Source organism: Mastigoproctus giganteus, chromosome 1 (genome assembly GCF_048544385.1).
Source record: "Mastigoproctus giganteus isolate SK-2022 chromosome 1, ASM4854438v1, whole genome shotgun sequence".
In the NCBI taxonomy this organism is placed as follows: domain Eukaryota; kingdom Metazoa; phylum Arthropoda; class Arachnida; order Uropygi; family Thelyphonidae; genus Mastigoproctus; species Mastigoproctus giganteus.
In genome coordinates, this window is record NC_143575.1 from 209,100,730 (window position 1) to 209,389,087 (window position 288,358).

The 288,358-nt window shown below is 37.9% G+C and overlaps 1 protein-coding gene and 1 pseudogene across 3 annotated transcripts; one reads left to right on the forward strand and one right to left on the reverse strand.

Annotated features, from left to right (window-relative positions):
• Window positions 1-8,916: 8,916 nt before the first annotated feature.
• On the reverse strand, window positions 8,917-220,812 carry Cpr (Cytochrome P450 reductase). Of its 3 annotated transcripts, none has more exons than XM_090384146.1 (14): window positions 220,763-220,812; window positions 181,354-181,536; window positions 171,286-171,340; window positions 162,805-162,933; window positions 148,477-148,626; window positions 134,248-134,372; window positions 126,527-126,715; window positions 113,433-113,546; window positions 91,847-91,965; window positions 62,373-62,554; window positions 60,177-60,326; window positions 37,935-38,199; window positions 25,353-25,584; window positions 8,917-9,168 (listed from the first exon to the last, which is right to left on the reverse strand). In XM_090384146.1, exons 1-14 carry the CDS (start codon window positions 220,768-220,770, stop codon window positions 9,024-9,026), a joined length of 2,046 nt encoding a protein of 681 aa, XP_090240272.1. In that variant the 5' UTR covers window positions 220,771-220,812; the 3' UTR covers window positions 8,917-9,023. The 3 variants fall into 3 exon arrangements, with proteins under 3 accessions (XP_090240272.1, XP_090240282.1, XP_090240289.1); XM_090384156.1 differs by lacking the exon at window positions 220,763-220,812 and adding an exon at window positions 220,381-220,543; XM_090384163.1 differs by lacking the exon at window positions 220,763-220,812 and adding an exon at window positions 220,272-220,301.
• A 9,712-nt stretch (window positions 220,813-230,524) lies between these two features.
• On the forward strand, window positions 230,525-230,944 carry LOC150091485 (ERI1 exoribonuclease 3 pseudogene; annotated as a pseudogene).
• The last annotated feature ends 57,414 nt before the right edge of the window (window positions 230,945-288,358 follow it).

A 288,358-nucleotide genomic window follows, 5' to 3' on the forward strand; every position in this document is an offset into this window, starting at 1 on the left:
TGCAGTCAATTACATAATTTACACATTCTGTTCATACCATATTTGGAGCAAGTTTATAGCAAGAGCTAATTAAGATGGTAGGTAGCATGTATTATCACCAATTATAAGATGCTAATAAATCAAGTTACTACAGTCACACTGTTTTAAACATATAATATAGGTATTTATTATAAACAATGTGAGTGTAGTAACTTGATTTGTGAATCTCCCCAACTTCGTGACATAAATAATAATTCATTACGCTAAAGATGACAAAGAAAAACATCATTAAACAATTCAGCTTTTAGGGTACTCACTGATGACAATCTTCAAAAAGGGTTAAAATATTTATTTTAAACAAATAAGGATTGATTTGACCCATTCACACTTGTATCAGTGGTTCTTAGCCAGTATGTATGATCCCCCAGTAGGATCTCAAAGGATGCCCTGGGAGATCATGACGTACCAAGTAAAAAAAAAAAAAAAAAAAAAGTCTCAAATAAAGAAATGAACTAAGCTTATTGTGCCTAGTAAGGGAGTATTGGTTTACTTTATATATATAAAAAGTCAACCCCTTTTTGAGTGAACCAAAATCGTGTAGATTTTGGTTCACTCAAAAAGGAGTTGACAGAAGTTGACCAAATTGTGAAATTTCAGGCACACATTTTTTGATGTCAGAATATACAATATTCTTCAATCATCAGGTGGAACTTAATTTTTGTTAAGTACAGCCACTCCCCGACTTGTGTAAGGGTTGCGTTCCGCGAAACTCTACATAAGTCGGAATTTCCCTAAATGCTTATGCAGCACTCACAACTATGTGTGCTGCATAAGCATTTAGGGAAACAAAAGAGAAATGTTCGACAAACGTGTAAATAGAATTATTTATTTCATGCACAGGAAAAATTACAAAAATTTCAAAATTATAAAATTACAAAAAAAAAAAAAAAAAAAGGGAGGATACAGGCATAACGTCAGCAAGTTTTACCTTTCAAGCATTGTCGACAGAATTAACTCTCCAGCTGATAAGTACATCATTGTGGAAGTTGAGGGCTATGGAGATTTAGAAGGGATTTTTTCCAACACATCACAAAATTTCTCTGCAGCTGCAGAATCGACACTGGTGACTTCACCGTGTACTTTAATGTTTTGGAAACCAGCGTGATGCTTGAACCTATTAAACCACCCATCGCTTGCCACAAACTTGGCTGTGGGTTTGCCATACTTATCCTTAATGTCTTCATAAATACTCCTTGCTTTTGTTTGAATGAACTCAGGGGCAATCGCTTCTGAATCTGATTTTCCATCCATATTATTACCAGCTTTTCCATCTTTGATATAGCATCTGGTTTGGTTTGGTTTTGTTTTTTTTTTTTTTAGAAGCATTAGCAACTAAGGCCATATTGCTCCGGGGATATGCGGTGGTCATTCCCTGACCTTTCCGCATCCTCCGTATTTGGTGGTGACGGGCTCGAACCCCGGTCTAATCAAGAAGCGTGTGCTACGCACTGCTGCTCCTTCCCACCTGGCTACGGAGGCGCCGATATAGCATCTGAACACTGTTTTGTGATCACTGTTGATCTTAAATACGTTGATCCTTTAACATGTTCTTTTATACAAGCACTGTCCTTTAAAATAGTATTCACTGTTGAAGCAGCGAGACATAATTCCCATGCAATAGATGACAAATTTTCATTTCTAAATCAATTTTGTTTCATTTCCTATCCCTGCCACCACTTGCACTTTCCATTGGTCGCTTTCCCTTCACCATTGTAATAAGTAAATGGGAATGAAGAGAAGATTCTGAAAATTTATTTTTCTGAACGTAAAAACCCACAGAATTCCAGTTATCGGTATTATTGCAAATGCAATAAGATCAAGTTTACTACCCATTTATTATAGATTGTGCTGACAGAAAAGCCCAATAAACCCAAAAGTGTGAATTGTTTTTATTGTTTTATGGTAGTGACCTCCAGTAATGTGTTTTAGAAAAATATCATAAAGGCGTTCAAAATTGATTCTTATAATGATAAAAGTGTAATGCAATTTGCATTACAAAAATGACCTTTTAGAGAGATAAATAGCTTAGTTATATAACGAAAATTTCAACTTACGAGATCTTGGAATGAATTACAAAAAAAAAAAAAAAAAAAAAAGTGTTATTGGGTTCAACATTATGATATTTTCACAATACCTCCATTTATTCCTATGGGATGCAAAATACATTTCAACAATTTTTTTACATTTGCACTGGCCGGCAAAAACTTAGATAAAGTCAAATTTCCGTAAGTCGAGTATTGCATAAGCCGGGGAGTGCCTGTACTGTTATTCTGATTTCACCAAGTTCTAGCACTTACTTGGTCTTGGTGAAATCAGAATAATATAAAAATAAACACTCAATTTTCTGAAGAACCAGTTCAGTGAACAGTGAAATCATTAACAATCATCAAATGAGTTACTGAAAAATAATCAAAATGAAATATTTTGGCAACAATTTACACAATATAACTATAATGATATTATGTGTAGACATGAATGTTTCTGCTTAAAAATAAACTTGCAGGCTATTTTTTATTCAGAATTGAAATGCAACTTGGCAGAAACTTAACAGACAAAAATGAGGACCTACACTGGCAACCCTGCTTAACATAAAATAATACATAATACATGCAAATTTGTCAAACACACTTGGCATTTCAGAATAATGCAAAGTCATTTTAATGGTTATTCAGTCCTTATATATTTTTTTATTTTGATCTTCCTACATGAAAATTTAAATAAGTAGATATTCAGAGGTGAGTTACTTAAATTAAAGAGGATTTTACTATACATATATGTCTTTGATAATTATTGTTGTACAGTAACTGGCAGCCTACAACATTACAATCTTAGCTGATAACAGAAAATATCAATTTTGAATTATCTTTTAATTTGCTTTTTTAACTTTAATTAGTTCATTATCAATTTCTAAGCTGGTTCCAATCATAGGGAAGCTGGGTATCACCATTAAAGTTTTCAAGAAACCAGTGCTTTTTCTGTGCTTATTTGCAGTTTGTTTCATTTAGTCCAAACGTGTTTGTATAATGCTTTATTGCTGTATAAGACAATCGTGATTATTTATAATTTTAAATAATACAATATAATATCATCTATATAACATTTTCACTTCAGTAATGTCACTAATGAAAATTCTAAACATCATCATCAAAACATCACACTTTTGGGAAAAGACACAGCCAACCTACAAATGATGTTTCCTGGGTTTCAACACAGCAACTTTTTTTTTTTTTTTTGGAAATCAAGATTGCTGTTACTAAAGATATTTGCTCTTATCAAAAACAGTGTCAGAATAAAGAACAGAATTATAAAGTGCACCATTTTAAAATTTCTCTTGCCCTTTATTATCAAAAAACATTGAGCTTGCAGTGCAATAGCACACTCACTCATGACTTTTTTGATATATCCTACTCCTTTTTTGATATATCATACTCCAGGATTAATATAAAATTGCTATTTTGATCAATTGCTGCTTAACTATTTAATTACTGATAAAATCAATAATCAGTTTTCAATGAGGTGATCTTTCAAAAGATTTCCTCTGTCAAGGAATTTCAATGAAATTTTCTACACACTGTTTTTAGATATTTACATCACTGTTCATTCAATTTGTTAGCTCTTTGCTTGTTGACAGTGAACTGCAAACATTATTTTCTTTCTTCATGTGATCTTACCTGATTAGATAAAACTCTGCAATTTCGGTACATTTCAGCAAAAAAGTGCCTTGAAAAGTTCCGAAAATACACTCCATGTTCTGGAAACACAAATTGACTTATTTTAACTGCCAACTTGATCAAAAATAAAACAATTCAGGTTTTGATAATGAAACTGACACTGATGCCTATATACAGATAAGCTATATTATATACATACATCACAGTTAGCTTTATAATAAATACTTGAAAGCTGTGTAATGCTTAGGAATCAGTGTGTGTGTGTGTGTGTGTGCACGCACACTATGCTGCTGCTGAGCAAAATACTTTTGCCTGCATTAACTTAAACTAGTTCATTATATTGTGCACTCAACTGCACCCATATAAATTAAATTTATAACCAAATAGACTTACATTAAGCTTATTATCAAACTGACATTGACATTACATGTTTGCATTACAACAATCTTTATTTAGTTAAAACTTAACAGCCATCTGAAATAAAAGGCTTCTTCACTGTCAGATACTAAGTGTAATATTACTAATTACTATAACTTCATATTTGTATGAAGATATAGATACACAACACTCCTGAATGAAGTATTTTAGCCTTCATGATTACCAACCAACTGATGAGGTTGTTATTATCAGCTTTATAGCACACCAGCATCTAAGGCCATATTGCACCAGTGTATTATCTGTACAAGTGTGAGGGCCAATTTGTTGATTGTGTAAGCCATTATCTGATCTCCACCTGAGATCAGATAACTACAGCTTCAGTTAAAAAGGCCTTTAAGAATTCAAATCCAGACCTCTCCAAATGAGTTGCAAGTGACAAAACAACTATGTAGTCATGAAGAACATCTGTTGGGTGTTATTTGAGTCAGAAGGTTAAAATTTTATTGTGGAATAAGAAACAAAGGCTTAACATCAATATTTTGGCAGGTCATCATCACAAGCCATGTGTTGTCTATCTCTAGTATAGAACATGGAATGTAAGAAAATATATAAAATTATAAACAGCTAGTTGCAAGCCCAATTGAAGAGGCCTTTAGCAATTCCATCAGTTTCCAACAAGATTTAAACCCAGAGACTGCTACAAAAAAAAGTGAAAAACGGTGAAACCACTGTACTGTCATGGACAATATTATCAATTGTCACATGAGCCACACAAGGTTATAAAATTTTATTTTGTAACAAGAAATAAAAGAATTTTATTTGGAATAAAAAATAAGGATTAACATCATTTTTTTTTTTAGTGGGTCACCAAAGAACACATGAAAAGAGTCCACAGAAAATGTGTTATTCCATACCTGGTATAGAACGTGGAATGCAAGAAAATATATAAAATTATAAACAGCTAGTTGCAAGCCCAATTGAAGAGGCCTTTAGCAATTCCATCAGTTTCCAACAAGATTTAAACCCAGAGACTGCTACAAAAAAAAGTGAAAAACGGTGAAACCACTGTACTGTCATGGACAATATTATCAATTGTCACATGAGCCACACAAGGTTATAAAATTTTATTTTGTAACAAGAAATAAAGAATTTTATTTGGAATAAAAAATAAGGATTAACATCATTTTTTTTTTTAGTGGGTCACCAAAGGACACATGAAAAGAGTCCACAGAAAATGTGTTATTCCATACCTGGTATAGAACGTGGAATGCAAGAAAATCTAGAGTGTTCTCCATCACATCAAATGTTCCCAATTCATTCTTTCCATTCCTGTGGTTGATGAAAGCCAAAAGAAAAAAAAAACTGCAGTTTTCCACAACCATATTTCTTTACACTCTGCACATCATACATTGGGAAATACTGCATTATATATAAATTTGTGAAGGGCCATGAAAATGTCTCTGTTCTCCAGACAATTTTCACATGTTTCTTTGTTAAGCCATGTAAAGTACACAGATGAAATGTGATTTTTCTTCTCAGGTAGATATTGACAAGAAATATCAAATCAGACAGAGAGGTAAAAAGGAACCAATATTAAAAATTGCCTGGAATGTTACCATTGTAACATAATGTAATGACCAATTTACTGTGGGATCAAACATCAGTTGTCTTTTGAGTTTTGAACTCATATATTATTATTTTTAATTTCTAATTATGATTTTTCTCTGTTTAAAGCCATCAAATTAGAATGCAGAGTAGGTGTTCTTTTGTTAATAATAATAATGACTGTTTGAAATAAAACACATTTGCAGTTTCTTGCACTTATAGTTCAAGATGTAAGAAAGCATTTGCTAATAATTGGGACTTGTTTAAGTTTGAAGGAAACTTATGTTTTGATGATTTTTACTGCAGTTTTAAGGACTGACATGTAGGTACTACCAGAGCAGTAACATTTTTCATCCAAGTACAGAATACGTATTTAGTCACACATAATGGTCTTGGCTCATGGATTTTATCTAGATCATTGGCAGAAATGCACTACACAAAATAAAGTGACCCACCACGAAAGAGTGATGATATTTATTTTATGTAAAATACAAATGGCTCAGCAGTGGATATCCTTCACAGAGGTGTGATAAAGTTTGTTGAAAGAGAAAGATAAATACTAAGATTATATAAACTACAAATTTAAGCAGGGTGAAAACAGCTAAATTAATGTTTATTTACAACACTAAAAAGTAGTTGTAACTTGGTAAAGTAGGAAAAAATGATGGCTGTTGCAAATGTATTGTTTTTGTGTGTGTTCATAGGCTAGAATGTAACTTTGTTTAATTTTATTTATTTAAGAGCATTTAAATCATCTCCATTTAAACTTGAATTTGACTCATAAATTAACATTAGGGAAAGTAACACATGCTACGTTTTCTAATTGGTACTACCTGTTAGTATACTGTTATAGAAGCTGGGATATTTGGCTAGATGTGTTGCGATAAGAAAACTGAGGAACTATGCTATTTAGCTTATTCTCTCTCTCTCTCTCTCTCTCTCTCTCTCTCTCTCTCTCTCTCTCTCTCTCTCTCCTATTAAACAGGTTTGTTTGAAATAGCTTCCAAAGATGGATAAAACCAAGCCACAATTTTATAAAAGTGTATTTAAAATGATTTTCACAAAAAAACTAATTCTAAATCATTCAATTTTCACAGCTTCATTTTTAAATCTTAAAAGAATTTCTTTCCCCTCCAGAAGAGTATTATTCTTTTTTTGCAAATGGACTGAAAAATATCTTTAAAAAATACTATTCATAGTGGACTGTTAATATACAACTTAATGGTTAAAAGATAAGAACCCCCAAAAAAAGTTTTAAAGATAATTAACAAATTCTGTAAAGGCAGCATACAAATCAAAGACTGCTTTGCACAGCAAGTTTGGGTGATATGTTACATCACATAAATAGAGAAAAGGGCGTAGAAAGAAATAACCCTAGAACCATACTTTTAAGTAGTTTGCAACAATGACTAAACTGAATTTTTATTTCATGTCTCTTGTTTACCTTTACCAGTAAACAAGAGATATTTTAAAATTTATGTACAAAAAAATTGTTATCATTAAAGCAAAAAGCTTAAAATAGTTCACTTAGAATTACTATAGAATTCCCTCATTTAATGTTATTAAATTGACAGTACATTAAAGTGCTGCTTGTTATGGTGGAGCTCTCATTATAAGCCATATTCATAGTAGTGAACTTGTCATATCTACATAAAGGTAATATCAAAAACAATTTACTTTCAAAGGAATGGATATTTACGACAATACAAAGTCTAGACCAGAGGCATCAAACACGTGGGCCACACGGCCCACAACGCTCCCGAGTACAGCCCAAATCAGATTAAAATTTAATTGGGAAATATTCAACAAAATAATAAAAATACAATGAAACAGATATTTCATTTTAAAACTAAAAATCATAAAATTCTCTTTTGACCTTGATTTATGCATGCCCTTTAAGTAGGCAAGGCAGCACTTCCCCCTCTCTGACTTCTGTTACCCTCAACAGCATGTTACCTTTAATTCTTGCTCGCCAAGAAATTTTGTTGAAATGTGCATGTTTGCTGTGAGAATCTTAGCTATGTTTGGTAGTACATACCTTTGCAAGTGGTTATTTTCACTGCTGAAGACAATTAAAACTTCACATAGGACGAGATTAACAAGTGAGCACTTATCATCCATACTGAAAACTGCATTATCACAAAAGATGCCAATTTTCTAGCAAATAATCTAAAATTAATTTTGAATCTTTTTGTTGTGATATCTTTTGTAGTGATTTTGAATTTATTTGATATTAAGACACAAATTTATATGTTTCTTTTTATCTATAGTTCTTATCTGATTTGTAAACATGTATGCATTAATAAATAAATATAAATATTGAAAACTAATGTGTTTTCAAGTCAATGCGGCCTGCACTGATCCTCATAAAAGGTTTAGTCGACCCGTTCCTATTTGAGTTTGACACCTATGGCCTAGAGTGACCAAAGATTTTATACAAAAATGTGACTGCAGCATATACTGAGAGAGTTCTTAGTAGAAAAGGTAATGTGGTGATTTGCAATGTTGCTATTAGCATCTGAACGGTTTCTAATAAAACAACTAGAAAATATGCTTAATTTAATCAAAATTGTTGCCAAAAATATTTCTTTTTTTAAAAAAAGCACTTTTACATTTAAATACAGACATCTCTCCTTGCAAAATTAAATATTATTTCTTGCCATATAAATGATTAACATTATTCTGTAGCAATTATTCCTTTTTATTTTTACTGTATTATTTATTTTTTCCAGTTGTGATGTTTCTCATCACAGTTTAAAACAGACCCCCCCCCCCCCCGAGTCGTGATTATATCATTAGTCTCAAATGAAAGTAATTTGTTATGTACACGAAGCTTCATATGTGGAAGCAAGCTGAAAGTTTCATACTAATAAATCTAACACAATAAAAACTTCAAAACCAACCTTTAAAGTAGTTTGAATTTAACTGCCATTTACTTAAATTTTCCTGTTTTGATTTTCACACTTTAATTAGTTCTCGTAGGCTACCAATGCTCAAATATGCAATAAACATTTTACTATTTTAGTTTCACATTCATTCCTCATACTCTGCAAGGACAGTTATCATGATGGTTTGGAATGCAGTTTTAATAGAAATATATTTTACAGAAACTAAAGTCAATTTAAAATATTTCACATGATTTAACTGAAAGATTTCCTAAAGTACAAAATGTTTTGTGTTACAAAACAAATGAAAGGTGATAGATAACAGATGAATGCAGCTAGTTGTAGGTCTCTCCAAACTTCATATTATAATGATTGATGATGAATGTAATGGCTCACCATTACTCAATACCATGATGCATTTTTATATATCTAAAATAACAGAACTTTAACTCCAAACATCTGCTGCATAGCGACGTTGGGATTCCATCTTTTTTAAATATGCTTCTGCTTCTTCTTTACTCTGACCTCCTTTTTTCTGAATCACTTCCAGAATAAATTCTCGTACATCACGGGCCATGTTACGTGCATCTCTGTAATAAAATGAACATGTCGAACTGATTTATTAATATTACATGCAATAACAGAATTAAAATTAGCAATTAAAAAGGATAAAAATAAAGATCTTGTTTTATAAGTTTCATTTATGTATCACTAAATGAAATTCAAGATAAGATAGCTTTTAGTTAATTCCTCAGATTCAAGACAGACTCAATTTGGTAATACCAATTTAGAGTAGTAGTCTTGAATTTGCATGCAAAGTTTGGGGATGGGGATGAAAAAGTATCTTGCAATCCTGATCACATACAGGGTGATTCTAAATTAGGTCTTGATTTTAAAAAAAATTATAAATATGAAATGAACAAAGGTACAGAAAAGAAACAAGGCATAAAATTTTCATATTAACTAATTCAGTTTACAGCACTTTTTGTTGATGGCCAAAAAAAGTAAAGATGGCAAATTTTACTGGCAGTGAGCAAGTACCATGTGGCATGTTGTTGTTGCCAGATTTAATCCCACTGAATTTCTTTCTGTGTAGGAACATCAAGTGTACCAACCTCCTCTAACATACAGTCACTCAGAGCCAGAACTGTTGCCGATTCTCATTGATGTGTGGGTCAAGCTGCGAAACAGATGGGACTACATTCATCATTACTACCTTTATCCCATAATTTCAAGGGATAGGATATTGGGCAGTCTTCATTATGCAGAAATAGCAATCAATGTTGATGCATGGTTCTCAGCACACCATAAGAACAGCAAAAGGCATACTTTTAATTTTATCAGTTAGCCAGATCCTCGGATTGTGGTGTATGTAATAAGGCACATATGTGGAGCCCAAGTTTTATCCTAATTACTGATCATGCAACCAAATTACAAAGAATATGCATGTCTAGTAATACTGTAGATTTTCTTCCGCTGAGGTTTTGTTATAAACTGTCTACAAATGTGGCTGCAATTGTAAGGTGAATCTGACATTTCTTTTTGCTTCTGCTTAATCATATTATGAGGGCTGTTCAATAAAGAATGATCATAATTTTTTTTTCACAACATACCTTTAATTAATCATCCATACTTCGATGGTCCTTTTCAAAGTAGTCTCCACTTGATGAAACACACCAACATTTCTACCATTCTTTGACATGTATTTCAGAATCACTTCTGACGTCTTTACAACTTCTGATGACTGGAAACATTTTTCTCACAGCTCCTTCATTAACTTTGAAATAAAATAATTGCAGGGTGTAAGGTCAGGGCTGTAGGGTGGATCAGGGACACATTTGACATTAATGCTGACTAAGTACTAAACGACGGTATGAGCAACATGAGGTATTGCATTGTTGTGATGCAGCATCCCACAGCTGCATGCATTCCAGTTCCATAGTAAGGTCCTGCAGCAGTCATATGACGTGGCATGACATGATGGTAAACCATTCCTTGAATGTAAAAAAAAAAAAAAAAAAAAAGTGACCATTACCTCCTGCAGAATCCACAACTTTTGCTTTTTTCTGTACTGGCGATGACATACATTTCTAAACAGAACTTTGTTGCTTACTCTCTGGGTCGAAATCATGAAGCCATGTCTCATCCACTGTTATTCACCTTGTGCAGAATCTCACCATCTGCAGTAACCATCCATTTCAGCTCCTGAAAAACTTCCATGCGAACTTGCTGTTGCTCAGGTGAGTATTTTTCCGTAAATCACAATTACAGAAGCAGTGTTTATGGTTTCTGTGGTGACAGCAGTGGTTGGAGCCTCCAGGACTGCTGATTTTTGTGCTTGAATCACATCCAAATTTAAACATTCTACATCAGCTGCAAGCCGTGCTGTACTGCAAGCATAGGTTCACCATAAGCCTCTTAACATTTTATACACTTCAGCTGATGTTTTCTAGAGACAGAAACAAAATTTAAAAGCAGCATACTATTCCTTGCATGTCACATCCATTGTTACATAAGTGAAACTGAATAGGCATAAAACAGACTGGCCACCAAAGTCACACACCATTTGCTTGAGTCAACTGTGCAGTTGCTATGTGATGCAGCTTGTTTTGGTATTAAATTCTACAGCTCAGCAAGCAGTACAGTTGTTTATGAAAAATTATGACCATTCTTTATTGAACAGCCCTCATATCAATACAGTGCTAAGCAAAATAGCAGGAGACCGGCAGAATTGCTTAACAAGTACAGGTCACTGTTGAAAAAAAGCCGTGAAATAGGGTTGAATTTGAAAGTGTCTGCAATTCTGCCCAGACACGATAGGAGGGAGTATATGATGAGAGCCTTGTCAATCAATCTGGCCCTGGAAAGATTGTGCAAGGCTCAAGGGATAGAATTTTTTTCAGCCTGGACTGTACTTGTTAACAGGAGAGATTGCTTCTATAGGGATGGGATACACTTAAATAGAAAGGGTGCAAGAATATTTGCTGATGCTATCGAGGCAGTGTTAGGTGGGTCGGAAAACAGCTAGCTTGGGGGGAGACAAAGACGAATAGATTAACAGTAGCCACTGGCAGAGGTGAAAGAGATTCTTGCACTGCTTCTATTGGAATGAGCAGAAGCCTGAAAAACAAGGTGCAGGATATTTCAGAGACTGCCGGGAGTCATTGCGGTACAAGTAAACACATGGGTTGTGTTAGAGTAGTTAAGAATAGAAATAGGTGCATGTATAGTTGCGTGTACACCAATGCTAGGAGTTTAGTAAATAAATTTGATGAATTTGAGGTATTGCTCAAAACATCAAAGGCAGATATTGTTGGGATATCAGAGACATGGTGTCACACAGATATAAGGAATGCAGAACTGGAATTTGGGGAGTACAACGTCTACAGAAAGGACAGACTGGATAGGAAGGGAGGAGGGGTTATGCTATTAGTTAAGAAATACATAAAATCCAAGGAAGTGAACCAGTGGACATCGCTGGACAGTGCAGTGTCGAGTCAGTTTGGTGTGACATAAGCATTGGGAGATCAAAATTGAGAGTAGGAGTGTGCTATAGGCCTAATGACTCTGATAAGTATAATAAGAAACTGTACAGGGAAATACAGTGGGCCAGTAAATCAGAGAGTCTTATAATGGGAGATTTTAATTTCCCAGATATTGACTGGAATTTGGGGGCTGGTCACTCACACACTAGCAAGGCTTTTGTGGATTTATTGGATGATTGTTTTCATGTTCGGGAGGCAACAAGAGGGAGGAATACTCTTGATTTTATTATCAGCAGTGATTCTTCATGCATTGGGAATCTGCAGATAAATGAACCACTAGGTGGCAGTGATCACAGTGTGCTGAAGTGGGATTTACTCAAAGAGGTAACTACCATTAGGGGTAAAGGGAAGGGTTATTGCTTTCGTAAAGGCAACTACGATGGACTGAGACAGTATTTAAATTCTATACAGTGGGACAAACTGATGATGTTACCTACAGCAAATGCAAAATGGGAAGCATTCAAAGAACTTACCTTGGAAGCTACTAGGCTTTACATACCAACTAAGAAATATTGTTCAAGGTTTAGGCCTAAATGGATGTCAGATGAACTCATGAGGCATATGGCAGAGAAGAAACATGCATGGGATACATACAAATTAACACATGACACAGAAGCCTATGATAGATACAAGTTGATCTGTAACCAAGTTACAAAGGAGGTTAGGCAGGCGAAGGCAGATTACGAGAAATCTTTGGCAAGGGATGCAAAGAAAAACAGAAAAGAGTTCTTTACTTATGTAAACTCTAGAAGGAAGGGGATGAATCAGATTGGTCCGCTTGATATCGATGGGTCAACTGTTGATGATCCTGCTCAGATAGCTAACAAACTAAATGAATATTTTGCATCGACACATGAGGAGTTATTTAGCGAGGGGAAAGCCAGAGGTGTATTCAACTCTAGCAGTAAGCTAGAAAATCTTGTAATAACTGAGAGTAAAGTGGAGGAGAAGTTGTTGAAGATAAACACAAGAAAGGCACCTGGGGTGGATGGGATCTATCCAGTTATATTAAAGGAGGCAGCAAAGGAAGTAAGCAAACCATTAGCCATTATTATGAGAGCTTCCCTGGACTCAGGGGAGGTACCCACAGACTGGAGATGTGCAAATGTGACCCCAATTCACAAAGGAGGATCAAAGGCTGACACAAGTAATTATAGACCTGTGTGTTTAACTTCTGTTCCAGGAAAATTAATGGAGGCACTAGTTAAAGAAGCACTGCAGGATCATTTAGACAAGACTTCAGTTATAGCTCAGACACAGCATGGTTTTGTTAAGGGGAAGTCTTGCCTGACCAATTTGATTGGATACTATGATGCAGTCACAAAGGAACTGGATGCAGGGAATAACTTTGATATTATATACTTGGATCTTAGAAAGGCTTTTGATACTGTTGCACATGGAAGACTGCTGCACAAATTGGAGCAGTGTGACATTGGAGGCAAATTGCTGTTGTGGATAAAGGTCTGGCTGTGGGGGAGAAGACAGAGAGCGGTAATCAATGGACACTGCTCGTCGTGGACTAATGTTATTAGTGGAGTCCCTCAAGGCTCAGTGTTGGGTCCATTATTGTTTTCTGTATTCATAAATGATATTGATGATGGTATATCAAGCTTAATGTCGAAGTTTGCAGACGATACAAAGGTAGGCAGGGTTGTCAAGGACACTACTGAGACTATGCTGCTGCAACAGGATCTGGAAAGGTTGAGCAGATGGGTTGAGAGGTGGCAAATGAAGTTTAACATTGACAAATGTAAAGTACTACACATGGGAAACAGCAACCCCACAGAAACGTATCAACTCTGTGGTACTCAACCGACAGTGGTAGAGAATGAAAGGGACCTGGGGGTGGTTGTGCAGGCAGATATGAAGTTCTCTGAGCAGTGCAGATGGGCTGCAAGAGTAGCTCATGGTGTATTGTCAATGATATATAGAAATTTTTCTAGCAGGGATAAGGAGGTGATTATTCCCTTGTATAAGGCAATGGTCAGGCCACACCTAGAGTACTGTATACAGGTCTGGAGGCCTCATTTCAAGAAGGATATAGAGCTGCTGGAATGAGTACAGAGAAGGGCAACAAGATTAGTGAATGGAACAAAGGGGTGCTCTTACGAAGAAAGGCTTAAGTTTTGCAAATTACAGTGTCTGGAGACTAGGCACCAGCGAGGTGATCTGATAGAGGTGTATAAAGCCTTGAATGGTTTGAGCATGCTCAATGCTGATGGGATTCTTCCTCTCGCTCAGAATAATCACCTGAGAGGGCATAAATTCAAATTGAGGAAAGACAGATGTAGGATAGACGTGCGGAAATTTGCCTTTAGCCAGTGGGTGGTTGGTTGGTGGAACAGACTTCCATCCCTTGTCGTGGAAGTTGATAGCCTAAATAAGTTTAAGGCTCAGCTGGACAGGTATTTTGAACGAACATAGGTGTGAAGTGGAAGTGGGTTTTTTTTTTTTTTTTTTGGCTGATGCTGCATAAGCTTGCTTTCTTGCATCAAATGCCTCTACTAATGCTAATGCTAAAATACAGAAGAAATAAAAAGAGTGTGTAATAGATATGCAGATAAACTATACACATACTACCACTAAAACTTTCTGTTACTGAAAGAGAGAGGTGGGAGGCAGACAGAAAAGGTTGAACATGTTAATCTGCTCCAACATTACTGCCATCTATGAGCACAGGAAAACATTATTTGCAGTTAATACAACAGATCAGTGTCATTAGTATTAGCCACATGGTACAAGGAAGTCTATGGGCTATGCTGTACCAGCCAAAAAAAAAAAAAATAATAAAATAAAATAATAATAATAAGAAAATTTTAAAAAATAATAATAAGAAGAAGAAAATTTTAAAAAATAATAAAATAATAATAATAACAATAAGAGAAACGGCAATAGACAACCTATGTGTTTCCTTCCTCCAGTAGGTAATTATCCAGCTGACTTTTGAATTTCCCTAAACTGTCAGCCTCTACCACCCATGTAGGTAACTTATTCCAGTAATTTATAACTCGCTGGCTAAAATAAAACTTTCTGCAATCCAGTCAAAACATCTCCGGCTGTAACTTGAAATAATGGCCCCTAGTTCTAGAATCATTTATAACCGTGAAAATTTCGTCTTTATTTATTTTACTTATGCCTCTCAGAACCTCAAGCACTTCAATGAAGTCTCCTCTAAGGCACCTAGTGTCCAAGCTCTGCAACCCACATATTCAAAGTCTTTACTTATATGGACACCCTTTTGCCAATCTCACCAGGCCAGTTACCAGTCTTTGGACCCTTTCAAGAAGCACAATGTCTTTCTTTAGGTGCAGTCTCCATACTTGAATGGAGTATTCAAAGTGTGATCTAACAATAGCCTTATATAATGGGATTATGACATCCTTATGTGCAATTGTTCAATAAATCATCAATAGGACACCATGGGCCTTCCTTGCAACCAGTCTACAATGCTCAGAAAACTTCTTGTCTGACTGTATCGTAATACCCAAGTTCCTTTCCTCCACTACCGGCTTTATTTCAACTCCACCAAGTGTATAAGTTATTTTGAGGTTACTGTTCGCCACATGCAATACGTCTATCTAGGTCAATCTGAAGAAGCTCTGCTTGGCAGTGATCATTAACTACTCTACCAATCTTTACATCATCTGCAAATTTAGACATCACGTTCTCTATCCCTTCATCCTTGTCACTTATCAAAAACAGTGGTCGTAATACTGATCCTTGGAGAACCCTACTTCTTACATCAACCCAATTTGAGGAATAACCATTTATCGCAACCCTCTGCCTCCTGCCCTGAAGCCATCCATCTAAGGATTTTACCTGTGATTCCAACCTGTTCCAACTTATAAAGTAGCCACTCATGTGGGACTGGGTCAAATGCTTTGCTAAAATACAAATAAACAATGTTGAAATTATTCCATAAATCCAGCTGTTGAGTGACCCTGTCAAAATAGCTAACCAGATTAGTTAAACCTGATTTTCCCTTTATAAAACCATGCTGAGTATCCTTCAGAATTCCATTTCTATCTAAATGATCCTGAATTCCACCCTTCATCATTGTCTCCATTTTGAATCCTACTACTGAAGTTGGACTAACTGGCTGGTAATTTCCCACTTCACTCTTAGAACTGCCCTTACATATTGGAGATACACTGTCACTTTTTGAATCCAACAGAATCACTCCGGAGTCCAGTGATGCTGTCAAAATTAGCATCAATGCATTCACTTGTCGCCTCCCTTAAGATTACAGAGTATATGCCATCAAGCCCAGGAGCCTTATTGCCCTGTAGGCTCAAACATTTTTTCATTAAATAAACATGTGAAATTTCAACATCATTTACTAGGGTTTATACAAAAACCGACTTTTGAAAACACTGGTTTTCAAATTCCGGTATTTCCAAAAAACCGGTTTTCGAATTTTACAAAAAAAAAAAAAAAAAAAAATAATAATAATTAAAACAGTAAAAAAATATTTATACTTATTTTAAAAATTTTCAGTTTATTTAATATTTATGGATCTACAAAAATATAACAAAATGGAATATACTCTAAACAAAACCAAATAAAAAAAAAAAAAAAAAAAACTAAAATAACTAAAATCCGTACAAAATATAAATTATTCTTTCATTTAGTATTTTTCTTCAAGAAATATGATTTCAAAAAACAAATGTCCACTGAATGATTACTTAATCTTGTTCTTATTCTAGATACAAAAATGCCTGAAATACTCTCTCACTGCCTACTGAACTTTGTTTTATCGTTTTCAGGACATCAAATAATAAATCTAAATTCTTAGTTCTTATTATTGGTTGCCTCAAATACTGAAAATTTGGCCTTCAGTGTCTTCAGATTTGATATTATTTCTTCAGGTTCCTCAAGAAACTTATGAATTGATTTTTCCATGGCTTCCTTTTAGAGCATTGCCCTGATTAATTGTTTTTCCGTCTCCAATATATTCATCATTGGAATCTGTTTCCATACAAGAATTTGGATATATTCTAGACAATATTTTTCCAGAAAACTTAATAATATCGGGTTTTGAAACTAGTTTAAATACACTAGATTTCTTTGTTGAAATGTTTTGTGGATTTTGCAAATATAGCAAAAGGGTTACCAATCCAAACTGTCTTCTTTCTTGAATTCTTACTTCTAAAGCATTTAATAATTTGGAACTAATTTCAGTCTTCAAATTTTTTAGTTCATTTAACAGAAATTCAAATATGCCTTCACTTGTGAATAAATTGGCATCTCGCCGCCCTAAGTTCTCAGTTGCTGGTCGTACTGGTCCCAACACTTTAAGAAGCTCCATGATTTTAGGATATTGAGTTTCATTCCACATATGAGAAGCACCAGTATCATTCAAAGCTAAAACAACACATTCTTTTATTGTTATAAATAGGGTTTGGATTTTTATGTATTATCATATTCATTTTTCATTTACATAAAGGCATGAAACTTAGTGTGTCCATGTTACATGGTCTGAGAATCCTAATGAAGCGTGTTTATAATTTCATATTTCATCATATTTTACACATTAGGTCATAATTTGAAAAAAAATATATGAAATATCATATTTAATAGCATATTTTATACTTGTTCACATAAAATTTCATATTTCATTATACGATAATCGCTAAATTATTTATCAAATTGATTTAAAATATATTTCTAAAAACCGTGGGAATTTACATTTAATCATTTTACATTCCAGTGTGGGCGGGCACGAGCAGCTAAATCCCAAAGTTATTTTGATTGGATCTTTACTCACTCACAATGACAGCTAGTGTAATTTTAGCTATAATTTAAAATTTTACAGTAGTTTCGCCTTATACTCAGTTCAACAAATTATTCGTTCAACTCATCTTATACAGTAGAAACTTCAGCTGTTGGCGAAATGAAGCCAAAATCGAGCTTTTTAGAAAATGGATTTCTTCTGTGGTTAATGAAGAGTCTAAAGACACATACCAAATGGATGGATAAATGATATATTGCAACGCGTGCAATAAAGATGTACGTAAATTAATTAATATATATAATATCGGTGTAGATACACCATAGATAACTCTTAAAGAACAACTACGATAGTAGTGTGAAAGGCATCATTTCGTCTGTATCTCATATTGGATCTTCCTTCAAAACGAGTTGCCCATGTATTGCACTACCTTGAATAAGTAACGCTTCACTAATAGAGAAAACTATTGTTACTTATTCTCAGTGAGTACCATCACCTAGATGGCACCGTTTTAAGGCTAGTTGGCTTTTCATCGGTAGGTAGTGGTAAGACAAGTAACAACAGTCTTCTCTACTAGTGAAGCGTTACTTATTCGAGGTAGTGCAATACATGGGCAACTCGTTTAGAAGGAAGAGCACAATATGAGATACAGACAAAATGATCCTTTCACATCGTGGTTGTTCTTAAAGAGCCATCTATGGTGTATCTACATCAATATTATATAGAATCTTAAACTCTTAAATATTATGTCTTGTTGCATTTAGTTTATTTAAATAAATTAATTAATTACCAGGTAAAAGATCTATCATAATTTTTATTTTTGGATGCTTCCATACATGGACATTCCAAATTTAATGCTCATGCATATTTAGTATTTTCATATAAATTGGAAAATAATTATAATTATTATAAATAATCTTAAATAAATATATAAATACATTTTTAAGGTTCCGTGCTCGAAAGCATCCCAATTGCCTGACGTAGCCCAGTGGTCAGGAGCAAGAGTGCAAAGCACACGTTCCTTGAGTAGACCGGGGGTTCAAACCCGTGACTACTAAATATGATAAATATTTGTATTGACGATTTGTTGTAAACTCTACTGACTTGGTTGTCATGATGGAGTATAAACAGAAAAAAAAAAATTTATTTATAATGTTACTGCTTTGCAGGAAGCAAATGTAAGGAGAATTTAAGGGGAATTTCAGGTAATACACAGCAGCTGCTTACTGCAGGAAAGCATAAAAAACCAGATCCATTCTTTGCTGAGGCGCCTCCGTAGCCAGGTGGGCAGGAGCGGCAGTGCGTAGCACACGCTTCTTGATTAGACCGGGGTTCGAGCCCGCGACCACCAAATACGGAGGATGTGGAAAGGTCAGGGAATGACCACCGCATATCCTCGGAGCAATATGGGCTTAGTTGCTAATGCTCCTAAAAACCAAATAACATCAACTACCATTCTTTGCTGATTTATGCCATGCAGTGGTTGCTGCAAACATTCCTTGGAACAAAGTGAACAATCCAGTCTTCAAAAGCTTCTTGGAAAAATACTGCTCCCGAAAAATTCCTGATGAATCAACGTTACGGAAAAATTACCTTGAGTACTGCTATAAATCGGTATGCTCTCATTGATTTTATTAAATAATTTATTATTTAATAAAATCCAAGACTGAATGCTGTGTAGGCTATATTTTAATTAGTTTATTTACTTAATTGCAGTGTCTAAACAATATTCGCAAAGATATTGGAAGCAGCTCTGTGTGTGGGGTTCAGTTGATGAAACTGCAGATTGTGAAGGCAGATGTATAGCTAATTTTATTATCGGAAAGCTTGATTCAGATGAACCATCTAAATCGTATCTCCTTGCATCCAAGGTTCTGGATAAAACTAATCATGCAACTGTTGCTAGATTTCTTAATGATTCTCTTGGTAAGTACTGTATCTATGGGATCGACTGAACGCTGCTACATTGGAATGGGAGTCTATGCGGTTAAAATTAAACTTATTATTTAATTAAATAATTAATTACTTATTATTTAATTATTTAAAATTGTAAATGTATAATATATAAAATGATAAATTCAATTAATATACAATTACTTATATGTTTCAGGTATTTTGTGGTTGAACAGTCTAAAAACTGATCGTTTTCTTCTTTTATTAATGGATTCAGCAGCCTGCATGCTCAAAGCCGGGAAAGCATTGGAGGTATTTTTTCCGAGCATGATACATCATAATTGTTTAGCCCACGATCTTTACCATGTAGCAAAACAAGTACGTATGGAATTTAAAGATGTTGACAAGCTGATATCACTGACTAAAAAGGTCTTCCTTAATTAAGGAAGAGTATACTACAGCTCTCAAGAGTATACTACAGCTCTTAAAAGAAATGCACCCTGATCTGCCACTTCCACCCGAGCCAGTAATCACAAGATGGGAGACCTCAATGCTGTGTCGTATTAAGGCCGACATTTTACAGCAATCAAGGAGGTTAGTTAACGTTTTAAATAAAACTTAAACACATGGTATTTAAAGCCACGAATAATTTTATTTTTATTTACAGGTAATTGACAACTTTGTACCAGAGGAAGCTAAATCCATATCTGAAGCACAGGAAATTTTTGTTAAAGAGAAGGTATCCCACGATGTCGCTTATACTGACAGTAATTTCACTGTACAGTGGGATCAACTGACGATGTTACCCAAAATAAATTCTAAGTGGGAAGCATTCAAGCAATTAATCGTGGATGCTACTAAAAGTTTGATACCTGTTAAGAAATATTGTTCAAGGTTTAGGCCTAAATGGTTATCAAATGAACTAATGAGACTCGTGACAGAGAAGAAAAATACATGGGATGCATATAAATTATCAAGCGACTCAGAAGCCTATGGCAGATATAAGCTAGTCTGTAATCAGGTCACAAAGGAGGTTAGGCAGGCGAAGGCAAATTATGAGAAATTTTTGGCAAAAGATGCTAGGAAAAATAGCAAGGATTTCTTTACTTATATATACTCTAAAAGGAAGGGGACGAATCTGATTGGGCCACTTGATATCGATGTTTCGACTGTTGATGATCCTGCTCAGATAGGAAACAAACTGAATGAGTATTTTGCATCTACATTCACACATGAGGAGTTATTAAGGCTTGAAAATGGCAGAAGGTTATCAAATTGTAGCAAGGTGCTTAATGATTCTGTAATAACTGAGAGCAAAGTGGAGGAGAAATTGTTGAAGTTAAACATAAGAAAGGCACCTGGGGTGGATGGGATCTATCCAGTTATATTAAAGGAGGTGGCAAAGCAACTAAGCAAAACCTTAGCCATAATTATGAGAGCATCCTTGGACTCGGGGGAGGTCTCCACAGACTGGAGATGCGCAAATGTATCTCCAATTCACAAAGGGCGATCGAAGTGTGACACAAGTAATTACAGACCAGTTAGTTTAACTTCTGTTCCAGGTAAAATAGAGATTATCCTACGATTGTCAGAGACAATCGTAGAATAATTTCTGGAGGTTACAACCATAAAACAATAAAAAAGCAGTCATCTGTTTATTGGGCTTTTCTGTTAGTGCAATCTATCATAAACGGATAATAAACTCGATCTTATTGAATTTGCGATAATACCGACAGCTCAAATTCTGTGGGTTATTATGGTGAAATGTGTTTACACTTTCCATGGAATCTTCAATCATATAAAAAAATTAATTCTCAGAATCTACTCTTCATTCCTATTTTTAAAGCTTCGTAACTTGTTACTCTGTTCTTACTTGCAATTTTGTGTGTGCCGTGTTCTTTGTTATTGATTGCTTATCTTTTTACTGTTTTAAATTTTAATCCTCCCCCACAAATATCAGTGAACACAAACGTCAACTAGTCAGCATATTACAATACATATTAATTAAGCTATGCACATATGCGTAAATTTATTTTTAATTTGCTAACTAATTTGCTAAATTTGCTGTAAAGCTATGCACATATGCGTAAATTTATTTTTAATTTGCTAACTAATTTGCTAAATTTGCTGTATGTCAGATGAACTAATGCGACATGGCAGAGAAGAAAAATGTATGGAATACATATAAATTAATGGGTGACACGGAAGCCTATGATAGATATAAGCTGGTCTGTAACCAAGTCACAAAGGAGATTAGGCAGGCAAAGGCAGATTATGAGAAATCCTTGGCAAAGGATGCAAAGAAAAACAGAAAAGAGTTCTTTACCTATGTAAACTCTAGAAGGAAAGGGATAAATCAGATTGGTCCACTGGATATTGATGGTTCAACTGTTGATGATCCTGCTCAGGTGGCTAACAAACTAAATGAGTATGTTGCATCTACATTCACACATGAGGAGTTATTCATGAAGGGTGAATGCCAGAGGCAAAGTAAACTGTGGCAGTGGGCTAGATGATTTTGTAATAACTGAGAGGAAAGTGGAGGAGAAATTGTTGAGGATAAACATAAAAAAGTCACCTGGGGTGGATGGGATCTATCCAGTTATATTAAAGGAGGCAGCAAAGGAAGTAAGCAAACCCTTAGCCATAATTATGAGAGCTTCTTTGGACTCAGGGGAGATACCCACAGACTGGAGATGTGCAAATGTGACCCCAATTCACAAAGGAGGATCAAAGGGTGACAAGTAATTATAGACCTGTGAGTTTAACTTCTGTTCCAGGAAAATTAATGGAGGCACTGGTTAAAGAAGCATTGCAGGATCATCTAGACATGACTTCAGTTATAGCTCGGACACAGCATGGTTTTGTTAAGGGAAAGTCTTGCCTGACCAATTTGACTGGATACTATGATGCAGTCACAAAAGAACTGGATGCAGAGAATAACTTTGATATTATATATTTGGATCTTAGAAAGGCTTTTGATACTGTTGCACATGGAAGACTGCTGCACAAATTGGAGCAGTGTGGCATTGGAGGCAAATTGCTGCTATGGATAAAGGGATGGTTGAGGGGGAGAAGGCAGAGAGTGGTAATCAATGGACACTGCTCATCGTGGCCTAATGTTATTAGTGGAGTCCCTCAGGGTTCACTGTTGGGTCCATTGTTGTTTTCAGTATTTATAAATGATATTGATGATGGTATATCAAGCTTAATGTCTAAGTTTGCAGACAACACAAAGGTTGGCAGCGTTATTAATGACAGTATGCTGCTGCAACAGGATCTGGAAAGATTGAGCAGATGGGCTGAGAGGTGGCAAATGAAGTTTAACATTGACAAATGTAAAGTACTACTACATATGGGAAACAGTAACCACAGAGTAACGTATCAACTCTGTGGTACCACACTGACAGTGGTAGAGAATGAAAGAGACCTGGGAGTGGTTGTGCAGGCAGATATGAAGTTCTCTGAGCAATGCAGACGGGCTGCAAGAGTAGCTCATGGTGTTTTGTCAATGATATATAGAAATTTTTCTAGCAGGGATAAGGAGGTGATTATTCCCTTGTATAAGGCAACGGTCAGGCCACACCTTGAGTACTGTATACAGGTCTGGAGGCCCTCATTTCAAGAAGGATGTATAGCTGCTGGAATGAGTACAGAGAAGCGCAACAAGATTAGTGAATGGAACAAAGGGTTGCTCTTACGAAGAAAGGCTTAAGTTTTGCAAATTACGGTGTCTGGAGACTAGGCACTGGTGAGGTGATCTGATTGATTTGTATAAAGCCTTGAATGGTTTGAGCATGCTCAATGCTGATGGGCTTCTTCCACTTGCTCAGAATAATCACCTGAGAGGACATAAATTCAAATCGAGGAAAGACAGAAGTAGGATAGATGTGCGGAAATTTGCCTTTAGCCAGCGGGTCGTTTGTTGGTGGAACGGACTTCCATCCCTTGTTGTGGAAGTTGATAGCCTAAATAAATTTAAGGCTCAGCTGGACAGGTATTTCGAACCAATGGTGGGGTGAAATGGGAATGGTTTTTTTTTTTTTTTTTTTTTGGCTGATGCTGCATAAAGCTTGCTTTCTTGCATCATATGCCTCTACTAATGCTAACCTGTGAAAAATATTCTTCTGATTTTCACGTATCATTTAATTTTTTTAATTGGTAAGGTAATAAAGGTTAAATTTGTGCTTAATATATCTTTACTTTTATAGCCTATGGATAATATTCCTCCTATTTTCGCTAATTAGAATCACTGTAGAATGAAAAAGAATTAAAATTCAATTCACAAACATGACCACAATGACTGGTGCTTACTACACATCGTATAAGTGAATGGTACTTTACTATGGTGAGTCCATCGTAATGTGATTTGATTGTACAGTGAACTAATTGTAAAGCGGGGATCCATTGTATTTTTAACTATTCACGTGAAACTTTGGATAATTGAGGCAGCCACTTAACCGGGTCAAAATGCACTAGTCCCGATGTGTCCCAAATAACCGGAATCGACTGTATGTATGTATATACATACAGTCGACTATATATATATATAGTCGAAATAAATATATATATATATATTTATTTATTATTATTATTTTTTATTATTACTTTTTTTTTTCCTCACTCTATAAACTACTGTAGACTTTTCTATTTCATGGGAGGTCTATCTCTTCCCATTATCTTCTATCCAACCTCCCCATCCCTTCCAATCCCCATATTTGTTAATTCTTATCCCCACTTCCTTTCCCTAAACACCTTGGGCTCCCAGGCTTGCCTGATAGCCCCAGTAAGTCTCAGCTAGAAAGTGGACCCTGGTGCACTTCCTCATGGCCAAGGTTGGGAGCCAGGGGGCAGGGAACCAGGTGTCCTCTGGCTGCGAAGTTGCCAGGTGTCGGCACTCCACACTCAGCATAAGTGTGGAGTGCCGATAAACATCTACATACATACACTTGCTGGCTTTTTCATATGTTACAGCAGCATATAAGGGAAACCCTGGAGACCACAACTAAAACAAACAAACCTTGACTGACAACTGAAAGTACTGCATATGGTAACAGTAATTTCAGAATAACATATCAACTATGAGTGGTACAGCACTCATGATAGTGAGGAAAAAAAAAAACCCTAGGGGTACAACTGTGGTCAATCATGAAATTTTCTGAGCAGTGCAAAAAGGCTGCTAGAGCCTACACACACAACACAAAGTGTAGATCTACATACTCCTGAAAGAATATTATTATTAATTACTAATAAGAAATTCAATTAAAGCAATAATAAAAAAAAATATTTATATTGTAGGGTGCCCCTCCAAGGGAAGGGAATCAAAATAACTTTATATCTGTGGCATCCATACATGATTATCAACTGACAACAGGTAGAGTATTTTTATGTTATTGTGCAATAACAACTATTTACAGGCAGTAATTTTGAATATAAACTTCACCACACAACTGGTACTAAATAATAACATCATTTAGCAAACTGGTAAATTTGTCATAGAAAATACTTGGAGTATTGACATTTAAGCATTATATACCACCAAAAAAGAAAATTATGCACTTAGTCATTACAGTATTAATCATATCGTGTGTAATGTAATACTAACCCACACACATATATATGGCCATTTTTCTTTCCAATAAGATCCCAAACTTCTTCTGTATTTTCATGCAACAGATGTGTTACATACACTTTCTTTGGCTGGTCTCGAGAAAATGCAACATGTAACGCAGTCAGTGTGCCATCTTCAACAAATTTTGTGAGTTCATCTTCATATAGAAAATCTTCTGAGCTTTTTCTACACCCAAAGTACAGTATAGTCTCTCCAACAGGCTTCCCTATCAAAGTATTTTGGTAACTTTCAATATGATAAAACAAGAAATAAATATTAAAACCAAATGTGTCAAACAATCTAACATTGGTAAATTTGTAAGAACAGCAGGTAATTATCAGTACACACAGGTTTCATTTATATACTTATGGATTGTTTCCTAAGTCTACTTACCTCTAGATATAACACAAAAATAAAGCTGGGGAGAAGGGAGAAATTAAATACATCCATCCTTTAAAAAAAATTCAATAAAATTAACACAATCAAGATCTATGGCTGTTATTGTTTTCTGTACAAAGAATAATGTGGCAACAAGATCAGTGATTAATAACAAATTAATGACTCTGTGTGGCTGGCCCTACAAACAGTGTGTCCCAGTTGTTGCATAGAAAGTTACTGGTTGCAAAAACCACATCCAGGAACTGCTAATGTGGAAAGAAATCATAGGATACCTACCTAGTAATGGGTAGGCACACCTCTCACCTGGATAGGGGTAATCATACAGCGAGGCATTGAGTCCACTAGTTCATGAAAGCACACCACAGGTATTTCCATCAATGCTTGCTGCACTGCTGTCCATAATTCCATCGCGTTCCTGGACGGAGGATTCAAAGGTCAAATGGACCTTTCCACAGTATTCCACCAAAGATGCTCCACAGGGTTCATTTCCAGTGAATGGGGAGGCCATTCCATGGTGGTAAAACCTACAGAATGCTCTTTGCACCATGTTCTAGTCACGATGGCTCTGTGGGGAGGCACATTATCCTGTTGGAAGAGTCCATTGCTCTGTGGGTGCACGATGACCATGAAGGGATACAGATGAACATCTAACCTGGTTCAGAGATGTGTCTTGATGCACCAGAAGTCCCACCATGTGCCAGTTGAACATGCTCCAGGCCATTACCGACCGTCCATCTGCCCGAACAGTTCCTTGTTGACATGACGGGTGTGGTTTACAGCAGATATGCACCCTCCTTTCCGCTCGAAATAACTGAAAATGGGAGTCATCAGACCAAGCGACCCATCTCCAATTATCCAAGGTCCAGTGCAGAGGTTCTTTTGCCCAGCTGAGGCGTAAAGTCCTGTGTCGTGCTGTTAGCAATGAGACTCTGGTGGGTCGGCAGCTCCCATAACCTGTTGCAGAGCTAATGATTGTCTGATGGTCTTCGTGGAGACATTTCTGTTCTGACACCTCCCTCGTTGAAATCGGCAGTGATTTGTGCCTCTGTCGCTCAAAGGTTGGCTGAAACAATGTGAGACAAATGTCGACGGCCACATTCGCCCACCACCCTTTTCCCAAAGTGCTGTTTACAATGAGATGTTATTCCAGAAACAGTGTATTTCCAATACACTCTTGATATTGTTGAACGGGAATAGTGCAATTTCTGTACCACGTCCACCCACGAGAGAGTGACCCATGCGTTGGGCATCCACTATTATCCCCTCTTTCACAAAGTCTCTTAACTCATGACGTTTATCCGTATTGACATCGAATTACAATCTAAGTCAATGCGGTGTACCTATATACATGCCAAGCGGTGGGTTTGTCCATTAGAGAGTGGGATGACAGCGACAAGTTGCCCAGGAACCAGGCATCCAATGAATTCTGTCCTTTCAGTGTATAATGAGAATTAGAAAAAGCAAAGCATTTCATAGTTCATAATCTCAATGCCAGTACAGTGGTTTTACTGCTTGTTACTTGTTTGAAAAGTTGGGTTCAAATCCCTGTGGCAACCAAAAGAATTTTTAACGCTTTTTCATTCAGGATTTTGTGAAAGGACTGTGCAAATGAAACTATCAGTTCATATTTGAACTGATTCAAAATCAAAATTGATTTAAACTGATTTTCTGGGCTAGATGGTAAAAAAATATTCCTGGATAATCAATTTCCCAGATAAAAAAAAAAAAAAAGGGGGGGGGGGGGTCCAAATAGGCAGACAAAACCAATTTTTTGGTTTTCCAGTTAAAAGCAAAAAGGTAAGAACTTTCAATACTGAGACATGAGCTCCATCATTTCGCCAATTTGACACACTGCATATAATTCCACTGGCTGCTGCTGTTGTTAACTACTGTGTTATGGTTTCTTTGGCTTCATCTAAATGAAAGTATCACCAATTGAGGGACTTTTTCAGGGAAATGAAAATGTGGTAGTCACAGGGCAACAAGTCAGAACTGTAGGCTGGACCTCGCAGCACTTCTTTCCACTTGTACAGCTACAGCAGAGCAGATATTCCTTCCTAAACCACTTCGCTATTCTGCAGCACACTTATGGTGAAAACATTTGTCCATAATATGGTATGGTATGGATGATATGGACCCAAATATTGAGCTGGCATGCTATCTGCGATATGTAACATGTTAATTGGACCACATTAACTCATCCATCTGACCAATGGTGTCTCATTAATGGCCTTAAATGCTTAACCCAAATGTGGCAAGTATTGTTTTTTGTAGGTAGACCACAGTATGTTTCTGCAAACAGTCTGCCCAATAAACAGCTAAAATCAGTGATAAGTGTTCACTGGCTATTCACGAACACAATTACATCACAGTGCAGTAGGCACATTTGACCATATCAATGCTGTTCACAGCACAAAAACTACAGCTTGTGTGCTGTGAACTACCTTGCACTGAGTAATCACATTATTATATACAGTAGACTCTTGATTTTCTGGGCTAGATGGTAAAAAAATATTCCCGGATAATCGATTTCCCGGTTAATACAAAAATACAGCAAGTCCCTGATATACGTAAGAGATATGTTCCAGGACTTCTTAAGTAAGTCAAGTTTCATGTAACTCAGGAAGGAGTAATAAAATATTGCTACTATATCCCCGATCTGCCAAAATTACAAAAACCACATAATATCCTCAGAAGAATGAAGAAAAATAGTTATATATTTTTAATTAGCTCAATTAAAAACTTTATCTAAATTAAAAACTATAGTGGTTCTTTAGGGATTTAATGGATGCACCGTTTTCAAACTTTTGAATAATTTCAAGTTTTTGTTTAATTGAAAGCACAACTCTTGCATTTGTCCATCATTTTCGCAATTTCTAAACAAAAAAAAAAGTTACTATAAAAAAAATTCTGACATCCCTGACATAACGAAACAAAATTTGTCCTTTTGTGGTGCGAAAGAATACAACAATCGATGCAATGCAGTAAAACAAACTAAACATTTGGTCTCTTTCTCTCTCTCTCTTTTTTTTTTTTTTTTTTTGAGTGGCGGGTATGAAGACAGCAGGGGTTGCAAGATGATATGTACATAATCTCCCAATGACGACTTATAACAGCGCTTCTTGTCACTTATTTACTTGCGACTTGCAAGCATCTATTTATACCTATTCTATTTATTACTTGAATTTTATGATTTCTGGGGTTTTTTTTTTTTTTTATTTTTTTTTTTATTTGGAATCTTGAAGTGTCCCGGTGAATCAAGAGTCTGCTGTATACCCAAATTTTTTTTTGGATAGGGATAATCTATTCTGCAGGTGCAGTCATTCAATCTGTGCACATTGCATCTGTTTATTCCAAGTGTCTGTTTCATTTTAATGACCATTTCATTTCATTTTAATGAATTTAATTTTCACTTTAATAGCTAGCTTGTGTTTTCTCTCCCAAGTTATTCTTGACCTTTTATCTCAGAGTACGTACAAACTGGCCTATGAACAAACTGACCGATATCATCACTGTTTGGTTGTGTGATTAATAGACTAATTTCAACTCAAAACTTCCCAGAAAGCAAAGTTACATACAGAACATCTCATACATTAAATTAGGCTAAGGATAGCACATGTTCCATTCTAATCCACTGCATTCCAAAGGTGACCCAAGATTATCATACAACAATAACAAAAATGGACATGTGTGGTTTTGTTTTAATTTCTCATAACTTTAAAGTAAAACCTCTTAGCAAAAAGGCCTAAGTAACCTTTAACAAGGGACTAAGTCAAATGCTTTGCTAAAATCCAAATAAACTATATTGAAGTTGTTCTCTATATCCAGCTCACGAGTAACTACTGGTATGTCAAAATAGCTTATAAGGTTAGTTAAACATGGTTTTCCCTTCACAAAACTATGCTGCATGTCCTTCAGAATGCCATTTCTATCTAAATATACCTGGATTACAACTCATTAGCAGAGCTTATACAGCATCAGCGAAAAAAAAAAAAAAAAACACCATTCCATTTCACCCATCGATTCGTTGCAAATGTTTGTCTAGTTCTGCCTTGAATTTATTTAAGCTGTCAACTTCTACAACAGATGGAAGTTTGTTCTAGCAATCAACCACACGCTGGCTAAAGGCAAACTTCTGCACATCTATTCGAAAACTGTCTTTCCTCAATTTCAATTCATGTCCCCTCAGGCAATTAATTTGGGCAAGAGGCAGAATCCTATCAGCATTGAGCTTGCTCAAACAATTCAAGACCTTATACACCTCAATCAGATCACCTCACAGGTGCCTAGTCACCAGACAACTGTAATTTGCAAATCTTAAGCCTTTCTTCATAAGAGCAACCCTTTGTTCCATTCACTAATCTTGTTGCCCTTCTCTGTACTCATTCCAGCAGTTCTACATTCTTCCTAAAATGAGACCTCCAGACCTGTATACTGTTAGATTATACACTAGCTGATCTGGATGTCTACTTGAGAGTTACCAACAGATTTGGTCTGGTGACTATCTAGCAGCTGGCCTAAGAAACAGTTTTAAAGCTGAATTCTGGAAATGTAAGGAACATTGTATTGCCATGATGAGCATCGTGGCACAATCCAATGGGTTTCACTACTTCAAGCCTCCAACAAGCAAAGTGGTGGTGATGCACCAGATGATGAGAATCATCTACCTAGAACTGCATTTAACACTCATCAGTTTAGAAGAAAATAAAAACTATTTAAAATCTGGTATATTTATTAATGTTGTTCTTCAATATGGCAAAAGCAGTAAATAAATAAATTAATAAACCTGCAAGCTTCACTTTCAATACAAGCACTGTCACAAATCAAAGCCAAAACCAAAGGTGTAAGCAACAATCAATGAATCAACAGGTACATGTTCCTTTTAGGGAATATATGCAAAGGAAAGTTGTCCCTGAGAACAGAAGTAGAAAGTTATAAATGAGGAAAAGTTAGTTCTGTCAATTTGAAGTTGAACAATGAATGGATGTTGAACAATTTGGAAAGACAATGGTGAAATTACAGATGATAATTTGAAAGAACAGTGCTTATGGAACTATCTACAGAAAACGTATGCAGCAGAAATATCTGTGTGAAGACAGAGAATGTATGTGTGGCAGATCCAACAGACATCTCTGCCTTTGAATCATCTGTGAAGACTGGCAAGTAGTCAGAATGCTCACATCGGTGTGCTGAGAAGAGCAGCAGGTAGACGGCAGATGGAGTTTGTACTATCCTTCCCCCAGTTGGTAAGAGAGAAGTTGAAGGTGGGAATATGAGCATGCCAGGGTGGAAGGGATTGCCTGGGTGATGGGGCAATATTGTCTACCATCATGTCCAAATTTCTGAATAGACCTTGGATATGAATATCGAATGGATTATTTGCCGTTCTGTCAATGTGGGAACCTGGCATGGATTTAAGCTTGACAGCATAATAGCAGAGACAACTGTTTTTGGCGAAGGGACAAAAATGGTTCATTGGCTTCGACATAAAGACTTTGGACAGGAGATGTTCTAAAAGTTCCAGTAGCAATATGGATAGCCCGATGGTGAACAGGGTCAAGCCACTGAAGGACACTTTTTCTGGCAGATGCACACACTTCAGACCCATAATCTAATTTTGATCGAACGAGTGCACGATACAGATGGAGTAAAGTGCACTGGTCTGCACCCCAAGAAGTAGAACAGAGAGCACAAAGAATGTTCAGCCCTCTTGTACACTTGGTGCATAGTTGATGAATGTAGTGGAGGAATGTCAACTTTTAATCGAATGAGTTCCAGGAATTTTGTCTCCGCTACTACTGGAATGGTGCTTTGTCCAAGTCTTAATTCAGGTTCGGAGAGAAGGTTATGCTTGCAACAAAAATAGACACAAACTGTCTTCTCCAGAGAGAACCTAAAGCCATTCACCACCAAAGCCCAGGAGTTTAGGCAATCAATGGCTTTTTGAAACTGTCTCTCATTAACCCCCATGTTGCACGACTGGCAAAATATACTGAAGTCATCAACATAGAGGGTACTGTTTATGGGTGGAAGAAATTGTTCAGTAATGGAGTTTACTTTGATGGCAAAAAGCGTAACATTTAAAACAGATCTTTGCGTACGTCCTCCTCTCAGCAAAAGAACCGAGAGAAGGTGGATACTACTCTAACTTGAAACGGCGACAGGTTAAATGGTTTTTTTTTATAAAAATGGGAAGGTGACACCTTAGACTGAGTTTGTAAAAATCTCTTTAAAATACCAAATTTCAAAGTTGTACCACATGCTTTCTCCATGTCAAAAAATATGGACACCAGGTGTTCTCTGTTTAGGAAAGTATCTCGAATAGATGTTTCCAGTCTAATTAAGTGGTCCAAAGTGGACCTGTTCCTTTGGAAGCCACACTGAATGTGGGAGTGAAGGTCATCTGATTCCAAGTGGAATAAAAGACAAGTGTTAACCATTCTCTCCAAAATTTTGCACAGACAGCTAGTCAGAGCAAGAATAGTTGCCTTGCACCAGTTGTCCGGAAACTTCAAGGAAGATTCTACCGTATAGGAAGAACAGCTGGTCCATGGATTGTTTAATCATTGCATAATGGATGTCATCTGGTCCAACAGCACTAGTCTTCGCAAGGGCAAGAGCTGTTTTCGGCTCTACGGTGGTGATGGCCCATCATATGGGTAAACAATCTCGGATGTAAAACTGAAGGCTTCTTTTTCAGCTTTACGTTTAAGGACCAGGAACTATGAGGAATAAGATGATACTGCTGAGATGTCAGAAAAAGACTCCCCAAGAGCACTCACTGGCTATTGCAGTTGGGTCTACAATAGTGTATCCATTATATTCCAGGACTGAAGAGTGGCATGCTCTACATTTTCCCTTCATTTTCCGGATTTTGTCCCAGACTACCTTTGAGCTTAATAGAAGATGTAAAATGGATCCAGGACTCCCTTTGACTCTGACATCAGGTAAGATGTGCATTAGCCCGTGCACACTTAAAAGCTATAAGATTAGCTGTGGTGGGATATCTCAGTAATACCCACCACGCTTTGTTTTGCACCTTTTTTTGCTGCATTGCATTCTGAATTCCACCATGTTTTGGGAAATAGTGGAAACCAGGTAATGTTTTTGGAATGGCAATTGCAGCAGCATGGACGATACTTTCAGTGATGTACATAACTGCATCATTAATAGGCTCCCGACTGACTGTGCTGATGTCAAAATTTGCCAGATGTTGAAAAGCATTCCAGTCAGCCTGATCTATCTTCCATCGTGGTAACCTAAAAGGATGACAAAGTCTCCCACTATGTAAGCAGGTTATCATGGAGAAGGGATCATTTCCACATGGGTTTTCTTCTACTTCCCTGGTAAGTGAAGGGAGGAGGAGAGAAGGGGAGCAGATAGAAAGGTCAATGGCAGAAAACGTACGGGTAGGCATGTGGACGAAGTTGTTACTTCCCGCATTCAGAAGAGAGATCATTGTCCGTGAGCATATGCTCTATGACTCATCCTCTTCCATTGATGTTAGCATTACCCCACAGGGTGTAATATCCATTGAAATCCCCAAGAATTAGGACAGGGGAAGGCAGCTGCATAATCAGTTCATCAAGGTCTCTCTGGGAGATAACAGCCCCATGTGGCAAATAAATCAAACAGACTGTTAATAAAAACTGAACCGTAAGGCAAATTGCTACTGCTTCTAAGTTAGTGGAGAGTGTCACAGGTTGGAATGGGGTCTGGTTGCCCACAAGGATTGCAACTCCCCCATGGGCAGGTCCATACCCAATTTTGTCCTTAAGTATGATCGTAATATTATTAAATGATGAGTTTTCATTTGCTTTCAGATGTTTCCTGCAAGCAAAAGCAAATTGGCTCATGCTTTTGCAGGAGGGTCTTGATGTCATCAGTATTTTGCTGGAATCCAGGGCAATTCCACTGTAGGAATCTAGCATTATTTTGACTTGGTGGATCCATCAGGTGGCTTCCAAGGTGCTGAGGGCTTACTTTCGTCAGACTTGGAGGTTTATCTTTTTTGAGGAAATATGGATGCTGTCCTGTGTCCATTTATTCCTCTGCAAAGAGTTCCAAGACTGGATTATCTTGTACCTCCTTCTCTTTGACATCCATATTTTCTTGCGATTCAGGAGATACTTCAGGCTTTTTATTCTTTTCTCCAGCACTTGCTTTTGTTATTGATAGAACATTTGGAGGTACCGATATGGGAGTGGAAGTTGATTGATCAATGGAGGTTTTTGTGAGTTTAAGAGGTAACGTGTGATGGGAGTGAATGACTCTTTTGGAGGGATGGTCATTTCTGTTTAGGTTCTGATAGAACATCTCCCTGCTACCGTCTGTGCATATGTAGTTTTGTTTATATTTATAGGTTTCACTGCTTTTATCACCTCCTGATATGATATATGTTCAGCTCTGCTTTAAGCCATTGCATTTCTTTTTCTTCTTTCCACCTCTGGCATGCTCGTGAGTAGGCTAAGTGTTCACCTTGGCAGTTAATACAGGTAGGTTTTGTAGCTGAACATGATGCTGTTTCGTGGTCCTTTGCAGCACATCGAGTGCATTCAAGGGCTCCACAGCAGGCTAATTGCAAGTGTCCATATTTTTGGCACTTGAAGCACCATAAGGGATTTGGTACATATGAAAGCATGGGACAGCTGATATGGCCTGCTTTGACCTCATTAGGAGACATCAGGGAATTAAATGCCACGATGTTTCTAGTGGGAACAAGTTTCCCATTTCTATGTGCAGATATTCTTTTATCTGCAATCACTCCCTGTGATTTTAATTCAGAGCAGATTTCCTCCTCAGTAACTTCAAAAAAGGTCCCACTCTGAAATGACACCTCTAGATGAATTGAGTATTCTATGAGGTGTCACAGTAATTGGCATTCCTCCAATGGATGTAGCTCGGAGTGCCTGTCATTTTTAATTTCAATTAAGGTCTCCAGAACAAAGCTTCTTAACTGATTTAGGGGAGACTGCTAACCCCTCTAAACCTTCTGAATAAAAAAAAGGGCAACATTTTCCAATAGGTTTCTCTGTTTTGGAATGAATAATTAGAAATCATAGGATAGGCCCTGATGGTACTTCAGTTCGAAGTCTCTTGGCTGCGTTAGCATTTTCTGTTTCATCATCTGTTTTTTCATACAGGGACCACGTTGTGGCCCCTAAAACGAGTTTATTCATAATAGCTTTTAATATGGTTCAGTGCCCAAGCTCCCCACCCACCACGGAACCCAAAAGGACGCCCACTACCCAGCAAGCAATAAATGCGCTCGGGAGTGGAACACCAGGGCTACTCAGACACCATACCTGCACAGCCGCCAGCCTGAATCCTGTCCCTCGGACCATGTGAGTACGGGCATGGCATTGACATGGTTGACCCTTGTAGGCAAACCCACTAGCCAACTGATCCCAGCCAGGCCATCCAGGACCACCTGTCTTGTTGAAGCAGGGGCCAAAGTGGTATGTTGAAGCTAGGCCCCTCAACCACCAGGATCCCCCTTTCCAAGTTTCCACAGGTTGCAGCACACAGCAAACAAGCCGAATTCCTATAATGATAGCCTGGAATCTAGGATGTGGGCATTGGATCCCAGTGATGCTAATCTGGAGGACCAGCAGCATCACTACTGGGAGGTCCCCTCACAATGTACAGGTGCCCATATCGCGGGGCAATCAGGTGGATATTTTAATTTTTAAGAGGTTTTTTTTTTTTTTTTTTTTTTTGTGCATAGGGTCAAGCGAGCACAAAAATGTTAGAGAGGGTTAAAAATGACTGGTAAAAGAACTTTGTACCCCATTGATGGGTACTACAAACAAATGTAACAAAAAAAAAAAAAAGACTACATTAGAAAGGAAGAGAAAAATTATAACAGTTAGGGTGGATTGAAGTAATTATAACATTTATAATAGTTAAATGAACACTATTATGGTGTAGTTCAAATGTAACACCCTATTAATATCACTTTTTTAAAGAGAAAATTGGTTTTGACTTATGGCACCATTTCTACAAGCATAAGCTGCCATAAGTTAGAACTGGCAGTACTGAAATTTTTGTCAGAAAAAAAAAATAAATAAAAATAAATAAATAAAATAATGATAAACATAAAGTAAATCTTTTAATGTGATTTACAATTAAATGAAATTTTTGTGCATAATTAATGCAAGTTAACGTCAATAAATAATTACAGATGTTTGTTATCAATATCCATTTTTATATTAAACTTTTTGTTGTACTAAAATTTTTTTAAAGTTTATTTAATATGAATTAATATGTTTATTAAACATATTAATTAAAGTTTAATTAAATTATGAATTAAAGTTTATTTAATATGAATATGTTATAACTGACAAGTTAGTCAAAATATGAAGTTCGTTGCATTACATTTCAAGTGCATTAGTATTTTTGCTGTCAACTTTTCCAGGAAATTTTTCAATCCAGGATTGAATACCACAGGATTTAGTCAATATGGACTGAAAAGGGCAAAGATATTTTTGTCTTTCTTCTCACTATGACTGAAATAATCAGCCTCCAGTGAAGGTTGCTTGAAAGAAATATCTGGTTTTTCTTCTGTCAAATTGCAAGAAAAAGTTCTAAAAGTAGAGCAGTTTCCCCTTCAAGCTGATTAAAAATCCGTAGCTGCATATTTGCACAAGGAAGCAGCTAACATGTTAGCAAATAAAATGCACACTGTTTATTGTGATCACTTCAAAACTCATCTAAAGTGATAATAATAACTGATGGAACAAGAAAGCAGTTGTTCATCATTGTTTACTGATGAATAGCAGAAATATGTATGGAAATTAACAGAAATAAAAAGTGAAAGTGAACAGAAAGAAAACACGAAAAGCAATATAAAATACTTTGATCGTTCACTATTTCTTCAAGAGAGCCATCAACAGATATGAAACTATCATAATGTTTCTGTAAATCCACACAAACCATTAAAAATAAATAAAAAATATTAAAATCAAGAATTAGAAGAGGATTAAGGTTGTACTGTAAAACAGTCTGACTGACAGGAGTGTAGATACAGTACTTTTTTTCACAGAGTACTGGTGATACCATATGAGCTATACAAAGCAAAATCAGTAAATACTCATGTGTTGTAGTTCGATAACAAACTAGGACATTATGAAATAACTTCCACTGCACGTGTGTAAACTGCAATAAAGCAATAACATAAACCAAAGTTTGTTTGTTTGGTTTTTTTTTTAGGAGCATTAGCAACTAAGGCCATATTGCTCCAGGATATGCGGTGGTCATTCCCTGACCTTTCCGCATCCTCCGTATTTGGTAGTGACGGGCTCAAACTCAGGTCTAATCAAGAAGCGTGTGCTACGCACTGCTACTCCTTCCCACCTGGCTACAGAGGCGCTTAATAAACCAAAATGATGATTACAATAAATGGCATTTTTTTCTATGTATTTGTATATGTCTGATCAGGACTTCATAAAAGTGATAACATTATTCAAATGATAATGTTATCCATGCTTGCAATAAACAGCATGCACTGTAGTAATAATTGACGATTTAAACAAAAAGCAACAACTTTAATCTATGAACCGAGAACACAGTTTCTGCACATCCACCTATTGCCCATTCATTCCTCCAATTAGCACATGACAGCAAACATAATATCCAGTTCTTCACCCACAATATACTGCATGTTCATAGCCTATGTGACATATGATAAAAAGAAATAATAATTGCCTGATTTCTATTGATTCAATTTTAATGAAATTTGGAAAGGCTTGATAAATCATTCTAAAAGGTCCAAATATGCAATTTCATGACAATCCATCTACTGAGATGGAAATTATTATAGGCAGACAGATGGACAAAGAAATAATAATTGCCAGATTTTTATTGATCCAATTTTAATGAAATTTGGGATGGTTCCACAAACATTTCTGAAAGAGCCAAATATAAAATTTTTACAAAAACCCAACTACTAGGGGTCATGTTATTATATGCAGATGGACATGGTGAAAACAAGAGGCACTTTAACTTTATGCACATATACTAATACACCTTAAAGGGGTTTAGAGGAATCCCCCCTCCTTTTAAATTAAGAGTACTCATCTGATGTTTCAGTAAATCCTACATAAATGCAATTTAAGGATATCTGAAGTAAGAAGTTCTACTTAATTATTATATACCAAATAATTAGCAAATGAGTACCTTCTTGTTTTAGATAATGTCTTTCCTGAATAAAGCTCCTGAATGGTGCTATTCCAGTACCTGGCCCTACCATAACAACAGGAGTTTGAGGTTTGCTAGGAAGCCTAAACTGAGATCTGCGTACATAGATTGGTACTGTAGGCTTGTTTCCATTATCCACAGTCTTGAAAGAGAGATAATCTGTAGCAACTCCTCGATTAATACGTCCTGTTAATGTTTGGTAGTCCACTAATACAGCTGTAATATGGATAGATGTAGGGTGAAGCTAGAGAAAAAAAATAAATAGGAATAAGTTAAAAGTTCATGATTTTTATAAAAGAGCAAAATAAAATAGTGGTTATAATGATTCACATTAGCATTAGCATTAGTAGAGGCATTTGATGCAAGAAAGCAAGCTTATGCAGCATCAGCCAAAAAAAAAAAAAAAAACCCACTTCCACTTCACCCATCTGTTCGTTCAAAATACCTGTCCAGCTGAGCCTTAAACTTATTTAGGCTATCAACCTCCACCACAAGGGATGGAAGTCTGTTCCACCAACCAACCACCCGCTGGCTAAAGGCAAATTTCCGCACGTCTATCCTACATCTGTCTTTCCTCAATTTGAATTTATGCCCTCTCAGGTGATTTTTCTGAGCTAGAGGAAGAATCCCATCAGCATTGAGCATGCTTAAACCATTCAAGGCTTTATACACCTCTATCAGATCACCTCGCTGGTGCTTAGTCTCCAGACACTGTAATTTGCAAAACTTAAGCCTTTCTTCGTAAGAGCACCCCTTTGTTCCATTCACTAATCTTGTTGCCCTTCTCTGTACTCGTTCCAGCAGCTCTACATCCTTCTTGAAATGAGGCCTCCAGACCTGTATACAGTACTCTAGGTGTGGCCTGACCATCGCCTTATACAATGGAATAATCACCTCCTTATCCCTGCTGGAAAAATTCCTGTATATCATTGACAATACTCCATGAGCTACTCTTGCAGCCCTTCTGCACTGCTCAGAGAACTTCATATCTGCCTGCACAACCACCCCCAAGTCCCTTTCATTCTCTACCACTGTCAGTGTAGTACCACAGAGTTGATACGTTGCTCTGGGGTTGCTGTTTCCCATGTGTAGTACTTTACATTTATCAATGTTAAACTTCATTTGCCACCTCTCAGCCCATCTGCTCAACCTTTCCAGATCCTGTTGCAGCAGCATAGTGTCAGTAGTGTCCTTGACAACCCTGCCAACCTTTGTATCGTCTGCAAACTTGGACATTAAGCCTGATATACCATCATCAATATCATTTATAAATACAGAAAACAATAATGGACCCAACACTGAGCCCTGAGGGACTCCACTAATAACATCAGTCCACGATGAGCAGTGTCCATTGATTACCACTCTCTGTCTTCTCCCCCTCAACCACCCCTTTATCCATAGCAGCAATTTGCCTCCAATGTCACACTGCTCCAATTTGTGTAGCAGTCTTCCATGTGCAACAGTATCAAAAGCCTTTCTAAGATCCAAGTATATAATATCAAAGTTATTCCCTGCATCCAGTTCTTTTGTGACTGCATCATAGTATTCAATCAAGTTGGTCAGGCAAGACTTCCCCTTAACAAAACCATGCTGTGTCTGAGCTATAACTGAAGTCTTGTCTAAATGATCCTGCAGTGCTTCTTTAACCAGTGCCTCCATTAATTTTCCTGGAACAGAAGTTAAGCTCACAGGTCTATAATTACTTGTGTCAGCCTTTGATCCTCCTTTGTGAATTGGGGTCACATTTGCACATTTCCAGTCTATGGGTACCTCCCCTGAGTCCAAGGAAGCTCTCATAATTATGGCTAAGGGTTTGCTTACTTCCTTTGCTGCCTCCTTTAATATAACTGGATAGATCCCATCCACCCCGGGTGCCTTTCTTGTGTTTATCTTCAACAGTTTCTCCTCCACTTTACTCCCAGTTATTTCAAGATTCTGTAGCTTACTGCTAGAGTTGAATACACCTCTGGCATTCCCCTCGCTGAATAACTCCTCATGTGTGAATGTCGATGCAAAATATTCATTTAGTTTGTTAGCTACCTGAGCAGGATCATCAACACTTGACCCATCAATATCAAGTGGACCAATCTGATTCACCCCCTTCCTTCTAGAGTTTACATAAGTAAAGAACTCTTTGCTGTTTTTCTTTGCATCCCTTGCCAAGGATTTCTCGTAATCTGCCTTCGCCTGCCTAACCTCCTTTGTAACTTGGTTGCATATCAACTTGTATCTATCATAGGCTTCTGTGTCATGTGTTAATTTGTATGTATCCCATGCATTTTTCTTCTCTGCCATATGCCTCATTAGTTCATCCGACATCCATTTTGGCCTAAACCTTGAACAATATTTCTTAGTTGGTATGTAAAGCCTAGTAGCTTCCAAGATAAGTTCTTTGAATGCTTCCCATTTTGAATTTGCTGTTGGTAACATCATCAGTTGGTCCCACTGTATAGAATTTAAATACTGTCTCAGTCCATCGTAGTCGCCTTTACGGAAGCAATAACCCTTCCCTTTACCCCTAATGGTAGTTACCTCTTTGAGTAAATCCCACTTCAGCACACTGTGATCACTGCCACCTAGTGGTTCATTTATCTGCAGATTCTTAATGCATGAAGAATCACTGCTGATAATCAAATCAAGAGTATTACTCCCTCTAGTTGCCTCCCGAACATGCTGATGTAGAAAACAATCATCCAATAAATCCACAAAAGTCCTGCTAGTGTGTGAGTAACCAGCCCCCAAATTCCAGTCAATATCTGGGAAATTAAAATCCCCCATTATAAGACTCTGATTTACTGGCCCACTCTATTTCTCCGAACAGTTTCTTATTATACTCATCAGAGTCATTAGGCCTATAGCACACTCCTACTCTCAATTTTGATCTCCCAATGTTTATGTCACACCAAACTGACTCCACACTGCACTGTCCAGCGATGTCGACTGGCTTCACTTCCTTTACCAATCTATGTACGCTGACAACAGCCCAGTGTGAATCAACGTAAGCATGGATTGGGATATGTCATCTACACCAAACAGAGAAACAGCCATCTGTGACAAAACTGGGCAAATATTAGTGTGTTAGATGATATAGTACTACTACTTAACTGCTACTTTAAAGGGTTTTTTTTTTTTTTTTTTTGCTTCATTTATTATTTTTATTTATTTATTTATTTATTTATTTATTTATGTTATTTTCAATCCAATAGTGTTGGATAATGCAAAACCATGAGGTTTCACAACCTGGTTGAAGTTGATAATACAAAATTACTTGAATTAACCACAATAATGCAGCCACATCACTCAAATTAAAACATTCATAAACAAATTTTCTTAACAAAACTAAACACTTATATATTTAAACTAACTTAACCTTATTGTAACAATAAATACAAATACAATACAATACACAACAACAACAGTTGTTGCTGGCTAAATTCCAATTTAGTCATTAATGTAAAATACCTATAAATGTATGTAATTATACAATGCATACACTTCCCAGCTTACACAACACTCGACTTACAGAAATTTGACTTTACGTAAGTTTTTGCTAGCAGTTGCAAACTTAAAAAAATCATGGAAATGTATTTTGTATCCCATAGGAATCGTGATGGAGGTATTGTAAATGGAGGTATCTTGAAAATATCTCCATTTACAATACCATTGTTTTTTTGGTAATTCATTCCAAGACTTCGGAAGTTGAAATTTTCGCTATATAACTAAGCTATTTATCTCTATAAAAGAAAATTTTTATAATGGAAATTGCACTACACTTTCATCATTATCATATATTCCATTACAATAATCAATTTTGAATGCCTTTGTGATATTTTTCTAAAGCACATTTCTGGAGGTCACTACCATAAAACAATAAAAACAATTTGTACTTTCTGGTTTATTGGGCTTTTCTGTTAGCGCAATCTATTATAAACTAGTAGTAAACTCGATCTTATTGCATTTGCAATAATACCGATAAATGGAATTCTGTGGTTTTTTTATATTATGGTATTATGTTGAAATGTTCCCCTTCACTGAAATCTTCAATCATATAAAAAACAAATTTTCAAAATCTTCTCTTCATTCCTATTTACTCAATACAGTGGTGAAGGGAAAGGGACCAATGGAAAGTGCAAGTGCTGGCAGTGCTAGGAAACAAAACAAAATTGATTTAGAAATGAAGATGTTAAAGGACCAATGCATTTAAGATCAACAGAACAGCATTCAGATGCTATATCGAAGATGGAAAAGCTACATGGAAGGAAAATCAGATTCAGAAGTAAGTGCCACTGAGTCCAATGGCTATTCAAGCAAAAGCAAGAAGTATTTATGAAGATATTAAGGATAAGTACAGCGAAACCCAAGCCAAGTTCATGGCAAGCAATGGGTGGTTTAATAGGTTCAAGAATCACGCTGGTTTCCAAAATATTAAAGTATGTGGTGAAGTCGCTAGTGCCGATTCTGCAGCTGCAGAGAAATTTTGTGATGTGTTGGGAAAAACCTCTAAAATCTCCACAGCCCTAAACTTCCACAGTGGCATGCTTATCAGCTGGAGAGTTAATTCTAGCAACAATGCTCGAAAGGTAAAACTTGCTGAAGTTATGCCTGCCTCCTCTCTCTTTTTGTAATTTTGTAATTTTTCCTGCGCATAAGATAAAAAAATTGAATAAATAATTCTATTTACATGTTCATCGAACATTTCTTTTTTGCTTCAATCAAATTTGCAAGTGCTGCATAAGCAAATAGGGAAATTCCAACTTACATAAAATTCAGACTTACATAGGGTTCCACAGAATGCAACCCTTACTAAAGTCAAGGACTTGCTGTACATGAAATGTAGATGTATTTTTTTCGCATTTTTGTAAACATGTACCTGTCTGACCAACTTATCTATGTCCCCAGTACATTAGTATTAGTATTAGTAATGGCCGTACGGTGCAAGAAAGCCTATGGCTTATGCTGCACCAGCCAAAAAAAAAAAAAAAAAACTAATAAAACAGTGATAAAAATAATAAAATAAAATAATAATTAATAAAAGAAAAAGGAAATTAAACATATCATCCTATGCGCTTCCCTCACCCAAAGGTACTATCCAGATGACCTTTGAATTTCCCCAAACTGTCAGCCTCTACCACCCATGTAGGCAACTTATTCCAGTAATTTATAACTAGCTGGCTAAAATAAAACTTCCTGCAGTCCAATCTAAACATTTCCCCACATACCTTGAAATTATGTCCCCTAGTTCTAGCATCATTTATAATCTTGAAAATTTCATCCTCAATCATTTTACTGATGCCTCTCAGAGCCTTAAACACCTCAATCAAATCTCCTCTAAGGTGCCTAGTTTCCAAACTCTGCAACACACATATTCGAAGTCTTTCTTCATAAGGACGCCCTTTTGCTGAACTCACCAGGCGAGTTACCCGGCATTGCACCTTTTCAAGAAGCTTGATGTCTTTCTTTAGGTGCGGTCTACATACTTGAACACAGTATTCCAAGTGTGGTCTAACAAAAGCCTTATATAATGGGATTATCAAGTTCCTATCTCTACTTGCAAAAGTTCGATAGATCATCGATAGGACACCATGGGCCTTCCTTGCAACTGTTTACAATGCTCAGAGAATTTCATGTCTGACCGTATCGTAACGCCCAAGTCCCTTTCCTCCAGTACTGGGTTTAGTTGAACTCAACCAAGTGAATAAGTCACTTTGGGATTACAGTTTCTCAGGTGTAATACCTTACACTTTGTTGGATTAAAGCATAGCTGCCATTTTTCTGACCATTCCTGAAGTCTATCTAGGTCTCTCTGAAGAAGCTTAGCTTGACAGTGATCATTAACTACTCTACCAATTTTAACATCATCTGCAAATTTAGACATCACGCCCTCTATCCCTTCATCGATGTCGTTTATGAAAATTAAAAACAACAGTGGTCCTAATACTGATCCTTGGGGAACCCCACTTCTTTCGTCAAACCAATCTGAGGAACAGCTGTTTATCACAATCCTCTGCCTCCTGCCCTGAATCCATCCTGCTATCCACCTAAGGATTTTCCCAGTGATATGGCTTATACATATACATATTTTCCCAGTGATATGGCTTATACATATCAGTATAAGCCATATGGCCCAAAGAAATCCAAAGCTTCTGCTGCACCAGCCAAAAATATAAATAATAAATAATAAAAATATAATAATAATAAATGACTTCCCCTCCTTGCACAGCTGTCAGTCTCAACTAGCCAGGGAAACAACTTATCCCAGTAACCAACAATCTGCAGGCTAAAAGAAAACTTTGTGCAATCCAATCTAAACATCTTCCTCTGTAATTTTAATTATGGTCCCTAGTTCTAAAATCATTTATAAGAGTGAAAATTTTGTTCTCACTCATTTTGCTTTCTCCTCTAAAATGTGCCTAGTTACCTAACCCTGAACCCCACATATTCAAAGGCTTTCTTCATGTTGACACCCCTTTGCCAATCTCACCAAGTGTACTGCGTGTCTTTGGACCCTTTCAAGAAGCTTGATGCCATTCTTTAGGTGCAGCCTCCATACTTAAACACAGCACTGCAACACCCCATCTCTAATAAGCAAATGTATGATATCACATAAACGGGACACCATGGACGTTCCTTGCCACCCTGTCTATAATGCTCAGGGAACTTCATGTCTGAAGGTATCATAACTCCTAAATCCCTTTCTTCCTCCATTGTTTTTAATTCAATTCCTTCAGTATATAAGTTTTTTTAGGGTTGCTGTTGCCCAAGTGCAAGACCTTGCATTTTGCTATATTAAAACTTAGCTGCCACTTTTCTAACCATCCCTGAAGTCTAAGTTGTTGTGAAGAAGCAACTGCTTGGCACTAATCATTAACTATTCTACCAATTGTAACATCATAAGCAGACCTACAGATTCAAGGTTTGTAAATGTGTCTCCTATTCACAAAGGGGAAAGGGTAATATTAAAAATTTAGACCTGTAAGCCCAATTTCTGTTCCATAGAAAATAATGGAGTCAGTAGTTAAAGAAGTATTGCAGGATCACTTTAACAGGAATTAAATTATGCAGAAATCACAGCATGGATATGTTAAGGGGGATCCTGTCTGAACAATATGGTTTGGTATTATGATGCAGTAACAAATTAACTGGATGCAAATAATAATTTTGACATACAAGGGACGATCATTTAATTCACGGACTGGTACATGATTTTACATTTGCCGCGTGAATTTTCCATAACTGCTGCAGGGCACTCTCCCTGATCGCTACTGAGCAGACTGTGTGTGCATACCAGTACTTGTTGAGCTAGTTTTGTGTGAAGATTTTTTTTTATCCTCATTTCAGTTTTGAAGTTTTTTTGATCATAGTTTTAAAGCAAGTATCATGTCAGACATACAGACTGAACAGTGATATGTGATTTTTCATTGTGTCAGATGGGGCTTAAATGCATTGGAAACAGTTAAAGAGATGAATGAAGCGTATGGTTATGAATGTCTTGGTAGGACAGCCATATTCCAGTGTGAAGTAGTTTCTCCGTCAAGACAATGCCAGGCTCCATATGGCTAATATTGTGCAGGAAGTGGTCACTACCATAGGTGCCGAGGTTCTGACACTCCCCTTATTTTTCAGACTTAGGCCTATGTGATTTCTTCGTTTCCATATTGAAAGAAAGCTCCAAAAGGCAAGCATTTTTCACCCAACACAATGTGTCACAGAGCCACAACAGAAGCACTTTGCAGTCTTTCGAAAAATGGTTTGCAAGAAGCATTTAATGCATGGGTATGACAGTGGAAAAAGTGTGTAAAGTTCAAGGGAGAGTATGTCCAGAAGGAGAAATCCACAGAAGATTCAGATAATGACAATTAAGTTAAGATCTTTCACCAGTTCATGGATTAAATGATCATTCCACAAATATTCAGATTTCAGTAAAGCTTTTGACATTGTTCCACACAAAAGACTGCTGTACAAATTGGGGCAGTGTAGCATTAGGGTCAAATTACTATGAAAAAGGGATGGTTCATTGCCAGAGGATGGTTATAAAGGGGCAATGCTCTTCTTAGACTAATGCTTATTAGAGGAGTTCTCAGAATTCAGTGATAGGCACCTTACTGTTCACAGTATTTATTAATGATCTGATGAAGGCATATCAAGCTTATTGCCTAAGTTTGAAAATAATACAAAGGTAGGCAAGATAACTGTCAGATTTTTATTTGCTCAATTTTCATTGAATTATTTGAAATGGCTCGACAAATATTTTTAAAAGGTTCAAATATATAAAATTTCACAAAAATCCATCAACTGGGAGTTGAGTTGTTATGTGCAAGTGGATAGACTGAAGGTCGATGAAGACAATCGGTTGTGTGTGAATTAAACATAATTATTAGAGGGATGAAGAATTGAGGTCACATGGTTTTTTTTCTGGCTGATGCTATATAAGATTGCTTCCTTGCATTATTTCCCACCACTACTACCATTGCTAATAATAAGATAAAGCTGACCTGCCAGTATCCTACTTTTCTTCTACCCTTGTACTGATGATCTTGGTCATATACCTCCTATTCTCAATACACTCCACTTATTGCCTCCTGTGGTCTTCTCTCAAAAGGATTCCAGAAGAATTTTGAACAATCTTGATGCCACGAAAGATCCAGGTCATGATGGTATTTCTCAACTTGCACTCTAAACCTGTGCATCTGAGGTTACTCCTGTTCTGTTTGTTGTTGTTTTGTTTGGTAGTTGTTGGCGCATCGGCTTCTGTGGCCATAGTGCACCTCCCAAGGTTTTTGCAGTACTTTGATCCAAGCCCGAGGCGGGAATCGAACCCGCGACCTTTGGGTTGCCAGGCAGGCACTTTACCCACCTGGCTAGCCCGGTCGGCTCTCCTGTTCTGTTTTGCCTTTTTACACTCTCATATTCCACTGACGTTTTTCCTTCTGTTTGGAAATATGCTCCTATCCAGCTAGTTCCTAAAATGGGTAACAAATCCATCCCATTCAATTATCATCCTGTTGCTCTTACTTTTACTCTTTCTAAAGTAATGGATTTTGATTTGATTTGATTTTTGTGGCACAAAAACAGCAAGGTTACAGTGTGCCATGAAAACTAAAGTAATGAAGAAATCCATTAATTGCCAACTCTTAAGCTATCTTGAAGCTTTCCTTCTGACCAATGATTGATAATACTGATTCTGTTGGTGTCAGTCCACTGATAATGGCTCACGTTACCCATCTATGAACAAATTCAGTGAAAAAGTTTGGTGAAACTCAAGCAGTAGCTCTTGACATTTCAAAGGCTGGATCTTTCGTGGCATCAAGATTGTTCAAAATTCTTCTGGAATCCTTTTGAGAGAAGACCACAGGAGGCAATAAGTGGAGTGTACTGAGAATAAGAGGTATATGGCCAAGATTGTGTTTGGCATAAAGGTCTCCTAAACAAGCTTCCACCACATGGATTTCAGACTGCTTTTTGCAATTGGGTATCTAGTTTTCTCTCTAACCACTCACTGTAAGCAATAGCTCTGTCTGGTAGATAGCTCTCTGTCTTATAACTTTTCTACTAATGCGGTGTTCACAAAGGTTCAGTTCTTTCTCCCACTCTTTTCCCTCCTGTATATTAATGACTTTCTTCCACTAACTAGAAATCCTATCCATAGTTTTGCAGTTGACAGCCCATTACGTTCTACTATCCAGTTTGAGAAAACCTGCCCTGCATACAAACAGATTCATCTTCACAAATGTCCACCACCAGTTCTCCAAGTAATTCCTCAGTGAGGCAATGATAACTTAGTTAATTTCATTTCTAAAACTCAGTCCAGTCGTATATCTTCCAAAAGGAGTCTACTGCTCCTATTCTTATCTTTGATGACATTCAGATCACTAGACAAGATCATATATCCCCATTAGGAATTACTCTAATTTCCAATCTCACTTGGCACAAGCAAATCATGCATATTGCTTCTCAGCATCTGAAAAAACTACTGGGTTTTCTCTTTTGCTCTACTTCTCTTCTAAACAATTTCTTACTCTGTACAAATCTCAAATCCACCATGGAATACTGTTCCTACATCTGGGATGGTGCTCCCACGATCTCCCCCTCCCTCTCTTTCAGGCTTCTAGACTATTCAAAAGAGGGCAGTCAGGCTAGTTCATGATCTATCTCTTACAAAGTCTCTCCACTCTATCTCATAGAAATTCTGTTTGTCCTGCATGCCTTTTCCATAGATACTTCCATGGGCACTGTTCCCTCTCTCTCTCTTCTTCCAAACTAGTCTGAACACGTCACAACCAGTCAGAATCCATTTACTGTCCAACTTGAAACTCATAGAACCAACTTGTCTTCTTCCTCATTTATCACTTCAACTTCAGTTTTCTGGAACAACCTTAGTTCATATGCATCATGTATTTCCTGAAAATTAAAATATACAGAAATTCAAGTCTAATGCCAACAAGTATTGCCTATCTTTTCAACCTTCAACACACACATGGTACTAAGTACTATAGGTTCTAATACCTTTCATGTTTGGGGTTTTCATTAAACAAACAAAAAAAAAAAAAAACACTTGCAGCTACCCACCACCAATGACAAGTCTGCATCTGAATGGCATTATTGGACCATTATTTACTGGTAGCAAGAAGAGGTCATACCCACTATTAGTAAGTGGTCATAATTTTTTGACTTGGAAACACCATGAAAAAAGTTGCCCTTTCTGATGAATCACATTTCCTACTATGGATATAATAGGAAATGTGATTCATCAGAAAGGGCAACTTTTTTGTTTGTATCCTCCATAGTAGGATACAGTTTGTTGCTGTATCCTTCTACTATGGAGGATACAGCAACAAACTGAAGAAGGAAATCACTCCAATGTCCTGGTCCAACAGAAGCAGGCAGGTAGTAGCAGTGTTAGTATGGAGATGTTATTTCCTAAGAATCAATTAAAGCCCTCATATCCCTAGATTGCACTCTGAATACTAAAAACTACCTATATGGTTGACCAACTGTGTTTGATCAGATACGCCCCTTCGTGGTGATTGTCTTCCTAGATAGCACAGGTGTATTTCAGCAGGATAATATGCCTTACCACGTTGCCAGTACTATTAGAGGGTGATTTGCCAAACATGAAAGTGACTTCTAGGTGCTACCTTGGCCATTAAATTCACCAATATGAATCCCAAAAGCCCATCTCTGGGATTACATAGACAGATCCGATGTTTGGATACACAGACTACTGCAGATCTATGGAGAGAATCCTGGAGATATGGCATAACATACCTCCTGCAATGTTCAGAGGCCTTACAGAGTGGCAGTGGTATTGGCAGCAAGAAGAGGTCAATACCTATTATGTGGTAGATAGTCATAATATTTTGACTTGATTGATTTCATGCAAGTATATACTAAAATAAAGCATAATAATAAAAAAAAAAAAAAAAACATACTGATTTGCAGGACATTAGAATTTTACAATCATTTTCTATTTCTTCACACCTAGCCATTTTATGCAAGTCAAATGGTCACTGGTGAATGCCAGTGCTCTACGACTAGTTTACAGAGCTGTAATTTGCAAGAGCAGCTCACACTAAGTTATGAAGTTTACTGAGTAAGTGACAATGCTAAAAGAGAGAAACGATACCTATTTTTGCATGGATCAACACTCCTTGGCAAGCACGTACAATTATGCACAATAAAGAATATAGCTCATATACAGAGCTGCATGACTATTATGGAGACAAAAACAAAACCTGGCCATCTTATGTATGAGAAATTCATGAATATTTCACATTCCTCATTGTAATTCCTTAAAAAGAACAGATGACTTTTTTTAAATTGATTTGCAGGACATTAGAATTTTACAATCATCTTCTATTTCTTCAGGTGCCTCCGTAGCCAGGTGGGCAGGAGCAGCAGTGCTTAGCACACGCTTCTTGATTAGACTGGGGTTCGAGCCCGTCACCACCAAATACGGAGGATGTGGAAAGGTCAGGGAATGACCACCGCATATCCCCGGAGCAATATGGCCTTAGTTGCTAATGCTTCTAAAAACCAAATAACAACAACTATTTCTTCACACCTAGTCATTTTATGCAAGTCAAACTGGTCACTGGTGAATGAAAGTGCTCTACGACTAGTTTACAGAGCTGTAATTTGAAAGAGCAGCTCATACTGAGTTATGAAGTTTACTGAGTAAGTGACAGTGCTAAAAGAGAGAAACAACACCTATTTTTGCACAGTCAACACTCCTTGGCAAGCATGTAAAATTATGCATAATAAAGAATATAGCTCATATACAGAGCTGCATGACTATTATGGAGACAAAAACAAAACTTGGCCATTTTATGTATGAGAAATTCATGAATATTTCACATTCCTCATTGTAATTCCTTAAAAAGAACAGATGACTTTTTTTATAATCTCCCAATACAAAAGCATTCTTTTCTCTGATGCACACTCATTCTCACTTTCTCAAATTGAACATATACATGCAGTTACTCGAAGATGTGCAGTACCTGCAATGGAAATCATTCATTTTGTAGTATTGATAAATTCTTCACAACACTATTCAATTCTTGAGGAAGAACAGAAATGTAAAATTTAAAAGTGGCATATACTGTAAAATAATGCTATACATACTACAAATTTTTTGTTATAGCTCTATTCAATCTAGTTATAATGATGTTTGTCAGTAGTTGGTTTTAGCAGTCGTTTTGAATTAGACAAACTATTCAGAAGTCACAGGACACAGTTAAGACTTCAATTTCAAATAATCCATACAAAAATACATTTAAAATTCCATGTCACTGGATGAGGAATGGTAGCAACTTTGAAAAACATCATATTTAGAATAATCTGATATTGAATTAACAAAAATAATGTAACCTTAACAGCATTGAAGGATGCAAGGCCACTCCAACACCATTATATACATTGGGGTCTATTTAAGTATATTGTATTAAGTGTAACATATCTTTACAATTCAACCACATGTTGACAAATCTCTTACAATTTTCTTGTGAAGAATACTGTACCCCTGGTATAATACTTTTATGTAAAGAATTTAAGTCAAGGGCCTCAGTCTATACAGAGATTTGAGCAAAATTAATTGCTATCGAGTGCACCAATCTCATATTGCAGAGGGCCTTCATTATGAGATTCCTCAGTACTGCATTACACACTTTAAATATAAAGCACTGTTCCAATAGAGAAGAAGATTGCAATTTATTTAAAATGGATGTCATTCTCCACACTCACTTTTTCGGGTCTCATAGCTTTAATAAGATAAGGCCTTTGCCCTAAATTCTCTGAGCTTTTAAAACTTCCTATGTTAGCAAGCATCTCACATAGTGTGAATTTTAAATCACTGGTTTGCCACATTATTCACTTTTCAGCAGTGCTGACTGTCTACTGATAAGGCCCTCAAAAAGTGTCAAAATAAGTGTATGGGGAATGAACCTATGTTTTACTTCTTCCCTGAGCAACTCATGGTGAAGGATCTCCACAATGAAATTAATGCTATGTATCATATCATTACATGTACAGTTATGTTGTTATTGTGGGGATTTGATGGAGCATAAGCTGCTTTGGCTATAATGTGCCTATTCATTTATATTTATTGTAATAATATATGAGAAATCGTTCTAACGTGAGAAAAGGCTAAAATCAGAAATGACTAAAAACTCCAGCTTGCTTCAGAAAGTTGAAAAATTCAGGAATACTTGCACTATCGCCAATGACATTCTCTAGAGTTATTGGCTTCCTAAGGTTAACCAATGACAGTAGTGTTTTATTTCTGTCTTGTTTATAGTATGGGCATTCAATGAGAATGTGTTTGACAGTTAGATTTATAGAACAATGTGGACACTGTGGTGGATCACCACCTGTGAGTAAATGAAGGCGAGTCAAATGAGTATGACCTATTCTTGCTCTTGAAAGGACTATTTCTTCTCGTCTTGATGTACAGATACTGGAATGCCAAATTTTAGGATCCTGTTTAAATTGAAAAAGCTTATTATTTGTTTGAGAGTGCCATATTGCTGTCCATTCTGTTAGGCATGCACTATGAATGATTTGTGAATAGTCTGATGCTGGAACAGGGATATAGGTTAAATCTAAGGTAGTTGGATTTTTTGCAGCTTTATCAACCAGTTCATTACCAGAAATTCCGAAATGTGCCGGAATCCAGCAGAAGGTGATCAGTTGGTGGTGCTCTTCAATCTGCAGTAATAATCTTCTAATTTCATTTAGAAAAGGGTGAACTTTATCTGAGGAGTTACATAATGCCGTAATTGAGCTGAGGGAATCAGTGTAAATAACAAATTTTAATGAGCAGTCAGAACAGAGATTTTCTAAGGCTAGTTTAATTGCATATAATTCTGCTGAGAAGATACTGAATTCAGGTGGAAGGGATGCTGAAATAATTGTATTTAGGAACACTGCTGCTGCTCCAACATTTGAGTTCAATTTAGAGCCATCTGTATAAGTTGGAGTAAAATCAATATATCTGTGAGTGTTATTTTCCCCACTGGCAAAAGTAAGTGTCATAGGTCAGTAGAGGAGGACAAGTCCATGGTGGTTGAGCGCACATTACTACCTGTTGTACAGAATGAATGGAAACATTCCAAACCTGCATCAGTTCAAGAAGGCAAAGGCCAGCTGGTTTTATTATACTAGGCTTATTTCTGTAGAGGTTTTCTAATGGTGGATTGAATAGGTATGACTGAATTGGATGCGAGGAACAACCTTGTATTTTGACAGCATACTTCAGTAGCAGTGTTTTCCTACGTAGAGTTAGCGGGGGGGGGCCTCATGAGCATCCACGTAGAGGCTATGTGCTGGTGATGTTCTGAAAGCTCCAAGTGCAAAGCACTTGCTCTGGTAGAATCATAGACAGGAGCACCATAATCAAGACGTGATCTGATTAATGCCCTGTATAACCGAAGCAGGGAGGTGCAATCTGCACCCCATGTTAGGGGGGGGATAAAGTTCTGAGTATATTTATTAACTTTTTTAAACAGGAAGTATGTACATTTTTAATATTGTCTAAGGAATTTAATTTGTTGTCAAGGATTAATCCCAAAACTCTGATGTTAGTAGTGACTGGGAGGAAACATTGGAAACTTGCAGTTCAGGATCCAGATGAAGTTTGTATTGCCTACAAAAATGGATAGCAACTGTTTTCTGTTAGGAGAGTCGATTGCCGTTAAGGCTGGCCCATTTTTGTATTTTATTAAGTGATATCTGAAGCTGCCTTTCAATAGATCTCATGTTTTGGGAATGGCAGGAGATGGAAAGGTCATCCGGGTAAAGGTACGTCTCAACTGTGTTTGGAAGCTGTTTCGTGATGGAATTGATTCTAAGAGCAGAAAGAGTGGCACTCAGTACTGATCCCTCAGGAACACCTTCTTCCTGAATGAAAGTTGTAGAGAGGGAATTTTGGTATCTTACTTGAAACGATCTATTGTATAGAAAGTTCTGAACAAATATGGGAAGGTTGCCCCGTAGACCGAAAGAATAAAGATCACTAAGTAGGCCATGCCGCCATGTGGTGTCAAAAGCCTTTTCTATATCTATAGAAACCATTACTAGATGTTCATGTTTAACAAACACATTGTGAATGGCAAATTCAGCCTTGATCATGAGATCCAAGCATGACTTGTTTTGTTGAAAGCCATGTTGACTATGGCCCATTAGATGTTGTGACTCAATGATCCAGATGAGTCTACTGTGGACAGTTTATTCAAGGATTTTGCTGAGGCAGCATGACAGAGATATTGGTCTATAGCTATGGGGGTTGGATGGATCTTTTCCGGGCTTCAGGAATGCCAAAACAATAGCGTGGTGCCAAGAAGCTGGATAAACATTTTCTAAAAAAATACGGTTGTAAAAGACCAGGAGGAGGCACAAAGCTTTATCATCAAGATGTTGCAGCACGACATAACAGATCCCATCTGGCCCGGCGGCACCATTATGAGCTGTTTTAATGACATGCAAAAGTTCGGAATATTGTAGAGGTTTGTTATATGGTAGAATGTGGGTAGTTTGGAAGTTAATAGAATGTTGTTCTCTACTGTTTTTAATTCACTGGAAAGATGTGGTATAAACTGATGTTGCTGTGATTTCAGCAAAAGTATTACCCAAAGCATTAGCTATATCTGAGGGACTATATATACAGGGTGATTCACTACCAGTGCGACACAATTGCAGGAGGTGTAGGGGGCACAAAGACGAATCGGAATAACATAGCATTGCAGGGTCCGAAATGCCTTCGTCATGCAGTAGAGGACGTTGAACGGGAGGTCGCGTGAACAGTGATCCCACTGGAAGTCAGCATTTGCGAACCGTTTCTGTTGAAGAAACCAAGTAGCAAAAGTCCTCCGGAGTGGATAATCCGCAGGCTCCAATGATTGGACGTGTTGCAGATAGTATGAACTCATTTGGTTTGTTGACAGTATCCTCTGTACAGTGGATTGGAAATACTCAATCGTTGGCCTATCGCTCGAGTACTCTTACTCGGATTGCCTTCTGCAAGGCATAGGACATTCTCCTCATTGTCTAGCGTCCTCGTCGTTCGCTCTTGATTCATGGTACCGCTCATGAAACAACCAGTCTCACGTAACCTTCTGTGCACACGTGCGAAAATCGTATGATGAGGAGCACGCCTGTGCGTGAAACGTTCCTGATACAAGTGCAGAGCGGCGCGCCCGTTACAGTCCGCAGCTCCATACGAGAAGTGCATGTCGACCAGTTCAGCATTTGAATACTCATCCATCCTACTGCCTCGGGAACCGGTTCGCAAATGCCGACTTCCAGCAGGATCACTGTTCACGCGACCTCCCGTTCAACGTCCTCTACCGCATGACGAATGCATTTCGAACCCTGCAATGCTATGTGATTCCGATTCGTCTTTGTGCTCCCTACACCTCCTGCAAGTTTGTCACACTGGTAGTGAATCACCCTGTATGTTGCCCATTCCAAGAGAGGACTGGAGAAGGTATGGTTGGAAACTTACCAGAAAGCTGTCTGATTTTTTTTCCAAATTATTTTGCCGTCAGTGTTTCTGTTAATTGTTGATGCAAAACGGGTCCAGGATTCTTTTTTGGCTTGCCTTTGTATGAAATGTGCTTTTGCCCTTAATGTCTTATAATTTATCAGATTGGCTGTGATTGGATATTGCCAAAACAAATTCCAGGCTTTATTTTTTGCTTTTGTGCATTCCTCATTCCACCAATAATTATAATGCTTTCTGCCCGGGGGATTTGATAATGGTACTGTATCTTTGGCCACATTTAGGAGATGTGACGTGATGTAATCTGTCACATCATCAATAGGCTGGAGACAGATTTTTTTTCTCATCGAAAGAGATTGATGACTGAAATTTTGCCCAGTTTGCTCGGGTAAATTTCCATTTCCTGCAGGGTTTAGTTAAAGGAGCCTGTGTTATCAATACTTTGCATATGATTGGGAAGTGATCGCTGCCCATAGGGGTCATTTATAACATACCACTCTACGGTCGGGACCAGTACTGGAGAACAAATGGAGAGATCTATTGCTGAAGTATATCCAGTTGGGAGCTGAATGTGAGTGTGTGCACCAGTATTCAGTATGGAGAGGTTTAGTGCCTCTAAAAAGCTTTCAATGAGTCAACCCCGTCTATCTAATTTAGTAGCACCCCATAAAGGATGGTGCCCATTAAAGTTCCCTAATATACAGAGAAGTGGAGGTATCTGTATGAAGAGGCCTTCAAGTTCTTTTAAACAGTAAGTATGGTTTGGCTGTAAGTAGACTGAGACTAGTGATATTGCAATATGGAGAGTTATACGAACAGCAACAGCTTCTATTTCAGTTTGAAGTGGGATATGCTTAGGTGGAATCTTTGAATTTATTAAGATTGCTACACCACCATGGGCAGTATTTGCTGTATTGTGATCTCTTCAATAAAGGCAATAGTTCTTTATCAAAGGAGAAATTTGTGAGGTTAAGTAAGTTTATTGAAGACAAAGAGCAACTGGAGAATACCGGTTTAATTAAATCATGGATATCATCTGTGTTGCAACAAAAGCCTCTGCAGTTCCATTGTAGAATGAAGGCCATTATTTGTGTTTACTTGTTGTAGCTGTATCTGACTGCTTTTTTAAGGTGACTGGCTTATGTCATTCCAATTTTTGTTTGTCTTTTTTTAGGGAAACTGGCCAACCAGCGTCCATTTCTTCTTCTTTGGTATGAATTTCTAAAATTGAACCTTCCTATAGATGTGCCATCTGTGTCCATGGTTGTGTCCTGAATATTTTTCATTATATTTGAATTTGTAATATGTAGTGGCAGCACTCATTGGAGGAGGAGATGCCGCTGGTATTGTCAGAGAGTTTGGGTTGTTGTTTCATACATTTGGTTGTTCCTCAGAGAGGACAGTTCTAGCCCAATCAGATTTATTAGTAGGAACTGTGACATCAGTTTGAGTAGACTGTTTGGTATTTTTTTACTGCATTAGCATAGGAAATATTTTTGTTCATAGTAGGTGCAACTAGTCTTCTGACTTTGTTCTCAACTTTGTACTCTACTATTTTTTTTCTCAGTTTTCCATTTTTCACAAGTTCTGGAATAGGCAGGATGAATAGGCACCTTTGCAATTTGGACAGGTCATTTTTCGAGTTGTACGGTTGTAACGTGTGTGCGATCCGAGGAACCGCAGTTGGAGCAGACAGTAACTCCTCTGCATACAGTTTGTGAGTGGCCATACATTTGACATTTACAACATCTTAAAGGATTGGGAATGTACGGGTGGATACGGCAAAGTAAATAACCTGCTTTTACAGAGGAGGATAAGTTGGGCGTATCGAACGTGAAAATATTATTTCCGGTAGGCATAAGTTGATTATCTTTTTTAGTCATTATACGTTTTGCTTGAATTACATTTTGTTCCTGCAGTTCTTGGGTTATTTCTTCCTCTGTGACATTTAAAGGTCCCAACTGGATATGACACCCTTAGATGAATTTAGGGTGGCGTGAGGAGATATTTTTACTGGAATGCCTGCAAAGTTTGTTAGCTGTAAAAGTTTCTCCGAATGTCTGTGGTTCGTAGTTTCCTGATTGCAATCTCTTGACAGTCTTAGGAGATCCTGTAATACCTTCCAGATGTTTTTGTATTACAAAGGGAAATACAGGTAGTTCTAGACTTTACGAGTTAATTCATTCCTAGCGCGTGCTCATAAAACGAAAACTCGTAAAGCAGGAATTTATTTTCCATAGATATAAGGTTAAAAACAGGGGTTACATTCTCAACAATAAAATTAGTTAGCTAATTAGTTTATGTTTAAACAATGATTGATTTATCAAAAGAAATGAAAACTTAGCATGTAAAAGCAAGCAAATTATAATAATAGAGAAATTATTTACGACTTAAAAATGTTTATTCTTCATCATCATCAACTACATGCACACTCGTTGATTACTCATTATTGGCTCAGCACTCTGTTTGTTGCACAAGGAGTCATCTTCTTCAGAAATGTTTCAAGAGGCATGTTTCCAAGGTAAATCTCTTTTAATTATAAATTTCATGATTGCACGCATAAGCATTTTTTAACGGCACACACAAATTGCAACTAACAGGATTCATGTGGAGTAACAAGTTTATGAAACTTAAAAAAAAAAAAAAAAAAAAAAAGGAATGAAGAGAAGATTCTGAAATTTTATTTATGTTTTTTATATGATTGAAGATTTCAGTGAAGGGGAAACACATTTCACCATAATAACATAAAAACCTACACAATTCTGGCTATCGATACTTTTGAAAATGCAAGAAGATCGAGTTTACTACCCGTTTATAATTGCTTGCAGTAACAGAAAAGCCCAATAAACCGGAAAGTGCAAATTGTTTTTATTGTTTTATGCTAATGGAAAGAAATGTGTTTTAGAAAAATATCGCAAAGGCATTCAAAATTGATTCTTATAAAGGAATATATGATAACGATGAAAGTGTAGTGCATTTTAGTGATTTGAATTGGTAACTAATACAATTTACAAACCATGCTCACGACCTTAAAAATGACATTTTAGAGAGATAAATAGCTTAGTTACACAGCGAAAATTTCAACTTCCGAGATCCTGAAACGAATTACCAAAAAAGAATTTATTTGGTTCATATTATGATATTTTAACGATATGATGATGTCTCTGGAACAGATTAATATCGTAAAGCAGGATACACTGTATTTTATAGCTATTCATGTGGTTTCGAATGCAGTATTTATGAATATTTAACATTCATTTTTTGCAATTAATGTCCATATTTTTGATTTTGTTGATAATTGATACCTGGGGGGAAAAAACTCATAAACCGGGAACTCAAAAAGCGAAAACTGCCCGTAGTTTGTTCATTGGCTGACTAGTGAGGGAGTGGAAAATTAAAAATGATGGGCAGGGTTGCTCCATCTGATTAGTCTTCTGTCTCTTTGGATGATCATTTCCTAAGTCGTGATTGGAGTCATGATTAATGTAGGTGTCTGTTCTGGAGTTCGAAGGCTCTAACAGTGGATAATTATTTTCATCCATAATGGCTTCTTTTGGCCCTGGGGGTTTCTCCTTACCACCCAGGTTACCGGCCATGCCACAGGAAGACAAGAGTAGTGCCGCTTTGTGGCCAAGCGTAGAGTTAAGTAAGTCTATCTAAATTAAAGAAAAAGGTGCTTTCCTTCTTCTGGGCTCTCTTCTTATTTCTTTTAAGAAATTAGAGCTACTTAACAGAAAATTTTAATAAGTGCAAGAGAAAACAAAGGAAAACTCAGTCACTGGGAAGAAAAACACACGATATACGCACAATAATCACTTGGCTATGGAAACGCTAGGCATCCGGGGCCACATGTACAGTTATACAAGAATAAATTTATGTACAGAAACTGTTCAAGTTATGATGTTTGTACATATTACAACTGAATTAAACTACCAGGTGAATTGAGTTGTACAAATATATTAAAAAAATAATTATGTATGAGAAGAAGTCAAATGAAAATTAGAATTATTATTATTTTTTTAACCGATAACTACTTCTTTTAGTTAAGGTAAGTGGCTAGACTGTGGGTGATATTTTTCAAAAATATCAACCACAGTCTAGATACTTATCTCACCAGTACATTTCATTTCATTTTTTTTTTTTTTTTTTTTTTTTTTAAATAACAATAAGTCTTTTGGTTGGTGCTGGCAACCAAATTTGATGGTTTCCTTCATTTCAACATCTGTGAAGTGAAGTAAGTGAAAATGACATTAAAACTGCGAAACAAGAAGACTGGATTGTAAAGAGTATGATGCTCCACCACTTTCCAGCATAGTTTCAGGATGGTTCCTATAGTTTGTTTATCTCTGTGGGATTGTGCATTGCCATATAACAAAACAACACCATCAGTCAAAACATCTAATAAGTGTTGTGTTTTTTAAATAACATGTGTCATGTTACTTAAATAATTTAGTGAACTGATTGTTTTACCTCTACAAATGAAATGGAATGGCAGCAGTCCCTAAACAGAGCAATGGCATGAACATAATCCCACTTTGAAAGTTCTGAATCACTTCAACTGTTATGATGAGTGAGATGTTTCTTCCTACATAGTAACAATTTGTCCATTCACATATCGCAGGCATGGTATACAATTAATGGCATACATGATCAACATCTATTTTCTAGAACCTTCACTGCAATTATGCTCTCAAATGTCCAAGTACAAATTAGAGTAATATACAGACAGCTATTTTCACCTCTACTTATCAATATGCTAGATCTATGCACTCTAAACCTACAGTAAGAATAAAAGTGGATTTTCAAAGATTAAAAATATAGTAATATCTGTATTTACTCCACTATTTCCTCTACTTTTCAACTGAATGGCTTAAACTTTCATTTATTGGCAAATAGATTTAATTAATTATTTTCCAATAGGAAGGAGTCATTAATTCAATCAACTCTAGTCAGTGAATACTGATAACTGAATGAATATTACTAAAAATTTTTATAAATGTGAACCAAGAAGTACATTAGTTTTTTATCATAAACTTTCATCACTATATCATATCATTCTACAGAATTAAATATATAAAAATAAGAGACTTTACCTCAATGAATTCTACAATTGTTCACTTATATATATATATATATATATATACATATATATATATATAAGAGATTTATCTCAATGCCCCTTTGTAGAATGCTTACAGAATTAAATAATAAATTTGTAAACTGTGTACCTTGGGAGAAGAAGAGATTGAATAATAACGTGCTTGAAGTCGTGGCAAAAGCTCCAATAGGTGATCTAATGGAGGTTTCACAGAAGGCAAATCTTCAAGAACATGTATTATGCTACGGCAACTCTTTATTATCCATTCTGAGAACAGACTCTGCAAATAAAAAAACAAAATCACTTAATAATCATTAAAAAACTGTGTTATATGAAGGATGTAGTCATGCAAAAAATGTAATAGAATGGTAAAGAATTTACCTGGTTTATTGAAGAATAACAATACAACTATCGGGAGCTAACTAATTTAAAAAAAACATACTATGGTAGATATGAAGTACAGATAGCCTGCTTCAATAGCCACTGTCATAATCATTACTATATAAAAAGCAAGACAAATCCCAATGACAATTCTTGAGAATGGCAAAACAGATCACATAGTGAAATTATAATGTAAAAATCTTCCATAACACAAAATGCACTTGTCTGTAATTTGTAATAAAGTTATTCAGAGGATCAGGAATGCTAAAACAGATTAAGAAAAGTCCTTAGCTAATACTGCATAACAATGATTTCTTCACTCCTGTTAGCAGTAAAAGGAAAGGAATCGAATGTATTGGTCCACTTGATATGTGGTAAAAGTACCAATGATTTTGAATTGGCTGATGATAAACTGAATAAGCATTTTGCATCCACATGTGAATAAGTTTACTTATTCCTATGTCTATATAATACTAACCCCCAGTTAGTATTATATAGACAGTGGTCTATATAATACTAACTGGGGGTAGAATGATTTTACGATAATGGAAGCAAATTTATTTAAATTAAAAGTGAACAAGGAACCAGGGAGTTGACACATTCCCAAAATGAACAACTATTATATATATTAGAACAACAGCATTAAGGGTAGCACTGCCCTTCTTTGGGCCATTTCAAGAAATTCAACCTCTCTTTTTAGACGAGGTCTCCATATTTAACCCAGGGGCTCACATCTGGTTAGTATGGGCTTGGCACACCCAGGGTCCTAAGCTGGATATCATCATTTTTCTCTTTCTTGGTGATTCCCTTCTACTTCTTTCTCTCTCTCCACCCCCCAAGGTAACTTGGAAATATTCTTTTAGCTGGTGCAGTATAAGCCTGAGGCTTATACTGCAAAATCCCTTGAAGTTATTTTTTGGGTCTGTTTTGAATGATTTTTTTTAAATCTGAAAGAAGACATTTAGTAGTACACCACTCACTGCTGACAGTCTTTTGATCTAGTTTTACAATTTCTAAAAATCCACTTTTGCTGAAGTAAAAATCAACCATTTGTTTTTCAATACTTCTGGCTCAGCAAACTTGCTTGGGTGGATGGGATTGTTTGAGAGCCCAAAATGGTTGATTGTTGTTTTGTTTCTGGATCAAAACTGTATATCCAAGTTTCATCACCTGTAACAATATTATAAACAGCCTTGAATTTGCCTTCATCAAACTTTTTAAGCATGAAACAGCATCATTCGACATGAGCAACTTTCTGATCATTCAAGCTGTTAGGCTTGAATGATGAGAATCATTGAAATCAGAATGAATGATTGAGCTTTAAATGATCATTAATGATGGTATTAATTGCTGTTGATCCAATGCCCACTCTTTTTCTAAATATGTAAAGATGTGGGCATTGGATCAACCAATGCGTAATTCTTCAATCTTCTCTCAGTAAAAATCTTACCAGCTCAATTTTTTCAGGCATGATGGCCTCCCTCATTGAGGTTAATCTTCAAAATTGGTTTTTCCACATTTAAATTCATTGGATTCTTTAGCGGTTAGATTCAATTTAAAATCATAGAAAATCATGTGCATAAACTCTGACTTATGCAATCTAAAAAAAAAAAAGCAAAGAAAAAGCAACTTGTTAACAAAATTGTACCAGTCAGTGGTAACTATCTAAAGGATTTTGATGAAACTTGGCATTTGGGGTATATAAAGAATGCAGATTTTATTGGTACTATTTATTTTTATTATTTACAATTGATTGCAAAAAGTTTTGGAGTCATACTTGTATTTGCCCATTACATAAAATAAAACAGATAATTTTAGGAAACTTTTTTTTTTTTTTTTGTTAACAAGGCATCTATATTTTAACAGACCTATAGAAAATTTGAAATATTTATTGTTAAGTAATTTTGAAAACAATGGCATTATCAGAATTATATAAAGTACTTACTTTGCCTTCATCAGATGAAGAACTCAAAAGCTTTAACATATTTTTATGCTCTTCATTCTCAGCATACTCTGATATTTCCTTAAGAACATGTGTACGTGGATGACTTGTGATATCCACATAATGCAAAAGAACAGTCCGATAAGAACATGGGCAAGGAAAAGGATGCTTCTTGGTACTATCCTCTAAATCACAAACAGCATTATAAGTATTTATTTTCCTGCTCTATGGTTTAAAGAAAAAAATATATAAAAAAATATAAAAGTGTGCGCACATGCACACACAATTTACACATAAGTAAATATTTGTATGAATGTTTAATTATCTCCAGTTTTAATAGGCTTTTTAAGCTTTTATTTTATTCCATTTTTAAAACATCATTTTCCTATTTTATATGTTATTATTAGGTTTTTATTCAATGCAAACCCTTGCAGCTTGTCTGTAGGAGTATTTCCTTACTGTTTTTGGTTGGAAAGGCAACTATTTTTGATTGTATAACAACAGTTAAGGGTGAGAGAGTAAAAAGTTATTCCTATGATTAATGGTTCTACAAAAAAAGCAAAATGCCCATATGCACAACCCTCCTGGCATATAGCCATCCCATGATGGTCCTATGTCAACCCCTAACTACCACCCAGCGATGGATGCAAAAGCCAAAGCTAAAACAGGTCCACCTCCATAGTTTGACAAAGATGAGGAGTAGATATATTGAACACAGTGCATCGAGTGTGGCACGGAATAAAGTCACTCACGTTCAGATCTTAGGCTGAGGGGTTGGTTTGAAGTGTTAGGGGCAGCTCCCACGGACAACAGTGGAGCAAGTGGGCAAGACCACCCAGCCCAACCAACTGGAAGTGCTTCATGCACAACTGTGCTAGTAACCACCCAGGAAGGAAGAAGACCCCAATGCATGAAGTGGAGCATACTATGAAGTAATGAAGCTAGAGACAGACATGAAAATAAATGTACAGGACAAAACTACACACCAAATGGTTGGAACAGAAAATCAAGCAGGATGTGAGTGACCAACTACAAATAACAAATACAGACACAATGGAATCAGAACTGGAGGAGGAACAGAAAGTACAAGTACTACAACTTGGAGCAGCCGAAGTGGAAACAGACAAGATTGCGATATCCAGAATAGAAGAGTGGAAGAAAGCTCTAGCAAAATTCAAGGGAATGGACCCCACAAAGACCCACACCATACCAAAGCAGAGACTTAACAGAATCCTGTGGCCAGTCACAGATCATCACAATACACTATAATACTGGATTATCTCAACATCAACAAAGTAACACTAGACACCATCCACACAGCCATTTACTGTGCCATGATAGCAGCCATCATAATGAATGGAAGCCAGAGAACAATATAACACAAAATGCAAAGGCAAGGAACCACCAACCTGGGAAAGAACGCTATAGCAGAAGACAGAAGAGCTAAAAGCGAAGATAGGCCAACTGACTCAATACCAATGAGGTAAGAGAAGTAAGAAGCTGATCAGAAAAGTGAATGCCATTCTCAAGAAAGACAACATCCACGAGGCCTATAACCAGAAGATTGAAGAATACCTGGACACACTCACACAGAATTTCCTAACACTCGGTTGTTGTTGTTGTTGTTGTTATTTGGTTTTTAGGAGCATTAGCAACTAAGGCCATATTGCTCCGGGGGGATATGCGGTGGTCATTCCCTGACCTGTCCGCAAACTCCGTATTTGGTAGGCGCCTCCGTAGCCAGGTGGGAAGGAGCAGCAGTGCATAGCACACGCTTCTTGATTAGACCGGGGTTCGAGCCCGTCACCACCAAATACGGAGGATGCGGAAAGGTCAGGGAATGACCACCGCATATCCCGGAGCAATATGGCCTTAGTTGCTAATGCTCCTAAAAAAAAAACCAAATAATAATAACCGTATTTGGTGGTGACAGGCTCGAACCCCGGTCTAATCAAGAAGCGTGTGCTACGCACTGCTGCTCCTTCCCACCTGGCTACGGAGGCGCCCTAACACTCGGTAAGAGGCTTCACCAATACAGGGAGAGTGCCCAGAGGAAGAGACAACCGGATATTTGATGAAATCAGAGAGCCTTCTACACGAAAAGTGGACAGGAGGAAGAGGGCAACAGATCTCCTGACCAGAATGCACCCAAGAAGTTCTGGGATAACCTGTGGAGCAGCGAAGTTAGCCATGATGGCCACGCTCCCTGGATATACCTAGAACAGAAGAAAACAAAGGACATACAAGAGATGATAGATTCAGGAAGAAGAAATACAACAGTCAATCAGGAAGTCCCACAACTGGCAAACCCAAGGAATAGATAACATCCACAACTATTGGTACAAGAAGTTCAGCTGCACATACACAAGCACATAGTGGAGCAGTACACTCGGATAATAAGGGCACCATGACACAATACCAGAGTCTCTGATTCAAGTAATCACCTACCCGAAGGCTAAGGACAAAACCAACACAAACCCGGCACAGTACAGACCAATTACCTGTCTCCCAACAATGTACAAGATCCTGATTAGTTGCATAACTAAAAAGATATCAGACCACTTGGAGAACCAGAACATCATGGCTGAGCACCAGAAGGGATGTAAGCATTATTCATTTTCATTCATTTATTTATTTATTACACACAATTTCCAATTTCTAGATTATATACATCAATTTATATAGTATGAATCAGAGCTGTAATGCTCAATACGTTCTACGTTGATATTAATATTTGCAAAATAATAAGGAGTTTACCTCAATATAGTACTTAGAACACTTCCGTATGATACTCTCCAGAAATTAAACCAAAAAACTTACATTAGAGTAACAAATAATTAAACACCAATTTAACACAATTAAAAATCAATTTAACGCAATTAAAAATATTAAAAAGTATCTAACGAATATAGATTCCTTTTCGAAAATTTTAATTTTTAATTGCATTAAATTTATTTTTAATTGTGTTAAATTGGTTTTTAATTATTTGTTACTCTAATGTAAGTTTTTCAATGTTTTAAGTTTAATTTCTGGAGAGTATCATACAGAAGCGTTCTACGTACTATATTGGGGTAAACTCCTCTTATTATTTTGCAAATACATCAATTTATATACATTTAATTTACATATATTAATATGCTCTCTGTACAATCTTAGTTCATGTATATGTAAGTGTGTATTTTCTTGTATCATGGTGGCACCCAGGCATAAGCCTATCTTCACCTTGGTAACCTGTATTATTGTTGTTGTAGAAACTATGTATGTCCCACAGGAGCTAGTTATTGTTGGTGACTCAATTGTCAGGGACCAGGGTATGCCTGCCAGGTGCAAAAGTTGATGATGTTGTAGAGCAGATATCTTTTATGGGCACAAAAGGTGATATTGAGTACACGTTGGCAGTAACGGCATTAAGTGAAGGAGATCTGCAGATTTACTAAACAAGTACAGGTCAATGCTGAAAAAAGTCGCAAGTTATGGTTCAATTCGAAAGTGTCTGCAATCCTGCCCAGACACGATAGGAGGGAGTATATGATGAGAGCCTTGTCAATCAGTTTGGCTCTGGAGCGATTATGCAAGGTCTCGTGGGGTAGAATTTTTCTCAGTGTGGTCTGTGCTTGTTAACGAGTGATTGCTTCTACACGGATGGGATACACTTAAATAGAAAGGGTGCAAGAATGTTTGATGATGCTACCAAGGTAGGTCGAAAAACTGCTAGCTTGAGTGGGGGGAATTCACAGACTAATAGGTTAACAGTAGCCGCAGGCAGGGGTGGAAATGATTCTTGCACTGCTTCTATTGGAATGAGCAACAGCAACCCGGAAAGCCAGTTGCTGGGGATTTCAGGAACTGTTGGGGGTCATGAAACAAGTAAATACATGGGCTGTGTTAGAGTAACTAAGAGTAAGGTGCATGTAGACTCGTATGTACACTAATGCTAGGAGTATAGTAAACAATTTTTAGTATAGCAAACAAAACTGATGAATTTGCAGTGCTGGTAAAGACATCCAGGGCGGATATTGTTGGGATATCAGAGACGTGGTGCGACTCAGATATAAGGGATGCAGAATTGGAATTTGGGGAGTACAGAAAGGACAGAAAGGGAGGAAGGGTTATGCTGTTAGTTAAGAAATACATAAAATCTAAGGAAGTGTATCCAGTTGACTTTGGTGGACAGTGCAATGTTGAGTCAGTTTGGTGTGACATAAGCACTGGGAAAGCAAAAATGAGGGGAGGAATTTGTTATAGGTCTAATGACTCTGATGAATACAATGAACAATTATACAGAGAAATAGAATCGGCCAGTAAATCAGAGTGTCTTATAATGGGGGATTTTAACTTCTCAGATATAGACTGGAACTTGTGGGTTGGTCACTAGCATTGCTTTTGTGGATTTATTGGATGATTGTTTTCTACAGCAGCATGTTAGAGTGGCAAAAAGAGAGAGTAACACTTTGATCTGATTATCAGCAGTGATTATTCATGCATTAAGAATTTATAGATAAAGGAACCACTAAGTAGCAGTGATTACAGTGTACCAATGTGGGATTTACATAAAGATGTAACTACCATCAGGGGTAAAGGGAAGGGTTTTTGCTTTCATAAATCGTGACTACAGTGGTCTCAGAGATTTTTTAGGTTCTATACAGTGGGACCAACTGATGATGTTACCATCAGCAAATTCTAAATTGGAAACATTCAAGGAAGTCATTTTGGAAGCTACTAGGCTTTTTGTTTCTACTAAGAAATGCTGCACGAGGTCCAGGCCGAATGGATATCAGATGAACTAATGAGACTCGTGGCAGAGAAGAAAAATGCATGGGATTCATATAAATTGTCAGGCGACACAGAAGACTATGGTAGATACAAACTAGTCTGTAATCAAGTCACAAAGGAGGTTATGCAAGCGAAGGCAGATCATGAAAAATCTTTGGCAAAGGATGCAAAGAAAAACAGCAAAGACTTCTTTACTTATATAAACTCTAAAAGGATGGGGATGAATCAGATTAGTCCACTTGATATCAGTGGTTTGACTGTAGATCATCATTCTCAGATAGCTGCCGAACTAAATGAGAGTATTTTGCATCTACATTCACACATGAGGAGTTATTCAAGGAGGAGAGGGCCAGATGTTTATCAGACTCAAACAGAGGGCTAAATGATTTTGTAATAACTGAGAGCGAAGTGGAGGAGATGTTGAAGTTAAACATAAGAAAAGCACCTGGAGTGCATGGGATCTATCCAGTTATATTAAAGGAAGCAGAAAAAGAAGTAAGCAAACCCTTAGCCATAATTATGAGAGCATCATTGAACTCGGGGGAAAGTCCCCATGGACTGGAGATGTGCAAATGCATCTCCAATTCACAAAGGGGGATCAAAGGGTGACAAGTAATTACAGACTTGTTAGTTTGACTTCTGTTTCAGGGAAAACAATGGAGTCACTGGTTAAAGAAGCATTGCAGGATCATTTAGACAAGACAGCAGTAATAATTCAGGCACAACATCAAGGGGAAGTCTTGTCTGACAAATCTGACTGGATACTATGATATGGGGCATGATGGTCAGTCTATTATTTTGATATTTTAGTTTTTTGGTAGTTTCTTTAACCCTTTTTTGGTGATATTTCACGTCTTTTGGAACTGGTACCTTCAAGGGCGGTACCGCTAAATTATTTATAATTGGCATTATTTAAATTTATATCGTTTTTTATTAATTGGGTTTAATACTTAATTGACTAAATTATACAGGGGATTATCGACTACCTTTTTGTCCTATTATCTCTACTTTCCCTTCCCTGTTTGTTTATTTTATATTATTTTGCGTTTCATTTCGCTCTGCATTATTGCCGTACTACTAGCTGATGATTTTATTTAAATATCATATTTATTTTAATTATCAGATATATATATACATATATATATATATACACACACACACACACACACACACACACACACACACACACGTTTAATTGTAGATTGTTATCGATTAATGGTATTTTACATATAAGTATTATTGTTCATACAATTTTGTAATCAAGTTAGCCTAGATTAGGTTATCTTCATTTCATGTGGCATGTACATTTTAAGTTAAGAGAAAAGTATAACACTAAACGATAATGATTTTTCATAGCATTTTGCTATTGAAAACATTTTTATCTGTAGCAAGATAAATCCTAAATTCTGTATAAATTTATATAATAATACTACATCTTAAAGACTGTACAAATTTATAAAATAATATGACGTATTGCGATTACATCACGTGGCTGTCAATCCCCTACTTCATCGGGGGCTTTGAGTGGATTGACAGCCCTTTTCGATGTAATGCTTCATACTTACTCATTTCTGTCTGTACCTATACCAGTTTTGCTATTTTAGTTTATATATTCAGGTTCATTTTCTTAAAATTATTTTATATTAGTTTCTTTCTTTTTTTTTTTTTTTTTTAATTAATACTTGATTTTTATTTATTTAAATATTACTGGTTTATTTTTTATCGATCTCTTCAGCAAACTGTGATAGGGTACACAAAGCCCAACGAGTAAGTATTCTATATTGTAATGCTACTACTTACTTACTGTTGTACTTCGGTGGAGGCTGTTGAGTAAAAAGGGGGTTTCCCGCCTTCTGTTTTGCTTTTATGGGTGGCTATTTTTACAGCGCAGTCGCACTACTTAATTAATTACTCTGTGTGCTGATGGCGCATTGGTCTAGATCCCCGATTTTCTTGCCAATGCATTCTATGGAGTTTTGTTGTTGGATGGATTATATAGGTTGTGTTGATTTCTAGACTAAATCTTATTTAAATGTGTATATACATTATTTTTACATGTGTTTTTATACCCTACCATGGAACTGTGCCGGTAGCACTTTTCTAAGGCGTAACAGCACGTATATGTCCAGTGGTAAGGCTATATGTACATATATACAGCCTCTTACTATGGTTTTTTTTTTGGGGAGGGGGGTTAAATTTGGTAATAGGTTGTAGTGCAGTCAGGCGACGAGCCTCGCCTCAGCGCAATAAACCTTGTCAACATAGGGATACTTTTTCTGAGTAAATACTGTTTGGGGTGGTGTTTTCTAATATTTGCGTATATAGCAGTCTTTATGTGATACCTGCTGTATCGCTTGGGAATTTTGTTTATATCCAGGGTTTTGATGAGCTTTAGTATTGCCATATTTACGCTATCTATGTTGTTGCATATTTTTAAAAGTCTGTTTGTTTGGTTTCTTATAGTATTACCGTGTGTATTCTTTGCTATGTTACTCTCCCAGTGTGTGAGTTTTATTGCTTTGAAATTAAAATGGTCTCTTATCATGGTGATGTGTAAATATTTGGTCTGGTTTGATGGCAATTTCGCTGTCTAAGTAGACAGCTTGTTGGTTGTTATCCGTATTTGTACATTCAATTTCTAAGTCTGTTGGGTAGGTTTTCTTTGCTATATTTGTAAAGTTGTTATGGTTGATCACGAGTACGTCATCTATATATCTGTAGAATTTAATATTTTCTGTGATGTTGCCTTCACAGTGGTGTAGGTAGAGGTTAGCTATGGCACTTGAACTGCTGGATCCCATAGCTATCCCCCTGCATTGTATATATGTTTGCCTCCCATTAGTATGTAGTTGCCTTTGACACTCTGATTTTTGTGAAGTCATTCCAGTACTGTTTTTTGCATTGCAAGATATTGTGATATTTTTGGTAATATATTTGTAGTACTTCTATTAGATTGTCGTGTGCTATGCTTGTAAAGAGGTTTTTGAAATCGTATGTGTTTATACTTTTTATACTATTGTTATGTTTTTTAATGTTGTCTAGATATTCTATGTTGTTGTTGATAATTCTGGTATTCTTGATTTCCTTGGTGATATCTTTTAATTTATCTTCCATGATCTTACTGGTATACTTGATGTAACTATTTTTTGCCTGAAATAATGAACCTTTTTCCTGTAGGCACCTTGTGATATTTTGGAATCCAGTATATGTAGGGGTATTGCATCCTGTCTATTTTAATTTTAAGTTTTTTATGCATGGCCAAAATTTTTTTGCTGATGCTGTTTGGATTGGTGTCTATGTACTTGTATGTTTCATTATTATGCAGTTCCTCCTTGATAGCTTCAATGTAGAATCTTTTACAAATAATGCTGAAGTTATTGTTTGCCGTGTCGGTTCTGGTGATAACAAATTTGTTTTGTATTTCTTTAATTTTGTTGTTGATAGTTCTTAAATTTAGATGCTTGTTACTTCTATAATGTTTTTGCTTTTTTTTTTTTTTTTTTTTATTTGGTAGTTGTTGGCGCATCGGCTTCTGTGGCCATATTGCACCTCCCAAGGTTTTTGCAGTACTTTGATCCAAGCCCGAGGCGGGAATCGAACCCGCGACCTTTGGGTTGGCGGGCAGGTACTTTACCCACTCGGCTAATGTTTTTGCAGTGTCATGTTTTTCCTGAAATGGTCTAATATGTTTTCAGTATTGGCGTTTATCCAGCTTTGAAATGATTCTATAGGTTCGTTGTTTTTGTATGGTGCTTTGAATGCAAATTGTAGCAGATCTGTGTATATTGATTTTTTTATATATTCCAGCCTAATTGGGGTGTTGGGTCTGAATTTTGTACCCTTTTTCATTGTTTCTCTTAGTGTTTTGTCTTTGATGATATTGAGGTCTCCTGTTACTATATGCTTGTAATGCGTGTTGATGAATTTTTTATATCTACTTTCCTGGCAGTGACATGGGTGTTCTTCTTCATTCATTTTATCAATGGTGTTTTTGTAATTGCAGATAGTTAGTCCTATTGGCTTGGTGTATCTGTATCTAATTTTTATTTGTGTGTTTTTGATGGGTAAGTAACTACTGTTATTATTAATGATGTTACCGATATTAACTTTGTCGTATATACGATTTTGGTATTTTATTATGGAGTACTCTTTTTTGGCGTGTTCGTTGAATTTTATGCCTATTCTAAATTTGAATATGTCTTCAAGTATATTGTTGAGGTGTATGTTCTGGGTTTTTTGCCTTTGGTATATTTTGCTGAGTGCTCTAAGTTTACTTTTTTTAATAGAGAATAGTGTATTGTGTATATTTTTGATGTTTATGGGGTCTGTGTCCCATTCTGTTAGGAGTTTTTCGAAATCATTGATATTTAATGGTATTTTGCAGTTGTTTTTATTGTATTCTTGTATTTTTCCATTTTTAATTCCGTTATGTTGCCATTTTTTACTGATCTAGAATATGCTATAAGTACATGTTTCTGGGCTGGTGAATGCGAGGTTCCTTCCGTTAAATCGATTGTTCAATCCATACGGATATAGGGATTTATATAGTAGAATGAATATATTCTCCATGATTCCTCTTTGTGTGTTGTTATTGATAATGGTCAGAATGGCAATGGATGCGTTGGTGAAGTCATGCATTTGGAAACGTCTGTATTCGATTTCATTGATGTATTTGTCTGTCCTGTTTTGCTTGCCGTCTTTTGCGGCGTTTTCATCGTATTTGTTTATTTGCGATCTGTGAAGGTTCATCCGAAGGTGGAGCTCTGTACTTGTTTGTCCAATGTATTGTATCCCACATTTCCTGCATGTAATTAGGTAAATTACGTTTTTGGTATGACAGAATGTTGGCGCGTCTTTAGAATTATTATTGTGTATGCTGTGCATGTTGGGACAGGTTTTACATAGTTTGCTATTGCATTTTTTGAATTTGAGTTGTTCTATTTGTTGCGTGTGTATCCCGATATCTTCATTTTTTAGTTGTTTAAGGTTATTTGTTTCTTTGCCTATGTTTTTATTCCCTAGTGGTGTGGCGGCATTGTATGCTAAGTGACCACTGGACATATATGTGCTGTTACGCCTTAGAAAAGTTGTACCGGCACAGTTCCGTGGTAGGGTATAAAAACACATGTAAAAATAATGTATATACACATTTAAATAAGATTTAGTCTAGTAGTCAACACAACCTATATAATCCATCCAACAACAAAACTCCATAGAATGCATTGGCAGGAAAATCGGGGATCTAGACCAATGCACCATCAGCACACAGAGTAATTAATTAAGTAGTGCGACTGCGCTGTAAAAATAGCCACCCATAAAAGCAAAACAGAAGGCGGGAAACCCCCTTTTTACTCAACGGCCTCCACCAAAGTACAACAGTAAGTAAGTAGTAGTAGCATTACAATATAGAATACTTACTCGTTGGGCTTTGTGTACCCTATCACAGTTTGCTGAAGAGATCGATAAAAAATAAACCAGTAATATTTAAATAAATAAAAATCAAGTATTAATTAAAAAAAAAAACTAATATAAAATAATTTTAAGAAAATGAACCTGAATATATAAACTAAAATAGCAAAACTGGTACAGGTACAGACAGAAACGAGTAAGTATGAAGCATTACATCGAAAAGGGCTGTCAATCCACTCAAAGCCCCCGATGAAGTAGGGATTGACGGCCACGTGATGTAATCGCAATACGTCATATTATTTTATAAATTTGTACACTCTTTAAGATGTAGTATTATTATATAAATTTATACAGAATTTAGGATTTATCTTGCTACAGATAAAAATGTTTTCATTAGCAAAATGCTATGAAAAATCATTATTGTTTAGCGTTATACTTTTCTCTTAACTTAAAATGTATAGGCCACATGAAATGAAGATAACCTAATCTAGGCTAACTAGATTACAAAATTGTATGAACAATAATACTTATATGTAAAATACCATTAATCGATAACAATCTACAATTAAATGAATATATACTGGCGCGTATAATGTACAATTGGCCTAAGGCAAAATAACAATGGCATTAACGCTGCACAGAAGAAACATAACAATGGCATTAACGCTGCACGCAAATCTTAAAGAATACATACATCCAAACATAATAAGCACATTATATATATATATTATGTTGAAATTAAATTGACTTCTTTTATCAAATAATTCCAAATTATAGTGAAGTGAGGGGCTGTTTAAAGTAATATTTAAATCAAGGAAGTTTGCATGTTGATTACCATTATTTTCTTTATTCAAGATGAGATTTCTAGGATATATAGTTTTTGCAATAATTTCAAAATGACATTCAGAACCAGGATGTCGTCAACGCATCAAAATGCATAGAAATTATGGTTTGGATTATCACGAGTATAAAGATCTCTGTAATAATATAGAAATAAATTAGAGACTATGCTAGAAATTTGCGAGCCCATGGGTACTCCTACAGTTTGTCTATAAGTACATTTACCATTATAAATGTAATTGTTGAGAATACATAGGTTAATATAGTTATTCCAAACAACTTCACCTACAACAAATTGAGAGTAGGAGTGTGCTATAGGCCTATTGACTCTGATGTGTATAATAAGAAACTGTACACGGAAATAGAGTGGGCCAGTAAATCAGAGAGTCTTATAATGGGGGATTTTAATTTCCCAGATATTGACTGGAATTTGTGGATTGGTCACTCACACACTAGCAAGGCTTTTGTGGATTTATTGGATGATTGTTTTCTACATCAGCATGTTTGCGAGGCAACTAGAGGGAGTAATACTCTTGATCTGATTATCAGTAGTGATTCTTTATGCATTAAGAATCTACATATAAAGGAACCACTAGGTGGCCGTGATCGCAGTGTACTGAAATGGGATTTACTCAAAGAGGTAACTACTATCATGGGTAAAGGGAAGGATTTTTGCTTTCGTAAAGGCGACTACAATGGTCTGAGACAGTATTTAAATTTTATACAGTGGGACCAACTGATGATGTTACCAACAGCAAATTCAAAATGGGAAGCATTCAAAGAACTTATCTTGGAAGCTACTAGGCTTTACATACCAACTAAGAAATATTGTTCAAGGTTTAGGCCTAAGTGGATGTCAGATACTCTAATGAGACATATGGCAGAGAAGAAAAATGCATGGGATACATATAAATTAATGGGTGACACAGAAGCCTATGATAGATAGAAGCTGGTCTGTAACCAAGTCACAAAGGAGATTAGGCAGGCTGTTGTTGTTGTTGTTGTTGTTAAATTTGTTGGTGCATCGGCAACTTAGGCTATAATACACTATTAGGCAGGCAAGGGCAGATTATGAGAAATCCTTGGCAAAGGATGCAAAGAAAAACAGAAAAGAGTTCTTTTCTCTAGAGAGAACTCTAGAAGGAAAAGGATGAATCAGATTGGTCCACTGGATATTGATGGTTCAACAGTTGAGGATCCTGCTCAGGTGGCTAACAAACTAAATGAGTATTTTGCATCTACATTCACACATGAGGAGTTATTCAGGAAGGGGAATGCCAGAGGTGAAGTAAACTCTGGCAGTGAGCTAGATGATTTTGTAATAACTGAGAGAAAAGTGGAGGAGAAATTGTTGAAGATAAACATAAAAAAGGCACCTGGAGTGGATGGGATCTATCCAGTTACATTAAAGGAGGCAGCAAAGGAAGTAAGCAAACCCTTAGCCATAATTATGAGAGCTTCTCTGGACTCAGGGGAGGTACCCATAGACTGGAGATGTGCAAATGTGACCCCAATTCACAAAGAAGGATCAAAGGCTGACACAAGTAATTATAGACCTGTGAGTTTAACTTCTGTTCCAGGAAAATTAATGGAGGCACTGGTTAAAGAAGCACTGCAGGATCATCTAGACAAGATTACAGTTACAGCTCGGACACAGGATGGTTTTGTTAAGGGAAAGTCTTGCCTGACCAATTTGATTGGATACTATGATGCAGTCACAAAAGAACTGGATGCAGGAAATAACTTTGATATTATATATTTGGATCTTAGAAAGGCTTATGATACTGTTGCACATGGAAGACTGCTACACAAATTGGAGCAGTGTGGCATTGGAGGCAAATTGCTGCTATGGATAAAGGGATGGTTGAGGGGGAGAAGACAGAGTGGTAATCAATGGACACTGTTCATCGTGGACTAATGTTATTAGTGAAGTCCCTCAGGGTTCAGTGTTCGGTCCATTATTGTTTTCTGTATTTATAAATGATATTGATGATGGTATATCAAGCTTAATGTCCAAGTTTGCAAATGATATAAAGGTTGGGAGGGTTGTTAAGGACACTACTGACGCTATTCTGCTGCAACAGGATCTGGAAAGGCTGAGCAGATGGGCTGAGAGGTGGCAAATGAAGTTTAACATTGACAAATGTAAAGTGCTACATATGGGAAACAGCAACCCCAGAGCAACGTATCAACTCTGTGGTACTACACTGACAGTGGTAGAGAATGAAAAGGACCTGGATTTAATTGTGCAGGCAGATATGAAGTTCTCTGAGCAGTGCAGATGGGCTGCAAGAGTAGCTCATGGTGTCTTGTCAATGATATACAGGAATTTTTCTAGCAGAGATAAGGAGGTGATTAATCCCTTGTATAAGGCAATGGTCAGGCCACACCTTAAGTACTGTATACAGGTCTGGAGGCCTCATTTCAAGAAGGATGTAGAGCTGCTGGAACGAGTACAGAGAAGGGCAACAAGATTATTGAATGGAACAAAGGGTTGCTCTTACGAAGAAAGGCTTAAGTTTTGTTAATTACAGTGTCTGGAGACTAGGCACCGGCGAGGTGATCTGATAGAGGTATATAAAGCCTTGAATGGTTTGAGCATGCTCAATGCTGATGGGATTCTTCCTCTTGCTCAGAATAATCACCTGAGAGGGCATAAATTCAGATTGAGGAAAGATAGATGTAGGATAGATGTGTGGAAATTTGCCTTTAGCTAGCAGGTAGTTGGTTGGTGGAACAGACTTCCATCCCTTGTTGTGGAAGTTGATAGCCTAAATAAATTTAAAGCTCAGCTGGACAGGTATTTCTAATGAACGGAGGGATGAAATGGAAATGTGGTGGTTGTTTTTTTTTGGCTGATTCTGCATAAGCTTGCTTTCTTGCATCATATGCCTCTACTAATGCTAACAACTCTTCCTTTTCTTTTCATCTTTTTACTTTCTATTCTTCTTTCTTCCATCCGCTGAACTATTATTGCAATATGAGGGCGATTCGGGCATTCCTACTTTTCTTATTCTTGCCTCCTTTATTTTTATTATCTTTTTCCTTCCCTTACCCTGTATTATTTCCCATTTCTATACCACTGTCTGTCACTTTTATTATAATACATAAAATCACCTTTTTGTCTTTTTCAAATAATTTTTTCAAAACTTTGTCCTTTAAGCGATTCAGAATTTATATTACATTTTATACTTTTAAGCCATGTACATGAAAATAAGGCTTTTACACTTTAATTTAATTACATACACTGCATTGGGCTACCTTACTTATGTTTTTGGAGGTTTTATCCTTCACCCCCCCCCTCCTTTTGTTGTTATTTTTTAATCTTTCCTCCATCAACATAAGTTTGCATCAAAAGGTGTTTTTGTATTTTTTTTTTTTTTTTTTTTTTTCCTATTTACCTTTCCTACCACCCTCATTTTGATGCTCTCTATTATTTAACATTGATTAATTTCTTCTTTCCCTTTCAGCTCATGTATATATGATTGGCTTATTAATTCAGTCTTTAATTATATATAATTTTTTTTTTTTTTTTTTTTAGGTTCTTAACATTCTTTTTCTTTTAATTTCTCATTCTCTTCTCTTTCCCCCTATTAGGCTCAGCACCTTGTGTTAATTACTTCTCTATCTTTTTGTATTTTTTATTAATTACTTCTAATTTTATCATTATATATATGGGCTCAACAACAAATTCAATGGACAGTGTTTCACCCACAATAAACAAGACTAGTGTGTTTACAAAATTTTCAAATTGGAAAAAGACCAACATTAAGATGCCCACGTATCAGAAATACTGATAAAAAAAAAACACATACAGCCAGTAAAACAGGAAATTTTTAGAACTGTTAAAATCATTGGGCAGTCCAGTAATAAATATCAAACATATCCATGACATTGTTTTTAAAACAAACAATGTCATGGATATTGTTTTTCTTTTAAAAAATAGTATACTAAGAACCTTATTAAAAATAAGTATCACATATAGCTATAATAATCAGCACTTAAATCATTTATTGAAAGATATATTCAAATTGAAATTGGGTAATATATCATCAGTGACCAAAGACTATCTCAACTATAAATTTCTAAACTTAGTTATGGACAATATTTATACTGAACAAATTATGAAACAATTTAATTTTGCTCTGCCTATTTCTAGCCCATACATCAGTATACGTTTTAGTTACACTAAACCAATAAGACTAACTGTCTGTAATTACAAACAAGTGGCTAATAATCTTATTAATAGTGATTATGAAGCAGAATGCTTATGTAATCTCCCCAAATATCAAGTGTTTTGGGTGAGCACCCTAAGCATATGCATAACCATAACCAATTATAACTGGAGATTAAGGAATAGTTCCCCACACTGAATTAAGAAAAATATTATCCTATGGATTCAAATTAAACCATGTACAAAAAATAGCATAAATCTAATTAAAAAACAAATGAGAACAGATGATACAATTTAATTTAAAACTGACATACAAGTATAATACACCTTTGAAGGCTTTCCAAATGTGGATTGCACTTACCTATAAAGCTTTAGAAAAGCAAATAGGCTATATGTTTAAAAATATAAAACCAGCCAAGATATTTGATTTATTCTTAAACAACAGCTATTAGATTAACAATCTAAGTTTATAATTACTACCAATAATAAAGCAGCCAATAATTATAGTATGATATGCAAAAAATTCTATACCTCCACTTTATTAAATGAACTGAATAATAGTACCACCTATAAAATTGAGACATCTGACAGTAGCACTATCATTTAAGAAACTACTGGCTATGAGCAAAAAGTTAAAATTAAGCAACCCTAATACTACATTTCCTTACATACACTGGATACCTAAATTCCACAAAGCACCCATAGGTTTTAGATTCATTACATCATGCAAAAATAGCTATGCTAAGTTACCGCACAAAAAAACTAGAATCTCTGCTCAATATCATCATATAGGATAGAAATATAGGAAGATCAAAAATTATTATGAACAGCACCCCTGTAATACATTATTTAAATGATAACACCAAAGACAAACCATATAAGCACATTTAACTTTGAAAACTCATTTACCAGTATATCTCATAGTAATTTGAAACATGTCTTTAACTGCTATTATAACAAGTATCATAGTATATTACCCTGTTAGCAGTATTATTGGGATTAGCATTAGCATTAGTAGAGGCATATGATGCAAGAAAGCAAGCTTATTCAGCATCAGCCAAAAAAAAAAAAAAAAAAAAAAAAACAACCACTACTCCCATTTCACCCCTCCATTCGTTCGAAATACCTGTCCAGCTGAGCCTTAAATTTGTTTAGGCTATCAACTTCAACAACAATCGATGGGAGTCTATTCCACAAACCAACTGCCCGCTGGCTAAAGGCAAATTTCCGCACATCTATCCGACATCAGTCCTTCCTCAATTTGAATTTATGCCCTCTCAGGTGATTATTCTGAGCAAGAGGAAGAATCCCATCGGCATTGAGCATGCTCAAGCCATTCAAAGCCTTATACACCTCTATCAGATCACCTCGCCGATGCCTAGTCTCCAGGCTCTGTAATTTGCAAAACTTAAGCCTTTCTTCGTAAGAGCAACCCTTTGTTCCATTCACTAATCTTGTTACCCTTCTATGTACTCGTTCCAGCAGCTCTACATCCTTCTTGAAATGAGGCCTCCAAACCTGTATACAGTACTCAAGGTGTGGCCTGACCAATGCCTTATACAAGGGAATAATCACATCCCTGTCCCTGCTAGAAAAATTCCTGTATATCATTGACAAGACACCATGAGCTACTCTTGCAGCTCATCTGCACTGCTCAGAGAACTACATATCTGCCTGCACAATTACCCCCAGGTCCTTTTCATTCTCTACCACTGTCAGCGTAGTACCACAGAGTTGATACATTGATCTGGGGTTACTGTTTCCCATATGTAGTACTTTACATTTGTCAATGTTAAACTTCATTTGCCACCTCTCAGCCCATCTGCTCAACCTTTCCAGATCCTGTTGCAGCAGCATAGTATCAGTAGTGTCCTTAACAACCCTGCCAACCTTGGTATCGTCTGCAAACTTGGACATTAAGCCTGATACACCATCATCAATATCATTTATAAATACAGAAAACAACAATGGACCCAACACTGAACCCTGAGGAACTCCACTAATAACATTAGTCCACGTTGAGCAGTGTCCATTGATTACCACTCTCTGTCTTCTGCCACTCAACCATCCCTTTATCCATAGCAGCAATTTGCCTCCAATGCCACACTTATCCAATTTGTGCAGCAGTCTTCCATGCGCAACAGTATCAAAAGCCTTTCTAAGATCCAAATATATAATATCAAAGTTATTCCCTGCATCCAGTTCTTTTGTGACTACATCATAGTATCCAATCAAATTGGTCAGACAAGACCTGCCCTTAACAAAACCATGCTGTGTCTGAGCTATAACTGAATTCTTGTCCAGATGATCCTGCAGTGCTTCTTTAACCAGTGCCTCCATTAATTTTCCTGGAACCGAAGTTAAACTAACAGGTCTATAATTACTTGTGTCAGCCTTTGATCCTCCTTTGTGAATTGGGGTTACATTTGCACATCTCCAGTCCATGGGTACCTCCCCTGAGTCCAAAGAAGCTCTCATAATTATGGCTAGGGGTTTGCTTACTTCCTTTGCTGCCTCCTTTAATATAACTGGATAGATCCCATCCACCCCGGGTGCCTTTTTTATGTTTATCCTCAACAATTTCTCCTCCACTTTCCTCTCAGTTATTAGAAAATAATCTAGCTCACTGCCAATGTTTACTTCACCTACGACATTCCCCTTCCTGAATAACTCCTCATGTGTGAATGTAGATGCAAAATACGCGTTTAGATTGTTAGCCACCTGAGCTGGATCCTCAACTGTTGAACCATCAACATCCAGTGGACCAATCTGATTCATCCCTTTCCTTCTTGAGTTTAAATAGGTAAAGAACTCTTTTCTGTTTTTCTTTGCATCCTTTGCCAAGGATTTCTCATAATCTACCTTTGCCTGCCTAATCTCCTTTGTGACTTGGTTACAGACCAACTTATATCTATCATAGGCTTCCATGTCACCCATTAATTTGTATGTATCCCATGCATTTGTCTTCTCTGCCATATGTCTCATTAGTTCATCTGACAACCATTTAGACCTGAACCTTGAACAATATTTCTTAGTTGGTATGTAAAGCCTGGTAGCTTCCAAGATTAGTTCCTTGAATGCTTCCCATTTTGAATTTGCTGTTGGTAACATCATCAGTTGGTCCCACTGTATAGAATTTAAATACTGTCTCAGACCATCATAGTCGCCTTTACGAAAGCAAAAACCCTTCCCTTTACCTCTGATGGTAGTTACCTCCTTGAGTAAATCCCACTTCAGCACACTGTGATCACTGCCACCTAGTGGTTCCTTTATCTGCAGATTCCTGATGCATGAAGAATCACTACTGATAATCCGATCAAGAGTATTACTCCCTCTATTTGCCTCCCGAACATGCTGGTGTAGAAAACAATCATCCAATAAATCCACAAAAGCCTTGCTAGTATGTGAGTGACCAACCCACAAATTCCAGTCAATATCTGGGAAATTAAAATCCCCCATTATAAGACTCTCTGATTTACTGGCCCATTCTATTTCCCTGTACAGTATCTTATTATACTCATCAGAGTCATTAGGGCTATAGCACACTCCTACTCTCAATTTTGATTTACCTATGCTTATGTCACACCAAACTGACTCGACACTGCCCTGTCCATCAATGTAGACTGGCTTCACTTCCTTGGATTTTATGTGTTTTTTAACTAATAGCATAACCCCTCCTCCCCTCCTGTCCTGTCTATCCTTTCTATACACATTGTGCTCCCCAAATTCCAGTTCTGCATTCCTTATATCTGTGTGACACCACGTCTCTGATATCCCAACAATATCTGCCTTTGATGTTTTGAGCAATACCTCAAATTCATCAAATTTATTTACTAAACTCCTAGCATTGGTGTACACGCAAGTATACATTCACCTGTTTCTATTCTTAGCTACCCTAACACAACCCATGTGTTTACTTGTACCGCAATGACTTCCAGCAGTCTCTGAAATATCCTGCATCTTGTTTTTCAGGCTTCTGCTCATTCCAATAGAAGCAGTGCAAGAATCTCTTTCACCTCTGCCAGTGGCTACTGTTAATCCATTAGTCTTTGTCTCCCCCCAAGCTAGCAGTTTTCCGACCCACTTAACACTGCCTCGATAGCATCAGCAAATATTCTTGCACCTTTTCTATTTAAGTGTATCCCATCCCTGTAGAAGCAATCTCTCCTGTTAACAAGTAATTTCCAGGCTGAAAAAAAATTCTACCCCTTGAGCCTTGCACAATCTTTCCAGGGCCGAATTGATCGACAGGGCTCTCATCATATACTCCCTCCTATCGTGTCTGGGCAGAATTGCAGACACTTTCAAATTCAACCCTACTTCACGGCTTTTTTTCAACAGTGACCTGTACTTGTTAAGTAATTCCACTGGTCTCCTACTCTTAATATCATTAGTGCCAACGTGTACAACTATATCACCTTTTGTGCCCTTAAAAGATGATATCTGCTCTACAACGTCATCAACCTTTGCCCCTGGCAGACATACCCTGGTCCTGTTCCACCTATCCTTTTTACAAAGCATGTTCCCCGTTTCCCTGACAATAGAGTCACCAACAACTACTAGTTCCTGTGGGACCAGCGCATTCTGCCTTGGGGGCTGCCTCTGTGTTGCAAGATGACCAAGTGCAAGCTCTGGCGTTGATGTGGGCAGCTGAGAGCTTGATGGGCCCCTCAATTTATTTCCTTCGAGGGCATCCACCCTGTCCTTCAAGGTCTCATATAGGCCCATAACAATGCCGAGTTGTCGCCTAATTTCCTTGCACTCCTTGCATCGTGCCCACACAAAGACATCCCCCATGGCAGTATCATGTCCCGTACCCGATTGCTCCGCAAACATCAAGCAAACAGTGCATCTTAAAAGGCTGTGATTCAGAGGGCAACTGCCCCCCTCAGTTCTCCCCTGAGTCACAGCACTCCCATTAGCTTGAGCCTTTTGCTTTGCTGCTCTGGTCAGAGTCATGATTTCGATTTAAATGTCAATAAAATTACAATTTCAGAACAAAATTAAAACCTTAAACTTGTATCTTAACACAGTTATAACGCAACGCTATATTTATTTTTCAACGAGTTCCCTTTATATAACTTCCGTATCAAGTATGTATTAATTATTTGTTACGTTTGCTCTAAGTCGTTATATATATATAGTTAAAAGTACAATTTAATTGACAATGAAGTTTAACAAGATTAATAGATCTACTGATTAATTGACAATATTATATTATGCACTATACTATACAAAGCCAATGCTATCGAATTCCGGATATGCTGTATCGCGTTTCAGTAACGAGTGTTATCTACGAAATCCCTTTATATAACTTCAGTATCAAGTTATGTATTAATTATTTATTTTTACTAATTATTTATGTTCCTTATCCTAAGTGGTTATATGTATAGTTAAAAGTACAATTTAATTGCCAATGAAGTTCGACAAGATTAATAGATTTTACTGATTAATTTTCACGTGACAATGGCGGCTGTTTATGAACGGTAAACACGTGGATTTGATACCCTTTCTGATACTAAGTAATACCTACAAATCTCTATCTAAGTTACTTTAACTTTAAGTACCGTAAATAGGAATATAAAGCTACTCTAGAAATAAGTTAATATGTCAATTTAAACTAATAGCATCATAAACTTATGTTTATTCAACTGCTACATCTTTAATGGTAATAATGTATATAAACAGCATATAGGAATAGTTATGGGGACATGTAGTCCTTGCATAGTAGCAAATCTTTACCTACACTATTATGAAAGAAATATAAATAAAAACTTAATACTATATCACTATATTGATGATCTTATTGTAATAAATGAACCCTATTTTCAGAAAGATATTGCACCGCATTATCCTCCTGAGTTACAACTGGAATGTACCAATAAAGATAGTACTACAGCCGCATCATATCTAGATATATATAAAATAGATAATAAATAGTATACCAAAGTATAACAAATGTAAAGACTAACTTTGAAGCTATTAGCTTAACACACTGGCATTCCAATATATTATAATTATTTCACAGTTTTAGATTAATAAAAATAAGTAATAACATCAAAAGTATTATAGAATCACTAAAAGAATTAAAAGCCAGTGTGATTAGGAATGAATTCCCAGAAAAGTTCATAGCAAAATATCTAGGGATATAGATATAAACAGGGATATAATTATTGCAATTAATAAATGGCACGGGAGTATTAACCCTAGAATAGTTATAGCTGAAGTACATAAAAAATAAAATACGACAGTCATATTTATTCTCTATGTTCTCACTAAGGTCATTCTGAGAGCTTGTACATATGTATATAATAAGCACTTCCCTTGGAGCATATTACATATAGCTTACTCTGTAGAAAGGTTGTACCCATATTTGTTCTAGGGGCAGTAATTAATTATTGAATTGTGAAGTTAATATTTAACATTATTCACTCATATTAGGGTACCAACTAATTTCTTGCAAAGTGAGTTAAAATAAGAGCCATTTTCAGTTGTTTTCTGTAATTTTTAACACTTCAGGTTTCTGCAATTTTGCAAAATTTCACACTATTTTCAACAATTATATGCAATTGTCTGTTATTTTCTGCTATTTGTTCAGTGCTGTTTATCCACCAATTCTCAGTAATCTAAAAAATACAGTTATGACTATTTTCAGTTTTACACAATTTATAGAAATTCCAGCAATTTTCTCTAACCTTGTCAGTTATTTAATCAATTATGGCTGTTTTCTGTCATTGTCATTTATTAAATTAATTATTTATTTAACTGGTCTTAAAGTAACCTAAAAATAGGAGGGTGCTGCTATCTTTCTTTGTCTTATATTTTCACAATCTATAATATTTTATGCTAAAGTCTGTTATTTATTTATTTTGGTTATATGCTGCCCCTTTTTTTTTCAATTTATCTTTTTCTAACATTGTAGGTTAATTAATTATTTAATTTTTCCACATTTTTCTAATATTGTCAGTTTTTTAATTATTAATCATAAAATAACCAAAAATGTGAGAGGGTGCTGCTTATCTTTCTTTATCACACATCAGGAGGCAAACTGAGTTATAAATCCTTCTAGCTACATTTTTTACAGTATGAAGGTATTGTTCATTTTCTATTTTATCTACTATTTCAGTAAGGCTGATTTATTCTTATTATTTCTAAAAACTAATGTTCACTAATTTATTTTATCTTTTTCTTAGTAAATTAATAAGAGGAGTTTACCTCAATATAGTACGTGGAACACTTCCGTATGATACCATCCAGAAATTAAAACGGAAAAAACGAAAAAATCGACAACTTACCGGTACATTAAAGTAAAATATAAATAATTAAATAATTAAAGTAAAATATAAATAATTAAATAATCAATTTAACACAATTCAAAATCAATTCAAAACAATTAAAATTCAAATTAACGCAATTAAAAGAATCTAACGAAAATATTCAAAACGATTTTCCTTCCTGAAGCTGACAATGCTTTTCGACCGACTGTCGTGATCACAGGAATGAAAATTACCGAATCAGGCTAAACCTGCAACTTAAATAGTGATTATATGTCTTCGCGCATGCAGGTCCACGCATCGGAGATCAAATATGGCCGCCGAACATTAACAGAATTCTCGTGTAATTTAATTTCAACGGTTTCTGCAATTAATAGTCGCGTATAATTACATTGAACGTTAAGTATTTTGGCCTCGTTAAATAAAAAAGTATGTTTTTCGTTAATGGCATGAAAGGCTAATTCTGACGCTGCTGAACGAGAAGCACGAACTGAGGCTTCGTGTTGATTTACACGAATATTAAGAGAAAACCGCGTCGAACCCTGGTAAGACGAGTCGCAATCACCGCAAGAAATGTTGTATACTAGATCATTAATTTGTGTTGCGAACGCGGAAAGAACTGAGCGATTGTTCAGTATAGTGTGTAACTTCCGTATAGGCCTAGCTATAATTTTAAATTCGGTATCTTTAAAGAATCTGTTAAGCTGTTTGTGCCACTGTTCAACATATGGGACAGAAATAAAGTATTTTTTGATATTACTATTGTTGATTGGTGTAGTATTTTTTATCCTATCCTTAGCTTGTACCCTAATTCGATTTATTGTGTTAATGGGATAACCCCTGTTCAAGAATCTGCTAGTTAATATTTGTATTTCTGAGTCCAAAGCAGAATCCGTCGTTGAATATTTATAGGCATTTAGAAATTGATTAAAGATAATCGATCTTTTGTACAAGGGTTATCCCATTAACACAATAAATCGAATTAGGGTACAAGCTAAGGATAGGATAAAAAATACTACACCAATCAACAATAGTAATATCAAAAAATACTTTATTTCTGTCCCATATGTTGAACAGTGGCACAAACAGCTTAACAGATTCTTTAAAGATACCGAATTTAAAATTATAGCTAGGCCTATACGGAAGTTACACACTATACTGAACAATCGCTCTGTTCATTCCACGTTCGCAACACAAATTAATGATCTAGTATACAACATTTCTTGCGGTGATTGCGACTCGTCTTACCAGGGTTCGACGCGGTTTTCTCTTAATATTCGTGTAAATCAACACGAAGCCTCAGTTCGTGCTTCTCGTTCAGCAGCGTCAGAATTAGCCTTTCATGCCATTAACGAAAAACATACTTTTTTATTTAACGAGGCCAAAATACTTAACGTTCAACGTAATTATACGCGACTATTAATTGCAGAAACCGTTGAAATTAAATTACACGAGAATTCTGTTAATCTTCGGCAGCCATATTTGATCTCCGATGCGTGGACCTTTACGCGCATGCGCGAAGACATATAATCACTATTTAAGTTGCAGGTTTAGCCTGATTCGGTAATTTCCATTCCTGTGATCACGACAGTCGGTCAAAAAGCATTGTCAGCTTCAGGAAGGAAAATCGTTTTGAATATTTTCGTTAGATTCTTTTAATTGCGTTAATTTGAATTTTAATTGTTTTGAATTGATTTTGAATTGTGTTAAATTGATTATTTAATTATTTATATTTTACTTTAATTATTTATATTTTACTTTAATGTACCGGTAAGTTGTCGATTTTTTCGTTTTAATTTCTGGAGGGTATCATACGGAAGTGTTCCACGTACTATATTGAGGTAAACTCCTCTTATTAATTTACTAATATTATTATCAACGTAGAACATATTGAGTATTACAGCTCTGATTCATACTATTTATCTTTTTCTAAAAACTTCTATTACATCAAGTATTTCTCTATTCTTTATTGAATTTCTGTAATATAGAACATCTGGTATTCTATAATTTCTTCTAAATTACTTCAAATATCTCTACCTACTATAATACCAGGAATCCCTACTATAGGGATGGGCAATTACACTCCTGGTAAATTCGAACGAAGTATCTATACAATATGCTTTTGCTTTCTGACTAAATTTTTATACTTCGAAATCTATTAGAGAAATCCAATGGAAATTGAGGCCTATTGCTATCCTTATTCTTCCTGCTATTCGATTTAATTTGGCAATAACCATTCCTTTTCACTACATAAATAATTTTCAATAATAAAAGTTATTAGTTGGCACTCACTCTCATTATTTTTGATTCACTGCTATCTGTCGGGCTAGCAGTTATTCTGCCACTTTTCTGCTAAATTTAACATAGATTGCATCTATAACAGAGTACTGGAATTTATAATTTCAGAATATTTGAACCTAGACAAACTGACAAATGGCAAACAGAAATAGATAGCCTTAGCCAATTATTGATAGGATGTATTGAGCGGAGCTAGCCCTCATTAACGTTCCATTCAATGTATCCTTTTATCAGCAATTTGATTCATCATTTTATATTATTTTATTGTATTGTATTGTATTTTATTATAGGGTATAACAATGAAGTCCAACTTAGGTTACCTAAATACTTGGTCTTATGGCTCTATAGGTATATTTTTACTCTGAATACCTATATTCCATTAGTCATGATTCTCTTGGTATTCAGGTTCAATAAATACTGTAATATATACATATATATATATATAACTATTCATGGTAACAACAAATTCCATCATTTCAGTCTAGAAGTTTTGTAGTCCCCCTTCTAGTGCAGCTTAACGTCTACTTTGACTTCTGTTTGAAATAGAAGACTACTCTTGAAATAATTTTTTACTTTTTATCCTGTCTCCAACTCGCCCCATTGCCGTACGAGCAATCAAAAACAGCTTCCTTTGAATACATTTAATGTTGGTGAAAATAACCAACTAATCAAAAATAAAATCACAGGAAATGATCAATAATGGACCATGCATTTTGCTTGGTCCGTTGTTAAAATAAATTCAGAGTTTCTTTAATGTAAACCTTGGCCTTGAAATTAACTTTCCCGATTACATTATTCAACTGTTATATAAATTTTAATATTAGTATTAGCCATATGGTTCAAGGAAGCTTAAGGCTTATGCTGCATCAGCAAAAATAAAAAAATAACTGAAAATTTCATCCTTGTTTATTTTACTTTTGTCTCTCAGAGCCTTAAACACCTCAATCAAATCTCCTCTAAGGTGCCTAGTTTTCAAGTCTTGCAATATTCGAAGTCTTTCCTAATATAGGATGCCATTTTTCCGATCTCACCAGGAGAGTTACCTGTCTTTGGACCCTTTCAAGAAACTCGATGTCTTTTTTAGGTGCAGTCTTCACACTTGAACACAGTATTCCAACTGTGGTCTAACAATGGGCTTATATAACGCGATTATGACTTCCTTATTTCTACTAGGAAATGTCTGATAAATTATCGATAGGACACTATGGGCCTTCCTTGCAAACTGCCTACAACATTCAGAAAACTTCATGTCTGACCGTATTGTAATTCCCAAATCCCTTTCTTCTGACTTTAATTCAACTCCACTAAATGTATAAGTTATTTTGAGGGTTCTGTTCCCCAGGTGTAAGACCTTGCATTTTGCTGAATTAAAACATAGTTGCCACTTTTCTGACCATCCTCAGAGCCTATCTAGATCACTCTGAAGAAGCACTGCTTGGTGGTGATCATTAACTACTCTACTGATATTTACATCATCTGCAAATTTAGACATCACGCTCTCTATCCCTTCATCGATGTTATTTAAGAAAATCAAAATCAACAGTGGTCCCAATACTGATCCTTGGGAACTCCACTTCTTACATTAACCCAATCTGAAAAATAACCATTCATCACAACCCCTCTGCCTCCTGCTCTGAAGCCATCTTACTATCCATCTAAGGATTTTCCCTGATATTCCAACTTGTTCCAGCTTATAAAGTAACAGCCATGTGGAACTGAGTCAAATGCTTTGCTGAAATCCAAATAAACAATGTCAATATTCAGCTCATGAGTGACCCTGTCAAAATAGCTAACCAGATTTATTAAACATGATTTTCCCTTTACAAAACCATGCTGTGTATCCTTCAGAATTGCATTTCTATCTAAATGATTCCAGTGATGCTCTTATAATTAGCCTTAATGGTTCAATGCACTCACTTTCTGTCTCCCTTAAAATTATAGGCTATATGCCATCAACCCCAGTAGCCTTGCTCGCCTGCAGGCCTGAAAGTTTTTCATTAAATATTCATGTTAAATTTCAATATCATTAATTTCATATTTTTCAACTTCATTCCCATAATTTTCCACTGACATAAAGGGTTTTTCTTCTGTATGTGTGGATGCAAAGTAACTGTTGATTTCATTTGCAACATCAGCTGGGGTATCTAATATTATCCCACGTCCATTATATATAAGGTCCAATCTGATTTGTCGTTCTCTTCTTTGCTAGCAATTTCTCATAATCTGCCTTTGCAAACCTAACCTTTTCTGTGGCACTATTACTGATCAATTTGTAGCTGTTATAGGCTTCAGTACTTTTTATTGCTGTGTATCTTTTGGTCATTAGCTAACTATAAATTTAATTCTAACAGTCGGTGGAACTTAATTTTTACACTTTGGTGCATTAATATGGAAGTCATATATAACATGACAAGGACATGTAAGTGCTTGTGATCCTTTTTTAATATTTTTGCTATTTGCCACTAATTGAGGAATCAAGAAGTAAATCCAATCAAACACAATAGACTGTCTAAACAGCATATTTCACAAAATACTTCCAAAATTATTTTGATCAGTGGGTGCAGAAAATTAACAATGCAACATTTATCATTAAATAAAATTAACTTTTTGTAACAATCACCAATCTTTTTTTGATGAAATCTTACATGTCCATTCAATGCAGCACAACATTTTACCCACCACACAAACAGTTTGGCTATCTCTCTCATTGCTAAATACAAGGCAACTTTTGACAAACTGCCCAGGAGGAAACCTCACATTTATGAATAAAAGTTAATAATAATAAATAAAACCATTTAATTTTTTCTCTCAAGCCATTCAGGAACATTTGAATTGTTCTGGTTAGCATTAGCATTAGTAGAGGCATACGATGCAAGAAAGCAAGCTTATGCAGCATCAGCCAAAAAAAAAAAAAAACCACTTCCATTTCACCCCTCCATTCATTCGAAATACCTGTCCAGCTGAGCCTTAAATTTATTTAGGCTATCAACTTCCACAACAAGGGATGGAAGTCTGTTCCACCAACCAACTACCTGCTGGCTAAAGGCAAATTTCCACACATCTATCCTACATCTGTCTTTCCTCAATCTGAATTTATGCCCTCTCAGGTGATTATTCTGAGCAAGAGGAAGAATCCCATCGGTACTGAGCATGCTCAAACCATTCAAGGCTTTATACACCTCTATCAGATCACCTCGCCGGTGCCTAGTCTCCAGACACTGTAATTAACAAAACTTAAGACTTTCTTTGTAAGAGCAACCCTTTGTTCCATTCAATAATCTTGTTGCCCTTCTCTGTACTTGTTCCAGCAGCTCTACATCCTTCTTGGAATGAGGCCTCCAGACCTGTATACAGTACTCAAGGTGTGGCCTGACCATTGCCTTATACAAGGGATTAATCACCTCCTTATCCCTGCTAGAAAAATTCCTGTATATCATTGACAAGACACCATGAGCTACTCTTGCAGCCCATCTGCACTGCTCAGAGAATTTCATATCTGCTTGCACAATTACCCCCAGGTCCTTTTCATTCTCTACCACTGTCAGCGTAGTACCACAGAGTCGATACGTTGCTCTGGGGTTGCTGTTTCCCATATGTAGTACTTTACATTTGTTCAATGTTAAACTTCATTTTCCACCTCTCAGCCCATCTGCTCAACCTTTCCAGATCCTGTTGCAGCAGCATAGCATCAGTAGTGTCCTTAACAACCCTGCCAACCTTTGTATCATCTGCAAACTTGGACATTAAGCTTGATATACCATCATCAATATCATTTATAAATACAGAAAACAATAATGGACCCAACACTGAACCCTGAGGGACTCCACTAATAACATTGGTCCACGATGAATAGTGTCCATTGATTACAACTCTGTCTTCTCCCCCTCAACCATCCCTTTATCCATAGCAGCAATTTGCCTCCAATGCCACACTGCTCCAATTTGTGCAGCAGTCTTCCATGTGCAACAGTATCAAAAGCCTTTCTAAGATCCAAATATATAATATCAAAGTTATTCCCTGCATCCAGTTGTTTTGTGACTGCATCATAGTATCCAATCAAATTGGTCAAGCAAGACTTTCCCTTAACAAAACCATGCTGTGTCCGAGCTATAACTGAAGTTTTGTCTAGATGATCCTGCAGTGCTTCTTTAACCAGTGCCTCCATTAATTTTCCTGGAACAGAAGTTAAACTCACAGGTCTATAATTACTTGTGTCAGCCTTTGATCCCCCTTTGTGAATTGGGGTCACATTTGCACATCTCCAGTCTATGGGTACCTCCCCTGAGTCCAAAGAAGCTCTCATAATTACGGCTAAGGGACTGCTTACTTCCTTTGCTGCATCCTTTAATATAACTGGATAGATCCCATCCACCCCAGGTACCTTTTTTATGTTTATTCTCAACAATTTCTCCTCCACTTTCCTCTCAGTTATTACAAAATCATCTAGCTCACTGCCAGAGTTTAATTCACCTCTGGTGTTCCCCTTCCTGAATAACTCTTCATGTATGAATGTAGATGCAAAATACTCGTTTAGTTTAATAAATGCACTGATTTGGGGTGGCATAAAGAAATGAAAAACAACTGTATTATGTGTGAAGAACACTATGAAATCATGTTTTTCACAGCTTATGCAAGCATTTCACAAATGCAAGCATTCTTAAGAATACAGAACTTATGAAGGCAATTTGAAATATAGGAAAAACACTTACCATCTAAATTCTTTAATGTAATTATGGTGTCTAAGTCAACATTCAATAAATTGCCTAGTTTTTCTACCAGTGCAGGGTTATTAGTTGGGTATACTGCAACATGATCTCCAGTCTCATACCTACACAAAACAAAAAAAATGTGCTAAATCAAACTTTTTATTTTTAGTAGGAAATACCTTAGTTGCATGAAACTAATATATTTACTAATTAAAATTATTAACTAGAAGATGAAATTTGATCTGATTACTCATATGAAAAGAAAGAACAAAGTGGCAGTGGGATAAATATGTATAATATATAGAATTTTAGCCCAAATTATAGATGTACTGAGAGAGGTCTTCAGTTGTTGTAATGCAAATATATAAATACAGTTTTGGACAATTTTGTAGAGATAATACAAACTTTCAAAATTTCTTATAGACAATATCTGTCACAAATGTGCATATATATGTACATTTGTGACAGATAAAAGTAACTAATTAAGATCAGGAGATCAATCTTTAAAAATAAAACTTTTTATTTTCATTTACACTGCATGGAAAAATTTCATGTCTGACTGAATTGTAGCACTCCCCCCCCCCAAGTCCTTTTCATCCTGAACCAATTTTAATGTCCCCCACCCCAGCTTGTAACTAGTGGACTTCTGTTCCTCAGGTACAAAATCTTACATTTAGAAGCATTAAACTGCAGTTGCCATTTATTTGTGCAACCGATCTTAGTCATTCTGAAGCAAAATGGCCTGATTCTGGTCATCAATCATCCTTCCTACTTTTAAATCATCGGTGAATTTGACAACTTACTCTGCGCTCATTAGTCATTATGGAAGATAAGAAATATAAGTGGTCCCAATACTGATCCCTGTGGAACTTCACTTGGTACACTAAGAGGAAGTATATGCCATTTTGAGGTTTCAAAGAGTACTAGATTTAAATTTAAAAAAAAAAAAAAAACCTTTTCAAAGAAGCAGACTCAAGAGTGAGTACATTCAGTTCAACAATATGTTTGAAAGGTAGGTCAAGTGAAAATCATTGATAGTCTGAAGTGCTGTACTAAACAGAGATTGTAGATATCATTGGGCAAACTAACTATAGAGCAGCATCTGCTCAAAAGGAATGGGATTCCTACATCTTCCTTGATGGGTGGGTTATGGATGGAGTCAAAGAGAACCCAAAGAAAGGGCTAAAAATTAAATTTCCAACTAAGCAACAACCATCAGTCTGGAGACTATAACTGCTAAAATTTTGATCTAAATTGTAAAAATGTCAAGGTAGGAATCTATGCGTGTGCGTGCTCTAAGATACTATCCAATCCTAAGCTGTCGCCTGAAAGTTAACTATCCTGGGTCCAGGAATGAGGGTTGTAGTTGCATGTATCACATTTGCTACGTTAAGGATTGGCATGTGAGAATGCAGAGACTGACAGTGTACTGGCTGCTGCTTCTCGATCTTGCTAAGGTAAAATGAGGGAATTGTTTCTAAGCTGAAACCTGGTCTTGAGTGGAGGCTATGAGGGAGCCTGGATTTCAGCTACAACAAATCAGAATTAGTTATTGTGTCTATAAGCATTAATCTCCACTTGATTAACTTTGATGTGCTGACTAACTGATTAATGACTAAATCAGGCAGAAGTAGATAATGATTCCTTGAAATCTCTTCTCTATTGCTGGTTAACTGTGCAAGTACAGTCAGTCCTCTTATAACACATGTTTACACTACACGATTTATAAATAGGGGAACAACATCGCATATAACAGGAACCGAATTCGCTTACGCACAATTCGCCTTTGTGTTTACAAGAAATGGCAGTCGAACGCGGAATCACCCCAACTGAACGCAACACGATAGCAATGAAGAGAAGATTCTAAAAATGTATTTTATGTTTTTTATATCAGTGTAGGGGAAACACATTTCACCATAATAACGTAAAAACCCCACGATTCCAGCTATCGGTATTATCGCAAATGCAATTAGATAGAGTTTACCACCCGTTTATAACAGATTCCACTAGCAGAAACACAACTAGAAATTGTTTTTATTGTTTTATGGTAGTAACCCCCAGAAATGTGCTTTAGTAAAATGTGAGCTAGTAAGGTGTTAATGGTGTGTCTCTGCCTTTATGGTGTTGTTTATTCAGTTGCTACATGTGCACAGCTTTGTTTATGTGTATCAAGCATGCCTCCTCATTTTATAATTGTGCTTTATTCCCTAAAAATGAGTAAAATACTTAAAAGGTGTGACAAGGAAGCATCCTGGTGAAGATACTACAGGTTCAGAGAGAAAAAGAAAAGCAAAATTGATAGACAGAGGCGGACTGGGTCAGAAATTCTTGCCCGGGAAAATTTGTAGCGGCCTCATACTAATGTTTATGGCCAAAATCACACTTCTGGCCTCCGGGCCTACCGGGGTTTCCCCAGTAAGGCTTATGGCCAGTCCACCTCTATTAGAGAAAAAATATGAAATTGTGAAACACTTTGAGCGAAATGAAAGAACACGTGATATTGCACGTGCTACAGGCCTAAATGAGGCAACGCCGAGAATTAGAAGAATGTAGAGAAAATAAAAACAACTTTCATAGCAGGAACAACTCAAAGTGTAATAAAATCAATTAGATCAAGACACAAAGAATTGGAAGAGATGGAATGGCTGTCATCTGTTTGGCTAGAAAATCAAACAAAGAACAAGTTTGCTTACGATAGAAGCAAAAGCATTAGCGCAATATTTTATTACTTAATAGTCGTAATAAAATACTTATATATTTTATTACGATTATTTATTGTGTTTGGTAATGATTTGGTTACAAATGTGTGTTCTATCTTGGGTGGTCGGCACCTAACCCTATTTTTCCCATAGGGCCTGTTATTTATATTGCACGATTTTGCAATGCACGAGGGTTTCTAGGAACACAACTATCATGCTATATGAGGACTGACTGTACAGGCATGCACCATGTAAAATTTGAAGTCTTTGTTCGTGTTCCAGAAGGTTCAGATCTGTCATAAATCATGCCATGTTTCAAGTCTTCCCTATGTTCTTTTAAACATAAGTATTCGAAAACAGGCACTGAGCTTCGGGTTGCATATCTTACAATTTTCTAGCAATGACCGACTGAGTTAAAATAAATTTATTGAAATAATTAAATAATATATACATAACAGGCATTTGAAACACATGCAGGGATGAACTGGGAGAGTTTTATTTATTTTTTTTTCTTTTGCTGATGCGACATAAGCTTGCTTTCTTGCATCATATGCCTCTACTAATGCTAATAATAAAATACTAAAACAGAGATAAAATAAAATAAAAGCATTAAAATACAATATGATAAAAATGCTAAAATACACAGTAGTTTTCGAGACAGAGTGCCTCTTCATCAGCTTAGTCAGTGAAGGGTGTACTCCAGTTTATACTGTTTGTTACAATAGCAAAAGTCAGCTGAGCATGATCATGCATCACAAGTCTGGTGTCGGTAGAACAGAAATATGTACACATAATGATCATCGGCACTCATCATAGCCATGAACGCTGGCAGTAATCACATAAATAGTTGACAATTTCAATATCCCAACAGGGATCAAGATTGTGTTGCTCAACCCAATAATGCTTGGCGACTGTGGAGCATTCAAAATTAGTGGTTTTAAGAGCCACTTCATGCTCAGACACCTGATCTTTCAATCTTCTGCTGAATTCACCTACATAACACCTCCCATGATCCGGATAAGTAATGTGGTATACGGAACCACTACAGGAGGAACAGGTGTTTTCACCTTAGAAATAGACTGTAATTTCCTCCCAGGAGGTTGCACACATCGTACATGGTGGAGACGCAAAATCCTAACAAGACATTCTGATACGCTTTGACAATAGGGGACATGGCAGTACAGATCAATTCATTGAAGCAAGGAGGGTTAGACTGCACAACAAATTTGTGAGCCTTAAAAATTAAATTAAATCTTAAAAATTGTGATTTTTAAGAATGGTGTTCAGGCTATGGTAGAATATCCTTTTATAAAAACTGATAAATTGAAATTTTGTTGTTGAAGTATCAAATTAAAATCTTTAAATTTAGTTTTTGAATAACCTTATCTGTTAAGTGCATTTTTCTGTATTATACATATAATTTTCTATATGTTAATATAAAAACTATATACATACAGTAGACTCTCGATTTTCTGGGATAGATGGTAAAAAACAAATTCCAGATAATAAATTTCCCATTTAATCCAAAAATACAAAAGTCCCCGACATACAACGTTCCAGGACTTATTACTTCATCTAGTTTTAAGTAACTCGGGAATGACTAATAACATATTGCTACTATATTATTATTGACAAATCTGAATTCTGCACGATCTTGTTAATGTTTGGCCCATTTTCATACATCCTTATTAGTTTAATTTTCTGATCCAAATCGATGGCTTTCCTTTTGTTGGTAGATTTAATAGTACCACTGTCACTTATTCTCTTAGTCGGCACCATGATAATGGTCAAAATGAAATTTTCTGAAAAGAACTTCACAGGGTTAAGCAATTTGCACCTTCTGGGTTACAGGTGCTTTTCTGTTTGTGCATCTAATTATAAACGAGTAGTAAACTCGATCTTATTGCATTTGCAATAATACCGATAGCTGAAATTGTTTGGGTTTTTACATTATTATATGGTGAAGTGTGTCCCCCCTTCACTGAAATCTTCAGTCATATAAAATAAAAAAAAAATCCCATAAATTGTAAGAATCTTCTCTTCTTTCCTATTTTTTTGCTTGTTACTCCATATCACACTTGTGCAATTTGTGCATGCCGTGATCGTCGTTATTGATTGCTTATTTTATTTATTATTTTTGTTTGTTTTAAATTTTACAATCCTAAAAAAAAAAATGAGAAAAAAAAATTTGAGTGAAAAAAAAAATGTATGTAAATCCGTAGTTGCGTAAGGGACTTACTGTATCGGAAAATGTTCAGCAACCTACATAAAAAATATGGCAATAGATAAAAAAAACTTACCACGCACTACTCGTGTGTCCAATACGATGCTTCCCTTTATTTTTTGCGATGTCGATTTTAAATCTAATAGCTTCCCTTTATTTTTTACAATGTTGCGTATGGTTTTGGTCACCGACATTATAATGGTTCCTTACAGATTTAACAGATGCACTGTTTTCAAACTTCTGAATAATTTCAAGTTTTTGTTTAACTGAAAACGTAACTCTTTTGCGTTTACCCATCATTTTCGCAATTTCTAAACAAACAAAAAAAAAATTTTACTATAAAAAAAATTCTGACATCCATGACATAAATAACGAAACAAAATTTCCTTTTGCGCTGCAACGGAATGCAACAAAATCGAAGCGACGCACTAAAACAAGTTAAACTAAACATTCGGTCTCCTTTTCCCTCCCCTTTTTTTTGAGCAGTGGGTGTGAAAACAGCGATTATTGCATGATAATAGGTACACTAATCTCCCAATGATGACTTATAATACCACTTGTCGCTTATTTACAACTTGCAAAATATCTGTTTATACCTATTCTAGTTATTACTTTAATTTCAATTTGGAGTCTTGAAGTGTCCCGGTTAATCAAGAGTATGCTGTATATATAAAAAAAAGATTTAATTAACCAACCGGTATTGGCAACAATTCGAGTCAGAATAACATGGAAACATGTTTTTAGTTGATATTTTCTTTACAAGTGATATGAACAAAAAACCCCAGAGAAATTAATTATTGCAATGTTATATACACCATGAATAAAAATATTTTAATAATCACAAACATTATATCACATTCTTGTTCAAAGTGAAAAGAAAGATTATGAATGTGCCTTTCTGGATTAAAGAAGTCTCTTATGCAAGTTTAATGTTCTGAAAGCCTATATCCCCCACACACCCATTTGATTCCTACTTGAACTTTATTATTGAAATGCCCACTCCATAATTTTCTGTATATTTATCCCATTGTCTTCTTTAATGCAACGTGGACATCTCTTGAGAGAAAAGGCTCCTTTTATTTTTTAAAAATCTTCCCACCAGGTGAGAGGAGTATTATAAATCCTAAATACAATTGTTAATTATATCTAGCAGTCACAGGCTTTTACCACAGTCCACTCAGAGCATGTGGTACTGCACTTTTACTCCTGACCAACTTTGCTACATCACTATGTATGGATGCAGCCCTCTGTTTGCAATGCTAATTCTGATTTTTTGCTGTTCTCTTTAACATGTGTTGTTGTTCTTCTATGAACGTTTTACACCTTTCCAATACCTGTGGAGCAACATTTGCATGATACATCTATCTGTAAATTTTTTATGACTAGTCACATCACTTTGTGACTGCACTATATCTATCAGTTAATGTGTTCTTCCAATAGATAATGAAGCACATAACAGAGCCAGAATCTCACATTTATCTAGAACAGGAGTGGGCAACTTTTTTCGTCAGCGGGCCGAATGAAATTTTCGTATCATGATGCGGGCCGAATGAAATTTTCGCATCATGATGCGGGCCGGAATAGATTGAACGATTTAATAAAAAAAATCAGAACCTAAAAAATGTTATATTACTTGAATTACCAAATTATTAATGTATTTTTAAAAAAAATATCTGAATGTCCAATTATCATTGAAAATGCGGCATTCGGCATCAATTTTTCTTTTTTTTTTTTAATTGGCTCATTTTATGGGCTATAAATTATATTAAATTAAAAATTGTAATAATTAGAAAAGGCATAAAACATCTCGCACCAATATTATTTTTTTAAATAAGAAGTCAAACCCAAAGGAACTTCGTTTGATTGATGCTACAATAATAATTAGGAAATAACTCTTTGACGCTGCGTAGAATCACTTGGTTACTGTTGTACTGGCCGCGATTCCCGATTGAACCGAATTAAGCCGAACGTTTACGGCGAGTGTAGTCAGGTATGGATTTTCTATATTTATGCATTTACCGAGGGGGCCGGATTCAACATCGCCGCGGGCCGGATGTGGCCCACCCCTGATCTAGAACCTGAGGTGGATAACCACAATTTGAAAGCTCTGCCCAAATTTTGGAAATCTCCAATTGCCTGTCACCAATCAAACTAGAGTGAGTCCAAGCACGGGAGAATAAAGTGCGAGCAGTACTACGCAAATGACCAGGGACGTGCGCAGACCCATAATTGGTAAATTGGCCTGCACACATTGGCTTTCTAAAAACGGAAGTTACAAAACGCAAACCCACACGTTGGACTAAAACATCCAAAAAAGGAAGAGTATTATCAATCTCTAGTTCAATTGTAAACTAAATGACAGGTGACAGGGAATTGAGATATCACAGCAGTTGAGTTTCTGATCCCTGAGGGATAATGGCAAAGATATCATTAACATAACGACACCAGAGAGTGATAGGAACAGGTAAGTTCAAGAAAATCTGACTCTCAAGTTCTTCCATGGTCATATTGGCCATGATAGGACTAACAGGGGCACCCATAGCTGTGCCCTGTATTTGGCGAAACAGAATCATTGAATAGGATTCCCCCCCCCCCAACACAGATTGAGGGCAGTACAAATATCATCTGTAGCGTTAAACACAGATTGAGGGCGAGGTTCTGTCTCCCAATGTGGCATCCCTGCTCAAAAGACATTTCACACAGGCAATAGCCTGTTGTTCAGGAACAGAAAAACCACATCAAAGGAGAGCATAACCTTGCTCTCAGAAACAGTAAAATCATTAATAATACGCAAAAAATGCATACTACTGGAAACAATGTAAACAGTTTTCCCAACAAGGGGTGCTAATAACTTGGCAACGTATTTAGAAAGTTCATGTGTAGGTGTATTACAACAAGGAACAATGGGTCACAAAGGAATATCAGATTTATGGATCTTTGGAAGCCCATAAAACTGTAGGAGTTGACAACTTGTCACATGAAGCTTCCAGTGAATGTTCCTGGTAATCTTGTTAGCTAAAAACAAAGAATGCACAAGTTTATTGGCACTTCCGTAGCCAGGTGGGCAGGAGCAGCGGTGCGTACACATGCTTCTTGATTAGACCGGGGTTCGAGCCCGTAACCACCGTATATCCCCGGAGCAATATGGCCTTAGTTGCTAATGCTCCTAAAAACCAAATAACAAACAACAAAACAACAAGTTTATTAACTTTAGATTCCAACTTCTCCAACACTTTCACAGGAGAGTCTTGCACAGTTTCATAAACCTCCCAATCTTGTAACAGAACGAGGGCTTTAAGAATATATTCGGACTTGTCCAGGACAACAGTGAGCCATCCCTTATCTGGAGGCAAGACTACAATAGTGTTGTCTTTGCACAAAAAAGAAAGAACTTCCTGTTGACATCCGGATGTGTTTCAACACCCATAGCCAAATATGTGATGCATATCGTGCACGTCAGCAGAATAAATTTAACATTTTATTATGAGAAGCATATACTGCTAGGAACACACATGAGAGATAACTGGCAGTTTGTTTTGAATTTGAGTAGCAAACAATTATCTAAGAAGCAGAGTGATCTCTTAGCCCACACAGCATGAAGTTTGCAGTCCTGCCTTGTAAACCTCCCATCACACATATGGCTATTGGGTGTTGAAGCATCTCTCTCGACAAGCTACCCAAAGAGACTGCTAGCTTAATTCGCTTTAAAACAGCTTCTATTTTGCAACACATCTGGCCTATCACTAACAACCTCAGACAATGTCAATGGGAAGCTCTTTCTTCTTTGTGCAAAGATGACACTATTGTAGTCTTGCCTGCAGATAAGGGACAGTGCACTGTTCTCCTGGACAAGTCCGAATATATTCGTAAAGCCCTTGCTCTATTGCAAGATTGGAAGATTGTTTTAGTATTTTATGTATATATTATTTATTTATTTCAACAAATTTATTTTAACTCAGTTAGTCGGTCATCGCTAGAAAATTGTATAATAGTCATAAGTATTATGCCTATACAAGTTGAATGTTTACAGGAAGATTTGCATGTTATGTGGGCTGAAAACCCTACCCCCCCCCCTCCCTCAGCTAAAGATTTGCTAATACAGCCTCAAGTGAAGCGGCCTTTAGAAATTCCTCCAGCCACTGACAGAACACAAACCAGACCTTTCTAATGGAATGACAAGTGGTGAAACTACTTATACTATCACAGGGGATAGTCATAAATTGCTTTACGACTCTGCCCATGTAGATCTCATTATATTGGCACATTGTGCTATAACTTGGGGATTTATGTTAATGGACACACCAGGTCAGCTTGGGATGCTTGACTCAATGCTTTAACTTTCTGGTGTTAATGAAATTATACTATAGCAGTTTGATATTCTGGATATATAGTCATTTGTATCAGCTATGTGCGAAAAATCATAACGTGAATGAATATAGCGTGGAACGTTAGAAAAAAAAATGTAGACGGATGGAAAAACCTTGACTTTCGTTAAACTAACTGGGTATTCAGAGTCATAGTGAGGTATATTTGTGCCCTGGGCAAGTTCCTACAAGTTCAAGGCTCTCAAGACAATTACTCCATTTGCATACCCCCACCTTAGAATATATTCTAAGGACTTGTTCACCTAGTTCTACCTCTAAATTAGAGGCAGACCTAACTATGATTTACAGATGGATCTAGGTGACCCCTGCTGCAGATAATAGATATATCTACAATCGCAGAAAGTCTCTAGATGTGTGCCCTCTGTGCCAATTCATGTGACGTAAATCAATGTTTAAAAACTGCATAATTGAAGGAAAAAATGGCCTCCTGTCTTTCCAGCTGCACTTACTGTTAAAGGTATTAGGTGGGTCAGAAAACTGTCAGTTTGTGGAGGGGAGGGGAGGATACAGAGACAAACAGTTTAATGGCAGCCACAAGACAAAATTGATTCTTGCAGTGCTTCTATTTTGAAATTCAGCAGCCTGGGTAGCAAAAGAGCTGCAAGTAGGCAGATTTTCACAACATAAGAAATTATACAGGTTGTGTTAGATTTAAAAGCACAAAGAGGCACACAAACTTGCTAATATACATGAATGCTAGGAGCATAGTACAGGCAACTCTCGGTTTACGAACGTTGGCTATAACGAACGTCACAATTCATTCAACATTTCTTAAAGTCACTAATAGATAGAGTTCCTTATAAAAACGAAATGCCAAACATATAGTGAACATAATTGTAAGATTTAAATAAATAAATCTTTTAAAAAATTTATTTATTACAATAATTATCAGAAGATTATTATATGATAATTATACTGAACTGTTCTTGGTTGGTTAATAAAAATAATCTAGCCAGTAAAAAAAAAAAAAAAAAAAAAAAAAAAATGTTGGCTTACATAACATGCTGTGTAGAATGTTTTCTTGTGGGAAAGAAATCGGCGATTCCCCCTATTATAATATAATAGGATCATCACTTGCTTTGCCTGGATTATCTTTGACAGTCAACCGTTGGTTCACTTAGGGTCTGGGAAAGGGAAGCTTCCCCATCCCTTTCTCTTCCAGTCGCAAAGATACCTGAACCAGATAATAGTAGCACTGTGAACACACAACAAAAAATGTGCCCGACCGATCTTTCTTGATGGACTCTCATTTTGAGGAATTAATAACTGATGAAATAATTGAAATAGACACATCTAAATCCTGAAGTAACAGAAGAATCTGATATTCCACAGCCTCCCAGAACATTTACAAGGCAGAAAAATGGCTGCAGCTTTTAAATCAATTTCTGAGGGGTTGGCAATCTTTGAAGAAGATTGCAAATATGGAAAGAATTGCAAAAGTGAAGAGGTGTTTATGACTGCCTAGCATGCTACAGTGAGATTTTTGAAGGAAAAAAAAGAAACTAACTGTGCAATCTTCTATAAAAACATATTTTAAAAAAGTGGAAACCCAGCTGTTTCTTCATTATCAGAAGCCCTTCCATCTACCTCATCTGCACCTAGTGTCACTTATGTGGAAAATATTGAACCCTGATAAAGATATTGATGAGTAAAAGTTGAATATATATGTATGTACAGCACATATATTTTGTTAATACTCCTTTTCTTTATTTCTATTTTGTAACTATGTTTTTAATTAAAATTAACAAATACAATATCTTATTTTTTTATTCTTTTCTTATTTTACACATCACATATGATAAGCCATAACGCATACATACATTATAATAAAACGTATTGTATAAACCATTCAATGTTTTAGTACATGGTTTTAATGCTTTAAAATGGCTGCTAACGTACACGACACATATCATAAAAGCCCAGGAATGCAAGATACACAACAAACAAAATGTATAATGAACAACATCTTAGAATGGAAGTCGTTTGTAAATCAAGAGTTTCCTGTAAATAAGTTTGAAGTATTGGTTAAGTTATCAAATGCAGACACAGTAATTTTAGAAACATGGTCCTACTCTGACACAGGGATTGCAGAATTTGTGTATGGTGAATACAATGTGTACAGAAAAGGACAGACAGAACAGGAGGGAAGAGTCATGCTCTTGGTTAAGAAGCACAGAGAACCTAAGGCAGTGCTCCCAGTTGACATGAGTTGCCAGTGTAGTGTTGCGTCAGTTTGATGTGACATCAGCATTTGGAAAATAAAAATGATTGCAGAACTATGTTATAAGTTAAATGACTGTGGTGAGTATGAAGTACAACTTTATAGATAAAGTGTGGGCCAGTAAACCAGAATCTTATAATGGGGATTTTAACTTACCAGATATTAACTGAACCTGTGGAGTTGCCATTCACACAATAACAGAACTTTTCTGAATTTACTGGATGACTGTCTTCTACACCAGCATGTTAGAGAATTAATAAGAGAAAGCAATACTCTTGATTTGATTATTAGCAGTGGCAGCATTGTAGCGGAATGGTTTGGGATTATTTTAAAGATATAACTATTGTTAAGGGTTAAGAGAAAGGATATTGCTTCAAAAAAGATGATTACAATTGTCTTACACTTTTAAATTATTTTCAGTTGGACCCACTGATGCTATTAACAAGTGCAAGTGGAATATGTTTTTAGTGAAGTAATCATTGAAGCTACTAAACTTTTCTGTACTTTTATCAAAAGGTAAAGACAAGAGTGGTGGAAAATTTTGAAAAAAGCACACACCTGTCCATCCCAGGACAAGTCTACCTTCGCAAGAAGAAGGTATTACTTCTGAAGTATGGCCAAATTAGTTCCATGCATCTGACATAATAAATGAACAATGGATGTTAATAGAACTTTCATGCATTTCCATACGTAACATTTCAGAAATTAACAGTTCACATTAGCTTGGCTGGTAACCCAATAATGAAACCTGATCAAATTTAAAAACATTCTGCAGCTTCTGGCTTGGTCCAGAATGTTTCTAGATTTGATCAAAATGACTAGCCTTATGGAATTCTTATGGTTACTAGTTCATATCAAGTGGGGTGTATCAGGTTGACCCATGGATATGAGGAGATACAACCTGAACTCTCCATATGGTATGCTGCACTATCTAGACATAATGGATTCCTCACGTAACATATCTGACTACATGGAAAGCAATTTCCCCAATTTTACTACAGGATGGAATACAATAGCTATTTTGTATTTCAAAAAAAGTAGCATTCAATTTTGAATATGATAAAAGATACAAACAGCAAGCAAACAGTGTATTTTTTCCAAGAAGGAGATCTTTCAATGTTTGGTACAAAAGAATACTTACTGAGAACATTATTTTTAATGCTATTAATTAATGATATCAGATATCCCTGGTTTATAAATCTATGAATAAAATTATTCATTTCTGTCTCTCTCTATCTCCTTGAAATATACCGAATTTAACTGCATTTACCATTTAATTGCATTAAAACTCTCAAAATGCAAATATAAACAGAGACTGACATTTTTTGAAAAATCTTGGTGTTTTGGTTTTTGCATATTAGTGAAGTTTAAGAAATTTAGAGAATTGGCTTTTTCCACTTCTAATGCATATTTAAAATACATGTATATTATACAAGGGGTATTCAATTATCTATCTAAGGTACTTCCCATAGTTATATTTTAATGATTCATGATTTAATATGTTCCTACATATCTCAACTTGAATCATACTAATTTTAATATTATTATGTTTTTAGGTTGTGCTGTTCTAACAGAGAGAAGGAAGACACCTGTATCAAATTATGGATTTGCTGAAATTGGAGCATCGTTCAGTCATCAAGTTTCTCACCAAAGAAGGAAATGGGCCAAAAGCCATTCATGAAAGGATGGTGGCTATGTATGGCAACAATGGACCTTCAGAGTACCAGGTGAAAAACAGTTCAAGTTGGTCAGAGAGTCCATCGAAGATGATCCACATCCAGGAAGGCCTGTGACAGTGACAACTCCAGAAATGTGCCAAGCCCTTGTGCTGAATGACAAATGTTTAAAGGCTCCAAAATCTCTAGGGAATATGACATATCTGAGGGAACAATTATAACCATCTTCCATGAACATTTAGGGATGACCTTAGTCATCCCTAAATGTTCAACTGTTGCTGCTGCTTTGAGAGAATGTAACTTTACAGAACTTACTCATCCACCTTATAGTCCGAATCTGGCCCCCAGTGACTGTTTCCTGTTTCAACACCTCAAGAAAAACATACATGGACGTCGCTTTGCTGATGACAATGAACTGAAGTCTGTTGTTTCTGCATTCTTTGATGAACAGGAAAAGAATTTTATTTGTCTAGTATTTTATCAGTGCAGAAGCAATTCAGCAATTGTGAGGAGAATTTAGAGCTTTATGGAAGGAATCCTGAAACTTTCATCTCCAGAATTGTTATGGGTGATTACACAGTTAATTCTGAGACCAAGCAAGAATCAATGCAATGGAAGCACAAGGGTTTCCCCACCAAAAAATTTTGGACACAACATTGATTATGGCCACCATTTTTTGGGATGCTGAAGGAATTTTGTACATTCACTACTTTGAACACAAGCAGACAGGCACTGGAAAGTCATATGCATCCCTACTATGCAACCTAAGGGATCTCATGTGCTGCTTTTTCATGACAATGCATCAGTGCTGTTGCTTTGAGAGAATGTGACTTTACAGAACTTACTCATCCACCTTAAAGTCCGGATCTGGCCCCAAGTGACTATTTCCTGTTTCAACACCTCAAGAAAAACTTATGTGGATGTCACTTTGCTGACGACAATGAACTGAAGTCTGCTGTTTCTGCATTCTTTGATGAACAGGACAAAAAATTTTATTTGTCTAGTATTTTATCATTGCCAACAAAATGGAACAAGTGTATTGAAGTTCAGAGGAGTTACATTGAAAAATAAAAATAGATGTTTGCCTCTTTTATCTCATTTCCTTCATAGGTAGGTAGATAATTTATTGAATTCCCCTCGTATCAAATGTCCAAAATCTGATTGACAACCTCTTCCATAGCAAATTAAATCATCTATATTTTGACTGTAATACAAAATATTATGCATACGGGATAATATTTAATTGCAGTTTAATAAAATTCTGAAATAACTTCACTTATATTTAACCTGAGGGTTAAACTGAGGATTTGTTTGGTGTACCTATGGGGTTTTTTGGTGTACCTTTGGTGTACCTAATGTTTGGTGTACCTATGGGGTACACCAAACAAATGTTTGGTGTACCCCATAGGTACACCAAACATTTACCTAATAAACCTTCACATGAAAATAATGTTTGTTTCGACTGTAATACTTATTAATGCTAAGATTTTAACTAGTAGAATCTCAGCACAAGGTTTAATAATAATAATAACGATGGGAGGTTTTCTTTTTATGTGATCCATGTTTCAAGTTTTTCCAGGTGAGAAATATCATGCAATAAATCATAAGTAGATTTCCTTTATTGGATGGGAGGGGGGGGGTAAAAGTAAAGTGGGTAATTACAGACCTCTAATCCTGATTTCTGAGTCAGAGAAAATAATATAGTCAACGGTTAAAAAAAAGTAACGTAAGTTTATCTTGATAGGAACACAGTTATACGACAATCAGAGTGTGAATTTGTTAAGGTGAAACCAAACTGATTAGCTACTATGAAGAAGACACAAAAGAACTTTGTCTTCAAATGTAAAAAATAATTTTGACATCATTTACTTAGATTTCAGTAGAGTTTTTATTACTGTTCTACATGAATGATTACTGTACAATAGCAGTGTGGTATTGGCAGCAAGTCACTGCTATGGATAATGGGCTGATTGAGTGGCAGGAGACAGCCAGTGGTTATTAAGGGCCACTAGTATTCATGGAGTAATGTTATAAGTAGGTTTTCAGGGTTTGGTTTAGGACTCACAACTGCTTTTAATATTTATTAAATGATACTGATGTTGGCATATCAAGTACAATAATGTCTAAGTCTGCTGATGATACAAAGGTGGCGAGAGTGACCAAAAACGGTAATCAGAGTGTACGCTACTTCAAGAAGATCTACATAAAACTAAGTGGATGGGCTGAAAAGTGGAAATTGAAGTTTCAAATGCAAGGTACTGCACAAAGCCAGCAGTAATTCCAAAACAACATGCTATTTGCTTGTGCTGCTCTATAATGACATACAGGCATTTTGGCAGCAACGACAAAGATGCAATTATCATGTTATATAAAATGATGTTTAGGCTGCATTTTGAATATTGCATAAAGTTTTGGACATCTCATTTTAGGAAGAATGGAGATTTACTGGAATGGGTGCAGAGAAAAGCAACAAAATTAGTGGGGGACATAAAAGGTTACTCTTGCCAAGAAAGGCTTGGGTTCTGTGAACCACAGAGTCTGAAAACTAGACACCTACAAGGAGACCTGGCTAAAGTGTTTAAGGCACTAAATGGGTTGAGCAAACTAAATCTAGTGGAATCTTTACACTTTTTTGGATATCCATAAATCCTTTTACCATTTAAATTTATGTCCCTTTAAACATACAAGGCAAACTTTTTTTCACTATTTTAATATTTTTCAGTTAGTTTCATTTCTTGTCTAATTGGTGTTGACAAGAATATTTATCATACATAAAAGGGGATATAAATTTAAATCTTAAAAGGATGGCTGCAAGAAAGATGTATGGAAATTTGCCTTCAGCCACAGAACAACTGAATAGCAAATGATTGCTGGAATAAACTTCCAATCAGTATTTGCAGTGCAAGTTTGAAATAAATGGTTTGGATATTTTTAGAGAACCAGACAAATTATGAAATTATGAGTAAATGAAACGCATAATTTATTTTATTTTTATGGCTGATGCTTGCCTGCACATTTTGTCACTACCAACAAGAATACATTGTGAATTTAAATTATGAAGGATGTGTGAATAGTATTTTATTTTACTTTCGGATCCTTTTCTGCCCTTTTATGAGAGAGTACAGGTAGGTAGTTCCCGCTTTACGAGTTCCCAGGTTTATGAGTCCCCCCTCCCGCTCCCAAATTTTGACATCATTGATGGGACAAATATCAACAAATACTTGATGAAATCAAGTATTTGTTGATACTTGAGTTCTATCAAGTATTAACAAAATGGAAAATATAAACATTAATTGCAAAAAATGAATGTTAAACATTCATAAATATTGCATTTCAAACCACATGCATAGCTATACAATACAGTGTACCCCGCTTTACGATATTAATAAGTTCCAGAGACACCACTGTATCGAGAAAATATCGTAATGTGAACCCAATAACACATTGTTTTTTGGTAATTCGTTCCATGACCTCGGAAGTTGAAAATTTCGCTATGTAACTCTCTAAGGGGTTGATTTTATAGTGTAAATTGTATTAGTTACCAATTCAAATCATTAAAATGCACTACAAACCAACGAGTGCCAAGCAATAATGAGTGATCAATGAGTGTGCATTTAGTCGATGATGATGATGAAGAATAAACATTCTTTAACATTTGTAAGTCATAAATAATTTCTCTATTATTATAAATTGCTTGATTCTACAGGCTACATTTTCATTTCTTTGGATAAATCAATCATTGTTTAAACATAAACTAATCAGCTAACTAATTTCATTGTTGATAACGTAAGCCCTATTTTTAACATTAGGTCTATGGGAAATAAATTCCCACTTTACAAGCGCATGCTAGGAACAACTTAACTCAAAGTCGGGAACTACCTGTATCTCTCATAGCAAGGAGAGCAGCTTTTCCAGAAGCCAAATAGCAAAAATATGTTTTTTCTAAGAAATTTTGCCAACTATAAAGTAACCTAATTATTAAATTGTTTCCAAAATCCAAGAACTTGAAATTATTTGATTGCCCTTTATCTCTGATAATCCTTTACCCTTGAGGGAACTGTATGTGGCCTCTGCCCAACTGGCTACATGCAATGCATGATAGGTTAGGATCCTTGAGTTCCATTAAGTCCAGATAGTGAGGAACATATGTAGTAGCAATGGATATAAACAATATTTTTCTCCTCCCACCACACAAACATACTTATCTAAAATGTCCTGTGGCTTGCCACATTTGTGGAGATCTACAGTGATACCTAATCTCTTTTACTGGAGGTGCTGAAGCAGAACCAAGTTCTATCTAATAAGGCCCTGATTGTACTTTATGGGTGTTGTCTTGTGCCATATTTGATATGTGTGTACTGCTCCCTCCCCAATGCACTGGCTTCCTATCAGCATCTGAATTCAACCTGTGGCCATCCCTACAAATCAACAACGTCAAGAAAATAGTTCTCCCAATTCTGTAATTTTATTGTTTTTAATTTTGCATATTTTAACTTTATATTTATCATTTTATATTTCACTCAACTACTGTTACTCACTGGCTTGCATATATTATTAGTGCAGTTATAATAAGTGATTATTTTACAAACCTCAACCTCCAATACCCATTTGAAGAATTACTTCACTGTCAACAAATGCACAATAAATGGGAGTTTAATATATAAGAAAGAACATATTCAATGTGTGATCCCTGTGCATCCAAGACCAAATTTGCAGACATCAATTGAGTTTTCCATAAATGTAGCCAGTGTTTCTTTTCAGAGAAACCTGCGATTTCCCCTTTCAATTCTTCAATGGTATGTGGATTATTCCCACAAACATTGTCCTTCTGGAAATGCACAGAAAATAACTGAGGCAGTTCAGATCCAGCAAGTATGATGGCCAAGACTATCCAATCCCAAATCATCCAGGATGCCAATTAGAGGTGATCTATTATTAAAATGTTCAATCAGGAAATGAACTACATTCATTATACGTGGTCATGCTCCACCTGGTTGGAAAAATGTTTCATCCATCTTTATGGACCTTTCCTGCAACCAAATCTCACTTTAAATTCAGTGACTATAAAAAAAAAAAACTGCCAGCTTGATAAACTATTCACACAATAAACGCATTTCTCACCAGTGGAGGGGTTTGTACCCCATTTGCCAACACAATACAGAATTTTCCCCATTAGGGTGCATCGATGATTTTTAAAGAACTGCCATGTCTTACGTGTTTTAGCGTACCACAAGCTCACCAATGCCATCCCACATAGGCAAAAATGGGCTGACATTCCAAACTGTTATCTTTTCTTGATGATCCTTCTTTATATATATCCTTTGAGGATATATATAAAGAAGATAATATTATCTTCTTTATATATATCCTCAAATCTGACCACTTTAGGGATCCAAATCAATAATCAACTGCTACTAGCAGAACAACTCAAGATTTTGGGTCTTGTAACATATGCCACAATGCTCTATCATTCTCAATCTCCAACAAAAAGTTTTAAAAACTTTCTTTCCCCTACCTTGCCCTGCCTATTCCCTTGACATCACATGTTTATCATCATCTTTTTCAACCACTCAGGAATTAGAGAAAAGCACTTCCACTCTAATCATAAAGTTAAAAAAGCAGTATATGAATAGTTCAGCAAACAACTGTCAGAGAATTTTTTTTTTCTGACAGTGTCCAAGCATTAGTTTCATGAAGAAAGAAAAGTGTTACAAGTACTGTAATATATGTCTTCCATCTCTGTTGACTGTGCTGAAAAATATAGTAAATTAAGGAACTTGCAGTAAGGACTGCAGCTCTGAATAGAGAATTATTTAATTTTTGGCTGTTTGCATTTGAACCACCTTGTAGACATACTCCTCTGTTATTTATGGGATTTAATATTTAATCTTTACCCAGCAGCTGCACCCATGTAAACAGTCATGCTGAAAAAAAAAAGGGAGACTTTTTTTTTTTTTTTTAATTCTGCTTGAAGTATACCAGTGTTTGATCTTTTATGCTATGCACAATCAAAAAAATTTTGAGGAAGCACAGCACGGTTTAACAAATTTTCTTGGCTTGCACACCTGTATTTTATCAATCAACAATATTTCATTTATGAAACTAATAGCACAAGCTGATTATTCCACTGAGTTCTGTAATTATATATGCTGCCTTAAAAGAGTTCTTGAGTTCAGAACACAGATTACTAATAAAGAAATGTTTTTAATAATTAAAATTATTCTCCAACAAAAAGTTTTAAAGACTTTCTTTGCCCTACCATTCATTCACTTCTCTTATTCATTCAAAGTATAGGGAGAGGGAATTTGTGTAAATACTGTTTGTTGCAATTTTAGTTCAACCTAAAGGTAACTTGAGTTTAATGGAGGATTGTGCCCCATTAGTCAAAAAGATTTAATTGCACCATATTATAGATTTTGCATACATTTAAGAAAAAAGATTTGTATTGATAAAGCTTGCATCAGTTGTAAAAAAGTTATTAATTCAAATCTACTCAGCCTGCTATTTTTAGCAGGCTGAGTAGACAACTTGCTTAGTGGAGCCTTCTGGTCTCCACTTCTGTCCATCCATAATTCTACTGCTGATAATTCCGCCAAAGATAAACCTGACTTATTAACATCCTACTTTTCCTGAAACAATAATCTTAGTAAATCACCTCTGACCATACCAAGCATATTCTATTCAATATTTCTTCTGGTTTTCTGTAATGAAGGTAATGAAAAAATCCATCAACCAACAACTCTTACACTACCTCAAAATCTTCCATTTGATCGTAAAAATGGGTTCTGTGTCATTCCATTGGTGACTTCTTGGCTTACTCATCTTTGGACAGAGTCAGTAGAAAGGGTTGGTGATATGTTGCCCTTGATATTTCTAAAGATTTTGTTCATGTCTGAAATAAATATCTTCTATACAAGCTTACATCTTATGGTTTGTTTTCTGTTTTTTTTTTTTTTTTTTTTTGCAACTTAGTTGCAAAAACAAGTTTTTGCAGTTTTCTCTCTCCGACTGCTCAATGCATGTTACAGTGGTTGTTTCTGTCTTTTAACTTCTCAACTAATGCTAATGATATGCTCCAATGTTCAGTTCTTTCTCCCACTCTTTCTGTCTTGTATATTAATGGCTCTCTCCACTGAATAAAAATTTGATTCACAGTTTTGCCAAAGAGAGCATACTACATTTCACCTTCCAGCCTGAGAACCTTACCTTACTTAAAAACAGTTTAAACTTCTCAAAATTTCACCCCAATCCCTTAAATGTAGATTCCTTCAATGGAGTGAAGAAAATTTAACTTCAATCCTTTTAAGACTCAGCCCCATTCTTACTTCTTGCAAAAAAAAAATGCTTCCTTGCATCAAAAAAAAAGAAAAAAAAAAAAACCCTAGATATTCTTTTTTGCATTTGGTGTTACTTTCCTTCTAAAAAGCAATTGACTGTACAAGTCTGAAATCTGTCTTACTGTGAATTCCCACAACTGGGGTGGTATCCCAAAACCTCTGTTAAGCTCAGACTATCCATTCCAAAAGAGGGGAGTCAAGTTAATTTATAACCCATCTCTTATAAACTCTCACCACTCACTATTGCACAGTCATTCAGTTTCTGCTGCATGCCTTTTCTATAAATATTTCCACGAGCACTGTTCTTTCAAATTCCCGCCTGTAATTCCATCTTTCTTCCAACCATATGCCTCAACAAGTTAACACCCATTCACTGTTTAATTCCAAACCCACAGAACTAAGTTTTCATCTTCACTTTCCCTTCTACCTTAGAAGGAAAAGAAGGTTGTTCTTTGGAACAATCTTCTTTCCCCTGTACTTACTGAAAATTACAATCCACAGAAATTCTAGTCCAATGTCAAAAAGTGTTTTAACACACTTAAAGAATAATGATAACTGTCCACAAGAAAAGTGTGTTCATGTGGATAAAGAACACAGGAGAACTGTCCATATATTGTGGTGAGTTCTCCTATTATTCTTACAGACTTCCCAATATATCCACAGAATTATAGGTTTTGACTCTTTGTGTTTCAGGTTACAACAATAATAGTAATAACAATAAAAGCCTTGCTTTAATTTTTCTCTGACTAGCATCAACAATGATCTATTTTTAAAATTCCATGGATGAATTCGGAACTGGATTTGGCCATTATAATTATGGATTGAATCTAGTGTTTTTCATTTCTGAATTTAGTAAAGAAAGCACAATACTTACAAATGTAAATATAAGTGCTGTCAAACAATATTTTATAAAAGATATATAATGACACTACATACAAATCTAAAATTACACAAGCATTCCATGGATCATTCCAATTATGGAAATTAAAAAAAATTATAAAGAAATTCTTTCTAAAAAAAATACACTTTTATCTAGCTTTCTCTTACCTTATTTTTGCCCCAGATATATCAAATTCAATGTGCATACATGATCTTTTTCCTTTATATAATTCTCTGTTCACCAACACTGTAGCTAAGTAAGGGTTCTTGGCATCATATGGACTAAAAAAATTATTACATTATTATATAGTATGCTAGGTATAAACAACTTCTCATTAAAAAATCATTTCAAACAGTCCTTAAGTCTTCATATTTTATTGAAAGAATCTTTTTTTTTATTAAAAGATATAACATCAAGCAATGCTTTCTATTACATATCCAAAAGGTTATAAATAAGCAAAACCTTATGATTTTATAAAGCTAACAGTACTAAACCTAAAGTTATAATGGTAATGTGAATTACTGATATAGATTGAATCTTGCTAACTACAGTACTTAATTTTTTTATAATGTTTTTTCTCTATTGAGGTGCCAGTGTTTAATTTATAATGGATGTTATACAAACTGATAAGGCAAATAATAGCCCATGGAAACAGGATCACTGATGGGTTAGTCAAACATTTGAGATTATCTAACCAGAAGGAGACTTCATCTTCTATGCTAGGCTTGTGGGAAATCAAATGTGGTCCAGACCCATTATCCACTACTCATCTTCATGTGGTGTAACTTGTTAGTAGAGCCACCTATATGGCTAGCCAACGAATAAAGTTGAGCTGCAAATATGGGACTGCACTAATGAAACTGGATAAGTGATATTCTATATCCTTATCAGAATAGCAGGATGAAACAATCAGGGCTCAATGGCTGGGAGATTGCCCTGGTCCCTAAACAAGGTCAGCAAGGTCTGTGATGGGGCTTATCAGGGGACCAGGCCACAATATTAAGTATGGTACCAGAAAACCATCAAGATAAGTAGCATCAATGTTAGAAGCTCAAAGAGCAAAGTGGAATTAGCAAAAACTACACTACAAATCAATAAATCAGTATGGTAGGTATTGCACAGAAACCAAGAAGGTGAATATAAGTGAGTTGTGGCAAAACAATAATTACAAACTGTTTTTAGTCTGGGAGTAAAATACTGTGCAAGGTAAGTGTAGTAATAGCTTTTCAAACTAGTTTGAAAGAAAGTTTAATTGGGTAAGGTGCATTATCCACTAGTTATATTAAAAAATGAAATCTGTCTGTCTGTATAAACAACCCAACTGAAGGCAGAGAGAGAGAGATGATGAAATCGAAGAATCCTTTAATAAGTTAAGTACGTTAGAAAGAATTTGAATTTATTCAAAGGGACTAATGATAATAAAAAAAGGAATAATGGATAGAGATTTAAATGGAAGGATAAGAAATTACAATTATATTTACAGTAGCAGAAAAGTAGAAAGAAAAATAAGCCTAATGGTTAAAAGGCCACTGCAATTTTGTGTCAGCTATGCCATCTTAATTACAAGCACAATAAATATGATAATGATCAAACCAAACCTCCATTTCTAACCAAGGAACTTTCAACTCAAAGCATTGCAGGATCATCTAGACAAGACTGTAGTAATAATTCAGACATAGCATACGTTGGTTAAGGGAAAGTCTTGTCTGACAAATCTCATTGATACTATGATGTGGTTACAAAGGAACCAGATACAAAAAATTATTTTGATATCATATACTTGGATTTCAGGAATGCTTTTGATATGGTTGGACATGGAAGACTGCAGTACAAATTGGAGCAGTATGGTATTAATGCCAAGTTGCTACAATGGATAAAAGGGTGGTTGAGTGCGATAATCAATGAACAGTGCTCTTTGTGGGCTGTTATTAGTGGAGTCCCTAGGGGTTGGGCCCACTGTTGTTTTGTATATTTATCAATGATACTGATGAAGGTATACATCAGGCTTAATGTCCAAGTATGCAGATGATACAAAGGTTGGCAGGGTTGTTAATGACATTAATGGCAGTGTGCTACTACAGCAGGATCTAGAAAAGTTGGGCAGATGGCCCGAGAAGTGGCAACTGAAGTAAGTTTAACATTGACAAATGCAAAGTACAGGCAGTTCCCACTTCACGAGTTCCAGGGTTTATAAGTCCCCCCCCCCAAATATCAAGTATCAACAAAATTGAAAATATGAACATTAAAACATTCATAAATACCCATTTCAAACCACACGTATAGTTATATAATACAGTGCACCCCGCTTTAGTATATTAATCAATTCCTGAGACGTATGTGAAAATACTGTAATGTGAACCCAATCACACATTGTTTTTTTAGTTATTCGTTCCAAAACCTTGGAAATTATAAATTTTTGCTGTATAACTAAGCTAGTTATCTCTAGTTATAAAAAAGGTCATTTTTATAATGTAAATGGTGTTAGTTACAGATTCAGATCATCAAAACGCACTACACTTTCATCGTTATCATATGTTCTGTTACAATTTTGAATGCCTTTGTGATATTTTTCTAAAGCACATTTCTGGAAGTCACTATCATAAAACAAAAACAATTAGTAGTAGTAGTAGTGGCACATGATGCAAGAAAGCAAGTGTAGGAGCTTATGCAGCATCAGCCAAAAAAAAAAAAAAAAAAAAAAAAAATCACACCATTCCCTCCAAATGCCTGTCCAGTTCCTCCTTAAATTTATTTAACCTATCAACTTCTACAACGACAGATGGAAGTTTGTTCCAGCAATTAACCACCCGCTGGCTAAAGGCAAATTTCCGCACATCTATTCTACATCTGTCCTTTCTTAATTTGAACTTATGTCCCCGTAGGTTGGTAATCTGAACAAGTGGAAGGATCCCATCAGAATTCAGCGTGCTCAACCCATTCAAGGCCTTATAGACCTCAATCAGATCACCGCGCAGGTGCCTAGTCTCCAGCCACTGCAATTTGCAGAACTTAAGCCTCTCTTGGTAAGAGAATCCCTTCATTCCCCTCACCAATCGTGTTGCTCTTCTCTGTACACGCTCAAGCAAATCTACATCCTTCCTAAAATGAGGCCTCCAGACCTGTACGCAGTACTCAAGGCGTGGCCTGACCATTGCCTTATACAGAGGGACAATCACCTCCTTTTCCCTGCTAGCAAAATTCCTATATATCATTGACAAAACCCCATGACCCGCCCTAGCAGCCTGTCTGCACTGCTCAGAAAACTTCATATCTGACTGCACAATTACTCCCAGGTCTTTTTCATTTTCTACCACCTTAAGTGTAGTACCACACAGTTGGTACGTTTCTCTGGGGTTACTTCTACCCATATGCAGTACTTTGCATTTGTCAAGGTTGAACTTCAGTTGCCACTTCTTAGCCCATCTGCCCAAATTATCTAGATCCTGTTGCAGTAGCACACTGCCATTACTGTCATTAACAACCCTGCCAACCTTTGTGTCATCTGCAAACTTCGACATTAAGCCTGATATACCTTCATCAATATCATTGATAAATACACAAAACAACAGTGGACCCAACACCGAACCCTGTGGGACTCCACTAATAACATTAGTCCACGAAGAGCAGCACCCATTGATTACCACCCTCTGTCTTCTCCCACTTAACCATCCTTTTATCCATTGTAGCAACTTACCCTTAATACCATTCTGCTCCAATTTGTACAGTAGTCTTCCATGTGCAACAGTGTCAAAAGCTTTCCTGAAATCCAAGTATATGATATCAAAATTATTTTTTGCATCCAGTTCCTTTGTGACCACATCATAATAACCAATCAAATTTGTCAGACAAGACTTTCCCTTAACAAACCCATGCTGTGTTTGAATTATTGCTGCAGTCTTGTCTAGATGATCCTGCAATGCATCTTTAACCAGCGACTCCATTATTTTACCCGGAACAGAAGTTAAACTAACTGGTCTGTAATTACTCGTGTCACCCTTCGATCCACCTTTGTGAATTGGGGACACATTTGCACATCTCCAGTCCGTGGGAACCTCTCCTGAGTCCAAGGATGCTCTCATAATTATGACTAAGGGTTTGCTTAGTTGCTTTGCCGCCTCCTTTAAAATAACTGGATAGATCCCATCCACCCCAGGTGCCTTTCTTATGTTTAACTTCAACAATTTCTCCTCCACTTTGCTCTCAGTTATTACAAAATCATTAAGCACACTGCTACAATTTGATAACCTTCTTCCATTTTCAAATTGTAATAATACCTCACGTGTGAATGTAGATGCAAAATACTCATTCAGTTTGTTTGCTATCTGAGCAGGATCATCAACAGTTGAACCATCGATGTCAAGTGGACCAATCATATTCATCCCCTTCCTTTTAGAGTTTATATAAGTAAAGAAATCCTTGCTGTTTTTCTTAGCATCTTTTGCCAAAGATTTCTCGTAATCCGCCTTCGCCTGCCGAACCTCCTTTGTGACCTGATTACAGACTAGCTTATATCTGCCACAGGCTTCTGCGTCACCTGATAATTTATATGCATCCCATGCATTTTTCTTCTCTGTCACGAGTCTCATTAGTTCATTTGATAACCATTTAGGCCTAAACCTTGAACGATATTTCTTAATCGGTATATAAAGTCTAGTTGCTTCCACGATTAATTCTTTGAATGCTTCCCACTTAGAATTTACTGTTTGTAACATCGTCAGTTGATCCCACTGTACAGAATTTAAAAACAATCTGAGACCACTGTACTCCCCTTTACGGAAGCAAAATCCCTTTCCTTTACCCCTGACAGTAGTTACCTCTTTGAATAAATCCCACTTCAGCACACTGTGATCACTGCCACCTAGTGGTTCCTTTATCTGCAAATTCTTAATACATGAATGATCACTGCTGATAACCAGATCAAGAGTGTTACTTTCTCTGGTTGCCTCTCGAACATGCTGCTGCAGAAAACAATCATCCAATAAATCCACAAAAGTCTGACTAGTGTGTGAGTGACCAACCCACAAGTTCCAGTCAATATCTGGGAAGTTAAAATCCCCCATTATAAGACATTCTGATTTACTGGCCCACTCTATTTCTCTGTACAATTGTTCATTGTACTCATTCAAGTCATTAGGCCTATAACACACTCCTACTCTTATTTTTCCTTTCGCAGTGCTTATCTCACACCAAACCGACTCAACAGAGCACTGTTCATCTATATTAACTGGGTGCACTTCCTTTGATTTTATGTTTTTCTTAATTAACAGCATAACACCCCCTCCCTTTCTGTCCTGTCTATCCTTTCTGTACACATTGTACTCCCCAAATTCCAAATTCCAATTCACACTTTCCGGTTTATTGGGTTTTTATGTTAGTGTAATCGATTATAAATGGGTAGTAAACTCGATGTTATTGCATTTGCGAAAATACCAATAGCTGAAATTTCTGTGGGTTTTTACGTTATTATGGTGAAGTGTGTTTCCCCTTCACTGAAATCTTCAATCATATAAAAAACATAAATAAATTTTCAGAATCTTCTCTTCATTCTTTTTTTTTTTAAGCTTTGTAAAACTTGTTACTCCACGCAAATCTTGTTAGTTGCAATTTGTGCGTGCCATTAAAAAATGCATGCCATCGTGAAATTTATAAAGAAAAGAGAAGAGATTTATAAAGAAAGGAGAAGAGAAGAGATTATCTTAGAAACAAACGCCTCTTAAAGCATTTCTGAAGATGACTCATTGGGCAACAAACCAATGAGTGCCGACCCAACAATGAGTGATCAATGAGTGTGCATTTAGTCGATGATGATGAAGATTAAACATTCTTTAACATTTGTAAGGCATAAATAATTTCTTTAAATTAAAATTTGCTTGATTTTACTGGCTATGCTTTCATTTCTTTGGATAAATCAATCATTGTTTAATCATTAACTAATTTCATTGTTGAGAACGTAACCCCTGTTTCGAACATTATGCCTATGGGAAATAAATTCCCGCTTTACGAGCTCACGCTAAGAACAAATTAACTCGTAAAGTCGGAAACTACCTGTACTGCATATGGGTAGAAGTAACCCCAGAGAAACGTTCCAATTGTGTGTTACTATACTTAGGGTGGTAGAAAATGAAAAAGACTTGGGAGTTATTGTGCAGTCAGATATGAAGTTTTCTGAGCAATGCAGACAGGCTGCCAGAGCAGGTCACGGGGTATTGTCAATGATATACAGGAATTTTGCTAGTAGGGAAAAGGAGGTGATTATCCCTTTGTATAAAGCAATGGTCAGGCCACGTCTTGAGTACTGTGTACAGAGAAGGGCAACAAGATTAGTGAGGGGAATGAATGGGTCCTCTTACCAAGAAAGGCAAGTTACCAAGTTCTGCAAATTGCAGTGGCTGGAGACTGGGCACCTGCGTGATGATCTGATTGAGGTGTATAAAGCCTTGAATGGGTAGAGCACACTAAATTCTAATGGGATTCTTGCGCTTGCTCAGATTACAAACCTAAGGGGGCATAAATTCAAACTGAGGAAAGACAATTGTTGAATAGATGTGTGGAAATTTGTCTTTAGCCAGTGGGTTAGTTGATTACTGGAAATAACTTCCATCTGTCATTGTAGTTGATAGCTTAAATAAATTCAAGGAGGAACTGGACAAACTTTTAGAAGTAATGGATGTGTGAAATTGGTTTTGTTTTTGTTTTTTGGCTGATACTACATAAGCTCATATGCTTGCTTTCTTGCATCACGTGCCTCTTCAACTACTGCTACTAACTGCACTGGACAGAACAAAACCCAACAGAACTCCTAGTCATGATCTTCTTGAGGCAGAAATAATCAAAAAATGCCGTGAACACCATTCTGAACACCTCCTGGCTCTCAATAATAAATCTCTTGCTAAATCAGTGTTTCCCTTCGCCTGGAAGCAGGCTTGTCTTCGGATAATACTGAAAAAGTCAGACAAACCACAAATACAGCCAAGCTCATATAGACCTATCGCCTTCCTCCCAGTCCTGGGTAAGATCCTGGAATGACTTCTATAAAATAGGGCAACCAAATACAACCTTGCTAAACTGCAATCCGCCACCAACATGGCTTTAAACGAAGAAGGTGCACTGAGGATGCGATATTCTCTTTAACTACGGCTCTCTCCACCACTGAACAGAAATATCAGCTAGCAGTTTCCATTGATTTTGCAGGCACCTTTGACACCCGATGGTGGCCTAGCATCACGAGGCATCTAAGACTAGTTACTTTTCCAAAAAATTTCTTCTGTTTTCTTCAGAACTACCTGACAAACTACATAGCAATGGTCCAGAACACTCACAGAGAATCCTCCTGAACAGTATTCAGTGACTGACTCGGTAGGTCTGTCCTAGGGCCCACGATCTGGTCGATAGTCCTCGATGAGTTGCTAAACACAAACACACTGAATTACTCACATCTATTGGCTTTTGCAGATGATCCCATTCTCATTGTGGAAGCAAACTCACAGTCCCAGCTGGAAATACAAATTTGGCCCTACAAACCATCTATAACTAGACCACCATGCACAAACTATGCATCTCACCAGAGAAGACCCAAACAATTCTTATTAAAGGCAACTTCAGTACTACAAGACACCCAACTGTCATGATGAAAACAGTAACAAACGAAAACTGGAATCATAATCTACAACAAGCTCTCCTTTTTCTCACATCTCCAAAATCTTGGGGATAAAACAAAAAAGTATACCAACACGATCTCAAGGGTCACCAGATGTGATTGGGGCTTGAAACGCAGTTCTAATATATAAAGCGGTCTTTCTACCAACATTTTATTATGGTGTAGGCACCTGGTTTCACAGTATTACAGTCGAGCACTTTAGAAGAAAGCTCAATACCATCCAGCAACACATCCTCCTCACCGTAACCAGAACGTGCTACACTGTTAGCATATCGGCACTCCAAGTCCTTGCAAGTGCACTACCTCTACACTTAGAGGTGGCTGTGAGGGGGCTCCATTGCCACCTCAGGAAAGCACTTCACGAATAAAGAGGAGGAACATAATATGATCGAGTAAGAGGTTTTATTGAAGGATGCTCATCAAGCATTAGAACTTGTACATGGGTTTCCCCCCAAGAGTAGCCAAATGAAAGTGAATTGTCTGCTATCATCCGCCTTTATAATTTTCTTTTAAAACACATGTCTGAAAAACATATTTTGGCAGATTTTAAAGTTTGAACCAATTTTTCTGTCTATGATTAAGCCTTTATACATATGTTCTACTGTATATAGTAATTACTATACAATATAAATTAATTAATTAATTTATAAGTTAATGTTATTACACCTTCTGAATTACATTATACTATACTGCAATAGTAGAATTACAGCAGAGATGAAAAAAAGATGATGCTTTGCTCTTTTGCTAATTTTATGAACTATCAACATAATGTCCTTTTGATATAAAATTGTTTTTTTCTCAATTCTCTGGGGGGGTTGCAATAAAAAACACCATCTGTATATTGACATCAGAGATTAATATATTGAGACCTCAATAAAGTCTTTCGTTATATGGGCATCCTTATGCTGATCTCACCAGGCACACTACCCAACTTTGGATCTTTTCAAGAAGCTCAATATATTTTTAAGTGCCATCTACATACTTGGACACAGTATTCCAAGTGGTCTTGCAATTGCCTAACATAGCAAATGTTCAACACATCACTGATAGGACACCATGGGCTGCCCATCTACACTGCATGAAGAACTTTGTGTCTACCTTTTATGAAAATTACCATAAAATTCAACTCTGGCCTCTTGAAATGTTAAATATCTAGATAAAAAATTTTCACAGAATAGCACAACTGAATAGTACCATATCACATCAGTTTGAAATTTGGCATGGTATGGCTAGTATCAAATAACTAGCTTCTATAGCCCTGCAGCAAACTGATTTGGCTCTACTCATCTAATATATTTTTTTAATCTAATTTTATGATATAGAAACAAGTAATATTATTAAATTAAACCTCTAAAGAAAATAACACCACCACTTTTACTTAAGAATCTCTTCTTTTTTCAGACAGCTAGTTTTGACACTATGTACTTGTAACTGCAAGTATGTAAATAAATTAAATTTTCTGTTTATATTCCACACAACCATATAGGGTCAAAAGAATTCACAAAACAGAGGAATACAAGAATACTACTGTATTTAGCAGTCATACAAGCTTGAACCACACTGCTACAGCAGCCCTAACAGAAACTTTATTTCAAATTTTTCAAAGCAGAGCATTGATAGGTGAATTTTAAAATAAATAGCACAAATAGGTTATGATGAACATCGTGGTGAAATCCAATCTTCCTTACATTTCGAGGGCACAGCTCCAAAACAGCGTTCGCAGGCTGGCCACTAATTAGTACACCAGACCGAACCTATTGGTAACTCTCTAGGAGGCTTCTGGATCAGCTAGTATATAACCTCTACTCTGGCAGATAGTTACTGGAGGGAGTCTGAGTAGTGTGTATGCGGGGGCATTGCCAAGGCCACATTATGTCAAGGATCTGGGTATATTCTTATCATGTGTATGCCATTTCCAAAAATTTCATTACTTCATACAGTATGTCCCACCCACTTTTTCTTACCATTGAATAGTCAAACTAATAGAGTAAGCTTATCTGTGAAAAGATCTAAAACTCCCAAACACTTCCTAATTCATTTCACAAATATACGTGGTCTCAATTCTAATCTCAACAATGTCCATTTCCACTTGCAGTCTGCCAAACCCCATGTACTTTTTCTGACAGAATCTCAGTTATCGGTTGATTCAACTACTGCTCATCTCATTTTTCCAAATTATTTGCTATATAATTCCTTTCGCCTCAAAGGTGGTACTAGTGCATTTGTCCATTCCGATATTCCCTGTCAGAGACTTGGTAATTTGGAATCTCCTCTTTTTGATCTTCTCTGGCTTGAAATCTCTCTACCTCACTGTGTCAAATTCATCTGTTGTCTCTACCGTTCTCCCAATTCCACTAATCACTTGGAGTTCTTTGACTTCCTCTCTTTGCAACTTGACTTTTTCCAGTCCAACTTTCCTAACAGTGAGGTAATTTTAATGTTCACAACTCCAGCTGGCTTCCGTTTTCTAGTCACACCGACTAGAAAATGCTGAGGCTTTGGAAATTACTAATGACCTTGCACAGATTGTTTATTTACCTACAAGAATACCGGACAATCCTAACCATACCGCCAACACGATCTTTTTTTGATCTTTTTCTCACAAACAACCCTTTAAGTACACGGCCAAAGTGAGAGGTCCTTTAGGCACCTGAGATCACAACTTGGTGATTGTCTCTTCTCCAATAGAGCCTTTATCTCAACCCCAACCTATTCCCAACCTCATATTGTTTGGCATTACAAGAATGCAAAATGAGATGACCTGCCAGATTTCTTTTCTTCTTTTCCTTGGTCGGATTACTGTTTAAAAACGTCTGATGTCAACGTTTCCTCAGATCGTGTAAGTGAAATTATTCTTGCAGGAATGGAATCCTTTATCCTACACTCCACTTTAAAATCTTGTCCTTTATCTAAACCTTGGTTTTCCAATAAATGTGCTAAGGCTGTTCAAGAGAAGAACGTTGCATACCGTAATTGGCTTGTTTCTTATTCTTCAGTTTCATTTTCTGCCTACACCAAAGCTCGCAACAATTGTAAAGCAGTTATTAATCAGTCCAAATTAGAGTTTGAACAGGCTAAGAGTAGAAAACTTACTTCTTGCCTTAAATGGTAGCAGAGCATTCTGCTCTCTTACCAAAGCTATTGGCCGCAACTTTTGCCCATCTCTGCTCCCACCTCTGTCCAAACCAGATGGTTCTGTTGTCACTTCGGCCAAGGATAAAGCTGACCTGCTAGCATTCCATTTTTTTTCCAACTCATGTATTAATGATCTTGGTAAAACACCTCCCACCATTTCCAACACGCTCCATTCAATGCCTCCTGTGGTCTTCCGTCAAAAGGATGTCAGAAGGATTTTGACGAATCTTGATGCTAAGAAAGCTCCAGGTCCAGATGGTATTTCTCCAATTGTTCTCAAAACCTGTGCTACTGAACTTACTCCTGTTCTTTGTCGCTTTTTTCACTTTCTTATTCCAAAGGTGCTTTTCCCTCTGCTTGGAAATTTGCTCATATCCAGCCAGTTCCTAAAAAGGGTGACAAATCCCCCCCCATCCAATTATCGTCCCATTGCAATTACTTCTACCCTTTCTAAAGTAATGGAGAAATCAATTAACCGCCAACTCTTAAACTACCTAGAAACCTTCCGTTGATCAACGAACGCCAGTATGGATTCCGTCAGTGTCAATTCACTGGTGATATTCTGGCTTATGAAGGCGCCTCCGTAGCCACGTGGGCAAGAGCAGCAGTGCATAGCACACGCCTCTTGATTAGACCGGGGTTCGAGCCCATGACCACCAAATACGGAGGATGCGGAAAGGTCAGGGAATGACCAACGCATATCCCGGAACAATATGGCCTTAGTTGCTAATGCTCCTAAACGAAAACAATCATAAATTTCAAATTTCAAAATACTGGCTTATGTTACCCATTTATGGACTAATTCAATGGAAAAGTTCGGTGAAACACAAGCAGTTGCTCTTGACATCTCAAAGGCTTTCAATCATGTTTCATTGAAAGCCTTTGAGATGCCTTTGAATCATAAAGGTCTTCTAAACAAGCTTCCATATGGTTTGCCAACTGTTTTTTGTAATTGGTTATTCAGTTTTCTCTCTGATCGCTCACTGAGGGTGATAGTAGATGGCTCTCTGTCTTCTCCACTAATGCCGGTGTCCCCCAAGGTTCAGTTCTTTCCCCCACTCTTTTTCTCTTCTATATTAATGATCTTCTTCCATTGACTGGAAATCATTTCCACAATTTTGCCGATAATAGTACTTTGCATTCCACTTTCCATTTTGAGAAACCTTGTCCTGCTCAATTACCTTCAACTTCTCGAAAATCTGCTACCAATTCCTTAAATGCCGATCTCCAGATAATTCTCCAGTGGGGCAAAGACAACTTAGTTGATTTCAATCCTTCTAAAACTCAGTCTGTCTTATATCTCGCAAAATGGATTCTTCTGCTTCTGTGCTTATCTTTGGTGACACTCCGATTTCTAGGCAAAATGATATATCTCTTTTGAGGATTACCTTGACTTCTAATCTCTCTTGGCACAAGCACATTACAAATATTGCTTCCTCTGCATCTAAAAAACTTGGTTATCTCTTTCGCTCTCGGCGTTACTTTTCTTCCAAACAGCTGTTCACTCTGTACAAATCGCAAATCTGCCCTACCATGGAATATTGTTCCCACATCTAGGGTGGTGCCCCCAAAACCTCTCTAAGGCTTTTTGATTCCATTCAGAAGAGGGCAGTTAGGTTAATTAATGATTCATCTCTAACAGAGTCTCTCCACTTGCTCTCTCATAGACGTACTGTTTCTGCTGCATGCCTCTTCTACAGATACTTCCATGGGCACTGTTCTTCTGAATTGGCTTCTATAATTCCTGCTCTCTCTTTCAAAACGGTCCAAACACGTGTCGCCACCAACCAACATCCATTTACTGTCCAACTTCAAACTCAGAGAACCAACTTTTCATCTTCCTCGTTTATTCATTCAACTACCGTTTTCTGGAACAACCTTCCTTCGTACGTATTTCCTGAAAATTACAGTCTACAGAAGTTCAAGTCTAATGTCAACAAATATCTTCTTTCGTCTTCTCAACCTCCAACCCAAGCACGATACTAAGTACTATAGGTTCCAATACCTCTCTTGTTTGGAGTTTACATAAAAAAACTATTTATTTACCATAAAAAATAAAAATTGCTATTCTTATAAGAGGATAAAAATGGTGTGTTCTGTTTCAATCGCTTCCTACCTATATCATTTAAACTACATCATATGCTTAATTGAAATGGGCTGTTATTTCCCTCATGGTACACTGGTCAGTCTGTATTATCCTGGCAATCCTCCTCTCCCCGTATATCACATATTGGTTTTTAACCAGAATTTGTTGTACTGAATGACTGTCTGTCTCTATACCCCCTCTGCTGTTTTGGCTACCAAAGAAACTATTACAGCAAACAGCCCAACATGCCACTCAACATTATAGTACATGTTCTATTATATTAAATTCTCTAGTTAGAGTTTAATTGTTTCTTATAATATCTTAATATCTACAAAAACAATGTTGATATGCATTTGTGTTAAAATAATTACTTAATTACTTACGGTTTTTGGAGTTTGAATGAATTAAGTCTTGTAACTTCACCAGTAAAGATTTTTTCAGAAGGTAATTCATCATGTACAATCAGCTGATACTGGCGCAAACTGATATCTTCACCAAGTGTCTCAATATGAAAATGTTCACAAATAGCTCCCCAGAATTTCTCTTTCCAAGTAATAAAATCTTCTTCAATACTTCAAAAAGAAAGTGAATATATGTGTTTTATACTCTATGATTATATACATTATTCTAATTGAATCTTATAAAACAAAGCAATGTTTAGCTTAATCACAATCTTAAAGGACAGTTACAGTTGCTCTTTTTGAGATATCATACCAATTATCTGTAGCATAAACACTTCAGCAAGTCACTTTTTTGTGTCAAATTACAGCTTCTTACTAATTCCTCACTATATATGACTAATCCAAATGTAATGATATCATACCACCTGAGTTAAAGGCTATCCTCAAACATGCTTATATAATTAACCCAAATGTTTTCCATCCTGCTTTATCTACACTCAGTGATCACCAAATTGTGACCACCTCATCTGTAATGAACTATGTCGCATAGCTTGCAGTATAAAAATCACAACTACTTCGTATGCTAGAGCAGTGGTAATTTGCATCTGGTCACGCAAGTCAAAGTGATAAAGCGGCAGTTATGGGACATAGTAATGATATCATGGAGTTTCAAAAGGGCATGATTGTGGGAGCTCATACATCTGGTGCTTCCATATCAGCACATCTTGTCTGTTTCTCATGGAACACTGTGGTTAAGGTGTAGAAAGAATGGTGTCAAACCACCTGCCATCGACATAATTGAATTGAGAAGATTGAGAATAATTACACAAGGTGGATGTTCATGGGGAGTAAAGGGTGTAGTGCATTGAACAGGCTCAACAGCAGGTCACTGTGCAACAATTAACATTTGCAATACAATATGGGGAATGCAAGAACAATACCCTAAATGCTGCACACTCAGATGTATGGCGTTCCACAGCAGACAAACCAACCAAGAGACACCCTCTCCTTATCACTGATCATCATTGATGGCGAATGCTGTGGTGTCAACAAAATGCAGATGGACACCTTCATGTGTGGTGCAAGCATAGGGACTGACCCTTGCATTGCTCCCTCATATTCTGAGGGAGCAATACAAGAGTCAGTCCATGCATAATGCATCTTTGGTCATAAAAGTATAAAAGCAACAGATACAAATTTGAAATTTATATCATTTATTAAAACAAACGCTGGGAAGTATGTATACATTAGTCTATGTATAAAGTATTCAATACATTTTTGCCACCATTCTTACCAACTCACATATGCACTGTGGTAAAAGGATGAACCCTGCTGTTCCAGCCAGCCTGTCACCATCTTTTTCAGTTCATCACTCAAACAGTGTTTCCCACAAAGATCTCTTCATACATCCAAACATGGGGGGAAAAAAAAAAATTCAGATAGAGCCAAGTCCGAACTATATATGCAAGATGAGGCAAAATTTTCCACCCTCAGTCTGCAATTTTCATCTGAGTCATATTGGCAATGTGTGGCTTGGCATTATCATGGAACCTTCCTTTTTTTTGTTTTATTTTTCTATTAAGCTTATGAAGACTTTGGCAGTATCTTTCCTTTTATAGTCTAACCTTTCTCAAAAAAAGGGGGGAGGGGAGTTTCTCTGACCAAGAACACTGCGGCCATCACTTTTTGTGATGATCTGGCAATTCAAGTTTTTTCCCCTCACTGGAAATGGACTGTCCATTCCATAGCCTGTCATTTAAAATAAAGGTCATAGGAAGACAGATCTTCCTATGACCCTTAAAAAAAAATTTTTTTAATTACTGCATCCCTGAAACAAGTCTTGGCAGATCACCTGCCCGGGTCACTTCGTTTCTCTTGTTAACAGCTTCGGTATTCATTTGCAGCGTATTTTACTATATTCTAATATATCTAAAATGGTTGATACACTTCTCTTTGAACACCCTAGTGTTTGCATTGTTTTCTTCTTCTACTTCTTGGCTATTCACAAATGTCAGCAACTCCTTTAAAATGCAAGCCATCTACAAACACTGCTTATATCAATAGTGTCTCTGTATATACTTTCCTCAATTTTTAGTTAATTTGGACAGCTGAGTTTCTCCTGAATTGAAAAAGAATTCTACCACTGACTGATAGTGGAAACAGGCATCAGTTTGGCTGTTCATAACTTCAGATCTGTAAAGATAGAAACCTTTATTTTAATATGTTTATATGTCTTAATATCTATACTAGTAAAATATGACTTCATGATGCTAACTCAATTACAAAAAATTTTGTTGCCCAAGTACTTACGGACCAACCCTTATAATAAATTAATCGTAATGCCAAAGTTTTGCAAGCAATGGTGCAAACTATTTGATAAGTTAGACAGTAGTGCCCTTGGTGGAGTTACTTGGAAGTTAGCACCATAAGCATAATAGATAGCACATAAAAGTAAACTAAAGTTGAAGAGCAACAGTTTTTAGAAAAAATCCACAATCAACCTGCAACAGGCCCATTCATGATTCTATCACAGTAGTAATGTGGGTTTTCAACAGTCAATTAGTACACAAGCTGTCTATTATACACATTATTACAAGTGAACCATCCTCTGTCATAAGATGTATGGGTTAAAATATGTCAACTGGAGGAATTATTAAAGATCTCTTCAGTCAGGGACGTCATTAACCAATCTCTGGCAGAAGTGGGCCCGCCGACCTGGCTAGCCAGGTGGGTAAAGTGCCTGCCTGGCAACCCAAAGGTCGTGGGTTCGATTCCCGCCTTAGGCTTGGATCAAAGTACTGCAAAAACCTTGGGAGGTGCATTATGGCCTATGCGCCAACAACTACCAAAAAAAAAAGTGGGCCCCTCCACTTGTACAGACAAAATACATGATAAAAAGTATCACAGAAAATATACCAAATGTTAGAATGTGGTCAAAGTGGTTGATGGACTAAGAAAATCTCCCAAACATGTGAAACTGGTTTCATCAGTCCAGAGCATGCAGAAGTTGAATACCAAATTAGCTTTATCATATTCAGAATGTACAAGTAGTAGCACCAGCTTTGCTGCATAATATCATATTCTGCTTGCAGATATTGTTACAGAAAGCAGTGCTATAAGGATGAATTCTAACAAGTTGGTAGATGACTCTCATCACCTGCTATATACTCCACTTTACTTACTGGAGGCTTTAAGTGGTGAAACATGTTTAGTCTCCAGAGTAAAGTTCTGGAGACATTCTGTCACCACAGCACGATAATATCTTTTGATGTTAAGGCAGGCACCATGATGAGACCTAGTATTTCTCATATTTCAAGGGTGCAGCTTTAAAACAGCTTTCACAGAACAGCCACTAGATAGTTCACCATCACTAAACATACTCGTAGATATTAAAAAAGCAAGTCCTATGTTATGAGAATTTGATACATTTCTTAAACTCAGTTCATTTTTCAGTTACGTGTTTGATAAAGTCATTTTTCCTTTATTTTACACTTAAATATCGACTCACACAATACACGTAACATTTTTTTTTTTTTTTTTTGGTAGTTGTTGACGCATCGCTTCTGTGACCATAGTGCACCTCCCACGGTTTTTTGCAGTACTTTGATCCAAGCCCAAGGCAGGATTCGAACCCGCGACCTTTGGGTTGCCAGGTAGGCACTTTACCCACTCGGCTACCCCGGTCGGCAATACGCTGTCGATACACTTGACAGTTCATCCAGTTGCTATGCTTCCCACAATTGGAAATCATTACATATTGAGAAAAAAAAAAAGATGAAGGCAAACCTTTGAATAAACACACTCAGCTTAGAGTAATCTGACAAACTGTAATCACTTGTTCATTTGAATTTATTTTATATTAATTTGGAAAAATTGACCTGTGGCAACTATCTCTTCTACATCCAATGGGGCCTTCTCTTTAATGACCATTCTCAGCCCCATGTCATTTAGCATTACAAGAATGTGAAATGGGTTAATATGTATGATTTATATTCCTCTTTTTCTTGGTAGGATTACTGTTTTAAATCTTCTAATCACAATGTTTGCTCAGATTGTATCCGTGAAATTAACTGAAATTATAAATTAGGATGAAATCCTTTATTCCATCCTAAACCTTAGTTTTCCAATAAATGGACTAAGGTAGTTCAAGACAAGAATGTAGCATACTGCAATTGCCTTGTTTCCAAATTCCAGCTTTGTTTTCTGCCTACATTTAAGCTTGCAACAATTGTAAAACAATTAATAATCAACCCAAATTCAATTCTGAACAGTCTAAAAGCAGAAAACTTGCTCATTGTCCAAATGATAGTTAAACCTTCTGGTTGTGACTTTTATACATCTATACTTCCACCTCTATTACAGACGGATAATTTCGATGCATCCTCAACTAAAAATAAAACCAACTCATTTGCATCCTACTTTTCTTCCAAACCTTGTATCCATGATCTTGATAAATCATCTACCATATCAAACACACAATGCCTCCCATGGCCTTCTGACAAAGATGATAGAAGAATTCTGAACAGTCTTAATGCCAAGAAAGCTCCAGGTCCTGATATTATTTCTTCAGTTGTTCTCAAAACCTGAAAACAAACCCTGCGATTTCTCCTGCAACAATCACCTTTTTACACCTTATTCCACCGGAATTTTCCCTTTTGCATGGAAATTGGCTCATAGCCAACTCTTATCTATAAAGGGTGATAAATCTCTCCTTCCACTTATCATCCCATGAACTTACCTTTACTCTTTCCGAAATAATGAAGAAATCCATTAACAACCAACTCTAAAAACTATCTCAAAACCTTCCACCTGATCATGTGATTTCTGATATGGATTCCATCAGAGCTAATCCCCTGGTGATATACTGGCTTATGTTACTGATTTTTGAATAAATTTATGAAAAAGTTCAGTTTTTGTAGAAGAATAAGAGAAATTTACCTCAATATGATATGAAAAAGTTCAGTGAAGCTGAAGTAGTAGTCCCTTTATATTTCTAAAGCTTTTGATTATACTTGGCATAAAAATCCTAAAAAGCTCCAATCTTAATAGACCACAGACTGTTTTTTCTAATTGGTTATCCAGTTTTCTGTCTGACCAGTCACTGTGAGTGATGGTAAGTGGCTTTCTGTCTTCTAACAGAAGACAGGACTTATGCTTAAGTTCCATGAGGCTCAGCTCTTCTCCTATGCTTTTTCTCTTAAATACCATATTCTATCATATTCTGGCCACTGACCAAAAATCTTAGCCATAGTTTTGATGATGGTAGCAGGTGCATTCCACTTTCCAGTTTGAGAAACCTTGTCCTACACAAACAGCTTCAACCAATCAAATATCCACTGGCAACTCCTTAAATTGCCAATCTTCAGGTAACTGTTCAATGGGAGGAAGGAAATATAGTTAACATCAATCCTCTAAAAACAAGCATCTCCGTAGCCAGGTGGGAAGGAGCAGCAGTGCGTAGCACACGCTTCTTGATTAGACCGGGGTTTGAGCCCATCACCACCAAATACGGAGGATGTGGAAAGGTCAGGGAATGACCACTATGGCCTTAGTCGCTAATGCTCCTAAAAACCAAATAACAAACAAACAACTAAAAACAAAAAGTCTACTGATCCAATGCCGATCTTCAAAGGGATGCAGATTTGTAGACAAGATCAAGTATCTCTACTGAGAATTTCTGACTTCTAATCTCTACTGGTATAAGTATGTCATAAATATTGCTTTTACTGCATTAAAAAAAAAAAACAGGGCTTTCTTTTCCACTCTCAGCATTATCTTTCTTGTAAACAACCACTCACTCACTGTACAAATCTCAAATGAACTTTACCATGGAATATTGTCCCCACATGTGGAATGATGCCCCAAAACTTTTCTGAAGCTTCTAGACTCAATTGAAAAGAGGACGCTCTCTCTCTCTCCTAAATATTCAGCTTTTGCTACATACTTTTTCTATAGCTACTTCCATGGCACTGTTCTTTTAAATTGGCATTTGTAATTCCCCCATTCTCTTCCAAAACAACCTGAACATATACCACAACCAGTCAACACACCCATTCACCATCCAACTCCAAACTCACAAAACAAACTTGCCCTCTTCCTCATTTATTCCCTCTACTTCCATTCTCTGGAACAACCCTACTGCATATGAACTTCCTGAAAATTACAATCTGCAAAAATAGTAATATAGGTTCTAATAATGTTCAGGTTTCAGGTTTTCATTAAAAAATAAGAAAGAAAGAAAAGTAAAAAAGAAAAAAAATAGTAGAGGTGTTTTAAATGAAGGATGTGGGAGAACCTAAGGTTGACTATGAACTGTAATGTGAACTCACTTCCCGTGTACATCTATGAGGAAAAGCTAAAACTCAAGTGATGATATCCACATCATAACATATGGATACAGTACAATACAGTACACCAATATTTCATAGACATGGCAGAATATCAAAAGCTGTTACTGTGTTGATGGAATTGTGTAAACGAGAGGTTTTTTTTTTTTTTTTTTTGGGCAATGACCATGTAGCTGCATGGACTTTTCAATTACATTCCCCACATGGAATAATCACTTCACAGTATTCTTCACACAATGCAACATGGTTCAGAGATATTCCTACACATTGTGTCTGGCACTGACTACCATGACACATTTAAAGTCACTTAAATCTTTTGTCTTGCCCTTTCTCGCACTGCACACATACAACATTCCTACATATCTGGCCACCTACTTTATATTACATGGTACAAACATATGATGCTGTTACTGAAGAAGTGCTAAATTTCATGAAAAGGACAGGTTTACCTAATAATGCTGTCACCCAGTGGATAACTAGTTAACTGATAAAGAACTTGATAACTACTTGTAATTTTCAATCTTAAGGAACTTTCTAAGTCTAAGAATGCTCCATAATTATTAATAATGGTTTAGCTGCTTCTTTCAGTGTAAATGGAAGAAGCAGCAGCTAAACAAACTAACTCAGAATGTTATCAGCTACTTGTACTTTCTTCACTTATCACAAATTCATTTAATTCACAATAATTGTTAACTGAATTAACAGTCCTCTCCTCTTCCAAGTATATTTTTGTGCAAACACAGATGCAAAGAACCTATTCAAATCCCCAGTCATTTTCTTGGAGTCATCTGTACTTTTCCTGCTGTTCTTCTGTGTTGCCAATGCCCATCAAGTTTTTCTTTCTCTTCAATAACTTTAGACATTATGCATGTGATATTTCATTAACAGAGTGCTAACAGGTGGCAAACAAAAATTAGAAATTATTCAAACAGCTGCGCAACAAACATAAACAAACATGGTAAACATTAACCAATCCACCTTCATACATAATAAAATGTACCCAATGATGGGATAATAATTTATAACAGCAGTTGAACTTATTGTATGCAAGTAACTGTAGTACATTCACCACTGAAAAGTGGCACGTGGAGGTGGGGAGAGGACATGGCATTAAACCTTATTTACAAAAAAAAAAAAAAAAAAAAAAAAACCGTACAGAAAAGCTGGATTTCCAAAACAGGAACTCAAATTAAATTTAATCATATCCCTGTTTAAAAGGCACAGTTTTGGTGACAATTAAAATGATACAGATTAAAAATACAGGTGAAAAAATTATTTTACAAATATCACAGTAGTTCATATTTTTTACACTACTATTTTTCAGATTTTTACCAATAATTATGATCCACAACTTACTTGGCATCATCATCTCCCAGACCTAACTCACAAACTCTAGTAGCACCCAGTTCTTCTAAGCGGCGATCAACATACTTTCCCATTGAATTATAGTGTTCATAAGTTTTGTTTCCTAACCCAAAAACCTAAATAATAATATAATTTCTTATTTCAACTAAGCAAGCAAATATTTAAAAACATTTTGTTTAAATCTAATTCTATTTTTTAAACTGAGTAGGGGGAACTGTATTATAAAAATAGTTTCAGTTTTACTAAAAAGACTGACATTTTATACAATGTTCAATATAATTTTTATTTTCAATATTATTTATAGTAAATATCTTTACAGATATTTACTATAAATATCTGTAAAGAAATAATGTAAATGAGGAATTAAAGGATACATAAAACAGATCTACAGGGAACTAGCACAGCGATTACTGCTGTCATGAACAGATACTTCATATTCAGACAACAAGAACATTACAGGCTCTTTTCATACTGACCAAGTTTATCAGTTCTGTATGAGGGTTGCATGATTTCCCTTTTGGAAACTTGGATTATTTTTCATCTCACAAACAAACAATCTGACCATATAATATATGCAATTTACAGTTAAAAAAACACATTTAATAGGTTGTAGTGGGGGTTTATTGGCACAACGGCTATTATAGCCAAAATGCCCTTGTTTGGAGTGAAATGTGAGTATATACACTTATCATTTACAGATAACTGAAAAACTGATAAGCTAGCATCATCTCCTATAATGTAACTTAGTTGTATTGGCTAGGCAGTGATTGAAAAGATATGATTCTGGCAGTATGGTAACAAGCACATTCAATAAGAATGTGCCTTATAGTAACTACAGAATGGCAGTGTAAGGATCCTCCCATAGCAGTAAAAATATTAAGTGACTATGCCCATTTGTGCTATGGCAGGTGCAACCCTCAATATTATTTATAGTAATATAAATATTACTATAATATTACTGGAATGCAAACTGCATTCCAGTGGTGCAACTAGAAGCTAGATTTTCACAACTGTGGATTTGAAAGAGCTTATTATGCATTTGGGCATGACATATTTGGGTCCACTTTTCAATATACAGGGTGTCTCAAAAATATTGGTACAAACGTTTAGGGGAGGTAGGTAACATCTAAAGGAATGTGAATCGCATAACCAGAAACTTCACGGGAAAGTAGTAGCAGAGGCACAAGAAGCAGAAATGACACAAAACAGTAATTAGTGGCAAACATTAATTTGACATAATATTAACAATGGAGTACAAGATGGATGCATTTCATGATGTCACAACAGATGCTCGAAGGTTCCACCATGAGACACAATGCATGCGTGATACCGACACAGCATGGATTGGCGGACACGGTTGAACACACCTGGAGTTTCTTTAACAGTAGCAGCAGCGCAGACGAGTCTCGCCAAGAGATCCATTTCCGTCTCCACAGGAGATTCATACACAATAGATTTGAGGGACCCACACAGAAAGAAATCAAGGCTCCATAAATCAGGTGAGTGTGGGGGCCAGGCAACAGGTCCACCACGGCCAATCGATGCCCAAAACGCCTGTTCAAATGGCCACGAACACACCTTCCATAATGGGCAGGTGCCCAGTCATGTTGAAACCAAATGTTGCGTCTCACATTTGCCGGAACATCATCAGGTAACCCTGGTAGAACTTGTTCAAGAAAGATCCAATATTTAGCAGAGTTCATGCGGGATGGTAACGGGTATGGGCCGACTAAGCAGTCACCGACCATACCTGCCCACACATTTATTGCAAAGCGATGTTGTGCCGCATGGGGGCACTCACCGTGTGGGTTGTCGTGAGCCCACACATGAGCATTGTGCTAATTGAATAAGCCTTCCCGAGTGAAATAAGCCTCATCCGTGAACAAAACATAGGCTGGAAAATTCAAGTCTTGAACACTTTCTTGGAGAAACCACTGCGCAAAAGCCACACATGCAGGATGATCTTGGGGGAGCAGTAACTGAACCATTTGGAGATGAAAGGGGGTGTAAGGAATCGTGGTGCCAGACACACTGTACACTGCAATGAGACACTCCTAAGGCAGAGGCAATGACTGTGTGCTGATAGTAGGATTATTCTGGACAGCATTCAACACACTTTCTTTCATGGCGGGAGTTCGCGTTGAACGTGGTCTGCCCACCATACTCCTGTTACCTCTAAATGACCCATAATCACACAAATTTTGATGCACACCTGCAAACAAATGGTGGTCCGGTACATGTCTGTCTGAGAAGCGTTCTCTATAAATTCATTGAGTGGCTCGATCATTGCCTTCCGCTAATCCATACACTAAGTGCATGTCTGCCAGCTCACAGTTCGTATATCGATGAATGCTCTTCGTGCGGCGACTACTGCTTGAATGAGTAAACCAGAAATTTTCACTCTCGCAAACTGATGAACAGTGCCGTGTACAAACTTAGGGTGATGTTTCCGGTTATGGGTTCCTATGTGATTCACATTCCTTTGGATGTTACCTACCTCCCCTAAACGTTTGTACCAATATTTTTGAGACACCCTGTATATCTGCCACATATTTATATTTTCTTTCTTTCAGTAAAAGGAATTTGAATGAAGTTTGTCTTGGATGTTTGGGAGCTCGCTGCTTGGTCTGCACATTCATTTATGATTATTCCAGCATGACCAGGAATCCAGCAAAATTTTATGGTCTGTTTATTTTTACTGAGGAAAAATAGCAAGGGTCTAATTTGTTTCAACAGTGGATGGGAAGTTGGGAATTCTTTTGTAGCACTGTCACTGTGCTTAAAGGGTCTATAGATTGTGGCCTGAAAACTGGAAAGATCTTGAGGGGCAATTAAGGACATTTTAATTGAGTATAGTTCTGCATTCCAGTGGTAGCAAGACAGACTGCAGAAGTGGGATCACTAATTTCCTAGGATGTACCAGATTCTGAGCCATCCATACATAATGAAGTGAATGTGCATTTGCAGAGGCATGGCCTGCATACAAATGCTGAATATTTTGACTTGCTAGGGTGTGCTTTCCCATCAGTGAAAGTAGCTATTACAAGGAGGTGCATACATTGCCCACAGAGGTTGTACTGCTTCCAAGCCTTGATAGATATTATGTATTGCCCATAAGATGTATATTCTACATGCATTAGGTCTTGTAAACAGATTCCTGTAGGTTTGTTTTCATTATATATTTCTTTCTGTAGATGTTTGCCCACTGTATATCAAAGAGATAAGTGCAGCTGGGATGATCAGGAAAACTATGTATTTTTATTGCATAGTTAAGAAGCATCATCGTTCTCCTAAGATGAAGTGGAGGTTCATGGGCAACTAATATAAACTATGAATTGATGATGCCCCAAACACCTCAAGAGCACTGTGCTGGACAGGATTGCTTGTTTGTTATTTGGTTTTAGGAGCATTAGCAACTAAGGCCATATTGCTCTGGGGATATGCAGTGGTCACTCCCTGACCTTTCCGCAATCTCCGTATTTGGTGGTCACAGGCTCGAACCCTGGTCTAATCAAGAAGTGTGTGCTACGCACTGCTGCTGCTGCTCCTGCCCACCTGGCTACAGAGGCGCGCGGACAGGGTTGCCACTCCAATGTGAACTTTCTTGATGAGTCAAACTGGCATTCCATAATCTAGTCTGGAACTTATAAAAGTTCAATAAAAGGAGTGTATAGTGATCTTCCCCCCATTTAACAGAAAAGATAACTTTCAATATGTTCGTCTTCTTCACAGTGTTCTAGTTTGCATTATATGCCTCTGGAAAGTAAGTTTATATCAACTGTTAGACCCAATAAAAATTGTTGGTGAGTGGTATTGGCTGCATTCCCAGCAGTAACTCAGATTCAGGTTGCAGATTATGCTATTTTCAGAAATGACAGTTTTGGGTGCAGATGGTAGCCATGTTCTGTGAGTGGCAAGATATTGAGATCATCAGCTCAGAGGTAGATGTCAACATTTGCTGGATATTCTGTGCTATAGTATTTATTCTGACTGCAAAGAGTACAGCACTGAGCACTAATCCTTGTGGAACACATTCTTCTCCTTCTTCGTGGGTAACAATTTGTCACAGAGTATTGCAACAGCGCATGTAAAAGGTTCTATGTTGAAGAAAACTTTGTATAATCATTGACAGCTGACTTCAAAAGTATATCATAGAGATGTTAAAAAATGCTGTAGCCCAGGTAACGTCAAAGGCTTTTTCAATGTCCAGGAATAACATGAATAAAATGTTCATTTTGGATAAAACGTTCCATATATTACATTTGGCCTTAACCGTAAGATCTAAATGTGGACCAATTTTTCTATAAACCGTACTGGTTCTTATTCACCACACTGTGGGATTCTAGATACTGTCAATAAATAAACAGATTTTCTGTTTATATTCCAGGATGATCATATAACAGAGGAGTTCAAGATAGAGAACACAAGAACGGTGCTGTATTTAGTAGTCACATGAGCTTGAGCCACTGTCACTCAAAGGGCATATACTACTATCATGCTTGATCACTTGGAAATGTGATCAAGTCCAATCAGTTATGGATCATCTTTCCAGTGTCTTACCTAAGTAACTAGTGAGGAATATTGGATGGCAGTTGCATGGGATCACACTGACCTTTACCAGGTTTGGGAAAGGACAGAACTGTCAAGAGCTTAGATAGTTACTTTCAGAGAAAATTCTGTTAAAAATACAGTGCATTTCGGTTAATTGGGGCAGTCGCTTATTTGGGGCAAATTATGAAGAACAGAAACAAAACAAATATTTAGCCTGAATTTATTCTGCTTATTTGGGCCAACTCGCCACTTAATTGGGGCAATGAAGGTCTTGATTGAACAATAAACTATATTTAGATGGCGAGCACAAACATCTAAATATAGTTTATTGAACAATAAACTAATTTAGATGGTTCGTAACAAAGAGATCATGCGGGCAGCAGCCGAATTAGTTATTGCAAAGTCGTGCTGTACAGTGGTTGTTTTACGTTTGTTCTGTGTCGTGGTAATGGGATTCTGAAGAAATTTTGCTTGCAGTTGTTTACGATCACACTAGGTACATATGTATACATCTTGTGGGTTAGAATAGATTAAAAACTGTACAATTTGTTTTTTGGTTCCCCTCCTTTTTTCAGTACATTTAAGACCCCTGTCAAGATGCCACGTAAAGATTTGTCACTTTCAGAAAAAATTGCTATTCTTGACAAGATAAAAAGTCAACCTCCTAACCTCAGTCATCGTCAGCTAGCGGAGATAATAAAGGTGCCAAAATCTACAATTTCACGACTGCTACAGCAACAAGAAAAACTTAGAGAGGAGTGGACATTGCGCGTGGATTTAAAGAAAACATCTCATAAGCAAAAGAGGGAAGGCAAAGATCCAGACGTCGAAGATGCTTTGAATCTATGGTTTTCCACTGTATCTAAACGAGGAGTGCGTGTAAGCGGCCCTATGCTAAAAAACAAGTCAGAAGAGTTGGCCAAAAAGCTAGGTCACGTAAATTTCAAAGCGACGGATGGTTGGTTGTCTCGATGGAAGTGTAGACATGACATTAGTTACAAAAAAGCACATGGCGAGAAGGACGGTGCTGATGCTATGAGTGCTGAGCAATGGAAATCTGAAAAACTGCCAGAGTTGCTTAAAAAAATTAGTGGGGATGACATTTACAATGCCGATGAAACATGTCTGTATTATCGTGCTGCGCCGGATGGTTCCCTCAGCTATCAACACAACAGTTCAAAGAAAGCAATGGATCATGTAACAGTGTTGTGCTGGTCAAACATATCAGGAAATGATAAACTAAAACTTTCGGTTATTGGTAAAAGTGCCAACCTCGTTGTTTCAAGGGGCTTACAATAGGCAGTTTGCCAGTTTCATATTATGCCAATAAGAATGCGTGGATGACCACATATATTTTTACGCAATGGCGAAAACTGGGACGCAGAACTGCAACGGAAGTCCAGAAAAATTCTGTTGATATTGGACAACTGCACCACACACTCTAATGTAGCTGGTTTAAAAAATATTGAACTAGAATTTTTACCCCCTAACATCACATCCCTGATACAGCCTATGGACATGGGAATTATAAAAAATTTGAAGACCTATTATTGCGGAAAGCTGGTTAATCACATCCTTGAAGCAATTGGAGAAAATCTGCTAATATCATCTTCGAAATCAATAGAGGTTAGTGCAAAAGTTTCAATGTTAAAAGCTGTACAATTTATCACCGATAGCTGGCAAGGAATAAGCAGGACAACAATTTGGAATTGTTTTGCTAAATGTGGTTTCACGACTAATTGTGATTCAGACGCAATAAGCTGTACAGAAAATGAAATGGCTTTGGAACTGCAACAGGTCCAAAATTGTGAAGAATTTTTAATGATTGACGATAACCTTCAATGCCACGACGAAAATGAAGATTATGAGGAAACGATTATTGAACAAATTGCGGCAAAACACTCAGAGACACCAAAAGACCAAGAAAATGATGACGATGATATACCTAAGCGAGTGACTAACCAGGATGCCAGGAAATGTATCGCTGAATTGAGATGTTATTTCATGCAGGAAGGCAGTCCTTTATCAGCATTAGATACCTGCACAGACTTTGTTCAATTGCAGTCCATAAAGAGAACATGTCAGGGTACACTTCATAATTTTTTTCAAAGTAAGAACCCTTAAGTAATGTGTAACCTTTGCTTGACATGGACATTATTCTGTACAGTATCTTCATTTTACATATGTATATGTACATTTTGTTTGCTTTTAGCTTTAGTTATTTTTAAATAAATGTTTGTACCAATATAACTTAAATACAGTGTGCTTTCTTTAAATACCCCATTCCCTTTATTTTATTCATACCTTTTTGCCTCCGTTAGAATGTGCTTTTCAGCTCATTAAAATTTCGCTTAATTGGACCAAAGTGATCTGTCCCGATGTGTCCCAATTAACCGGAATCGACTGTAGTAAAAATGAGTTAGGGAATTTGTCGTTTAAAGATTCTCACAGTTCATAAATAATAAAAAGGCTGATTATATAAGAGAGAGAGCCTGGTACTGAAATTTAATTTGTCTAGCTGCTAAACTTTATCTTGTTGAAAGGATGGATTGTATGCTGATACAGCTAAGAGCTGGGAAAAATATTCTGCTAGAGCATTTGCCATTTCCACTAGAGAGTACAAGTCTTACTCCATTTAAACTAAAAAGTGAAGAGGATGCTGGTGAAAAATTTACCATTCAGTTTTTTTATAATATTCAAAATCATTCTGTTATCTGTGTTCTTAGTAATAATGGAAGAAAACTAGATCCAAGTGTTTCCCCCCCTTCTCTCTATTATACAAAGGGTACTAGGAAAGTTTTGCAATATGACGCAACAATGAATCACAGGAAGCTGCTTGTTGCTGCATGTTTAGACATGTTCATACGTGCATAGTAGCCGCCGCGCCAATTCGATGGGCTCAGTTATTCATTAGTAGTGAGAGTGTAAAGTGCTTGCGATGGCATCGTGGTCACGAAATGAGATAAGGACAGTTTTGCAGTATAATTTCGTGCGTGGTTTAACCATAGACCAGTGCTTAGAAGAAATGACTCTTGCACTAGATGATGATTGTCCACATCGTACAACGATATTCAGGTGGCATAGAGAATTCCAAAGGGGAAATTTCACTCTGGAGGATTCTGAGAGGCCGGAAAGGCCACGAACGTCAGTTACGGAGGAAAACGTTACTGCTGTGAGGAAAATGCTTGACGAAAACAGGCGAGTGACCTACCAACAGATAGAGGATACTTTGGGCCTAAATGCACCAGCAATTCGTTCGATTCTGCAAGATCATTTGCACGTGAAGAAACTTTGTTCTCTCTGGGTGCCGCATCAACTGACTGAAGAGCAGATGACACGACGTGTGACTTGGTGCCGGGAGATGTTAAAAAAGTTTGATAAGGGATAATCTCGGTATGTGAACAACATCGTGACAGGTGACGAGACTTGGCTGTACTATTACGATCTGCCGACCAAGGCTCAAAACAAAGTTTGGGTCTTTGATGATGACGACACACCCGTAATTGTCAGAAAATCCTGATCTGTAAAGAAGAAAATGATAGCTGTATTTTTCAAATCGATTGGAATTGTGGAACGTGTCGTTTTGGACACGCAGAAGACAGTCACAGCTAAGTGGTATACTGAACAATGCCTGCCTAAAGTCATTGGATCTATGAAGAACCTGCGGCCAAAGTCAAGAATGGACACCTGGTACCTCAATCACGAAAATGCTCCAGCTCACCGCGCCAAAGCCTGCACCGAATATTTGACCACGACAGGACTGAAACTTCTCGAGCACCCTCCCTACAGTCCAGACCTTGCTCCCTGCGACTTTGCACTGTTCCCGCATGTGAAAATGAAGCTAAAAGGGAGGCGGTTTTCCAGTGATGAGGACCTTCTACGGGCTTGGGACAACGAGTGTGCTTTACTTCCTAGTGAAACTTGGCAGAACTGGTTTAAAGATTGGTTTCGGAGGATGGAGAAGTGTACTGAATGTAGAGGAAATTACTTTGAAAAAATTAAATAAACAAAGCTGTATTGCAAAACTTTCCTAGTACCCTTTGTATAATGCACTGTTGGTTTTAGCTTTTTGAAATTAATAATGTTTTCAGTTGTAGTAGGGAGCTTCCAGAGCAAGTTCCACATTTTTTTTTTTTTTTTCTTTTCTTTTTCAGTATGATAACATGCTTCATTTTGTCAATACTTAGCATACCTATGTATGCTCACTGATATTTGTGATACAGCATTGGTTACCACTGTTAGAATCTATCATAATATGGTCAATAAGACTGTCAACTAGTTGAAATTTAATAATCTGTTCATTAAAGGAGATACCAGTAGTGAACACATTCCAATTTTCTTTGGAGAATTTGAATTTTATACAGATTTCTGCCTTTGGTGTAGTAATTCGGTAGAGTTCAGTAGAGACTACTTTGATTAGGTTGCCTAAAACTGACCACTGGATATCTAAAAATAATGCTGGAATGTGTTCACTACCAGTATCTCCTTCAGTGGTTCCTTGTAGAAAGATTGATAGCTGTGGATGTTCCAATTGGAAAGTGAATATAAATGTTAGCACCAGTATTCAATAATATCAGATTCTGTTTGTCAAGAAGAGATTCAATTAATTTTCCATGTATATCTGTCTGTGGAGAGTCCCACAGAGGATGGCACTATCCATTAAAACCACCCACTAGCAGGAAAAAAAAAAAAGGGGGGGGGGCATAAAGCTGTATGATCAAGTCATCTAGATCATTCGGAGTATATTCTTTGGAAGACATATGAAAACTATGGAAAGCATAATTTATAAAGCAGCATGTATGGCTACAGCTTTTAACGAAGTCTGCAGTGGGATATTTGGTAGGAACTCTAGAGTTCACGAGAATGGTAGGAACGCTAGAGTTTACACACTTAAGTTCTGAGACTTGTGATACAGGCTGAGCTCAATTAACACGAGCACATCATGCAAAATGGAAACGCGTTAATTGAATATAATAATCAATAGGAAAAATTATAATTAGTCCTTGACCTTCAGAAATGTCCATAAAGAATTTTAAAAATACTCTTTAAATAACTATTTAACCGTATCCCAAACTATGCGCAGCAGAAATTTTAAATTCTTGAGAGAAACACAGCGATACTCGACATCTGTCGGACACTGCGCAAACTACTAGCTTGAAGTAGTTCACAGTTTCAACATTTCTTATTAAGTTGTTTGGACCTAACTACTTAATAAATGGAACTGTTAGGTATTTTTTTTGGTATAGGTGCGCCATGAAAAAATTACTGAGGCACTAAGGGCACCATGAACCGAGAAAGTTTGGGAACCTCTGACATAAAATACACAATGAAGAAACAATCTGTTATGGAAATATTTGAACAGAGTCATTTGAACAGTGTTGACTATCTTTTTCATCAATCAATTTCCGATAGCCGACAATGATCTTCTCTGGGCCCTGGCAAAATAAATATTGCAGAGAACCTCAAACCTTTTGAAGTTCTCTGCAATACGAAAGATTTCATCTAGTTCTTTTACCATTATCTCCTTTGAGGTAACATTTTCATCTGGCTCATTTAAAAATTAGAATTTTTAAATGCAAATTTGCAACGACTTTATTAGTGGGAGACAAATAAGTAACATGTCTTCTTCTGAAGGTTGATGGAACACACACACCGAGGCAGGCAGGCAGTAGGCAAACTTTTGTTTATTGCCCGTCCGACGCGCAGTAAGCTTAATGCGCCATTCAAATCTTTTTCAACTATCACATAAAAAAAAAAAAGATCGCATTAACTGGAAATTTGCATCGTGTAAAATGAAAAGTGGTATAATTTTTTCAAAGAGTGGCAACTGAAAAACGCATTATGCAAGGATCCAGTTTCTTATGGCAATCTAGTTTTTTATATTTTCTTTCTTGGGGAAGGTTGGATGTACAGTGTCCATGTCAACTTTCACATGGAGTTCTAATTTTGGTACGTCCTGATTGATGTCAACATCTATATCCACTGTCACTATGCAATGGAGATTTTCTTCATTGAAGCTGATGCTTTATTTCATCTGATGCACGTTCGTCCAGAGTATGAGAAGTAACTGGTGGAACCATAATTGGAATACTGTGGGCATGATCCATGACACAGTGCTCCTCACAGGATTGTTGTGTAGATGAGTGTGGCCAAATCTGTAATTGAAATGGTCGGAAGTACTAAGTCTTCCATCTGTATTTCTGTTGCTTGGTATTGCTGAATTTTTAATGCATAGATTTATTTTGGTATATTCAGTATTACCTGCTTCTTTGCCTCTTGGTAGTTGACTTTTTCGCTCTACTTTATACTTTTGAATCTTTTTCCCCTATTTTCCCAGGTACACATGATTTAGAATATGCTGCGTGTTGATCTTTAGAATTTGGACAATGCGATGTTTCTGCAGTATACATGGTTGTGAATGACCCTTGGACCTGCAATTAGGACATACTGTTTGGGAATGGAGGGTTGTACTTGGCAATTAAAGTTTTAGTGCAGCCCTGGTCTCATTCATAATTCAAAAGTTTTTCTTTCTACATCCTACCTCACTTCTCTCTATGCATTACTAATCTGGCCTTTCACACCTTGAAATTTGCCCTTCAGCTCATCATAGTAGTAGTAACAGAGGCATGTGATGCAAGAAAGCAAGCTTATGTAGCATCAGCCAAACAAAAAAAAAAAAAAAAAAAAACCATTTAACACATCCATTCCCTCTAAACATTTGTAAAGTTCTACCTTCAATTTATTTAAGCTATCAACTTTCACGACAGATGGAAGTTTGTTCAAGCAATCAACTACCTACTGGCTAAAGGCAAATTTCTGCACATCTATTCGATAACTGTCTTTCCAAAATTTTAATTTATGCCCCCCCCCTCAGGTTCATAATCTGAACAAGAGAGAATCCAATCAAAATTGAGCCTGCTCAACCCATTCAAGGCCTTATACACCCCCAATCAGATCACCTCACAGGTGCCTAGTCTCCAGAGGATACAATTTGCAGAACTTAAAAGCCTTTCTTCGTAAGACCACCCTTTGGTTCCCCTCACCAATCTTGTTGCCCTTCTCTGTACTCAAGCAACTCTATATCCTTCCTAAAATGAGGTCTCCAGACCTATATACAGTACTCAAGGAATGGCCTGACCATTGCCTTATACAAAAGGATAATCACCTCCTTTTACCTACTATAAAAATTCCTGTATATCATTGACAATACCCCATGACCTGCTCTGGCAGCCTGTCTGGACTGCTCAGAAAATTTCATATCTGACTGCACAATTATTCCCAGGTCTTTTTCATTTTCTACCACCATAAGTGTAGTACCACACAGTTCGTACATTTCTCTGCAGTTACTTCTACCCATATGCAGTATTTTGCATTTATGAATATTAAACTTCAGTTGCCACTTCTCAGCTCATCTCCCCAGCTTTTCTAGATCCAGTTGCAGTAGCACACTGCCATTAACAACCCTACCAACTTTTATATCATGTGAAAACTTCAACATTAAGCCTGATATGCCATCATCAATATCATTGATAAATATACAAAACGACAGTGGACCCAACACCGAACCCTGTGGGACTCCACTAATAACATTAGTGAAGAGCAGTGTCCATTGATTACCACTCTGTCTTCTCCCACTCAACCATCCTTTTATCCATTGTAGCAATTTACCCTTAATACCATACTGCTCCAATTTGTACAGTAGTCTTCCATGTGCAACAGTGTCAAAAGCTTTCCTAAAATCCAAGTATACAATATCAAAATTCTTTTTTTGCATCCAGTTCCTTTGTAACCACATCATGGTATCCAATCAAATTTGTCACACAAGACTTACCCTTAACAAACCCATGCTGTGTCTGAATTATTACTGCAGTCTTGTCTAGATGATCCTGCAATGCATCTTTAACAAGTGATTCCATTATTTCTCCCAGAACAGAAGTTAAACTAACTGGTCTGCAATTACTTATGTCAACCTTAGATCCCCCTTTGTGAATTGAGAATACATTTGCACATCTCCAGTCTGTGGGGACTTCCCCAGAGTCCAAAGGATGTTGTCATAATTTTGGCTAAGGGTTTGCCTACTTCCTTTCCTGCCTCCTTTAATATAACTGGATAGATCCCATCCACCCCAGATGACTTTCTTAGGTTTAACCACAACAATTTCTCCTCCACTTTGATCTCAGTTATTACAAAATCATTAAGCACCCCGTTACAGTTTGATAAACTTCCAGCATTTTCCTCCCATAACCCCTCATGCGAATGCAGATGTAAAATACTCATTCAGATTATCAGCTATCTGAGCAGGATCAGCAACAGTTGAACCATCGACATCAAGTGGACCAATCTGATTCATCCCCTTCCTTCTAGAGTTTATATAACTAAAGAAGTTGTTGCTGTTTTTCTTAGCATCTTTTGCCAAATATTTCGCGTAATATGCGTTCACTTGCCTAACTTCTTTTGTGACTTGATTACAGAATAGCTTATAACTATCATAGGCTTCTGTGTTGCCCGATAATTTATATGCATCCCATGCATTTTTCTTCTCTGCCACAAGTCTCATTAGTTCATCTAACATCCATTTAGGCCTAAACCTTGAACAGTATTTCTTAATTGGCATGAGAAGCCTAGTAGCTTTCACAATTACTTCCATGATTGCTTCCCATTTACAATTTGCTGCTGGTAACATCATCAGTTGGTCCCATTGTATACAATTTAAAAACTGTCTGAGACCACTGCAGTCACCTTTACAGAAGCAAAAACCCTCCCCTTTACCCCTGATGGTAGTAATATATTTAAGTAAACTGATCACTGCCACCAAGTGGTTCCTTTATCTGCATATTCTTAATGCACGAATAATCACTGCTGATAACCAGATCAAGAGTATTACTCTCTCTAATGTGTTGCTCTAGAAAACAATCATCCAATAAATTCACAAAATGTCTTACTAGTGTGCGAGTGACCAATCCACAAGTTCCAGTCAATATCTAGGAAGTTAAAATCTCCCATTATTAGACAATCTGACTTACTCTATTTCTCTGCACAGTTGTTCATTGTACTCATCAGAGTCATTAGGCCTATAACACACTCCTACTCTCATTTCTGCTTTCCCAGTGCTTACATCACACCAAACTGACTCAACATTGCACTATCTATGTCAACTGGATGCTTTATTTTATGTGTTTCTTAACTAGCAGCATAATCCCTCCTCCATTCCTATCCTGTCTATATCAATCATGTTGGAGCAAATTCGTGTTATAGCAGAACTGACTGTATCAAATATCAAAAAAAAAAACACCAACAGAGTTCAGAGAAGGAAGTGAGATTTTCCTCTCTCTCTGAGAGAGAAAACATGCAGTGGTTATGTGATTTTCTTCTGAGAGAGAGATCTTTATTCATTAAAGTAAAGTTCCAGTCATCACCACAAAATTTCTAAGCATATTTGAAAAACAATGGCAAAATAAAGAAAATATGTAACAGTTTGATGAAATCATAATTAAAAAAGAACTTTCAGCACTTCTTTACTTACAACAATGTAAAAGGAAACTCTTTATAATTTATCATTTTGAATATACTTTTAATTTACTAATTATGTAAAAGGTAACATAGTATATTATATGAAGAAAGGTTTTAAGCAATATTAATATTCTAAAACAGCATAAGTAATTTAATTACTGCATATATAAGACCAGTGAAATCAGCATCTCCAGCTTGAAGCCACTGGTGAAATTCTTGAGCATTATCTGTTGGATCACCTTCTCCATATGTTGCCATACAAAATACAGCCAATGATTTTGGTATTTCAGACACTTTACACAGGTCTTCCTAAGGAAAGGTGGGGGGGGGGGAAGAAAACAAACATTAAATATTCAGTTAACATTAAATTAACTGTTCTATAGCAAAGAGGTCAAAAATTACCCAAAAGAATAATACAGACATTTATTTCAACTTATATCATAAACCTACAATAATATTTGCTCCCCTTTCCAATGAAAATGTACAAACACATGGTGATAGCCATAAGTATGACCCAATATTATAATCATAGTATGACCCAATAGTTAATTCAACCCAATTTTTCCTTCAATTTGTGATATTTAGAAAATTTTACTGGAATAATGCCTTTTTACACTCCGCAGTGTGTGAAAATCAATATTGGATCACAGTAAAATATGCTGTTCACTTTTTTTTAAGAGTATATTCACATATATGCATATATATATATATATATATATATAGAGCCTATTGTCTTCATGTTCGTCCATCCAAATGTAATAATAACTCTACTCAGTGAACAGATTTTCATGATATTTTATATCTGGCTCTTTTATAACAAAAAAAAAAAAAAAAAACCCACTTTATATGGAAAAGCAACTAAGAATTCTTTTTTTTTTTTTTTTTTTTATTAAAGTGGGTTTTTTTTTTTTTTTTTTTTTGTTATCAATTCACTAAATATATAAACCATGAATTATTAATATTTGTTTATTATATTTATCTCTAAAACAGAAACATGAAAAATGTGTTATCTTTCAACTGCTATTAAAATCCAGTAGGAAATAAGTAATGTACATTACAAAAATGCTGACTGAATACCATGATTTGAGTGCTGCTATTTGTTTATGTTATTAAATCACAAGACATCCACGAAATAAATGCTACATTTCAAGATAATTCTCGTGAAGTGAAAACAATTACTTTTAAATGTTATCAGTTAATTAATTTGTAATCAACTGGTCAAAAGATAGTTTACTTTTTACTTCTCTTAAATCACAGAAAAAGGAAACGAAAGCAGTTCAATTAAGAAATGAGAAATCAAATGCACCTGGAATATGACACACTGCATGCATTAGCTAACTTTTTTTTTTTCCTTTTTTTTTTCCAACTTTTATGCAGCAGAGTAGCTATAGTCTTTTGCACCCAGGGGCAAATCCTTCTGGTGACACCCCTAAATAATGTTATCAACTTGAAGAAAAAAAAAAAAGTCTTAAAACTTAATTGATTTTAAGAAATCACAGAAAACTAAGGAACATTTTAGCATTAGCATTAGTTGAAGCATATGTTGCAAGAATTTTTTTTTTTTTTTTTAAGTTGTTGGCGCCTCGGCTTCTGTAGTCATAATGCACCTCCCCAAGTTTTTGCATTTTACTCTGATCCAAGCCCGAGGCGGGATTTAAACCCGCAACCTTTGGGTTGCCAGGCAGGCACTTTACCAACCTGGCTAGCCTGGTCAGCTGATGCAAGAAAGCAAGCTTATATAGAATCAACCAAAAAACACCTTCCCATTTCACCCATCCGTTCACTCCAAATGTTTGTCTAGTTCAGCCTTAAATTTATTTAAGGCTATCAACTTACACAACAGATGGAAGTCTGCTCCAATAATCAAATACCCACTGGCTAAAGGCAAACTTCCACACATCTATTCTATAACTGTTTTTCCTCAATTTGAATATATGCCCCCTCAGGTTCTTAATCTGAGCAAGCAGAAGTATCCCATCAGCATTGAGCCTGCTTAAACCATTCAAGACCTTATACACCTCGATCAGATTACCTCGCAGGTGCCTAGTCTCCAGATGCTGCAATTTCAGAACTTAAGCCTCTCTTGTTAAGAGCACCCCTTTGTTCCTCTCACCAATCTTGTTGCCCTTCTCTGTACTCATTCTAGCAACTCCTAAAACAAGGCCTCCTGATCCATATGCAGTATCAAGTTGTGGCCTGACCATTGCCTTATACAAGAGGATAATCATCTGCTTGTCTCTGCTAGAAAAATTCCTAAATATCATTGACAAAACTCCATGGCCCGAACTGGCAGCCCATCTGCATTGCTCAGAGAACTTCATATCTGACTGCACAATTATCACCAGGTCTTTTCCTTTCTCCACCTCTCTGAGAGTAGTGCTACACAGTTGGTACGTTTCTCTTGGGTTACTGCTACCCATATGCAGTATTTTGCAGTTGTCAATGTTAAACTTTAGATGCCACTTTTCAGCCCATTGCCTAACTTTTCTAGATATGCATACTGTTGCAGTACCACACTGCCATTACTGTCATTAATAACCCTGCCAACATTTGTATCATCTGCAAACTTCGACACTAAGCCTGATATACCTTCATCAATATCATTAATAAATACACAAAACAACAATGGGTCCAGCACTGAACCCTGGGGAACTCCACTAGTAACATTAGTCCACGTACAGCAGTGTCCATTTATGACAACTCTCTGCCATCTCCCACTGAACCATCCCTATATCCACTGCAGCAACTTGCCCTTAATGCCATACTGCTCCAACCTGTAAAGAAGTCTTTCATGTGCAACAATATCAAAAGCTTTCCTGAAATCCAAGTATATGATATCAAAATTATTTTTTGTATTCAGTTCCTTTGTGACATCATAGTATCCAATCAAATTGGTCAGACAAGACTTCCCTTTAACAAACACATGCTGTGTCTGATCTATTACCGCAGTCTTGTATAGGTGATCCTGCATCACTTCTTTAACCAGTGACTCCATTATTTTCCCCAGAACAGAAGTTAAGCTAATGGGTCTATAATTATTTGTGTCACCCTTTGAATTCTCTTTGAAATGGGGATACATTTGCACATCTCCAGTCCATGGGGACCACCCCTGAATCTAAGGATGCTCTCATAATTATGGCTAAGGTTTGTTAACTTCCCTCACTGACTCCTTCAATATAACTGGATAGATTCCATCCGCCCCCAGATATCTTTTTTATGTTTAACTTCAACAATTTCTCCTCCACTTAGCTCTCCATTATTATAAAATCATTTAGGTCCCTGTTGGAGTTTAATAAACTTCTGTCCTGCCCTGCCTTATAGAATTCCTCATGTGTGAATGTAGATGCAAAATACTCATTCAGTTTGTCAGCTATCTGAGCAGGATCACCAACAGTCCAACCACCAACATTAAGTGGACCAATCTGATTCATCTCCTTCCTTCTGGAGTTTACATAAGTAAAGAAGTCTTTGTTGTTTTTCTTTAATCCTTTGCCAAGGATTTATCATAATCAGCCTTTGTTGCCTAACTTCCTTTGTGACTTGATTACAGACTAGCTTATATTTGCCATAGGCTTCTGTGTCACCTGATAATTTATATGCATCCCACACATTTTTCTTCTCTGCCACGAGGCTCATTAGTTCATTTGACATCCATTTAGGTCTAAATCTTGAACTGTATTTCTTAGTTGGTATGAAAAGCCTAGTAGCTTTCAAGATTAATTCCTTGAAGGCTTCTCATTTAGAATTTGCTGTTTTAAAATCATCAGTTGATCCCACTGTATGGAATTTAAAAACTGAGACCACTGTAGTCACCTTTATGAAAACAAAAACCCTTCCCTTTACCCTTGATCGTAGTTACATCTTTAAGTAAATCCCACATCAGTACACTGTGATCACTATCATCTAGTGGTTCCTTTATTTGCAAATTCTTAATGCACGAATAATCATTGCTGATAATCATATCAAGAGTATTAATCCCTCTGGTTGCCCCTCGAACGTGTTGCTGTAGAAAACAATCCACCAATAAATCCACAAGTCTTGCTAGTGTGCGGGTGACCAATCCACAAGTTCCAGTCAATATCTGGAAAGTTAAAATTCCTCCATAACAAGACATTCTGATTTACTTGCCCATTCATTTCTCTGCACAACTATTCATGGTACTCAGAGTCATTAGGTCTAAGTGTGTTTCTTAAATAAGGTTTATGTGTTTCTTAAATAACAGCATAACACCTCCTCCCTTCCTACCCTGTCTATCCTTTCTATACAAATTGTACTCCCCAAATTCAAATTCTGCACTGCTTATATCTGTGTGACACCATGTCTCTGATATTTCAACGATATCTGCCTTTGATGTCTTGATCAGCATTTCAAATCCATCAAATGTATTTACTATACTTCTAGCACTGGTGTGCAAGCAAGTATAAATGCATCTGTTCTTACTCTTAGTTAACCTAACACAACCCATTTATTTTCTTGTTCCATGATGACTCCCAGCAGCTCTTGAAATCCCCAGCAACCTGCTCTCCAGGCTGCTGCTAACAGCTACTGTTAATCTTTTAGTTTTTGTAAATCTCTTCAAGCTAGCAGTTTTCCAACCTACCTAACACTGCCTCGATAGCATCAGCAAATATTCTTGCACCCTTTATATTTAAGTGTATCCCATCCCTGTAGAAACAATCTCTCCTGTTAGCAAGCACAGACCACGCTGAAAAAAATTCTACCCCATGACCCTTGCACAATTTCTCCAGGGCCAAAATGATTGATAAGTCTGCATCATATACTCCTAGTGTCTGGGCAGAATTGCAGACACTTTCAAATTTAACCCTAACTCGCGGCTTTTTTTTTTTTTTTTCGACATTGACCTGTACTTGTTAATTAAATCTGCAGAGCTCTTACTGTTAAGGTCATTAGTACCAACGTGTACAACAATATCACCTTTTGTGCCCTTAAAAGATGATTTCTGCTCTACGCCATCAACTTTTGTCCCTGGGAGACATACCCTGGTCCTGTTCCACCTATCCTTTTCGCATAATATATTCCCCCATCTCCCTGACAATAACTAGCTCCTGTGGGACCAGTACATTCTGCCTTGGAGATTGCCACTGTGTTGCCTGATGCACAGGAGAGAGTTCTGGCATTGAGTTGGGCAGCTTAGAGCTCGATAGGTCCCCCACTTTAATACCTTTGAGGGCATCTACCATATACCCCAAACTCTCATAGACGCCCATCAGAACACTGAGTTGGCACCTAATTTCTTCATAGTCTGCACCTAGCACACACAGACATCCTTCTTGATAAGATCATGTCCTGTTCTAGACAGGTCTGCAAACATTTCACATTTTGCACATTTTTTTAGACTGTAATTCATTGGAGAATCACCCTCTTCGGTTCTGCCCTGAGCCAGAGTACTACAGCTACTTTGTGCTCATTGCTTTGCTGCTCTAGTTTGGGTCATGATTCCATTTAAGTACAATTTAATTAACAATGAAATTTAATAAGATTAATAAATTTTTAATTGATAATACTAAACTAAGCTAACAGATTTCTCATACAGTACTACGTATTTCGCTATCTAGTTTTACATTAAACCTTAAGCTATCAAGTTTGGAATACACGTTACACTATTCTGTATCGTGCAACAATGGCAGCAATTTACAAGGGATAAAATATACGGACACTAAGTATTAACTTTCAAAATCGCTATCTAAATTCAAAATAAACCAAGGAGCTTGACTAGGACCATAAAGCTACTTATAGAAAATAATTTAATATAACAATTAAGTCAATAAAATGGCTAAATATAAATAAAAACTTAGTGTTCGCTGGAGCAGCAAAATCTTGTCCAACTCTTCAATACCCTCATCACAAGGAATGTTAAAAATTCAGCATATAAAGTATTGTGTATTTACATAGTATAGGCAGTTCTCACTTTACGAGTTTTTTTTCCCCAAGTACCAAGTATCAACAAAATCAAAAATATGAACATTAATTGCAAAAATGAATGTTAAGCATTCATAAATACCGCATTCCAAATCACGTGGGTAGCTATACAATACAGTGTACCCCAATTTATATCAATCAGTTCCAGAGACACCATCGTATCGTATAAATATCGTAATGCGAACCCAATAGCACACAGTTTTTTTGGTAATTCGTTTCAAGATCTCAGAAGTTGAAATTTTCACTGTACAACTAACCTATTTATCTCTCTAAAATGTCATTTTTAAGGTCACGAGCATGACTAAAGCCATAAAAGGTCATGAGCATGGTTTGTAAACTGTATTAGTTACCAATTCAAATCATTAAAATGCACTACACTTTCATCGTTATCATGTTCCATTATAAGAACCAATTTTGAATGGCTTTGCAATATTTTTCTAAAGCACATTTCTGGAGGTCACGACCATAAAACAATAAAAGCAATTTGCACTTTCCGCTTTATTGGGATTTTCTGTTACTGCAAGCAATTATAAGCAATTACGGGTAGTAAACTCGACCTTCTTGCATTTTCAAAAGTATCGATAGCCGGAATTGTGTGGGTTTTTACGTTATTATGGTGAAATGTGTTTCCCATTTACTGAAATCTTCAATCGTATAAAAAACAAATACATTTTCAGAATCTTCTCTTCATTCCTTTTTTTTTTAAGCTTCGTAAACTTGTTACTCCACGCGAATTGTGTTAGTTGCAATTTGTGTGTGCCGTTAAAAAATGCTTATGCATGCAATCATGAAATTTATAATTCAAAGAGATCATCTTGGAAAAAAACGCCTTTTGAAACATTTCTGAAGACGATGACTCCTTGTGTAACAAACCAACGAGTGCCAAGCCAATAATGAGTGAATAATGAGTGTGCATTTAGTCAATGATGATGATGAAGAATAAACATTCTTTAACATTTGTAAGTCGTAAATAATTTCTCTATTATTATAATTTGTTGAATTTTACAGGCTACATTTTAACTTCCTTTGATAAATCAATCATTGTTTAAACAAACTAATTAGCTAATACAGTAATTTCATTGTTGAGGACGTAACTCCTAATTTTAACCTTATGTCTTTGGGAAATTAATTCCCGCTTTACGAGCGCGCGCTACGAACAAATTAACTCGTAAAGTCAAGAACTACCTGTATTTAAAATAATAACAAAAAGTGAAAATCAATAACAGAAGAGATTTATAGTTTACATTTACTTGTCTTCATTTTGGAAATTTATCAATAACCTTGTCAAAATTAATTTTACTGGCATATTAATTTTCAATAGACAATATAGCTGGGTTTGATAATCTAGTCTGACCCACTGATGAGCAGAAGTAATTTTTAATTAATTTTAATTTGGAAAAGCTTCTAATTTCGCAAGAAGCTATAGATACATACTGTTAAAAAGAACTTTACACATAATAATAAATTTGGTAGAGATTCTGAAAAATCCCACATCATAATAAACTCTACAAACTGAGAAGCTGTACACTATTTTGCTTCCTCAACAGTTATTTTTGCAGCTTGTAAGTGACATCTTAGTCAGACAATTTATAATACAATTTCTTCGTGATGAGAGTCATCAAAAATTTCATTCAGCTTTGAAATATGCATTTTATATTTTTCTTTCTTTGCAACAAACAAATTATACAGTTGAATAAAGAAAGGCAAACATTGAAAGAATTTCATCCATCACTTTCGAACAAGCCTCCAATTCTGGACTAAAACCTATCCAGGCATTCAGACATTGCTCTTTTAAATTCTTGGAGTGACAGTCTAGCATCCTTTGTTATTTCTCCTAGCATTTGTTTTTTTATCCTTATTCTTCCTGTTGTTGTTGTTATTTGGTTTTTAGGAACATTAACAACTAAGGCCATATTGCTCCGGGGATATGCGGTGGTCATTCCCTGACCTTTCCACATCCTCCGTTTTTGGTGGGCACAGGCTCAAACCCCGGTCTAATCAAGAAGCGTGTGCTACGCACTGCTGCTCTTGCCCACCTGGCTATGGAGGCGCCTCTTCTTCCTATTGAAATGCCCATTTCCGCACAAGTTGTATTTGCAAATTGAAGAGCCCTTTCTATAATTTTATTTCTTTCTTCATTAATAAATAATTTTAAAGTGTGTAACTTTACAAAAAATTTTGCTTCCCAACAGTTTCCATGAAATGGAACTATCAGCTCCATTATATTAGAAAAGACATTAAAATTCTAAAAGTATATTTTATTTCTTGTATTAACTTGTACAGAGTGAGCAAAAAATAACTACTCTTTATGAATTTAACTGTTTCTAAATGAATATGTATCGACTCAAGGGAATGCAAAATATAGCAAAGTCTGTTTTGGGTAGAGCATATTAGCATTAATCCCAACACTCGATATGGCTATTTTCATTTTCACCTAATCAAGAAAGAATTATTAAAATGCTGTTGGTTCAATGCTGAAACCTCTTCTGATTTATATTTAAGTTATAATTAATACAAAGGCTGAGTCTGGTCAAGCAGCTCCAATGCCAAAAATCACAGTGATTTAAACTGGAGCTTCATGGAGGTCATTTAATATCAAATCTCCGGTCAGTAAGATCAATAGCAAACACATTCTTGAGAATGTAGTGTTACACATTGCTGGAATGTGGTTTTGCCAAAGATGCCTCATTTAGGAAAAACTATTCCTGATACCATCCTTGTATATCATTCCCTAATTACTATCCCAGTACTGAGTACTCTATGTACTCAGTATACCTCAAAGAAATATGGATCAATCAAAAATCACAACATAAAGGCACACCACACAGTAACTTTTTCATCATGGAGAAAAGTTTCAACATAAGCACAGGTGTCCTTTACTGAAATGACACAACTGTGAATATCAATAATGTTAAGAAATGAGCTTTGTCTGTCCAGAATCATTAGCCAGTCCATCTGGGTTTCATCTAATCTTGAGAAACAAACGTTAGGAAAATCTACATCAACTCGCATGATCATTCAGAGGCACTGACTATACTGGTTGTGTAAGGATGTGGCATAAACATTTGCACAACTTCTTAAAAATCATCTTCTATGGACTATCCATATATCAAGTAACATTCTTGCCACTGAAAATGCCTAAACGTGATGCTGAAGCAATTTCTTGAACAGTTTAGAATATTTGTTGTTGGCCTATTACTTCTGGAAACATTATATAGATTTCTTCTAGAGAATAACGAACACTTCTATGGGCATTGAAAGAATTTCAGGGAAGAAAAAACACTTTTATAATTAAAAATAAGGGTAAAACATTCAACTGTCAGTCATACCAGAGAAAATAGTGCAATTGAATAACAGACACCATGTTTATCCAATTTATTTATTTATAAATGTCCCTACATAAAATTGGCATAAAAAACATATGGACAGATTGCAAGTTATTTACACACAAGATATTTTTCCAATGCTGAACAAACAGGATATGAAGCTTCAAAAGTCAATGATGGTACATCATTATCTTGACTTTAAATTTCATACCAATGATACCAATTAAGGTAATAAAATAAAGTCTGCTTGTATGTAAAACAGATGGGGGGGAAGAAAACCCCAAAAAAGCCAGTGAGATGGTAAGTCTCTTTGCAGGCATAATGAAGTACACAAATAACAAAGAAAATTTCAAAAGCAAAAACTCCAGAATGCCAGTGAAATGATATGCCTCCTTCACCAGCCTAAACTGCCACAAACTGAAATGATGAATTTAGAGAAGAATAAAATATGCCTAATGATGTGAGGATGGAAGCTGTGCTTCATATATAAAGAATAAATCAAATATCTGGGAGAAGCAGAAAGAAATTCAGCTGCCAATGCCTTAAGTGAGAAAGTTACAAGGCACTCCAGCAGGTGAAAGAATTTACTGTTTCAATAATCTCTCAATCTGTGGGTAACTATCCAGGTATGAACCAACTTAAGCAGGGGTAGAGGTGTGGTGCTCACACCACATGGAGGAATGCCACCCCCTCTGTGTTACCAGGCAATACTAGGCGGTAGATAACTCTCATCAACTGGTGCAATACCACTACTTTGTTTATTGGAGGCTTGAAGTGGTGGAACCCATGTTTAGTCTCCAGAGCTAAGTTCCGGTCAACCCTTCCAGATCTCTTCCATCATGCAGTATGACTGATGACTTTTGACGTTATGATGAACATCATGGTGAGATCCAATCTTCCTTACATCTCAAGGGTACAGCTGTAAAACGGTATTCGCAGGCCGGTCGCTCGCTATTACACCAGACCGAACCTATTGGTAACCCTTTAGGAGGCTTCCGTATCAGCTAGTGAATAATCCTGCTACCCCTACTCTGCCAGATAGTGACTGGAGGAAGTCCTATTAGTGTGTATGGGGGGGGAGGCATTGTTTTGGATATGGCATACACATGTTTATTCCAATCAAGACTCAACTATGGGAACACATCCTAAAAAATATAACATCACAGAGGTTAAATTCACGCAGATAAATGCACATAGAGTCAAGGCGGTCGCTGACCAAATCCGCAAGAAGGCAGAAGAAGAAAACATTGATGTAGTAATATTACAAGAACCATATGTACATATGAAGGCTGTCAGGGGCTATCCCATAACATACAAAGTAGTCCAAACGGGGGATGACACCCCATGGGCAGCGATCTTGGTAAGAAACCCAGATAACGGTGACCAAAATCACTCAGCTATGCACATCTTGGGCCGCATGTGCCCAGCTCACCAAGGCCTTGGGTGCATTTTATGTCATAGCCCTTTACTGCCGTCCGGGTGAGGACATCGACTTCGCAGTAAGGTACCTAAGTCTGGCTAGTGATATGCTCCCAAATGCAAAAATCATCGTGGGAGCAGATGTTAACTGCTGGTCGCCAATGTGGCACAGCCATACCCTAGATAGACAGGGTACCAGAGACGGGACCAAGTTGGAAGAGTTCCTGGCAACCTCAACATTAACTGTACTAAACTTATCCAACAATCTGCCTACATTCTGCAACACATTATGGGAGGCCACTATAGACGTCACCATGGCAACGAGGAATGCTGCCAACAACATTTCCAATTGGACCGTACGTGTGGCCTGGACATCGGCTGATCATCACGCCATTACGTTCAGTCTAAACAAATCACTGGCCACAGTACCTGTGAACAGACAAACCACCCATAGATATGCCATAGCAAAGGCAGACTGGGAACTCTTCCAGACCACCCTACGGAATAGCATACAACAACGACAGAGAGAACTCCAATGTATCGAGGACCCAAGAATCCTCCAAATTAAAATGACTGAAATCATAAAACAAGCCAGCGACACAGCCATCAGGAAGAAAAATCCAACACCAGGGAAAGTGCCCTGGCGGAATCAAAACCTCCAGCGACTCAGGAAGGAGGCACAGGAAAGAAGAAAGGCCTTCCAGCGAATCAGGCACTCCTGGCTGATGGCGGAAATTGAAACCCTACAACAGAGCTACAAAGAGGCGAGAAACGCCTATACAGCACAAATTAGAGAAAGCAAAAACCAATCCTGGGAGTGCCTGGTCTCCACCACTGGAAGCAAGGAACCTTGGGGTTTTGTATACAAGCTCGTCACCAACAAACTTCCTAGAGGGGAAGTAGTTGAAGCTACTAAAACACCTGAAGGATACTTGACTATCACTTGGGAACACACCATCAACAATATCCTTGATGCTGCCTTTCATCCAGAGATACAAACGATGACAACAGAACAGAGCCGAGTTTGCCAGGCCAACGAGACTCATCAAACGGCAACAAAAGAGCACCCTTTCACCATGGAAGAGATCAGCAATGCAGCAGACCTAATAAAGGGAAATAGATGCCCTGGACCGACCTTCTGGAACCCGAAATTATCAAAAAAACAGTAGAGTACACTGCGAACTTACTATTAAACCTATATAACCTCTGTCTCAGAGAAGGTACCTTCCCGAATTCCTGGAAGATGGCAAACGTTAAACTCATCCTAAAGAATCCAACAAAGCCACCACACCATCCGAACTCCTACCGGCCCATTGCACTTTTGACAGTTATCAGTAAGCTATTTGAACGACTACTTTACACACGGATCCAACATTACTATGATGAGGCAGGCCTGGCCTCAGCAAACCAATTCAGCTCCGGACGGGGAAACTCCGCCGTGGACCCCTTAACTCACCTCCTGACCAAGGTAATCAGATGTAATACAAAGTACTTCGTAGTGATAGCCATGGACTTTGCTGGGGCATTCGACTCACTTTGGTGGCCGAGCGTCCTGGCGAGGCTGCGCGAAGCCAACATGCCGGAAAACCTCTATAACACCATCAAAAGTTATCTAAGCAACAGAACCATCAAAGTCACCGCCCCCTATGGCACACTCTCCAGGCATGTCCAGCCCTCAAGGTTCGGTCCTGGGCCCACTACTGTGGAATATTGTCTTGGACACCTTTCTTAACATCGATCTCCATGAAGTACAATCTCAGGCATTTGCAGATGACCTCATTCTGACAATACAGGCAAACTCAAGAGCCACGTTAGAGGTCCTCACAAATTGGGCCCTGACCACTCTCCAAGAATGGGCAAACAAAAATCAACTCAAAATATCCCCCACAAAAACAAACTCCATCCTACTAAAGGGATGCCTTGATCTTAGGCAGCCTCCGCAAATAAAAATTGGGCAGGAAACAATCAAACTCTCCAACCAACTGAAATACCTAGACGTGATATTGGACCAAAACCTGTCATTTCAGAACCATCTGAAATATCTCCATAAAAAAATAAGACGCTACGCAGCCATGGTTGCCAGGGTCACATGTAAAGAATGGCGCTTGAAAAAGCGAGTCCTCAAACTGTTCTACAAAGCTATCTTCACTCCAATCGTCACCTACGCATCCGGCACATGGTTTCAAAAAACTACAACAGCAGTAAACAGACGTATCACGGACCAAATTCACAGATCCATCCTTTTAACCATCACTCGCGCTTGCCGCACAGTGAGCACCCACGCCCTGCAAGTGCTCGCAGGCACTCTCCCGCTGGACTTAGAAATCATACAACGCGGCCTGCTGTGCTACCTAGACAAAGGCACCCCACAGACTTTTCTGGGGTTCACTATTGACCTAACCAGCAACAGAAATGTGGAAAAGAAGAGGATACAAACTCACCTGCAGCAGGCATGGCAGGAAAGGTGGTGCAACTCTCAAAAGGGAGAGATCACAAAGAAATTTCTACCCAATATTGAACAAAACTACCCAACCTCACCCAACTGGTTCTCCCCAGGTCTACAAGCAACGTACCTCTTAACTGGAAGAGATCAGCAATGCAGCAGACCTAATAAAGGGAAATAGATGCCCTGGACCGACCTTCTGGAACCCGAAATTATCAAAAAAACAGTAGAGCACACTGCGAACTTACTATTAAACCTATATAACCTCTGTCTCAGAGAAGGTACCTTCCCGAATTCCTGGAAGATGGCAAACGTTAAACTCATCCTAAAGAATCCAACAAAGCCACCACACCTTCCGAACTCCTACCGGCCCATTGCACTTTTGACAGTTATCAGTAAGCTATTTGAACGACTACTTTACACACGGATCCAACATTACTATAATGAGGCAGGCCTGGTCTCATCATAGTAATGTTGGATCCGTGTGTAAAGTAGTCCATAACTAGGCTGGTCTGAAAAACGTAAAACAAGGTTTAATACTACTAAGGTTAAGGTCTTGCAGCTAGGGAAAACAAACCCAGAGAAAAAGAGAGGAATAAAGATGATTCAGGATAAAGGAGACATGGAAAAGAACACTGTAGCACACACACTCTCTGAGTGGACTGTGGTTCAAGCCTGTGACTGCTAAATATGATTAACAATTATATTCATGATTCACTGTAAACTCCTCTGGTCCGGTGGTCATGCTGGAGTATAAACAAGAACAGGATACAGAAGATTTAAGTTTTTCAGGTGGTGCAAACAAGTATCCAGGAAAGCACAGACTATCAATGATTTAGTGGACAGCCTATGAAAACAGCCATTCTTCTGCATAAAATGATAGCAAACCTGCACTTGGCATACTGCATTCAAATCTGGAGGACACATTTATAAGAAAAACAAAGTACCCCGAGAGAGAAGTCAAAGAAGCATGACCAGACTGGTAAGGAACAACATCACTGTCAATATGAAGAACAGCTTAAAAGGTGTAGTGTCAAGTTTGGTCACTAGATGTTTTGGAAGACTTGAATGAAGTATATAAAGCCCTGAATTCACTATATCAAAAAATTAGAATACCAGAAGATTGGATCTCATGAAGATGATTTTGAGGTAGTGTGTTGATGATCACCAGAATAAATTACATCTAAGTGACTAGGGCAGAGAGTGTGGCAAAGTTTAAGAAGAAATTGGAAGTACTTTCTGGTAGGGGAGGGGTTATGTATTTATTTGTTTGTTTTTTCATTATTTTTTTTTCACAGATACAGAATATGTCTGCCTTTTAATACTGAAAGATTACAGGATAAGCCACTTTTTACATACCATATCATATTCTTCTGGATCAGCAACCATTGCTTTCATTCCATACCGATTAGCTTCTTTAGCAATCCGAGCTGCAAATTCTTCTGCCGTTCCAGTTTGTGATCCATAAAAAACAACAATGTTACGACCCTAATTAAAAAAAAAATATATATATATATATATATATATATATATATATATATATATATATATAAAAATGTAATACAATGGATTATAAATCCCAAAATTAAATTTAACTATATACTAGCTATAACACCTAAATTAGTTCATTCAATGGATTTAACCTTCTTGCAGGCAAGTGAGTCACCTCAACTCCAAAGCCAAGGCCAAATATTTAAGCTCTTTTACTTCTAAAACCATTCTAATGGGGGGGAAGCATTCTAACTCAGAGTGCTTATCCCCATTTTTCTCTGTCCCAGTGTTTTTAGTTGCTTTCTTGAATTTCCCGAACAAAGGAGCATGCAATCACTATTGCCTCGTCACCCAACCCAAATTTCCTTTCAGACAAGTTGGATTTCAGTTTTGAAATCATATAATAGGTGAAAATCAGATAGGGCTGGATCTGGAGAATATGGTGATTGGGGCAACAATTCAAAGTCATCCTGACAAACTGCAACCATGGCAACACAAACGTGTGAACAGGAGCATTGTTCTGGTTAAACAAAACACCTTTAGCTAGAAGCTGGCTAAAGGTGTTTTGTTTCCTGGCTTCTTTGATTTGATTGCATCTCATAAATTAGTTATGTGGTCACATATTAATATTTTTTAAATTTTGTTTCACTAAAAATTGTTGCAAGTACTCCAGCATTGCAAATATAAAATATTAAGTTTATAGCTAAATAGTTCATTCAGATTTATTTAAAAATCTTAATGAACTATTTAAGATTTCATTAAAATCATCTCATTTTTATTTTTTTTATAAAAATGTATTTTCACGCTTTTATTTTCCTCCATGGGCTAGGACACTGTCAAAACAAAAGAAAGAAAACAGTTTCTCTTGGATGTTTATGATATTTATTCACACTGTGTGAAGTCAAGTGCAGTTTAGTTCATTGTGCAGTTACAAGTTTGGTTAGTTTATTGCACATTTAGCAGTAAACCTATTACAAGTATTAATACACACAAGTTGTATACTGATGACATTTTAGGATTCTTGCCCAATCACCAGCATACAATTTTAATGTGTATTGATAAAATTGTATATAAAGTAGGTTTATTGCTAAAAGTGCAATAAAATAACTAAACCTGTACAAAAACTCTCCAAGGTATAGTACAAGATACTTTTTCTTTCCTAACCATTTCCAATGAGCAACCATGTAACATGCTTCCTAAACTACAAGTGCAGAAATTCAACCCACAATAAATATTTGCTTCTTGACATATAAATTTGGCATAACTGAAAATACACTATAGTTTTCCTAAGCACATAACTGCCAATTTTTCACTTTTGGAAAGCAGATTTCATGATTTTTAATCCAGAACTTGGAATTGAAATTAAATTTCACCAACAAAATTTGCATTTTATATTAGGATTAGGGTTTACAATACCAAGATCCTGGCCATTCTTTCATTCTGGTATTGATACAAAAATATGTTTTTTGGTACTAATTTAAAAAATACAGTTGAACTTGGTTATAAAGAGCATGGCTGTAATGAGCAAAAAGCCATAATGATTTTAATTTGCTTGTATTGCCATACAATCACTCACGGTTATAACGAGCATACTACACGGATATACCAAACAAATTTTGGTTGTTGTTATTTGGTTTCTAGGAGCATTAGCAACCAAGGCCATATTGCTCCGGGGATATGCGGTGGTCATTCCCTGCCCTTTCCACATCCTTGTATTTGGTGGGCACAGGCTCAAACCCTGGTCTAATCAAGAAGTGTGTGCTATGCACTGCTGCTCCTGCACACCTGGCTATGGAGGCGCCACAAATTTTGGTAACTATGCAAACATTCTTAATTGCTCGGGTAGTCGGAAAATCCCAATTCTCTAGCATTTAGGAATAGACGAAAATGAACAGGACAATTTAGCTTTATGACCTCCTATATCGGATTAGTGGCCAGTTTATGACCTTACCCTCCAGGGACGGGGGGCTATACAATAGTGCATTGCCATTCTGCTTGTCGCATTACCCTATTTACAGATTGTCTTGTATTCACTGAACCATAAATTTATTTCAAAACCTCTAAGAATTTTGGAAATGGGACTTCTAAGAACGTTGTATGCATTTTGGGACTTCTAGGAACTTCATATGCAGATCACTTTATCATTTTCAAGCAAAATCAGTTAGAAACGAACCCTTCCTTCGAAAACATGTCTACTAACAAAAGAAAGTGTATCTTGATTCACAAAAATGTCGAAATTATTCGTGAGTTAGAACGTGGTGGAAAACGTTGAAGTGTTTAAAAAGTTTTCTTTATCCTCTTCAAGTGTATTGACATTGTGGAAAGATGTTTACATATCAGTACTGGAAAAGAACATAACGGGGAGGGGCAACGATTTTGTGGGTAACAACAATTGGCTGGATCAATTTAAAAACTGTCATTTATGCAAAAATTAATGGATAATCTCAATCTGCAGATCCAATAATGGCAAATGAATGGATTGACAGTGTTTGGGCAGAAATCAGGAAAGAGTTCAATGAAGAAGACATCTACAGCAGTGTGCTACTGTGACAGGATCTAGAAAACTTGGGCAGATGGGCTGAAGAGGCAACTGAATTTTAACATTGACAAATGCAGAATACAGCATGTTGGTAGAAGTAACCCCAGAGAAACATACCACCATGTGGTACTACACTTAGGGTGGTAGAAAATGAAAAAGGCCTGTGAGTAATTATGCAGTCAGATGTGGAGTTTTCTGAGCAGTGCAGACAGGTTGCAAGAGCAGGTCATGGGGTTTTGTAAATGATATACAGGGAATTTTGCTAGCAGGGAAAAGAAGATGATTATCCCTCTGTATAAAGGCCACACCATGAGTACTGCATACCGGTCTGGAAGCCTCAATTTAGGAAGGATGTTGAGTTGTTTGAGCGTGTATAGAGAAGGGCAACAAGATTGGTGAGGGGAACGAAGGGTTCTCTTATAAAGAAAGGCTAAGTTCTGCAAATTGCAGCGGCTGGAGACTAGGCACCTGCAAGGCAATCTGATTGAGGTGTAGAAGGCCTTGAATGGATTGAGCACACTTAATTCTGATGGATTCTTCCACTTGCTCAGATTACGAACCTGAGGGGGGCATAAATTCAAAATGAGGAAAGACTGTTGTCGAATAGATGTGTGGAAATTTGTCTTTAGCTAGCAGGGGGTTAATTGCTGGAGAAAACTTCCATCTGTCGTTATGGAAATTGATAGCTTAAATAAATTCAAGGAGGAACTGATGCTATACACGAGGGTGGTTCAAAAAATAATTGCCCTCACCTACTTCCACATATCAGAGTCATGATATTTTGTGTGTAGCATCATACATATCTCTGTACTAAAGGTGTAAAATTTCAGCCCTGTCTTGATTTGTTTTTCTCTTACAGAGCTGAACGTGTGATGAAGTAGCATCATGGACAAAGTTGAAGCCAGAGCTGTAATCTGGTATCTGTTCTTGAAGGGGAAATCTCCTAAAGAAATCCACGAGGAGATGATGACTGCTATATATAAGGATGAAGCCCCATCCTATGGCATTGTGAAGCACTGGCACAAACAGTTTAGGTGTGGTTGGACATCGGTAGAATCTGAGCCTATTCCAGGTCACCCCATTCAGCCACTGATGACAGCACGATCAGAAAAGTGGAGTTGTTAATCATGGAAGATTGCCTGATACCTGATCGTGAATGTCACAGGAGGTGAAAATTAGTGTGGGCTCTGTCCTTCATGACCAACTCCATTTACAGAAATTGAGTGCAAGATGGATTCCCTGATTGACTGGTTTCCAGAAGGCTGATCAACAACAGAAATCACAAGAGTTGTTAGCCCTGTGCCAAAAAAATGAGGAAGACTTTTTCTCTCGTCTACTCAGGATGAAAGTTGCGCACACCATTTTGACCCTGCAAGTAAAAAGCAGTCCATGGAATGGAGACATCATGGTTCCCCACCCCCCCAAGAAGGCAAGGGTCCAAGCATCAGCAGGAAAGGTCTTGCTGTCAGTGTTTTGGGATAAGAAAGGCATAATAACGACTGATTACCTGCCGAAAGATAGAACAATTACAGGTGCCTATTATGCCAACTTACAAAATTATAGGAGAAAATCAAAACATGTAGGTGTGGCATGCTGTCCAAAGGTGTGAGACTGCTTCAAGACAATGCCCCAGTTCACACTTCTGAAATTGCAACAACACAAGCGGCCACTTGTGGATATGAAATACTGCCCCATCCAGGCTACTCACCTGACCTTGCACCTTCGGACTTCTTCTTGTTTCCTTCCCTCAAATCATTTCTTCGGGGCGCCCACTTCCCTGATGACGAGACACTTTCTGCAACAGAGTCATGGTTCAAAGACCAACCTCACCACTTCAACAAAAACGGTATCCATAGCCTCATCCATCAATGAGAAAAATATGTAAATCTGCATGGTGGCTATGTAGAGAAGGACCTGTGCCAAGAATCAATAGGCTAGCACCTCTGTAGCTAGGTCAGAGCGATTCTTTATTGAACCACCCTCGTATACTTGCTTTCTTGCATCGTGTGCCTCTACAAATGTTAATGCTAACTTTTAGAGGAAATGGTTGTGTGAAATTGTTTTTTTTTTTTTGGCTTTTGCTACATAAGCTCATATGCTTGCTTTCTTGCATCACATGCCACTATTACTAATATAATGCCGACGAAACAGGGCTTTTTTTTTTTTTTTTTTATAATTTGACACCTTTTATAATTTGACACTACATTAAAATTAAAAGGGGGAAAATGTGTTGGCGGAAAAAAAATCAAAGGCTCACTTGACGGTGCCCGTATGCGCAAATATGACTGGAACTGATAAAAAAAAAAAAAAAAACTGTTTGTTATTAGAAAATGGTCTGTAATTACTTTTGTCACCCTTAGATCCCCTTTGTGAATTGAGGATACATTTGCACATCTCCTGTCCATGGAGACTTCCCAAGTCCAAGGATGCTCTCATAATTATAGCTAAGGGTTTGCTTACTTCCTTTGCCACCTCCTTTAATATAACTGGATGGATCCCATCTGCCCCAGGTGTCTTTCTCATGTTTAACTTTAACAATTTCTCCTCCACTTTGCTCTCAGTTATTAAAAAATCATTAAACACCCTGTTATAGTTTGATAAACTGTCTGGCATTTTCCTCCCTTAATAACTCCTCATGTGTGAATGTTGATGCAAAATACTCATTCAGATTATCAGCTATCTGAGCAGGATCATAAACAAGTGAACCAATGATTCAACCCGTTTCCTTCTAGAGTTTATATAAGTAAAGAAGTTCTTGCTGTGTTTGTTCGCATCCTTTGCCAAAGATTTCTCGTAATCTGCCTTTGATTGCCTAGCTTCCTTTGTGACTTGATTACAGACTAGCTTATATCTGCCATAAGCTTCTGTGTCACCTGATAATTTATATGCATCCCATGCATTTTTCTTCTCTGCCACATCTCAATAGTTCATCTGGCATCCATTTAGGCCTAAACTTTGAACAATATTTCTTAACTGGTGTGAAAAGCCTAGTAGCTTATACAATTATTCTTTGAATGCTTCCCACTTAGAATTTGCTGTAGGTAACATCATTAGTTGGTCTCACTGTACAGAATTAAAAATTGTCTGAGACCACTCTAGTCAACTTTACGAAAGCAAAAACCCTTCCCTTTACCCCCTGATGGTAATTATATCTTTAAGTAAATCCCATATCAGGGATTTACTTAATGTAAATTAAGTGGTTCCTTTATCTGCAAATGTTTTATACATAAATAATCACTGCTGATAACCAGATCAAGAGTATTACCCTCTCTGGCTGCCTCTTGAACATGCTACTGCAGAAAACAATCATCCAATAAATCCACAAAAGTCTTGCTAGTGTGTGAGTGACCAACCCACAAGTTCAGTCAATACCTGGGAAGTTAAAATCCCCCATTATAACACAATCTGATTTACTGGCCCTTTCTATTTCTCTGTACAATTGTTCATTGTACTCATTAGGCCTGTAACACACTCCTACTCTTATTTTTGCTTTCCCAGTGCTTATGTCACACCAAACTGACTCAACATTGCACTGCCATCTATGTCAACTGGATGCACTTCCTTAGATTTTACATTTTTCTTAATTAACAACATAACCACTCCTCCTATTGTATCCTGTCTATCCTTTCTGTGTCCATTGTACTCCCCAAATTTCAATTCTGCACTGCTTATATCTGTGTAACACCATGTAACATCAAATTTATTTATTATATTTATTTTATTAACAAATTTATTTATTATATTTATTTTATTAACAAATTTATTTATTATACATCTGTGTAACATCAAATTTATTTATTATACTTCTAGAATAGGTGCATGCACCTAATCTTATTCTTAGTTACCCTAACACAGCCCATGTATTTATTTGTTTCATGATGACTCCTACCAGTCCCTGAACCTCCCCACATTTAGCAGTAACCGACGTACTTTATAAGTCAACAGTAAATGAAGAAAACTTTTGGAATACTGGTATCCTGTTTTCATAAATTAAAAATATCAGTATAAGATTTTGACCAATATTGTGAGCCCTAAAGGATACAGCCATAGTATTGTTTACCAAAACAGTATGCTTTCAAGCATTACACATACCTTACAGTTTTCTATTTGTTTTTTCATGAAATTTTTAAAAATTAAAACTTTTACACAATAAATGCTTTTAAATATTAATTTGTTCTTATTTTGGCTTGGGCAACAAAGAAAAATAAGAACAAATATAGTGAAATTACAGTAGAACATTGCAAAAAATCAGCGTTTCAAATTAGTTAGAATAACTGACGTTCCAGATAACGTCAGTTATTTGAAATAATTTGAAACGCTGATTTTTCTTTTATCAATGGTAGTATTTGAAGCAAATGTTTATTATGCTACGAGAGCATTTATGTTTGTTTTTTTAAATCGTATATCTAGTGAAATGTTGGATTAGAACTAATGGGTTTTCCTGGAAACCACGAGTGAGAGAGTTTAGTCATTTGCTTCTGTGAACCCAATTTTTCACAACATATTTTGTTCTCTTCATTTCATATTGTTTAGTTTAGCTCCAGATTCGGTAAGAATAATATCGGCCTGAAACTGTGCAATTTATTATGTTTCTCAGTTCTTTTACAGTGAAATGTCAACAAAAAGAAACACCACTGAAATGGGTAGATAACCAGGAAGAATGCGATATAATCAAATTGATATTATTAAGGAACTTGAGCGATTTAGCAGCAAAAAAATAGGTCACAACAAAAAACGATCAAACATTATTTTAAAAAATTACTTTAAATTTTTTCCACATAAAATACCTATCTGAATATACATACATATGTAAATAAGTTATTTTTTTTAATTAAATAAATTCATTTGTTTCACGTTATTTAAAGTGTTTTTCTTTTACCTTAATACATTATAACAGAATTTATTTAATTTTACCTTATGTTCAATTATCCAGGAAATTTTGCTATCTGGAAGAGGTCTGACATTAATTATTCCGGATAACTGATGCCCTACTGTACTTCAAAAATCAAAAAATTGTAAACAATTAAGATTTTTTTTTAATTACAAAAGTTTTAAAATTTTGTTAAAAGCTTGTTGTTACAAGTTATTAATTTTGTAAGTACTTAGTAAGACTGGTTTTACTGATTACTTAAAATCGAACAACAATGGTTCGATTTTAAGTAATCAGTAATGGCTGAAATGTTATTTTAAATGACCTAGAAAAACATATATACTCCAAAAAGGGTAAATGTAAAACAACATCCTTTCCCTATCAATACCCCACATTAATATCACTCGGTTCTTCTCAAATTGCATTGCATAATAACATTTCGTGCTGTTTTATCTATTGTGTTTCTTTTAACATCTCTGAAACTGAGAGAGGCAGTTTCTTCAGAGCTATGCAGCTCATTGGAAGCATGCAGGTCACAGTAATTCCAGGCAACTCAGCTTTACATTTTTCAATCAGAAGCAATAAGTTGAAAAAAATTTATTTCTAGATATCAAAGAAGCATTAATTTGTAGAAAGTTAAGAGGAATTATCAAGCTAACCTTTGCTTTTCTTTTCAAAAAGAAATTTACTTAATATGATACATGGCACATAGCTTGGGCAATTTTTTTTTATTCTTTTTTTATATTAAAACTAAAGTTACACTGGTTTCTTCAGTTTTCAGAAATTAATAACAGAATCCCTTAGGTGGATTCTGTATTATTTAAGGAAAATTAGAGCAAGTCTCACTTAAAGATTAAATTTAGTGCAATCATGTGGAAATTGGCACAAACAATGATTATTATTATTAAAGTAATACTGTAACAAAGAGCACACCACTTACAGATGACTTCATTTTGCTGACAAAACTGGTATCAGATACTGGCATTGCTGTGGTCCTAAAACCAATAAAGTAAAATTATATTTTGTATTTTTGATTTTTTTAACGAAGAAAATTAGACAATCTAAAAATATTAAAAATACATTCAAAGACAACTTAAAAAAAAAAAAAAAAAAAAGGAATTTAAAAATAATATTCTGATTCAGATGGGCAAAACCAAAACTAGGCATTTTACTTAAGCACTGAACAATTGCTTATACAAGGTGATTCTAAATTATTCTCAGGGTTTCCGTGGCCTATAATTTTTAAACCGGAAACAATAAAATAAAACTGCTTACAAAACGTGAAAGTGTAACTCAAAAAGTTTTATTTAGCAATGGTGTACTTGCCACATTGATGTCTGGGAGATATTGACAGCATTACTTCAAAATGACGACTGTTCAAGAGAGGCAATGTGCGTACTTAGGTTTTTCGAAACAAGGTCCGTTATCACAACGTCGTTACAGAACTCAGTATGGAAAAGAATTACTTTCAGATAATGCTATCCGATGCTGGTTAAAGCAATTTCAAGAGACTGGTAGTGTTCTGCACCGAAAAGGAACAGGAAGACCGAGCACTTTGCAGGAAGATGTTGATCGAATCCACAAAACATTTTCTTGAAGCCCACAAAAATCAACTAGACGAGCTTCTTTGCAGTTAGGTACAAACGACTGTTTGGAGGGTTGTTCATAACCGCCTTCACCTCCATGCCTACAAACTGCAGATTGTGCAGGCTTTAAAGCCGAATGATAAACCCCGCCATTTCCAATTTTCCCCAAGACATTTTGTCAAATGTCGAAGCTGATGAAAATTACCTTCGGAGATGGAGATTTAGCGATGAAGCAATGTTTTACGCATCAGGGAGGGTAAATCGTCATAACTGCAGAATATGGGGATCAGAAAACCCTCATGCCATTCGAAAATTCGAAAGAGATAGTCTAAAGGTCAATGTCTGGTGTGCTTTGTCATGTCCGGAAGTTTTGGGTCCTTTTCTTTGTGGAAAAAGCAATGACAGTGGTGACCTATCTGAGCATGCTACAGCTGTATCTGTTACCCCAGTTGGAAAATCATCAGTCAAATGTGGTGTTCCAGCAAGATGGTGCATCGCCATATTGGGTTCTTATTGTCCGAGAATTTATTGACAAGCATTTTCCTGGGTGCTGGTGGACCGATTTCGTGGCCTCCGCGCTCACCTCACCTCATGCCGCTCGATTTCTTCCTGTGGGGATACGTGAAGGACACTGTGTACAAGACCCCTGTGATCTCCCTCGATGAACTGAAGCTCAGAATTGTTGCTGCGATCGATACAATTACACCGTAAATGCTAGAGAACACTTGGAGAGAAATTGAATATCACTTGGACATCTTACGTGCCACGAAAGGCACACAAGTTAAAGTTGTTTAGCATTCTGCAGTATTGATTCTATAGGCAATAAAAATTTTTGAGTTACACTTTCATATTCCGTAAGCAGTTTTATTTTGTTGTTTCTGGTTTGAAAATTATAGGCCACAGAAACCCAGACAATAATTTAGAATCACCCTGTATTATAAAAAATAAAAAATAACTTCGGCAGTTAAATGGAAAAAAAAAAAAAAAAAAAAAAAATTTAATCTCAGAATAAGTACAAAAACAAAAGAGGGATACTTCAGAAATATGGAGCAAATATTTTGAAATAATAAAAATTACGAGCTGAAGAAGAGAGGATTAAGAAAGAGTAAATTATGGATGCTATCTTTATTTCTGAGGTAGAAAAGCAGATGGAAAACAAAAAAAAATTAATTCTGCTAAAAATTGCAAAAAAAAAAAAAAAAAACAATTTTTTTTTTTTTTGCAATTTTCCTTCTGAAATTTTTTTGCAAGTTTGTTTTTCTGTCATTATGTATATAAAATTATTTAAAACATTACATATAATGTTTTTATTGCATTATAAATTATTCCTCATGCTGTTGCTCTTACTGATAATTTGAATGAAAAGTATGAAGATGATGCAGAAAGTCTATTGCACTGGGCATTTTTCTGAAGACCATGATGGAGGAAACTGAATACAGAAATAAAGAATATTTTCCTCTCAAAAGAATGTTTTTCTGTTACCTATTTGTATTTCTTATTCTCATTAAAACTATTATTTTGTATTTTTGGTGTACATTGTTCGCCTCCCCAAATTACTAATTTGGGGATAGGATACTTTTGCCTATTGCATGATTGTTTACATACAAATCTCTTTTTTTTTTTATTAATGAAATAAAATTTGTGCTTCCAACTGTTTCGTAAGTTTAGTACTAGTTTTTAACAAACATCGCCACAACAGATGCCTTCCTCCCTAAATAGTAGGAAAGAAAGAATAGCAATGAATGTTATTGACTGCTCTGCAACAGAACCTTCCTTTATACCTGTGCTCAGTTTGATTTGATTTTATTTGATTTTTTATGGCGCATTAGCAGCTAAGGCCATAATGTGCCAAGTCAAATTTAAAATGCTACTAAACATTTTGGTAGCCAAGGCTACCATGTCAAGCAATTAATTTTTATGTAAAAAAGGTACAAATTAAAAGCATAAAAAGTATAACACTTAGATCTTTGTATAAAAATTAAGATTGTAAAAAGTTAAAGACGTTGGACATATTGTCTCTGTCACCTATTATCTGACTGAGTGTAAATGGCTCAGTCAAATTATTAAAAGCGGTAAAGCACAAGCGTCGTGCTTCTATAAAAACAGGACATTCTATTAAAATATGATGGACGGTTAAAATAAATGTTACACATCTCGCACATAGGTAGATCATCTGCCCTCAGCAAGTAGGAATGGATTAGATGACTATGACCTATGCGGAGCCGAGCAAGAACAACTTCCTCTCTTCAGACCCTGCATAGACTGGACCGCCATTGCATAATTACAGGCTTAATGTGATGTAGTTTATTTGTGGCCTGTCCGTGCCAAGAATCTTGCCATTGGGAAAGTAATTTAGAACGTATTACTTGCCTGTAGTCTGTATAGGGGACTAGGGAAATGTATAGGGAAATGGCTGATTTGGCAGCGGCATCAGCCGATTCATTTCCCCGGATCCCAATGTGGCCTGGGATCCAGCAAAAGCGAATATCGAATTCTAATTTCATGAGAGAAAAAAGAATCTGCCGGATCCTGGACAGGATCGGATGAGGATTAAAACTCACCGATACCAGAGCCTGTAACACGCTCGATGAATCGCAAGAAATCATATACCTCTGGTAGTCACGATTTTTAATGTGATCTAGGGCTGTTTGTATTGCATGCAACTCTGCAGTATAAATGCTAGTTTCTTGTGGGATCTTATAGAATAATGTTTTGTGAGGGAACACAACAGTAGATCCCACATAACATTCTAACTTTGAGCCATCTGTGTAGACTGGCAGAAAGTCAGAATACTGCTGTCTATGTGATGCAAAGAGTTGCTGGTAGACAGATGGCGGTGTAGTAGCCTTCTCCCAGATCTTAAGGGAGAAGTCGCAAGTTGGAAAATAAGCATGCCAGGGTGGAAAGAATTGCCTTGGTGACTGGGCAACGCTGTCTACCGTCAAGTTTAGCTCATTCAGCAGCCCTTGAATGCGAATACCAAAAGGTTTGTTGGCAGTCCGACTGGTGTTATAGAGGTTTTCCCAGCGCGGCTCAAAAACGGATGGCCACGTGGGATGATCGGTCAGGGATTTTAATTTGAAGGCGTACTGTAAGGACAACTGCTTACATCGAAGAGACAGAGATGGTTCATTTGCTTCAACATAAAGGCTTTGGACAGGAGATGTGCGAAATGCTCCAGTGGCTGTCCGGATGGCTTGATGGTGGATTGGATCTAACCACCGAAGTGCACCATCTCTAGCAGAACCATAAACCTGAGACCCATAGTCGAGTTTGGAACGGACAAGTGCTCGGTAAAGACGAAGAAGGGTAGAACGATCTGCGCCCATGAAGTTGACGAAAGGGCACGAAGGATGTTAAGCCCTTTGACACATCTTGTCCTCAGCTGACAAATGTTGTAAAAATGTCAGCTTTTTGTCGAAAATAAGTCCAAGGAATTTGAATTGTGCTACAACTGGGATGTTATTTTGCCCAAGCCTTAATTCTGGGTCAGGATGAAGATTACATTTGCGACAGAAGTGTACACAAACAGTCTTCTGTGATGAAAATCTGAACCCATTAGCCAAAGACCAAGCTGTAAGATGATCAATAGTTTTCTGCAGTTGCCTTTCAATGACCCTCATATTGCATGAATGACAAAATATAGCAAAGTCGTCTACATAGAGGGCATTGTTTACAGTGGGTGGAAGTTTTTCTGCGATAGAGTTTATTTTGATTGCGAAAAGTGTGACACTTAGAACGGATCCTTGTGGGACTCCCTCTCTTCCTGAGAGAAAACTCGAGAGAGGGTGGATCCTAAATGGACTTGAAATTGGCGATTCGAAAGAAAGTTTTTAATAAAAACAGGAAGGTTACCTCTAAGACCAAAGTTATAGAGGTCTTTTAAAATTCCAAATCGCCAGGCTGTGTCGTACGCTTTTTCAATATCAAAGAAAACTGCTACCAAATGCTTGGATTTAATAAAAGCATCACGAATGAACGTTTCCAATCGGATTAAATGATCCAGAGTGGATCTATTTCTTCGGAAGCCGCACTGTGTCCTGGAAAGTAGACCATTTGTTTCTAAATACCATACGAGGTGTGCATTAACCATTCTTTCCAGGACTTTGCACAAACAGCTTGTCAGAGCAATAGGACGATAGTTACTTGGATTGCTAGGATCTTTTCCTGGTTTTGGGAAAGCAAGGACAATAGCCCTTTGCCAGGAATCCGGAAATTGTTTGTGAATAAAAATTCTGTTAAACAAAACTAAAAGGTGATCCTTAGATTGTGGTGAGAGGTGTTTTAACACTTCATAGTGGATGTCATCGTGCCCCACAGCACTTGCATGCGTGAGAAAGAGTGCTGCATTTAACTCTTCCTGTAAAAAGGGCTTGTTATACGATTCAAGCCCTTTTGAAGAGAAGTTCGGTGGGTTTTTCTCAATTTTCTTTTTCAGGGCCAAAAACTCTGCGGGAAAAGATGTTATTGCAGAGATTTTTGCAAATGTTTCCCCTAAAGTATTTGCAACTGCAGTTCGATCTGCAATTGGACATCCGTTGTGCTTGAGGATCACTGAAGGGCATGGTGAATATTTTCCCTTCATTTTCCGGATCTTATCCCAGACTACTTTTGAGCTAGCAGCCTGAGTTATGGAAGATGTAAAACAAATCCAAGATTTCCTTTGGCTCTGACGTCATACATAACGCGCTTTCGCACGTTTGAATGATATTAAATTTTCAGTCGTGGGATATCGGCGGAATATCCCCAGGCTTTGTTTTGTTTTTTTTTCTGCCGTGCACTCTGAATTCCACCAAGGTTTGGGAAATAGTGGGAACCGGCTGGATGATTTTGGGATTGCAATTGCAGCTGCTTGGACAATCGTTTCTGTGACATACATGACTGCTTCATTGATTGGCTCCTGACTGACTGCAGCGATGTCAAGGTTTGCCAGATATCGAAAGGCATTCCAGTCAGCCTGATAAATCTTCCACCGCGGTAAACTAAATGGCAAACATGGTCTGCCACTAGCTAGGATGGTTATCACGGGGAAGTGATCGCTTCCATATGGATTTTCTTCTACCTCCCAAGTAAGTGAAGGAAGGAGAGAAGGGGAGCAGATAGAAAAATCAATGGCAGAGAATGTACGGGTAGGCATGTGGAAGAAGGTGTTTGTTCTCACATTTAAGAGGGAGAGGTCATTGTCAGTGAGCATATGCTCTATGACTCGTCCCCTTCGATTGATGCTGGCACCACCCCACAGAGTATTATGTCCACTGAAATCCCCAAGAATTAAACAAGGGGAAGGCAATTGCATGATAAGATCATCAAGGCCTTTCTGGGGGATGTCAATCCCAGGTGGCAAATAAACAGAGCAGACAGTTAATAAGAACCCCACTGTAAGGCGAATTGCTACAGCCTCAATGCTAGTTGTAAGCTGCAAAGGCTGAAATGGGATCTGGTTGCCGACGAGGATTGCGACTCCTCCGTGAGCAGGACCATCCACAATTCTATCCTTACGAATGATGGTAATGTTATGCATAGTGGGGTTATCGTTTGCCTTTAAATAAGTCTCCTGTATGCAAAAGCAAGCTGGTTTGTGCTTTTGCAGGAGTGCCTTGATGTCATCAGTATTTTTCCGGAATCCATGACAGTTCCACTGTAGGAATTTAGCCATTATTTTGGCTTGGTGGGTCCATCAGGCAGCTTCCGAGGTGCTGAGGGCTTACCTTTTTCAGTTTTGGCCTTCTCCTTCCTGGGGAAGTACGGACACTGTCCAGTGCCCATTTCCTCCTCAGCAAAGAGCTCCAAAACTGAGTCTTCTTGTACCTCCTTCTGCTCGACATCCATGTTTTCTTGGGTATTAAGGGATGCTTCACCTTTCTTATTCTTTTCTTTTGCAATTGCTTTTGTTACTTGTGGAGCATTAGGAGGTACCGATATAGGAGTGGCAGCTGATTGGTCCTTCTGTGCAGGTTTTTGGGAGCTTAAGAGATAACGTGCGATGAGAGTAAATGATTCTTTTGGAGGGATGGACATGTCCGTCTGAGTTCCAATTGAACACCTCCCTGCTACCTTCTGGGCGTAGGTAGGTTTGTTGATGTTGAGAGGTTTCACCGCTTTCCTTGCCTCCTGGTACGATATGTTTAGCTCTGCCTTCAGCCGTTGAATTTCTTTTTCTTCTTTCCACCTCTAGCATGCTCGTGAATAGGCTGGATGTTCTCCCTCACAATTAATGCAGGTGGGTTTTGTGGCTGAACATGCTGTTGTTTCGTGGTCCTTTGCACCACATCGAGCGCATGCAAGGACTCCACAGCAGGCCATTTGAGAATGTCCATATTTCTGGCATTTAAAACACCGTAAAGGGTTTGGAACATATGGACGCACTGGACAGTTGATGTAGCCAGCTTTAATCTCATCAGGAGGTTTGGGCGAGTTAAAAGTCAGGATAATGCTTCTGGTTTTAACAAGTTTCCCATCCCTACGCACATTAATTCTCTTAACAGCAATACCTCCCTGTGGTTTCAATTCTGAGTTGATTTCCTCCTCAGTTACGTCAAGAAGGTCCCATTCCGAAATGACACCTCTCGATGAATTGAGTGTTCTATGTGGTGTCACTGTTATGGGTACTCCTCCGATTGATGTTGCACGGAGTAGCTGCTCAGATTGCCTGTCAGCTTTGGTTTCAATTAAGAAGTCTCCAGAATGGAGCCTCTTAACTGATTTGGGTGACCCTGCTAACCCATCTAGCCCTTTCTGTATAAAGAAGGGTGACATTTGGCCAATCGGTGTTTCATTGGTAGAATGAATAATTAAAAATCTTGGAACAGGCCCTGATGATATTTCTGTTCGCTGCCTCTTTGTAGCAATAATGCTCTGTATCTTTGTCTATGGTTTCAGATAGGGACCGGGTTGGGGGCCCCTGAAGAAGTTAGTTTATCAGGATTCAAAGAGTTTTTATATGGTTCAGTGCCCGGGCTCCCCACCCACCACAGAGCCCAAAGGGACGCCCACTACCCGGCATGCAATAAATGCGCTCAGGAGTGGAATGCCAGGGCTACCCAGACACCATACCCGCACCGCCGCCAGCCTAAATCCTGTCCCTCGGACCATGAGGGTAGGGGCATGGCATTGACACGGTTGACCCTCGCAGGCGAGCCTACTAGCCGATTGATCCTAGCTGGGCCTTCCAGGACCTCCCGTCTTGTCGAAGCAGGGGCCAAAGTGGTGTATTGAAGCTGGGCCCCTCAATCACCAGGATCCCCCTTTCCAAATTTCCAGGGGTCGCAGCGCACGGCAAACACACCGGATTCCATTGATGTAAGCCTGGAACCTGGGCTGTGGGCGTTGGATCCCAGTGATGCTAGCCTGGACTTCTAGACTAGCATCACTGGGAGGTCCCCTCACCACGTACAGGTGCCCACGTCGAGGGGCCTGTGCTCAGTAGCCACTAGTCAGGTGTTTAAACTTCTTAATTGTGAGTGAAGTTGTGAATAAAATATATTAAGTTATAATATATTGATAAAGTGTAAACTAAGGCGATTATTTTGCACAAAGCATGGGAGTACGCTTAAGATTCACTATTGAACGGGTCAGTGCCTTTGCACGTTTTGTTCGTAGCAAACTGTCCAAGTGGATAATTGGCATCATTTTAATTGTATCTCATATTCATTTTAATTGTATCTCATATTGTGAATACCTTCACAACAAGTGGCCGAGGTATTGCACTGCTTTGAGTAAGTAATGAACTAGTGGACTCAATGACTTGCCGTGTAACTGCTCTTATGAGGGTGAAAGGTGGGCTTACCCGTTAATAGGTAGGTATCCCATTATTTCTGTCCACTGTGCATATATACTAGTTTTTTTTTACCTGTTGCTGTCTCTATTGATCTCCCAATTCCACTAATCACTTGTAAGTCAAAGACTTACAAGTGATTAGTGGAATTGGGAGATCAATAGAGACAGCAACAGGTCAATTTGACAGAATGGAGTAAAGAGATTTTAAGTCAAAAAGAATCGAAAAAAGGAGATTTCAAATTACTTAGCCTCTGACAGGGAGCATTAGAGCAGACACAAATCCACCTCTGAACCAAAAGGAATCGTACAGCAAATAATTAGGACAACTGAGACGAGTACTGACTGAATCAACTGATAATTGGGATACTCTCAGAAAAAGTATGAGGGGCTTGGCAGACTATAAGTGGAAATGGACATTACAGATTGGGAACAAGACACCATATATTTGAAATGAACAAAGAAGTGTCTAAGACTGAGGAAAAGTTTGGGATTAAGAGCAAAGAAGAAATATTTGGGGGGGGGGGGGGAAGGCTTTGTTCTGATCTCTGAAGCCTTTTAGAGCTTCCTTGAAATAATAAACACTTGAAAATCTATGTCCATGCAGATTTTCTTGATTTATGAAAAGGAAATAATCACTAGGCATCCAAGTCTGCACTGTAGGGCAGATAGTTTAACTCCTGGAATCTGATCTCGCAGAGCAGCAATTGCATCATGGGACTTAGGTACAGAAGCAAGACACCTAGTAGCAATTTACCTTATTCCTGTTCCTTTATGGTCCTCTTAAATTTTTGTAAAGATTTTTAAAAGAAATCTTGAGAAATTTTTGAGAGCAGCATAGGAATCTTCAGCATCTGTTTTCTTATATGGATGTGGTTTATCAAGTGAATTCCTTCCATATCTCAAAAAATAGTGGTCATAACCTCCTAGAAGAGAATGTCCTGAATTTTTTTTTTGGCAGTGGTGACCTGTGATGTTTCCACTGCACAGACACTTGTTTTATTTCCAGATCTCAGCAACCATGTTATAATTCCAGTTACAATTCTTGAAAGAAAATGTACATAATGCATATGTACATTTCCTGCACAATTTTGAGCCCTGCACTATTTTTGAAAAGGTGCGAGCATCCTCAGCAAGAACTGCCCTTTGATATGGCCAAGTGTTCAAGGAGGATAGTACTGAACCTCAGAAATATTACATTTCGCTGGCAATCACAGATACTAATGAGTCTATTCTGCACAACAAGATCTTCACTCATTCATGAATAATTATTACCACATTCCCTTAGTTTATTAGAATTCGACGATAGCCCAATGTTCCAATTTCATGGCAGCCATATTTACCTTTGAGTTGGCTACATTAAATCTCTTTTGTCACACTGTATTTCATTTTGAGCTAGACCAGTTCAAATAAGAAAAATACAGGAGTATAATAAAATTATAGTTTTTTTCTATATATATAAAGCATATTTATAGTCATGGTGGATAACTTACCAAATATCCCTTGTACATCAGAAGCAGGTTATCAATTTAATGAAATACGAACAAGAAGGAAAGTTCTGTGTATACCATGAATGATTTGATTTAAAGATTGAAAATTTTAATTAATAAAAATTAAGTAAAAAAAAAGAGTATTTCAGATTTACTTACTCTATTGAAAAAGTTTTGATTGCCTGAGGAGCAGAAGACTTCTTTTTTTTGAAAAATAGCCAGTAAATTGCTATGCCAAGCAAGCCTAACATAATAATTATGTCTACAATTCCAAATACTTGGCCTTCTTCTGTTGATGTCTCTAACTTTTCCAACTCTGGTTCCTTTGTAGCCATTGTCAATCTATAAAAATTGTAAATTATTAGCAAAACAGAGAAAGAAATCAAGCTTTTGCAGCACCTAATACGTTATTACAGAGTGCCCACAAAACGATGTTACAAAACTAAAATGTTGTTATTGTGTGAACAGAATACATGATATGAACCTGAAAACAATTCCATGTATAGAGGATATCTTGAAGCTTTTATTCACTAACTGAAAAATGTGAGTGCAACAGTAGACAGACGGCAACATAACTGCAATACTGTAATCATGGAGGAATTTTGTCTTTTGCACAATGAATTTTCACAATGTGTATGGGCCTTTCTTTGCAGAAGCTGCTGGACACAGGCATCCGTACAAGCTGAAGAATTTCCTTATGCCCTAACTGCAGAATGGCAATAATGCGAAGCATTATTGTTATTCTGCAGTTGACATATTACCACAAAGCAGTTTGTGCATACCTGAACACAGTGTTTCCCGAAAACTGGATTGAAAGAGGAATCATTTTGTGGACCCCACTATCTCCTGATATGACTTAGATTTTACCCTCTGATGATTTGTGAAAGACCAGGTATATGTTCCACCTATGCCAGAAACCATTATGGAACTTTCAGAATGCATTTGTGAAGCAATCAGCTGGGGTGATAGCAATATGTTGTGCCAAATATGGGATGAATTAGATTATACGCAAAACATCTACAAAGCAAATAAATAAGTAAATAAATCTACAAAGCAAATAAATAAATCATATTGAATATCTCTAATAAAAACAAAGATAAACTTTTTATATATATATATATATATATATAGGCACCTCCGTAGCCAGGAGCAGCAGTGCGTAGCACACGCTTCTTGATTAGACTGGGGTTCAAGCCCGTGACCACAAAACACAGAGGATGTGGAAAGATCAGGGAATGACCACTGCATATCCCCGGAGCAATATGGCCTTAGTTGCTAATGCTCCTAAAAACCAAACAACAACAACATATATACAGTAATACCCCGACTTACGCTACCCCGACTTACGCGAACTCGGAGTTACGCGGTTCTTGATTTTTTCGTTTGGCAACGCTGCCGCCCACTATCTTCAAGGTCGTTTTTCATATGTTATCGATATCCGGTGCGACGGCGGAGATTCAGAGCGAAAGATGAACAAAATTCAACTTTGCTGCTTTTATGTTTTTTATATCAGTGAAGGGGAAACACATTTCACCATAATAACGTAAAAACCAACACAATTCCAGCTATCGGTATAATCGCAAATGCAATTAGATCGAGTTTACTACCAGTTTATAACAGATTTCACTAACAGAAACGCAACTGGATTTTTATTGTTTTATGGTAGTAACCCCTAGAAATGTGAGGTGTTAATAGTGTATCTCTGCCTTTATGGTGTTGTTTATTCAGTTGCTACATGCGCGCAGCTTTGTTTATGCGTATCAAGCGTGCTCCTCGTTTTGTAATTGTGCTTTATTCCCTAAAAATTAGTAAAATTAAAAGGTGTGAAAAGGAAGCGTCCTGGTGAAGACACTGCAGATTCAGAGAGAAAAAGAAAAGCAATTATCGATAAACAGAGGCGGACTGGATCAAAAATTCTTACCCGGGAAAATTTATAGTGGCCTCACACTATGGTTTATGGCCAAAATCACACTGGCCCACCGGGGTTTCCCCGGTAAGGCTTATGGCCAGTCCGCCTCTGTCGATAGAGAAAAAATATGAAATTGTGAAACGCTTTGAGCGAAATGAAAGACCATGTGATATTGCACGTGCTACAGGCCTAAATGAAGCAACGGCGAAAAGCACATGACAATTGCAAACTTGACAGGTTGAAAATTGAAAAGATCTCAATTGTAAAGGGCTTAAAAATTTTAGAAAACATAGACTCCAACGAAGAACGCGTTATAGCTACAAAGCAAGGAATAAAAAAATTATTAGCTTGCTACGAAGAAATTCTGCGTGAAAAAAAGGAACGCGCTGTGTCGTCAGACGAATTTGTTAGATTTTATGAAGCCATCGACATCGAAATAACTTTTTAACGTAAGTCATTTGTTTTTTTAATACATATTTTGTATTAATATGTATAAAGAACTGCAATTTTATTAATATTTTTCTTCTAAACTAGTGTTTTTGTTAGTCCTTGGTCCCAATTAAGCAAAATTTATATGTATTTATATGCAAAGTTGTACCCCGACTTACGCGAATTCGACTTACGCGATTTTCATCGGACCCACCTATCGCGTAACTTCGGGGTATTACTGTATATATATTTATTTTATGAAAACTCCAAAACACAAAAAGGTATTAGAACCTATACTACTTAGTACTGTGTGTGGATTGAAGGTTGAGAAGATGAAAGAAAACACTTAACATTAGCCTTGCAATTCTGGAGATTATAATTTTTAAGAAATATGTACAAAGGGAGGGTGATCCAGAAAACTGAAGTTGAAGGAATAAATGAGAAAGAAGAAAAATTGGTTCTGTGAGTTTGAAGTAGGACAGTAAATGTAATTCCTTATCTCTGTGGTGTCACACAGATATAAGGAATGCAGAATAGGAATTTGGGGAGTACAATGTGTACAGAAAGGATAAACAGGATAGAGAGGAGTTATGCAGTTAGTTAAGGAACACAAAATCTAAGGAAGTGCATCCGGCTGACATGAGTGGACAGTGCAATTCTGAGTTAAATTTGGTGTGACATAAGCACTGGTAAAAGCAAAACTGAAAGTAGGAGTGGGTGAACAACTGCACAGAGAAATAGAAAGGCCAAGTAAATCAGATTGTATTATAATGGGGGATTTTAACATAGCAGATATTAAACAGAATTAGTGGGTTGGTCACTTGCATGCTAGCAAGACATTTGTGGATATATTGGATAGTTGTTTTCTACAGCAACATGTTCAAGAAGCAACCAAAGGGAGTAATACTCTTGATCTGATTATCAACAGTGATTCTTCATGCATTAAGAATCTGCAGATAAATGAACCACTAGGTGGCAGTGATCACAGTGTGCTGATGTCGGATTTACTCAAAGATGAAATTACCACCAGGTGTAAAGGGAAGGGTTTTTGTTTTCGTAAAGATGACTACAGTAGTCTCCGGAAGTTTTTAAATTCTATACAGTGGGACCAACCAATGATGTTATCAACAGCAAATTCTAAATGGGAAGCATTCAAGAAATTAATCTTGGAAACTACTAGGCTTTTCATACCAGCTAAGAAATAATGTTCAAGGTTTAAGCCTAAATGGATGTCAGATGAACTAATGAGACTCATGTTTGTTATCTGGTTTTTAGGAGCATTAGCAACTAAGGACATATTGCTCCGGGGATATGCGATGGGCATTCTCTGATCTTTGCGCATCCTCCGTATTTGGTGGGCACAGGTTCGAACCCCGGTCTAATCAAGAAGCGTGTGCTATGGCGCTGCTGCTCCTGCCCACCTGGCTACGGAGGCGCCAATGAGACTCATGGCTGAGAAGAAAAATGCATGGGACACATAAAAATTATCAGGAGACACAGATACCTATGGTAGATATAACAGTCTGTAATCAAGTCACAAAGGATGTTAGGCAGGCAAAAGCAGATGAGAAAATTTTTAGCAATGGATGCAAAGATAAACAGTAAAAGACATTTACTTTTGTGAACTCTAGAAGGAATAGTGATGAATCAGATTTGCCCACTTGATATCGATGGTTCAACTGTTGAAGATTCTGCTTGGCTGGCTCAAAAATTGAGCGAGTATTTTGCACCTACATTTTCACACATGAGGAATTCTGTAGGGAAGGGGAGGACAGAAGTTTATCAAAACTCTAAATGATAAGGTGTTAAATGATTTTGTAATAACTGAAAGCAAAGTGGAGGAGAAATTGGTGAAGTTAAACATAAGAAAGGCACCTGAGGTAGTAGTTGTTATTGTTGTTATTTGATTTTTAGGAGCATTAGCAACTACGGCCATATTGCTCTGGGGATATGCGGTGGTCATTCCCTGACCTTTCCGCATCCTCCAGATTTGGTGGTCACAGGCTCAAATCCCAAATTGCTCAACCTACCAATCAAGAAGTGTGTGCTATGCACTGCTCCTCCTGTCCACCTGGCTATGGAGGCATCTGTAGTAGTAGTAGTGGCATGTGATGCAAGAAAGCAAGTGTATGAGCTTATGCAGCATTAGCAAAAAAAAAAAAAAAAATTACAAAACAATTCCCTCAATGTTTGTCCAGTTCCTCCTTAATGGCCTGACCATTGCCTTATACAGAGGAACAATCACCTCCTTTTCTCTGCTAGCAAAATTAATGTATATCATTCACAAAACCCCCATGACCTGCCCTGGCAGCCTGTCTGCATTGCACAGAAAACTTCATATCTGACTGCACAACTACTCCCAGGTCTTTTTCATTTTCTACCAACTTAAGTGTAGTACCACACAGTTGGCACGTTTCTCTGGGGTTACTTCCACCCATATGCAGTACTTTACATTTGTCAATGCTAAACTTCAGTTGCCACTTCTCAGCCGATCTGTCCAAATTTACTAGATCCTGTTGCAGTAGCACACTGCCATTACTGTCATTAACAAACCTGCCAACCTTTGTATCATCTGCAAACCTCGATACTAAGCCTGATATACCTTCATCAATATCATTGATAAATATACAAAACAACAGTGGACCAACCACAGAACCCTGTGGGACTCCACTAATAACATTAGTCCTCGAAGAGCAGCACCCATTGATTACCACCCTCTGTCTTCTCCCCCTCAACCATCCTTTTATCCATTGTAGCAACTTATCCTTAATACCATTCTGCTGCAATTTGTACAGTAGTCTTCCATGTGCAACAGTGTCAAAAGCTTTCCTGAAATCCAAGTGTATGATATGAAAATTATTTTTTGCATCCAGTTCCTTTGTAACCACATTATAATATCCAATCAAATTTGTCAGACAAGACTTTTCCTTAACAAACCCATGCTGTGTCTGAATTATTGCTGCAGTCTTGTCTAGATGATCCTGCAATGCATCTTTAACCAGTGACTCCATTATTTTACCTGGAACAGAAGTTAAACTCACAGGTCTATAATTACTTGTGTCACCCTTCGATCCCCCTTTGTGAATTGGGAATACATTTGCAAATCTCCAGTCCGTGGAAGTAAGCAGACACTTAGCTACGATTATGAGAGTATCCTTGGACTCAAGGTGGGTCCCCATGGACTGGAGATTAGCATTAGCATTAGTAGAGGCATTTGATGCAAGAAATGCAAGTTTAACAAGCATCAGCCAAAAAAAAAAATTAAAGTAAAATAAATAAATAAAAAATAACCACTTCACTTCACCCATCTGTTCGTTCGAAATACCTGTCCAGCTGAGCCTTAAACTTACTTAGGCTATCAACTTCCGCGACAAGAGATGGAAGTCTGTTCTACCTACCAACCACCCGCTGGCTAAAGGCAAATTTCCGCACATCTATCCTACATCTGTCATTCCTCAATTTGAATTTATGCCCTCTCAGGTGATTATTCTGAGCAAGAGGAAGAATCCCATCAGCATTGAGCATACTCAAACCATTCAAGGCTTTGTAGACCTCTATCAGATCACCTCGCTGGTGCCTAGTCTCCAGACACTGTAATTCGCAAAACTTAAGCCTTTCTTCGTAAGAGCACCCCTTTGTTCCATTCACTAATCTTGTTGCCCTTCTCTGTACTCGTTCCAGCAGCTCTACATCCTTCCTGAAATGAGGCCTCCAGGCCTGTATACAGTACTCTAGGTGTGGCCTCACCATTGCCTTATACAAGGGAATAATCACCTCCTTATCCCTGCTAGAAAAATTCCTATATATCATTGACAATACACCATGAGCTACTCTTGCAGCCCGTCTGCACTGCTCAGAGAACTTCATATCTGCTTGCACAAACACCCCCAGATCCCTTTCATTCTCTACCACTGTCAGTGTACTACCACCGAGTTGATACGTTGCTCTGGGGTTGCTGTTTCCCATATGTAGTACTTTACATTTGTCAATGTTAAACTTCATTTGCCACCGCTCAGGCCATCTGCTCAACCTTTCCAGATCCTGTTGCAGCAGCATAGTGTCAGTAGTGTCCTTGACAACCCTGCCAACCTTCGTATCGTCTGCAAACTTGGACATTAAGCTTGATATACCATCATCAATATCATTTATAAATACAGAAAACAATAAAGGACCCAATACTGAACCCTGAGGGACTCCACTAATAACATTAGTCCACGATGAGCAGTGTCCATTAATTACCACTCTCTGTCTTCTCCCCCTCAACCACCCCTTTATTCATAGCAGCAATTTGCCTCAAATGCCACACTGCTCCAATTTGTACAGCAGTCTTCCATGTGCAACAGTATCAAAAGCCTTTCTAAGATCCAAGTATATAATATCAAAGTTATTCCCTGCATCCAGTTCTTTTGTGACTGCATCATAGTATCCAATCAAATTGGTCAGGCAAGACTTGCCCTTAACAAAACCATGCTGTGTCTGAGCTATAACTGAAGTCTTGTCTAGATGATCCTGCAGCGCTTCTTTAACCAGTGCCTCCATTAACTTTCCAGGAACAGAAGTTAAACTCACAGGTCTATAATTACTTGTGTCAGCCTTTGATCCTCCCTTGTGAATTGGGGTCACATTTGCACATCTCCAGTCCATGGGTACCTCCCCTGAGTCCAAGGAAGCTCTCATAATTATGGCTAAGGGTTTGCTTACTTCCTTTGCTGCCTCCTTTAATATAACTGGATAGATCCCATCCACCCCAGGTGCCTTTCTTGTGTTTATCTTCAACAATTTCTCCTCCACTTTACTCTCAGTTATTACAAGATTCTCTAGCTTACTGCTAGAGTTGAATACACTTCTGGCATTCCCCTCGCTGAATAACTCCTCATGTGTGAATGTCGATGCAAAATATTCATTTAGTTTGTTAGCTACCTGAGCAGAGTCATCAACAGTTGACCCATCGATATCAAGTGGACCAATCTGATTCATCCCCTTCCTTCTAGAGTTTACATAAGTAAAGAACTCTTTGCTGTTTTTCTTTGCATCCCTTGCCAAAGATTTCTCGTAATCTGCCTTCGCCTGCCTAACCTCCTTTGTAACTTGGTTACAGATCAACTTGTATCTATCATAGGCTTCTGTGTCACATGTTAATTTGTATGTATCCCATGCATTTTTCTTCTCTGCCATATGCCTCATTAGTTCATCTGACATCCATTTAGGCCTAAACCTTGAACAATATTTCTTAGTTGGTATGTAAAGCCTAGTAGCTTCCAAGATAAGTTCTTTGAATGCTTCCCATTTTGAATTTGCTGTTGGTAACATCATCAGTTGATCCCACTGTATAGAATTTAAATACTGTCTCAGTCCATCATAGTCGCCCTTACGAAAGCAATACCCCTTCCCTTTACCCCTAATGGTAGTTACCTCTTTGAGTAACTCCCACTTCAGAACACTGTGATCACTGCCACCTAGTGCTTCATTTATCTGCAGATTCTTAATGCATGAGGAATCACTACTGATAATCAAATCAAGAGTATTACTCCCTCTAGTTGCCTCCCGAACATGCTGATGTAGAAAACAATCATCCAATAAATCCACAAAAGCCTTGCTAGTGTGTGAGTGATCAGCCCCCAAATTCCAGTCAATATCTGGGAAATTAAAATCCCCCATTATAAGACTTTCTGATTTACTGGCCCACTATTTCTCTGTACAGTTTCTTATTATACTCATCAGAGTCATTAGGCCTATAGCACACTCCTACTCTCAATTTTAATCTCCCAATGCTTACGTCACACCAAACTGACTCGACACTGCACTGTCCAGTGATGTTGACTGGCTTCACTTCCTTGGATTTTGTGTTTCTTAACTAATAGCATAACCCCTCCTCCCTTCCTATCCTGTCTATCCTTTCTGTAGACATTGTACTCCCCAAATTCCAGTTCTGCATTCCTTATATCTGTGTGACACCACGTCTCTGAAATCCCAACAATATCTGCCTTTGATGTTTTGAGCAATACCTCAAATTCATCAAATTTATTTACTAAACTCCTAGCATTGGTGTACATGCAAGTATAGATGCACCTGCTCTTCCTCTTGGCCACCCTAACACAACCCATGTGTTCACCTGTACCCCCATGATTCCCAGCAGTCTCTGAAATATCCTGCATCTTATTTTCCAGGCTGCTGCTCATTCCAATAGAAGGAGTGCAAGAATCACTTTCTCCTCTGCCAGTGGCTACTGTTAATCTATTAGTCCTTGTATCTCCCCAATCTAGCAGTTTTCCGACCCACCTAACACTGCCTCGATAGCATCAACAAACATTCTTGCACCCTTTCTATTTAAGTATATCCCATCCCTGTAGAAGCAGTCTCTCCTGTTAACAAGTACAGACCAGGCTGAAAAAAATTCTACCCCTTGAGCCCTGCTCAATCTTTCCAGGGCCGAATTGATCGACAGGGCTCTCATCATATACTCCCTCCTATCGTGTCTGGGCAGAATTGCAGACACTTTCAAATTCAACCCTAATTCACGGCTTTTTTTCATCAGTGACCTGTACTTGTTAAGTAATTCCGCCGGTCTCCTACTCTTAATATCATTAGTGCCAACGTGTACAACTATATCACCTTTTGTGCCCTTAAAAGATAATATCCGCTCTACAACGTCATCAACCTTTGCCCCTGGCAGACATACCCTGGTCCTATTCCACCTATCCTTTTTACAAAGCATATTTCCCGTTTCCCTGACAATAGAGTCACCAACAACTACTAGTTCCTTTAGGACCAGCGCATTCTGCCTTGGGGGTTGCCGATGTGTTGCACGATGACCAAGTGCAAACTCTGGCATTGGTGTGGGCAGCTGAGAGCTTGATGGGCCCCTCACTTGTAATCCTTCGAGGGCATCCACCCTGTCCTTCAAGCTCTCATATAGGCCCATAACAACGCATGTATCCCCAATTCACAAACTGGGGATCAAAAGGTGACACGAGTAATTACAGACCTGTTGTTTAACTTCTGTTCGGGAAAAATAATGGAGCCACTAGTTAAAGAAGCACTGCACGATCATCTAAACAAGACTGCAAGTATAGTTTGTAAAGGGAAGTCTTGTCTGACCAATTTGATTGCATACTATGATGTGTTCACAAAGGAACTGGATGCAAAAAATTATTTTGATATCATATACTTGGATTTTAGGAAGAAAAAACTTTTGATACTGTTGCACATTAGCATTAGTAGAGACATATGAAGCAAGAAAGCAAGCTTATGCAGCATCAGCCAGAGCCTTAAATTTATTTACGCTATCAACTTCCACAACAAGGGATGGAAGTCTGTTCCACCAACCAACTACCCGCTCGTTAAAGGAAAAGTTCCGCACATCTATCCTACATCTGTCTTTCCTCAATCTGAATTTATGTCCTCTCAGGTGATTATTCTGAGAAATAGGAAGAAACCCATCAGCACTGAGCACGCTCAAACCATTCAAGGCTTTATACACCTCTATCAGATCACCTCGCCGGTGCCTAGTCTCCAGACACTGTAATTTGCAGAACTTAAGCCTTTCTTCGTAAGAGCAACCCTTTGTCCCATTCACTAATCTTGTTGCCCTTCTCTGTACTCGTTCCAACAGCTCTACATCCTTCTTGAAATGAGGCCTCCAGACCTGTATACAGTACTCAAGGTGTGGCCTGACCATTGCCTTATACAAGGGAATAATCACCTGCTTATCCATGCTAGAAAAATTCCTGTACATCATTGACAAGACACCATGAGCTACTCTTGCAGCCCGTCTGCACTGTTCAGAGAACTTCATATCTGCCTGCACAATTACCCCCCGGTCCTTTTCATTCTCTACTACTGTCAGTGTAGTACCACAGAGTTGATACGTTGCCCTGGGGTTGCTGTTTCCCATATGTAGTACTTTACATTTGTCAATGTTAAACTTCATTTGCCACCTCTCAGCCCATCTGCAAAACCTTTCCAGATCCTGTTGTAGCAGCAAAGCGTCTGTAGTGTCCTTAACAACCCTGCCAACTTTTGTATCATCTGCCAACTTGGACATTAAGCTTGACATACCATCATCAATATTATTTATAAATACAGAAAACAATAATAGACCCAACACTGAACCCTCAGGGTTCAGTGTTGCGTCCATTTTTGTTTTCTGTGTTATCCACTAATAACATTAGTCCACGATGAGCAGTGTCCATTGATTACCACTCTCTGTCTTCTCCCCCTCAACCACCCCTTTATCCATAGCAGCAATTTCCCTCCAATGCCACACTGCTCCAATTTGTGCAGCAGTCTTCCATGTGCAACAGTATCAAAAGCCTTTCTAAGATCCAAGTATATAATATCAAAGTTATTCCCTGCATCCAGTTCTTTTGTGACTGCATCCTAATATCCAATCAAATTGGTCAGGCAAGACTTTCCCTTAACAAAACCATGCTGTGTCCGAATTATAACTGAAGTCTTCTCTAGATGATCCTGCAGTGCTTCTTTAGCCAGTGCCTCCATTAATTTTCCTGGAACAGAAGTTAAACTCACAGGTCTATAATTACTTGTGTCAGCCTTTGATTCCCCTTTGTGAATTGGGGTCACATTTGCACATCTCCAGTCTGTGGGTACCTCCCCTGAGTCCAAGGAAGCTCTCATAATTATGGCTAAGGGTTTGCTTACTTCCTTTGCTGCCTCCTTTAATATAACTGGACAGATCCCATCCACCCCAGGTGCCTTTCTTGTGTTTTATCTTCAACAATTTCTCCTCCACTTTACTCTCAGTTATTACAAGATTATCTAGTTTACTGCCAGAGTTGAATACACCTCTGGCATTCCCCTCGCTGAATAACTCCTCATGTGGGAATGTCGATGCAAAATATTCATTTAGTTTGTTAGCTACCTGAGGAGGATCATCAACAGTGGAACCATCGATATCAAGTGGACCAATCTGATTCATCCGCTTCCTTCTAGAGTTTACATAAGTAAAGAACTCTTTATTTATGTAATTTTTCTTTGCATCCTTTCCCAAAGATTTCTCGTAATCTGCCTTCGCCTCTCTAACCTCCTTTGTAACTTGGTTACAGATCAACTTATATCTGTCATAGGCTTCTGTGTCACATGTTAATTTATATGTATCCCATGCATTTTTCTTCTCTGCCATATGTCTCATTAGTTCATCTGACATCCATTTCGGCCTAAACTTTGAACAATATTTCTTAGTTGGTATGTAAAGCCTTGTAGCTTCCAAGATAAGTTCTTTGAATGCTTTCCGTTTTGAATTTGCTGTTGGTAACATCATCAGTTGGTCCCACTGTATAGAATTTAAATACTGTCTCAGACTATTGTAGTTGCCTTTATGAAAGCAAAAACCCTTCCCTTTACCCTTGATGGTAGTTACCTCTTTGAGTAAATTCCACTTCAGCACACTGTGATCACTGCCACCTAGTGCTTCCTTTATCTGCAGATTCTTAATGCATGGAGAATCACTACTGATAATCAAATCAAGATTATTACTCCCTCTAGTTGCCTCCCGAACATGCTGATTTAAAAAACAATCATCCAATAAGTGTACAAAAGCCTTGCTAGCGTGTGAGTGACCAACCCACAAATTCCAGTCAATATCTGGGAAATTAAAATCCCCCATTATAAGACTCTCTGATTTACTGGCCCACTATTTCCTTGTACAGTGTCTTATTATACTCATCAGAGTCATTAGGCCTATAGCACACTCCTACTGTCAATTTTGATCTCCCAATGCTTATGTCACACGAAACTGACTTGACACTGCACTGTCCGGCGATGTTGACTGGCTTCACTTCCTTGGATTTTGTGTGTTTCTTAACTAATGGCATAACCCCTTCTCCTTTCCTATCCTGTCTATCCTTTATGTACACATTGTACTCCCCAAATTCCAGTTCTGCATTCCTTATATCTGTGTGACACCACGTCTCTGATATCCCAACAATATCTGCCTTTGATGTTTTGAGCCATAGAAGACTACTGTACAAGCTGGAGCAGTATGGCACTAATGGCAAGTTGCTACAATGGATAAAAGGATGGTTGAGTGGGATAAGACAGAGTATTAATCAATGGACACTGCTCTTCATGGAACTAATGTTATTAGTGGAGTTCCCCACAGGTCCGTGTTGAGCCCATTGTTGTTTTCTATATTTATCAATGTTGTTGTTTTTTGGTGCAAGGGCTGCTTAGGCCATATTGCACCTATCACCGTTATGAATATTACATATGCATGGTGATTGTGATGGTATTACTCAAAAACGATCATATAATTTGATCTTTTTTGTGAAGTGAAAGAACTCCAGCAGATTAGCGTCGTTACCTATGATGTGGCAGAGTGTCATGGGTTCTTTAAGGTTTGGCAGAAAGCTAAAAGAGACTTGGCGGGCAGTGGTGTATAAAGTACACTCAATAAGAATATGCTTCATTGTGAGTGGACAGTTGCACTGTGTGCATTGTGGAGGATCATTACCTGTGAGGAGATAAAGGTGGGTAAGATTACTGTGGCCAATTCGCGCTCTAGTTAAAATTACTTCTTCCCCCCTGTTTATACGGAAACTGGAGGTCCACGGTTGCGGTTCAGGTTTTATTTGGCGGAGTTTGTTGTGCGTTTGGGCTTGCCATTGAATTCTCCATTGTTCTTTACACATTCTTCGAATGTTACTTTTTTAGTCAAGATATGGAACGTAATACTGTGATAATTCTCTGTCGGATGGATGTTTAGCGGCATAGTCTGCACGTTCATTTCCTGGTATCCCAGCATGGCCTGGGATCCAGCAGAAAATGGCCACTCGTTGGAGTTCTTGAAGATGCATCAGTTTGGATTTTATGAGCTTTATTATAGGATGTGTTTGAGAAGAATTGTTCTGTAAAGCTATAATCGCACTCTGGGAGTCCGTATATATCATGCTTTTATGGATGGTCAGATGGAAGATATTTTCTATTGCAAGTTTGATGGCGTATAATTCAGCTGTACAGCTGCTGCATTCATTGGGAAGTGATACGGAGAAGGTTTTATGAGGGAAAACGGCTGATGCACCCACTCCACTCTCAGATTTTGATCTGTCAGTATATATTTTTGAAAAATGCAGATAATTTTGTGTGTGGGCAATATGGAGTTGTTGTATATTAACATTTGCAAGAGATTGTTTTCCCCAGTTTAGAAAATAACTGTCACAGAGTGGTTTAACAGACGTCCATGGGGGATCTGTACTACTTAAATCTTGAAGAACTTTATCAGGATCTATATTCCAAGTTTGTGATAATGCTTGAGCTCTGAGAACAAAAGGCTGAATTGCTCTAGGTTTATTTCTGTAGAATGTTGTGAACTGTGGGTCATTAAGTATCAGCCTAATGGGATGGGTAGGTAGACTTTGGATTTTAGTTGTATAGTTAAGAAGTAACATCTTTCTCCTGAGGCTTAGAGGAAGTTCATGAGCATCAATATAAAGACTTTGAACTGGTGAAGTTCTATAAGCACCTATAGAAATCCTCAGGGCAGAGTGTTGAATTGGTCCAAGTCGCACTGGCACGCTCTCCCTAGCAGAATCATACACCGGGGCACCGTAGTCAAGGCGAGATCTGATTAGGGCTCTATACAAATGAAGTAACATGTACCGATCTGCACCCCATGATGTAGAAGAAATGACTGAGTATGTTCATTTTTTTCTGGCAAGATGTCTTTAGATGTTTAACGTGCTCTATGAAGTTCAACTTACTATCAAAAGTCAGACCAAGCAGACGAATGCGGCTCACAACTGAGATAGGCTGATTTGTTAAGTGTACCTCTGGATCTGGATGCATCTTCCATTTGTTACAAAAGTGAACTACTTTAGATTTTGAACAAGAGAGTCGATACCCATTCTGTGCCATCCATAACTGAATATTATTAATTGAAATTTGGAGCTGCCGCTCAATGAAAGTCATGTTTTGAGAACTGCAAGAAAAAGTGAGATCATCGGCATAGAGGTATGAATTCACAGTGCTGGGCATATTTTTAGTCATATGGTTTATTCTTATTGCGAATAAGGTGGCACTGAGCACAGAGCCTTGTGGGACCCCTTCTTGTATATATGTTTGAGAGAGAACTTGCCGGTATCGGACTTGAAAGGATCTGTGCTGAAGGAAATTCGATATGAAGTACGGTAAGTGGCCTCTCAGGTCAAGGGAATGCAGATCTCTCAGGATACCAAAACGCCATGTGGTGTCGAAGGCTTTTTCTACATCAAGGCATACCACAACGAGATGCTCATTTCGAATGAATGCATTCCTGATATTTGTTTCCGCTTTGACCATGAGATCCAGGACTGATCGATTTTTCCTGAATCCAAATTGATTGTCAGAAATTATATTTTTAGAGTCGAGAATCCAAGTAAGTCGACGGTGAATTATTTTTTCCAGGGTTTTGCTTAAGTAGCTGGTGAGAGAAATAGGTCTATAGTTTTCAGGAATGGAATGATCTTTTCCTTGTTTGGGAATTGCTATTATATAGGAGTGATGCCAGGAACTGGGGAAACAATGTTCAAGAAAGATGCGATTGAAAAAAGTGAGCAGTGAAGAGACCGATTCTTTATCTAAGTGTTGGAGCATTATGTAGTATATTCTGTCAGGGCCTGCAGCACTGTGTTTTGAGCTAGATATGGCTTCTTGAAGTTCAAGCATTGTAAGCGGCTGATTATAAGGTAAAGCACATTTACTCATAGGTCTGAAGTTCAGTTTGGACTTTTCAGCTAATACTTTGATCTTCTGGAATGATAGGTCATATGCTGTTGAGGCAGATAACTGTGAAAAAAACAGTCCCTAGGGCATTCACTATATCTGTAGGAGAAGAAAGATCCTGCCCATTCCAGTTGAGAATTGGGGAGGATAATCAGGGAACTTTGCCACTTAGTTGTTTTATTTTCTGCCATATTATTCTTGAAACAGTATTTTTATTAATCGAGCTCGCAAATCGAATCCAAGATTCTCTTTTAGCTTTCTTCCTAATGTGACGGGCCTTGGCTCTGAGTCTCTTGTAGTTTATAAGATTGGCAGTGGTGGGATGTTTTCGAAACAGATTCCATGCTCGGTTTTTTTCTTTTTTTGCAACTTTGCACTCTTCGTTCCACCAATAGTTTATGGGTCTATGGGTTGTTGACTGTGATTGTGGAATCGCAGTGCTTGCAGCAGCTAGTATTTGTCTCGTGATGTGATCAGTAGCTCTGTCAATAGGCCAGGTTTTGATGATCTGTTCATCAAAGGACACTCGGGAAGTGAATTTAGCCCAATCTGCTCTGTGAAATTTCCATTTTACGTAGTTTTGGGAAATTATGGAATGTCCTGTTTGAATCTTACATATTAGCGGAAAGTGATCACTATTTAGCGGGTTGTCGAGGGCCGTCCGTCCACTCAATACTAGGGAAGAGGATTGGAGAGCATATGGAAAGGTCTATTGCAGAAGTTCTACCCGTAGAGAGATGGATGTAAGTTGGCAAGCCAGTATTTAGTATAGTCAGATTTTGTCTGTCAGCAAGCTGTTCGATAAGTTGTCCTTGTCCATCTGCACTGGGAGAACCCCACAATGGATGGTGTCCGTTGAAGTCACCTAATAAACAGAGGGGGGTTGGCAACTGCTGAATAAGATCTTCCAGTTCATGGATGGTATAGGAGTGATTGGGCGATAGGTAGATAGAGACAACTGTCAAAGTAATACCAATCACAATACATGTTGCAACAGCTTCGATGGAGGTTTGTAAAGGAATTAATCTGCAAGGTACTCTTGAGTCTATGAGTATGGCTACCCCTCCGTGAGCATTATTTGTAGCAGTTCTGTCTTTTCTAAAGAGTGCATAATTCTTAACTGAGAGTGATACATGACATGTTAAATTTCTCTTGTAGGCAGATGCCTACGGGATGGTAACGATCAATTAACTCGTGGATATCATCAATGTTACTGCGAATTCCTCTACAGTTCCACTGTATGATTTGGTGCATTATTTGGTTTTGTTACTTGAGGAAGATTCTGAGTCTTTTATTCCCAGGCTGTTTGTGGCGATCGAGTTTCATTTTCTCTTTTCTTGGAAACTCCGGGTTAACAGGAAATTTTCCATTTTCTTTTAAATGTTTATAAATTTTTAGTGCCTTTTGTTTAATTACATTGCCACCTAATGGGATCCGTTTTTTACTGCTATCAATCCAAATACAGAGAGGCCTCGCATAACGCAAGTTCGATTAACATGTTTTTCAGTTACCACTATTTGAAAAAATTATACCACTTTTTACTTTACACAAACTTTTTTTTTTTTTTTTTTTTTTATGCTATAGTTGAAAAAGATTGGAATCGCGTGTTAAGCTTACCGCGCATCGGACAGGCAATAAACAAAGGTTTGCCTGCTGTCCACCTCAGTGTGTTCCATCAACCATCGGAAGAAGATGTGTTACTTGTTTTTCTCCTGCAAATAAAGTCAATGCAGACTTGCATTTTAAAATTCTAATTTTTAAATGAGCCGGATGAAAATGTTACTGCAAAGGAGATAATGGTAAAAGAACTAGATGAAATCTTTCATATCGCAGAGAACCTAAAAAAAAAAAAAGGTTTGAGGTTCTCTGCGATATTTATTTCGCCAGGGCCCAGAGAAGATTGATGTCGGCTATCGGAAATTGATTGATGAAAAGAAAAAAGTCAACACTGTTCAAATATTTTCGCAACAGTCATTTCTTTATTGTGTATTTTATGTCAGAGGTTCCCAAACTTTCTCGGTTCAAGGCACCCTTAGTGTCTCAGTAATTTTTTCACGGCACACCTAGACCAAAAGAAATGCCTAACAGTTCCGTTTAGTAGTTAGGTCCAAACAACTTAATAAGAAATGTTGAAACTGTGAACTACCTCGAGCTAGTAGTTCGCGCGGTGTCAGACAGATGTTGAGTATCGCTGTGTTTCCCTCGAAAATTTAAAATATTCCGCAGCGCACAGTTTGGGAACCGCTGTTTTATGCAATAAACATTTAATTCCATAATTATTTTCATTATCTTTTACATTGTATACAGTTAAGTTATTTAAAAGGTATTTTTTAAAATTCTTTATGGACATTCCAGAAGGTCAAGGACCAATTATAATTTTTCCTATTGATTATTACATTCGATTAACATGTTTCTGTTTTGCGCAATGCGCTCGCGGTACGAATTAATCGCGTTAATCAAGGCCAGCCTGTACTGAGTGCTTTTTCAATTTTCTCAATTATTGGCGCTTAGGGACAAGCTGTCATATTTGCAGAAATGAAAGATCCTGCAGCAACAGCAGTTCTAATTTTCTGTATGTCCAGATTGTTGCTTCATTTAAATTTAAACTTTTTGCAAAGTATCCTTTTTTTAAGATGATCCAAAATTTTTATCTTTCATTCTAGAGAAATAGTTTCTTTTGAGTGGTGCTTCTTTACTTTCTTTAGGCATAATTTAGGGCTGGAATTTAACTGTAACAAAGAAATTATTCCAATACACTTCTTAAGAACAAAGTTTACTAATACATAACTGGAAAAATTTATAAACGATCAAATAAAAATAAAAATAATAACAATAAAAAAATTTTAAAAAAATAAGAAAAAAATAAGAAAATAAGCTTAAAAAAAATCTTAAAAGTCACGAACTGCATGCTTCAAAGTCAATTTTTTATGATCTCAAATAAGCACAAGTTCAATAGCACAGAAACTAACCCAACAAAATAAAATATGGGAATTTCCCAATTTTTTTTTTTTTTTGTGCAATGACTAGCAAGTACACAGTGGGGATTCACAAAAAAGAATGGAAATGTTGAAAAATTATATCTAACATATAGCAGGGTTTCCCTGTACAAAAACACTATGTTATGCGAGGTTTTCCGCAATTCTCTAACTGTGTTAGAGTGAAACCATGTTACATAAGTACCGTGTTTTACAAGGATTTCCACAATTTATCAATCGTGTTAGAGAGAAACCATGTTAGAGAGAAACCGTGTTGTAGAAGTACCATGTTATACAGGTGTTGCCTGTACAAGCAACACAAACTATGAAAGAAAACAAGTTTTTTTTTGTCCTCGCCTTTTTCCTATTATATATAGGAAAAAGGCGAGGCGGTCAGCATTTTTTTAGAGATAGGAGAAATAGGAGGTCAGCATTTCTTTTTTACTGTTTTGGCATGAAATTTTTATGGCCGGATGCCCTTCCTGATGCCAACCCTCACCCTTTATCCGGGCTGGGGAAATGCGGTGGTCATTCCCTGACCTACCACATCCTCCGTATTTGGCGGTCACGGGCTTGAACCCCGGTCTAATCAAGAAATGTGTGCTACACACTGCTGCTCCAGCCCACCTGGCTACGGAGGCACCCTATGAAAGAAAACAAGTAACAAAGATTAAATAAAATAAATCGGTCAACTACTGAGTGCTGGGCGCCCAGGATGAAGGGTCCATGATCCGTAGTCACGAATGGTCGTTAGTGTAGTATCTCAAATAGAGAGCTTTATGGTAAAAAGTTTCTTGTACCCTGGATTAGCCTAAAATTGAGGAACTAACGAAAACTTTGTCCATCTGAGTCTTTCCAGTTGTTGTGAATAAAAAGGATGGGAGAAGCAACTTTGACATCTTCCTGGAGAAGTGATTAAAGTCTTGGGGGAGAAGCGACTGACAGGTGGGGGCCATGCAAGACTCTGCGCAGGCACCTCCCCACCACCACCGCCTCAACACTGGCTCTCTGAGTACCACCTTGCCGGGACAACTCCAGTTTTGAAAATTGTTAAAAAATACTTCTCGTCACAAAATTTATAGATGACATTTATAGAATTATTAGCTAACTATTTAGCAACCATTTTGTCACCAAAAGGAGAGTTATTTAGTACAAAGAAGTGCACTTTCGAAGTGCAATAAAAAATTATATTTTTTTTAATTTTAACACAAAAAGTAAATGATAGATTTCAATCTGAATAGTTTTCCCTTGATAAGCATCGAATAATGTACAGCTAATGTGATTTTTAAATTTTTAGCTCCATCAGCAACAGAAATGGAGAATGGGGCACAAAAATTACTCACATTTTCTGATCTGGCACCACCCTTTTTAATTTTTAAAATATTTTAAAATTATATTTTAAACCTACTAGTTGAGCTCTTTCCAATGGTGCATAATAAGCTATAGGTTGTCAACAACATTTTTTCTCCCCTACATTCCACCCCCATTTCTCAGACAAATTTTTGTCAACAACGATAAATATGCAGTTATGTTGGCCCACCTAATGTACAAACTCATGCAAAATTTCAAGTCAATAGGATGAGTGGTTCCAGAGATACAATGCTGTGACAGACAGACAGACAGACAACAGAGTGACCTTATAAGGGTCTTTTGTTAGACTATGGACCCTAAAAAACACTGACAAAAATGATAGGAATATTCAACTCTCATTTTACAAACAACTTGCAAGAGAAAGCCTTATACATAAGCAGATAAACTATGTAACATAATTCCAAATAATCCATATTTCCCCTCAATTCTTAAATTGGGACTAAAAAGAGCCATCCTACACAAAATGCTACAAATAAACAATAAGAATAGGAATTATCTATCTTCTAACACACTGAACTGCAAAACCATCCAGACAGGAGTGCAGTTAAACTCCAATCACAGCATAAAACCTATGCTGTTAAGGAGAAATCGTCACGAATTTGATTGGATACCATGATGCAGTCACAAAGGAACTGGATGCAAAACATAATTCTAATATTTTCAGGAAAGCCTTTGATACTATTGCACATTATTAGTCATGTAGTGCAAGGAAGTTTGAGGCTTATGCTGCACAAGCAAAAAAAAAATTTATGAGTTACCCTGAGAGAGAGAGAGAGAGAGAGAGAGAGAGAGAGAAATCCCAAGAAAGAAGAATGATGATATCCAGCAAATGACCCTGGGTGTGCCTAGTCCATACCAACCAGATGTGAGCCCCTTGGGTGATAAAAGACTGCTGTACAAATCAGGGCAGTGTGGCATTAAGGGCAAGTTACTGCTATGGATAAAGGGATAGTTGAGCGGGAGAAGACAGGGTGGTTATCAATGGAAACTGCATTGTTGTTTTCTGTATTTATTAATGATATTAATGAAGGTATAACAGCCTTAATGTCTAAGTTTACAGATGATACAAAGGTTGGAAGAGTGGTTAATGATAGTAATGACAGTATGCTACTGCAACAAGATCTAGAAAAATTAAACAGATGGGCTAAGAAATGGCAACTGAAGTTTAACACTGACAAATGCAAAGTACTGCATGTGGATAGCAGTTACTCTAGAGAAGTGGTTCTCAAAGCAGGTGTCACTTACTCTTTACATGGATGCCGCGACGTCAAATTTAGCATCGGCTTGCATTGGGGCCATCGCTACAAAAGGTCGTTGAATTTCATGCAACTTAAATTAAAAGTTGCATGAAATTCAACTTTTGTGTAAATTAGAAGTCGTCATGAAATATTTGCTGACCGCATTGCAGTGTTTATGTACATACACCTACATATACGGAACAGCCGAGCCGTCGGTCGCGTACACTGTATTTGAAACAGCACCACCTTACAAAATATTTTGCCAGCGCCCATTGCACCCGGTGCTAGGGGTGCCAGGCATTTTTCACAATGGATTTAGGGTGCCTTCACATTAAAAAGTTTGAGAACCACTGCTCTAGAGGAATGTACCAACTGTGTGGTACTACACTCAGGGTAGTGGAAAATGAAAAAGACCCGAGGTAATTGTGCAATCAGATATGAAATTTTCTGAGCAGTGCAGACAGGCAGCCAGGCCAGCTCATGGAATTTTGTCAATGATATACAGGAATTTTGCTAGCATTGATAAGGATATGTTATTTGGTTTTTAGGAGCATTGGCAACTAAGGCCATATTGCTCCGGGAATATGCGGTGGTCATTCCCTGACCTTCCCGCCGCATCTTCCGTATTTGGTGGTGACGGGCTCGAACCCCGGTCTAATCAAGAAGCATGTGCTAAGCACTGCTGCTCCTTCCCACCTGGCTACGGAGGCGTCGATAAGGATATGATTATCCCATTGTCCGCATACAGATCTGGAGGCTTCATTTTAGGAAGAATGTAATACTCCTATTAATTTGACAATTCATGATGTTTTCAGTAGTAAGAAAATGTGTGGAGGACATGCTGCATGAAATAATGAAATATTTGGATACGGCGTACACATGGCAAGAATATATCCAGCTCCTCGACATAATGTGGCTTCGACAATACCCTTGCATACACACTACTTGGACTCCCTCCAGTCATTATCTGGCAGAGTAGAGGCAGAGATTGTAAATTATCTGATTCAGAAGCCTCCTAGTGAGTAACAAACAGGTTCAGTCTGGTGGACTATCTAGCAGCCAGCATGCATGCAAACACCGATTTAGAGCTGTACCCTCGAAATATAAGGAAGATTGGATCTTGCCATGATGCCCATCATAACCTCAAAAGACATCAATCATACTGCAGGATGGAAGACGATTGGAGGGTTCCCGGAGCTTTGCTCTGGATACCAAACATGGGTTCCACCACTTCAACGTCCAACAAGCAAAGTGGTGGTATTGCCCAGGTTGACGAGAGTCATCTACCACCTAATATTGCCTAATAACACAGAGGCACGGCATTCCTCAGTGTGGTGTGGGCACCATCAGTGGTGAGCTGTGAATATTTTAACAATGGGCTCGCAGTTGTGCAGACTTTTTGATGTGAAACATCATTAGGGATTCCTGCCGAGTAAATCTGATCTGTCACGGAAGTGACGTCATCCGTGACTTTCACCAGAGGCACTTCCCACGTTAACACTAATAGTTTGCGCTGAGCACCAACAACTAGGAAAATATAATTGATACATTTTTTTTTTTATGATAAAATTTTAATATTGCAAATAAAAATAACATGAAATATTTCCCATATCACAAATAACAAAAACTATCACAAAACATTCTACACTATAAAAACAAATATTACATAAAAAACAAAAAACTCTTCTAGAAAAGGGTACACAAAAATCACAGATTACGTGAAAAAAATTATTATACAAATATTCAAAAAAAATTTATTCTAAAAATTTCCATACAGAATTTACTTCTTTATTAATATTTGTTGTCAATCTTCTGCTTTGCTCAATAGCTGGGCAATGATTACATAGGAATGATTTGAACAATCCAGATCAAATTAAAGCAATGGTTTTCCACTTAGATGTATGGTCATCATAATCTGCAACGTGTTTAATTGTCACAATATTATTCATTACACTGAAAACTTGCTAAGCTTCAGCACTGCTAATCGCAATGGTTTCAAAGATATTTCTGGCTTTCTTAATTGAAGAGGGCATTTCACTAGATTTTAAAGATAAATTGTCTTCGACAAAAATCATTAATTTTTATTTCATATTTTATTAGAAAACTTAAATTTCCTATTCGTTTTTCACTGTCTTGCCACGGAGACAAAAGTTCTTTCAAATTCTATGATTCCGGGTAGCATATGTTTAAATTTTCTTTCAATTCCTCGTCGGTAATAGTATCTATGAGACAACAAGTGGAAAGACTCTGTCAGAGATAAGTCATTAATTAACGTAGTTGTCCTCTTCTGAATAGAATCTAGAAGCTTGAGAGAGATTTTGGGGCAACCACCCCAGATGTGGTAGTAATATTCCACAGTAGGGCAGATTTGCGATTTGTAGAGTGAACAGCTGTTTGGAAGAAAGGTAACACCAAGAGCGATAGAGAAAACAAAGTTTTTTAGATGCAGAAGAAGCAATATTTGTAACATGCTTGTGCCAAGAGAGATAAGAAGTCAGGGTAAACCCCAAAAGAGATATTTTGCTTAGAAATTAGTGTCACCAAAGATAAACATAGGAGCAGAAGAATCATACAAGACTGAGTTTTAGGATTGAAATCAACTAACTTGTCTTTGCGCCACTAAAGGATTACCCAGAGATCGGCATTTAAGGAATTAGTAGCGGATATTCGAGAAGTTGGAAGCTGATTGAGCAGGGCAAGGTTTCTCAAAATGTAAAGTGTAATGCAATGTGCTAACATCGGCAAAACTATGAATAGATTTTCCAGTCAATGGAAGAAGGTCATTAATATACAAAAGGAAGAGTGGGGGGAAAGTACTGAACCTTGGGGGACACCAGCATTAGTGGAGAAGTTAGAAGACAGAGAGCCATCTACCATCACTCTCAGTGAGCGATCAGAGAGAAAACTGGATAACCAATTACAAAAAACAAGCTGGCAAACCATAAGATGGAAGCTTGTTTAGAAGACCTTTATGCAAAACACGATCGAAAGCCTCTGAGATGTCAAAAGCAACTGTTTATATTCCACCAAACTTTTCCATTGAATTTGTCCATAAATGGGTAACGTAAGCCAGAATTAACACTGACAGAATCCATACTGGCAATCGTTGATCAGTCGGAAGGTTGCTAGGTAGTTTAAGAGTTGGCAGTTAATTGATTTCTCCATTACTTTAGAAAGAGTAGATGTAATTGCAATGGGACGATAATTGGATGGGAGGGATTTGTCACCCTTTTTAGGAACTGGCTGGATATGAGCAAATTTATAAGCAGAATAAGAAAGTGAAAACACCTTTGGAGTAAGAAAGTGAAAAAAGGTGTCAAAGAACGGGAATAAGTTCAGAAGCAAAGGTTTTGAGAACAAGTGGAAAAATACCGAGGGACCTGGAGCTTTACCAAGTTGGAAGAAAAATGGGATGCTAGCAAGAGTTTGAAGAAAAATGGGATGCTAGCAGGTCAGCTTCATCCTTGGCTGAAGTGACAACAGAACCATCTGGTTTTGACAGAGGTGGGAGCAGAGATGGGCAAAAGTTGTGGCCAATAGCTTTGGCAAGGGACCAGAATGCTCGGCTACCATTAGGGCAAGAAGCAAGTTTTCTACTCTTAACTAGCCTGTTCAAAATCTAGTTTGGACTGGTTAATAACTGCTTTACAATTGCTGTGAGCTTTGGTGTAGGCAGAAAATGAAACTGAAGAATTGGAAACAAGCCAATTACGATATGCAATGTTCCTCTCTTGATCAGCCTTAGCACATTTATTGGAAAAACCAAGGTTTATAAAAAGGACGAGATTTTAAAATGGAGTGTGGAATAAAGGATTCCATTCCTACAGGAATAATTTCACTGACACGATCTGAGCAAACACTGACAGAAGTTTTGAAACAGTAATCCCACCAAAGAAGAGAAATCTTGCAGGTCATCCCATTTTGCATTCTTATAATGCCAAACAATACAAGGTTGGGAATAGCCATGAGATAAAGGTTTCAATGGATAAGAGACAATCTCCAAGTTGTGATCTGAGGTGCCTAAAGGACCACTCACTTCAACCGTGTAATTAGAAGGGTTGTTTGTGAGAAAAAGATCAAGCGTGTTGGCTGTGTGGTTAGGACTGTCTGATATTCTTGTAGGTAAATGAACAATTTGTGCAAGGTCATTAGTAATTGCAAAAGCCTGAGCATCTCAACCAGGACTGGAGAAAGTCAAGTTGCAAAGAGAAGAAGTCAGAGAACTCCAAGTGATTAGTGGAGTTGAGAGAACGGTAGAGACAACAGATGAATTTAACACAATGAGGTAGAGAGATTAAGCCAGAGAAGATTGAAAAGAGGAAATTCCAAATTACCAAGTCTCTGACAAGGAATATCGGAACGGATATATGCACAAGTACCAGCTTTGAGGCGAAACGAATCATACAGCGAATAATTTGGGCAACTGAAATCAGCAGTAGTGAATCAACCGATAACCAGAATTCTGTGAGAAAAATTACATAGGGTTTGGCACACTGCAAGTGGAAATGGACATCATTGAGATTAGAATTGAGACCACGTATATTTGTGAAATGAATTAGGAAGTGTTTGTGAGGTTTAGATCTTTTCGCAGATAAGCTTACTCTATTAGTTTGACAATTCATGGTGTATTCAATAGTAAGAAAAAGAGGGGGGGAGGGACATACTGTATGAAGTAATGAAATTTTTGGATACGGCTTACACATGGTAAGAATATACCCAGATCCTTGACATAACATGGCCTCGACAATGCCCCCTGCATACATACTACTCAGACTCTCTCCAGTCACTATCTGGCAAAGTAGAGTTGCAAGATTATACACAAGCTGATCTGGAAGCCTCCTGAAGAGTCACCAATAGTCTGGTGTACTAACTAGTGGCCTGGTCTGGTGTACTAACTAGCGGCCGGCTTGCGAACATTGTTATAGAGCTGTACCCTCGAAATGTAAGGGAGATTGAATCTCACATTTAACATGTTTGCACAAAGCGGGACAATTCCTCCAACCCTCAATTGCCATCTGGGCAGGAGCAGCAGTGCATAGCACACGCTTCTTGATTACACCGCGGTTCGAGCCCGTGACCACCATGTGTGCTGGCCAATTTACCAACTTCCGGTCAGCACACGCACGGGGCCACCTCCTCTCCGCTGCCCGAACCTTGCTAACTCGCGCCTGGACACACTCCAGCTCCGCAGATGAAAGACGCAAAGAGGTCACCAGAGTCAAAGTAGACCTTACGAGGTGTGGCTACCCTATCGACGTCCTTGACAGGTGTGATCTACAAGCACGCGACAACATGACGACTAACAGCAATGCCAACAGTGACGAGTCATCCACGAGGGCATTCATCCCATACTACCCCAACCTGTCACAACAGATCGGTAGAATCCTAAAATCACATGGGATAAAGTGCATCCAACTCCCAGGCAAGAAACTGCGTTCTCTCATTTCCAACATAAAAGCACCTGTCCCCACCCTTCTACAGAGCAGTTTGGTCTATCGCATCTCTTGCCGTGACTGCACGAGCTGCTACTTTGGAGAGACTGGACGTCGACTCGAGAAACGCCTCTCAGAACATAAAAGGGCGATCCGTTTGGCAGATGTGGAACACTCGGCTATCGCCGAGCATGTCTGGACAACCCACCACGACATCGACCCACACCGCAATGTCGTGGTTGTGGACAGGTCCCACCATTACCTAAGGCGTACCTGGTTGGAATCGTTAAATATAAAATGCTCGGATACCTCTTTGAACAGGAACAGTGGTTGTCAAGTTAATCCCATCACAGAGTCAGTAATTCTATCCATAGACAAATGCTAGCCACGTCACCACCATACGTCACAGCCACAAACATCAACAAACAATTAACCACGCGCCTCACGCACCATCCTGGCAGTGCATCTCTATTCCAACTGCCATTCAAGTATTTTAATCCGATGAAGGCTGCCACCCAGCTGAAAGCTTATTTATGTATTGTAGTTTAATGCTCTGTGCAACAAAATAAAAATTTTCACATTATGAATCCGGAGCACGTAGGCCTCTTTTATTATGGGGTTTTTTTTTTTTTTTTGAATTATTGCCTGTATGCCATTATATTTTGGAACGTTTTGTTCACAGTGAAAGCCTTGATGCAGTTTCCAAACTGGCAACATTTCATCTTCGGAAAGTTTACTCAATATCTTAGTTGCCTCATTCCCTCCCCTTCAACGTCGTGGAGTAAGTGATTACTGTCACTTACTTATTCCACGGTGCTGCAGTCCTTGTAGAACCTTGGCCACCTGAATAATTTTTCTCCAGCTGTATCTTTCCCTGGCCATTGTTCTCCATCGTCTCACCCTAAGCTGCCATAGGTCGTTCTCTACGTCGTCCACCCATGTTTCGTTCTCCTAGAGAGCAGCTTTGATTGAAAGTATTTCTGCAGGGAAAAGTAGCATCTATTACAAGCATTAAGACGAGCCTGAATTTCTGGGGTGTTACTACTATCATGTTGAATCATAGCTCCAAGATATTTGAAGGATTCTGTTCTATTGAAACTATGCTTTGCTGTTTGCCAGATCTGTTGGGTACTTTGTCTCTCCTTCCTACTTGTAATCATAAATTTCATTTACCTTCAACCCAACCCTTTCTGCTTCTTTCTCAAACTCTTCAAAAGCTATCCTCAGAATATGTGGGTTTCTGGACGTCATCACTACATCATCTGCATAGGCTAAGTGCTGGTAGAGTCTGTTATATGTGATCCCATTGGATGTGGCTGATACGTTCCTCATCTTCGGATCCAGATCTACGGACCCTGTCAAAAATCAAAAAAAAGTTCACGGATCCCTTCAAATATCAAAAAGGTTTGCAGACTCCTACATATAACATATGTTATATGCATGTGTATGTATATTATATATATATATATATACACACAGTGTATCAATGGTTTTCAACCTTTTTTTAATAACGGCATCCCTAAGTAATTTATTTTATTTTGCGGCACCCCTACTCAATTTTCTGCCTGTTAGATCCGATTCTCACTCTGTATATATCCGTGCATATATAATTATCTATATGTTCAACTTATTGTGGAATGTTTCCGATTAATGGTGTTTGACTATAGGTATTAGTGTGCTTACGGATCAGGTTAGTCCATAAAGGCTATCTTAATTCTGTAGGGCCTATAAACATATTATATTTATATAGTTTATTACCTAATGGTAAGGAATTTTCATTACAATTGCCTAATGAATTTTCCTTACCTACAGCTAATGAAAATTCATTACCATTAGCTAATAAGCTACATAAATATAATATGTTTATAGGCCCTACAGAATTAAGATAGCCTTTATGGACTAACCTGATCCGTAAGCACACTAATACCTATAGTCAAACACCATTAATTGGAAACATTCCACAATAAGTTGAACATATAGATAATTATAATTACAGGCACGTATAATGTCCAATTGGCATATACACAATGGCATTAACGTTGCACAAATCATTTCATAAAAGAAATATGTTAAAATCTAACAAGATTAGCATTAAGCATAAGTAATACTATGCTAATATCCAACATGATTAACTTTATATATATAAAATATTATAAAAAAAAAAAATATATATATATATGATATTTATTACAATAATATAATTATAAAAATTACATTTTATAATACAAATTATATACAGGGTGTCTCAAAAATATTGGTACAAATGTTTAGGGGAGGCAGGTAACATCTAAAGAAATGTGAATCGCATAGGAACCCATAACCGGAAACGTCACCGTAAGTCGGTAGATGGCGCTGTTCGTCAGTTCACGAGAGGGAAAATTTCTGGTTTACTCATTCAAGCAGTAGTCCCTGCACGAAGAGCATGCATCGATATACGAACTGTGAGCTGGCAGACATGCACCTAGTGTATGGATTAGCAGAGGGCCCACATGGTGTTGTGCCACCCCCATGTGGCACAACATCGCTTCGCAATAAATGTGTGGGCAGGTATGGTCGGTGACTGCTCAGTCGGCCCATACCTGTTACCATCCCGCATGAACTCCGCTAAATATCGAATCTTTCTTGAACAAGTTCTACTAGGGTTACTTGATGATGTTCCAGCAAACATGAGACGCAACATTTGGTTTCAACATGACGGGGCGCCTGCCCATTATGGAAGGTGTGTTCGTGACCATTTGAACAGGCGTTTTGGGCGTCGATGGATTAGCCGTGGTGGACCTGTTGCCTGACCCCCACGCCACCTGATTTATCGAGCCTTGATTTCTTTCTGTGGGGGCCTTCAAATCTATCGTGTATGAATCGCCTGCGGAGACGGAAATGGATCTCGTGGCGAGACTCGTCTGCGCTGCTGCTACTGTCAAAGAAACTCCAGGTATGTTCGACCGTGTCCGCCAATCTATGCTGTGTCGGTATCATGCATGCATCCCGTCTCATAGTGGAACCTTCGAGCATCTGTTGTAACATCATGAAATGCATCGATCTCGTACTCCATTGTTAATATTATGTCAAATAAATGTTTGCCACTAATTACTGTCTTGTGTCATTTCTGTTTCTTGTGCCTCTGCTACTACTTTCCCGTGACGTTTCCGGTTATGGGTTCCTATGCGATTCACATTCCTTTAGATGTTACCTACCTTCCCTAAACGTTTGTACCAATATTTTTGAGACACCCTGTATATACAGTATATAATTTTATTCTTTATATAGAGGTACTAAGTAAACATCAATTATAGATCACCACAAAATTAAAAAGATACTGTACACCTTTTTATAATGCATATAAATTAAAAAATAATAATAAGTTTAAGTAACTTTAAAAATAAAGTGCCTCCATAGCCGAGTGGTCAGAAGTGGGAGTGCAGTAGCAAGTCTTTGATTAGACTGGGGTTCAAGCCCCTGACTGCTAAATACGGTTGATCTGCCAACCCGCACTGGACCAGAGTGGCAGATTATGGTCCATTTCCCTCAGCATTAATTGTTGAGGAGGCTTCCATCCTGCAATTACTTTTTTTTTTAACTTGAACAAAAATTACATGGCACCCCTGGAATGTTGTTGCTGCACCCCAGTTGGAAACCACAGCTGTATATGGTTGACCTCCATTTCACGGACCCCCCCCAGGGGTCCACGAACCCCAGTTTGGGAAACACTGCTCTAAACAAAGCCTTTTATATTCAATTTTATTAAAAGTAAATTGTTTGTTTACTAAAAGTTCATCTGTGTACACATTAAACTGGCTACACTGATCTATGCAGAGCAGATGCCCACCCCTCTTGCAGGCACATCCTTCTGACCCAATGATATCTGCTTTAGAGAGGTTTAACCATATTTAGTAACTCGTGACATATCCAATCTCTACGGCATTCATTTATGTGGAACAGTATCAAAAAATTTACTGAAATTCTGTGATTTCTTTAAGAATTCTTTTAACTCTTCCTCTGATTACTGAAACAAGCAAATATTTTTTTAAATTAAAATTAATAAATCATTTTCACTATATCTCAGAGCAGGTTATCAAATTTAGTAATATTATCTATAGAAAATGAAATATGCAATGACCCTGATCTACACAGAAATACTGCACAATTTTTAATAGCCATTGCCAAAAAAACAAACTTTCTTTAAATTTAATTATGGTAGTGCTGCCACTATAAATTTGATTTACACTTATTTTTATACAATAAATATTTGTTTTTTTAGGCACATTAGCAGTGCATCTATTCTCTTCATGTCTGTCAGCATATAATAATTCAACTCCCAGCAGCCAACTTTTCATGAAATTTTATATTTTTGCCTTTTGAAACAGTTTGTTTTGTCAAGCCATTCGAAATTTTAAAATTGGAACAATAGAAATGTGGCTATTATTTTATTTTATTCATATGTATCACACAGACTATCCACATACTGTTATTGGCTGAAGAAATGGATATTGTTTATTGCCATGCACTGGTTAGAGGAACAAATGGGCAATGTAGTAGATGCACGGAAAAAAAAAAGTTCCCGATTTGTGTATAAAAGTCATTGCTGTTTGCTCTTTTTTTTTTTTTTTTTCTTTGTTACAAATCATGAATTATTAATGTTTGCTAATGTACTGTATACATTAACTAACTTGTTCATTACTGTTATGTTGCATATATTTTGTGTGTATGTGTTACATTTTCAGCTAATAATTGATTTTAATAATAATTATAAAATAATGTATTCACTGATTTAAGTACTGATCAAATTCTACAATCCCTTCCCCGAAAACTTCTCTAATATTTGCAACTGTTAACATCAGTCAGTCCCAGTGAAAAGAATTTAAAGAATGTTTAAGATCGCCGTGCAATTGCCTCTGAAAAAAAAGCAAAATCTCTTCCCTTTCTCCCAAACAATGTCTCATCAGGACTGTACGCAGAAATCTTAAAAAAAAAAAATTCAAGGTTTTGAATGTTGGTGGGAAGGTGACCTACTAATCACAGTTAAGTCTCATTCACAACTAAAGGAAGTGCAAATTTCATTGTGGATCCTATTTAAACTTTGTGTCTAAAATACATTTAGGTTTTTTATGTATGTCCTCTGACAGCAGTGAGTCGCTCACCAGAATTTTCACCTGGTCAGCTCCATCAATAGCATGATGCAGGGATAACCAACTACAATCAACAGCAATTGTTAGAATCATGAAATAATGTGCAACCAAGCAAGCAAGTGCATTGTTTTCTTTTAATTACAAATTAAAAATAAAAATTTTAACCAATCTCCATCTTCCTAAATTAACTGGACGTAAAAGTTTTATTAAGATAAGCTAGGTAAGGGGTGTACGAAATGAGGAAAAGTGAGCACTTTGTCAGCAACATCGACAGTAGCAGTACATAGGATCCACTGGCAGCAAGCTCCTTTGGTAAACTTGAAATCCTGGATCGTAACTTTGATAATGTTCAGATTTTAATTTTATTGAGGTGAAACTTCTTCAGGTGCGCTCAAAGCAGTTTTCAATGAAAGTAACTTGGGTTCGTGGATTGACAAAAACTCAACGAAAATTTGACCACTGCCACAAGTAAACGCATTACGGCATTCTGAACGGCCAACTATCGGACTAGTCTGAACGCCCCAGTTCTTCTATGTCTACCGAAGTTAAGGAGTTTTAGGTCAAGTTAGTAACTGGGAGGGTGACTACCTGGTATAGTTGACTTTTTGCCTTCTTTTTTTATTTTTTTGTTAACCTGTGGAAAATATTCTTCCAATTTTTATGTATCGGATTTTGTTTTAATTTAAATTTTGTTCATTGGTAAGGTAAGAAAGGGTAAATCTGTGATTTCTATCTTACTTTTATAGCCTGTGGATAATATTCCTCCCGTTTTCGCTTATTAGAATCAACGTTAGTAGAATTAAAATTCAATTTGTAAACGTGATCACAATGACCGGCACTTACTACGTATCGTATAGTGAACGATATTTTGTTATGGAGTCCATTAAATCATTTGATTGTACAGTGAACCAATTGTAAAGTGAGGTTCCACTGTAGTTAGCATTGTAAGGCATACAGTGCATGTACATGTGCAATGCATCTGTGGACTGACAGAAATCACCAAGAAAATGCGACACAAAATGATTCATCCTCCCACCATTGTAACACCAGGCACTAGCGATGCATGACCCAATCAGTACCCCTACTGATTGCATCATGCTATTTCTTTCGTAATTTTCTGCCATATTTAATAAAAAAATTTCAATGGAAAAGAATTTATAATTCAACATGCCTAAGACTAACAGTGAGGCGTATAGAGCATGTATAAGTGTAATGCAACCACCAAAACCACCTCCATTAAGTAAAAAGTAGAGATCTAAGCTATTTAGACAGTGGAAGAAATTACAGCATGCGATGCAGTTGAACAAAGTATTCAGAGAAGGAGTCATGGAAGTTGATACTGCAAATGAAAACGACAAAGTCCTCAAAGCCCAGTCATAAATGAAAAGGAAAGAAGCCAAAACCAACTGCCAGAAGTACTCCAAATCATTCAACACTTAGCAGGCGTAATACACAGCAGGTGCAGCAACAGGATTTTAAGAAACACCAAAGCATCTACACCAGTGGTTTTCAACCAGGGTGCCGCAACAACGTTCTTGGGGTGCCATGTAATTTGGGTTTAAGTTACTTAAAGTTATTATTTAATTTTTTTAAAATTTGTATATTTATTTCATTATAAAAAGGTGTATGGTATCCATTGTACCATATCTTTTTAATTTTGTGGTGATCTATAATTGATCTTTATTTAGTCATCATCATCATCAGCCATTTTCAATCCACTGCAGGATTAAGGCCTCTCCAGCAACTTTCCAGTTCCTTCTGTTTTGAGCACTGGCCATCCATTTACTACCCACAAACTCATGAATTTCATCTATCCATCTCCGCCTTTGTCTTCCAGGTTTTCTTCTAGCTCCTCTTGGGTACCATTCTGTTATTTTCTTAGTCCATCTGTCATCATGTCTTCGAGCTATGTGTCCTGCCCAAGACCATTTTAGTTCTTTAGTTTTGATAAGAATGTCCTTTACTTGAGTTTGCTGCCTAATCCATGTTTCTCTTCTTATCTAACAGTCTGATTCCCAATATAATTCGTTCCATTCTTTGCTGTGTAGTTCTCAGCTTCTCTTCCATTCTTTTGGTGAGTGCCCAAGTTTCACTTCCATAAGTCATGGTGGGAAGTATACATTGGTTCATTATTTTACGTTTCAGACAAACTGGGATATTGCTCTTCAGTATGTGATTATATTTCCTGAATGCTATCCATCCAAAATTTATTCTTCTCTTGACTTCCAGCCATTTATCATTATTACAGCTAATAACTTGTCCTAGATAAGTATATGACTCCACCTTTTCAATTACTGCTCCTTCAATCATTATTTCTCTTTCTGTGGCATACTTATTCATCATTACTTTTGTTTTAGCCATATCCATCTTTAGTCCAAAATCCTTACTAACTGTGCATAACTGATTAAGATTTTCCTCTAATTCTTTGGGATCGTGGCTTATGACCACAATGTCATCTGCACATCGTAAATGGTTTAGGTGCTCACTGTTCACACTGACTCCTTTCTGCGACCAGTCTAATCTTCTGAAAGCTTCCTCAAGGGCAGCAGTAAACAGCTTCGGAGATATTGTGTCTCCTTGTCGAACTCCTTTCTCGATTTTAAATTTGCTACTGTCTTTGTCTAGTCTAATAAAGGAGGTAGCACTCTCATATATTTTCTTCAAAATCATAATATGCGGGGTATCTATGCCTTGTCTTTCCAGTGCCCGAAACATTGCCTTATGCTGTATGGAGTCAAATGCCTTTTCATAATCCACAAATGCCAGGCATAATGGTGTTTTATATTCATTTGCTTTCTCTATCAGCTGTGATTTTACGTGAAGGTGATCCATAGTTGAGAATCCTGTCCTAAAGCCAGCTTGCTCTTTCTGTTGATTCTCATCAAGTATTCTTTCCAATCTATTAGTAATGACCCTTGTGAACAACTTGTAGATGTGAGATAACAAGCTAATTGGTCTATAATTTCCAATTTATCTCCTTTCTTATGTAGCAAAACTATGATTGCATTATTCCACTATGCACTTTGTGAAGAGCCTTGCCAGTTTTTGTGTTATGTCTCTTCCTCCCAATTTTAACAACTCTACAGTAACTTCATCTTCACCCCCGGGGCTTTCTGATTCTTCAATGCATGTTCTACCTCATCAGGAAGAATATCGGGTATGTCGTATGTGTTGCCACTTTGCAATCTATCTTCCCCACTGCTGGCATCATTCCCTTGCTCCTTGTATAATTCTCTATAGTAGTCTTCTGCTATTTGAATTATGCCTTCTCTGCTGTTTATAAGTACACCATCGCTATTCTTCAGTTTCAGTATCATTTGTCTTTCTGTATTACTGCTCATGGCTGCAGATTTAAATCCTTTGTTTTCCCTTAATGCTTGTTCTACTTTTCTTGTGTTAAATCTTCTTATGTCCTCTCTGAGTCTCTTTCTAATGGCTTTGCATAACTCAGTATACTCATTCTCCCTGTCAGTGTTTTTCTTGCTCTTCATTTGTCATCTTCGGTTCATCATGACAAGTGTTTCTTGACTAATTTTTTCTACTTTAGATTTCTTTTTCCCTATAGGTTTCTTGGGCTTTATCACTTCCAGAAAGTTGTAATATTCCTCGTCGATATCTTGGTCCTGAGAAGTCTGCAGAAGCTCAAGCTCGTTCTTAAGTTCCAGTACATACTGCTTTTTCTCCTCTTCTGTTATCTCAAAGACCTTTGTATTATTTACTCGAGTCAGTTTTTTCCTTTCCTTTATCTATATCAAGTGTACATCTTACCATTCTGTGATCACTTCCAACATTTGCCTTATTCAGGACGGTAACATCATTCACAAAATATCTTCTGTTCGTGAGGATGAAGTCGATTTCATTAGTTGTTAATCCATTTGGACTCTTCCATGTACACTTTCTGTTCACCCTTTTCTTGAAAGAAGTGTTAATTACTGACAGTCCTTGAGATTCTGCAAATTCCACAAGACTTTCACCTCTTTCACCAATTCCAAAATTTCTTATAGTTCCCCCTTTCTGCGCTGTTTTGTCTTTTTCCAACCTTCTCATTGAAGTCCCCCATAATAATAGTGTTGCAGTGTGTTTTCTGCTCATCTAGAAGACTCAATTTCGGTGTACATTTCTGCAACCTCTTCATCATCATGGCTCGATGTTGGTGCATAAATCATTATAACCTTTAGCTTGTACCTCTTAGAAATCTTGAGTATTAGTCTTGACACCCTTGGTGATGTATTTTTGAATTCCAAAATTGTTTTTAAAATCTTTATGGACCAGAAACCCAACTCCACCTTCACTTTTCACTGTTTCCATTGGTGTACAGCAATTTCCACTTGATAAACTTATAAGTGATTCATTTCTTCTTCTTGTTTCAGCCAAACCAATGATATTCCAATTCACATTTTCTAATTCCTTTTCCATCTCTAATGTCCTGTCTTCACCGATGAGTGATCTTACGTTATAACAGGCCAAGTTCAGTTTCCGTGCATGGCAGCCTGGTCGTACCCAGAGATTCTTAGCACCCTCTGCTTCCATTCTGATCCTCTCGCTGCCGTAAGAGGGGGAGTGAAAACTGCTGGGGACTGAGGGCCATTTGTTTTGTCATGCTGTCATATGCTGGAGGGTACCTCTATTTAGTACCTCTTTATAAAGAATAAAATTATTATTAAAAAGGTCAAAAACCACTGTGTTAGGTATTTATTTTGGCCTAGGGATGCCATGAAAAAATTACTGGGACACTATGGGTGCCATGAACCAAGGAAGTTTGGGAACCTGTGATTTACACACAGTTTAAATGCAATTCCTGGATAATGATTTCAGTTCAGTCTGTTCAGTGTGTGATCAGCTTTGGTTCAAGAAAGATGTGAAGATTGTAGCAGCTCAAGATCTTCTTAAAACAGCAGTTCCAAATAAGGATGCAAGTCAAATGTCAGCCTGTAACAGCTGTCGTGGCTCTCTCGAGAACAAAGTGATTTCAGCTTTATCGAAATTAAATGGTTTTAAATATCATCCAATGTCACAGCACTTGCCAAAACTAGATTTGATAATGGAATGTCTCATACTCCAGGGCTCCCATTCATGCAGATTCATTGCCTGTGGCATTCATACAGTCAATACGGGATCCTTGGTCAAGTGATAAATGTTCGCCTAAAGAAGTTTCACTTAACTTCCACTATGCATGCTCGGCACACACAATTTTTTTTAATTTGATAATAAAAATATTGGAAAAAGTATCAATTCTTGGAAAAGCATGCCATATTGCTATTTCTCCCATTTTAATCTGTTCCTTGAAGAGCTGCAATAGCCAGACTGCTAATTTTTACTGCAGTCAGTAAATGTGTCACCTCAGACAGCTATTTTTTATTAAGTCTAATACGGAATGTATTTTGTTTTTATTGTAATTTTTATCTAATATTAAAATGTAACATTTTCATAAGTGTGATGAAAATGTTCTAAGCAACACTCGGTGAACTTCTGCCGAGCATTGATTTTGTGAATAGTGTACTGCATTCTTTCTGAAAAAGCCAGAACAGAAGATGACAATATATGTTAATCATGATTAGTGCAAGCCAACAACAGTTAACATAGCTACATTACACAGCAAATCATATTAGATCTATAGCAAGAACAACAATAAATTATCTAATTTTAGTATTTAATATTAGAATTGGTATTTAGTAGTAATGGCCATATGTAGTAATGATGAATAAAATTCTCCTGGTGCTAAAGGAGTCAAACCATCTCCTGCCAAAAGAATTATGCAAGATGGACGTTTGTGGTGAGCAAAGGATTTTTTTTTTTTTTTTATGAAAACCCCAAACACGAAAGGTATCAAAACCTATAGTACTTAGTACCGTGCATGGGTTGAAGGAGAAGTATGGGGGGGGGAATACCGGAAAATTTGCTCTAGAGACTAAACATGGGTTTCACCACTTCAAGCCTCCAATAAGCAAAGTGGTGGTATTTCACCGGTTGATGAAAGTCATCTACCACCTGACAAATGCAATGCACTGTACAAGCTCAACATCACAACACAATGTAAGGAATGCAAGAACAATATCCAAAATGACCATGCGCCACACTAAGACGTATGGGGTTCCACCACAGACAACCCAAGAGACTTCCTCTCCTCACTTTAATCATCATTGACAGCAAATGCTATGGTGTCAACAACACACTGGTTGGACATTGGTGGACTGGAAATGTGTGCTAGTGCAAGAGTCCAAATACCTAATGCAACGTTCTAACAGAAGCCTTCGTGTGTGGCGCAATCAACGTGTCAATGGACCTATCATACATGGCGCCCACTATCCAGACAGACAGTGGTGGTTGCTTAATACGGGGCATGTTTTGCTGGCAAGAACTAGAAACTTGGTGTGTATGGACCAATATTTCAACAGTGAGGTCTACCAACAGCTCTTAAGAGACCATGTGTACCCTGCCATATTTCTTTCTTTTTTTTTGGACAGAAGCAGGATCTTCCCAGCCAAAAATGCACCATGTCATCAGGCCTGTATTGTGCAAAAGTTGTTCAAGAAACAGTGAAGGTATCACTCATCTTGGTTAGCCTCCAAATTCGTCTGAACACCTGTGGGATGTTTTGGAGAGGGGAAGTGAAGCATAAGGATATGCAACTGCCACCTATTTTGACAATGTGGAAACCCTTGCAGGAAGCATGGCTGCAGATCCCTATGGAAATCTGCAGACATTTAGTGGATTCAATGTCTAAGCAAATAGCAGCTGTTATTTATGCGAACAGTGGCTCAACATGGTATTAAGTAGGGGTTTATAATTCCGTGATCACTCATTGCATATATATGTTTAAAATATGAATAAAATGAGTAAAAAGTAGAATGTATGGCAACTATACCAGTATGAACAAATGTGTGAAAATGTGTTTGAGTTAGTCATGTTACCCTAGCAAACTTTCTGAAAGCATAAGTTTGCAGCATAAGCCTCAGGCTTCCATGCACCATATGGCTAATAATAATAATTATTATTATTTAAGTAGTTTAAAATTATTACTCTTTTGTTTTAAATTTTTCCTAGCCTTTGCCTTTCTTTTTAATTCTAAATTCAGTCTCTATACCTCTGTACAGCTACTATATTAATATTGTTTTTGTATTATTTCATATTATTCAGCCAGTATGCTCCAATTGGATGTATTGAATCTATCCCTTGAAGCTATCCCTTGATAACTTACCATTCAATGTATTCTTATATGATAATTAGCCATTATAATTTTAATAACATTTATTATTTTATTATAATTTTTTATGCTTCTTTGTTTACAGCTGATGGCTCACATACCTTTACCTTCAGTATTAACTAGCCTATTTTCCACTTTTATTTCTAATTTGCATACATATATATATTAACCCCAGGGGCTCACAACTGGTGAGTATGGGCTTGGCACACCCAGGGTCCTGAGCTGGATATCATCATTCTTCTCTTTCTTGGTGATTCCCTTCTACTTCTGACTCACTCTCTCTCTCTCTCTCACACACAGGGTAACTTGGAATTTTTTTTTAGCTGGTGCAGCATAAGCATCAGGCTTCCTTGCACTATATGTCTAGTAATAATAATAATATTCTCTAATATCTCAGTATGATGTTATGTTTAATCGTTTATTCCATGACATTAATTAGTTCTGTTAAACTTAAATTTACTTTACATATCATCCTTCATTTATATTGCTCTGCTCCATATCTTAAACTACTGATTCAAGGTTTGTTTCAATTATATACACATATGCATACATATATATACACATACATATATATTTAACAGTGCATACACTTTAGCCAACTGGCGAAAATACTTTAACACTATACAAGTTCATTAATAACTATATTATAAACCAGCTTATTACATGAAACACTAACCTGTATATAAAAATATATAATTACTCCAATTTACAAGCATAAGTGCACATTAAAATCAATCGCATTACAGCGGAAGAAAATGTTTAATTAGGCTTAAAATAATACGTACTTTCTTGAAAGTCAGTAAAACTATTCCAAATGTCTAAATTTTCTATAGATTCTCCCCACTAAGCGTGCTTCTTCATAAAAAATAAATAAATACTGTTATTAAATTAACACTTTTCTATCCTTTCAGCCAGTTTCTCGCGCAACACTGCAGCCACTTGTTAGAGCACGAACACCGAACAAGTCGCAATCCCAGTGACCAAGTGATTGCATTATCCCCTGTTGCGCACTCCGCTGAAACCGTGCGCTACAGCCAGCCCCATGAGTAATATCAAATTAAGCGATAACTTCAAAATAAAACTATGGCATAGTACTGTGTGCCCGTTTTCAGCTATTTCAACCGGAGGTTAGCAACGTATTGAAATTAGCAGCCACATTCTACTTACACTTTCATAAACTGTGATGGACGACTAAAATAATAAATATAAATGATATGCGTCTCAAAAAACCCATCCAAACACAAGAAATTAACACGAGCGCACCTAAACGCCGTTCCGGTGCCTCACAGGCGTCGGTAGTGTCATGTACATACAGTACTTGTTTATAAAAATAGGACAGTTTTACTATTTTTATAGAATTCCTTAACGTAAAATTTTGCGTTTCACCCTTGGGTAACACTTTTTTTCTTGTTGGACAGGAATACGGCTAATGGGACGCCCAACCTTTTTTGGATAGGGGCCAAAACAAATATGCTGAAGGAGTGCAGAAGTTCTCGGGTCAATATCGAAGAAAAATGATCTTATCATTAGCTATTCATTTTTCGAAGTGGAATTCAATTTTTGTTAACTTTTACATTTACAATTAATTTTCTTTTTTTTTTTTTTTTTTATTTAACAATTAAAGCCGAAAATCCAACGAGCGTTAGTTAACAACTTATTATAGGGTTATAGTAGTATTGTTGACTACTATTGTTGAATACATAAATCATCATAAGGAAAATCATCATAAGGAAGCAAAAGCAGAAAAAAAGACACGTTGCCAAAAACGGATATTTCCAAAATTAAAAGTAAAACTAAAATTTGTTATATGCTAGTTTTAAACTTAAAGCCGAATGCCACTTAAAGCTATTGACCCCGGGGCTCACATCTGGTGAGTATGGACTTGGCACACCCAGGGTTCTGAGCTGGATATTATCATTCTTCCCTTTCTTGGTGATTCCCTTTTGATTCTCTCTCTCTCTCTCTCTCTCTCTCTCTCAGGGTAACTCGGGATTTTTTTTTTTTTTTTTTTTTTTTGGCTGGTGCAGCATAAGCCTCAGGCTTCCTTGCACCATATAGCTAATAATAATAATCTTTAATCTAGACAAATGCAAGACCCACACATTGCATCAGGGAAAATTAGTTGGCCAAAACTACCAGCTGCTGACTGGTAAAGAGAACAAAGCTATGACAGAAGGAGAGACCTACAAATACCTAGGGATGATGCAGGCTGAGCAGTTAGAACACAAGAAAATCAAGAAGTGCCTGACCGAAAAATATCATCAGAGATTCAGAAGCCTGCTGAAAGCAAAATTGAACGGAGGGAACACAGTTAAAGCCATAAACACCTATGCAGCTCCAGTACTAACATACACATTCGGGGTCATAGATTGGACTAACACAGAGCTAGAAGATATCATGCGAAAGACAAGGCCAGCCAACACCACCCGAAGCCAGCAGTGGAGAGAATAACAATACCTCGGAAAGAGGGAGGAAGGGGCCTGATAGAACTGACAGAACAACAGAAAACAGCGATAGTTAACCTGAAGGATTACTTCGAGAACAAAACAGCCCCACTCCACCAGGCCATAAGGAAGATAGATAAATGGTATACCCCACTCACCCTAAGCGAGGAAACCCCTCCCGCTCAGACCGTACAAAAAACGAAGTTAGAAAGACGGGCAAAGAAGACACTCCATGGCAGACACTACAATGACCTCCATCAAGGTCACATCGATGACATTGCTTCCAATGCATGGCTCACAAGCGGGACGCTCTTCCCCGAGACTGAAGGATTCATGCTGGCCATCCAAGACCAGGTAATCAACACCAGAAACTATAGAAAATACATCGCAAAGGAGCCCGGAATGTCAGATGACACATTATTATTATTATTAGCCATATGGTGCAAGGAAGCCCGAAGCTTATGCTGCACCAGCCAAAAAAAAAAAAAAAAAAAAAAAATTCCCGAGTTACCCTGAGAGAGAGAGAGAGAGAGAATGATAATACCCAGCTCAGGTCCCTGGGTGTGCCAATCGCATACCCACCAGATGTGAGCTCCTGAGGCACATGTCGACAATGCCACTTGGCCTCAGAAACGATCCAACACATTACCGCGGGGTGCACGGTGATCACCCAGACTGAGTACATTCATAGACACGACCAGGTAGCCAGGATAACACATCAGAAGCTAGCGAGGAAATACCAGTTGACCAAAGAAAGTGTACCATACTACAAGTACGAACCCCAGGCAGTACTAGAGACCCGAACGCACAAACTGTGCTGGGACCGAGCCATAATAACGGATAAAACCATCCCGCACAACTGACCGGACATTACTCTTGTGGACAAGATGGAAAAGGCTACCTACCTGATTGACACAGCGGTGCTGAACACTAGCAATGCCCAGAAAACCCACGAGGAAAAAAAATAGAAAGTACATCAACCTGACACATGAGATCAAGGAGATGTGGCATATGCAAAAAGTATCAACCATCCCAATCATCGTGTCAACCACCGGTATGGTACCAAACACACTACATAGCAGCCTAGCAGCAATAGGTCTCCCAGAGAACATAATGTGTGATCACAGTGTGCTGATGTGTTATTTACTCAAAGATGCATCTACCATCAGGGTTAAAGGGAAGGGTTTTTACTTTTGTAAAGGTGGTCTGAGATAGTTTTTAAATTCTATACAGTTGGACCGACTGATGATGTTACCAACAGCAAATTCTAAATGGGACGCATTCAAAGAATTAAGCTTGGAAACCACTAGGCTCTTCATGCCATATAAGAAATATTGTTTAAGCCTAACTGGATGTCAGATGAACTAAAGAGACTCGTGGAAGAGAAGAAAAATACATGGGATGCATATAAATTATCAGGTGAAACAGAAGCCTATGGTACGTATAAGAGAGAGGCTGTAACCAAATCACAAAGGAGGTTAGACAGGCAAAGGCAGATTACGAGAAATCTTTGGCAAAGGATGCAAAAGAAAAACAGCAAAGAGTTCTTATCTTATGTAAACCCTAGAACAAAGGGGATAAATCAGATTGGTCCACTTGGTATCGATGGTTCGACTCTTGATCCTGCTCAGGTAGTTTACAAACTGAATGAGTATTCTACATCTCCATTCACACACGAGGAATTATTCAGGGAGGGGAATGACTAAAGTTTATCAAACTCTGCCAAGCAGCTAAATGATTTTGTAATAACTGGGAGCAAAGTGGAGGAGAAATTGTTGAAGTTAAACATAAAAAAGGCACTCGGGGTGGACGGGATCTATCCAGATATATTAAAGGAGGCAGCAAAGGAAGTAAGCAAACCCTCAGCCATAATTAGGAGAGCTTCCTTGGACTCGGGGGAGGTACCCACAGACTGGAGATGTGTAAATGTTACCCCAATTCACAAAGGGTGAAACAAATAATTACAGACCATGTTAGTTTAATTTCTGTTCCAGGAAAATTAATGGAGGCACTGGTTAAAGTAGCACTGCAGGATCACCTAGACAAGACTGCAGTTATAGTTCAGAAACAGCATGGGTTTGTTAAGGGGAAGATTTGTCTGACCAATTTGATTGGATACTATGATGTGGTCACAAAGGAACTGGATGCAAAATATAGTTTTGATATCATATACTGTACTTGGATTTTAGGAAAGCTTTTAATACTGTTAAACATCGAAGACTACTGAATGAATTGGAGCGGCATAGCATTAAAGGTAAATTGCTGCTATGAGTGGGTGAAGGCAGAGAGTGGTATTCAATCGACACTGCCCTTGGTGGACTAATGTGATTAGTGAAGTCCCCAGAGTTCAGTGTTGAGTCCATTGTTGTTTTCTGTATTTTTAGCATTAGCATTAGTAGAGGCATTTGATGCAAGAAAGCAAGCTTATGCAGCATCAGCCAAAAAAAAAAAAAAAAAAACCCCACTTCCACTTCACCCCTCTGTTCGTTCAAAATACCTGTCCGGCTGAGCCTTAAACTTATTTAGGCTATCAACCTCCACCACAAGGGATGGGAGTCTGTTCCACCAACCAACCACCCGCTGGCTAAAGCCAAATTTCCGCACGTCTATCCTACATCTGTCTTTCCTCAATTTGAATTTATGCCCTCTCAGGTGATTTTTCTGAGCTAGAGGAAGAATCCCATCAGCATTGAGCATGCTTAAACAATTCAAGGCTTTATACACCTCTATCAGATCACCTCGCTGGTGACTAGTCTCCAGTCACTGTAATTTGCAAAACTTAAGCCTTTCTTCGTAAGAGCACCCCTTTGTTCCATTCACTAATCTTGTTACCCTTCTCTGTACTCGTTCCAGCAGCTCTACATCCTTCTTGAAATGAGGCCTCCAGACCTGTATACAGTACTCTAGGTGTGGCCTGACCATTGCCTTATACAATGGAATAATCACCTCCTTATCCCTGCTGGAAAAATTCCTGTATATCATTGACAATACTCCATGAGCTACTCTTGCCACCCGTCTGCACTGCTCAGAGAACTTCATATCTGCCTGCACAACCACCCCCAAGTCCCTTTCATTCTCTACCACTGTCACTATTTATTAATGATATTGATGAAAGTATATCAGGCTTAATATCCAAGTTTGACGACGATACGAAAGTTGGCAAGGTTGTTAATGACAGTACACTATTGCAACAGGATTTGGAAAAGTTGAGCAGATGGGCTGAGAGGTAGCGACAGAAGCTTAACATTGACAAATGTAAAGTACTGCCTGTGGGTAGCAGTAACCCCAAAGTAATGTATGACCTATGTGGTACTACACTCAGGGTGGTAGAGAATCAAAAATACCCGGGGGGGGGGGGTTAATTTTCCAGATATGAAGTTTTCTGAGCAGTGCAGACAGTCCGCAAGAGTAGCTCATGGTGTCTTGTCAATGATAGACAGGAATATTTCTAGCAGGGATAAGGAGATGATTATCGTCTTGTACAAGGCAATGGTCAGGCTACACCTTGGGTACTGTATACAGGTCTGGAGGCCTCATTTTAGGAGAAATGTAGAGCTGCTGGATGGAGTAAAGAGAAGTGCAATGGGATTGGCGAATGGAACAAAAGGTTGCGCTTACGAAGAAAGGCTTAAGTTCTGCAAATTGCCTAGTCTCCATGTCTGGAGATAAGGCACCTGCGAGGTGTTTAAAGGCCTCGAATGGTTTGAGCAAGCTTAATGCAGTTTGGATTCTTCCTCTTGCCCCGATTAATCGCCCGAGAGGACGTAAATTCATATTGAGGAAAGACAGTTGTAGAATAAATGTACAGTAATTTGCCTTTAGCCAGCGGTTTGTTAAGCAAAATTCGATATGTCGTTGTAGAAGTTGACAGCTTAAATAAATTCACGACAGAACTAGACAAACATTTGCAGTGATCGGATGAGTGAAATGGGAAATTATTATAATTTTTTTTTTTGGCTAATTCTGTATAAGCTTGCTTTCTTGAATTTTATTCCTCTACTAATGCTAATGAGGTGATTATCCCATTGCACAAGACAATGGAAGAAAGATGATGATTAGGCCGCATCTTGATTACTGCATACAAGTCTGGAGGCCTCGGGTTAGGAAGGAGGTAGAACTGCTTAAACAGGCGTAGGGGAGGGCGAGATGGTAAATGAAGGGGGGGAAGTTGTTCTTACCAAAAAAGGTTTCAGTTTAGCAAACTGCAGACAATTATCTGCGAGTTGATCTCATTGAGGTTCGTTAGGCTTTGAATTGATTGAGTAATCTCAATTCTCATAGCATTCTTCCACTTGCTCAGACTACACACGGGTGGGGGCATAAATTGAAATTGAGGAATGATAGTTGCTGGATAGGTGTGCGGAACTTGGCTTTCGGCCAGTCGATAGAATAAATTCAAAGAAGAACTAGATAAATTATTGGAGGGGATGGACAGGTGATGTGTCATAGCGGTTTAATTTCCGTTTCGTACACATCGCAAAAACAAAGCAAACATTGTTCCTTGACCTACTCATCAAATTATACATTGTGGTAACTTGTTCCCTGACCCGGAAAACCTTGAAGCTGACAGAACGTGACAGTAGAACCCTGCAAAGAATCCACCACTCGAAATCCTGGTCGACGTTGTCGCAGAACACACAGGGCCGCAGTGAGATTGTTGGTTTTTTTTTTTTTTTTTTAGGAGCATTAGCAACTAAGGCCATATTGCTCCGGGGATATGCGGTGGTCATTCCCTAACCTTTCCGCATCCTCCGTATTTGGTGGTGACGGGCTCGAACCCCGTTCTAATCAAGAAGCATGTGCTACGCACTGCTGCTCCTTCCCACCTGGCTACACAAGGTGGGAAGGAGCAGCGCATCTTATCATTATACGGAAGCGCATCTTATCATTATTATTTAAATAGTCCACTCTCCAAATAGTCGAACGTTGAACAGCCAGTTGCATTGCTGTTCTGCGTGTGCTGATTCCAGGAGTGGCATGAACAACATCCAAAATCTCCTCCTCTACTTCAGGTGTCGTAGATCTTGGTCGTCCTCTGTCGGCACCACGAGGTGTAAAGGTCCCATGTTCACAACGGCGGCGATGGATACCTTCAAACGTTTTCCTGTCTAGACATCTTCGTTCTGGGAACCTTTCGTGGTACAAACGACGAGCCTCCAGAACATTGCCGTCCTCCAAACCGTACATAAAATGCATATCCGCTTGCTCCTGATTTGAGTACATGGTCGGAATGGAAAACCACCAGATTCTGTCAGTACATTGTGATGATGGAAATCACCTGCGGGAGATAAGACATTCCGGTTAATAACTAGGGAACCAAGCATTTCCGGAACTATGTTGATATAAAATATTTTTATTGTCTACATATGAGGAACTCATTCCTGAAGTTATGTCGTGTATTTTTGAGACACTCTGTATAATAAAATTAAATAAATTTTCTGTTTACTCCAGGACGACCCACGGTCAGAGGAGTTCACAAGATAGATCGAATTCAAGAAACAGCACCGTATTCAGCAGTCACGAGCTTGAACGCTGCAGTCTGCAATATAAAATAGTCAGTCAAACAACTTGCTATACGTTACTTAATATTTTAAAATTTTTAAATTCTGAACAATCGTAAAAAGTTTTAGTCCAATCTCTATTTAATTAATTAATTTATTTTATTGGTTTAATATTTGTATTATTTGTATATATATATAATACGTTCTACAGTACACATATAAACCTGAGCTTGAATAAGTGATAAAGTAGTGTTTGGGAATACCTTGTCCATATTTTGTGAGAGTAATGCTGCTTTATCACACAGTTTTATTCTTTAATTTGCTTCTTTTACACTAATATGGATAAGTATAGAAACGCAGTCCTTTATACAAGGTTAGATGTAGTCCCTAATGAAATAGCTGACCATGTATCAATATTTACTTTAGCTAACATCAGACTTTTGCAACCCCCTTTTTTCGACTTATAGCTAAACTTGCCCACCTTTTATTTGCTGAATCACTTTGTATTAATTATTTTAATTTACAGTTCCCTTCTCTCTAATTGGCTTTTCAATTCAGCCTATAATCCTCTTAATTCATTATAACATATAGGACATTCACATTCTTTCCTTCTTTATTCACACACCTACAACTTTTATTTCTGCTATCCCTTTTAGTTTTTGGCATTTTGTGTAAATTTCACTTCCATCTCTGCACTTTTATCGAACCCATTAATTCCTTCATATATATATATATATATATATACTGAAGATAAACATCTAAATAAAATGGACAACTAAAGTTGGCTGTGATAATTGAATATTTCACTTTCATTTGGCTGTGGTGATTAAATATTTCATTCGGTAAAACAGATACTGCGGGCGTTCCATTATCATGTTCGGGAAATGTAATCTATATTAAATAGGATAACGTGGGACCCATCAAAGAGTATTAAGTGTCAAGGACGGATGAATATTGCGTTATCTCTCGTTGCAATATACTGATACATGTTTCGTAATGCTTTTCGTCACAAGGCTTGATATGTAAAATGATAGACGATAACAATAAACTGGCTTCCCCTTTTTTGCGAAAATACTCGAAAGGAAATGGAAATATAGTTATCTATTAGTTAATAATGCTAACTACCATGATAGAAAATAATAATTCCACTATTCACTTCTGTTATGCAAATAACAGAAATGACATAACTTTTTATTCACAAACTATTCTATCATCATTTATCTCGTCAAAATTCCGGGTTTAGAAAACATTTCCTGAAAAGAACAAGCATAAGAATAAACACTGTTCATCATTATAATTTCTCACCAAGGAGGAGGAGACGCCTGTTTTAAAATTTACATAAACTTTGAACAAGGGAAAAAACAAAGGATTAGCTCTATAAAATCAGTGCAATATTTATGATTCTAGTAATAATGAAACGATGCAACCAGTACAGGAAATTCTCGCTGTTCGTCGCACTAACGTTCCTAGAACCACGACGAACAATGGGACTAACAACCTCCGTATGCATTGACTTACATATGATATGCACTGCACGAAAAATATGTTCCAAAGGTAAAAAAAAAAAAAAAAAAAATATATATATATATATATATATATATATATATATATATATATATATATAGAGAGAGAGAGAGAGAGAGAGAGAGAGAGAGAGAGAGAGAGAGATGAGATTGGCATAAAACAGCACAGATGTTTTTTATGATCACATTTATCACTTTTAATAAAATATAAAAATAAACAGAAAAACTACTGGCTGCTCAATTCCTCCTCAAACTCACATAATTCCATAATTCGTGTTCTCGAGTAGTCAACTATTTTATTCTTACTATAAATTTCATGTAATGTAAGCTACAAATTTATAAAAAAAAAGTCACCAATTTATTTCTGCAAGGACGCTACTGCGGTCTTGCCCTCGTGGGTAGCACACTTGATAGAATCGCCTTTCCCCAACAACGGAAAAGACCTAAGTTCGAATCCCGTCGATGACGTGAGGAATTTATGGGCCTTTTCACAATGTGACTGAGGCAGTCAGTCTAAGGGGAGGGTCCATGGTTTTTTCTCCCGGAAACTCGGATTTTTCGGTCCAGCAAACAGAAAAACGACCACAGAACACAGGCAATTTACAGAAGTACACCGATGAGCCAAAACATTATTACCAGCGAGTCGTTAAGCAAATGCAGGTGAACTACGGCGCGTGCACGGGTCGGGACACGGTATAAATAACACCTGATACTAAGCTCCATTAATCAGTGTTACTCTTGTTCTTCAGATGGGAAAGGCAGCCGACTTAAGCGAGCTTGACAAAGGCCAAATTGTAATGGGCAGACGACTGGGTCAGAGCATATCCGAAACGGCACAGCTGGTGGGATGCTCACGGACAGTGTGGTTAGTACCTACCGAAAGTGGTCCGAGGAGAGAAAAACCCACGAACCGCCGGCGAGGTGTTGGACGACCATGGCTCATCGATACTCCAGGTGAGTGAAGGCTCTCCCGGATGGCACGTGGCAACAGAAGGGCGACTGTCGCGTAACTCGCCGGTAATTGGAATGCTGGTGACGGGAGTAATGTGTCACAGCACACAGTACATCGAACCTTGCTGAAAATGGGGCTCCATAGCCGCAGGCTGCTCCGAATGCCCATGCTAACCAAGATTCACCGACGACAGCGCCTACAATGAGCACGCGAGCATCGAAACTGGACGTTGAGTGATTGGAAGAAGGTCGTCTGGTCCAATGAATCACGTTTCCTGTTGCACCATGTGGACGGCCCGGTACGTGTGCGTTGTTTACCTGGGCAAGTGATGGTGCCTGGATGCACAGTGGGACGAAAACAAGCCGGTGGCGGTAATATCATGCTTTGGGCGATGTTCTGCTGGGATACCCTGGGTCCAGTTCTATGTGCTGGGCACTTTTACGTGTACCACGACGCCTATATGTTCTTTGAAAATTTTAACTGTACATTCGGTTTTTTTCGCAAACACTATGAGCTCTGTAACACTTACAAATCTAAGAACATTTACTAAACAGAAATATGATTATTTTCTTGTTTTGGACTTTGAGGCAACCTGTAATAAGTTTGAAGTTCCTAGGCCACAAGAAATAATAGAATTTGCTGTTTTAAAAGTTAGTGGGAAGACATTCGATATAAATACAGCGTTTCACAAGTATGTTCAACCACAGATTCACAAAGAGCTTCTTGGATAAACATTAAAAAGGGTGTCTCAAATATTACTGGTACATGGCCTAAAGGGCTCTTTGCAATTTTGCAAACCTTTCAACTTGTACATGTTGGAAAGCTGCACAGTGGAATTGATGATTGTAGAAACATAGCTAAAATAATGAGAGCTCTTGATGAGAAGGGCTATGTTTTTGAAAATACAGGAAAATTTACTGAATAGCTGCATGGAATTTCCTCATGGATTCATTGAAGAATGCATTTATTTTTGAATGGAAGACTTTCAGCCATCTTGGTATTTGGATTGATGCCGTATTTGCCTCTTCTTTGGACTTCTTTGATGCCGTATTTGCCTCTTCTCTGAATGAGATGCAGTTTTCGTTCCACATTTCAAATATAACACTTACTTCATGGATCTTCTACAATTTAATAAAATAAACAAATATAAACATACAATACTTCAAAAGGTAGTATGTAATATGTAATATATGGCTGTCTTACCGTGCGGACGTGCTTTATTTCAGCTCCGTGATTTTTGGTTAAAATAATGTGTTTAAATATTCTCCACCAATTAAAAGGTGCACTCACAAGAATATAAAGATCAAAGGAATCCACTGGTGAGAAACTTTGTCAACTTACTGGGAATTTGGTCAGGTTGAAGCGTTTTTTATCTATATCATTTGTTGTCAGACCGCATGGTCACCACGTGGCTGACAGCAGGGCTATAGAGAGGCTGCCGATATACAGGTCGGCCGCGTTTCCACCTGACACCTTGACTGGGGAGGTGCCCAAACTAGTGAAATTGAGCAGATACAGTGCTCCATTGAAAAAGCTCGCTAAACTGTGCCTTTAGCGAGCTTTTTACTAAGGAAACATGTGTTTAGGTGTGTTCCCCCCTATCATAAACTGTCCATGGAGAGAAGCTATCTTTGTACCTGTGTTCTTACCATAACCTTTAATGTCGTAAATGTCCTCACCGTCACTGAATATCCCCCCCCCCGGGAAAGTAGTCCCGTCTTTCTAGGAGAATTTTTAAATCAAGTTTCATCCCCCAAAGTGTTGTGGGGTACACCCCCAAAACTTCTAATGCCTACTGTGTGCCTCCAAATACACTCACAAACATGTGACTGGCATCAAACGCCATCATTTTAAACTATCTATCTTCTTATAATATACCGAACGCGGTAATGCGAACGTCCCGATTATCCGGCGTCCAGATATGAATGGGAAAATGGATAAGCATGAGGATCCCCCGACTGAAAGACAAAATGACTAACCCATCATCATCGACCATCCAGAGGAGATGGAGGACCCCGACTAGGCGGAGAGGCCGCGGGTGACTGGTCTCCAGGTTGGAACGGGAAACACGATCATAATCTGAAACAAAGGAACAGCCAGAAGCAAACTCAACGCAAAAAAAAAAATAAGCGATGATAAACTTCAAGAACCATCCCTGGACCACGCCATATCAGAGGGCTCCGTCTACGAGAAGACACTCTTCCTGAAAACGGCTCTAGAAACCATCTTCAAAGAGAACGCAAATAGGATATCCACAGGTTTGAGATCGCAGATAGTCACCATCTTCCACAAGATGGAAACAATCCTGCATAACACCCACATGGAAAACGAGAGAGCTGCCACACGGCTGCAGGCCTACATTGAATGTGGGGCAAGACAAGCCACAGCGCGCCCCGACATACTCAGAAGCGCTAAGGCCTAACGCAAAGGAACCACCAGCCATACAAACCCAAACAGCCACCAAGCGTAAAACACTCCTGCCTACTCCACACCTGGTAATCCTTCGACCACCATCAACGGATGAACATGCAACAAGTGAAGCTGTGAAAAACACAGCAATTACAAAACTTGCAGTTGACTTCAAGACAGCAAAGATCAAATCTGTTCGAAAAATAAGAAATACATGCGTTATTATCGAAACCCAAACAAAAGTAGATGCCCATCGGATAACTGCAAATTCCAAGATACAAACCACAGGACTGGAGCTGCGCCCCCTAAAAAGAGAGGACACAGCATAATCATCTTTAACACAGATAAGGAATTGACACCAGAGACATTACGAGCTGAATTTTACGCAAGAAACTTGCAACAGGATCATCCGAAAGGAGACCCAGCGACACTGGTAACACCGAGATACCAGACAAGGTCCAAATCTGGAAACGGTACCAACTGGGTGGTTGTGCTCCCGCATGCTGCATGGGGAACTATAAACCAGCAAAATGGAGTTTTCACAAACTGGGGAAGTCACCACTACAACGAACATGCGACTGCCCCAAAATGCTTCAGATGTGCCCGCTTTGGACACACGACGCACACCTGTGCCCAAACTATCCCCACTCGTGGCCACTGCGCCGAAAAGGGCCACGAACACAACACGCATTGTCCTAAAAAAGAGGAACTCCCGACTTGTGCAAACTGCAAGTCACAACAACTACAGGCAGACCACTCGATTAGAGACAACAAGTGTCCTGTCTACATTAAGGCCAAAAGAAGATACCAACTAAGACTAGACTATGGCAGCACGCCTTAAACAATATAATAACAACAGAGTACATTTCGCCCAACTAAATGCCCAAAGGTGGTTCTGCACAGCTAACCAAGAAAGCTGACGAAAAAATGTGGACATCCTACTCATACCGAAAATAGTCCAAATAGATGGAGACACGCCCTCGGCAGCAATATTAATACGGAATCCAAACTATACGGTAACAAAACTCACAAACTACTACCCCCCTTGAGCGGTGTGCGCCCACGTCATCACAACCCTTGGTGAATTCTCTGCCATCTCACTTTACAGCAGGCCGGGAGCCGACATCCTGCCAACCATAAATTACTTGCAGAGTATGCACGCAGACTTCCCAAACGGAAAAATAATCATAGGAGCGGATGTAAACTGCCGTTCACCAGCCTGGCACAGCGAAACTCCTGGATGACTAGGTGTAAACAATGGACAGTGCCTGGAGGACTTCCCTGCAAATAGCTGTTACGCTATCTTAAACCAGTCTATTAACCTACCGACCTTCTCCAGCACATTGTGTGAAGCCACAATAAACATCTCCCTAGCCACTAGAACCATCGCAGACCATACTACAAATTGGACTGTTACTGAAAACTAGATAACAACTTCAGACCACAGAACGATCGCCTTCCAGCTAAATCGCACAACTAGAGAAATAATCCCCAAGCAAAAATAAAGCAGATATGCCATTGGAGGATTGGCCTCTTCTCTAAGAAACACTGCGGATGACTGCCCCCATGGTTGAGACAGAGGGACTAAATCCGGACCAGCACCAAAGAGCAATAACTAAGCTGGTCACAGAAGCAGCCGATAAGACAATTAGAAAGAAGAAACTGTCTCCAGGAGATGTCCCCAGGGTTCCAGAAACTCAGGAAGGAGGCAAATACCTCAAGAAAAACTTCCAACGCGCCAGGAGAAATTGGCCTGCTGCCAAAGTGGAACAAATGCATGAACTATGCCACACAGCAAGAAATAGATACACAGCCAAGATCCAGGAGCGAAAACAACGGACGTGGGAACATCTGGTCACCACAACAGGAAACGACGATGCATGGGGGGGGGGTATTCCGTGTAGCCACAAACAGGCTCCCAAGAGGGGAAATCATCTGTGCAACTAAAAAACCACAAGGAGAACATACAACCACATGGCAAGAATCCACAAATAATATCCTGGATGCCATCTTCCCAGGGCATCTAGACCCAGCCACTGCTCTGCCACCAAAACCGCATGTACACCACAGAGTAGGAAGAAGAACCATTCACAAGAGATGAATTGGACAATGCAGATCTGGCGCAGACCTCATAGAAAGTGGAATCATCAAAAAGATAACTGAGATCATCCCGGACCAACTGCTAAGCTTATATAATAAATGTTTAAAAGATGGTTACTTCCCCCTCGACTGGAGGGGGAAGTAACTTCGACTGGTACTCAAAAACCCAACTAAACCACAGGATCTCCCAAGCAAAAACAGAATCGAGAAATGCTAAGAAAAGTCAGGATTACAATCAACAAATCAGTTCGGCTTTCCCACGGGATACTCAGCAACGGATGCACTAGAAAACATCATCGGAACTGCTACAACAACAAACAGGAAATATTTCCTCGTCATCGCGGTCGATTTTGCCGGCTTTTGATACCCTATGGTGGCCAAGTGTCCTCGGTAGACTACGGGAGGCTAACCTGCCAACTAACCTTTATAAGTGCATCAACACCTACCTCACAAACAGGTCAGTCAGAGTAGAAACCCCGTACAGCTCCGTATCCAGACCAGTCCACAGAGGATGCCCAAAAGGCTCCGTCCTGGACCCGTTCCTATGAAAGGTGGTCCTGGATGGCTTCCTGAATCTAGACCTTGGGGACGAAAAGTCCCAAGCGTATGCCGACGACCTTATTCTGATACTCGCTGAAGACAACAGGTCCCAGCTTGAAACCACCGCAAACCGGGCACTTGCCACCTTGCAAAAAGAGGCAAACCAAAATCATTTAACAATATCCCTAACCAAAACACTAAATATTACTTCGAGGGACCCTGGACATCAGGAGACCTCCACAAATAAAAGTACAGGGCACCACGATGAAGCTAAAAACTGAGCTGAAACACCTTGGCATCATCTTAGACATGCACCTATCTTTCACTCTCCATATCAACTATATACGCAACAAAATCAGGAAGTACTCATCTCTCTTTGCAAGAGTCGCCCATAAAGAATGGGGCCTAGGAAAGAAAATCCTCTACCACGAAGTTGTCTTTCTACCAATTAGCATACGCATATGATGCAAGAAAGCAAGCTTATTCAGCATCAGCCAAAAAAAAAAACACAACCACTACTCCCATTTCACCCCTCCGTTTGTTCGAAATACCTGTCCAGCTGAGCCTTAAATTTGTTTAGGCTATCAACTTCAACAAGTGATGGAAGTCTATTCCACAAACCAACTGCCCACTGGCTAAAGGCAAATTTCCGCACATCTATCCGACATCCGTCCTTCCTCAATTTGAATTTATGCCCTCTCAGGTGATTATTCTGAGCAAGAGGAAGAATCCCATCGGCATTGAGCATGCTCAAGCCATTCAAAGCCTTATACACCTCTATCAGATCACCTCGCCGATGCCTAGTCTCCAGACTCTGTAATTTGCAAAACTTAAGCCTTTCTTCGTAAGAGCAACCCTTTGTTCCATTCACTAATCTTGTTGCCCTTCTCTGTACTCGTTCCAGCAGCTCTACATCCTTCTCGAAATGAGGACTCCAGACCTGTATACAGTACTCAAGGTGTGGCCTGACCAATGCATTATACAAGGGAATAATCACATCCCTGCCCCTGCTAGAAAAATTCCTGTATATCATTGACAAGACACCATGAGCTACTCTTGCAGCTCGTCTGCACTGCTCAGAGAACTTCATATCTGCCTGCACAATTACCCCAGGTCCTTTTCATTCTCTACCACTGTCAGCGTAGTACCACAGAGTTGATACGTTGATCTGTTGTTACTGTTTCCCATATGTAGTACTTTACATTTGTCAATGTTAAACTTCATTTGCCACCTCTCAGCCCATCTGCTCAACCTTTCCAGATCATGTTGCAGCAGCATAGCATCAGTATTGTCATTAACAACCCTGCCAATCTTCGTATCGTCTGCAAACTTGGACATTAAGCTTGATATACCATCATCAATATCATTTATAAATACAGAAAACAACAATGGATCCAACACTGAACCCTGAGGAACTCCACTAATAACATTAGTCCACGTTGAGCAGTGTCCATTGATTACCACTCTGTCTTCTGCCACTCAACCATCCCTTTATCCATAGCAGCAATTTGCCTCCAATGCCACACTGCTCCAATTTGTGCAGCAGTCTTCCATGTGCAACAGTATCAAAAGCCTTTCTAAGATCCAAATATATAATATCAAAGTTATTCCCTGCATCCAGTTCTTTTGTGATTACATCACAGTATCCGATCAAATTTGTCAGACAAGACCTGCCCTTAACAAAACCATGCTGTGTCTGAGCTATAACTGAATTCTTGTCTAGATGATCCTGCAGTGCTTCTTTAACTAGTGCCTCCATTAATTTTCCTGGAACTGAAGTTAAACTAACAGGTCTATAATTACTTGTGTCAGCCTTTGATCCTCCTTTGTGAATTGGAGTTACATTTGCACATCTCCAGTCTATGGGTACCTCCCCTGAGTCCAAAGAAGCTCTCATAATTATGGCTAAGGGTTTGCTTACTTCCTTTGCTGCCTCCTTTAATATAACTGGATAGATCCCATCCACCCCAGGTGCTTTTTTATGTTCATCCTCAACAATTTCTCCTCCACTTTCCTCTCAGTTATTAGAAAATCATCTAGCTCACTGCCAATGTTTACTTCACCTACGGCATTCCCCTTCCTGAATAACTCGTCATGTGTGAATGTAGATGCAAAATACTCGTTTAGATTGTTAGCCACATGAGCAGGATCCTCAACTGTTGAATCATCAACATCCAGTGGACCAATCTGATTCATCCCTTTCCTTCTTGAGTTTAAATAGGTAAAGAACTCTTTTCTGTTTTTCTTTGCATCCTTTGCCAAGGATTTCTCATAATCTGCCTTTGCCTGCCTAATCTCCTTTGTGACTTGGTTACAGACCAACTTATATCTATCATAGGCTTCCATGTCACCCATTAATTTGTATGTATCCCATGCATTTTTCTTCACTGCCATATGTCTCATTAGTTCATCTGACAACAATTTAGGCCTGAGCCTTGAACAATATTTCTTGGTTGGTATGTAAAGCCTGGTAGCTTCCAAGATTAGTTCCTTGAATGCTTCCCATTTTGAATTTGCTGTTGGTAACATCATCAGTTGGTCCCACTGTATAGAATTTAAATACTGTCTCAGACCATCATAGTCGCCTTAACGAAAGCAAAAACCCTTCCCTTTACCTCTGATGGTAGTTACCTCCTTGAGTAAATCACACTTCAGCACACTGTGATCACTGCCACCTAGTGTTTCCTTTATCTGCAGATTCTTAATGCATAAAGAATCACTACTGATAATCAGATCAAGAGTATTACTCCCTCTAGTTGCCTCCCGAACATGCTGGTGTAGAAAACAATCATCCAATAAATCCACAAAAGCCTTGCTAGTGTGTGAGTGACCAACCCACAAATTCCAGTCAATATCTGGGAAATTAAAATCCCCCATTATAAGACTCTCTGATTTACTGGCCCATTCTATTTCCCCTGTACAGTATCTTATTATACTCATCAGAGTCATTAGGTCTATAGCACACTCCTACTCTCAATTTTGATTTACCTATGCTTATGTCACACCAAACTGACTCGACACTGCCCTGTCCATCGATGTCGACTGGCTTCACTTCCTTGGATTTTATGTTTCTTAACTAATAGCATAACTCCTCCTTATACGTTGTATAAGGAGGGGTTATGCGTTGTACTCCCCAAATTCCAGTTCTGCATTCCTTATATCTGTGTGACACGACGTCTCTGATATCCCAACAATATCTGCCTTTGATGTTTTGAGCAATACCTCAAATCAATTTACTAAACTCCTAGCATTGGTGTACACGCAAGTATACATGCACCTGTTTCTATTCTTTGCTACCCTAACACAACCCATGTGTTTACTTGTACCGCAATGACTTCCAGCAGTCTCTGAAATATCCTGCATCTTTTTTTTCAGGCTTCTGCTCATTCCAATAGAAGCAGTGCAAGAATCTCTTTCACCTCTGCCAGTGGCTACTGTTAATCTATTAGTCTTTGTCTCCCCCCAAGCTAGCAGTTTTCCGACCCACCTAACACTGCCTCGATAGCATCAGCAAATATTCTTGCACCCTTTCTATTTAAGTGTATCCCATGCCTGTAGAAGCAATCTCTCCTGTTAACAAGTACAGTCCAGGCTGAAAAAAATTCTACCCCTTGAGCCTTGCACAATCTTTCCAGGGGCGAATTGATCGACAAGGCTCTCATCATATACTCCCTCCTATCGTGTCTGGGCAGAATTGCAGACACTTTCAAATTGTCTTATATGCAGCGAGACATGGTACCACAAAGCAACTACAGCAACAAACAGACGAAGGCTTGAAGCAACACAACGCCACATACTGCTTACCATCTCCAGAGCTTGTAACATGGTAAGCACCCATGCACTTCAAGCACTCATGGGCGCCCTTCCCTTGGACCTGGAAATAGTCTGCTGCATTCTCCTCCGCCACCTCTCCAAGAGCAAAACTGCAATATGCCAAAATTTTACAATAGACCTGACAAACGAAATGAAAACAGAGAAAAATGTGCGAACTATACACCTACAGAAAAACTGGCAAACACGCTGGGAGAACTCTCCAAAGGGCTCAGTAACCCGGAAATTCATATCACAGGTTCAGGTCATCTACCCAAAATACCCACACTGGCTATCACCAGGATTACTACTCACCTATCTGCTCACTGGCCACGGCGCCATCCGCCAAAAACTGACCTACTTCAGCCTCAGTAAAACACCTCTCTGCCACCTCCACGAAGACAGCTGAAGGATAAGTGATAACGACGTGGCAGGACTCCATCCGTAATATCTTGGATGTCATTTTTTTTTTTTTTTTTAAATCACAACAAACAGCAATAAGCCTTACATTTGTGAAAAACAGTTAGTTTGAAATATAATAATAACATATAAAAATAAAAGTAACACAAATAAACTTCAGTAAAGGTAAAATATAAAGAATTAATACAAAACATGAATGGGCTAAAACAACAGTTTGTGATATTCATTTTTAACAGTAGTTTTATTGTGGTTAAAAAGGCCTATGCGCTCCGGATTCATACTTTGGAAAATAAATTACGGCTTTCTCAGAACGAATTGTAACAGGTTTAATAAATATACATAGAAACATACAAAGCTTTCGGTTGGTTAGACAACCTTCTTCAGTTGAAACAAGTTTTTGTAGTTTTATTAATAAAAATATCAATTTTATTTTCATTTAACAATGCAGCTATTCTATTGAGAAATTCAAATTTGAGATGATTTGTCCTAAATTTGGAGATGTGAAATAATTTATGTTCCCTCAAAGGCCTAGGTGGACAATTGAAGTTAATACACGAGAGTAGCAACGGAGCGTATATTTTGCCTTGAACAATCGAATGTAGAAGGAAGCAGTCAAACATATTCCTTCTAACACTTAACATGGGAAGGTTAAAAATTTTACACCAATCTTTATATTTAAACATAAGAGTCTAAATCTGATTTATAAACTAAGAATCTGATGAGAGATTTTTGAATCCTTTCGAGCGTATTAATATTATTTACACCAAAAGGGGTCCACACTTGTGTTGCGTACTACAGAATTGGACGAGCATATGATGTATAAGCAAGTTTTGGGATATCAGGGCCAACAAAGCCAAAACAAGCCCTTTTGATTAAGCCAAGTAAATTACAGGCTCTGACAGTTACTTTATTAATATGAGTTGTGCAAGATCCATTACTAGTCCTTAAAATTCCTAAATATTTTATTTCATGAATTCTATTAATATGCAAAGATTCTAAAGTTTAATTGTAACAGATGACAAATGTTTATGAGGATCTGAAATGGTAATGATATGACATTTATCAATATTAACATCTAGTCCATGACTTTTAATCCATTGGTATATTAATTGAATACCTTTTTTACCTAATTAATTGAATACTCAATAAATACTTAATTTAATGCATCTTTAAGCAACTATACCTGGATCGCACCACCGAACAACTTCAACTGGAGAGGGAAAATGCCCTGTATCACACCACAGTGGTAGAACCACCCTTCGCTATACAGGAGTTCACTGCTGCAGCCTACAAAATTAGGAATAACAAATCTCCCGGAAAAGACCTAATTGAGCCTGAAATTGCCAAAAAAGTCATTGAGTATGAATCTGATCTCATTCTAAACCTCTATAAACACTGTTTGAAACGTGGGGGCCTTCCCAACAGATTGGAAAACTGCATTAGTCCGCTTAATACTCAAGAATCCAACCAAACCACCAGAACACTCTAGGCCTATTGCTCTGTCGTCCGTCCTGTGCAAAGTGTTTGAGCAGCTCGTTCGCCAGAGATTAGAAATCCACTACGAAACCGCAGGGCTGGCTGCTTCAAACCAATTTGGTTTCAAGCCAGGAAAATCGACTGTTAAAGTCTGCGCGCGTAGCACAGTCGTATCGTCACTGTCCTCCCCACACCGGGTGAAAAAGGCTCTGGTTCGAATCCCGTCGATGACGCGAGGAACTTTAGTGGGCTTTTTTCACTCCGTGGCTGAGTTAGTCGGTCTCAGGCATAGATAGCAAGGTTTTTTTCCAAGAGAAACTGGGGTTTTTTTGTCCAGCAAACAGGCAAATCGACCAGAGAACGGAAGAAATTTACAGAAAAAATAAATATGGGTAGATGTAATCATTTACAGGGGACCCTAACATCATAATTTGTTTGTTGATGCACTGGGAAATATTATTGCAACAATAAATACTTCTTGGCAATATCCGTGGACTTCGCCGGAGCATTCGACGCCTTATGGTGGCCGAGTGTCCTGGGCCGACTCATACGAGCCAACATCCCGGAGAACCTATATAACTGCATCAGTAGCTATCATTCAGGTAGAAACATCATGGTGAAGACCCCTACAGTCACGTTTCAAGACATACCGAGGCTGCCCGCAAGGTTTCATTCTAGGGCCCCTGCTCTGGAACTATGTACTGGATGACTTTTTGAACATCGACCTTGAAGAAGTCCAATCACAAGCATATGCGGATGACCTGATCTTGATGCTGAGGGCAGGGCGCCTCCGCAGCCAGGTGGGCAGGAGCAGCAGTGCGTAGCACATGCTTCTTGATTAGACCGGGGTTCGAGCCCGTGACCACCAAACACGGAGGATGCGGAAAGGTCAGGGAATGACCACCGCATATCCCAGGAGCAATATGGTCTTAGTTGCTAATGCTCCTAAAATCCAAATAACAGCAAACAAACAGCTGGGGGCAGACCCGAGGGCTCTCTTAGGGACCTATGCAAACCGTGGGCTGACAGTGCTACAAGAATGGGCTACTCATAACCAACTGAACATCTCACCTGCTAAGATCTGCTCTGTCTTACCGAGGGGCACACTTGCACCAACCAGACCGCCGCAGATAAAGATCCATGGCACTACCATAAAACTGCAAGCCCAAATGAAATACCTTGGAATAGTCATCGACAAAAATCTATCTTTCCGATCGCATCTTGTCAAACCTACGTAAGAAGATCACAAACTACACTCCCTAGTGGCCAGTGTAACCCAGCGGGACTGGGGCCTCAAAAAGCGCACCCTGGCGCTCTACTGTAAGGCAGTTTTCATCCCGGCCATCACTTACGCCTCCAGGGTGTAGTTCGCAATGACGCAGACCGTCGTCAATCGCCGAAAGTTAGAAACCATCCAGCGCTCTATCCTCCTAACAATAACACGAGTCTTTTCCCAACCCATGCCCTGCAAGTCCTAGCAGGTGTACTACCTTTAGACCTAGAAATTATCCGCACAGGTCTACTCTATTAACTCTCCAAAGGAAAATCAGACACAATATTAGACTTCACCTCTGATCCACTCAACAACAGGACTGCAGAAGAAAATAGACTTATCACCAATTTAACGCAGGTCTGGCCGACTAGGTGGACGGAGTCTACAAAGGGGCCACAACCCGAAAATTTCTTCTAGAAGTCCAAACAGTTTATTCCAAATGCCCGACATGGTTCTCCCCAGGCCTACGCCTTTCTTCTCACAGGGCACGGTTCCATTCGTACAAAACTGACTTATTTCCATATAACAGACAACCCTCTGTGTAAATGAGGATCCCAGGAAACCTGGGACCACCTTATGTACCACTGCCCGCTTTACGAAGATTTCCAACGCATTCTCATTACACAGATTCATTACCTTCCGCAGGATCAAGAAAACCATCTTCTGGTACACGAGCAACACTACTGCGCCTTTTCCAAGGTTGCCCAAGAACTTTATGCCAAGCAACGAACTTTACCTCAACCGTAAATCTCCGCGGGAATAGTACCATACAACTCCTTACTTGATTCGTCCCAGGAGTGAACAACCACCAGCATAGTTCAGATCCTGCCATTAGGCCTTCCTAGCCACGCTTCCTTGCATGGTCCTTTGCCTTCACTCTCCGAGTGGGAAGGGAGGTGACTCCTTTGTTTCCTCCTCCCCTCACCGCCCTTCTTTTCCCTCTGGTGGGGCATGGGCCTTCTCTACTGATTTGGGGTTATCTTCTCTATGGGCCCCTTATCTCTGTATTTCCCCCCAGCCTTCAGTCTCCCCACCCCCCTCTCTCTCTAACTTACGGACTAGTGTCCGAATCATTGTTAAATTGCTTGAGCCCTACACCCAAAAACTTAACACCAATTCGCATAAATAGCATTCCTTTTGGCTGACCTCTATCTATAACGGTTTTTTTTTTATAGGTCCTAGCCACTAAAATCTGAGGAAATTAGGTGGTAGGACCTGCCAGAGTAAATAACTATAATAATGGTGTACCTGGTCTGCCTCCACGGGGCGGAGTGTGGAAAAAGTTGGGACCCATTAGGGGCACAGGGGCTAAATAACCAGAGGAACAATCGTACACGACACTACACATGTACAAAATCCATAAACTTTTAAATCTCTGGCATGGAGCCTCCGTAGCCAGGTGGGCAGGAACAGCAGTGCGCAGCACACGCTTCTTGATTAGACCGGGGTTCGAGCCCGTGACCACCAAATACGGAGGATGCGGAAAGGTCACGGAATGACCACCGCATATCCCCGGAGCAATATGGCCTTAGTTGCTAATGCTCCTAAAAACCAAATAACAACAACAACCTCTGGCACTGACAGTGTTCTGTTTCATTCCCGAAATGTATAGTACGCAGAGATGGGGGGGGGGAACCCCTGGTTCCGTTTGATACTAAACAGACTACCTCTCTGCCACTGTGGACAGACAGAAACATGGGAGCATCTGATGCACCAGTGCGAATTATGAGGATCTACGCTGCCGCTTGATCACAGAAATACAATATGTGCCACTCAACCAGGAGCACCACTTACTAGAGGAGGACACAGCTACAAGGCGCTGACCAAGTACGCGCAAGACCTCTTCTGCAGAAGAACTTCCCAGAGCCCTAACCATAAGCAGTGAAAAATCAGCCCAAACACTCTCCTGCCTGCAAGACTGCCTGGCGGATGATACTAAACTACCTGAAAGAAAACACCTCATTCCGCAAACACAGAGGGAAAACACCTCACTGCCAATCTGAACTGACTAAATCACAGACCAGACAACGCACAGAAAAATGCCTTCGTGCTAACCTAGGCGTGAAGATCACTGACGACGATGCTATCTAGCAAGCACTGACCCACAAACAGTGTATGAATACTTATTATTATTATTATTAGCTATATGGTGCAAGGAAGCCTGAGGCTTATGCTGCACCAGCAAAAAAAAAAATTCCTGAGCCACCCTGAGAGAGAGAGAGAGAGAGAGAGAGAGAGAGAGAGAGAGAGAGAGAGAGAGAGAGAGAAAAGGGAATCACCAAGAAAGAGAAGAATGATGATATCCAGCTCAGGACCCTGGGTGTGCCATGCCCATACTCACCAGATGTGAGCCCCTGGGGTATAAACTAGATAAAAGCCAAACACAGATCCGGCTGGAAACAACCTTACCCAAATCGCAACAGAGAGACAACTTTCCACAATTAACAACTTAACTACCAGTCTTAAATAGACAACTCAACAACCAGTCAAGAGCGGAATCTAGACACAGCCTGGCAACAACTGATCAAGCTACTGTGAAGAGATTACTCCCCACAAATGACAGCCGTGAAGAATAACATTCACCATTTTTTATGCGACCTGCAGTATACATGCTGCTTTGTGCCATATTGGCGACCTACTGAGCCGGCTCCCTTGATGGGCTCACCACTTTCTTCCCACCGGCGACTGGGGGGCAGGTGTGGTCTCCCGTCCCCTTCCCCTATTTTTCCTTCTGGTGGGGCATGGGCCACTGATTCTCACTGGGGTCGTCTCCACTAATGACCCCATTCTTCCCCAGTCTTCAGTCTCCCCCCCCCCGTTTACTTGCAACCTAGCATACCAAACCCACACGTCAAAATTTAGCTCAAAACCAAATTTTCGCCAACTACTCGGACTCTTTTATACCTAGCGCTGTCCCCCGCAATCGAACATAAACTGCGCGCGTATTACAAATAAATTTTTTTTTTTTTTTTTTTTAAGGTCCTAGCCACTGAAATCTCAGAGGCCTCAGCAGAAGTCTGGCAGCTAAATGGCCAGAGGAACAACGGTACAAAACGCCACACTTAAACATTATCCATACACTTTTAAATCTTTGGCCATTACAGCATACTGTATGACCTTACAATGCAAACTACGCGGAGATGGGGGAAACTCCTGGAGCCGTTGGACTCTAAATACACTTTACACTTTACCTAAACATCACTGACGCGAGGAACTTTAATGAGCGTTTTTCATTCCGTGGCTGAGTTAGTCGGTCTCAGCCCTGGCCTCCAAATTCCCCAGACATCAATCCCATCGAGCATCTGTGGATCTGCTGGTTACGTGTTGGTACCAGATACCACAAGACATTTAGAAACGTTGTAGCGTCCATGCCTCGCCGCGTACCAACTTTTTTGGCTGCACGTGGAGGATCAGCATCATATTAGGTAGGTGGTCATAATGTTTTGGCTCATCGGTGTATACACGGAGTAATCTGGCCTTGGTCGCTGATGCTCCCAAAACCCCATTACTACCAATGCGGCCTCATTTTTTCTAAAAGAAAAATAATTTTTGATTATTTTATTTGCTTTTATTTCTCTTTGTTGTTGATATGGGGGTTTGATGGCGCATAAGCTACTTTGGCTATAATGCTTTCTCATTGTAAAGTTATTTGTAATAGGAAATTGCATTTTTAAACCATTCATGAACTAACATTGACGCTTCTTCATTCGTAATTTCGTCGAATTTTTGCTTTGCCCTCATATGCAAACTTAATCAGAAAATTTATATTAAAATATACATAATGTGTTACATTTAAAAAGCGTTAGCAGTCATAATTCATTCATAGCAACCAAAAAAAAAAAAAAAAAAAAAAGCGACGACTTTTGTGCGTGAGACGAGTGCATTTCGTTTCTTTCTGCGCATCTGTCATTCCGGCAATTAGTTCAAGGCAACAAAAAATATATATCAAAATATCCTGTCCTTCAGCTACAACATAAGGTCTATTAACAGCCTATGGATATGCATGAAATAACCTTTGATCTGTGATACAACAGTCTCCATGGAACACTCTCTAGAAATTTATGAAGTGTTATCAGAAAGAATTCTTAATTCCTCCAGCCTCAACAAATTTTAACTTTTGTCTGCGCAAATATGTTGGCTCCTAGCATATGCCCTCACACGTTTTTCCAAAACGCCCAACAATGGTTTTAGTGGGCTCCAATCGGCTTCTAGCAATATTATTTTCCCTAAACCAAACCGTCATACAACACCGAGATTTGTGAGGTGGATTTGTTATGTTGAGAAATGAAATGTAGTGCCATACAATTGTATCCGTGTTAGATAAATGACATTATCGAAGATATCAATATTGCTCCGCCTGGAAGATTCCTCCCACAAAAAAATTGCCGATCTAACACAATGGCACGAAAAACACGCCCAAACCGTCAAGACTATAGCCACAGTGGTACACAGATGTGCGATGCTATATGCTTCCCTAGACGCCAGTTCTTTCAAGTATGACACAACTGACCCGTCATTAATTGTGCACTAATTTTCCTGATGAATGGTTTGGGAGCGACACTACGTCAGTAGGGAAGACTGTTGACGCAACGTTCTGCGTCAGTATGCGCGCTGACAACTATTTCTCTCTCATGGTTTTTATCTCGGAAACTCGTGTTTTTCATCGAACAGAAAACTGACCAAAGAATACACGCAGTTACCGACACTATATACTGAAGCCTCATAGCCTTAGCGCTTAACACAAAAACTAACCTAACCTAACACCAGAATTGAGAGGCTCCGAAATCTGTCATATGTTAAATCCTGTTCCATGCCATTCCACCGCCTGTCCACGTTAAAATTTCGAACTCGTTTCCACATGCATGACTTCTGTCAGTTGTTATTTCTACATTCTATAGCTTATACTACATTTCTTTGATATTGCACTGTCTTCTACAATACAGTATTTGCATAAATCTGCACAGTCATAATCGTCCTAATATTACCAAAAACAACATTTACCTTTAACCCCACATGAAAAAATGAAATAAGGAACCTAAACACGAAAAAATTTGAGTAGGATTATAGAACTACATAAAAAATGAGTGAAAAAAAAAAAAAAAAGAAAGCAAAGAAAGAAAATTCATACGTGAAAATGTTTGGTACATTTTCATATATGAGTTTCCCGCTTTCCTTTTTGAAGGATCATCATTATTGCGGTGGTAACTGTTGTCAAAAATTTAAAAGCTACCGTTTATATTGCTGTCAAATAATTTTCGATTATTGTATTTGGCAGCAATATGAACTAAAATGCCATCTAATTATATCAATACTGTACAGTTATAAAAATTACACTAAACACCCAAAGAAGTTAAGTAATAAAAGAGAAGGGGATGGTTGGATTTGTTCTAGTTGCGCCAGTTAGTATGGTAAGATGTAATTTCCATCGGTATTATGGTTCCAGTGAAAGGGCGTGTTCATGGGCCGATTCGGATGTACAATCTGAAATCCTAGGAATAATCCAAAGAGGAAAATCTGCCTTGCCGAAATTAAAATGGCGATCTCGAGTGGAGGGTCCCTGAAGAATTCCTCCGGTCGCTGAAAGGATCTGTACCCAAACAAGTGGCAAACTCACTGTAAATAAATAAATAGAAATTTCTGTTTATAGTCCTGGATGGCCACACAAGGCCAAAGGAATTTACAACATAGGAAAAAAAAAAAAAAAACACTATATTTAGTCACGTGGTTTATATAACCACGGTCAATTCAAGTGCGTATACTACTACGATACCCTTGCGTTTGACCACTCAACTAACATCACCATGAAAGACGGGAATGGAAGACAGAAGTTTACAGTAACAAAAGCGACAGGGTTGACTGAAAACAATAGAAAACTTGATTTCGTTACCGCAATCCTTTATGCTGTTGTTTTACAAAATATACATACAGTATATTGTGTCTAAAGGTTAAGCTACAAATGGGCATCTTTTATTTTTAATACATAATTAAATTATTTTTAACGTAATCACGCAAATTTTTGATGTAATTTAACATGATAAACCCAAATATGGCATCAGAATGTAATTTTAAGCACCTGAAAACGCAAAACTGCACTATTCATTTCAAATCTAAAGGCGAGAGAAAAGGCAACTGATTATATATTTTTTCTCTTTGTTTATTATTATTATTTTTTTTTTCTCTTACAAAATGCAACATAGTCGTTTCAGAGATTTTATTGCGCTGGATGCTACAGACAGGATTAAGGTTTCACCTGGATTTTATGGAGATTAATCCTGCTAAATGTAAAGATTACTTTCTTTTTTTTTTTTTTTTCTCAAAAAAAAAATCCGCGAGTAACCACCATATACAATGGGGGATACGAAATTAAAGATGCTTCGGGATGAGAGAGATTTAGGGATTATGGTACTAGCAGATATGAAGTTTTCGCTGCAGCGTTAGCAGGCGGCCAGGAAAGCTTAAAGTGTGCTATTAATGATCCGGAGGACCTTTTCCAGCAGAGAGGGGAAAAAATGCTATAACTCTTCCTTATAAAACGATGGCGAGACCTCATGTGGAATATTATATTCAAGTCTGGAGGCCTCACCTAAAAAATAAGACATAGGAGGCTTAACTGGGAGGCTAAAGGTTGTACCTATTAGGAATGTCTTAGAAGATGTGGATTTCGGAAGTTGAAGAGTTGACACCTCAGGAGTGACCTGATGGAGATGTTTAAGATCCTTAAAGGAACAGACAGAATTAATGAGAGAGGTGTTTTCATATTGTCTGGTGAAACTATAAAGGAGAAAGAATACAAAATTTTGGAAAGCAACTGAAGATTAGATCTTATGAAGTTCACCGTTGTGATCATTGGAATAAGTTGTCTCCCAAAGTTGCTGAAGTAGAAGGTCTGAAAAAATTGAAGACAAAATTGAATTGTTCCTTTTTTTTCGAAATGAGAAAAATTGTGATTAGGCTCAGGATTTTTTTTTGATTTTTTTGGCTAATGAAGAATAAAGTTTGCTTTCTTACATCATTTTTCCTGTTCGGTAGAGGCGAGATTGTGATAGTATAGTCCTGTGATGGATTTGGTCAGCTGGTTGCCATCGATGAAACTATGATTGCAATTGTCTATTTGCAACATTCTGAACAATTGTGACTTATCTGCATTGTGGCATTTTTTTGGGGAGGGACAGTACTGTATTTGTAACAGCATGACAAAGCTAATACAAATGCGGCCTTCTTGACTGAGCGCGTACTGAAGCTAAAATATATTCCATATTAATCGGGTATTCAGTTATCCGGGGTACAAATGGTCCCACTTCATTCGGAAACTTCGTTAAATTTTTAAGAAACAGCTTTGCAAGGATTAATTAATGAAAATGAATACAGCCTTTCAGCTATAAACGGAAAAATTGCGTGCACGTAGCAGCTTGCTTACTCTTGCTATTACCCAAAACTAGGGTAACCAGTTTTCTAATGTTAATAAACCCGGATATACTGTTTTAAATAGGAAAAACAAAAACCGTTTAACCAGTGATTTTCCTACCTTTTTGCCTGAACTGAGAATTAAAAAATATATACATCAAAAATATGGTCTGCTGATCAGAAGATGGAATGTTTCACAGTGTGATAAGTATATATTCCTACAGCGTTGACGTAATATATGACGCAATCTGTTTCGAAATGCCTAAAGGTGTTTTATCATGAACTATACTTAAATGCATTCTACTTTTGTGGCTGCTTTTCGTGAACAGAAAAATGGCAAATTCCACGCATCATCAACACAGATATTTTGAAAGAGGATCATGAATTGTAGACCCAGTTTTGGCATGTCCTATCATTAATTAAGCCCTAAAGAACTTGACTTAAGTCGGTATGGAGTATTAAATTTTTCTGTCTAAATATTTATGTATGATGCATATAGTACACTATGGAATTTTAAATCAAACTTTCTTCGGTACCGAACATTTGAAACACTTAAAAAGTGCATAATATGGCATACGACATTTCAGTACGTCAGTTCTAGCATAATTTTCATCGTAGCACTGATATTTATATATCAGCTAATGATAGTTGTACCAACTATACCATATTGCTGGTATAACAGAATATAGCTTTGGAATTTAAAACCATATTGCGTTGATATTGAAATCAAAAAAAAAAAAAAAAATCATCTCCGAATTAATGCATAAGGGAAGGAAAATAGGAATTTGCAAAACAAAACTTTTTCATTTGTTAACTTTGCGTTATATAATTTAATATAATTTTGAAGACGTAATAATTTATTATATACGATACCTATACATGCAGACTGCAATGTCTAGTTGTTCTATTACGATTTTTGCTAACTGAAACTAAGAGTGTAGTTTTATTTCGTATGGTGGAATTACCACAAACAAATGTCATTTTTTTTCTTACACTTCAGAATTTTCAAAAAAATGGCATTAGATCTATTTTCTTTTGTGATTGGTTTCTTGTGTCGTTTTAGTGGTATTTCACATTTTTGGCCTCTGTGTTATCTCCAGTCGGTGCCAGTCTAAATTTATTATCTTATAATTTTGACTATATTTGCCCTATATCTAATATTCTTCCATTTAATCCACGTATCTTCCATTTCCAGTTCTGTCTTCGTTATCACATTTCTAACTCTTTTTCGCAATGTATGTTACATTAATGACTAGCATCACAAATAGAAATATAAACAAAAATATTTATTAATAGTTAAAGCAAAGCTAAGTAATATTTGACAGGTGCTCTCAAAATATTCCAATATCAGCATTTGCAACCTTTATACAACAGTTTTGGTAAACACGACAATTAGGGCTGAAAATGTTATCAGAAGCCCTCAATGTGCTTCAGTTTATCATTTTAGCATTAGCATTAGCATTAGCAGAGGCATATGATGCAAGAAAGGTGGGTGCGAGGTTAGCCTGTGCAGACATTGCTCCTTAAAGCTCTTCAAACAGAGAAGTTTTTCCTGATTTATTTTCTGCTTTATTAGTTTAAATTGTCATATTAACTTATTTTCTAGAGTAGCTTTATATTCCTAGTTACGATACTTAGTTTAAAGTTTAACTTAGACAGAGATTTCGTAGATATTACTTAGTATCGGTAACGGTATCAAATCCACGTGTCACAAATTGAACGAGAGGTCTTTTAACCAAATTTAGTCGATTTATTAACCAATTGTTATATCAAATTATCTTCTATAAGTAGATTATAGACCTAGTCAGGATCCTTAGTTTATTCTAAATTGAGATAGCGAGATTTCGAAGCTAATCAATACTTACGAGTCCGTAGAAATACCGTTCGTGAATTCCCGCCATTTTTACACGATAGCATAAGCTTAGTGTAGTATACTGCATAATATAATATTGTCAATTAATCAGTAAATCTATTAATCTGATAAACTTTATTGTCAATTAAATTGTATTTTTAACTCTATAAATATATATAACGACTTAATCATAACAAATAATTAATACATAACTATAGTGGTACACGTGATACGGAAGTTGTATAAAGGGAACACTAGATACCGAAAAAAAAAAAAAAATATATATATATATATATATATATATATATAACATAACTGTTTTGGGATATAACTTAAGGATTTAATTTTTGTTTTAAATTTTATTGAATTAAATTGGAATCATGACTCTGACCAGAGCAGCAAAGCAAAAGGCTCAAGCTAATGGGAGTGCTGTGGTTCAGGGGAGAACTGAGGGGGGCAGTTGCCCTCTGAATCACAGTCTATTAAAATGCACTGTTTGCTTGATGTTTGCGGAGCAGTCGGGTACGGGACATGATACTGCCAAGGGGGATGTCTTTGTGTGTGCACGATGTAAGGAGTGCAAGGAAATCAGGCGACAACTCAGCGTTGTTATGGGCCTTTATGAGACCTTGAAGGACAGGGTGGATGCCCTCGAAGGAAATAAATTGAGGGGCCCATCAAGCTCTCAGCTGCCCACATCAACGCCAGAGCTTGAACTTGGTCATCAGGCAGCACAGGGGCAGCCCCCTAGGCAGAATGCGCTGGTCCCACAGGAACTAGTAGTTGTTGGTGACTCTATTGTCAGGGAAACGGGGAACATGCTTTGTAAAAAGGATAGGTGGAATAGGACCAGGGTATATCTGCCAGGGGCAAAGGTTGATGACGTTGTAGAGCGGATATCATCTTTTAAGGGCACAAAAGGTGATATAGTTGTACACGTTGGCACTAATGATATTAAGAGTAGGAGACCAGCGGAATTACTTAGCAAGTACAGGTCACTGTTGAAAAAAAGCCGTGAATTAGGGTTGAACTTGAAAGTGTCTGCAATTCTGCCCAGACACGATAGGAGGGAGTATATGATGAGAGCCTTGTCGATCAATTCGGCACTGGAGGGATTGTGCAAGGCTCAGGGGGTAGAATTTTTTTCAGCCTGGACTGTACTTGTTAACAGGAGAGATTGCTTCTACAGGGATGGGATACACTTAAATAGAAAGGGTGCAAGAATTTTTGCTGATGCTGTCGAGGCAGTGTTAGGTGGGTCGGAAAACTGCTAGTTGGGGGGGATACAATGACTAATAGATTAACAGTAGCCACTGGCAGAGGTGGAAGTGATTCTTGCACTGCTTCTATTCAAATGAGCAGAAGTCTGAAAAACAAGATGCAGGATATTTCAGAGACTGCTGGTAGTCATTGCATTACAAGTAAACATATGGGTTGTGTTAGGGTAGCTAAGAATAGAAACAGGTGCATGTATACCTGCGTGTACACCAATGCTAGGAGTTTGGTAAATAAATTTGATGAATTTGAGGTATTGCTCAAAACATCAAAGGCAGATATTGTTGGGATATCAGAGACGTGGTGTCACACAGATATAAGTAATGCGGAACTGGAATTTGGGGAATACAATGTATATAGAAAGGATAGACAGGACAGGAGGGGAGGAGGGGTTATGCTATTAATTAAGAAACACATAAAGTCAAAGGAAGTGAAGCCAGTTGACATCGATGGACAGTGCAATGTCGAGTCAGTTTGGTGTGACATAAGCATATGGAAATCAAAATTGAGAGTAGGAGTGTGCTATAGGCCTAACGACTCTGATGAGTATAATAATATATTGTACAGGGAAATAGAGTGGGCCAGTAAATCAGAGAGTCTTATAATGGGGGATTTTAATTTCCCAGATATTGACTGGAATTTGTGGGTTGGTCACTCGCACACTAGCAAGGCTTTTGTGGATTTATTGGATGATTGTTTTCTACATCAGCATGTTCGTGAGGCAACAAGAGGGAGCAATACTCTTGATCTGATTATCAGTAGTGATTCTTAATGCATTAAGAACCTGCAGATAAATGAACCACTAGGTGGCAGTGATCACAGTGTGTTGAAGTGGGATTTACTCAAGGAGGTAACTACCATCAGAGGTAAAGGGAAGGGTTTTTGTTTTCGTAAAGGCGACTATGATGGTCTGAGACAGTATTTAAATTCTATACAGTGGGACCAACTGATGATGTTACCAACAGCAAACTCAAAATGGGAAGCATTCAAGGAACTAATCTTGGTGGCTACCAGGCTTTACATACCAACTAAGAAATATTGTTCAAGGTTTAGGCCTAAATGGTTGTCAGATGGACTAATGAGACATGTGGCAGAGAAGAAAAATGCATGGGATACATACAAATTAATGGGTGACATGGAAGCCTATGATAGATATAAGTTGGTCTGTAACCAAGTCACAAAGGAGATTAGGCAGGCAAAGGCAGAGTACGAAAAATCCTTGGCAAAGGATGCAAAGAAAAACAGAAAGGAGTTCTTTACATACTTGAACTCGAGAAGGAAAGGGATGAATCAGATTGGTCCACTGGATATTGATGGTTCAACAGTTGAGGATCCTGCTCAGGTGGCTAACAATCTAAACGAGTATTTTGCATCTACATTCACGCATGAGGAGTTATTCAGGAAGGAGAATGATGTAGGTAAAGTAAACATTGGCAGTGAGCTGGATGATTTTGTAATAACTGAGAGGAAAGTGGAGGAGAGATTGTTGAGGATAAACATAAAAAAGGCACCTGGGGTGGATGGGATCTATCCAGTTATATTAAAGGAGGCAGCAAAGGAAGTATGCAAACCCCTAGCCATAATTATGAGAGCTTCTTTGGACTCAGGGGGGGTACCCATAGACTGGAGATGTGCAAATGTAACCCCAATTCACAAAGGAGGATCAAAGGCTGACACAAGTAATTATAGACCTGTTAGTTTAACTTCTGTTCCAGGTAAATTAATGGAGGCACTGGTTAAAGAAGCACTGCAGGATCATCTAGACAAGAATTCAGTTATGGCTCAGACGCAGCATGGTTTTGTTAAGGGCAGGTCTTGCCTGACCAATTTGATTGGATACTATGATGTAGTCACAAAAGAACTGGATGCAGGGAATAACTTTGATATTATATATTTGGATCTTAGAAAGGCTTTTGATACTGCTGCACATGGAAGACTGCTGCACAAATTGGAGCAGTGTGGCATTGGAGGCAAATTGCTGCTATGGATAAGGGGATGGTTGAGTGGCAGAAGACAGAGAGTGGTAATCAATGGACACTGCTCAACGTGGACTAATGTTATTAGTGGAGTTCCTCAAGGTTCAGTGTTGGGTCCATTGTTGTTTTCGGTGTTTATGAATGATATTGATGATGGGATATCAAGTTTAATGTCTAAGTTTGCAGATGATACAAAGGTTGGCAGGGTCGTTAAGGACACTACTGACGCTATGCTGCTGCAACAGGATCTGGAAAGGTTGAACAGATGGGCTGAGAGGTGGCAAATGAAGTTTAACATTGACAAATGTAAAGTACTACATATGGGTAACAGTAACCCCAGAGCAATGTATCAACTCTGCGGTACTACACTGACAGTGGTGGAGAATGAAAAGGACCTGGGGGTAATTGTGCAGGCAGATATGAAGTTCTCTGAGCAGTGCAGACGAGCTGCAAGAGTAGCTCATGGTGTCTTGTCAATGATATACAGGAATTTTTCTAGCAGGGATAAGGAGGTGATTATTCCCTTGTATAAGGCAATGGTTAGGCCACATCTTGAGTACTGTATACAGGTCTGGAGGCCTCATTTCAAGAAGGATGTAGAGCTGCTGGAACGGGTACAGAGAAGAGCAACAAGATTAGTAAATGGAACAAAGGGTTGCTCTTACGAAGAAAGGCTTAAGTTTTGCAAATTACAGAGTCTGGAGACTAGGCACCGGCGAGGTGATCTGATAGAGGTGTATAAGGCTTTGAATGGTTTGAGCATGCTCAATGCCAATGGGATTCTTCATCTTTCTCAAAATAATCACCTCAGAGGGAATAAATTCAAATTGAGGAAGGACGGATGTCGGATAGATCTGCGGAAATTTGCCTTTGGCCAGCGGGTGGTTGGTTGGTGGAACCGACTTCCATTACTTGTTGTTGAAGTTGATAGCCTAAACAAATTTAAAGCTCAACTGGACAGGTATTTCGAACGAACGGAGGGGTGAAATGGGAGAGGGTTTTTTTTTTTTTTTTTTGGCTGATGCTGAATAAGCTTGCTTTCTTGCATCATATGCCTCTACTAATGCTAATGCTAATGAAAGCAAGCTTATTCAGCATCAGCCAAAAAAAAAAAAAAAAAAACCACTCCCATTTCACCCCTCCGTTCGTTCGAAATACCTGTCCAGTTGAGCTTTAAATTTGTTTAGGCTATCAACTTCAACAACAAGTGATGGAAGTCGGTTCCACCAACCAACCACCCGCTGGCCAAAGGCAAATTTCCGCACATCTATCCGACATCCGTCCTTCCTCAATTTGAATTTATGCCCTCTGAGGTGATTATTCTGAGAAAGATGAAGAATCCCATTGGCATTGAGCATGCTCAAACCATTCAAAGCCTTATACACCTCTATCAGATCACCTCGCCGGTGCCTAGTCTCCAGACTCTGTAATTTGCAAAACTTAAGCCTTTCTTCGTAAGAGCAACCCTTTGTTCCATTCACTAATCTTGTTGCCCTTCTCTGTACCCGTTGCAGCAGCTCTACATCCTTCTTGAAATGAGGCCTCCAGACCTGTATACAGTACTCAAGATGTGGCCTAACCATTGCCTTATACAAGGGAATAATCACCTCCTTATCCCTGCTAGAAAAATTCCTGTATATCATTGATAAGACACCATGAGCTACTCTTGCAGCTCGTCTGCACTGCTCAGAGAACTTCATATCTGCTTGCACAATTACCCCCAGGTCCTTTTCAATCTCCACCACTGTCAGTGTAGTACCGCAGAGTTGATACGTTGCTCTGGGGTTACTGTTTCCCATATGTAGTACTTTACATTTGTCGATGTTAAACTTCATTTGCCACCTCTCAGCCCATCTGTTCAACCTTTCCCCAAATTCCAGTTCCGCATTACTTATATCTGTGTGACACCACGTCTCTGATATCCCAACAATATCTGCCTTTGATGTTTTGAGCAATACCTCAAATTCATCAAATTTATTTACCAAACTCCTAGCATTGGTGTACACGCAGGTATACATGCACCTGTTTCTATTCTTAGCTACCCTAACACAACCCATGTGTTTACTTGTACCGCAATGACTACCAGCAGTCTCTGAAATATCCTGCATCTTGTTTTTCAGACTTCTGCTCATTTCAATAGAAGCAGTGCAAGAATCACTTCCACCTCTGCCACTGGCTACTGTTAATCTATTAGTCCTTGTATCCCCCCCCCAACTAGCAGTTTTCCGACCCACCTAACACTGCCTCGACAGCATCAGCAAAAATTCTTGCACCCTTTCTATTTAAGTGTATCCCATCCCTGTAGAAGCAATCTCTCCTGTTAACAAGTACAGTCCAGGCTGAAAAAAATTCTACCCCTTGAGCCTTGCACAATCCCTCCAGGGCCGAATTGATCGACAAGGCTCTCATCATATACTCCCTCCTATCGTGTCTGGGCAGAATTGCAGACACTTTCAAGTTCAATCCTAATTCACGGCTTTTTTTCAACAGTGACCTGTACTTGCTAAGTAATTCCGCCGGTCTCCTACTCTTAATATCATTTTAAATGGAAAATAAAATGAAAAGTTCACAAGGTGCAAACTAAAATTTAGTTGAACCGCCTCTGGCCCTGATGACAGCAGCACACCGTCGAGGCATTGCCAAGGTCAATTTCTGAAGATAATCAACTGATAGTTCGTGGTTCCAAACACGAATTATGAAGTTCACGAAGGGTCTTTGTTTCTTTCTGTCAACTGCAGATGCCACACGATACCAACAGTTCTCTATAGGATTCAGGAAATATTCTGGCTTATGTTACCCATCTAGGGACAAATTCAATGTAAAAGTTTGGTGAAACTCAAGTCATTGCTCTTTTCATTTCAAAGACTTTTGATCGTGCTTGGCATAAAAGTCTCCTAAATAAGCTTCCATCCTATGGTTTTCTAGCTGTTCTCTGTAATTGAATATCCAGTTTTCTCTCTGACTGCTCACTACGGGTGATGGCTCTCTGTCTTCTAACTTCTTCACGAATGCTGGTGTCCCCCAAGGTTCAGTTCTTTTTCCCACTCTTTTCCTCTTGTACAAAGTATATTAATTACCTTCCATTGACCGGAAATTCTATCCATAGTTTTGCTGACGATAGCACATTTCGATTGCATTCCACCTTCCAGTTTGAGAAACCTTGCCCCTCAAACAGCTTTAACTTCTCGAGTATCCACTGCGAAATCAGAAAACCTTCAAGTAATTCTCCAGTGGGACAAAGATAACTTAATTTCAATCCTTCTAAAATTCAGTCGTGTCTTATATATCGCAAAAAGGATTCTTCTGTTCTTGTGCTTATCTTTGATGACGCTCCGATTTCTGAGCAAGACCTTGGGGATTACCCTGATTTCCAATCTCTTTTGGTACAAGCACATTACAAATATTGCTTCCTCTGAATCTAAAAACCGGGTTTTCTCTTTCGCTCTCGGTGTTACTTTTCTTCCAAACAGCCGTTCACTCTGTACAAATCGCAAATCCGCCCTACCATGGAATATTGTTCCCACATTTGGGGCGGTACCCCCAAAACCTCTCCCAGGCTTCTAGATTCCACGTGTCCATTCAAAAGAGGGCAGTCAGGTTAATTAACGTCTCGTCTCTAACAGAGTCTCTCCATTCTGTTTCCATAAACTTTTTTTTCTGTTGCATGGGCACTGTTCTTCTGAATTGGCTTGTATAATTCTTGCTCTTTCTTTCAAAGCAGTCCGAACACGTGTCGCAACCAGTCAACATCCTTTTACTGTCCAAGTTCAAACTCCACACAGAACCAATTTTTTTTCTTCCCATTTATCTTCAGTTTTCTGGAACAACCTTCCTTCATAAGTATTTACTGAAAATTACAAGTATCTTCTTTCAACCCATGCACGGTACAAAGTACTGCAGGTTCTAAAAAAAAGTACCTATACATAACAATGATCCTTGAGAATGAAAAAAAAAAAATCTAGTATGGAAAATAGATTTATTTAACATGATACACTGTAAGATAGTAAACTAATTATAAGGAATTGTGGGAGTTGTGGTTTCTTTCTTTGGCAATTCTTTACTTTTATTTTACTTTATTGTTTATTATTAGTTACATTTTGTAGTTTAGAATAATATACCTATGTAAATCTAAGCAAACGCCATTATAGAATTTTTAGTGCGAACCCCCTGGAACACTTTAATAAAAATTTTAGTTAAAAATGGATGAAAAGAAAAAGGGAAAGAGTGGAGCCCAAAAAAAGAACAATAGAGAAAGCAAAAGAACAAGCAGTCAATAAATTAGGTCATTTCTTTACAAAACACAGTAATTATGTCCAGAAGAAGGTAAAGAAAAGACCAGTATTGAATCGGAAATGCGGAAAAGAATGCTGCTGGTGTAAATATATCTGCAAATCATTTAAATCAAGCAGGGTCATCAAACGAAAACAATTCAACAATAGTAGACATGCCTTCGTCGGAAATTAGTGTTGAACGCACCGCACCGTTAATTCCCTAAAGTGATCTTGGAGAATACACGGACATCAGCATTTCCTGATGAAACAAAAAGAAACACTGAGTTTGTCACCTCAGAGACCTAAAGGACCATTTCCAATTGATCCTGAACAACAAAATAGAAGTTTTAGTGACATGTACAACTATTCTACTTCAACGTATGGTCCACTTCCTCGTTTGTGGCTGTGCTACTCCGGACTACGAGATAGGAAAAATCTATCTTTTCGGATAAAAACTCAGTGTTTCTCAACATCATATCGAGGCATGTGCTATAAATGAAATGTGGCAAAAGAATGCAACGATTGATAAAGCTCTTGAGGAACAAGTAAGATACGGATCCTCATTTTGGAAAATGGTACTAGAACGGTTATTTCGGATAACGCTTATGTTGGCTAAAAAAATTTTAGCATTTCGGGGTCATCAGGAAGGATTTTCAGAAGATTACAACGGCAATTTTTTATCTCAAGTCTGTTTACTTTCCTACTATGATGACGTAATGAAACAAATTATTAATAAGCCATCTGGTTCAGTAACTTATTTAAGCTTCGCTATCCAAAATGAGTTAACAGAATATATTTAGGTACCAAATTAACAAAAGAAAAGTGTTACACTCAAAATTAATTCAGCACCATTCTATTCATTAATTTTGAATACTACTCAAGATCTCACAAAAAAAAAAAAAAAAAAAAAAAAAAAGAGATCAATTAAGTGTTATTGTACGAATGTTCACATAATTCGCGACGAAAATGAAAGATTTTGAAATTTGTGAAACATTTTTAGGATTCTATGACATGAATTATCATTCGGCAGAAATGATGACGGATAATATAATAAAAATATTACACAAACTAAATATTCCCACTGAAAAATGTTATGGTCAGAGATATGATGGGGCCACGAGTGGGATTTATAATGGTATGCAGTCACGCATTAAAAGGATCCAGTCAAATGCAGAGTACATTTCATTGTGCAAGTCACAATTTAAATTTAGTTATTAATGACAGCATAAATTGTTGTAATAACGTTTCATCATTTTTCGACATTCTTCAAATTTTGTATAATTTTTTTTAGAAATTGTAAAAAAATATGGGATCGTCTTTCTAAATTTACTGGGGAATCTGAAGTTACATATAAAAAAAAACTCAACCCTACTCGATGATCTAGTAGATTAAAGTCTATAACAGCTGTGAAAGTTTGTTTTGCGGATATTATAAGAGCTTTGACAGAAATTAATCTTAAATCTGCAAGTCGGCAATCTGGAAAGAGTGAAGTATTGTTATTAGTATTCAAAATGATTTAAAGCCAAATTAATTTCGCAAGAAGGAAATTCCAAACATAAATGTTTTATAGGGGAACTAGGGAACTTATATCTGCAATCTAAGAATAATAAAGGTCCTTTTTAAAATATTTTTTTAACCTTCCAGAGTGGTTGTTTGTCAGAAATCACTCTGCTTGGGACTTTTATACAATAGTGGTGCTCCTTTGTGTAGTCTTATGAGTGATATACGGTTTCCTTAATGAGTTCTCTTGTTCAATGTCGATAATACGTTACATAAATGATCTTCTTTCGGAAGAGGCCGAAAATAACATAAATAAAGTAAAAATTTCTGAAAAGTCTAATAAAAAAAAATTGTCTGATAGACATGTCTGCTGATAAATCTTGTTTAATAAGTGTGATAAAATTACAATATTGAATCGGCAGTTGGAGAGAGAGAGTACAGATGAATTTTTTTTTTATGAGATTTTCATACTCATTTAATATATCATCATTTGATATATTAATTATTTTTTCGGTTCTAGTATTGCAAAATAATTTTTTACTAACTTCATACTGTTGAAACGATTTTTAATTTGTATTTAAAACAGTAAAAAACATTGATTTTTAAAAACTGATCTCTATTATCAAACAAAAAATCTGAAGCTACATCGTACTGTCTTTTTGTTCTACGTTGTCGTTTGTCTTCAAATTTGGGATCTACCCCAAACTCCTTGGCAATTTGCTCAGATTGGTATTTAATTTGTTAGTATGAATTTCGAATTGTAAATTTTTACTGACTGGATCCAATACAGAAGTACATTCATCAAGGTCTATATCATACTTCTGTAGAGTTTTTGAAGCATAATTAATTTCGCACATAGTGTTATTCAAAAATATAAAAATGAAAATAAAATCAAATGTCATTTGCTTCATTATTCTACGCGTTTCGTCTCGGTCTGCTTTTTTAGTTGATTTAAGAATAATACAGAAAGTTACTGTTAAAGCAAAGAACGTTTCACATCCTGACTTTCCAACTTATCAGCATCAGTATTTGAAGTCCTGTTTGGCGTTATGCATCACTGTACACAGAGAAGATATTTTATTATAAAAAAAACTGTGAAATTAAAAAGCGCCGTTACAAAGAACCATTTGTGTTATTAGTAAACAGATCTATTATTGTATGCTACAAGTGTTTAACTGGGATAAGAGTTTGTGTGCTGGTAAATAGCAAGAAGCATGACTGTACAAGAGGACGCCGTTTCACAGGAACTTTAAAAATATGATATAAAATGCATTTACATTATTCATCAGCTTACATTATATTTATCAAAAATAAATATATGCGCAAAAATTTTACAATAAATGCAGACATTAGACATTACAAAATGTCTTTCGTTATTTTTCGTTTCTTAAAAAAATATTTTGCTACATCTGGTCATTGTAGTAGTGGTAGAGGCATTTGATGCAAGAAAGCCAGCTAATGTAGCATCAGCCAAAAAAAAAAAAAAAAAACATGTCACATCCATTCCCTCTAAATTTTTGTCCAGTTCCTTCTTGAATTTATTTAAGCTATTACTTCCACAACTACAGATGGAAGTTTGTTCCAGCAATCAACTGCCCGCTGGCTAAAGGCAAATTTTCGCACATCAATTCTACAACTGCCTTCCCTCAATTTGAATTTATAACCCCTCAGGTTCGTAATCCGTGCAAGAAGAATCCCATTACAATTGAGCCTGCTCAACCAATTCAAGATTTTGTATGCCTCAATTAGATCACTCGCAGGCGCCTATGCTCCAGACGCTGCAATTTGCAGAACTTAAACATTTCTTGGTAAGAGGATCCCTTCATCCTTGTTGCCATTCTCTGTACACGCTCAAGCAAATCTACATCCTTCCTACATCCTTCCCTTCATCCTTGTTGCCATTCTCTGTACACGCTCAAGCAAATCTACATCCTTCCTAAAATGGGGCCTCCATGCCTGTACGCAGCTAACCTTCCTGACCATTGCCTTATACAAGGGGATAATCACCTCCTTTTCCCTACTAGCAAAATTCCTGTATATCATTGACCTGCTCTGGCAGCCTGTCTGCACTACTCAGAAAATTTCACATCTGACTGCACAATTACTCCCAGGTCTTTTTCAGTTTCTACCACCCTAAGTGTAGTACCACAGAGTTGGTACGTTTCTCTTGGGTTACTGCTACCCATATGCAGTACTTTGCATTTGTCAATGTTAAAACTTCAGTTGCCACTTCTCAGCCCATCTGCCCAAATTTTCTCGGTCCTGTTGCAGCAGCACACTGCCATTACTAACTCTGCCAACCTTTGTATTATCTGCAAACATCGACACTAAGCCTGATATACCTTCATCAATATCATTGATAAATATACAAAACAACAGAGGACCCAACACCCAACCCTGTGGCACTCCACTAATAACATTAGTCCACGAAGAGCAGCACCCATTAATTACCACCCTCTGTCTTCTCCCACTCGACCATCCTTTTATCCATTGTAGCAACTTGATAATACCATTCTGCTCCAATTTGTACAATAGTCTTCCATGCCCAACAGTGTCAAAAGCTTTCCTGAAATCCAAATATATGATATCAAAATTATTTTTTGTAACCAGTTCCTTTGTAACCATATCATTTTTTGCCAGACAAGACTTTCCCTTAACAAACCCATGGTGTGTCTGAATTATTACTGCAGTCTTGTCTAGATCAGGGGTCGGCAACCTACGGCTCTTGAACTTTTAGCCCACACGTACGACAAGGGACGTATTTCTGAGAGAAAATATTTTCGAACATGAACTATATTAAAAATACCAAGAAACCGTCTGAAAACAATGCGAGTCACTCAGCATGTTTAAAGATGAAAATTACGGCATACTCGCCTGATGTTGAGAGACTCTCTCAAGACGTTCAGCAGCCAAAGTCACATTAATTCGTACCTAATTCAATATTTGTTATGTTTTTTCGGTATCAATAAATTATATTTTTTTAGTAGACCACCTCACTCTATTCCATTTTATAAAAAACTCTTTCTCCCCATCCCAGCTTGAGCTGAGATGCGGCTCTTCGGAATCGTGTTTTTTTTTTTTTTTAATTAAATCAAAAATGGCTCTTCACTCAAAAAAGGTTGCCGACCCCTGGTCTAGATGATCCTGCAATGCATCTTTAACCAGTGACTCCATTATTTTCCCCAGAACAGAAGTTAAACTAACTGGTCTGTAATTACTAGTGTCACCCTTAGATCCCCGTTTGGGGAACCACTCTATGGTGAAATGCAGCAGAAAACAACGTAAAATCATAAGGTGCTGAACCTCGTTTAAATGGCAAAACTAGGGTTTTTATTCCCCCCCCCATTTTTCTTCCTAAATAGTAGTCCCTCCGTTTTATTTAAATTATATTCAACAAGAATTATTAATTTGTACAATTAACCCACTCTTTTACCACGTGGAGTTTTTAATATATATTTTATTAAGCATAGCCTAAAGTAAACTAATATATACAATAGTGAGACGTTTCGGGTGTCTTGGCGATACCCATATTCAGACCGTGCTGCTGACCGCCCTCAGACCTGAAGAGAAATCAGGGGGCCCCATTTCTCCTTATAATTCTCAAAAAAACGAGATAATTCAAGGAGGTAGAAATTCCTAACTACATTCATTATTTCCGTTCTAGGAATTTGATATAATTCACAGTCAAAAATGATATACTCACTGAATTCAGGTGCACCACACCTACACTTCCATCTTCTATTAATCCAAGATGATGCAACGTGATCCCATGCCCTGTCACCATTGTTTGATATAACCCTAAATTAAGCCATTTCTTCATCTGAATCCTATTCCAGTAAACATCAGGAACGATCCTAAAAGTTATTCGGCCCTTGTCAGACACTATCCAGCGTGCATGTCAAAAGTCATAGGCTTACTCAAATCTTATTCTCTCCGTTTTGATTTCACATTTATCATATCTTTTCTAGGATCGGACAAGAATTGACCCCATACATTTCAAAGGGATAATTCCTATTAGTCAAGTAAATCAATGTTCTTTCCATAATTTAAAAATCAAGATCTTATAGCCCGCTACAACCTGCAGCACATCATTAGAGACAGTCCGACAAGCTCGTATTATGTCCAAAAAAGGCAGATCTTTGTGTTGCAATAAGGTGTCTTCTAATCATTACATCGACGACAGCTGAGCCCGTGCCTCACATGTATATGTGACTATAGGGATAAATATATATTTATATAACAACTCTAAGGTCTTTCCTTTAACGCTCCAGCCTGTCCTTACTATCCTTCTTATCTTTCTGTAAATTTGTTTTATCTTCTCTCTTATATACTTTACGTGGGGCAGGAAACTCAGCTTGACATCCAACACAACTCTAAGGTATTTGACTTTGGAGGTAAAGCTTGAAACCAGCCCTCTCGACCTCACGGTAGGATATCTACTTGTGTTGAATGAGCCCTTCGACACCATATATCTTAATTTTGATGCTGATATACTCATCTATTGTACATAAAGTCCCGAAATTGCTTTAACGCATTTTCTGCATTTCTTTCTATTTCCAGCCTTGAGTATCCAAATACAACTATTAATACATCATCTGCGTACGCCACTATGTCAGTTTCCTCCCAGTCTTGCTGTAAAAGCTCATCCATAACATAATTCCACATATAGGGTCCCTGTGAAGCCCACTCTATGTTCTTCTCCACCTTGATCAACTTATTTTTAACAACTACTTTTCTACTGGCAAAGTAGTTACGCATCACTTTATATAAATTTCCAGGACACTTAATCTGGTGTAGTCTCCTCATAATGCTCTCCTAACATAAGGAATCAAAGCCCCCCCCAACTGAAGTCAATAAAAATTCCTACTGCAGACGTAACTCATAAACACAATTGGTAACCCAGTGTAGGTAATATGATTGCATAATCGATAACAGGAGTTGGGGGGGGAAACAACTTAGGTGTGAAATGCCTTACGAGATTGCTTTAATAATTGTTTTATGGTTAAATATTAATGCAAACAAAATTAATTTGACCTCGCGTAAAATGATTTATTTATTTTTATTTTTTATTCCAATCAATGGCTCATTATCTTATGGTGCAGGTGGTGCAATTGCACAGGGACCTTGAGCTCGTCGAAGCCCAAATGGAAAAGAAATAAGCATTCCCGGTGTAGCATTTCTTTATTAACTGAGTTTGTTGGTTAATAAAGAAATGCTACACTAGGACGAACTCGTGATGAATGATATAGCACTGGTTCAATTTATTATCTTTACAATTAATAATCTGACGTGATTAGTAAAATGTTCAGTTTAGTAAAATGTTCTCCTTCCCCAATAGCCCTAATGGGTAGCACAGTTGGTAGGATCGCCGTCCTCCCCACACCGGGTGGAAAGGACCTGAGTTCGAGTCACTGTCGATGAAGTGAGGAATTATTACGAGCTTTCTTCACAACGTGGCTAAGTTAGTCGGTCCCAGGCGAGGGTAGCGTGATTTTTTGGTACCGGAACTCGGGTCTAGCAAACAGAAAATCAACCACAGAACACACGCAATTTTTTATAAACAGTACATACGGACCAATATGACTTTAGTCGCTGATGCTCTTAAAACCCTACTACAACAACAACAACCCTCCCCACTAAATTAGACCTGGTGTGCCTCAAATTTTTTTCGGTGTATGACGTGTCTCGCTCAAATACACAGCAGCTGCCTCTTTAGGAATTAAGCGAAGGTAAAATTGGTAAAGTTGATAACCGTAATATTTTGTCGAAAATATCGAGATCTACAAGAATAAAATAACTAAATAAATAGCAGAAAAGAAAAAGAAAGATCCAAACTTTGGATTATTAATCCCATGTTCAATCATATATTTGCATTATTACTCTGTTTTATAAAATATTTTTGAAATTACTTAGCGTAGACTGCCGATCTATAATACTAAAGCAGTCTTCATTCATCTTGTTTCTCCTTGCAAACAGTAGGCGGTGCTGTAACAGCACTTCCAAAATAGATATGATTCAGCGTGATAACTTATCAGTAAATGTATGTTTTTTCTACTGCACTATCTTTGGATTTGTTTGAAATCACTTATTTTGTGATTGTAAACGTATGGTCAAGGCCAGTTCAGGTGGGCAGAGATATCGCTCACTGGCTGCAATAGTGGCATAACCCAAAAATCGTAATTCTGAGATAATCGATGAGGAGATTTTGGCTTTTAAAATTAGTATGTTTACAAATGAAGAAATTATGTGATTGTTGAAATATATTGTGATTCATTTCGTCATACCCAGTGGTACTCAAAATTAGGCTGGTTTGATCAACATTCCCTTATGGGTAACCGGAATACTCGAAGATGTAACCCCCCCCCCCCTTTTTCAGTTGTGCCACTACTGCAACAACAAAACTTCAAAATTTGTTGTTTGAGTCTCCTAAAGACGGAAGGTAATTAAGAACAAAAAAAAAATTAAACAAGTGCTTTATTTATATTCATAAACCCAGAAACATGTATGAACTACATTTTAATCTTTGAGAACATAATTGTGGTAAAGCATAAATAAGAACGAAAAGTTAGTACATAATTATTGGTGTCCAAACAAGCAAAAAGGAAGAATTTAAGTAATTCTTAGAAAAATTTATTCCTTCCATAAATTAACTTTTAGACTTTTATAAAAGCCTACGTGACATTTGGGAATTGTGTTATTTTTCAAGAAACAGTGGAGTTCACTGTGCTTCTTTTTCGAAATCCCAATGGAACGCTTGTAGCCTTTTTTTAATTCGAAATCTAGAAATGTCTCCAAAGGTTTTCTTGTTTTACTAGCATTAACATTAACTGATTTATAATCATCCTGTTTGTATGATGTTTTATAAAATAAAAAAAGAGAGTCAAAATGCTGCTTTAAAGCTAGCACTTCAGCAGTATTTTCATTAAATTTCATAGAAGTGCGTCAGGCGAAATCTTTCAGGTCGTAAAAATTGCAATGACTCGTCTCTGTCACCTTGAAAGGGTTTCCTGTCTTTCTGGCAGTTCTAGCTAATGTAACGTATTGTCATGGGACGAATACTGGGGCAGACTTTAGCGATCTTTTAATTTTATATAATAATGAGTTTCACAATCACCTTCGTTTTACGTATGACGTACAACAAGAAATTTGCATTGCATTACACTCCAATACTGGCACAACTCAAAAAGGATCAGTATTGCACACAGACTGCGCTCCATTCGGTCCCAAGGTTGGAGCACACTGAAGAAGTACCACTATTGACGCTTCTCGATACGGCGCCTCCGTAGCCAGGTGGGAAGGAGCAGCAGTGAGTAGCACACGCTTCTTGATTAGACCGGGGTTCGAGCCCGTGACCACCAAATGCAGAGGATGCGGAAAGCTCAGGGAATGACCACCGCATATCCCTGGAGCAACATGGCCTTAGTTGCTAATGCTCCTAAAAACCAAAATAACAACAACAGCTTCTCGATGCAGTAAATACTCAGATGGCATAACGACACTTGTGTCACCTAGCGAGATAATATTGATCTCACACTGTACTGTCCGCTGTCCCAACCTTATCAGTTGTATTAATTCAAAAATTAAGAATTTTGAGTTGTGCCACTATTGCAGCCAGTGAGCGATATAACCTTCGATTTTTCTAACGTATTGCAAGAGCAGTAATTGATTACTCTTTAACTGACTTGTTGGCTTCAAGTACAACATGAAGAAAAAGGAGCCAAGAAGAGTATATATCATATGCGTATCTATCAATAATTTGTTTTTCAAATCATATTCTACCCGTATTCACTAACAATGGATGTATATTAAATTTAAATTTTCTAGTTCTGCTAAAAAATTACTTTAATTTCGCATTTATTTATGGATTTATACAGCAAATCAATCTTTAAAGAGGGAGAAGAGAGCAGAGATTTAGAAAATTGAATGAAAACAATATGATTAGGATTACTATCTCTTGGGTAGCTAATTCTTGAATAATGTTTTTCCGGTATTTAAGATGCCTGGTGAATGACTGGTGCCACTTATGCAGCAATCATGCGGTTTGTGTTAACATTCAGTCTACTGTTGGTGCATTTGTATTATTAGCCATACGGTGCAAGGAAGCCTGAGGCTTATGCTGCACCAGACAAAAAAAATAAATTCGAGTACCCTGACAGAGATAGTGAGAGATAGAAAGGAATCACCAGAAAGAGAAGAATGATGATATCCAGTTCAGGACCCTGGGTGTGCGAAGCCCATACTCACCAGATATGAGCCTCTGGGGATAAATTTGTTTCGATATACTTTAAATACAACTCTGAAATTCGGCCATATTTAGTTTATATGGATAGGGTTCTTGATAAGCTAGGAGATTTGCCTGTATTGTTTGCAATTGATTCTAATGCCAAGAGTTCACTTTGTTTCAGTGGCACTACTGATCATAGAGGGAAGGCTTTAGATGATATGATAGCGGAGCTGAAGCTTATGGTTCACAATCAACCTGGGGAGGAGTCCACCTTTTGGACAGTAAATGGTGAATCAAACATTACATAGACGTAACTCTTATAAACTCGACTGGCGCTAGATTTGTCTGTGGATGGAAAGTCAAGTCTGACTGGGTATTGAGTGATCATCGTGCGATATTTGATGAAGTCAATACACATAGAGAAAACAGTGTTGGCTTGAATCAATTACGACGCTTTTCTGTTAAACATGCATACTGGGATAACTTTGAGAGAAGTCTTCATCGGACCATGATTTCGATCTCTGAGTTATCTAACATGACAGGTGAGAACTCTGGGGTTTTTGCAAAAACTTATCTATGATGCGTGTGTAGCTGCTATGAAACGGAAACAGATAAAACATAGACCAGTTAAGTCGTGGACACCCCAGCTTACTCTATTGAAAAAAAAAAAAACAGGTTAATAAGGCTAGGAAGCAATTTCAGAAGAGCAGAAGTAGGGAAAGTGCCTTGAAAGTTATTCGATTAAAGAAAGACTATCAAAGCCTTCGTAATAAGTATGTCCATGCTATCGCTAAACAGAAATATGACTGCTGGAAAAAGTTAGTGAAAACAGCAGGAAATAATGACCCTTGGGGATTGGTTTATAAAATTTGTACTGGCAAATTCAGAGCAGCTGCTGATGTTATATATTCTATTCGCGAGGGCACCACTGAGACGTGTAGTTGGGAAGATTCCATGAGTGCAATCTTAGATCACCTTATAGGTAATGACAACATGGCTGATAACCCATGTGTTAATCTAGAACATCGTCATATGGTAACGACACTGAAGAATTACCCTTTACCCATGATGATGCTATCACCGTTATTAAGTCCATTAAAAATAACAAATGTCCTACTGGAGGGAGAGGTGATCAAAAAGTTCTCTAATCTTTATTCGAACGAATTATTACAAGTTTTTAATAACTGTTTAAGAGATGGTGTATTTCCGTCTCCTTGGAAGGATGTACTGCTCAAGATTATCCTAAAATCTCCAACCAAGCCAACCAGTTCATATAGACCTATTGCATTGCTTCCTGGTCTTGGTAAAGTTTATGAGAAGCATTTAGCCATGTGGATTGCTATCTACCAAAGAAGTAATATTCGCGTTTCTAACAAACAATAAGGTTTCACTCCTGGTGTAAGTACTTAGGATGCACTACACTCTTTAGTTCGCAATGTTCGGGAATCGAATTATAAATATCTTCTTCTTCAAGAAGAGTGTTTCCATTTACAATGGGTTTCCTCAGTCTACAAGTTATTTCTTGTTAGGAATTTTTTTCCGCCATAAAGTGCGGTTCAAGGTGTCTTGGTCGGTTAAGCCTCGGGCTATCATGCACTCCTAGGTCTTCCTCTTCTCCTAGGAGGTATCCATTCCAGGATAGCCTTATAAATAGAATTATAGATAGAATTATAAATGGAATTATAAATATACCTTGGGATTTTTTGTAGACTTTGCTGGTGCCTTTGATTCCATTAGTTGGGACAGTGCACTGATGATGCTGCGCATGGCTAAATGTTCTTTTAATATTTTCTCTATAATTAAAGATTACTTTAGGGATCGCACAGTAACATTTAAGTCGAATTTTGGATCAATTACGCGTCGTGTGACTCGAGGCTGTCCGCAGGGATCTGTCTTTGGTCATTTAATGTGGAACTTGGTTTTGGAAGATTGGCTCAAGTGAGAATTTGACCACTCAAATACCATAGCTTATGCAGATGATATGGTAATACTTGTGCTCGGAAACACCAGAAAGGAGCTTGAAATGAAGTCTGCATATTGAAAGAATTATGCAAATGGTAAATTTACATAGGTTGACAATCGATACATCCAAAACTAAAATCATGATATTGAAGGGTAAACTGACTATTAGTAGACCTCCGCTCGTAAGGTATTTCCTTACAGCAGGCGTTAATGATTAAATACTTGGTAGTATGTATTGCTAGTGATTTGAACTTTTTCCCGCATATTAGTTATATATCAGAGAAAGTGAAGAAATTTAGTGCAATGGTCTCAAGAATAACGTGGGTGGAACGGGGGATAAAGGGGAAAGCACTCCATTTGATTTATGAATGCATTTTTCTGCCCGATTGTTACGTATGTTGGCCATGCAATCAAAGTAAGCAACACCAGAAAGCTCTATTCTGCACATCGAGTTATGTTACTCAAAATGGTGAAGGCGTACAGAACGATTTCCACAGAAGCTTTGCAAGTGTCAGCTGGCAAAATGCCCCTTGATTAGCAGTTAATGCGTAGAAGCCTATCCTTTTATTTGAGAAGAGGTATAAAATCAGAGTTGCTGGGCATCAAAATTAACACGTTTATTATTAGCCATATGGTGTAAGGAAGCCTGAGACGTATGCTGCACCAGCCAAAAAAAAAAAAAAAAAAAAAAAAAATTCCCAAGTTACACTCACTGAGAAGAAAGAGAGAGATTGTTTGTTTCGGGATTTATTGAGAGCATCGGCAACTATGACCATAGTGCGCCATACATATGACAACTATGCATGCCTTTTCTTCTCAAATAGAGAAAATATAAAAAAGGAACCAGAAAGTAATTTTTTTTTTTTTTTTTGCTAACTAAAGGAGGTCATATACTTTAATCATCTTGAGAAAGTTATAAATGCTTGAGACATTTGTTTCATTGTTTAAAAGTGAGGTAAGTGTAGGATCTTTTGTTGTGGCTGAAGTGCAAAGATTCTGGCTTTCTCAGAGAAAAGGGAATCACCAAGAAAAAGAAGAATGATTAGTATTAGTAATGGCCGCATTGTGCAAGAAAGCCTATGGCTTATGCTGCACCGGCCAAAAAAAAAAAACAATGATAAAAAAAATAATAAAATAAATAAAAATAATTAGTAAAAGAAAAGGAAATTAAACCTATCATCCTATGCGCTTCCCTCAGAAGGTACTGTCCAGATGACCTTTGAATTTCCCCAAACTGTCAGCCTCTACCACCCATATAGGCAACTTATTCTAGTAATTTATAACTCGTTGGCTAAAACTTCCTGCAGTCCAATCTAAACATTTCCCCCGGTAACTTGAATTTATGTTCCCTAGTTCTAGAATCATTTATAATCTTGAAAATTTCATCCTCATTCATTTTACTGATGTCTCACAGCCTTAAACACCTCAATCAAATCTTCTCTAAGGTGTCTAGTTTAAAACTCTGCAACCCATATATTCGAAGTCTTTCTTCATAAGGACGCCCTTTTGCTGATCTCACCAGGCGAGTTACTCGTCTTTGCACCCTTTCAAGAAGCTCGATATCTTTCTTTAGGTGCGGTCTCCCTACTTGAACACAGTATTCCAAGTGTGGTCTAACAAAAGCCTTATATAATGGGATTATCACGTCCCTATCTCTACTTGCAAAAGTTCGATAGATCATCGATAGGACATCATGGGCCTTCCTTGCAACCTGTTTACAATGCTCAGAGAATTTCATATCTGACCGTATCATAACACCCAAGTCCCTTTCCCCCAGTACTGGGTTTAGTTGAACTCCACCAAGTGAATAAGTTATTTTGGGATTACTGTTTCCCAGGTGCAATACCTTACACTTTGTTGGATTAAAGCATAGCTGCCATTTTTCTGACCATTCCTGAAGTGTATCTAGGTCTCTCTGAAGAAGCTCAGCGTGACAGTGATCATTAACTATTCTACCAATTTTAACATCATCTGCAAATTTAGACATCACGCCCTCTATCCCTTCATCGATGTCGTCTATGAAAATTAAAAACAACAGTGGTCCTAATACTGATCCTTGGGGAACCCCACTTCTTACATCAACCCAATCTGAGGAATAGCCATTTATCACAACCCTCTGCCTCCTGCCCTGAAGCCATCCTGCTATCCATCTAAGGATTTTCCCAGTGTTTCCAACATGTTTAAGCTTATAAAGCAACCACTCATGTGGGACCGAGTCAAAAGCTTTGCTGAAATCTAAATAAATAATGTCGAAATTATTCCTTAAATCCAGCTCGTGAGTGACCCTTTCAAAATAGCGAACCAGATTTGTTAAACATGATTTTCCCTTTACAAAACCATACTGAGTATCCTTGGGAATTTCAATTCGATTCAAATGATCCTGAATTCCACCCTTGATCATTGCCTCCATGATTTTCCCTACTACTGAAGTCAGACTGACAGGTCGATAATTTCCCACTTCACTCTTAGAGCCACCCTTATGTATGGGAGATACATTGGCACTTTTCCAATCCAAGGGAATCTCCCCAGAGTCTAGTGATGCTCGCATAATTAGCCTCAATGGTTAAATGCACTCGCTTGCCGCCTCTCTTAAGATTATAGGGTATATTCCATCAACTCCAGGAGCCTTACTGGCCTGTAGGTTCGAAAGTTTTTTCATTAAATAATTTTGCGAAATTTCAATATCATTAATTACATATTTTTTAACTTCGCTCCCATAATTTCTCATTGCCACAAAAGGTTTTTCATTTGTAAATATCGATGCAAAATAACTGTTGAGTTCATCTGCAGCGGCAGCTGGTATATCTAATACTATCCCCTTTCCCTTGCTTAAAGGTCCGATCTGGTTTGGCCTGATCTTCTTGGCATTATATATGTGAAGAATTCCTTAACCCCCCCCCCCTCTGCTCTGTTTGCTAGTGATTTCTCATAAACTGCCTTTGCCTGTCGAACCTTTTCTGTGGCTCCATCACAGATCACCTCGTAGCTGTTATAGGCTTCAGTACTTTTTATTGATCTGTAACCTTTCCACGCCACCTTTTTCTGCTCAAATAATGTGGCAACTTCACTATTCATCCAATTTAGAACCCTCCTCATGGAGTTTTTTTTTTTAATGGTAAATACCCATTCAAGGCATTTGTGATTAATGTTTTAAAAGCATACCACAGTTCAAATGTATTCATTCTCTGCGCGATATCTACCCAGTTAATAGAGGCCATGTAGTACCTTAAGGCTTAGTAATTTCCTTTTCTGAAATTAAAATCCATTCCTTTGCCTTTTACTACTGCTACCTCTCTCATCATCATCCACCGTATAACTCCGTGATCACTTCCTGCTACTGGTTCCTCTACCGTCAGCCCTGTTATGTCATCTGATTCATGGGTGATGATGTGGTCTAGGATATTCTTTTCTCTAGTACTTTCCCTGACATGTTGATACAAATAACAGTCATCTAGTTGATTTAAAAATTTTGTTCCCCATGTCGAGTTTCCTTCCCATTTACTCCAATCAATTAGAGGCAAATTGAAATCACCCATAATAAGACACTGACGCTTACTTGCCCATTCATTTGCATGTAGAGGCTTTCGTCATAATCTTCACAATCACCTGGTCTGTAGATTACTCCTACTCGCATTATACCTTTGTTTTCAACTATCTCACACCATACAGATTCTATACTAGCATATGAAACGCCTGAATCCGGAAAAGCTATCGTCGCACTCAGGTTGCTTCTGATAAGAAACATTACCCCCACCACATCTTCTATCTACCCTATCCTTCCTAAATACATTATACAAGCCGTACTGAAACTCATCATCCCCAATTTCCGGGTGGCACCACGTCTCCGCAAGCCCTATTATGTCCGCGTTACTTGTTTTAACCAGCAGTTCGAATTCGCTCATTTTATTGACTTGAGAAACAAAAAGAGGATTTGAGAGCTCCTTTTATAAAAATGGCAAAACAGATGGAATTGTTCGGAAAAAGGTAGAATAACATTCAAATTTTTCCCTTATAAAAAGTGTGAATTAAATTAAACAATCTGGTTAGTACCAAATCTATGTTGTACATTCTTACTAACAGGTCACGGATCATTTTTTACTAAACTGAATAGTCTTGGAATCGTAGCAAGATGCAACTGTATGTGTGGTGATTTGGAAACATGTTGTGTTTAATTGTTTGGAATATGCTGATTTGCGTTTGGATTTACTGAATAATGTTGATAATGTAACTCGTCTGCTGGATGGGATTGAGCCATTACTTATTAAAACAAGGGAAAATTTTATTGCCTTTGAAAATTTTGCAAATTCAGTTTTCGTGAGAAGGAATATACTTTTGCAATTGGAAGAGTTAAAGGTTGAATAATGGATGAATTGGTGGACTGTACTCTCTTCTTTACATGGAACAATATATTAATTTTTATATAGGAACAAAGAAAATTCTTTGCAGAGGTGGACAGGATGTTGGTACTCTGTTTCCTCAATGGGTGGGTGTCCACTGCTGCTCCTGCCAACGGAGTTGGCAAGAAGCTTTAGTTGTTTTTCTTGGACTGGATCCTGCAATAACACCTTCTTCCAGGTTGGTTTTGGTGGTTAATATGAGTAACTTCTGTTGAGCTCTCTGGCTGCTGGTAGATGGCTATTTGTTGAACTCATCGTATTTTGGAGAAGACAGGCGATGATCAATCTATAGGATGTGATACTTGTGCATACTGTGAAAGTGTCTCTTCATCGGTTTCTGCTGTAGCCTACTTGCCAGGTTGTTGTGCTGTAGCTGAGGAGATGGCCATTGCACAGAACAGTTGATTTGTAATGTGAATGTCAAATTTGTATTGTAAATAATTGTATACTGTACTATACTATACGTATGGCGAATTTGCCAGATTTTTTTTTTTTTTTTTTTTTGGCTAGGGGACGCTTTTACTCAATAAATGAAAAAAAAAAAAAAAAAAAAAAAAAAATGGTGCCACTTGCATTTCTGATGACTGACGAGAGAAAACGGGATTTGAACAGAAATGTGGAATTGCAATTTAACATGAAATCTGACTCAGAAAAAAAAAAAAAAAAAAAAAAAAAACCATCCTTTATGTTTTCACAGAAGTGCCATCATTGGTTTTTCAGAAGCAACGGGGATAATAATAGCTTTTATTATTTTATTCAGACCTAACCGGATACATATACGTACCCAATTACGTGTGAATACTTACATATTAATTGGAGTGAATCATCATGAACATGAGCAGTTGCAAAAAAAAAAAAAAAAAAGAAAAGAAAAAGAAAAAATCCGCATTAAAAGAAAATAGGGCAAGAATAATGAATGGAACAATCAGTCAAAAGCCCCCTCCCCCTTCCCATAAACCTCCTTTAGAAAAGTCAGAGATATAAACTCAGATGCTACTATTATTCCGTTCAAGTTGCTTTGGGGAAGGTGGGCGTCGCTTATGAGTAAATCACGGTCCATTTCCATTAATCTTAATATTTATGAGTCGTTATTTCCATTTTATAACCTGAAACATACCTTTGTTTAGTAAGCAGTAGCTGATTTATTGGTGAACTGAAGGGGGAAAAAATAAGAATATCTTTTCTAGTCTGCTCCTGAGCTAACGTAAACTAAATACTGTATTTGATTTGATTTTTCAAAATATAAATCACTTCATGAAAGACAGTATTCAATGCAATACATAGGGCCATTCAGAAATTACGTAACGCGAGGGGGAGTTACTGCGCATTTGGCGAAGGGGAAGTATTGTTATATCTGTCTTTAAGAACCGGAAATGTCACCGTAAGTCGGTACACGGCGCTGTTCATCAGTTCGCGAGAGGGAAAATTTCTGGTTTACTCATTCAAGCAGTAGTCGCCGCACGAAGAGCATGCATCGATATACGAACTGTGAGCTGGCAGACATGCACTTAGTGCATGGATTAGCAGAGGGCAATGAACGAGTCGCTCAACGAATTTAAGGAGAACGCTTCCCAGACATGTACCGGACCACCGTTTGTTTGCACGTGTGCATAAAAATTTGTGCGATTATAGGTCATTTAGAGGTAACAGGAGTAATGCGGGCAGACCACGTTCGACGAACTCCCGCCATGGAAGAAAGTGTGTTGAATGCCGTCCAGAATAATCCTACTACCAGCACACGTGCCGTTGCCTCTGCCTTATGAGTGTCTCGTTGCAGTGTACAGCGTGTCTGGCACCACGATTCCTTACACCCCTTTCATCTCCAAAGGGTTCAGTTACTGCTCCCCCAAGATCATCCTGCACGTGTGGCTTTTGCACAGTGGTTTCTCCAATTAAGTGTTCAAGACTTGAATTTTCCAGCCTATGTTTTGGTCACGGATGAGGCTTATTTCACTCGGGAAGGCTTATTCAATCAGCACAATGCTCATGTGTTGGGTCACGACAACCCACACGGTGTGCGCCCACATGAAGCACATAGTGTGCATAGTGTTGGGGGAAAGGCGCCTCCAGTGGTTTCCCACATCTGCGCCATATATACTCTGTGGAGACAAACAGTATCACTGTGAAAGCTAGAAAAATTTTTTGTGTTGTAAATGAAGTATTATACTGGGTTCTGTTGGGTGTCCTGGCGTTTGGCCGCAGAGCCCCTGATGGGACACCACGTTTCCAGCACACACCACTAGGAGGTAGCCAGGCTGCCCATAATTCTCTGGCTAGTCTCCTCCAGGTCACCTGAGCTTCCTGGAAAGAGACCAAGTAAAAAAAAAAAAAAAAATTATATATATATATATATATATATATATAAAATAATAGGGTTCAGGGAGTACAGGATGTACTGGAGAGGGTAAAGGAAAGGAGGTATAGACATAGCGACGGAGGATGTAAGGGAAGGCATCCTCCACAGGTTGGGTAGGAATTCTCTCACCTAAGCGGAAGTGGAAGAAGAGGCCCCTCGAGAGGGTGGGAAGACAATCACGTATCAAGACACGGATGAAACAATTCAAGCGACCTGAGTGTCAAGTCCAGTAGCTAGAAGTGGTCACAATCTAGATGAAGATGTTCAGTATATGAGAAAAGGGTGTTGATCAATGTGCATCAGTTCCAGGATGTTGTACACTCTGGTGAAGAGATCATGGGCGAAGAAGGCAGAGAAAGCGTGGTACTGGTCTTCCTCATTGATCAGAAAATGTTCATTTCCTCGAGGCAAGGCATGTATTTTTGATATGAGCAACGTTCGCAGGTCCGCGTAGAGCGGGCAAACATAGAATAGATGATCCCAGTCTTCGTTTTCACCACAAAGACAGCGAGGGTCATCCACGATGTTCATAGAGGCAAGTTTGTGATTTATGGATCCATGGCCTGTAATCAGGAAAATGGTATATAACTCTGGGCTGTACCATGCTGGAGCTTTAGGGTAGATCTGGGCTATTTCAGGTAAGAATTTTTTAGTGATGGAACCTTTGGGGGTGGTATTCCATCTGTTTTGCCAGGCGTTAAGAAGGTAGACTGCAAGGCGCTTTTTTCCTTCTTTGATGGTGTTTGCTGGGTTTGTAGTGAAATCCAGGATGGTGGTAGGGAGTCCCTTTGCGAGCCGGTAGTGCACGCCTTTGAATTATCTGCAGGTCTAGAGGGAAAACTCCTGCCAAGATTTGGAGCGCTCGGTTGCTTACTGTGCAGCAGGCACGGGTGACAGTGAGAAGGATATTACGCTGGATGGAGGTGAGCTTCCTTTGGTTACGAACAATGAGTGCACGATGATACCAGACACCTGCACAGTAGGTTACAGTGGGAATAAGTACAGCTTTGTATAGCATATGCAGTGAGCGGCGATTTAGGCCCCAGTCAGACCTGCTGATCCTCACTACTATTGCAGTGTAGTTCCTGACTTTGCGATGAAGGTAGTCTATATGCGGGTAAAACGTGAGCTTGGGGTCGAGAATTACCCCAAGGTACTTCAACTCAGTTGTCAGTTTGATAGTTCTACCAGCAATTTTAATTTGCGGCGGCCTGCTTATTTGAAGGGTTCCTCTGAGTAGAATTGAAGTAGTTTTCTCAGGGGATATATGGAGTTTATGGAGGTTGGCCCATTCTTGTAGCTTTGTAAGGGCTCCGTTGGCTGTTGTTTCCAGGGAACTCTGGAGTTTCCAGTGACTGTCAGTATCAAGTCGTCTGCGAAGGCTTGGGTGGAAACATCCCCCAGGTCTAGGTTCAGGAACTCGTCCATGACCACATTCCATAGGAAAGGACCAAGGACAGAGCCCTGGGGACATCCTCTGTAGACATTTCTGGAGACTTGTCGATAGGCATTTCTGACTGTAACACTTCTGTTGTGAAGATAGTCCTATATGCAGCTGTAAAGATTTGCTGGAACGCTAGCTTCTCTGAGTCTTCGTAGTATACTTGGCCACCAGAGCAAGTCAAAGGCCCCGGCTAAATCCACTGATATTACTAAGAAGTATTTGGTGGCTGAATTTTTGACTGAATCTGTGAGCTGTCGAAGAGCATCTTCTGCTGAACGGCCTGCCCGAAAACCGAACTGGTTTGGGGACTGGATATTTGCATTTTTATAGTGTTTTTCCAATCTGGATAAGAGAAGACGTTCAAATATTTTGCTTAAAACGGGAAGGAGTGCTATGGGTCTGTATGACCTTGGCTGCTCTGGTGGTTTACTTGGGTTCTTCAAAATGAGGCGTAGATTGGCCTCTTCCAGTCATCTGGGAAGAGTCCAACTTCCAGACAATGGTTGTACAGGCTGAGAAGGAGATTTGATTGTGTCTCTGCAAGCTTCTTAATTACTTCTGCTTCAATGAAGTCTAACCCTGGGCTTTTTTTTTTTGTTTTTTTGCCAATGGAAAGTTTTAATTCATCTATGTTGAAAGGCTGTTCTACAGAAGTGGTGCTGTAGGATGCGTTTTCAGTACAGATTTCTTGTTGCTGGCTGGATTGAGGATCTGTGTTTAGTGGGAACAGGGTGTCCAAGATGTTGTTTACTGACTCTTCCCATGTGAGGGTTGTGGTGTCCTGCGGGGTGACTGTAGAGGAGATGACCTCACCCCTGGGGAGCTTGTTCGTAACAATGCGATACACAACTCCCCAGGGGGTGCTCTTTCCAGTCGTGGAGACCAGGTGCTCCCAAGACTGTTTCTTCTTGGTTCTAATTAAACTAGTGTAATCATTTCTTAGCCTACGATAGTTATTGCGTAGGGCATCAACTTCATGAGGGGGCCAGGTACGGCGAGCACGTTGAAATGATTTCCGTGCTGTATGAACCTGATGGCGGAAATGATCCAGTTGGTTGCACCACCATGGGACAGCACCCGGGAAAGGGTGTTTCTTCTTGATTGTTTTGTCACAGACATTGGTTATGATTGATGTTATTTTCCTCTGATGCTCGTTGTGGTTGAGGTTGGTGAGATTGGTGTTTCCAGGAATTTGAAGGGAAGCTTGGACCGTTAAATTAAAGAGGTTCCAGTCGGCTTTGTTAATTGCATAACGGATGATATTGTTTCTAGGCGGAGGTGCTGATTCTATTGAGCGTTGAAGGGTAAAAGTAATCACCCTATGGTCGGAAGTTGTCCAAGCCTCGCGGACTTTCCAGTCAGTGATCTTAGTGGCAATGGATCTTGTGGCTGCTGAGATGTCTATTGTGGACTCCCATAGGGTATTACTGAAGGTAGGCATGTTGTTAGGCTTGTTAAGGATTACAAGAGAGGATGTAGCGAGAAAGTTCTCGAGTTGCCGGCCGTTGTGATTGCCCGGGCGATCTTCCGAGTTGCTGTGCCACATTGCAGAACGGCAATTAACGTCGGCACAGAGAATAATCTTCCCATCTGAGAGGAGGGCTTGGACTGCTTGCAGATACCTGATGGCAGGGGCTATATCTTCGCCTGGACGACAATATAATGAGATGACGTGGAACGATCCCATAGGTCCTATAAGCTGGGCGTACACCGCCCATGGGGTACAGAGAGTGTGGATTTTGGTGGCAGTTATGTGCGGGTTCCTAACAAGGATAACCGCCCACGGAGTGTCTTCTTCTGATTGTATAATTTTGTATGTAAGCGGATATCCCTGACTTTTCTTGCATTTGTATAGGGCTCTTGGATGAACAGGACGTCTGTATTGTCTTCGTCAGCCTTTATTTTTATTTGGTCCACGACAGCACGCGCTCGCTGAGCATTTAGCTGCATAAATTTCATGATGTTACAGTTATATGTCTTATATGGGGCCATAGTTGATTCTTTGTTGTTGTGTGCTTCTTGCTTTCAGATAAACCGGGCACTTGTTATCCCTTATCGAATGCTTGTAATCCATTTTTGCCAGTTTACAGTTGGCGCAAACCGGTTCTTCAGTTTTGTTAGGGCAGGTGTTAAAGTTATGCCCTTTCTGGGCACAGTGCCCACACGTGGAATCGACCTGTGTACATGTGTGTGTAGTATGGCCGAACCTGCAACAGCGAAAGCACTTTGGGACGGCTATGTGTTCTTTGAACCTATGGCAGGTCCCCTCGAGGTACACTCTGTCTTGCTGCTTAATTACTTGCCAAGCTTGTGCCGAGAGGTCAATGACCCAGTTTACATTTTGGGAGGATTTTCCTTTGGTCTGGTACTTTGGTTGTATTGCCTCTTCTATGCTGGTAAATTCGCTTTCACCTTGAAGGTTTCTACAATAGATTTCTTCAGCCACTTGTTCCGGTTTGAGGTTTTTATTGATGCCGAAAACAATAATTGCTGGGCCTTTCTTTTTGGGTGTCTCAGCTGTGAGTCCCATGGTGAAAATTTTTGGGTTGTCCAGTATTGTCTGGGCTTCGTGTCGCGTTACAGTTTCAATTATTACTCCGATGTTCCTGGTTTTTCTTATTGATTTGATACGGGTGTTCTTTAAGTCGCTTGCTAATTTTTGTACAACGGCCGTCTTGACGGCTTCACTCGATTCCATGGGGCTGTCTTCTGTTGGTTTTAATACAACCAGATGTTGCTCCTTTAGTATCGTTTTCTTTATCTGGATTGGCTTGTGTGCCTGAGTAATCTTTTTTGAAGGATTCCTCAGCGCATCTGCATAAGAGCGTTTCATTTCATTTCCATGCTCTTCCTGATAGGTTTCCACTTTGGCTTTGAGCCGCTCGTTGTTGACGTGAAGGTCAAAAAGGATGCGTTCCATCTGGCTCCATATCTTTATTATATCTCCGCGAGTAGCAGACGTAATCCGGTTTGTCGGCTTGGCCATGAGAGCTTCCAAGCCGGATTTAAGGGAAAAGACTTCGTCAGTTACAGTTTCCGCATACAAATGTTCAGATTCATGATTGTATTGGTAAGTTTGATCGGTTCGGTATTTGATATTGAATTAGAATTGGTTCGGTATTTGATATGGCTATCATATCTGTGGAAACGTTATTCTCTAATGGCATTGTGGGAACGCCATCCGCTTTGGCTGCAGTTTCCCTATTGCGTTTCTTGCAGGCAAGGTCAGGCCTATTTTCTTCTTGATCATCCACAGATTCATTTAGTGCAAGATGTCCCGGGTTCTTATTAGGGGGACAGTTAATGTTCTTTCCTCGTTTTCCGGTTCGCTGTTTGACATGGTGGAGATTGTCAGTTTTGATAAATGTACAAGTACGGATTTACAGACACTTCGGATAAGCGGGCAGATTTCAGTTTTCCTTTTTACCAACTTCAAGAAACAAAATGACGTGCACACTTGTCGTTCTTATTTAGGCAGTGCATTTTTTGTGAGTTAAAATTCAGGTCAAGAAATACGGTTTTATTGTTTTCTACTGGGCGAAGAACGTCAGCTTTTGCTTTCTCTGTGTCTCCCGGGGATTGGAAACAAAAGGCTAGGAGTAACAGGGTGGAAATCACTTTATAGCAGGAGGAGAACAATAGTCTAGATTCTAGGATACTTGAAAGCCCTTAGGCAGTCAAAGAGACCAGCGGTCAGCGATCACCTTGTTGCGCCGGCAGATAGTAGTCGAAGCGACACGGTGAGTATATATTATGCATGCGAGAGTTTAGAAAAAAAAATTAAATTACTTATCTCTGGAGTCTTGTATCCAAAAACATCTTGTTAGCTTCTCAGGACTCTGGACTACTGCTGAAGAACATTGACAGTTTGGTAGATTCCGATAAATTACTGTTTTAGAGACAAAATGACAGAGAACAAAAATCACTCAGCTAACTAGACTGGCCCTCTAGTGAACCTCCCCCCCCCCACATGAGGCACAACATCGCTTCGCAATAAATGTATGGGCAGGTATGGTCAGTGACTGCTTAGTCAGCCCATACCTATTACCATCCCGCATGAACTCCGCTAAATATCGGATCTTTCTAAAACAAGTTCTACCAGGGTTACTTGACGATGTTCCAGCAAATGTGAGACGCAACATTTGGTTTCAACATGACGGGGCGCCTGCGCATTATGGAAGGGGTGTTCGTGACCATTTGAACAGGCGTTTTGGGCGTCGATGGATTAGCCGTGGTGGACCCGTTGCCTGGCTCCCACGCTCACCTGATTTATCGAGCCTTGATGTCTTTTTGTGGGGGCCCTCAAATCTATCGTGTATGAATCGCCTGTGGAGACAGAAATGGATCTCGTGGCGAGACTCGTCTGCGCTGCTGCTACTGTCAAAGAAACTCCAGGTGTGTTCGACCGTGTCCGCCAATCTATGCTGTGTCGGTATCACGCATGCATCGCGTCTCATGGTGGAACCTTCGAGCATGTGTTGTAACATCATGAAATGCATCGATCTCGTACTCCATTGTTAATATTATGTCAAATAAATGTTTGCCACTAATTACTATCTTGCATTTCTGCTTCTTGTGCCTCTGCTACTACTTTCCCGTGACGTTTCCGGTTATGGGTTCCTATGCGATTCACATTCCTTTAGATGTTACCTACCTCCCCTAAACGTTTGTACCAATATTTCTGAGACACCCTGTAGAATATTGTAGAAAATTGAGGAGTAAGAGCTGTAACTTATAAAATCGAACACCTATCATTCAGAGAGTGTTTGGTATAAGTTTTGTGTTTCGTGATAAACATGGCAATAACGAACTGAGTGCTGAAGAAAGAAGTGCTATTATAACTTTGTATAGATAAAGTTATTCCATGAGAAGAATTGGCAGAAGACTAGGTGTTTCATTTTTTTTTTTATCGTATGATGTGAGCAATACACGAAGGAACCAGTTTTTTCCCTGCTTCCTTCGTGTATCGTGGCCGTGAGGTCCAACCAGAGAGTACGGCACCATTGTAATATCCAAACCCGAGACGGGATTCGAACCTGTGACCTTTTGCCAGGCAGGCACTTTACCCACCCGGCTGTCCCGGTCGGCGGCGTTTCATTTAAAGGAGTACAAACTAAAATTCGACGATTCAAGGAGACTGGCAGTTTAAATGACAAACCACGATCAGGACGTCCGCGCTTAACAACGGAAGCTAAAGATAAGACCACAACACTCATTTTTAAACACAATCGACAACTTACTGAACCTGAAATCCCAGCTGAGTTCAATAGGAACAGAGAAACTCCCGTGTCTATATCCACTGTACAACTTCGTCTTAAACAAGTAGGTCTTGGAGCGGTCCGAAAATCCTTATTAAAACCAGAAAATCGAAAAGAAATGGCTGGCTTGGGCTAAGAGCCATCAAAATTGTAAAATTTCAGAATCCAAACTGATGAATCCAAATTTGAAAATTTTGGATCCAAGCATGGAGACGATCCTGAATAAATAGTGTCACGTTGTTTAGCCTACAGTTAAGCACGGTTGTAGTTCCATCATAATCTGACGCTGCTTCTGTTTTTCTGGAGAGGGTGACATCGTCAGAATTGAAGGAATTTTAAGAAAGGATGGCCATATCTTGAACATAATGCAATATCCTCTGGACATCGACTTCGTTGAAGAAATTTCATATTAAAATAAGACGGCAATGACCAGAAACACAGCTGAAGGGACTTTCTAGCAACTAAACAACATGAGGGGGGAAGAGGGTATTGCAAATCATTGTGTTATTGTGAGGTTACCCCAATCGCATGACTTAAGCCCAATACAGCTCTTATAGGATCATCTACACCGTCAAGTCTGCTCATCTTCACAAAATGTATGGGAAACCTCGCAGATCCCTTGGAAAACAATTTTAGTCAAGACACTAATATAAAATTAATCGCCAGAATGCCACGTCTGTGTAAGGCGGTGATAACTCTTGGAGGATATGTTTATGAAAAATCAGCACAAGTGCTATTATCAATTATTTAAATATTTTTTGTGTATATTTTTAATGCATAATAAAAAATCTTAAAATACTTTGTAGTGTGTGTTGTTTTTCATAGGTGAATGTCATAGTCAGAGCAATTTCATTATCACAGATAATTTCAAAAAAATTAACGAAAAAATGTTTTCATACGCTGCGATTCTTTGCGATTCAAAAAACGCTACGAAAAGTTTGCGATTCAAACTTTTAGGCGGGAGTGTATATACAGAAAATTCTCAAAAATAACACAGACACAATATCGATTTTTTATAATTTTTTTCTCAACTGTTCAACCACTGTAGAATTCAACACCAATTGACCTATTCAGCATGGGGAGTAAACCCTAAACGTCTCAGTTAAGAGGCATGGGCTACAAAAGTGATCATCTAGGTTGGAGAAACACCACTAATCACAATTGACAGATTTTATTACTTGTTCTTTGAGAACTAGTAATAAAACTAATCGAAGCTTGAAACTTCAGCTCCTGGTTGATATTCATTCAAGACACTCATGCCAAGAAAACTTCAACGAAAGTGTGTCCCATCAATTTCTTTGAGTAGTTTCCGTTATTATGTTTCTGCATGTACGGCAGGCAACTTGCCACTAAAGAGTTCATTATTATATTTTAATATGGCTGAATGTTTGAGCGCCTCTGATCTGCTTTACCCTTACTAGTCTTAAAAAAGTATGGTTAAGTTCTGAGTAAACATCTCCTCACTGTCTTCACAATGCTTATGTACCCCAGATGCGATCCCGAAACGGTTCGAAAACTGGTCTGGATAGTGGCATACACGTTAAATAAAAAGCAATATACTTCTCTACTCAGGCTGCATTTTTTTTTTATTTAAACTAGTGCAACACCAGGCCAACTCGTGAAGAAGTTTCTTCACAATATGATCGATGCACTGAGCAGTAAACTAAATTTGTTCACAACTATGTACAGAAAGAAGCTATGTTCGACATGTACAATGTATAAAAATATGTCAGTAACAAAAATCAGAATAACATAAAAGTTCAAGAAATAAATACACATACAGACTAATTTTAAAAACAATTAATTAATTTTCTGAAATAAAAACCTAAGTTCCTAGCAGAAAAAACAAACATGCAATCTCGCTTGAAATCCACTACTTCATGACGGCCAGCATGGTGAGAAAAAAACAGCCAGAAGGAAAGCCTCCAGTGTACAGAGGACTCAAAAACAGGCTTTTTCCAAGTATTGGAAGAACTTTGGTAGAAGGCTGGAAGTATAACCACTGTCAACCATGACGGCCAATAACAAAAATGGGCCCTGATGGGGTAAAAAAAAAAAACCAGTTCATAAAGATGGTCAAAGAAAATTTCGTTCTGGAAGCGGCAGAATTAAGGATGGCACCAACGGGCAACGCCTTGTTATCTGAAACAGATTTTATATATATATATATATATATATACACACACATACACACACACAAAGTGTCTGTATACGTCCAATACGATATTTCTACTTCTGAGAAATGTTTTCAAATATTTTTTGTGACGTAGCCGAGTGGTAAGGAGCCAGAATGCAACAGCTCGCGCTCTTTAAATGGAGCGTGGTCCAGGCCATCGTGACCGCCAAATAGGTTTAATGATTGTACCCATGAGTTACTGAAATGTCCTCTGGTATGGATGTCGTGCCGGAGTATAGTATAACCAAGATTTTTTATACTGTTATTATAAATAGCATGCATTATATTAAAATACAGGTACATCAGTATTTTGAATAGTACTCTGGCGAGTCCTGCCACCTAATTTTCTGAGAGCGCTACAGTTGGGTCAAGCCGAAAGAGTTTTAAATTACACACTGTATAATTAAGAATTTTGAGTGTAGGGCTGGGAAAAATTTAACATACACAGCGTGCCAACAGAGTTGAAGACGCAATTGAGGCGACAACTTATGACATGATGCAAAGCGAGGCGACAGTTGCCGATCACGTGATAAGAGTGTGTGGTATTGAAACTGCGGTATTTCCATCTTTTTCCGAGAGCTGATAATGCAGAGTAGCTCGCTAATCTGAGACCTCAACTGTAATTCAAAAAAAAGAGCCAATCGACAAATTCTAATATGATTTTCATGTTCAGCAGCATAAAATTAGTTAAGATTGGGTATTTTCGTTTTAGTAACATTTACGCGTCGACCAGTGTAATCCATGCATTCATGGATTATCATTCTTCTCTTTCTTGGTGATTCCCTTCTCTCTCTCTCTCTCTCTCTCTCAGGGTAACTCGGGAATTATTATTATTATATTTTTTTGACTGGTGCAGCAAAAACCTCAGGCTTCCTTGCACCATAAAGCTAATAATAATAATAATCAGAAATGTCTTGTCTCCCTTTAACAGTAAAATCGTTACAATGAACTTCACGGACTTGCAATATTTATTTGTTCTGATGAATATCGCTTAAAATTATTTCAAAAATCGCATCATTTGTAAAAATAAATTCTGGTACTTTCATAACATGTAGAAGAGGTAATTTATACTTTATTTTACTTAAATATCGAATTTTTAACCTGCATCTGGTAGCATGGAACCTGATAGGAGCCACTTTTTTTTTTATAAAAAAAAAAAAAAAGTGGCTCCTATCAGGTTTTTTTTTTATAAAAAAAAAAGAAAAAAAAAGTCTCTTCCCCCCCCCCCCAATCCTGTAAATGATATGAAATCCTCCCATGTATCTTTCCCCAATCATCTTTAATTGGTTTTACAGTATTTTTTTTATTATTATTTCTGTATTCTACGAAGTATGAAATAAATTTTTGTCTGGAGCTTTAACAAAATCTTGCCGAGATTTTGTGGGCTAAACGCGTACAGCTAACAAAAATACAGGCGATCGTATTGCGTCAGCAAGACGCCATGAGTTTCATTCTGGGGGAGGTCAGTGACCTTAAAATTCTTTTAAAAAATTCGATAAATATTTTATTATTATTGGTTTTTCTGATTTATTTTCGTTCATGTTTTTAATTCGGTTTAGCAAATTATAATTAATAGATCGCTGTTTTCAATTCAGTAAAAAAAAAACTAAAAATTAATTTTTTATGATTAAAACAGAAAAAGGACAGGCCACAGGAGTGTCCTTGTTACGCCTGAGGGGGCGAGTGCGTGAAGGTTAAAAACCAATAATAAATGAAATAACGAAATACATGTGCTACAAAAGTAAAAATATTTTGCACACGGCAATCGTCGAAGGCGTATTTCGTTTAGATGAAATACCACACTCAAAAATACGATATATGTGGGTTCAACTCCCACCAATTCTGATACTTTTTTTTTTTTTTTTTTTTTTGATTTGGTAGTTGTTGGCGCATCGGCTTCTGTGGCCATATTGCACCTCCCAAGGTTTTTGCAGTACTTTGATCCAAGCCCGAGGCGGGAATCGAACCCGCGACCTTTGGGTTGCCGGGCAGGTACTTTACCCACTCGGCTAGCCCGGTCGGCTACTTTTTCCGTGGATCAAGTAAACTTGTTACTGCTACCAATTTTCTTTTCAACGTTTTCTTTGATTTGAGCATTTTACAATTTACAAAAAAAAAAAAAAAAAAAGTAACTACAGGTACTGACATTCGAAATCATAAATCATTGGATTTTTTTGACGCGAATACGTCTTTAAATTCGGTCCGGTATAGGGGGGGGGG

What these genes read in the sequence shown, in the direction of transcription:
- Cpr (XM_090384146.1), bottom strand. An exon ending in TCACTGGTCTTATATATGCA is followed by an intron (nt 134,373 to 148,476) that starts GTAATTAAATTA and finishes ATTATTATTTAG; the next exon opens with GTTTTTGGGTTAGGAAACAA. An exon ending in TCATTCAAACTCCAAAAACC is followed by an intron (nt 113,547 to 126,526) that starts GTAAGTAATTAA and finishes TAATTTTTTTAG; the next exon opens with TCCATATGATGCCAAGAACC.